At 44.8% G+C, this 288,358-nt stretch overlaps 12 protein-coding genes and 2 long non-coding RNA genes across 43 annotated transcripts; 6 read left to right on the top strand and 8 right to left on the bottom strand.

Annotated features, from left to right (window-relative positions):
- Window positions 1-1,884: 1,884 nt before the first annotated feature.
- LOC117184568 (dnaJ homolog subfamily B member 5-like) lies at window positions 1,885-2,860 on the bottom strand. 2 transcript variants are annotated; one of them, XM_033382835.1, is made up of 2 exons: window positions 2,752-2,860; window positions 1,885-2,669 (listed from the first exon to the last, which is right to left on the bottom strand). In XM_033382835.1, exon 2 carries the CDS (start codon window positions 2,661-2,663, stop codon window positions 2,178-2,180), a length of 486 nt encoding a protein of 161 aa, XP_033238726.1. In that variant the 5' UTR covers window positions 2,664-2,669; window positions 2,752-2,860; the 3' UTR covers window positions 1,885-2,177. The 2 variants fall into 2 exon arrangements, with proteins under 2 accessions (XP_033238726.1, XP_033238727.1); XM_033382836.1 differs by having other exon boundaries at window positions 2,756-2,840.
- Window positions 2,861-24,086: 21,226 nt separating this feature from the next.
- On the top strand, window positions 24,087-33,986 carry LOC117184758 (uncharacterized). Its single transcript, XM_033383581.1, has 4 exons — window positions 24,087-24,265; window positions 24,331-24,358; window positions 26,062-26,522; window positions 26,598-33,986. The coding sequence occupies exon 4, from the start codon at window positions 30,005-30,007 to the stop codon at window positions 31,673-31,675; it is 1,671 nt and encodes a 556-aa protein (XP_033239472.1). The 5' UTR covers window positions 24,087-24,265; window positions 24,331-24,358; window positions 26,062-26,522; window positions 26,598-30,004; the 3' UTR covers window positions 31,676-33,986.
- A 9,111-nt stretch (window positions 33,987-43,097) lies between these two features.
- On the bottom strand, window positions 43,098-44,266 carry LOC117184967 (uncharacterized). Its single transcript, XR_004470445.1, has 2 exons — window positions 43,610-44,266; window positions 43,098-43,462 (listed from the first exon to the last, which is right to left on the bottom strand). It is a non-coding gene; the product is annotated as an uncharacterized lncRNA (long non-coding RNA).
- A 28,583-nt stretch (window positions 44,267-72,849) lies between these two features.
- On the bottom strand, window positions 72,850-74,508 carry Or92a (Odorant receptor 92a). The gene is made up of 3 exons (XM_002133817.3): window positions 73,700-74,508; window positions 73,446-73,644; window positions 72,850-73,383 (listed from the first exon to the last, which is right to left on the bottom strand). The coding sequence occupies exons 1-3, from the start codon at window positions 74,506-74,508 to the stop codon at window positions 73,171-73,173; spliced, it is 1,221 nt and encodes a 406-aa protein (XP_002133853.1). The 3' UTR covers window positions 72,850-73,170.
- A 10,661-nt stretch (window positions 74,509-85,169) lies between these two features.
- LOC6901156 (uncharacterized) lies at window positions 85,170-85,935 on the bottom strand. Its single transcript, XM_002133818.3, has 2 exons — window positions 85,814-85,935; window positions 85,170-85,752 (listed from the first exon to the last, which is right to left on the bottom strand). Exon 2 carries the CDS (start codon window positions 85,749-85,751, stop codon window positions 85,335-85,337), a length of 417 nt encoding a protein of 138 aa, XP_002133854.2. The 5' UTR covers window position 85,752; window positions 85,814-85,935; the 3' UTR covers window positions 85,170-85,334.
- A 99-nt stretch (window positions 85,936-86,034) lies between these two features.
- Window positions 86,035-87,348, bottom strand: LOC6901153 (uncharacterized). The gene is made up of 2 exons (XM_002133819.3): window positions 87,105-87,348; window positions 86,035-87,042 (listed from the first exon to the last, which is right to left on the bottom strand). Exons 1-2 carry the CDS (start codon window positions 87,196-87,198, stop codon window positions 86,081-86,083), a joined length of 1,056 nt encoding a protein of 351 aa, XP_002133855.2. The 5' UTR covers window positions 87,199-87,348; the 3' UTR covers window positions 86,035-86,080.
- Window positions 87,349-90,686: 3,338 nt separating this feature from the next.
- Window positions 90,687-185,341, top strand: sdk (sidekick cell adhesion molecule). 18 transcript variants are annotated; one of them, XM_033385516.1, is made up of 17 exons: window positions 90,687-90,703; window positions 99,477-99,823; window positions 150,091-150,228; window positions 161,400-161,576; window positions 163,040-163,793; window positions 163,889-164,016; window positions 164,256-164,426; window positions 171,811-171,930; window positions 172,332-172,487; window positions 175,146-175,574; window positions 176,322-176,519; window positions 178,072-181,305; window positions 181,377-181,655; window positions 181,867-181,890; window positions 182,144-182,491; window positions 182,562-182,899; window positions 182,974-185,341. In XM_033385516.1, exons 2-17 carry the CDS (start codon window positions 99,631-99,633, stop codon window positions 183,214-183,216), a joined length of 6,930 nt encoding a protein of 2,309 aa, XP_033241407.1. In that variant the 5' UTR covers window positions 90,687-90,703; window positions 99,477-99,630; the 3' UTR covers window positions 183,217-185,341. The 18 variants fall into 18 exon arrangements, with proteins under 18 accessions (XP_033241407.1, XP_015041403.2, XP_015041401.2 ...); XM_015185917.2 differs by lacking the exon at window positions 90,687-90,703 and adding an exon at window positions 98,204-98,409; XM_015185915.2 differs by lacking the exon at window positions 90,687-90,703 and adding an exon at window positions 98,204-98,449 and having other exon boundaries at window positions 182,562-182,875.
- A 1,461-nt stretch (window positions 185,342-186,802) lies between these two features.
- LOC6901155 (uncharacterized) lies at window positions 186,803-187,393 on the top strand. The gene has a single exon (XM_002133821.3). The coding sequence runs from the start codon at window positions 186,803-186,805 to the stop codon at window positions 187,391-187,393; it is 591 nt and encodes a 196-aa protein (XP_002133857.3).
- Window positions 187,394-188,017: 624 nt separating this feature from the next.
- On the bottom strand, window positions 188,018-189,566 carry LOC4815398 (flocculation protein FLO11). The gene is made up of 3 exons (XM_001354459.3): window positions 189,361-189,566; window positions 189,154-189,218; window positions 188,018-189,069 (listed from the first exon to the last, which is right to left on the bottom strand). The coding sequence occupies exons 1-3, from the start codon at window positions 189,379-189,381 to the stop codon at window positions 188,205-188,207; spliced, it is 951 nt and encodes a 316-aa protein (XP_001354495.3). The 5' UTR covers window positions 189,382-189,566; the 3' UTR covers window positions 188,018-188,204.
- A 1,092-nt stretch (window positions 189,567-190,658) lies between these two features.
- On the bottom strand, window positions 190,659-192,563 carry LOC4815399 (uncharacterized). Its single transcript, XM_001354460.4, has 3 exons — window positions 192,278-192,563; window positions 190,849-192,223; window positions 190,659-190,781 (listed from the first exon to the last, which is right to left on the bottom strand). Exons 1-3 carry the CDS (start codon window positions 192,327-192,329, stop codon window positions 190,679-190,681), a joined length of 1,530 nt encoding a protein of 509 aa, XP_001354496.4. The 5' UTR covers window positions 192,330-192,563; the 3' UTR covers window positions 190,659-190,678.
- Window positions 192,564-195,344: 2,781 nt separating this feature from the next.
- On the top strand, window positions 195,345-197,916 carry LOC4815108 (mitochondrial 2-oxodicarboxylate carrier). 2 transcript variants are annotated; one of them, XM_015185920.2, is made up of 3 exons: window positions 195,345-195,506; window positions 195,585-195,792; window positions 196,917-197,916. In XM_015185920.2, the coding sequence occupies exons 2-3, from the start codon at window positions 195,610-195,612 to the stop codon at window positions 197,664-197,666; spliced, it is 933 nt and encodes a 310-aa protein (XP_015041406.1). In that variant the 5' UTR covers window positions 195,345-195,506; window positions 195,585-195,609; the 3' UTR covers window positions 197,667-197,916. The 2 variants fall into 2 exon arrangements, with proteins under 2 accessions (XP_015041406.1, XP_001354497.2); XM_001354461.4 differs by having other exon boundaries at window positions 195,345-195,792.
- A 953-nt stretch (window positions 197,917-198,869) lies between these two features.
- Appl (amyloid-beta-like protein) lies at window positions 198,870-250,975 on the top strand. Of its 9 annotated transcripts, none has more exons than XM_015185927.2 (12): window positions 198,870-198,973; window positions 200,496-200,832; window positions 231,369-231,539; window positions 243,928-244,066; window positions 244,189-244,407; window positions 244,470-245,230; window positions 245,297-245,449; window positions 247,438-247,587; window positions 248,026-248,750; window positions 248,825-248,969; window positions 249,039-249,218; window positions 249,644-250,975. In XM_015185927.2, exons 2-12 carry the CDS (start codon window positions 200,746-200,748, stop codon window positions 249,749-249,751), a joined length of 2,838 nt encoding a protein of 945 aa, XP_015041413.2. In that variant the 5' UTR covers window positions 198,870-198,973; window positions 200,496-200,745; the 3' UTR covers window positions 249,752-250,975. The 9 variants fall into 9 exon arrangements, with proteins under 9 accessions (XP_015041413.2, XP_015041408.2, XP_001354498.3 ...); XM_015185922.2 differs by having other exon boundaries at window positions 244,186-244,407; window positions 244,470-245,218; window positions 245,309-245,449; XM_001354462.4 differs by having other exon boundaries at window positions 244,186-244,407; window positions 244,470-245,218.
- A 6,624-nt stretch (window positions 250,976-257,599) lies between these two features.
- Window positions 257,600-278,968, top strand: vnd (ventral nervous system defective). 3 transcript variants are annotated; one of them, XM_033382983.1, is made up of 4 exons: window positions 257,600-258,328; window positions 258,388-259,524; window positions 273,806-274,446; window positions 276,888-278,968. In XM_033382983.1, the coding sequence occupies exons 2-4, from the start codon at window positions 259,403-259,405 to the stop codon at window positions 277,856-277,858; spliced, it is 1,734 nt and encodes a 577-aa protein (XP_033238874.1). In that variant the 5' UTR covers window positions 257,600-258,328; window positions 258,388-259,402; the 3' UTR covers window positions 277,859-278,968. The 3 variants fall into 3 exon arrangements, with proteins under 3 accessions (XP_033238874.1, XP_015041415.1, XP_001354499.3); XM_015185929.2 differs by lacking the exon at window positions 257,600-258,328 and having other exon boundaries at window positions 258,356-259,524; XM_001354463.4 differs by lacking the exons at window positions 257,600-258,328; window positions 258,388-259,524 and adding an exon at window positions 270,296-271,675.
- On the bottom strand, window positions 260,254-273,788 carry LOC26533933 (uncharacterized). Its single transcript, XR_004470009.1, has 2 exons — window positions 273,549-273,788; window positions 260,254-260,482 (listed from the first exon to the last, which is right to left on the bottom strand). It is a non-coding gene; the product is annotated as an uncharacterized lncRNA (long non-coding RNA).
- Window positions 278,969-288,358: the final 9,390 nt, after the last annotated feature.

The raw sequence follows: 288,358 nt of genomic DNA, 5'->3' as shown, positions 1-288,358 counted from the left end.
AAAGCCGTCGTACCAGGACAGGAGACGAGCGGCTTTCATCCTGTCCAACGAGGATCCGAACTTTAGGGCGTTTGCAGAAGGAAAGGAGCAGAGGCTGTGGGCCTCCTCAATCCTGCCACTCTTCCAGCCAGCCAAAGCCGGAAAGGGCGCAGCCAAGGCACCCAACAAGCGGCAACGCTCAGCGGAGGACCCCGCTAACCAGCCAGGCCAAGCCCAGCAAGCCAAGCGGGTGAAGACCCACCTCACGAACCGGTCGTTCGCTGAGGTGGCGAGGGGCACGACCCTGATCGGTGTCCTGGACAGGGGCGCCGAGGACAGCCGTGTCCCTCGCGATATGTGGCACCTGGTGAAGAACGAGCTCCAGGAGCGGTTTCTACAGGAACTGGAGGAGAACGGCGGACCACCGCCAAAGTGTGATGACGCAGGGTGGCATCAAGGCAAGGTGAAAGCCATCGCCTGCCAAGACGCTCGCTCTGCGGCCCTCTACATGAAGGCGGTGGTTGCTTTGAAAGAGGTCTACCCAGGGACGAAACTGGAGGCCGTGAGATGGGAGGATGTTCCCAGCCGCCCGAAAGCCAGAGCATGGGTCTCGGCAAAACCTGCAGAACCTGAGAAAATCCTCAGGCTACTGCAGGTCTGCAACCCCCACCTTCCCACAGCCGATTGGAAGGTGGCCAAGGTAGAGGACATCCAGGGGCAGAGGCGCCAGATTATCCTCGTCCTAAATGAGGAGTCGCTAGAGCCCCTCGCCAAAATGGACGGTGTGGATGAAAGCCGCTCGTCTCCTGTCCTGGTACGACGGCTTTCCACCCCGTGGTGCAGAGACGCTGCTCGCCGGGGCCCCCATGGGTTCCTCGGTCCCGGTGCGCTTACCAGCCGCGATTACGCTCTGCTTGGCAGCCACCCCGGTCTCCGATTCGCCCTTGGAGCCACCCGACTTGGAAGGACCCGATTGGGTTTTCGGGCCCCCCTCGCTGCGGCCGCTGCCTGAAGACGGTGGACCGACTCAGTCTCCTTCCCAGTCTTCTTTGGACCTGGTTTCCCAGGCGCTGGTAAAGGGGGATTGGCTTGTCCCTCCGGTACTTTAAGAGGAGTACCGAGCTCCTTTGCGGTGTTTTTATTTGTTATATATGATTTGTTTGGCATTTTTGTTCCCACGAGTAGGCGGGAAGGGGTTGGTCACCCGAGGCATAACCCGCTTGCCCCGGGAAGCCTAATTTACACTGGAGGTCGGCAGGTATCCAGAGTCCGCATATTAGTGGCCGGGCACCCCCCCGGCCATGCATCCCTCGGCATATAACAGTGTCGCCTTGGATTGGGGTAATTTGACTGAGAGTTTTCTTCTCTCCGCCCGACTACCATTCGCCAGCATCCTGGCAGAGACATGACCGTGCCAGGACCTGTTTCCAGCCGCCCTCACGGGGAGAGTATAGTCGCACTTTCACCGGTGTGTACAGTTACGGCGGATGACGGTTCGCTCGCAACCCTCTGTGCCCTGTGGGTTTGAGACGCAGGCCGCACCGGGTATTACTAACCGGAGCGGCTGCGCCTCAGTTCCGAGTTCACAGTTGTGCGAGCCGACCCGTCATCCGTTTGTCCCCCTGTAGCACCCGATGGCTGACGGCCATATATCACATATATATCACAGAGGTCTGGATATAAAATGTCGTTGCTCTTGCTTTAATAGTATCTGAGCACTATGCGGACAGACAGACATGGCTCAATCGACTCGGCTATTCATGCTGATTAATATATGTACATGTATGTACTTTATGGGGTCGGAAACGATTCTTTCTAGATGTGTGTAACACATCCATTTTCACCACAAATCTAAAATACCCCAGTACTCATTTTGAGTATCGGGTATAATTAAAACAAACAAGATTATCATCAACTGAGCTTATAGCATATTTAGTTATCGAAAATCAATTTAGTAGGACGAAGTAGCAAATTATATGAAAACTAGTATCCGTTTGTAAAAAAGTCCAGCTTGTCACACGACGGCATCTGCATTTTGGGAGCATACTCCAACAAGGTATCACGGTAATGCATCTCAACATTGCATGCATCCCGCATAGTATTCCAAAAATTGTTTTCGACCATTATTTCCCACAGGTTTCCCAAAGGTTTATATTTCGTGAAGCAGTCCCGGTTCTGTGCTAAATAAAATGGAACCTTTATGTTAGTGGTCGGGCTACTTTACTGGAAACTTCTTCAGAGCTATTCAGACAATAGCTGGGAATAGACAAGATATAGGCCATCAAGACAAAGATTATCAATACGATAAAGGTCCATTGAGGTTTGAACAACGAGAATCGGCCGCCATTACGTCCGGCGTCGAGTCCGCCATTTGATCCGCCACTTCGCTTGCTATTGCCCCTGCGATTCCACCTGGTCTCGCCATAGCTGCAACGTAGTTTTTGATCGAACTCTTTGCGCATGGTACTATCCAATAAGACATTTTTAGCCTTAAGAAGGGCTTGAAAGGTCTCAGTGGCTCTGGGGTCGAAATTTTTATCTGGATGTACTTTCTTGGCCATCTTTTTGAAGGACATTAATATTTGAGCTTCTGTGGCATTGTGAGGCACATCCAACATTTTATAGTAGTTATTGCCACACGAATGGATTCGACGGACTGCTTTCTTCTGATCGATCGTATTCATTTTGATCTAGGGAAATAAATAAAAAAAAATGTTTCCAAAACTTATTTTACTATCACAAAATATGGGAGCTGAATAAATTATGATATACTTGCGATGTTAGCTTGTTTTTCAGCCCACAAATATATTATATACGTATATCTGGATAAAGTTTTTGATTGTTTTTTCTAGGGAGACTTATGCTAGACTGATCAACATGAAATTGAAAAATTGAAATTCCCAGACCTTATACAGAAGCTTACTTTGTTTAATACTCTCTGCATTAGACATAAGAGAGAGAGAGGATGATGTCCCGGTAGAGACAGAAAACGTGTCTGAACATGTCGTCGGGCGCTGCGTAAAAATGATCCGATCTGATCCAGATACAGCAATCTCATAGATGCGGTCATTCTCTACAATTGTGCGTCTTTAGTTTTCTCTATGCACCAGATTATCGTCCTTTGCGGGGGCGGAAAGGGGTTTGGAAACTAACTCGTCAAGGTCCGATATCACAGGAGCGTGGATACCAAATTTGAATGCTCTGGCTCTTATAGGTTCTGAGGTCCTTGAACTCATAATTTGCAATAGCCAAAGCCGACCATGAAACCTGTGTGTTAGAGAGAGACAGAGCGAGAAAGAATGAAATTATTTTCATGTTTCTGGCTATAATAATTATACGATCTGGTTTGCACTCTAGAAGATATAGTCATCCTCTACGATTCTGCATTTTCAGTTTTCTTGTATCTTTGAAATTGTGGATGCCATTGATTTTCGCCTATTAAAGCTAGAGTAACTAAATTTGGTATGGCAAATTATGCAAAACATATGCTGTAACGGACCTACTTTTTGGGCCGCTTGAGTTTGCTGGGCTCGCTCAGCGGTCAGCAGATTCGTTGCAACGTATTTTTATTGTTGCCCCCAATGACAAATAATAAAACCTTGCTCTTCTTTAATCTAATTTAGGGCTAGATATAACAGTTTCACTTATCTACAGATCTCCACCACGCGCGGGCTCTCGTCGGGTGTGGCAGCGTTGAGGCTAATGATTGGGGCCATTTGACCTCCGCTATTGCTTTGGCCCGCCACTCAAATCCGCACTCCCCTCTTAGCTTCCGCCGGCAAATGTGGATCACCTCCTAACTTAGACTCACTCTGGGGGCAGGCGGGGCCTGTCTTCCTGTTGCTGTATTCACTTCACTGCACTTCTTCGGGTATCACCGTACCGTATCTACCGTACCGGGTATCACTCGTACGTTTCGGCGGGGTTTCAATGTGCGCGCACGATCACTCATCCACGAAAGATCTCGCTTCGTCGCCGCAGCCTCCTTTTATAACCCCGCCTTAACGGGAACCCGGCTCGGCGTCGGTAACTTTTCATCGCCGTCTCCTGGTATGCACGGCCTTCGTAACGGGACCTGGCCGGTGGCGTGATCCCATGCCCATATTTGGTCATGCGTCGGACCACTGAAGGCCCGATCCCGCCGTCTCCTCTGCCTCTCGCGTGTCTTTCTCTCTTCGCTACATCCGGATATCCGCGGGTATCCGGACTGACCTTCGCCTTATCCGGCCAGCCATCAGCCTTTATCCGGCCGTTCCACAGCCTTATCCGGCTGTGCTTCGGTCGAATTCGGCCTGTGGGAACCGCGGTTCCTCACAATGCAAAATATGCAACAATTTCCTATGTTAATCAAATCAAAAAAATTTAAAAGCGATAAAGAAGGTAGTATATTATATATATTTATATTATATATATTATATATTTTATTATATTTTCATTTGTGTCTGGTTCGATTCCAGACAGATCTTCAGTATTTAGATTTAATATACGATTTATTTTTGAAATGATTTTACAATCAGGATTTCTTTACAAAATTTCTTCAAATTTCTTTTTTAAATCTGTAGCGCCATTTGGCGTATAATAATAGTTATTAGGATCGTATTTTATGAAGTCTAGTGTAAGTTAGGCTAGGGCAAAGCGGGAGCGCAATAAATGCTCACTCTCTCGCTCTTGGCGAATTCGCCCCGCTTTGCCACCGTAGGTAAGATAGGCGAAGAAGAAATTGTTTGAATATATGAAACAAAGTCAAGAAAATTCTATGAAATCGAACGCACGCACTCCTTTTTTTTCGTCGTCGTAAAATACAAATTTGCAGTCACCGAAGTTTTTCGGTCTCTTTATTTTAGAAAAACTATTCTAAATTTTCATGGCGCCCCCGGGTGGACTTTCAAGTTAAACGTATTAATTAAAAGTGGAAGGCAAAAGTGACAGTGACACAGTGGAGAATAGATCAATAGCCAAAATCTATTATACCTATGTACATGCATATGTGCTACAGCTAAATTGCCAAATTGACCGCGACGTGTGTGCAAAGAATTCAACAAACAAACTGAAAATCACCGCGTCGGTCGTGCAATACCCTGTCTGCAGCTATATACAAAAGGAGATATACATATACCATCTACCAAAGGAGATCCAAGTGGAGCATCCAGCATCAGAAGAGGAGAGTACAGCACCTGGAATTTCCAATCTTATCAAGAGGTATTTGTGCAAAAAATTGAAAGCTCGAGTGAAGACGAAAAGATTAAAAAACTCGCAATTATTGTCTTGTGCTGAAACAATTGCACCTCGCTTTCAATTCTTGGCACATATGTACGTATGACATAGTAGAGCTCGATTGCATGCTGTAGTTAGAGTTGAGCATAGATATTAATACATATATACATATGTACATCTAACCCCCTTGGACGCAATAACTACACATATAACTCATTTTAACTGCAATCGCTGTCACCCCTTTCCCCTGTCTCGTTTTCGTTGTGTCAAATATATGTACATATAGTTGGGTCGTTGGCCAAGCACGCATACCAATACGCAGCTGCAGAGGTGAATTTTTTCGTCTCGCTTTCGCTCCTCACCGTTGCTTATCGTTGTTCTTTTGTTTGGCGCGCTTGATCCAAACCAAACACCAAGTGACGCGCTACCCTGTTTTCGTCGGGTATATTCGTTTGGTGTCAGTAGGATCCAACTAACAATTAAGACAAAGTCGTGCCTCGCAAATCAATTTAGCGTCGATCGTTGTCGGTGCATACGTATACACAACATCCATTCTTCAGAAATAGACCGCGGTGAAATTTTTCGTTTTCGCTTGTCACCATTGCTGTTTGTTGCTATTCTTGTGTGGTTTTCGTGTACGCGCCAGCCAAGGGACGCTCTACCTTAAATTTGTCGGGTATATTGGTTTTTCACCTCGTTTGGGTACAATTACACATTATTTCATTGAGTGCCTCGGCATTAAATACGATTATTAGAAACGATCTTTCGCATATTGAGAATCAATATGAACTCAAAAGCCAACAATATCGTCCCGCTGGTATTGACGGAGCTCAAGTGCAGACTCGAAACGCTGATGCGTAGCATTGACACGGCACTTCAAGCGAACGGCGAACTTCAAGAGAAGATTGAAGATATAGACATTGACGATGAATTTGGAGTCGAGTTGGAAGAACTCTCAATTGTCACAAAGGCAAAATTAATGTCTCTCATTTGCGCATTGACAGCTGATGAGACAATACCGGCAGTACCAGCTTATGGTGGCCCAACTCGTGCTCGCCTTCCGAAGTTAGCTCTGCCGCAGTTCAGCGGAAATTTTCGGACTTTAAAAACTTCATCGGATTATTTGAGACTCTAGTTCACAATGACCAAAGCATTCCAATTATCGAAAAGCTCAACCATTTGCTTTCGTGTCTCTCCGGTGAAGCGTTGGGAACAGTTAGGGCTTTCCAAGTAACCGAGACCAACTACGAGAAAGCAATGGCTAGCTTAAAACGGGTCTACGATAATGATTGTCTGATCTTTAAAAATCACATTGATGCCCTATTTAGTCTTCCCAAAATGACCCAGCAATCAGCATCGTCCTTAAGGAACCTTATCGATACCGCCTCATCCATATATGGTTCGTTGTTGTAGATAGGCGATGATAAAAAGATCTCGAATGCGATGATTATTCATCTCGTCTTGAGCAGAGTCGATCCGGTGACCAAAGAGAAATGGGAAGAACAGCTCGATTATGACAACCTGCCACTTTGGACGGACTGTGAAAAGTTGCTTAATCGCAGACATCAGCATCTTTCGGCCGAAAATTCGGACGCACCAAAGCAGGAGCAGAAAGCTGTGCCAAGCAAGCCGCATAATCGGAGCTCATTCGCGTGTTCCACCGCGAATACCAAAAACCAACAATGCAGCTACTGCAATGCGAAAGGGCATTTGTTGACAGATTGCAGTCCATTTGGTCGGCTGGCAGTAATGCAAAGGTTCGAATTCGCAAAAACTGCATCCTTGTGCATCAATTGTCTGCAGCCAGGCCACTCTGTAGTACGATGCAAAGCTAAGAAGTGTCGAGTGTGTGGCTGCTCACACCATACTTTATTGCATAGGTACACAGTTACCATCACCCCCAGAGAATTCTTCTCCTCCTCACAATCAGAATCAACCTTCCACTTCGCATGCTCTCCATGCGACAGCTATGGATAGAGTTATTCTGGCTACGTCGAGAAGAGTCAGTGATCCACATCGACAATACATTACAAAAGTTTTGGTCACTGGAAGAATTGCCGTCTTCTAAAAAGTCTTTATCTCCTGAACACAAGTTATGTGAAAAGCATTATAGAAGGACTACTCAGGTCGTGCACTCAGGTCGGTTTGGAGTAAGACTGCCGTTCAAATCAGATCCCAGTATCTTAGGCAACTCCTTTGAAGTGGCTAAACGGCGGTTTTTATCGCTTGAAAAAAGATTGTCTCGTGACCCCGAGTTGCAGAAAATGTACTTGGAGTTCATGGAAGAGTACCTCTCCTTGAGTCACATGTCTATCACAGACAACACAATCCCCAAAACTCCACATTATTTCATTCCACATCAGTGTGTGTTGAGGCCCCAAAGCACGTCGACCAAGCTCCGCGTCGTTTTCGATGCGTCTTGTAAAACGTCCTCTCAGGTGACCTTGAACGACATATTGATGGTCGGTCCTACGATACAGGATGAGCTGTATTCGACATTGCTCCGATTCAGCTACACAGGTACGCCTTGACAGCCGATGTCAAGAAGATGTATCGCCAAGTCTGGGTCGCTGATGCGGATAGACAATTCCAGCTCATAGTGTGGAGAAGAGACCCGTCTGAGTCCTAAGAAATAAAATAGGATTAGTTAGATGTATTAGTAAGGGGATATAGGGAAGAAAATAGGATTAGTTATATGTATTAGTAAGGATAAAAAGGGATAAATAGGAGTAAAAAGAATTAGAAAACGTGGAGTAGATTATGGAATTCGTAGAGCATGGACGGAAGAGAAACGTCGACTCAGCACCGTTGAAATTTTGTGCGTAAAATATAAAGTTTGAATTGAGTACAGGAAAAAAGGCGGGTGAGCTAATAGATGTTAATTCAGGAAATTTTACTCATAGCCGGCACGGAATATAGCCACCAGAACCGGGCCAGAAGGTTTCCTGGATAGGTACACGGGAGTTCGAGAGTCGGCTGCAGAGAGAAGTCTCTGTAGGAAAGAAGTCTCGTAGCCAAATCGCATGTTCGTTGCAGCGCCTTCCAGTGCGTGCTTTGTTGAAAATTGTTCCAGTCCCACCTGAACGATAGGTGGCCAGGGCTGAGGGCGGAGCGCCATCTAGCGGAAGTCCAGGGAGGCTCGATGGTGTAAGGGGACATCGGGGGGAGCTGGAGCCGTTACTGGGGATATAAGGAAGAGAATAGGATTAGTTATATGTATTAGTAAGGGAAAAAGGGATAAATAGGAGTGAAAATATTAGAAAACGTGGATTGGATTATGGAAATCGTGGAGCGTGGACGGAGTAACGTCGAAATTTGAAATTTTGTGCTTAAAACAGAAAGTTTGAAGTGAGTACAGAAAAAGCGGGCGATAAAATAGGTCGTAATGCAGAAAATTTTACTAACAGCCGGCAAGGAATATAGCCACCAGAACCGGCCCAGTAGATTTCCTGGTCGACTGCAGAGAAGAAGACTGTCCAACGTGAACCTGAGTGAGTTCGTTCCAGTTGCGCGTGTGTGAGCCAAGTAGCGGGGGACGTGTGAAGGGGGAGGGTGAAAGAGGACGATTTAGCTGCCAGGGCGATTCTAGCCACACCGCACGATCGTTGCATCGCCTTCCAGTGCCTGCCAAAGGTTTGGTCTCATTCACCAAGTAAAAACCCCGAAACCCTATTCACACACACGTATACACGGACCTATGTATATAAATTTAGTTCTTACCGGCCACGGCCAGCGATCGCCCACGTCGTTTGAACTTAAAGAAAAAAACATAATCCGCACTCCAAACACCGTTCCACATTAAATGTTATTTTGTTCCGTGTGTTGTCCTTTATTCAGTATTTAGTATTAGCTTAAACCGTTTAACGTAAAATCTTGGCCATTGAAAAAATATGTAAAAACACCAACACCTTTCACGAACATAAATCTGCGATCAGCTGTTCAGTTCCAGAAGATTAACCCTTAGTGGGTGACGCGGGGGTCCCATTAGTCCACCGTATTTGGTCGAGCGATTTGTGGAAAAATATTGTTTATTGTTTATGTCCCGGGGACCCTTAACAAGAGCTCTTGGTAGGTTAAGTCTCCGTAGGGGCCCGAGTTAAATTAACTCCCGTAAAACTGGATCCACTCATCTACACATATTCCATTACGTATGGGTGAGGGTATCCCTGTTGGTTGAACGAAATTTCCGCAGTTATTTCCGTGTTTGCCTTTGTGTCGAACGTTTTGGTGTTTTTTTTTTTGGTTAGTGATAATTTTGAGTATATCTATTTATTAATGAGGAAGATGAAATTGTCAATTTATAATTATTAAAGCTTGGATATATATTGAAGCATGATGCATTAAATTTAAAATAGAGGGAGGACGCGTGGCATAAGCCATGGATTAGGCCAGCCGTTACCGTTCCAGCAGAGGGTGGCCAAAATGAACGTTGTGTTTGGTCACAGGTAGGGCGGGCGCGCGAAGTGATAACACCCAAGCTTCACCCACTTGACAGCCGTCTGTTTATTGTTTTCTTGGTCTTTCTTTCTTGTCTTTGGTTTGTTGTTAGGTTCGATGTCCTCAGAAGTAGTAAGTCCCATTTTTCCAGTAAATACTGAATGGATCACGCATTTGGTTGCTTTTTTGTAAATCTTAACTTTTTTCCGCCAGGTGGCTGTTTTGCCAACTAGGCGCTGGAGGGCGCGCACAGTCGCCAGGGTGCGTGCGCAGCCGACAGGTGGCGCGCACAGTCGCCAGAGGGCGCGGACAGCGCAGAGAAGAAACCGCTTACTTAATATCTATCATCCTCCGGCATAGGATGTCGATGTCTATTGTCGCTTTCGATCAGCGCTGTCAAGTTAATTTAGCAAATCTTTGCTTCCGTTCGTTCCGCAACTGAAGACAAACAATAACAACATTAACAGGTTTATTATCTTCATATTTCAGCTTAATCGCAGTTGTCCTTAGCTAGAATGGAGGACAACGCCCACCCTTCCTTGGTCATAAACTGCCATCTTCGTCTCCTCTTTATGCCCCCTTTTTTTCAGGGCACGATCAAAGTTTAAGGAAAGTTTAAAGTTTAAAAACGTTACTAACACCTTAACTCTACTCTCTCCAAATGTTATCAATTTCCCTTACCTTAAATTAAATATATTCTAATACCCCTGCGCTTAAACTTCGATTTATTTTTCTCCTTCGAAATTCGAAGCTTGGCTTTGCTGATCACCTCTCTCCTTCTTGAGCGCTCGATTGATGGTCATTGACTTACAAACTAAACGGCATTTTGTTTTTCCACAGTACAAGTGTATTTTAGCAAATTTTCATTATCGGCTTAGCCGTTTATTAAAATGACTCCTTTTTAAGGTTTTTATTTACTCACTGTTTTTTTGTTGTGTTGTGGTCCATCGGCGAAAGTGCTTTCTCGATGCTAGCTGAGAAATTTTTGTGGGGGATCAAGAAATTTTTTTTTACCTTCATACATACATATGTACATTAGTTTTATTTATTTATTATTCGCCAACGGAATCAAAAAATCCTTAACTTAACTTCTATCTTAACAAATAACAAAAAAAAAAACATAAGCTTTCCACTTACCAATAAACTGACCCGATAACAGCGAATTTGTGAATAGAATTTTGAGAGGTTCACAGAACGCTACAACACAGTTGCAAAACAGGAAGGCAGAAATGCCATCGCAGTCGGGTTTATTAGAATTATCGAACGCATCAATTGCCTCCAAAATGTCCTCTTCCGATACATCGAGTGTGCCAATATTGACCACCGAGGGAATAGAGTTTAAGACATCGAAACTGTGCCAAGCTGCGTATGGCTCAAAATTTGAGCTAAAGAAAGAAGCAAAAAGGTTTGCCATAACAATATCCGTATTAGCGCTCAAGCTACCCAGGTTCATAACAGTAGGAAGAGAGCTCGTTGACTTTTTGGAATTTATAAAATGCCAAAACGACCTGGGATTGACTTAAAGTTCCCTCTCAACGTCGGCAATATAATGGTTATACAAAAATTTGCTTAAAAAAGCAAACTCCCTCTTATGTTGCACATACCTCGCCAAATCCACAGGGTCCCGGGTCTTACCAAATCGCTTAAAGTACTTATTACGAAGATTCTTATATTTCATAAGACCCTTCGTATACCACGGTAGTCTATAGGAGCCATGCACCCTTTTGGAAGCATTGCTACCTGTTGAGAAATGAGCCTCGTAGTTTTTGGGTTCAATGTTCATGTATATCGCGTTTGACATACATATTCATACGCTCATGAGTGTATTGCACCGCTTAAGTAGCTAGTTTTACGCGCATAGCTGTGTTGTTAATGCGCGGGTCCAGAACATACATAGCTGTAATGTTCTCACACGCATGGTCAGACCCGCAGCTGCACACGCACACAGCGATGCGTTCCGTTTTTGCATTGAGACCGTCGCGTCGAGTCGCATCGCGTGATCTTCCAATTCCCTTTTGCTCGACTTCTTTTCGCGGAGTTGCGTTAGTCGAAATCTCTAGATGAAACCAACCGCACGCATAGTTCGTACCGCCGCATCATAGACAACCCCCGCTATTAATATACACGTTGTAACATAACCGCCAATCTTAAATACTTAATATATGTAAATAAATAAGATCAATATATTAAAAGATTATACAGTCCACTAATTCATAACCATACCAATAATACGACGGACCGTATGCAGGAAAACATTAAAGGACGGTCTACACTAGGATGCGAGAGAACAGAAGCCCAATTAACATTTAACATACTATCCCTAATAGCATTCAGGCTTACACTAGAAAAGAAGCATTGATAATATGGTTATGCCCAGGGCGAATAAAAATGGAAATTGACTAAGAATTCCAACGGCATATTATGCATGTCACATTCCGCGATGGGGAGTTCGCAACATGTAACATGGCAATCTATATCCGAACTAACAAAAATTAAGTCTAGAATCTTATTTAGCCTATTAAAAACATTATTTACTTGGGATAAGCCCATACTAAAACAGTCATCTAGGAAAAGAATCTCGTTCGGCAAATGTACATTACTAGGTATCATAGCCGACGATTGCGGATCGCCGGACCATACCGACGAACCCAAAATGCGCTAATAAATAGCGTCTCCAACTGGCCAGCCACCGCCACACCAATCTGATCCAGAACAGAGTCTCCATTCAGGAGACAAATCCGATCGCAGCGTAGGGTGCGTCTGACGGCCACAATGAGCCCACCTCCTCTGCAGCACTTCGTTTTGGAAAAGGCTAGGATCGTAGTATTCGTTGTGGAAAAAGTTAGAATTGAGCCAGGTTTCAGCCAAAATGACCATGTCGAAGTCACACGTAGAGGTAGCCAAGATGACAGCCTGAGTACGAATCAGTAGCACACCATCCTTGTCCATAAAAGAGGGGAGGGAAGCAGCCGGGAGAGCCAATCTCTGTGACGATGCTGAAGAGAGTGTCGAAGAGAGTGTTCCACATTAGAGCGCACGACGGGCTGCTGACTCTTCCCAAATGTCGAGAGCAGCGACGGCGCAAGCATAGCATACGAAGCAATGCATTTGCATTTGTTGTTGTAATGATGACGTTAGAAGCGCACGTAGTCGGGAGAGAGCGCCAGCAAGAGCATCGTTATCTGATCCATCAGCAGCCGAGCGAATATCGCACAAAGCGCAGATCGAAAAGTCAATGTTTTGTTGTTGTGTCGAAGAGGATTGCCAAAAATGGACCAACGGGCTGTTGGTCATTGCAAAAAGGCAGAGGCGCCGCTCACTGGGGGTTTTTTGAAGTGGATGGAACTGGAGCTTTCTGAGTCGGCGTGGACGTCCGCAATGGCACAGCTGCACACAGATTAACTGCCGTCAAATCAGCTTCCGGCCTCTGTCTATGCACAAAGCGGGAAACCCCTACCGATACTGGCCAGAATCTATCATCAAGTTTGAAATTTACGAACTTCAACTCTGATAAATCAGCATCTCGCTTGACCAATTTCACGCAAGAAATTTCCGCCTCCGGCACCTTGAGATTATCAGCAACAAATTTCACCACCGCCTCTGGACCCGTTGCGGTAGAAAATTAACCAATATGCAGGTATTTGCTGCTCTGCATCACACTCAGATGTTCGCAGCTCGGAGCAACACCAACAAGTCGATTGGTATGCTTCTTCCGATTCTTCCTCTCCCTCCTTCTGACTGTGACGAAGCCCTCCAAATCGGGTAGGGGAGCGGCAGCTGATCCCAAATCAATGAGCTCAGTCGAGGTGGCGGCCACTAACCGTGGAGACATTAAGTCGGTCGTCGGCTTTGGCCTATTGGAATCCTTTCTTGGAGCGTGTGAGGCCGACGCTCATGAGAATTGATGGAAATAGTCTGAAAATCAGACTTCAGACCCCGATAAAGGTTTTCAAGCTCTCACGCGTTGCTGGCGGTCTCATGGATAGTCGGATAGAGTAGGAATGGGGTAGGGAGAGATCGGTTTACGAGATGAAGCATTAGAAACAAAGACAAAAAACTAAAATTCGCGGGCGGTTCAAGATTAAGACGGAAGAATTCACAGACAAATAACAGTCTAGGGAGATGAGACAGCGGGACGAAGTCGAGCGGAAGCTGCTTGCGGTGTTATTGCATCTCGATATGCCCATTCTTCCTTGATCGCACCGGTCCAAATAGGCTGAGAAATCGGTAGCAAGCCCTAAAAAAGACTCTACTTTTGCTAGGTTATGTCATCTCGGCGCCACAATCATCTCCTTAAATACGGCCACAATTAACGGGAATTCAATATAATCGGTTTATTCATTAATAGTTCCTTAAAGCTCTCACGGCTGCTAATTGGTTATATGTACATATACATATACAGCGGAGCCGATATTCTTCCAAGAATACTGCACTGTGGCCCAACGATCTTTGTTACTCTTCGGTTTTGCATCTGAAACATCTTTTTTTACATCAGTCCAAAGATTTTCTATAGGGTCTGCGCAGGCCAATCGATTAGAACAACAGAGTTGTCCGCGAATCACTTCTGAGCATTCTTGCTGGTATGTTTCGGGTCGTTGTCCTGCTAGAAGACCCAAAACAGCGGCATTTCGAACTCCGCATAACGCAGCATCACTGTTTCGAGTATTTCCACATCCATTATGGACTTGATCCAATATATTGGACCCACTCTATAGTAGGAAAAGCATGCCCATACCATGATGCTTGTCCCTCCCTGTTTAACGGTGTTACACGTGAACATTGCTGGTATTCTGTATTTGGTGTTCTTCGTACATACGACCGAGACCCTTTTCCCCCAAACAAAACAATTTTGCTTTCATCGGACCACACTATGTTCCTCCATTTTTCCTTGGGCCTTTGTGAGGTGCTGTTTTCCATATATAATTCTTTTTGCCACATGCTTCCACGACAAACGTGTAACTATTTATTATTATTATGTTTTATTTATATTTATTATATTATCTTTTATTATCTATTAAGTACGCTCTTACGGTACTAATACTTGCCGATATTTTTAGGTCTTTTTTAAGCTCTGTGGCCGGCTTTAAAGGGTCTTTCCTGCTTTCACGAAACAGTGGCTCTTATCATTAACAGGAATATTGCGGCATTTCTTCTACGTTTTTCTGGCTTTACACGATATTTCATCATTTTATTTGAGCAACTAATCAGTTGTCTCACCTGAGAATAGCTAATGCCTTCTGAAATTAGCTTTTCGATTACTTGCCTCTGCTCTTCAGTACAGTGCTTTCCGCACTTTCCGCTCCGAAAAGTAGAAGCTTTAACATAAAACAATTACTAGAGCTATTTTTGTTGGTGCTCATTTTCGCTCTTCTTTCGCGAAATTGCCTATTGAGAGAGAGTAAGCACACTTCTCTCAGAGAGGAGACATGATATTACAGTAAAGTGCCTAGGGTCCTAGGGTCTATACACAATGGGGTTCTTCAGACGTTTTTCGACCAACAAAAATGTATGGGCATAGCCACGGTCCATGATCGCAAACAAAATTGAATATTTCGGCAGCGCAAGCGTTGATTTCCACTGCTGGCTGCTGGTGAGCGCGACGGTGAGAATGAATAAATGAACGTCTCTTCCAGAAAGCTCTCTTCATCTCGTGTCGAGGCGACGTAAGAGAAGTAGAAATGTAGAGTGTTCTCTTAAGAGATTGCATATAGGATTTTATTCGCATAGGCCAGTAGTTTCTTGGAGGCACCTTACAGTGATGCCATTAGTGGTGCGCCCAAGTATTCTCTCCTTGCCCTTACGTGAGCCGTACAGTTTTAGATGAGATGTTTCAGGGTTTCGAATACCCCAGGTTCGTCACATTTCCTACAACTGTCTCTGTTGGCGATGCCTAGCTTTGTTGCAAGTGCCGCACGCAGCCACGCAGTTACCTGTTAGTATACCCATTAACAATCTGCAGTCCTTTCGTGGTAGGTGCAGAAGGTTGTGGCTGAGTTTCTCATTGCGTTCTTTGCACATGATTTCGAGGTTCTGGCCTGCATCTCTAAATCGCTTTGTAGCGTTCTAAGGGATACAGGCACATTCTCGGTTCTCTCATTCGCCAGCCCGACGCCTTCCTTAGCCAGGACGTCCGCCGCCTCGTTTCCTTCGATGCCTTGGTGGCTGGGAACCCAGTAGATCCGCACTGACTTTGTCGAGCTTAGGGTGTCTAGTGCCACCCTGCTCGCCAAGACACTTCTGGAACTGACAGACGAATAGGCTGGCCACATCGTGTGCTCTCTCTTTACCAAAGTTGAGATAGTTTTGATGTCAAGGCAAGTTTGGGGGGTCATATAATCAGTAGATCTGGTCATGTCCCCGCCGATTGAATTATGCCCGTATCCTTGTGCCGACATTACTCCTGATGCGACTAGGCGCTGTGCTGCCTTTCCCGCAATCAGGCGAGCGTGAATGTTCCAAGTATAGTTTCGAGTGCTTTTTAATTTGCAGTAATACGGAGTAGAGCCTGTCGCTGAGTATTTTCCATAAGCTTATGAGAGTTGATGGAAGACCCCGACTTCAGACTTCAGACCCCGATTAAGGTTTTCAAGCTCTCACGCGTTGCTGCCGGTCTCATGGATAGTCGGTTAGAGTGGGGATGGGGTAGGGAGAGATCGGTTCACGAGATGAAGCATTAGAAACAAAGACAAAAAAATAAGATTCGCGGCCGGTTCAAGATTCAGACGGAACAATTCACAGACAAATAACAGTGTAGGGAGATGAGACAGCGGGACGAAGTCGAGCGGGAGTTGCTTGCGGTGCAAATAGGCTGAGAAATCGGTAGCAAACCGTAAAAAAGACTCTACTTTTGCTGGGTTATGTCATCTCGGCGCCACATGAACCTTAAAACGGCAACAATTAACGGGAATTCAATATAATCGGTTTATTTATTAATAGTTTCTTAAAGCTCTCACGGCTGCTAAATGGTTATATATGTATGTACATATATACAGCTGAGCCGAAAAATTCTCGCACCTTGGGGATATTCTTCCAAGAATACTGCACTGTGGCCCAACGATCTTTGTTACTCTTCGGTTTTGCATTGGAAACATCTTTTTTTACATCAGTCCAAAGATTTTCCATAGGGTCTGCGCAGGCCAATCGATTAGAACAACAGAGTTGTCCGCAAATCACTTCTGATCATTCTTGCTGGTATGTTTCGGGTCGTTGTCCTGCTGGAAGACCCAAAACAGCGGCATTTCGAACTCCGTATAACGCAATTCCACATCCATTATGGACTTGATCCAATATATTGGACCCACTCTATAGTAGGAACAGCATGCCCATACCATGATGCTTGTCCCTCCATGTTTAACGGTTTTACACGTGAACCTTGCTGGTATTCTGTATTTGGTGGTCTTCGTACATACGACAGAGACCCTTTTCCCCCAAACAAAACAATTTTGCTTTCATCGGACCACAGTATATTCCTCCATTTTTCCTTGAGCCTTTGTGAGGTGCTGTTTTGCATAGATAATTCTTTTTGCCACATGCTTCCACGACAAAAGTGTAGCTTTTCGTGGGCTACGAGCACTCATTTTATTATCTATTAAGTACGCTCTTACGGTACTAAACTATTGGGACTAGGCGCTGTGCTGCCTTTCCCGCAATCAGGCGAGCGTGAATGTTCAAAGTATAGGTTCGAGTGCTTTTTAATATGCAGTATAACGGAGCAGAGCCTGTCGCTGAGTATTTTCCATAAGCTTATGATACGTCTTCTTTTCCGTAGCTTGCCACCATACTAAGACTCCATATAGTTGGTCGCACCACCGACATTAAATCCAGTGCATTAGAGCAGGTGACAGGCCCCATGTGCTGCTGAGCATCTTCTTGGATGCGTAAAGCGCAATGGTAGCCTTCTTTACCCTTTCCAATTCATTGGGTTTCCATTCCAGTTTACTGTCCAGTAATGTGCCCAGGCATCTGACTTGTGTTTTTGGGGTTAGCCTAGTTTGATCTTCGGCGGGTCCATATTGGTATCTTGTACCTCTTGGTACCATCTTGTCCACGTTGATACTGAGTCCTACTTCATCCGCCCACTCACGTATCTCCCTGAGTGTACGTTCCATTAAGGAGCTGAAGGTCGATGGACATACACCTGTAATAAGTATGCTTATGTCATCTGCATAAGCTGTTATTTTCGGGGCCTTCCTTTCAAATCTCTTGATGAGGTCGTCGACCACCAGATTCCACAGGACGAGCGACAGGACTCAACCCTTAGGTGTGCCTCTCTTAACATAGAAGCGCTGCCCCACTCTGATTGCACCCGTCTGCAGCCTATGAGGTTCCTTATCCACAGGTTGATCGCTGGGTGTGTATTAGTCGCTACCAGGCGATTTGTTATTGCTTTCGTAGCCACGTTGTTAAATGCTCCGGAGATGTCCACGAATACTCCCAGTGCATACTTTTTATTGTGAAGGGCTCTCTCCACCGATTTCCCTTTAGGATAGGCATGGTTGGTTGACATCAGTCCCCCTACCTCATACCAGCAGCTTTTCTAGTGTTTTTAATATAAAGGAGGTAAGGCTTATCGGTCTATAGTCCTTGGGACTCGCATGGCTGCACTTTCCTGCCTTTGGGAGGAAGACAACTCTAGGTTCTCCATTGGATAGGGATATAGCCTGTACTTAAACAAGCTGTGAATATTGCGGAGGGGTAAGGGATAATCGCCGCTTTGGTCGCCTGCATCATGGCTGGGAATACCCCGTCAAGTCCTGGTGCTTTTGTGCCCGCAAAGGATTCTATTACCCAGTGGATTCCCTTAGTGGTTAACAGATCTGTTGGGGGGTATTGTTCCTCTAGGTAGCTAGGTCCTGGTGCTCTTTGGCATCAGCGACCTCGGTGCAACCAGGGAAATGTTCCTCCATTCGTGCTGTTAGGGCTTCATCACTGCCCTCTGTCCACTGTCCGTCATCTAGCTTTAATTGACTTTGTATGGTAGGCTGCTTAGAGAGCAGTTTCCGTAGCCGTGCGGTTTCTGGTACTTTCTCGATGTTGGAGCAGAAGGTCCTCCACGAGTTCCGTTGTGCTTTACGTATTTCCTTCTTGTAGCTGCTGAGTAGGAGTCTGTATTCCTCATAAACGATCCCTTCGTTCACTTGTTTGGCGATCTTAAAGAATTCCTTGAGGTTGTCCCTTTGAAGAGAGAGATCCCGGCCCCACCAGAGTGGCTTGGACCTCTTTTTTAGGTCTAGCACGTTGGATGAGGTTGGTCCTACGAAGGTGTGCTCCTCTTCAACGTTTGCTATATATAGATTAGTTGCTAGTAGAAAGTCTAAGAGTGACTCACCTCTGTCATTGATGTCGGTGCTTCCCCACACATTGTGGTGGGCATTGGCGTCCGTCCCGATGACGAGTTGATATTTTTTGGTGCCGGCTTCTGTCACCAGGCTCCTGAGCTCGTCAGGTGGTGAGGGTCTGTCGTGAGCCATGTAGCAGGAAGCTACCAGAAGGCGCTTTTCCTCACTTTCCAGCATCAGAACCGTCAGGTCATCCGTGCTGTAATGAGACATAAGGTAAGCATGGATTCCTTTTCGTACGAGTACGACGGTTCTGTTCCTTCTTACCGATGTTGAGTAGAACAGGTTATGATTTGAGGACTTTAGTCCGGCCACTGAGTTGCCTGTCGCAATCCAGGGCTCCTGGACTAGAACTATGTCGGCGAGCCCTTGCTCCGTAGCGATGAGGAGCTCCGCGGACGCTATCTTGCTTTTATGCAAGTTGAGCTGCAGCACACTCAGCATGGGTGGCTGGCTCACTTCCACCTGACTGGTTGACTACTAGCGTCAGGTCATCGTCTTCCTCATCCGAACTTGGGATACAGCAGATCCTCTGCCTCCTTGTTTATTTGGAGGATAACACATTGGCCCCCCTTGGGGTTGGATCGTCGTTGCACTTTAGGATTTTAACCCCATTTAGCCACCTAGCACCATCGAACGTGGGCATTGGGGCCGCGGGGTCTTCCTCCATATGTGCAAACAGTGCGTCGACGAGACGCGCGTGCACCAGCTTCCACTGTGCCACTGACATCTTGCCGCTCCGGTCGATGAGTGCAACGATCAAATGTCGTTTGGTCACATCGCTGACCCTCGCATTCGGTTTCGCTGGCTTCTTGGCCGCTTTCGGTGGAGGGGCTGCACTCTTGGGCCCGCGTTGCCGCTTGCTCGCTGGAGTGTCTTTAATGGCACTCGCAGTCGAGCGTTGCCTCTTGGTGGCCATCATCTCCTCCACCTTATTGGCATATTCGCCATTCGACGCCCTCATCTGTGTCATCTGAGCGTAATGTAGCCGGCCCTCCTCTACTCGCTGCTCGGCCCAGGCTAGCTTGACCTTCTCCTCCTGGGAGATGTCTACTTTACCTTGCAGCCGGCTTTTGATGTTAAGGGCCGCTTTGTATTGTGCTTTGGCATTCATCCCCTCCTTGGAACGCTTCGGCCCTTCCCTACGCAGGGTGCTGATGCCTGGTTCCGGCGAGCAGAGAAAGCTCTCTTCCTCCGTCCTGCTTAGAGAGAGCACGCTCTCCAGATCCGTGTCTGTGTCGACTACGGCATCTGTGCGGCTCAACTTGCAGGCTGCGGAGAGAGTTGTTTTTGTTGCTGTTGTTGGGGCAGTAGCTTTACAACAGACTTATCCTGCTCCCGCCAAGTCTGAGGTGTGACCGCTGGCGATTCGCAGAGAGGATTGCTCCTCCCCGTGCCCGCCGGTGTTAGCAGTCACGCTTCCCACCGACGTTTGGGTTGACATCCCAACCCGTGCTTCATCTATCTTCGCCTCCATATTTGGTCGGAGGGTCCATACTGGTTAATATTTTTCGGGGGGAGCACCCCCTAGCGTTTTAGGCCTGACCGCCAGGCACCTCTAGCCATGGCCCTGGTTCGGTTCCCCCTACTTTTAATCGGGAAGACGCTGTACCATAGCCTGAGCTAGACTCTGCATTACCCCGGACAGAGCAAGCGACAGTGCATTACCCTTGTCCGGGGTAATGCAGTGTCCATTGCCCAGCCGGCACCCTCGTGAATGGTTCAGCTAGAGGATTTTCGCCAATTCCTCCTTTTTTTGAAGGTTTTGAAGGATCTCGGAAACGGGATACAGGGGGTCAAAGGGACAGATCAGCATGGATACGTAAACGAAAAAGATCACCGGTCAGATCGCCCACCCTACCATGATCCTTCAGGGCCACCTATTAACAGTCAGGATCCCTCCAACAAAGACTGCGGTGGGTCACATCTCCGTCAGACGCGGTTGCATGGTTCCGATATAATATATTTAGCCTTGGTTCATTTCCAAACTAACTCTATTTACGCAATCCATAGTTCTTCGTTTAAATTCCTATAAAACCTAACGCTAATAGAATCTAGTCCCTAATACAAGCCTGCTATTCGATATTTTCTTACATGTACAGGGTACAACTATACAGCATATACGGGGGAAAGAGTATCATAGGGGCGAGGTAGGGTATAGTAATCTTAAATCTATAAAAATGGTTAGGAACAAGAAAGCTTTAAACTGCATTACGTTAACTTGGTCAGTGCCAAAACCAGACAAAAACCGGGTATATGGAAAATCCATCAAAAGCATGAGTAATATATGTATAAAACCGTGATCATGGTTGAAGACCAACGGATAGTTACAACAGGAATTCCCATTTCGTTTATACCGGATTTAATTGGCTTTTGCGCATTTGCCGTATCAAAAGAACGTTGTTTAACAGAAAGCGGATAAAAGAACAGGGTTCCGAGTTCCTACTCGAGGTCTGCGGGTGGCACAAGATTGTACCGGGCGCAGGTCACATCAGCTGCTCTCGAGGCCAGGGGTCAATGACCGCGGTCCATCTACTGCGTGAGGTTATGTACGCCGGCACATATGGATCGAGCGAGGGGCGACTGGTGTATTTGAGTAGTCACTCAGCTCATCCCCATGGGTCGAACTTGTCCAGGTGAAGATTGCAGATAAAACCGATCTGGTTTATTGGAGGAGCAATTCCATATCCTCGGCTACCGCCTCATCCACACGTCGAACGGTGGGGTTCAACCGGTGCTACTTTGGTACGGGCACGTGTCCAATAGAGGTCTCCGGGAATAACCAATCCGTAACTTCTAGACCAGAAAGAACAGAACATTTTTCAACGGGTCGCTACAGCTGGATGGATAATTACCTCAACAGAATTGCACCACTATTTTGGAAAAATCTTAACACACTGGAGCGCTTGTTTCCAAATTCCGGGAATTTCTATGGACTGTTATCTTCGAAGAGTGTTTGAATTTTACTTGAACTGAATGTACTTATGATCTGAGAAGGATAGTCTTTCGATGACTCTCCAGCCAGATACCGGATAGATTTTTTGTATCAATCCGCTTTTTGGCAATTACAATACATTTTGATTTTTTAGGATTTATTCCCAGGACATTCTCTTTTGCCCATTTCTCAATTAGGGAAAGCATTTTGTTAGACATATTGTCACAAAGATTTATTTCATTAACGAGACTACTAACTTAAATTTGAACGTCATCAGCATATAAATGTACTTCACAGTCAGACAAGACACTGGGTAGATCATTAACATGTATGGAAAACAGTAAAAGCCCTAGTACTGATCCCTGAGAGATACCCCGTGTAAGAACCCTAAAAGTGGAAGCATATGTACCGGTTACTACTGCCTGCAATCTTATTGATAGGTACGATTTTACAAAATTTACCGCAGTCCCTGAGATTTTGAAAAGGTTAGTCAGTTTTGTGCAAAGAATATTATGGTTGACTGAGTCGAACGCCTTACTGTGGTCGAGAAGTGTTAAAAACGTAACCCAGTTCTTATCGTGTTGCTGTCGAATATCTTCGACAATATCCGTTACAGCGCTTAAACAACTTCGTTTTTTTCGAAAACCTGACTGCTTGTGGTTTAATAGCGAGTAGTTTGTCAGGTAGTATTCAATCTGTAGGGACATGAGATTTTTTAGGACTTTTGATAGGAACGGATGTATTGAAGTGGGCCTAAAGTCGTTGTTAGGTTTTCGGATCGGTAAAATTGTCGGTTTTTCCATTCAGTTGGAAAGGAGGACGTAGTTATAGCCGTGTTAAAGATACATATTACATACATAAGATTTTCACAAACTTCGGGCTAATGTTATCGAGACCTTCGCCATTACACTTCACCATAAGTATACTGTAACGAACCGTTCTTTTCCGTCTGATGCAGCTGGGCTGGCTCAGCGGTCGGTGGGCTCGCTGCAACAATATTTGTATGTTGCCCCGACGACAAGTAAGAAGGCACGGGTTGAGTTTTGTACTGGTATGACAATATGCTTTATTGGTATCTTTAATCTATCTTACGCTATTCCGACTCCGGTGCTGGTTCTCCTCTTGGTTCTCCTCTGTGTTTTGATGAGCGTGTCGCACCCTGGACCCCCCCCGGCGTGGCACCGCCGGCTCTACTGACTGGGGCTAGCGATTCTTGGCACGTGGCCCAAATCCGCCTCTCAGTCAGGCGCCTGACGCGTTCGCTATCACTCGACTCACTTGGCTTTTCGGCCCGAGGGTGCCTCACTCCCTGTGGGATGCACTTCAAGCGTGGCACCGTTGGTTCAAGGGATTGGGATCTTTGGCTCTTGGCTGCACGCTCGAGTCCGCCTCTCAATCCTCACACAACGCGTTCGCTTTCTAAAGCTCTTTTCCCTTCGCTCGGTCTCACTCTTGCTAGCTCCGCTCGCTGACTGTCCTCGTTCCTGGTCGCGGCCCTCCTCTTATAGGCTCGCTTCTGCGTCGGCGCCGCCGATGCCGCCGATGCCGCCTGGCGCTAACGGCACTTTCCGCCATGCGGTGCCCGTATTTTTCCATCGACGTTCCTTCATTCCCTTGTCGCTTTCCAACGGGACCTGGCTGGTGGCGTGATCTCATGACCATATTTGGTCATGCGCTGGGCCACTGCCGGCCCGATCCCGTCATCCCGCTGCTCTCTCTCTCCAGGGGTCCTCCCCTCTCATCTTGGGTCCCCGGGAGAGCTCTCCTCGGGAATTCACCGCCTCCGGATATCCCCGGATAACGGCCGTTAGCGCTTAACCCTATACCGCCCCCTACGTGTGGGAATACCTTTCCTTACACTTCTCCCTTTCTTTTATTGGCGGAAAACTCCGGTTTTCCGCGTCCCAGGTTTGGGACGTTTCAAAAACCCCGCGCGAACGGAGCGCGCGCGCTTTGTTCTCGACCCGGGTGCACCCTGGCGCCCTCTTTCGGCCTCGCGCCGTGCGGTGTTGCCGTATCTCTCCGATGAGAGCGATCGAATCGATTCCCCCTAATCGATAGTTCGCATAGGAGCTTTTGTGCCCCGCTCGATATAGGGTATGGTCGCTATTCTGACCTACTCGATATGGCGCAGCGTTGCCCTAACGATCAACTCGATAAAGCGTAGGGGCGCTTTGCGATCTATCCGATATGTCGCAGCGTGCGTATTCTACTTCCGGATCGCGAATTCCTCAATGGACTGGAAAACGTACTATTTTCTCGCTGTTCCGGGTGTTTTCTTTGGTTTTCTTGTGCGCGTCCGGTTTTCCCTACTGCCCTTCGCTGGCACGCAGGCCTTCCGCCGGCCCTCTGGATGCTTCGGGTAAGTTTTCCTCCCGCTTTCACGCCTTCCGCCGCCTTCATTCAAGCTTTACCGACCATTTCTAGCGATGCCCCGCTGTTCTTCTGCTGCAAGGTAATACCATGTTCTTTTTTAAACACCCTTTTTTTTTGGTTTTCAGTTACTTTTTTTTCATTCTTCTTCTCCACTCTTCTTTTCTCCTCAATACCTAGCCCGGAATACCTCCTGCCGATCGGTGGACACCGATCGCCGTCGGTAATTACCTCGACTTGGGGTGCCGCCGCTGGGCCCTCCGCCGTCAGTGATGTCGGCGTGTTCGTCGTTCCCTCCGTCTCGCCCTCTGCCGTCCCCTCGGGCGCCTCCTCGGGTTTCTTCGGCTGTTGGGCCATCGCTGGGCCTGTTGATTCCTGTGGCCGTGCCCGCCGCCTCGTGTCCCGCTCGTCGCTGGCGCGTGGTGTCTCCACCCACAGTCGAGCCTTCTTCGCCTCTTGCTCGGGCTGCTGGGGCGCTGGCCCAGAGGCCCACGATATGTGCAGCGTTTGCACGTGCCACATCATACCGTCTCGTACCGCAGAGCGCACCTCCTGCGAGACGAACGGCCCGATGGCGTCTCCTTGCGGACCGTGCCAGTGCTGCTGCTGCTGCTGATGCTGCTTTTGCTGCTGCTGCTGCTGATGCCGCTGCTGCTGATGCTGCTGCTGCTCTTGGCCGTGCGCGTTGTCAGCCGGCGGCCGACGCTGGAACAGCTCTCCCTCTGCCCCCGGTGACGGTGGGGCCTGCGGCTCCTTCTCGGACTCGACGTGTTCAGGGTTCTCCAGCCACTCCTCTTCGGGCGACTGGACTCGAGCCGCCTTCGGCGCTGGTGGACACTCCGCCTCCTCCTCATCGCTGGAGATCACCGCCAGCCCGTCTGCCGTGCCCTCCGTCCGCGTCGCCCTTGCCTCCTCCGTTTCCGCACGCAGACGCGCCATCTCCCTCTGCTCCGCTGCGTTGATCCGGCTAATACACCGCCACTGGTGCGCGACGTCCCGTTTGTGGCCTCCTGCGTGGCCTTCAGCCTCTTGGCCAGCGCCAGGGCCTCCTCCCATACAAGCCGTTGCCTCCGCTCCACTTTCGCCGCGGCCAGCCCGATCCGCCGGTGCCATTCCGCGAGGCGCTGGCGCGGGGCTCCTCGTGCTTGCTGGTGTGGGGCTCCTCGCGCTTCGCCTCGCGTGCGCGTTTTCTCCGTGGCGCCGGCTCCCAGCTCACCAACTCCAGGTCACTTTCCGCCTCGGTGTACCCCGGCGATACCCCCGGGGACACCGTCGGTCCCATGGATCCCGCGGTTGACACTAGCGGTGAGGCCAATAACTGTAGCTCCGGGGACTTACTCCTACTCGCCCTTCGCTCCTCGCGGTCGACCTGGTACGCCTGCCGCCGACTTTGCGTATCGCCCATAGACTGATACCCGCGGCGAATCCATTTCCGCTGCTCCGTTATATATCTCGTTAAGTGCTGCTGCATCTTACCTTTTTTTTTGCACGTGGTCAACTTTTTTTAGAAAAGACCTGATCGTGCGCTGCTCCCTCCTTTATAAGGGCTCGTGCCGGTGCTCACCGTTCCCTGTAACGGTGCCTTACATGGGCCCGTGGGACGGCTCTCTCTTGCCTTCCAGATGGCTCTCTCGCCCGCTCCCGTTTTGAAAGTTATCCGCGCCTCTCGCCGCGTTAACCCCAGGGTGCCCCCTGGTTTTGTTAGATTTCCTTCGGTTCCCCCTTTTCTTCCTTTTTTTCCCCTTTCTTTTTTTCGATTTTTTTACTGGCCCTTTCTACTTCCAGGTATGGCGACGTGTTGTTTGGTTTCGCCTTGAATCTGGTAAGCCTCCCGAGTTCTTGGGTTCCTCATCTCACCGTGCCTTTTATTCCAGCCCGTCCTTGGGCCCCAGTCCAGGGTGCCGACCGATCTCCCAGCTCGTGATCAATAGGTCATCCGACCTTTCGCCCGTGCTGCCAAACATCGGCCCGTCCCCCGTGGCCAGCTCCGCCCGTCTCCGGATCGGCTTAGACGCGGATGTCACCCCCGTGCAGCGCCTCGGACCCAGGGATCATCCGATTCCCCAGCCGGTAGACCGCACACGGGCGGCATCCGCTTTTGTCCCGCCTCCCCCGAGTTAGCAGTAGGCTTCGATGCCCTGGACCCGGACCCGAACTTCGGCTCATCCTCGGAACCCCCTTCTCGGGTGCCCCCTCGTCCGTCGACGCACCACGCAACCCGCCCCCCTGGGATAGTGGTAACCCGGGTATCTTCTACCTTCTTTACCCTTGATCAGTTCCTATTGGCTGACGAGCTAATCCTCCTTCTTTTTTTTTTGTAGATCCAGCTTTATTCGTCTGCCGGCCGCAGTCTGCTGCTTAGTTTTAATGCCTCTTGGCTTTGCCGATTTTAGTTGAAAGAGGATTCCGGGTGGCCTTGTCCTGCGTGGCACTAAGTCGGGCCGCCCGTTCCTCCCTTGTGGGCGATTCCTGTCCTGCGTGGCACGAGTGGTTCTTAGTTTTACTGAACCTTAGTTGTAAGAGTATCCTGTACGACCTTGTCCTGCGTGGCATCCTCTTGAGACTCTCCTTTCTGCCCCTGCCGCTAGTCTCTGTCTTTCGTGCCCCATCCATCCTTCTCCGTATGCCTCGCCCGTTGCCCCTCCTTGTGCGTCGCCTACGCTTCGGTTCCAGGGCTTTTTTTAGGGGTTCCCTCACAGGGCTGTGGCTTCAGGTCCCCCATATGGGCGGTCCGCGTCCGTTTCTCGCTGTCCTTCCTTAATTTACAAATGACCGGCGACACGAAATCCATTATGGTGTAGGGACCGTCATATTTCGGGGCCAGTTTTGCAGCAAACCCTTCGGCCGCATTGGATAGATGGTGTTGCTTGGCCCATACCTTGTCTCCAATCGTGGGTTTCTACGCTCTCCTCCTCAGGTTATAATACCTCGCCTGGTCCTGCGCCGCTCTTTCGAGATTCCGCCTCACCAGTTGAAATACTTCTCTCAACTTGGCCGCGTTATCGTCCGGAGTGGGCGTGCCCTGTCCTGTGCCAAGCACTTCTTCATCGTATAGAGCCTTTGGTAGCCTCGGCTCTCTCCCTTGGACAACAAACGCCGGCGAGTACCCGGTGGATTCGGACACCCCTGAATTTACGGCCAACATTATCTCTGGCCATTTCTCATCCCAGTTCCTCTGGTTCCCTTCGGTGAACTGAGCTATCATAGTTTTCACTGTCCGGTTAGTTCGCTCCATCGGGTTCTCCTGCGGCGTGTACGGGACCGTGAACTGATGCCGTACACCAATCTGCTCCAAAAACCTCTCAAAAGCTCTACTGGTGAACTGGACGCCATTATCCGTGATCACCACCTTCGGCACGCCAAACCGGGACACGATGCGCTCTCGGAACGCTTTTGTTAGTGCTTCCGCAGTGGCCTTTCTCAAGGGGACCAACTCGGTCCATTTCGAGAACCGAATAACACCAATAACATGGCATTCCCATGCTTTGACCTGGGCAGAGGGCCCACGAAGTCGGCACACACTGTTGCCCACGGCTCCTCTGACACTTGTGTCAGCATTTTCCCGGCCGCCTGTAGATGACTTGGTTTGTAGCGTATGCAGATTTCACTCTTTCTCACGTATGTCCTCACATCTCGGTGCATCCCCGGCCAGTAGTACCGGGCGGTACTAAAGTTAGTAGTTATTATATAGGCACTTTGCTATGGGACAGTGGTAGGTACACAAAGGAGGAATATAAATTATAGAGAAAGTAGAAAGGTTCAAGGGCATCGAAACCGTTTTTCAGGAAACACTTAAAAAATACCTCTAAACTATCACATTAGATTCATTGCAAAGGGATGACCTACCTGTTTGAGGGTTGTTTGAATCGCAACACGGGACCAATCGTAAAAACAGGTTCATTGACAGTAAGTGGGAGGAGAGAGAATATAAATGAGCGAAGGATCGATTTGAGAGGATTTTACATGGTTGAGAAACAGGATTAAGATCGAAGTTAGTTCACATTATCGCCGATAGGTGGCGCCACCAAGTAGTAAGGATACGGGACAGCGACTTTTTACACTGAATTACCAAATTCGCAACATGTTGCAGCAACATTTGCTTAAGCATGTGCAGCTTGGCAGCATGTTGAATGTAAGTGTGCATCATATTGCTATGTTATTACGTGATCATGTTAAATAAATACTTATAAGATATTTTATTAACATTGAATTGGGAACCAATTTCTGCTATGTTATTAACTGGTCAAGTTAAATAAATACTTATAGGATATTTTATAAACATTGAATTGGGAAAACAAATGTGTGAAGTTTCTGAAATATACATCCTATAGAAAACATAGGTTGGAAACCTGGGTATCTAGATGTCCGTATAGAGGGTTGAATGGTAAGAGAACACAAATTAATGGAGATATATATAGGAGCACGCAAAGAATAAAATTATAATAGGAAGACATCAAAATTAATTAATGCTACTTAGAGTAAATATACGTCTGTCCCGTATCCTTACTACTTGGTGGCGCCACCTATCGGCGATAATGTGAACTAACTTCGATCTTAATCCTGTTTCTCAACCATGTAAAATCCTCTCAAATCGATCCTTCGCTCATTTATATTCTCTCTCCTCCCACTTACTGTCAATGAACCTGTTTTTACGATTGGTCCCGTGTTGCGATTCAAACAACCCTCAAACAGGTAGGTCATCCCTTTGCAATGAATCTAATGTGATAGTTTAGAGGTATTTTTTAAGTGTTTCCTGAAAAACGGTTTCGATGCCCTTGAACCTTTCTACTTTCTCTATAATTTATATTCCTCCTTTGTGTACCTACCACTGTCCCATAGCAAAGTGCCTATATAATAACTACTCACAGCTAACAGCTAGGACATAAACTAGTAATCTTTCAACAACGATGGATGACCTTGAAATCATTTTTATCGATTCCCAACCGGAATCAACCATAAATCTGGACTCTCAGCCGAGCTCCGTAGACCTGTCCTTGATTTTTGGGATTAAGACTCAAACCTATCTCGAGAGCAACTTGACCTGGTTAAGTGACATTAAATGGGATGATGACGACGATGACCCAAGGAATGCAACGTCTAATAATGATAATCCAGCATACATTTTCCCGGATGATGACAACATTTTCGATTTAGTAGATAATCAGGATGATGATAAAAGATCTCAACTCCAGGAACTACTTCGGGACGAAGATGATGATGACTTAATTGCTGCGGTAAAATTAGCTGAGGCGAAATTTTAATAATACGAATACATATTTATATAATAAGAATATTTTATGTATTTTTCTAAAAATAATATATACATATGTACATATATAATAAATATAACACATTTAACCACTATTTATTTTAAATGTTTCTGTTTTACTTTTGATTGGTTGAATTTCACTTCCTCTTATTACAAGAGAATCATAGGATTCGTTTGAAACAGGTTTCTTCCACGTGAGGATTACACAAAAAGAATAAGTGGATTTCAGGTAGAATAGAGGTTGTAACCTTTCCCTCATATTATTAGATTGACCCAGTAGGGATCGTTTGAAACAGGTTTGTGAACAGGTACTGTTGTTTTGGATATAAAAGATTAAGAAGGTGTTTGGGAGGGGCCTAAAAAGATACCATTTAAAAAGGAAAACCCTTAGTCCTGTTTCAATAGTGAAAGTGGTTAGTTCGATACAAAAAAAAAATAAATAAATAAATAAAACTTAAAATGGCATCAAAAGTTCAGTGCAACATGTGTGATAAGTCCGTTGACTTTTCAGAGTTTCAATCTCATTATGAGAGATGCTCTGATTTGCGTAATAATGTAGTGTGTGACCTTTGCTCTAAGTCCATCGACTTAATAGAGTTTGATAGTCATTATGAAGCATGCTTGGGACCTAAGAATGCTTTTGAGATTCTTATGAGCAAAGGATCTAATTCAAGTGATCTTCAAGGTCCTTCAACGTCAGGAGCTTCAAAACGGCCTCGATTGGATACTCCGATGGACCTAAGGATTATTGACTGTTCAATTTGCGGTGAAAGTTACCCTTCGTCTAGGGAAAGACGCCATATGATGTCGGACAAACATAAGAATGCAAGAGCAGCTCAACTAGAGGAAAATGAAAACGTTATTTTAATTTCAACGGAGTCGCGATTTCCTTTAAAATCATATCGTGTTCACTCAAATAAAAGTGAACAGATTGATTTAAAAGAGTTTTTTTATGATTGCAAAAATGATATTATCAATTTATTGCGTCACTGCATGAGTGAGTACAGATCCATAAAATACAATTTAAAAGTATATGGATTATACGTTAAAAACACTGATGATGAAAGCTTAACAGAAACAATGAAGCATTTCATTACGCCATACAACCCAATATATGAAAACGAGCTGATTGATGATCATCTAAATGATACAATAGAAAATTTGATAACTCTCAGCAGTGAATTCCAGGAGAAGGATTCAGGTTGGGCAATAAAGTGTTTTAAATATTTTGAACTTACCATGATAAAACTAGAGCATATCGCTGCAAACAGGTTTATCCAAGCTCCCAAAAAAATTAAGTCACGAAATGCACTCATAAATGTTAAAAATGACGATGATTTTTGTTTCAAGTGGTGTGTTTTAGCATCATTAGCCTATGGAACACACCTTAAAACTATATATCAAACAGCAGCATTAAAAAAAATTTCCCGAGATAAGTTAACAATACCATCATCCTATCGATGCGGAAACATACGGCAAGACATCATTTATTATGAAGGAGTAAGATTAAATTTTTCCGGAATTGAGTTTCCAATAACAAGCAAAGGAATCAAGCGATTCGAATCAGCAAATGAGGATTTTAGCATCAATGTTTATGAAGTCGATGAGAATGGAAAAAACGTTGTGGGACCCACAGTGAGGACTAAGAAAATTCGGACTCACCACATAAACTTGCTTGGAATTAATAGTGATAATATGCAAATGATGCATTATGCATATATAACGTGCATGAGAAAATTATGTTATTCACAACATAGTAAATCCCATAATACGGCATATTTTTGCGAGAACTGCTTGCAATTTTATAGTACAACAAATACTATACATGACACTAAAGAGTGTGGAAAAGTTGCTGCTTTGTATCCTGAACCTAATACCAAAACTGTATTCAAAAGTTTTTCTAAAAAACTATCTCCACCAGTAGTAATTTATGCTGACATCGAAGCAGTTTTGGAAAATTACGATATAAATCTTAATGATCCATTAAAATCATCAACTACTATGGCACAGAGGCATACAGCATGTGCAGCATCATTTTATATTGTACATAAATACAATGAACATCTAAATGAGATGTGGACATACGAAGGTAAATATTTTAACATTCCAGCAAAGGCAATAAACTCATAAACATTATGATTTCGTTATTTCAGGACCGGATTGTATCCAAAAATTTTGTCAAGCACTTAGGATGAAAACCGATGGACTTTATGAGAAGTACTGGAAGTCCTATAAAAAACCAATCTATCAGTTTAAAATTTGGGATGAGGATTACCAGGAACACGGTGAATGCTATGCCTGCGAGAAACAAATTTCTGATGATGATCGAGAAAAATTCTTTGATCAGTTTACAGGACAATATGTAGGTCCTATTCATAAGCTGTGTAAACAGACATTTAGATTAAGCGATCCCTTTTTCCCGGTAGTTTTTCATAACTTATCTCGTTATGATATACATTTATTTGTTACGTCAATAAAAGATGAACTAAGACCCATTCCTTGCAATAAAGAGTTATATATTGCGTTAACTCAAATTTGTAAGCTCGATGAATCTTATCTTCATCAATATAAAATTAGATATATAGATTCAAATAGATTTTTAAATTCAAGCTTAGAAAAACTCGCTAGTTATATGAACATAGCGAATTTTAAAATTTTGAGAAGTAAATATCAAGGTGAAAAATTTGATATGCTACGACGAAAGGGAGTATTTCCCTATGATTATTTGGATAGTTTTGAAAAATTTGATGAATCCCTGCTTCCTTCGCGAGATAATTTTTATAATTCACTGAATGATGAGGAATGTAGTGTTGAAGACTACAACTTTGCCCAGAAGGTTTGGAACGCATTTAATTGCAAATCTATTAGAGATTATTTAAAATTATATTTGGAAAGCGATGTTTTAATTCTTGCTGATGTATTTGAGAATTTTAGAAGTCTTTGTTCCCGAGTGTACAGGTTAGACCCCATTAATTATGTTACTGCTCCTTCAGTTTCATGGGATGCAATGTTAAAATACACAAGAGTAGAATTAGAACTTGTTAGTGATCCTGACATTTATAATTTTTTAAAAACTGCTGTTCGTGGAGGATTGACTCAATGCACTCAACGGATTGCAACAGCAAATAACAAATATTTAAATAATAAATTTAAGCCTAACGAACCCATAAATTTCCTTTCATATATTGACGCCAACAACTTATATGGATGGGCTATGAGTCAACCCCTTCCATTTTCTAATTTTAAATTTCTAAGTAACGATGAAATTTCATCTTTCAACGTTCTTAGCATATCGGCATCTAGTGATGTTGGATATATTTTAGAAGTAGATTTGCGATATCCTGATGATATTCATAATAAGCATAATAGTTTACCTTTTTGCCCCGAAAATAAGATTCCACCAGGAGGAAAGCAGACAAAACTAATAGCTGACTTAAGTGATAAAAAGAACTATATAATTCATTTGAAGCAGCTACAGTTATGTATAGAGCAAGGTATGATTTTAGAAAAAATATCTAGAGTTTTATCATTTAATCAGTCCTGTTGGCTGAAACCATATATTGACCTCAATACATCTCTTAGAAAATTAGCTAGCAATGACTTTGAGATAAACTTTTACAAATTAATGGTTAATGCCGTTTACGGTAAAACAATGGAGAATGTAGAAAAACGTCGTGAGGTTGCATTAGTTAAGCATTATGAGTCAAGACAAAACTCAGCAGGGTTTAGACAACGCATAGCAAGACATAATTTCCACAGTGTTGAAATCTTTGGAGATAATTTGGCTGCCATTGAATCAATTAAGTCCCGAATTTTTTATGATAAGCCCATATACATTGGAGTTAGTGTACTAGAACTTTCAAAATGGTTAATGTATGACTATTTCTATAATTTTCATTCTGTAAAATGTCCATCATCAAAAATACTCTATATGGATACAGATTCATTTATTATATCATCAGAAGAAGATTTTTATGATTTAATTAAATTCAATCCTAATCGCTTTGATACATCCAATTACCTAGCCTCAAACAGATTCGGTATCAATCTCGCTAATAACAAAGAGCTTGGATTAATGAAAGACGAAAATGCAGGAAAAATAATGACGTCGTTTGCAGGATTAAAAGCGAAAGCATACTCATATTTAATTGCTAAAGATGATAACACTGACTATAACGTAAAAAAGGTTAAAGGCGTAAAAAAGTCAGTAGTTAAACGATTAACTCATACTCATTATATTGAATGCATTAAACATAAAAAAACTTATTATGGACAACAGAGAGTTATTAGAAGTAGAGGTCATAAAATTTATACTGAAATTGTAAATAAGATAAGTCTAAATTATAAGGATGACAAAAGATTTATATTACCTGATAATATTTCAACATTAGCTCATAATCACTATGAAATTAAAAATATTTTAGGTGCTAGTAATAATACACAAAATATGGTATAAGTCAATTTAACATTATATTATTATTATTTTTAATTTGTGTATAATTAAAACTATATTCCAATGTAAAAAAATACACAAAAATAAATTAAATCTGATAAATATTTTGCGTGCTTAATTATTTTAATATACTCTTTTTATCTATCCATGAATTGTGTGTTTCATCGAAACCTAACCATTTAACAAAAACTTGTTCTTTTTTCCTTCTAAGTATTTTTTCCACTAAGAAAGCATTTTCATCTTTAACTTTTTGGAGTTCTTGATCATAAAATGAGCCTTTGATCATTTCCCCCTTATAGTCCTCCAGCTCATATGTTACAGGATTAGTAGACTTTACTTTTAAAATTTTAAAAACTTCGGCTGTCCAGTTTGGATCATAGCCCTTTGTAAAAATACCTTTATATTTACTTATTCTAACAGGATCACCAATGGAAAACTTGTGTTTAGGAAATACCTTACAAATATTATAAGCTGTTTTCAAAATAAACTCTTCATTTTGTTTGTTTACATCTATAGGCCTCATTTTTATAGTACGGTGATATGAATTATTATAATCTTTTAGTAAGTCATGCAAGATATAAATCCACGTATGATTACCCTGCATACTAAAGATTTTCCACATACGATTTTTTAATGTTCTATTAAAACGTTCACAAATAGATGCTTTAAGGTGTGTATATGTATGGTAATGGTTAATGTTATTCTTTTTCATTAACTCTCCGAAGGCTACATTAAAAAACTCCTTTCCTTGATCAGATTGAATATTTTTAGGTTTATGTTTAGATATTTTTAATATTTTCTTCAATGCTGATAAAACATCTAAAGCTGTTTTAGACTTAACGGGAACTGCATATGCAAACTTCGAGAACGTGTCAATTACTGTCAGCAAGTACCTATATCCTTTGTTTTCCTTATAAAAGGGTATCATTTCAACTAAATCGATTTGCCACGTGTCATTAATTCCCTTTTGTACGAATTTACGACGAATAAAATTTCTTCTAGCAGGCTTATGTATTTCATTAACAACTTGTTGCTTACTCATTTTTAATATAATTTTTTATTTTCTATTGTTATGTTGGGATGATTGCTTATTTAAAAGTGTTTGCTTATACTCAAGAACATCGCGTTTTATTTGATTACACATTTTTTTGGAAATTTCAAAGCATAAACGGGTTAAATCTATTTGCACATTTCTATCATAAGTACCGTCTAAATCAGCTAGTTGAACATCAAATTTTTGTAAGGCTGCACACTTAGGAATAATATTATTATAGTAGAGGTATATAATTTGTTGCTTAAGTATCGTATTCCAACATAAAAATGTGGTAAAAAAAATGCCTAATCTTAAAAACGATCTCCAGGACTCACTATCAAATTCAATTTTATTTCCAAACTGATTTATTATAAACACATACTGCTTATCTGATTTTCGAAATCTAAAATTACACTTAATTGTGGGTAATAATGGATGGTCTATAATTGTATCAGGCATCAAAAAATCATACTGATCAAGTTTCAATTGGATATACTCTTTGTATGTAACCAATTGCATCCATTCATCTTTATCTAAACCGACGAAATTGTTTTTGCTTTGCTGCATCCATATCATTGGAGTGAATTTTCTTGTAGTTGAAAAACCGCATTTAAGTTTTAAATTATGTACTACATAATATTCGAGACCGAAAATGACTTCGTGATCCTGCTTCTTTCTAGTGGACCTAATTCTTTTTGATTGAAGCGTGTCCATTTGGGTTGAATGCTTTTGTAAAACTAAGAACTCTTACTAAATTGGGCTGTATATAAAGGAGATAGGCATCAACAACTCATTCAGTTTCTTACAAAATCTCAAACCAACATGAACACAATCGACAGGAATTCAAGCGTTATAGTTGATTTTCAATATGTCTTTGGAAATAATAAACAACTTTTTATTAAGGAATTGGCGTTTATGCAAACCGGAACAGTAACACCAAACTTCTTTCATTTCAAACCACCATATCATCTGAATGAATTGGATAATGAAATGATTAAACAACAAAATATTAATCGTCAAACCATAAATGGATTGGAATGGTCAGATGGTGAAATATCATATTTAAGTTTAGGTGAAGTACTTTCACCACTAAATAGATTTAGCACCGTTATTGTACGTGGTGAAATTAAAAAAAAGTTTTTATCTAAGTATTTAACAAATAATATTATTGATATCGATATTGGAAAAAGTCTCACATTTTATCCAAATTTTTTTACAAACTGTAGAATCCACAAAAAAATTCCTCTTAGATGTGCTCTAAATAATTTATTTAAGCTATTTGTTATCTTGGAAAATTCTAACTACGCTATCTACTGTAATGGTGACTCATATGTTTAGATTTTCAGTTTATATTCAGCACTTGTAGTAACTAGTTGTTTAAAATGGATTCATTTAAGCGTTTGTTTGAAAAGGATCCTCACAAAAGCGGATACACACAAGTTGTTTATTGTAATTATTGCGGCTCTGATACTCACTTAGAAAAAAACTGCCCCAAAAAGCGCGATCAGGAGACGCGTAATTAGAATATCTTAGATGTTAGAAAACATTTATAAAATATTAATAAATAAAACATAGCCCAAAAATGTTTAAGCAATTTATACATCCTTTTACAATGCTTATTTGCGGTCCTTCAGGATCTGGTAAGACAACGTTTTTAGAAAATTTAATAAACAAAAGAAATGATTTGCTGAGCATTTCAATTAATCGAATAATTTGGTGTTATGGAGAGGAGCATGCTAAGCCAAATTTTAATACCATCGAATACTATAAAGGAGTTCCCGAAACAATTGAAAATGAAAATCATGAGCCTATTCTTTTAATACTAGATGACTTAATGATGGGTGCATTTAATAAAAATGTCTGTGAGCTATTTACAAAAGGATCACACCACAGGAATTTATCCGTAATAGTGGTTACACAAAATATATTTCATAAATCATCACATACTCGAGATATTTCACTAAACACAAAATACATCGTTGCGTTCAAAAATCCTAGGGATAAGCTACAATTTCAATGCTTAGCAAGACAAATTTATCCTGAAAATTCTCAGGAGCTCTTCAGAATATATAAGGAGGTGACAGATGAACCACATGGTTATTTACTTATTGATCTTACTCAGGGAATAAATGATCTCCTTAGATTTCGTACACATATTTTTAATTCTGAGTATACAGTTTGCTTTTCAGATGAAAATGGTTTACAAAAAGAATCTAAATCGACTGAAAGCGAACAAACATTTATTGTATGTGCTCAAAAGGGCAAATAATAAACTTCGAAATGCAATTATAAGTAATTGTGACATTGAGTTAGTAAAAGCATTAGTGGAGATAGTGTTGAATACTCTGCGAGGAAATCATAAGATATCAAAAAAGCAACTATATGCTCTAAAAAAGTATAAAAATGCATTACGTCTTATTTCATGTCCAAAACGGTCAATAAATTCTAAGAGAAAAGTTCTCATCCAAAAAGGAGGATTTTTACCTGTTTTAATAAGTTCATTGCTTTCGGGGATTTTTGGAAAAATATTGAACAATGCTTAAAAATAAGCATCAATTAACCAAAGTTATTTTAATGCATCCGAATGCATATCAAAAATTGGTAAATAATGCCCAGAAAAACGATTTAATAAATATAACGTTTTTGCCTATTTTAAATGATAAAAAAACTAGCGACTTTAATAAATGGATTAAAATACGTCAAGAATTATGTTACTATCAAAATAAAAAAAGAAATAAGACAATGGATATACGAACTACGCAGAACAAACGACTTTCATCACCTCAAAGCATTGGAATACAAACACAAGACGAGTCAGTTTGGTTAGATGTAAAACCTAACACTTCCATTCTTAACAATAAAAATAATGAGTCCTCAAAAAAGGAACTCTCTATCACAAATGAGTTCTCTGATTTACCTAACGACATCGATGATGAAGATTTTCTGACCGAAAAATCTTTCAACTCAAAACCTAATAAGCGTAAAGTTGAGGATACCTCATTTTTAGACACTCAAGCATCAAAAAAATCAGCATTGACTAAAGTGAAGCTTACTGATAAACAGCGAAAGCTAAGAGTAAAACTTAAGAGGTATAAAAGTGAATCAAATCCATTTCAAGACTTGAAATACGTAAGTGGACGAGAAAAGTTGATGAGGGCTGTTAGAAACAGTAAGGCCGTGCAAATTGGAAAGAACAAAATTAATTGGTTATCCTATAATTAATAAACTGCAAAGAACGTAGAACTAAAAATGGTAAATGTAACAGAGTTTTTCGTGACATTACTTAGTAATGATTCGTTAAATGTATATCATGATAACGTTAAGTGTGCATTTACAAACATTGTAAATATTCCTGAAAACATGAACGATGACTGGGAAGTAGGAATTACAGACTTATATCTAAATAAATGTATAAAAAGCAGGCCTGAGAATACCTCAATCGCATCTGAAGAAACAACAGAATTCGTTATTAGCTTAGTAAATGGAGAAACATTTCGATATGAAAATGAGTCAATAGAGTCTGAACAGTTTCAAAATGGTTTGATTTTTGTTTACACTGACATTATCAAACCAAGATGTGTTGGAAATAAAAGACCTCGATGTCTTCGAGTATTACATTATAATGGAAAAGAGCAACTTATACAATTCAACAATATTGAATATTATCCCATTGAAATATGGTCTCCAAAAGAAATTTCGATCTTAATTACCGATTCCAAAGGGTATAAAGTACCATTTGAATCTTCAGCAATTCCAATTTTTGTTACCCTTCACTTTAAAAAACGAAAAGAAATGCTATAAATAATACTGTAAAGATGGAAATTTATTCAGAGTAGAAATAACCATCATGACGAAATCTTATCAACAATATTATTTAAATCAGTGTGGAGGAGGGTTGAATCATATAGGAAGTCTTTATGTTTCACCCAGAGTTATCCAACAAGGTAGAGGAATTGGGAACTTTTTTAGTGGTCTTTTTAATTACATAAAACCACTATTCCTTTCGGGGATAAACGCTATTAAAAACCAAGCTACTGAGACTGGAAAGGCAGTAATAAATGAGTTTGGTCGAAAACCTTTAAGAACTATTATCCAAGAACAAAGTAAAATTGCTTTGCAAAACCTGTCAAATAAAGCCATTAATAAGTTAACCCGATTCCAGAATGGGGCAGGTAAAAAGAATAAAAAGAGAAGGTCTAGGAAAAAACTATCTCATTTATCATCTAAAGAAGGAAGCAAACATACGCAGTCGAGAACCAAAAAAAAAAAATCAACAAAGAAATTAACTATAAGAGACATTTTTTCTAAATCAAAATGACCACCCATATTGAATGTATGAAAAGCGAATTGGATCTCTTTGAGCCACATCCTACACAAAGCTCTATTCTGAGAACAGAAGAAGTTTCATATAACCCCATAGCTTCGTTGGACAGTGCTTCTTCAATTGAATTCGTTTGCTTAGGAAATGGGGAAACATATCGAGACCTATCAAGTGTTTACTTAAGACTTGTTGTGCAACTAAGAAAAAGTGATAATACCAACATTGAAGGAAACGATGTTGGAGTAGTGAATAATATTTTGCATTCAATGTTTAGAAGTTCGTCCGTATATTTAAATAATATTTTGGTTTCTCAGAGTGATAATAACTATCATTATAGATCGTATTTGCAAACGATTTTAAACTATGGCAGTGATGCCAGTGAAAGTCACTTAGCCACTCAAGGTTATTATCCTAATTATGGTAAATTATTATCTGGTAGATACGTTAACACCGATGGATCCATTATGCTCAAAAATATTTTTCAAAACAGTAATAAGGTTGAACTATTCGGAAAAGTTCATGGAGATATATTTAATCAACCAAAACTGCTTATAAATAATGTAGATTTGAGGATTACTTTTAACATTGAAAAAACAGCATTTTATTTAATGGAATCTGAAACTGAATCAAATCTTAAAATATTGGAGGCCCAACTATTCATGAACCACATAACTATTAATCCGAGCATTTTATTGGCTCATCATCATGTTTTACAAACTAAAAATGCCATTTATCCATACAGCAAAGTTCAAGTAAAATCATTTACAATATATCCAGGAAATAATACATTATCAATTGACAATGCAGTTATTGGACAGCTTCCCAATTTTTTGGTTTTTTGCATGGTAAAAAACAAATCATATTCTGGAAATCGGGCATTAAACCCCTTCCATTTTGAACATTTTAAAATTCAACGCTTTAATCTATTGGTTAATGGAGTACAAGTACCATCGCAGGCACTTGAGTTTGATTTCTCGAACTCTGAAAATGCTCAAAGCTCTAGAGGATATAATATGCTATTCAGATCAAGTGGAATAAAACATTATGATCGAGGCTTACAAATTACAAAGGAAATGTTTGATAAAAATAGTTTTATATTAGCATTTGACCTAACAGCAGACCATCACAATTCAACTGTATGCTCAAATTTAATATCACAAGGAGCCATCCGAATTGAAGGACGATTTTCGGAGCCTCTTACAGAAGCAGTTACTTGTCTGGTATACTGTGAATATGACTCAATGATTGATATTGATAAACATAGAAATATTCGTGTACTATTGTAAAAATGAATACATTACAAATCGATAAGTTGCTTTCCAAGCATTCAAAAACAAAAAGAATTTTTAAAGGAGTTTATCCCTCTGATCAGCTGCCTCAAGTAATTTCGAAATATCCTGCTTTAATAATAGCAAACACAGATTCTTCAAGCTATTCAGGAACTCATTGGGTTGCTTTTTACTTTGAAAACAAATATTCAGCCGAATTTTTTGATTCATATGGTCAATATCCTCAAAATAAAGAATTTTTAAAAATATTAAGGAAAAATTCCATAAAGTTTACATTTAATAAACAACCACTGCAAGGTTATTTTTCAAATACATGCGGTCATTACTGTATCCTATATGGAATATTTAAAAGCAGCAAAAAAACATTAAATTGTTTTTTAAAACAATTTAAGAGAAATGATTTTAACTATAATGATAAGTTAATAATAAAAATGTTTAAGAAAATTCGTTTAAAATAAAACACAATATTATTTCAGAGACATTTAAGATGTTTATTGAATTTTTGAGCTGGGATACATTCTTTTATTTAAGTTATAGTACTTTAACATTAGGTCTATAGCTTCTGCTTTCTTATTTGGTAGGGTATGACACAGGCATGTGTCAGGTCCGTCCGTTGCATCGTCATCACTCCAGGGGCATAGCTTATAATGAAAGCCAAACTTGGAGTACTGAAGCTCCTTTTCCTCCAGATCTTCCAAAATGCTCATCAAATTTTCAAGAATTTGTACGTGCTCCTCGAAGATCATCTCCTCGAATTGCATTAAAAAAAGTTTTATTTGTTTGGCATGCATCTTGCAGCTGACTTCTTGAATCTATTACTGATAATGTTTCAAAGAGCAGGACTCTTTATATCCACGTCTTTGCTATGTTTCCCTTATATTTTTCTTTACCCATGTATTGGAAATGATAAGTACTATATCTAGCCATCTCTTTTTTACATATGTGTGTATATTCTTAACCTTTTTCTTTATTTTTGTCTTTACATGTATAGTTGTCTCTTCTTCTCTTACATATATATAATGGGAACTCTTTATTTACTCTTTACATATAAATTGGAAATGGGCAGTGCTATATCTATTCATCTCTTTTCCTTTATATATAAGATGTGAGATTCCATGCTCCTTCAACATCTTAAAGGGTGTTTTTGTGGAAAATTTGGTTACATAACTTTTAGGTAAAAATATCCAAAGCGGTTCGTTGTCCTTATCAGTTAAATAAAGGACTACTTTATTCCCAAATGATGTTTTTTTGATTTTACATCCATTGATCTTGTACTCAAATCCTATGCATAGGTCCTCAACCTTGGTGTATCCAACCGCCGGCTTTGTCTCGTTAAGTAATTCTAGGAAAGCCTAGGTATATATTTGATGAAGTGCTTATCATTTTCTACATAGAGATTTAAATATTCTTACATACCATTATAGTAATAGAAACTATTCAACCTACTAACGATTTTATACTAAATTATTTAAAAGATTGCATGATCTTTTATACTCTCATTAATTCAATTTTATACAAATGTGATCTGAGCAGATTGGTAGTTGAGTGATAATAAGTAAATGGTTTTAAAGCTGTAATGGCCAGATGTCTCAAGTCTGATTGGTGGTTGAGTAATAAGGGATAAATTATGGATACACTGCTGTATATATTGTTTCAAATATTATATTTACATTTTGGGTCTTATATAACCGTCAACATGAAAAAATTATATAAACAGAACAAAATGCATAGAATTTTTGTTCATATGCTGTTCACTTCCTATATAAGAACTGTAAGTTGCTGAGATAGGTTAGTTCACTTTCACTTCGAAATGAGGACATTTCATTGCGAGTTGTGTTATTTAAAAACATCTTTTAGTTCCCGCAATGAACTGAAAAAACACACCTTAAAAATCCACAACTTTAGTTATTCAAAATCAAAATCATCATTTTATCGATGTTACTTATGTCCAGGAACTGAACTGTTTTGGTTGAGAATTGACTTCAATATGCATATTTTATTTAAGCATAACATGGAATTAAAGCGAAAAATATAATATTTATTTAAAAATGAAATAATCTGTGCGTTTTTAAATATAAATACCTTTACATAAATTTACCAACTAAGTATAAAATGATGTGAAAATTACTCAATAAATTCATTCAAAAGCATCAGTATTCTACCTGAAATCCACTTATTCTTTTTGTGTAATCCTCACGTGGAAGAAACCTGTTTCAAACGAATCCTATGATTCTCTTGTAATAAGAGGAAGTGAAATTCAACCAATCAAAAGTAAAACAGAAACATTTAAAATAAATAGTGGTTAAATGTGTTATATTTATTATATATGTACATATGTATATATTATTTTTAGAAAAATACATAAAATATTCTTATTATATAAATATGTATTCGTATTATTAAAATTTCGCCTCAGCTAATTTTACCGCAGCAATTAAGTCATCATCATCTTCGTCCCGAAGTAGTTCCTGGAGTTGAGATCTTTTATCATCATCCTGATTATCTACTAAATCGAAAATGTTGTCATCATCCGGGAAAATGTATGCTGGATTATCATTATTAGACGTTGCATTCCTTGGGTCATCGTCGTCATCATCCCATTTAATGTCACTTAACCAGGTCAAGTTGCTCTCGAGATAGGTTTGAGTCTTAATCCCAAAAATCAAGGACAGGTCTACGGAGCTCGGCTGAGAGTCCAGATTTATGGTTGATTCCGGTTGGGAATCGATAAAAATGATTTCAAGGTCATCCATCGTTGTTGAAAGATTACTAGTTTATGTCCTAGCTGTTAGCTGTGAGTAGTTATTATATAGGCACTTTGCTATGGGACAGTGGTAGGTACACAAAGGAGGAATATAAATTATAGAGAAAGTAGAAAGGTTCAAGGGCATCGAAACCGTTTTTCAGGAAACACTTAAAAAATACCTCTAAACTATCACATTAGATTCATTGCAAAGGGATGACCTACCTGTTTGAGGGTTGTTTGAATCGCAACACGGGACCAATCGTAAAAACAGGTTCATTGACAGTAAGTGGGAGGAGAGAGAATATAAATGAGCGAAGGATCGATTTGAGAGGATTTTACATGGTTGAGAAACAGGATTAAGATCGAAGTTAGTTCACATTATCGCCGATAGGTGGCGCCACCAAGTAGTAAGGATACGGGACAGACGTATATTTACTCTAAGTAGCATTAATTAATTTTGATGTCTTCCTATTATAATTTTATTCTTTGCGTGCTCCTATATATATCTCCATTAATTTGTGTTCTCTTACCATTCAACCCTCTATACGGACATCTAGATACCCAGGTTTCCAACCTATGTTTTCTATAGGATGTATATTTCAGAAACTTCACACATTTGTTTTCCCAATTCAATGTTTATAAAATATCCTATAAGTATTTATTTAACTTGACCAGTTAATAACATAGCAGAAATTGGTTCCCAATTCAATGTTAATAAAATATCTTATAAGTATTTATTTAACATGATCACGTAATAACATAGCAATATGATGCACACTTACATTCAACATGCTGCCAAGCTGCACATGCTTAAGCAAATGTTGCTGCAACATGTTGCGAATTTGGTAATTCAGTGTAAAAAGTCGCTGTCCCGTATCCTTACTACTAAAGTTCATTATAGTCAAGATTTTTAAAATATCTATAAGTAAAGGAATTAGCTTTATGGTCCAAAGTCAAGTCATATGTCAGGAAAATAAGGTCATGTTTAGAGAATGCTGGTACTTATATCTGGTCATATCGTAGTCTTGCTAGGGTCATTAGTGAATAAAATGTCATGAAGAGAATCACAGGTATTGCTGAAATGTGTAGGCAAGGTTGTATTAACTGCGTACAAACCCAGGAAGGCAAAGTTATCTAATAGATGACTCTCTGTCAAGACATTGCTATTGAGATCACCTGCAATTATGATGTCAGTGTATGAAACCGAGATGTCCGTGATAATATTTAAAAGTGGCTCATAATTGTACGATTGGGTCGATAAATACAGCCTAATAACATTTTCTTGTTCATTTGGCTTGCGACTTCCAAGAAGAGATATTCAATAGAACGTACACTAGGTTGTGTATACTTAACATTACATTTCAATTTCGTATTTACATATATTGCAACGCCAAATGCATGTCCAATACGATCCGAACGAAAAACAACATAACCATCACACACAATAGACAAATCACATCAGATACACATATAACATCTAGATTTGACTGAGTAAAGATAAATCTAAACTCATCGATTTTCTTTAACAAACTGTGCATTTATGTGTACAACTTTGAGACCATTTCTATGGTATATAATTATTTTAATCATACTACCGGCTATGGAACTACCTATTTCACCATTCATTTATAAAGTGAGAACTTATTAGGGGCGCAAAGTCAATATTTGAAAAACAATAAACAATAAACAAATCCATGCGCTCAATGCATTGAAGCCCTCTCTATCATAAGGCCGTACATGCACGAGGCCCCGCCGTGTAAAGACAGTTGTCTCTTGCTCTCGCGGCGGTAAATCCAAATCTTACTGAGGAGAGTGATCTTCTCGCGGACGTTTTCGATTTTAACAATTATAACGGGATCGTGTTGTGTTTGTCTGGCCCTGAATACGTCACGGATTCTTGGTGGTGGGGTCAGCTGAATATTGAAGCAGAGTTCGTTGAAGAGAGCTCTTACATTTTCTCCCCCACAAAGGGAACGCTGTGGATTCGTAGCTCACACGCACTCTTTGTCATGTGTTCGACTGCCAATCTCGCCTCGAAGCCAACCTACCCTCCCACCCAGTGCGCGAAGATCCGCCACTTCCCGGTCAAGCCCCACAACCCGCTCATCCAACCGATCCCTCTGAGAGCGGAGATCAAACACCCTTTCCAAATCGATGACTCGGACACCCATCATTTTACCTCACCAGCGATCGAATCCAAGCGCTCCATGGGAGTGCTGAGCATGCACTGCTATTGTGACTATTGTGACGAGAGGGCCTCGGAGAGGCGCTCACTCGCTGTCCCAGCGTTGTTGCGGGTGTGTTTTCCACGTCTCTTTTGTGATTTGTTTTGTTTTTGTGCAGTTTAGGTATGTCGCGTATAAGTGTTTATGTTTCTATGTACATATATGTGAGCGTGCTGCTTTTCGAAGACTATGCTCGATGCTTGATCTGAGTTGTAAACACTAATAAAATCCAGGAACACAGTAAAAAGCTTTTTATACCCGATACTCAAAATGAGTATTGGGGTATATTAGATTTGTGGTGAAAGTGGATGTGTGTAACGTCCAGAAGGAATCGTTTCCGACCCTATAAAGTATATATATTCTTGATCAGCATCAATAGCCGAGTCGATTGAGCCATGTCTGTCTGTCCGTCTGTCCGTCCGTCCGTCTGTCCGTCTGTCCGTCTCCTTCAGCGCCTAATGCTCAAAGACTATAAGAGCTAGAGCAACGATGTTTTGGATCCAGACTGTGATATGTCACTGCTCCAAAAATATTTCAAAACTTTGCCCCGCCCACTTCCGCCCCCACAAAGGGCGAAAATCTGTGGCATCCACAATTTTAAAGATACGAGAAAACTAAAAACGCAGAATCGTAGAAGATGACTATATCTTCTAGAGTGCAAAATCTTAACCAGATCGTATAATTATTACAGCCAGAATCACGAAAACAATTTCACTCTTTCTCGCTCTGTCTCACTCTAACACACAGGTTTCATTGTCGGTTTTGCCAATTGCAAAATATGAGTTCAAGGATCTGAGAACCCATAAGAGCTAGAGCAACCAAATTTGGTATCCACACTCCTGTGATATCGGACCTTGACCGTTTCATGTCCAAATTTCGCCACACCCCCTTCCGCCCCCGCAAAGGACGAAAATCTGAGGCAACCACAAATCTCAGAGACTATTAAGGCTAGAGTAACCAAATTTGGTACACACACTCCTTTAAGATGTCACTATAAAACGTATATCTCAGAATTTCGCCCCACCCCCATCCGCCCCCACAAAGGACGAAAATCTGTTGCATCCACAATATTGCAGATTTGAGAAAACTAAAAACGCAGAATCATAGATAATGACCATATCTATTAGATTGCTGAATCTGGATCAGATCATTTCATTTTTATAGCCAAAAGGAACAAATCAATTTGCAGTGGCTACGCAGCGCCCGACGTCACGCTCAGACTGATTTTCTGTCTCTCTCGCACGCACTCTTTGTCGTGTCGTTAAATATTAGCGGCGTCTGCCGGAGGAGAGCCATACTGACTTAGTATCGGGTATAACCGTAGAGTTGCGGTGTCCGCAGCAACTCACAACGTTCCCCCTCGTTTTCACTTTAATAAGTTAATTTTTTTCGTCTTCAATTTGGGGATGTCATACGAACTTCCATTTTTTTAGACAATTATGCGCTTGTTAATAACAATTTGATTCGGAGTGAATAAGGACGCGTCCGTTCGCAGTTGCAGTTCCGAGGACCATTCTTGGAATGGTCGATACAAACTTACGGACAAATTTACCCCTGTCTTTCCCCTAATTGTGTGAGAACCTCTATTTGCATTTTGGTGGGCAATGAGTTTGAATTTGAGTTTGAGATGCCAAGCCTTTTTGGCACCTATGTATTTCAAAATAAAAAGAGATTTTGGGTTAAACTATATAACTCGTATTTAATCTTGGTGGCTTAGCGGAAGCCGATTGCTTGCTATTGCCAGATGAACTTTATGCGAGATCGATATGCAACCAATGCTCAGAGGGGTTAGCATAGAACTAAACTATAGACGACGGCGTTAGATCAAAGTGACTGCCGAAGTGGCGGCAGCAGATCAAAGTAGTTGCCGAAGTGGCGGCGGCAGAGAGCCCCTTTAGCGGGAGAGCCCAGCAGCTCTGCAGAAAGTCAACGCTTTACAACATATGTAGGCGGCTCTCTTTGCTCATACAATAATAATGTTAAAGTTACGGTTATTCTTCAGCGGCTGGCCCGAACACTAGACGAATGACAAAAATACAATCGGTACCGAATCAAACAAGACTCGTTCAGCGTTCATTATAAATAATTATACCTAAGGGCCGGACACCAAGCAGATGCCTTTGGATTTCGATTCCACTCTTTTCCTCTCACGCTTGACAGCTTTCTATCTGTCAAGTGTCAATGCCGAGCTTTTCATAAAAACTATGCGAACAGATATTCTGCCACATATGATGACATATTACATATGGTGGAGCTTTTAAGAATTTCAAAATGAAGTAAAGCTCACAAAAATCATATTTTGTACTTCTCCGCGCTGATCCGATCCTTAAACGAAATCTATAACAGTCGCTTAGGGCACCGCTACACTTTATGTGGGTGAAATGCAAATTCGAATTTGAATTCGAAATCGAAATTTGAATTGGCCCTTTTGTGTTATCATTGCGCAGCGTGCCGAGTTATTAAATTTTCTTTTTTTTTTTTTGGTTTTCCGTTTTCTCTGGTGCATGGTTATTGTGTTTGACTTGGCTCCGTCCCGACCCGGCCCACGGCTGTATTCCGTGCCCCGCTCCAGCCCCATTGGCGGCTCAGCTCACCATTTCAATTATCATACGGGGGAATGGGCGGCCATGGGAATGGGGCTTTTGAATGAGAGCCAGAAAGAATGAAAGAAAAGCCTGCAGCAAAAGCAGAAGCAAAGCGAAGCCACTACAAGCATGGAAAGCTAGCTCCGGGTACCGAAGCTTTAAGTACCCTTAATAATACCTTAATAATAACCTCATAGTACCTTAATACCCTCACTGGGTATGTCCGCACTCGTACGGGCCAGTCTATTCATCAGATTAATTCATCGATTAATCTCAGCTTGACCATATCAAATTCATTATACGACAGCTTGTTGAGAGTGGTGTAATTATGATTCTCAACAGCTTTTGAGTAGAGTATTTTAAATGGATTGGATCATATGACAGCTAACACGATTTGATAGATGTGGTTTGAGTTTGACTTTGGTTAAATTTCAAAACCAGGCAATAAAAAGAAATGCCCTTGATAATAAGCGACCAGTTTTCTCAATAAAAGTCACAGCTTGGCCAATCTGAAAGAGTATAACAAATTGTGAAATGGTCAGGGCAGAGGAGCGTAAAAGCAAAAAGGGTTTTGCTCCTTCTGTTCCTTTGTCTCCATCATTCCCTCTTCCAAGGAGTAATTAGTGTGCATTTCCGTTACCCCTCTTCCCAACCCCACCTCCAACTCTACTTCCACCTCTACCTCTACCCCAACACCCTGCCTTCCCGACACGGCATGCGTGTGCGTTTGTGCAACATTTGCGTTTCCACTTCGTTTGCGACAATCAAATGTAACAAGGGAACGGAAAAAAAATAAAAACAAGAAGAAAAGAAATCAAGTTGAAGCGGAACAGGAAGAGGAGCAGCAGGAGCAGGAACAGGAGAAGCAGCAGCATCTGGAGAGCCTGCCATTCGCCATAGCATTCACCTGGCAGAAGCACTTTCATCACCAAAGTCGTGGGCCTCCACTGGAACGTGACATTGAATACATGCAACGCTTTCTGCATCCTCGTTCCTGGGCCATTCGCCATCGCCGTCGTACTACCAGTTCCAGCTCCATTCCCAGTCCCAGTCCCAGTCCCCTTATGAAGGTCCATGGCCATGCTAATCTCTCTGTAATTAAGACTGTCACTCATTCAGGCATTGGCTTGCCATTCACTTGGCCCCATCCTGGAAATCATTTCTTTCTTTTGAAAGGACCACCTGCACTGCACTTACATCATGCATCAATGGCGCCTAACGACCACTCTCAATGTTGATGCATATGGAACATGTTCCTGTTTAACTTGGAATTAGAAACAATGAACACAAAACTCTAGGAAATGGAAAACAGCATCTAATATGATTAATATTTACACTCATATAGTAATAATAATATAAATCTATATTATACTGGCATTTCGGTTTTCTTGTAGCTTTAATACTGCGGATCTACCGGGTATAAAAATATGAATCTTAAGAATACTTTTTTTCGCGCGGAGAAAATTCCATGGATTGCATTAAAATGGCAGGCGTTTCAGTCTTGTTCGAATTTTTTCATACTCTGCACCGATATTATTGGACTTTCACTTCGTTTGCAGTCGTCTCTTTTCCAGGACCAGCTATTCGATTTCTCGGTTTGCTCCACTGTGGTTCGATATTACACATGATTCTTGAGGTGTAGAGATCTTTGCAGATGCAACCAGTACAAACGCAAGTATATCTGAATAACTGACGAAATCGGAGGCAGTAGCTAATGTCGAACATATGTACATATATATGTACTTCAAGGCGTGAACATATTTTTGATGAGAAAGCTGGAAGTTCCTTCCATAGGTCCAAGTGACCTGGGGAGAGGACCGTTTATCCCCCGCTACCGCTTTGACCTAACCCAACTTTTTTTTAGAACTGGAAGCACAATTGGAAATTTGCCTTCCGAATTGCAAAGCTTTCGCCTCGTTAATTATCACCAAATAAATGTCAAGATAAATAAATTCCCATTCTCCAGATCATCATCGGTTGCATCATTTCGTTCGGATCTGTTCGATGCCATTCCGTTGGGATTGAGCAAGTGCTCGGTGGCCATTAAGATGTTTTATGATTGTCTACCATAAATTAGCGCAAACATTGGATCAACACGGCTTGCCAGTCTATTTATATCCGAGTGTTTTAGTGCGTGCGTGAGTTCGAGGGAGAGTTTTAGTAGTTGGGGGTGGAGACGGTGATGGAAACAAACTTGAGATTAATGGGGTCCTATGGGAATGCGTGGGACGTTATCGTAGGACTTGGACTATCGTCTGCTGATACGTACATATGTGTGTGTAAAGATATACTTATTTGTGCGTATGAATGCAGCATATATTTATATGAGTACACACACACACGATATGCAAGTGTGAATTTCATCTAGCCCCTGAGAATTTATTCACATCTCAACGAAAATGTAAATAGTGCAACTTTTGGGCTTATGCCCCTGTACCGAGCCACTAGACACTCGTCTCGTCCATCTATCAGAGTTTTATGGGTCTGCGGAATGGAGAGGGAGGGGCGGGAGAGTCGTTTGAGATTGTATGGGGCTGCTGCTCGGCGGATAGATGTTGCAACTAAAACGTTTTGTTTATGGTTAGTGTCGGCATTGTCGGCAAACTCCTTGCGCGCCATGTGCCCATCGATGCCAGAAAGAGTCTCGAGACACGCGCTATGGATGGGAGCGTGACTGACGGTTTATTCGTGATACTACTTATTAATTTATCTTTTTCAATGTATGAGCTAATAGCCGATTACCTAATAAATACAAAGTCAAATCCCAGACGAATAGAAAAAGTCGATTCTGTGATTTTTTCCATAATTTTCAGCATCTGAAGATGTAACCAAAGGTCACAATTCAATGGATAAATTGCTGCTTAATTAGATTTATAATTTCTTAAGTAGCTATAAATGCACTCAAGAGCAAACTCCTTTCATTATTAAACGGTAAGTAGCATATTCAACATATGGTTATGGCTATCGATATGCATTCAACCGATCACATTGCATCGCAAAGACGTGAGTCGTTCACTCAATCATCCCTATCTATTGTACATTTACTCCACTTCATGGGTGTGGAGTCTATTTATATGCACTCACTTCAAACTATATGAAAGAGTACTTATGTATGTACTTTGTACATACATGTACATTCGTATATAGATCTGTCCGAGTGTGACTATGAGGAATGCACAGCTGTGGGCTTAGTCTTTATTGTTATTGCTATTGTTTCTGCAGCCTGCTGCAGTTTTGGAATCTTCATTGGCACCTGAACGGAATGTAGTGCTATGCATATGGCCGAGTACTTAGCGATCATCATCTAAAAATCTAAACGCTCCTTTTGAGTTGGATAAAAAGTTATTTTTGACTTCCGTTGACCCGAAGCCCTGAACCAACTAGAATTTTTGCACCAGTACTAAATAAAATTTCTTTAAGACTGGATTACGTACTCAAAAATCGATAGTTGAATAAGTTCCTATGAAAGCTATCACATAGTGTATTTAGTGTTCGGACTTTGAAAAACTCCGATGCAAATATTTCACTGACGTACTGAGCAGCTGGAGAATGCATGCACAGTATATGCGCATATACATACATATGTACATATGTTTGTATGTATATAGGAACATTCCTGAACAATCGTAAACCGAACATGCAGAATTCTGCATCAGTGGCGTCGTAAACGCACTTCTCCTTATTTTCCCCATTAACATTTTTCAGCAATTAAACGAGCAAAGAACTTTACATTTAAGAAATGGAAGAAGAGCAGGAGAGGTCCAGGAAGTATCGCTACAGCAGATCCCAATATTGGATCATTATACGTTAAATATTATTTTCGGTTGAAAAATAATTACTTGTGGGTCTTTAAAATATTTCAGTTTCATATTCGTTTCATCGGCTTTCATTTGTGAAGCTTTGACGCCTGATAATATCCCTTCTAGGTCTTATTAGCTTCCATTTCTATTATTTCGGCAGTCGAATTATTTGGGAAAGTGTTGGGCCCTTCGTAATATTTGGTTTTCTTTGTGTATCCCCCATTACGTTTGTGTGTGTCGCCTTTTCATGGGGCAAGCGTGTTGGTGTGTGTGTGAGTGCGAGTGTATTATTTTGGGCATCTCTATAATTTCCGTTCGATTGCATATTTTGTTGCAATTAGCAGCAGAAGTTCAGCTGACGGCTTTTGCATGGAATTCCCAATTTGGAATATCGAATATCAAATGCGGAAGCAGTCTGGGGGGACGTATCATGCGGGTTTGCGGTTGGAGTGATTGAAGGTCCGGCGGAAGAAATACATAAATGCAAGAAATGTACATATGTAAAATAGGAGGAAACGGAACCGACCAAGCATCCATGCAAATTGTCGGAAATCACCCACACACAGACACTCCCACTCACTGGAATTTCGGGTTTGTGGAGAAGAGAGTTCGTGGAAAATAGAGAATGAAGTCGGGGATGGCGATGCAGAGCAAGTGCAGACAGTTGTGCATGAAATTTACATAAAAAACGTAAGCAAGTCCAGCTTGGACATGCCAAATGTCCTGGCCTGAAATGCCCTTGCGGAACGATCTTCCCTACAGCAGACAGTACGATGACTATTGGCTTACAATTTCGTTGGCTTAAATCAGAAAGCTTATTATAATATTATATGTTTTGCTTAAATCAGTAGGTAGTTATAACCATTAAACAAAATATTAGACCTTGAAAGCTTGTCACATAACGCGACTATGTACTTGGTGGTTCCTGCCAAAATCTTTTGCAAGCGTCAGCCATATTTAAAACACAAACTGAGAGTCTTGTTTTCATACTAATCGAGCAACGGACAGAAGGATCACGATAAAGATTTAAGACAGAAAACTTAATTCAGCTAGAGATTATCATACATATGTATGAAAAATCCATCGAAAAATCCTCCATGAGGAGTTGAACCACAAAAACCGTGAGTATACAAAGGGTATACGCGTATATTAGATTTTTGCTGAAAGTAGATGTGTTTAACACCCAGAAGGAAGCGTTTCTGACCCCATAAAGCCTATATATTCTTGATCAGCATCAATAACCGAGTCGATATAGCCATGTCTGTCTGCCTGTCCTATGTCTGTCTGTTCGCTCTCTGCCCGAGGGGAGCCACACTGACAGAGTATCGGGTATAAATGTAGAGTCGCGGCCCCAGTTGCGGCTCGCAACGTTCCCGCGAGATTTATTTTGGAAGATGGACCTTCGTGTATAGGACGAAGACATCAGACAAGCTGACAGGTCCATGCTTCGGTGAGGTTTAGTTTGAATGCCGTCAAAGTATAAAAACGGAAAAGGTATTAATATAAGTGGGTTCTATCGGCTTCCATCAGTCCAAAAACATCTCCAGAAAGCATTCAATGTATATCCAACATATGGACTGTATTCATTTATTTCCAACAGTCAGTCCTCGTCCCGCAACTGCCAGGAAACCTTTGATCTGCAGAACCAAAGTCATCAGCGACCTCGTCTTACCCCATGTACTTACCCCATCCCAAGTCCTTCAATTGCGAGCTTAACATGGCGGCAGCTGCTCCGATTTGCCTAGACAATTGTGTCGTGTTCTTCGTTTTTTCTGCTGGCCAGCTCCTAAGAGTTCCAGCAATTGCTGATAGAGAATGGATTGACTGGCCAAGGGAATTTTGGTCAGGATGTCCATAGCACACATGCAGTGTGTGGGAGTAGTGGGGGGTGTGGGAGGGTCTGTAAATGTTTGCCTTAGATGAATGCATCTGCTGGCTGGACAAACGAGAGACTTTGAGGACAAGGACAATGCCTTTGTGGCACAAATAAGGCAAGAGGCCGAAAGGAGGAATGGGCTTGGGTCCTTACCAAATGCGGGCTACCTCGACGCAGAAACGTGAGCACCGAAAAAAGAGCTACAAATACAATTGTGAGACATGAATTAATGTCGGAATGACAAGGACTCTGTCTGGCGATGGGTTTGTAGTGGTTTAAGTGGATTCACTCGAAATGTGGCCCGAGCGCCCACATTCGTGCCTCGGCGAGTTGCTGCCGGATTTGCATGATGAAAAGTGAAAATCGCCGCCCATCGATAAGCGGCTTAGGCGGCAACTCATTGAAATCGAGCGCCCGCGTGTGTGTGTGTGCTGTTTGATAATGAGTATGCCTATTGTGCCACTATCCGCTATGCAACCCACTTCTAATCGTCCCCCTGCTGTCTGCTCTTCTATGGCACGCGCGTTTTTCAAGTCAAAAACTTTTTGACAGCAGCCCTCACATGCCATGCATGGCCACAGCCACAGCCCCTGCCACACCGCGACATTCGCCGCAAAGTATTCGAAATTAGCACGCAGCCCTGGCAAACCACACTCTCGCTCTCACACACAGATACTCACTCACCCACCCATACAGAAAGTTACTTGGCCGTGGCGGAAAAAACCATAAAAGTGAAATGGATGTCAGAGCAGAGCAGACAAAGATTACCTTTTGGGAAACGAAGCTTTAGACACCCTTCCTATGCATATTATGCTTATCTGAAATTTTAATCTTTGTTTTGCATTAACATAGATTGCTTTTTAATTGGCATATAAGCGGACAGTCGGAAAACTAAGAGTATATAAAGTTGGCTATTGATTCTGATCAAGAAAAGCCTCGGAAATTCCGATATCTAGACATAATCATACTCGTAATAACCGGTGCAAGGGTCTGCCACAGGAATAGGGTTGATGGTAGGGCAGCGACGAGCTAGGGAACGGGTGGAGAGTGGGATTGGAAAGGGAGGGGCGACCAGATTATGACACGTTCCTGGTGCATATATTAATGGCGGTCCCAGCTCCTGTCGCTGTCATATCAACGTAACCCCAGCCGAAACCTCAAGGCATCTTGCGGATTTCAGAGATTTTCTGCGGTTTTCGGTAGATAATTTCCGTCACAGAGGTCCAAGGGCGGTATGGAAAACGCGGTGGCAAGGGGATGGGCAGCAAGGATGGCTGGCATTGTGCTGGTCAGCAATCCATTATCTGCTTAAGGGCATTAACTGTGCAGTCTCTTATCCAGCTCTGACCACTAAGCACTTCCAGCCACACGAACAGCATATACCATACGTATCCGTCGATGGCTGTTCATTAATACACGTAAAATAGCAGCTCGCTCGGGCGGACAGGAAACGAGGTTGCTGTCCGTCTAAGGCAGAGCAATGGGGAAAGCTCATTTTACTGGCCAAAAGGGAAGTCTGTCATTATGGATTGGGTAAAAGAGTGCCCTGTTGCTTGATAAGAGTCCGAAGCCTGCACTTCTTTTTAAAAGAAACTTTTGAAGCCAAAAAATAGAACTCATTTCATATACGAGTCAGTTAGCAATGAAATTCGATTGAGCATCGCTGTGATCGATGGATAGTAATTTATTACTGACAGTTGATAGCCCAATATCAATGATTTCTCACTAATTGGCATCAAGTCGATCATACGTGAAAGCTCTGTTTATCAGAAATCAGAAATCAAGTGACTTCCATTAATTTCTTCAATTTCATGAGACTCGCAATCTTTTTGAGACGTTTCCATGGATGCAATTACGACAAACAGAATGAAAAAGTCGACTACGGGCTTGAGAGTTTGGGGACAAAATGGCTGATAGGAGCGTGTAAGAGTGTGTGGGGTCTATGGGGGGATCTGCCTAAGTTGTGCAATAAAAAGTCATTTCTTTGCCATCTTTGCCATGCAGCAAACTCTTGCCTCTGTGCTCTGTGCAACCTTTCAGCGATTGCTTCATAAACTGTCTCCAGAACCCCCTGGTGGTAGACATGCTCAAAGCCCCAGGTTGAACAATGTTTCCCGCTTCGGTGGACCACCGCATCAGGCCAACTGCTGGGGGTGGGTGGCTGTTCGCTTGTTTGTTAAATTGAAAAATGTATTTTATTTATTTTTCTCGCCATTTCGATGCTCGTTGCCCGACTCCGGCATCAGGCGTCAGGCATCGGGCATCGGGCATCGGGCAGCGACAAAGCTGCTGCAAGGATATCGTTGCAAGGACAACAAGCACAGGTAGAGCTGGGGGCAAAGAAAGCTACCAAGCTCCTATTCCTGATGTGCCTGTTGTTCCTGTTGTATCTGTTGTTTCTGTTGTTCCTATTGCTCCTGATGCTCCTGATGCTCTTGCTGCTGGCCAAGTTGAATTGTCAGTGAAGTAGGATAGTTTAGACTTGTTTGCGATGCTTTTGTTGCAAATGAATGCGCTAGATTTCACTTTTATTTTATTTGAAAACAATTTTCCATGTTTTTCCTCTCCATCTGCCATCTGCCATCTGCATACCCGCATACCATACCATTTCCCTTCCCCTTTGAGTGAATATGATAGGAGCTGGGGCACTTTCGAACCCCAGCTAAAGTTGTCATGTCGGAAATGTCCTGAACCCAATTAAATATTTCGAAATGAACCCATAAAATGAAACATTATGTATGAAAAATGCGCCTGGGGACAGCCCCAGAGTCTCCGAACAAACTGACACTCTCTTTCACAAAAGAAACCCATCGAAATCGATATACAGTCGTACAATATTTATGACACATCACTGGCCATTGCATTGGGACATGCTTTGGTGGAGTTTTCAGACGGTTCCTACGTTCTTTAAATACTGTAATAAAAAGCAAAAGCGTTCTAAAAAAAATAGGGGTACTGACTAAGGAAGTCGATGTACCTTTCATACTGCTGCATACTGGAAATTTAAATCACGGGAAATAACTAAAAATAAACCTTATCTGAAGGGAAGGGAATCCTGATTTAAATTTTACGGACCTACTTCCATATTCCCCATGAGGTTTCCCAATTTATTGAATGTTTGGTAATCGAGTGACCCAACAGGCCAACAGTTTTTGTTTGTAATTATTCGCCATTTGTTGAATATACTGGATTGGAGTACTGGAGCTCATTTGTTGAAATGACCATTGAAGGGTTCAAAGAAAATCCGGCCCCATCTCTGCCCCAGTTGGGGGGGACTCTTGGGGACAGGAATCACTTGGGCGTGCCCGCTGGGTCCTGATTAGGCCCGCACAGAAGGCTAATTACCAGCTTGATGGCGGTCATTAGATTCGAGCTGCGGAGTGACTTGGATTTGAGGCGGTGGGGCGTGGCTTCGACAACAATTAGACCAAGTGCAGCCAAGTGCCACATGCAATAGCAGCAGCAGCGGCAGCAGCAGCGGCAGCGGCAGCGACAGTGGACAACGTGCACCGTGCAACATGCAGCAGCTGGTCAAGGGTGCGTGTTGTCACGCCTGGTCTCCATTTGATGGCCGCCCATAAACCGAAACAAAAAGAGGAGCGCAAAAATGAAAGAGCTCATAAAATAAATCACTCATACGCGATGGGTAGGGTGGGGGCATGCCCCAATTTTAAGCTGGTGCTCTGGATCCGGATCCCATTTCAAGTAGTTGTAATTGAAGCAGTCCTGCGCTGTGCCATGTGGCAAATCCCAAAATATATTCTGCGTCAATCTCAATGCTCTCCCTCTGCTCTGGCTCTGCCTGTATTTCTCCAGTCCTCGCCCCCATGGGGACTTATCCTTGGCTCAGCTTTCCACTTAACCTTTTTGCGCTTGGCTAAGGCCATGGCTTGAGTTGGCTTTGGTTTTTGGCTTGTCTCGTCGGCCTTGCTCTCCACCTCCACCTCGTCCTTGTCAGCCTCGGTGCTGTTGTCGCTTCCTTCTGGCCTTGGCTAAAGCTTTTGGTTGCTCCTTCTGCTCTTTCTGCCCCTGCAGCTCATCCAGCTCCCCTTCCTCCCTGCTCCCGGCTGCTCCTTCTATTTTGAGCTTCTGCATGTTCTCGGATTTTCACTTGGCAATTCAATTGCATGAAAAAGTAGACGATTGCCGCCGCTGCCTTTGCCTTTGCCTTTGCCTCTAGCTTTTTCCAACCCTTAGCCCCCTCTCTCCACGCATTGTTTTTGGGTTTTTCTTTTGGTGTGATATTAATTCTATGGGAAATCCATTTCTAGCATAAACGTGCCCATCGGATCGCTCTCTAGCAGTCGTCAAATGCTTGGCGCCAGACTTTTTTACCCCACTGTTTCGCTTCCTCTGTCTTCTCCACTCTTCCCCCGTGTGCCCACTCTCCACTTCCGACTTCCTTTGTTTTTTTATTTCCAGCGTGTTCTTCTATGTGGCAGCTCCTTCATTGGCTGCGTTCGCTTTGGATTGAAATGGATGCGACTCGACTTGTTTCGGACTTGTTTGAACGCCATTGCCAAAGATTTACTGGGCATTTACCAGCTCTGGTTCTGGTATGGAACAGTCAAAAGAAACCGTCGCAAAAGGGAACAGCGGAATGCAGAGCCGTGAGTGGGAAAAATGGGAAGGGACAGTGAGAAAGGACTCGCGTGGAAGGAACTGTGAATATTATGATGCGTGAATTTTGTAAAAATCAGCTATATACGATCCATCGATACATTTTAACTATTTGAATTCGCATATGCGATCTATAGAGGTAAATTTTAATCTTGAGCCGCAATTGGACGTCTTCCTCGTATGTCTTATTTCGATCCCTTTAATATAAGTGTAAAAGCTTCAGCCGTTTTCCTTATCGATAGTTTCTTACTCGATACCTGATATTGGTGTCCTTCTCGAATAGCATCGATAACACCAACGCTCGCTATATAATATTTAAATATTTGTTTAAATTCTCGATAATTCTTGCATTCATAGTCTGCTTTTTAAATCCTAAGCTAAATAGTGAAGGACATTGAAAATTGTTGTATTACTTTTCAAAATATTCTCCATTCCTGCATCCGCTGAAACCAATCATCAAAGCACTTTTCTACTAATTTGACGAGACAAATTTTTCGTGACGACCAACTGTTTGTGCAATGTTGAATATATCTTGGTTTTTAACGTCCAAGGACGCCTCTAACTCTAGTATGTCATATGGCAATATTGGAATACCCAATCCTGCACAGCAGCCATTTTTTCCGGTATAACAACAACCGGTTTTGGACGACCCCCACGAGATCCGTTCTGCAGGACTGCAAAGGACTTCTCCACTGAATAGGTTTTTCCAGCTTTTCGCTGTAGCAGTGCTTAGTGCTTCATCACCAAAAGTTGAAGTAAGTTAATCAAAGCATTCTTGTCTTGAAAATCCACGCCAAAAATCGTAGGCAATCGTGATACGGAAATGTTCACGTGTTATCATTTATATATAACGCGACTGTAGAGGAAAAAGTTCTAAGAATGATTTGCCCAAAACGTGGAACAATTTGGCGATTTGACCTGCTCATACTAGAAATAGCCGATGCTGTGTATTACTACTACGACAAGGAGAAGATGGGTGAACAAATATATGCTGGTCGAATTGTGATCATTATACTTTCAATTATAAAATTAACAATTAAACAATTGCTTGTAGGGACATGCCACAAGGCAGCACCAACAAGTACACTGAGCATATATGTAGATCCGATTCATTCCTTGAACTTGCATTAAAGTACAAATCAAAATTGAATATTCCGCTCATCCGAAAGTGCTGATTGGTGCTATGGACAAAGAATGTCCCCACTGTCATGAGTCAGATGGTGTATGTTATGCGTTAGGAAAAGTGCAACTACTTGACATTGCGATAGATTCAAACCTGTTCCTGAAGTCCATTCGCATATTCAATTCACAATCGATTTGCCTTGATTTCCCGGATCAGCTAGACATTCCAGAAAAAGCTGCTTTCTGCAGGTTTCTCGCGCTCTATCTATCGTTCGTTCTCGACTTAGCTGCAGCCCGAGCTGCTTTAGCGCTCTCCTTCTATCCTTTTTTGTTCTCTTACTTTTATTAGGGCACGGACAATTGGGTCCGCCTACCCTTGGGGCAGTCTTGCGTCGATCGTCATATAACCTTCGATGACTTCGGCAGTTGTTAAACACGATTCGTTAAGCGTTTATTGACCGTTGATCCGATTAATGGTCGCTTGGATTGGCGCATAATCGATTAACGATTGCTTGGCTTAGGACATGGGCAACATTCGATTGACTTCCGTCTCTAGCTTGAAAGACATTCGATAAGCACACGATTGCCACTTTCGATGTTGGTTGCTTCAGAGAAATATGGGAAATAAACTGCACAGCCATATCCCACATCCGCACTATCCATCCATCCATCCATCCATCTCTCTCTGCATCGAGCCATCACACTGCCACACTCTTTCACATTCGCACATCTACCCCCTACCTACCCCTACCCACCCCAGCTACCGCCAGGACACCCCGTCGTCAGAGCCATCACAGTCATCGTGGGCGCAATTCCCGTTAAACTGTTGAGTGACTTTCAACGATTTTTGGATGCATCGTCAAGTGACGGAAGCTGCCGTCTGCTGGCCCCAAGATAAACCCGAGCCAAGCAAGCCAGCTGTGTCTGTTTCTCCCTCTTTCCCTCTGCAGCCCCTTCCTTTTGTGTGGTATGCCACCAATTCCCATACTATAGGGCTTCTCAGACCAGAGCAGCCCTCACCTGTGCCAGCCTGGAAATCTCTCGAAAAACTTTGCTTGATGAGACTGTTGCTGCTGTAGTTTCTCCAGCTCCTGCTCCTGCTACTGCTCCTGCTGCTACTACTGCTCCTGCTGCTACTACTGCTCCTGCTGCTACTACTGCTGCTCCGACTATTGCTGCTCCTGCAACTGCTTATGCGGGCTCAGGCTTGGGGGATCGACTGGGGGTTCAGTGGATGGGTGCTTCAGTCCCGGCCAGAGTCGTGCAAAAGTTAAGCAAATCGCATATTTTATTCATGTGTTCATTAGGCAGCTACAATGTGCGACCGAAAATGTTTAGAGGAAGCGACAGGCGGCAGGAACAGGTGGAGGAGTTGAGCTGATGCCACACACATGTGTGCTCGTGTCAATGTGTATGCGTGAGTGTCTGTGTGTGGGCCAAGCAATTCATGAACCAGCAAAATGGGTCGAAACTGGCACAGAGGCAGAGGGAGGAAGAGCTACTACTACCAGATACTCGTACTTCAAAGGGGAAACCAAAAAGGATGCAGGGACATTCAGGCACCTACTGCCAATAGAAGTGGTTAGTGGAGAGGAAAATAATCGTAGTGTGGTGAAAGAGAGGGGAAAAGAGGTCTATAGCGGGGGAATGCAGGCAACGGCATGTGGGGCCCAGTGCATCAGCATTATATAAGCCAAAAAATGGGGACGCTCTGATAAAGTCACTCTACAACTGGGTTGCCACCTTCCACCCTCCACTCCCCCCATTTCCCTGTCCGTATCTGTGTGTCCGCATCTCTGTGTGTGTGTCCGCTTGTGTCCGCTTTAATGTGTGTGTGTGTGTGTGTCCCTAAAGCGTAAGGACACAAATTTCTGCTTAAATTATATGACGCGACATGACTCCAACCGACACTCAGAGAATGAGGAGAAAAATTGCTGCAAAAAAAAAACCGGGAAAAGAGCAAGAAAAGAATGTAGAAAATGCCCGCCGCATAAATAAAACTCTTCATTTGGATGCAGAGCAACTACAGCCAGCTTCACGTACATATACTCGTATGTATAGCGGGGAGCAGGGAACAAGCCCCTCCCTCCATGGTTTTCCTTTTTAGCGTCATGGTTATCCTTGCTGTGGCCGGGGCAAACATGTCGTGACGTGGTCAAACGCATTTACATGCACGCGCCCAACCCGAACTGCAAACAAATTTTTCGGCTTGTACGGCTTTTGGCCTAATACCGTGGCAACAGTACGATGATAGTTATGGGGACCAGGAACAAGGACAAGCACTTGCTCCGACCTGGACCTGGACCCGGACCCAGACCCGGAAAAATGGCTGCAAACTGTTGCCAGGTGGAAAACTCTCTAATGCCGAAAGTCGGAAAGCGCTCACCAAAGTTTGAGCTCAGCAACGAACTCTGTGAGCATGTTTAGGGACTTAGGGTCGGCTTTAATTACATGAGAGTTTTCCGATTCAATGCGATCAAAAACCTCACAGATCTGGAAGTTTATTTAGTACCTTCCAGAGCGAAAGAAAACTACAAAAAGGACTAGCAAAAGCTGAAACGCCACTCTTTTCTCTGTTTAAGCATAATTAAATATCCTCCCAGGTGAACCCAATACATTTTCCATTTTCATTTTCACTCCCAGTTCGCAGCTCGAAAATTCTAACTGCAATAGTTCACATTTCATTGTAGTTTAATTTGAATGGCAATTTCTATTGAAGGTTCGGTTTGACTTTCGGTTGGATTTACGACTAAAATGAATCCTAAATGGTCATTAGACTAATTTTTAGTTTAATTTATGTCTGGATCAGATTCGTTATGGTCTTCATTATGCCCTCGACTGTGGATTCTACTTCAATTGGTTTAAATGTTTTGGGCTATTAAATTGTCAAAATATTTCTTGGATGGATGCTGGCGGATGCTTGGATTGGATTGAGTTCAGGTGAGCTTGGACTTTGATGGTTGTGGATATTGGCTTATTCCGATAGATTTTGGGCTTTCTTGCGGCCATATCCACTCCCCGGAGTCCACGGAGTCCACGGCCTGTATTGAGACAATGGATGATATACCGACAGTGCATTAATATCACGCATACGACAGGTGGGCTATATTTTCATTTTTGTGAACATTTTCTTGTCATTTCTGGTTTTATATTTTACTATTTTGTTGTTGTGTTTTTTTTCATGAATCGCCGCAAATGTTGTTGCTCTTCCTGATGCCTCCGCCTGTCACTGCTGCTGCTGCTGTTTGCATAAATTAAATGTTGCATTTATGCACATCAGTGCGCTTTTAAAATTGTACAAATTGATTAAGAACGATCCGCATTAAAAATGTTCAAATTGGATGAGTGCGTTGTGCGATGTTGTTATTTTTGTTGTTGTGGTTGTTATTCTTGTCGCTTGTTGCAGTTGCAGTTGCCGTTGCCGTTGCCGTTGCCGGCTCACATTGCTGATAAATGATGCGAAAATCAATTAAAATAAATTACCATCCATGCCCGCTGAGGGCACCAGAGAGAAATTCCAACTTACCCAGCCAATTGCAAGGCAAACATTGTTTGAATCTACGGTGTAGTAGGAGTGGGTGTAGAAGTAGGAGTAGGAGTCTCAGCATTGCAATCCCTGTAATTGTACGCTATACTCGTTTTAATTTATATGGCGATGAATAGAAATGCATATTGTATTTGTTAAATTGTTGCTGGTGGCAATTGCTGTTGGAGCTTCTATGATACTCTAAGTTGGCTCTCCAGTTGCCGCCCGCCCCGCCCCATCCAATCCGAAAACTTCTTACCATCACTAAAATCAACATACAATTTCCATTATAATTGTATTATATACATAATTTTATTTCACTCAGTCCGCTATTTTTCTTGTTATTTTTTCCCTCAGATTCCTTTGTCGTTGTAAGCGCATTATCAGAGGGTAGAGTGAGAGAGATGGAGATAGAGATAGATTGGCGGCAGACAGAGACAGAGGGAAACAAAATGTTGATGGTTGACAAAGATGCTTTGCTGGTCGGCCATGGCGATTATTTATGCATATTGTTCGGATTTGCATGTGGAGAATGTTCAACAGGGGATTGGGTGGGGTGAATGGCGAATTGTGGATGGAGGATGGAGGATGGCAATACGCGGACGTGCCACAGTGACACAGTGTTGCATTTTGTGCAGTGTTGCATGTTTTTAGGCGTTCAACGCTCCCCGTTCGACATGCATTCATTAATATTAAAACCAAAATTACCTACACTCTCCACCTCCACATCCGCCCCTCCCACTCCACTCTTTCCTTTGTGCCCCACATTTGCCCGTATCGCTTACGCCGTGATTTTTAGCCCCATTTTTGGCGTCGCTTATACGCTTGCCCAGTCCAATTTAATTATGCAGCCCCGACGAGCAGTAAAGAAGCGGGAGGACCTTTGGAATGCCAGCTCTGTCCAGCGCCTGTCTGGCCAGCAAAACCGCCAATATCTCCCCATACCACAAGCACACACATGTGCATTGGATAACATAATAGGTACATGCACACAAACAACCCTACATACAAACATACACACATACAAACATACATACATACATATATGAGGCATGCATGCACACGCAGCACATTTGGGAGCAGTTCGAGTTGTTCCTGTTCTTCCTGTTGCTGTCCGCTGCTATACGTTTTTTGTCCAATTTGGCGGATGGCGGATGGCGGAATTGACATGGACACGAACCCCGCACTGTGGGGTAAAACCGTTGTAAAGATGTCAAAATTCGTCAGAAGATCCCTCCAATGAAGCCTTTATGGCCAGATCGGCCCAGACATTGGGCCGCTTCTGGGGCAACCTGAGCGTCCTCTCGATGGTTCTCTGCCCAGGTCAGCACCTTGGCCAATACATCCGACTGCACATGGGGCAATGATTCCACGCCACACATGGCGCTAGCTTACAGCCTCCTTTTGGGCTACTGTGAGACCTACCCCTATGATCTCTCCATCTGCGGAACTTAGGCAAACCATTTGATTTTCCGCCAGTTCTACTAACTCTTCTTGAACCAACATAAAGGAGACTAGGGAAAAGGATTAATTATATAAATCATTACTAACATGTTCTGAATTGCAGTCCGGAAAGGGATACACAGACACCTAGTTGCCAAAGAAATCATCCAAGGGACCGTAAATAATGATAACTTTTGTATTTTTGTTGCCGAAAAAATCATCAAATTAGACTAGCCGCACAGAGGATTTCAATACACCAATAGGATAAAGGATAATCTATGCACATCCACCAACATTTTGGATAATTATTATCACCGAAGATTATTCGTAAAACTTAAATTGTGTGCGATCCCTAATTATCCAGCTTGTTTTGGGTATAAAAATTACAAATTTAATTAGCATTTTTTTTGGGTATTTTGGCTAATAAAACCAGAGTACATTATGGATTAAATATGTATGTATATTAAATATTAAAACATAAACCAATGTACATATGTATATAAATTTTGGCTTATGTACTTTTATTTAATTTAATTTTGTTTTGTTTTGTATTCTTCTGAAATATCAGAAACATTTTTTTCATCATGGCATCAGCCATTAAAAAATCATTATTTTTGGTGAATGAAATTTAGTCAAAAACGGAATAAATACAAATTACTTTAGCGTAGTGAGGAGACTTTCATCGGCTTATTATAGTGATGATTTTATGTGCACTCGAATGGTGGTAATCGAATCTGCTCTGACATGGGCTTAATCTGACATCAGGCATTCTTCAGGTGTATTTTTTTAGTAACTTTTGACACTGTGCTGGTAGTTTTTTTGCCACCTGCTTTTGTTGTAGTTGTTGTTCCGGGGATATGCATATTTTGCCCATGTTCGACATGTAAACGGACATGTCGTGTCAGTTTTTTGCGCTTTTATGGGCCGATGATCCCTCGCTCTTGCCCTCAAGATGCCCCTGCTGGGCTCCATTAGCGGCCATCGGGATTTGAATGGCTGTTTGTCAGTGTGGGTGTGTGGGTGTGTGTGTGTTTGCGTGTGGCAGTGTGTTTCTGTGAGCGAGTCACGCTTTTACTTTCACATTAATTGGCCAGAAAGGGTGACACTGGCCGTCCCTCCTTTGAATTCCAGGTAAAACTCCCAATAGTGCAATGAACTATTGAGCGGCAAGCACAAGGAAAAAAAAAACACTATAAGGATCAGCGATGTTCCACAAAATAAACTAAGAAATGACTACATTTCTCATCCGCCTCTGCATCTGCGGCTGCTGCCACTTTATCCCTTTATTTAGCTGAATGAACGCATAAATCTGTGGCCCCGTGCAACTTCTGCCAGCAGCTCGAAATTCTTTATTCTGCTTAGACGATAGCCGGAAACGGGGAACGGCAGACCCGGCATGTCCGGGCGGGGGGCAGGAAAGGCAGCTGATAGGCAAATGAAGTCTATAGACTTGAAGGAAGTCCGACATTCGGGGCAGCTTTATATAGATTGTACAGATTGGCACAGAGAATTTCAGCTAGTGGCACTAAAAATATCCCTTTGGGATAGATGTTTTCCACTAGTCCGATGAAGCGGGGATTTTCCAGTGGACCTATGATGGAAATGAATCGACAGGAACAACAGAATTTTAATTTGATAGGACCGCAGTGGAAGGACAACAAGGACAACTCCTGTTGTCGCGAGTAAGTATTACTCTGCTGTGCCTGTCGCCATTCCGCACTTCCGCCCTTGCCGTTTTCTGTTGGACGGAACGTGTTCCCATAAATATTTAAAAGCCAAAAAGTCACGTCTTGAATAATTGTTGAAGTTCTTTGAGTGAGCGCTTCCATGGGGTATGGGGTATGGGGTATGGGGTGGTGTGGCATGCGGGTAGGTGTACTCATGCTGTTGCTATTTCAAGAACTTTTTCAACTAAGTGCAGCTGTTACTTCCATCCTCTGCCCCTCGTCTGGTGGCAGCGTCTTGCGTCAATGGGCCCAAGGATTCATTATTATGAACGCAAATTACTCAAACTCCCACAAACACAAACGCACACACACACACACACGCACTGGCACTCGCACTCGCACAATTAGGTAATATTCCTGTGTGTGTGTGTGTGTGTGTGTATTTGTGGGCGTGCATGAGTATGCGGGTACGTTTGCATGTATGGTGCTGTTAATTTTCATATTAAATCCGTTAAAATGTGCAAATACCCAACAGGCACTCACCGAGCACGGACCCAGCGCACGTCGCGGCTGGCCAGAGATGAGCACGTGAGCAGCGTGAAAGACCATCACCTACATACATATGTATGTATATGAGAAATCCAAAAACCATCGCCGAATTGTGTCCTACATGGCCAGATGGCAGTATACCTTAGATGGGATCGGGGTATAATCTATTGCTCGATCACACTGGAAATGTTACCCATAAAGACGAAAGAAAGAGACCCACCGCCCACATGAGAGCATCTATGATTTGTAATCCATTCTCCCGCAATCGCAGTCACGCCATTGAAATCACACTCCCATCGCTGAATCGAACCGCACTAAGCAAATCCCATTCGAAGCGAGTCAGGGCAAAGTCAAGAAAGGAGCGCGCATGCCACCCGTGAGTGGGGAATTTCAATAAACGAGCATCGTGTAAGTAAAGTTATTAAAGTTATTACACAGCCCAAACACCAACCACTAGCAGCTATGACTCCCGGGCCGAGCCACCCACACTCGCACACACACTCACACACACATTCGAGTAGTTACCCACTTCCTACCTGTGTAACAACTTACATTATGCATATTACTTTCACCTACTTTCCGCAGCTTTTTCGGCTCTTCAAATATGCCATACGTAATGAGGCAGGTACGAGTACATGTGTAGTGGTACTGCCACGGGGGAAGGGAGAAGGGGGGGGGGGGGCTGAGCTCCATCATATCCCATTATAATTGCACACCACATCATCATCGCATCATCACATCAACCACCAAAGAAGAGGAGGGTCTTAACCGTTTTGGATACGTATCACAATTCGTTCCTGTCTCTAATTTATTTCAAAGTATGATAATAAAGGACATACTAGACTAGTTCCTGAGTTCAAGTAGGAAAATTTAGTGGGGAAGAAGTCTGACTTTGAAGAGCCCTTGGAAATCTTATGCCTAAGCGTTGCACGGTAAAGACTTCTTAGTTCATGTATGTATATACAGTATATACAGTCTCTGCTTGTCTCTTCTCTAAACACTCAAGGCTACAAATCGTTCTCCTTGGGATGAAAAAAAGAGGCTATATCTATTGTCTCCACCCAAACTCTCCCTAGACAGGCACTTAGTGTGCGTCTTCTGGTACAGCCAAGCAGCCATAGAAGCCACTGTCAATGACAGCCGAAGGTCTCTGAACGAGATCGCAGAGCGGTCATAGGGACATGGAGGGGAATGATGCCACCGACGAGCTAGACAGGCAGGGCACTACGATCCCTCCCTTATCAGAGAGGGACCAAGTAGCGATGCCTTTGGCTATGTGCAGGCTCCTCACGCACGAAATATTCGAGCAAAATGCGAACAGGAGATGACAGGTCTCGGGATCGATATGGCCATATCAATCGCAGAAGCGCTCGGCAGGGCTAAGCAGAGCACAGTGCTCTGTAGTTACTCGAGCCATCAGGGGACACTGGCACACACTCCTCCAGGCTGCCAATCCCTCAAAATGACTTCTGCAGAAGTTGTCGTGACGAAGAAGGGGAGGAATCTGTCCCCCACTTCTTCTGTCATTGCCCGGCCCTGGGAAATCGTTGACTTTGGCTTCACGGACACTTCGGACCTTTCCGAAACCAAATTAGGGATCCTGTCCAAATTCATCCAAGCCACCGGATGGGACGGCAGTGAGAGGGGGCACACGCCCCCTCGGCAAAATAGGTCCACAGGACCTCTAACAGGTCCAAGTGAGCTGGGGAAGGCTCATCCCCTCTCCCCAGCTACCGCTATAGCCTAACCTAACCTAAATACAGACTTACAGATTTTATTTAAATATAAATGGAGCAAACAGACAAACAAATATAATGAAAATAAATCAATTTTAATATATTTTCACTCTCGGTGCCAATATAATTGTAGAAATATTTTAATCCAATTCGGTTCTCAGGGTTTTGTTTTTTGCGTGCACATACTCGTATTCCTTAAGAAACCTATATACGTTTCATATAACCCAGAGGGGCTGTTCCTTTTTCGATTGGAATAACTATATGGTCGCGAGCCACACAGATATATGTATTGTACATTGTACTTAGAAGCAATTGGTAGCTTGCACTCGTTTTCAGATCACGGCGCTCACCCAACCGCTGGCAGATAATTGTCAATTTGGTAGCTCAGGCAACCATGTGCTCGCAGGGCTGCATTCTGGCCAGCGTCAGTGTTCGGAAGAGTAACAGTAACGGTAACTTTGTTGCTCCAACGAAGTTGCCTCTAAAAAAGCGCCAAACACTGGGCGAAACCAGCCAACCAAATTGTTAATAACTGCCAGCTGGTACGTGCTCCTTCCGGGAGACAGCCCTCCAGCAACAGACATTCTCACCTTAGCTGCCGCGCAGCAGCGACCACTGCCACTCATCCGCACTGACTGTCCGTGAAGCTGGTCATAAAAAGCGAAGCGTAAGAAACATTTTCACATGCCCACAAATTAGTGGCACATTTGGGAGCTCCAGCTCCAGCTCCTGCTCCAGCTCCAGCTCCACTCGTATGTGTGCAAGGGAATGTCATGCAGCAAGTTTCCAACCACCAAAGAGCCAACAACTAGCTGGCAATCTTTTAAGTGGTCGCCACAGCCATATTCAAGGGCCAAGATAGCTTTTCCAAGCAACCAGTTACAATGAGAGGGACCCAACCTTTCGCTTTAGGTGAGATGTGCATCAGGGGAGATGTGTGGATTCAAAGTGTAACATTGTCAGACTGAGAGACTTTTATTTCAGCATCCAATGAACATCTCAGAAAATTCCTTAGATTTTAATAAAGAGGAATATTTGCTCGCACCAATTACGAGTCACTCGTCCAAGGAAGGAAACAATTTGTCGCAGGCTAAATTTGAGCAAAAACTATGAATATTTTCCCTTACCAATTAGAGGTGAAAAAAACAATTTGTTTCTAGTCAACCTTCAGCAAAAACAATAATCCTTTCAACAGCCGAATAGCTGAGTAGCACAGAAGAACATGGAATATATCAATGCGACTTTTGAATATATTCTTACGCATATATATACGCACATATATTTGAAGATACTTGTTGCTCTGACTATAACTATAAGTTTTAACGTAGCCTACAATTTTATAAATAAATAAAGAGATACTGTAGAGGAAGTGCCTTCAACACAATACCTTTTATTAGGGTATAGACACAATGTAAAAATTGTTTGGTTCGTTTTTCGAGTATGGCTCTCTATTGTCCTCCCTACAATGCGCACTCCGAGCGTTTTGCCCCTTTAGGGAATTTATTTGGACCATGACATACGAGGACATGGTGGATGGATTCATTTTCGGTTGCTTCTGTTTTCCCATAATTGGTGCGAAATAATATTTGTTATTAAAACTAAAGAACAAATAAAGAAGAATTTGTAGATATGTAAATATGTATACATGTTATGTATGTAAATTTGTTTGCAATTTGCAATTTTTCGCAAGCTAAATTTCAGCAAAAACAATATTCACTAAAATATTTCATCACATCAATTACTAGTGAAATAAATATATTTGTGCAAAAACAATATGCCACTTAGAACAGGTTTCACTCAACGAAAGGTTGAGGCACAGTTAATGGCCCAAATGTTGGGTAATCCGACTATAAGACTTCTCAGACCAAAGCACTGGCCACACCACATAGGGTGTGGTTCCAACTACATAAACACATATGTATGAGCATAAATGAATAAATATATTATAATAATCGGAGTGGCCATCACTGAAGTATAACTCTTATTTGGATGAATATCCTGCTTCCTTCTTTGCTTTGCACACACACATCCTTCGTAAGGGCATACATGGTATAATATTTTCAATATTTCACTTAGTTTCCCACAACTAATATTTGCTTAAGTCCTCGTTTTATCTTCATGCCATCTTCTTGGCGCTTTCCACCTAGTTAGCCCACAGCTAAAATCGACTTCTTTCATCAGTATGTTTTTCCATTTGATTTTATGCAGCTAAAACTATTATTCCTCAGAATATTTTCTCAAAAGACACCCCTGCAAGACTGAATTAAATTGACAAAATTCCTTTTCAAATTAGAGCGTGTTTCGACCATTGATGATCTAAATGGAAAAAAGAAAAATAGTTCTGTAAGTCATTCATTTAAAATTGTACATATTGTGCATAGTCTCTGCAGCTGACAGGTAATTTTAAACATGGCATTTGAAAGCTTAATACTGCCCAGACGGTAAGCTGGAGCTTCAAAATGTTCTGGTCCAACTTATTGTTGCATTTATCAGCTTTCCAGGATTGCATAGTTCATTAGAACCACTTACCTAACTATGAAACAACGAAGCCCCAAAAGAAAGCCATAATTCATTCAAAATGCTCAAAGCCCCACAACTATCAGATTGGGTCGTTGGGTAACGCCGGTGTAGCATAAAGTACTTGATTCATCGCATAATTTAAGAACTTTGTTACATCTTGTTATATCGAGGAAACTACTTTATGTCCATATTAAGCCGATAAAGCTTGTGCTTTACGGTTTGCGGATGAATGGGTTCACATGTGCGACTGCAAGTGTATCTTTCCATATGAGCGACATGTACGTATGTACATTTGTATAGCTGTCAAGGACATTAAATCAGTTGGTGTTGATTCTGGTCTGGTTTATAATAGTCGATGTTGATTTTGGGGGAGCAAACAGAAGCGCCATCATTCTCTCAATCAATAAAGAGGCTCGGGGCAGTGCCATTCGCTGGAGCTGATTATAAACAATAAGTAAACCACAGCACAAAAAATAAACATCAAATGAGCACGGATTCATAAAGTCGCAAATGAAATCACTCTACAAATAGACAGAGATAAACCCCCACCATACATCGAGATAAAATACAGTTATACGGATGTACATCAAACATTAATAATAATTTGTTCCTTTAAGTTCCTGATTCACAAATACACCACTTCTATGTACATTGTACATAGTAATAATTTGGAATCAAACGCTCACCAATTACATATATCGCAGTACTTGGGGCCAGTCTCTCGACTTCGAGGTAAGTTGCTGTTCCGAAAAACTTGACGGTCAGATAAAAAAGTTGAAGAAACAATTCGGCTTCTTGAAGCCGGCTAACAACAGAAACGAAACATAATAACAGGATGCACATCGACTTTCCGAAAAATTTACTGCATAAATTGGAAAACTCTCAGGGACAAGTGCGAAAATTTAAAAAGAAAAACCCGAAGTTAATTAACTTCAGAGAAGCGGGAAAGATATGGCACTGGCTTTCTCAAATCAGTAGTCACTAATGGGGATATTAACTGTGATCCCTGGGTTTCAAAGGATTCAGGGAGCTCGCTGTTCTTTCATGAATCTTGAACTTTTTAAATCAAAGATATTTGTATGTTCTATTTTGTTCTTACTGAAATCAAAATTGTATTCCCACAGAGCACTTTTATGAATTTTTGCCAAACTCCTGGCCTTATTGGCATGCCCCGTCCACAGGCTATTAAACATCAATAAACGGGCCTGCTCTGGTATCAAATGGTCCGAATTATCACACTCCTTTCTCCACCATATATCGCCGTATCTCTCTCTGGAGGCGGGAAGACAATCAGACATTTAATGGGCTTTGATTGCTTTTGACATTTATTGATTTATTTTTACAGAGACATGTTTCTGTGCATACGCGTCCAGATGTCCAGATGTCCGGGAGTCCCGGTGTCCCGGTGTGTTGGGGCAGCTGGGTGTAAATATATTTATGTATATAAATTGCTGATAAGCAATTAAAAATTACAACAACAGACATCGGCCATGACAGGTGCCCCCCAGGTGTATATATGTCCGTGTGTGTGTGTGTGTGTATGCAACGGTTTATTCCGCTCCGTTCAACTCTTTAAAATGTTAATGCGAGAGAGTAGGAGTGAATACTTTCATTTGGAATTTCACTCATTGAAAAAATAACACCCACAATATACATAGATACTCCTAGATACTACTCCTAGATACAACATGTGAAGATACATATGTGTACCGACAGACGTACAACTTCCAATCGAATAGAAACACACACACTATGCAATTTTGCTTCTTGGTAATTTAATTCATTCACTTCCTTTCTCAAGGGGAATCCACAAAAATTAGCCTTTTTTCAATAAATTTATTATTAATATACATTCAACAATCTTTTAATTGCTAATTGTTTTCCTTTTTACGATTCACTTTTGATTTGAGAGTCCTATTCAACGCGAGGATTTGGATTTTTAAACAGCATATATAAGATATGTTATAATAAGAGAAACTCCAGTGCGAAGCGTTCTAAGTCTGAATAAACTCTAGATGGTTTCTAGCACTACCAAAAAAATGTGTCTTTTGTTATATGTTTATGTTTCCTTCAATCTGCTATGCAATTTTCCCTTAATATGTGGCGATGCACCCTTAGCCGTAGTAAGTTGTGCGCAGAAGAGCAAAGAACTGATACGACATGCTGATGACCTTCATGAAGGTGTTGAACGATATGGGCGGAAAGGTCGGTGGTCGTATGGAGGCGGGCTTCTGGCTGCGCATGATGATGTACTTAAGGATCATCTTGTACTGGGTGCTGCAGGGCAACCAGTTCTGATTGAAGGCGGCATGACCAATCCGGGAACTCTGTAAGCCCAAGGCACCCATCAATGCCGAAACGAATCGTTAGAAATGTTAGATTAGCTCACCGAAGAGATCATTTCATCTCCATAGTAGCAGACGACAAAGACCTGAACCAGAGAGGCCGAGAAGAAGATGAAGTAGAGCACTATATCCTCCACATTGGAGGCCGTGATCTGGAACCCAGCAAAGCAAATCACCAGAGACGCCGCAATGAAGTTCCACAGGATGGTGAAGCTGAAGATGCTGTTCACCTCCTCGCTGAGACTGCAAAAGAAGAGTACCAGTTAGCCATGGCTCTGAGGAGCTGAAAGAAACCCACTCTAAGGCCCTTGAATGGTAGACCACCAGATTGTGCAGGTACTTGATGTTCTCCTCGTCCGTGTGCTCGTCGCCGTCGTAGGCCTCCAGAGTGTCGGCCATATAGCTGAAGTGCATCGTCAGCTGGGTGATGGTCGTGATCAGGAGCAGATCCACACAGACATAGGACACCCCGGCCACATAGGCGCAATGGGCCAGGCCCCAATAGGAGAACCAGTAAACGGTCAGATCCGTCTCCGCATCGTAGGGAAATAGAATGTGAAATCCGTAGTTCCGCTCAAAGATCTCAGAGCCAAGAAAGTAGTACTTTATTGTGGCCTTGATGGCCGGATAGAAGCTGAACGACGAGGTGTAGGTCATGCACAGGATCGTAAACAAGGTCATCACCTGGTTCATGTGCCGCTGGTAGTAGGACACGTTGTACGCCCGCTGCGTCTCCAGGGTGGTGGGAAATAACGCCTTGAGATCGTCTAGCAGCTGGACGAGGCGCCCCCGATTCACAGTCAGCCCGAACTGCTTGAAATCGGCCATGAAGCTGAAGCCGATGCACGGTGCCACTGCGGTGGCCTCCAGCAACGTTGTCGTCGACGTGATGTGCACTATGAAGTAGGCTATCTCGCCCACCACATACGCGTTGAAGTTCAGAAAGCCCATAACCAGATAGAAGCGCAGGAGATACCGGCGGACGAGGTTCTTGTCCCGATCCGAGTACAGATCCTCGCCGATGGTCTTGTAGAAGGCCATCGGGAAGCGGGTGAGATCCTCGAAGGTGCGCAGCTCTCGTTTCTCCTTCCGCTTGCCCCACAACATGACGATGCTTTGGGGCCAAGCTCTGCTCGGCCGAGGCTTTTATAGACGGCCAGGTCTGGGTCCGGGTCTCCGTCTGGGTCTGGGTGGGCATAAAATTCTTATGAGGGAGGGTTCCGGGTGCGAGACCCTTAATAATTACTTAATTGAGTTCCAGGTAATTGCAGACACCTGCATGGGGTCACCAGTATGGGCTTGCTGAAATATTTAGCCGGCCGTTCACCCAGGTGGTCCTTGTCCCCCCCTAGATCCTGCTCTTGCTTCTCTTTTCGGGGGTTTCGACTGTCCCGGACAACACATTCGGCTGCAACAGAATTAATTTGCCAGAATTTAATTTGACAAAAGGATTTCCATTACGGGACAGTCACACACGAGAACAATCACCGAAAACATCAAAGACAACCTCACAAATCAAGTGGCAAGTGTAAGCACCATTGTGGCCATGTGGGGCCCTTGAGCTTTCTACTGACAAAACATTTCTACTGGCTGCGATTTGGCTTTGACGAATGCGGTTTCCATAACTCCATAACGCCCTCATAGGCGCCCGTAGGCGGCTGGGGATTGGCTGTTCCAAAGGTTCTTGGTACCACAAAATGTCTCAATTATTCATCAGAAATGCCAGCGAAAGCGCATTGACAGGTTCTGACTTACGTATTTATGGACTTCACACAAGAGTATAGTTGAATGTGGCTTTTTGTGGGTACGACTAGCCCTATATCCTCTTTAAGTTGTGACATTGACTACGGCTCAAACTTGCACTTTTGGCGGCTTTGCAAGAGGGCGACAGAGGGAGGGAAATTGAGCGAAATACCCGTAACATTGATAGTGACAGGAGGCCAGTAGGGGGGCGACCAACACTGCGTGGGTGTTTGTGATACGGAGGATACTCGTACATAGGAATAATGGTTTTCTTGGCAATTAAAAGGTTAGGAATTTAACCAGATTTAAATCTCTGCGGTTCCATGGGAACTTCCCTTCAATATTGCATTTAACGAAGTTTTGAATTTGTGATGTTAGGCCATCCCCAGAGAGTGCCAGATCTGTCGATGATCTAATGAAACCACATGATCTATGCAGATGCTGCATCGGTCTATTAACAATATATGCACTAATTGAACACGTACGTACGTATGTATTCTGGATCGTAAATAGAACGGATGTAAATTTGATGATATGTTTGCCTTACGGTTAGTTTGCGGTTAAAGTTTTCCAATTAAATGCTGCATAAATTACATGCGTAAAATCATTTACGGCAAATTGAAATTAATTTGAATTATATTCACACAAATGTGTGCGCCAAGCATATCAAATATAAGCTTGAACAATATTTTTAGGGAAAAACGAAAGGCAGCAGCAGCAGCAGCAGCAGCAGCAGCGAGCCACAAAGCCAGGGCAAACAAACACGAGGCGACGGAATGACAGCCACGGGACGGACAGACACACACGAATGGCATGGTCCAAGGCGACAGAGCGACGTACCGACATGGTGTCGCCAGACAGAGCTGTGTGTGTGTGTGTGTGTGTTACAGTGTTGCTCATAGATCCTATCAAAAATAGCCAGAAGGCAGCCCAAACAGCTGCATTCCGTTGCAATTAGCCAAACCAATACCCAGAAACGAAGCTGGTGTATGTACATAAGAGCTTAGAGATTTCCCAGGACCCAGGACCCAGGACGCAGGACCCAGAGCCCAAACCGAATCTCTGCATTGCAAAACTGACTTTTGAATGATTTACGATTATCCAACAGAGAACAGCCTAATTGTGATACATTCAAAATATTTATGGATATGTTAATAGTCGCCGAAACAGCCGAATGGGCGGTCGTACAAACACTTGTGTGACATTAAAAAATGCTTTATTGTCGGCACTGGTGTGTAGATATTTGGTGACCATTTTATGACTGTCTTAATTAGTTTAAAATAAATATATATATATATATATATATACGAGTATATTTATGGCACTCATGATGTGCCGATGATGATGTGAGAATGACTTTATTTGTCGTATTTATTGGCTGTGAAAATACAATTCATGCACAAATGTGTAAATATATTCTGGATAAATATTTAAATCAGTGATATCACTGCTCATTGAGCTAATAATTGAGTTAAATATTTGCACATGGAAATTCGAAACAACTTAGTCCCGGCCCGGATGGGACGGGCAGGGCGGGGCTGAAGGTTTTCATCCCCTTCATATGCATTCAATTAAAATCCATTTTCATTTGAAGCGTCGGACATGTGATTCAATAAATAATACAAATTAATTATGTTGCCATTTGTACAAGCACATCATTATGCTCCCAATGCATTATTATTTTTCGCCCTAGGAATGACGGGTGCCAACGGTCTCAGATATCAAATAGCACAGAGAGAGGGATTAATTTTGATTCGCTGTCAAAATATATCCCTAAAAATGTTTATATTTTATTTGCATTTAATGTAGTGCTCAATTTGATTGGCTTTTCTTTTGCGTCTGGTTCGACACGTGGTGATACCCTGGCAGAGGGTATGATAGTTTTGATCACAGAAAAAACTTCACAAGTCAAGGAACGAAGTCAAATTTTCCTATAAGAAATCCGCAGATGGAGCAATGAAAATGGTTTAATTGAGCTTCATATCAATTGAAGAACTATGCCATATATTCATATATAATATAATATAATAACATAGTAATATTTCATTATTTTTGCAGTATGCTTTTGCTATTTTGATAGAACTGCCAATAGAAAAAAAGCATTACTGAATACTGGCCTAAACACGGCTTATGGTGTATTTTTAAATTTGTATTACCCCGGAATGCCAGATGCAAGATAACTAGAAAACAACCGAAAAATATTTGGTAGCTTGGAAAAATAACACTGAATATTTCGTATATATGTATGAAAATTTCTACCTCAACTTTAAAAACCACTTCTGTTTTTGGTGACGTAACGTCTGGTCTTTTTTTGGCTTATATCTTAAAGACCGTATGTTTGATTTTGGTGATGATTCTGGCAGTGTTTTCATAGATATCGAAACTCGAATTAAGTACCAAAATATTTCTAGTAATTACGCAAAAGGAAAGGTATGTGAAGTGTTTCAGGAAGAGAAAGGAAACTAGTAGTATACAAAATGTGGGGCATGGGTATCTGAGCTTCGTCACTGCAAACAGATTCAGAGTGGAATTTTACTTTTGTGCATTGCGGCACCTGTTGACGGCATCGCCTGCTCCTGTGCAAGTCCGCCGCCTCTTACACCAGGGATGTGTTGTGTCAATTAATCCCAAAGCGTAAATGTTAGACAGGGCGGAAATTCCTTGAACAAAATCTCTTTGCTGCCAGTTCCTGTAACCGCCGTGACCTCCCACAGCTGGGATATTGAAAACTTCACGCAAATATTCTTTGACAAATTAAGCCGAAAATTGCTTGGCAGATGTCTGACACAAAGCAAAGGCAATTGGTAGAAAATTCTTGCCTCTCTTTAGGCCTCTTTTGGGCCGCAGGGTTAGGACTAGAAATTTCTGCTACAATTCCGAGCTTGCTCCGCTTTTTACCTCCGTTCAGATGGCACTATCAAAGGCCAAGGTGCCTGCCCGAGTACTCTTACATTGATGTATGATAAATAAGGCGATTGTGTGCCGTCTCGAAAGAGATGTATGTGTGTAAGTGTGTGTGTGTGTGTGGTATTCAACGGACCCACACTCATACCAAAATTCCAGTCGAGAATAGAATTGCCCGTACAATGGGCTTCTTTGCATGTGTGGGTTTTTTGTGTACATTGGAGAAAGGGTATCATTTTTCCTAGCAATTACCCAAGGATTTTGGGACTTTTTTGGAAATTTATCAGCGAATTCCTTGCCCAGCTTTGGCATTATTCAGAGGGGGATATCTCCATAGGGAATAGCATTAGGAAGGATGTGATTATGTGTTCTAACAACACCCAATCAAATGGCCATTTTTCCGTAACATTTTTCGTCGAATTCCCCATGGTCCAATGGCATTCGTGCGCCTTGGATACCTTTGGGAGAAATGTAAAGATATTCTTCCTGGCAAGTTCAACTTATTTTAAGAGTCAATGGGAATCTAGCGAGTATAGGCTAATGGCTATTATGCTTTTCGACGTTTTCTTGGAAATTTCCCATCGAATTGGGAATCATCCAGAATCATCCAGGCATTCTAGCCACCAGCGATTCCCTTTGCAGCGTATCAATGCTTCGTTGTATTGCAGTCTGTTAGGGTTTTCTCTCCCTTTTATCCTTATTTTTAGGGGGTTTTTCTTTCTTGTTACAATATTCAAATTGGCCAGGCAAAGATATGCAAACTCAAAGAAGTCTGCTCTCTCCACCGACCCTCTCATGATGCACACACCTGCATACGTACCATATACCTTCGATATAACTTTAGCTTTTGATGGAGTATGCGTCCGGGTGCCAGGAGATGTGCAGCTTTGCTACCATATACTGTAAGTCTGTGGCATTCAAACGACTAAAAAAAATCTGCCGCCCAGACTCGATTTGATGCACGAAAATGGGGTGCAGGGCTCCCAAGAGAAGCACGCTAATTTCTCTGCTGGAAAGCTATGGCGAATGAAGTACTGCCTCAATCGTCATAGCACCTTTGGAGCCATCAAGATAGGATGATGATCACAGTCAATCAAGTCTACATATATAGGAACACGATCTATGCGAAGTAGTTGAAAGCCATGGACCTATCATAATATATCGTATGTGGGTTCTGAGGAAGGATAGATCTGCAAGTAGCCATCCTTATGCACATATACATTTTTTGTTCAGCGTCTAAATTGAAGTGTGGAGCACAGACACACGAAATAGGGGGTGTGGCAGCCCTGGCCCGACACTGTTTATCGGTACTTGGGCGCAGGAGGCAGGAGGCAGGGGCAGGAATTTCCGTTCGCCGTTGGGTAACGGTACCGGTAAAGGTAACGGTTACGGTTACGGTAAAAGTGGAATGTCTTGCAATTTATTGGATACTACGAAGGCACGAGAGTGGGACACCAATGGCCATTGATTGCCAGTTGATTTGTCGTGTGTTGGAGCTGGGGCTGGGGCTGGGACTGGGGCTGGGGCTGGGACTGGACAGGGACTGACCTAAGGGCGTGGCTGGTCGGTAAAGTGTTTCAAACTTAAAGAACGAAAGACAAAGTTGATCGTTTGGGTGTCTGGGTTGTGTGTCGGTCAATGTGTCGGTCGGTGAGTATGTGCCAGGCCAAGCCAAGCCTCAAATTTAAACAATTTTGCAGCTAACTTATGAACGTCTGAACGGGGTAATGGAGCAGGATCTGTAGGTAAAACACGAGCAGGGAGCAACGGGAGCAGTAGCAGGAGCAGGCCAGGACTTGCATATTCGTTAAATTTACCGCAGAACGAGAACGACTCAGAGGGAGTGAGGTTTGGTAAGGTCCCTGGCCTGATAGGCGACAGGCAACCGCATAGCTTATGCAGACGAGACCAACAACGGAGATGGAGATGGTGAAAAGCCCCCGGACCCGGACCGGGACCAGACCCAAGCCCAGACACAGACGCAGACCGAGACCCAGGCCCGGACCAGGAGATCTGATGGGCGCAGGACCTGCAACGGTAGCGGCAAGGATATGGCAAAGAGGTACAGACAAAAGCACGTAAAAACTTTGTTGCAAAACACTTAGCGCACACACACACGAGTCCAACATGGATACATATGTATCTACGAGTATGTGCAGCACCCAAGCGAATGGGGCAGGCGACAAATGTGTCAACCGTTGAACTCCTGTAGGATACGCTCAGGCAAAGCAGTAGATCCTTATTCACAGACATCACTACTGCCTCCAAGATGAAAGTCTTCATCTGAGGACCTAGGAACAGATAAACCATTTGTATGTGAAAACCCGGAGACCCAAGGGACGCTTAAGTCGCTTAAGTCATCCGAAATCTAAAAGTTTTGATACATTATTTTAAGAGACCTGATGGATCTACTATATACACACATACATATCTATTCTCTAGGTAGTTCTACTGAAGTCCAAGTCCAAGTTCTACTGAATGTCCTTTGAATTGGACGAGCTCGTCGCCTGGCCTTCGCATGTTAAATGCGCCCCGCCACACATATCTCATTGAGTGTGGCCATGCTGTGAAAGTGATGGTGGCCATGTAGTGCGAGTGCGAGTGCGAGTTTTGTGCATTGTCTGGTTAGTCCCTTCCGCATATATTTGAAAATAAAGTTACGACAAGTTGCACTCAATTTTCAGCATTTACTGTCAGCGCACAGGCACGCCACGCCACGCCACGCCATGCCATGCCACGCCGACCAGTCATCCAGCCAGGCAGTTGAGGAGTCCACTAAAGTAACAAAAAGGCACAAAGCTCCGCTCCCCCTTCTATAAAGAGGGACAGAGGGAAACACGACAAGAGAGAGAGAGAGAGAGAGGGAGAAGGAGTGCAGGACATGCCACTGTGTGGCAACAAAAACTGTGTCAGGCCCAATGATTGTGGACAGTGGCTAGGACATGGTAAAAACAAAAGCCAAGCAACGCATAAAAACGCTTGAAATGAATACGTGTAACATTTGTTGGCCCTCGTTTTCCCATAGTCCACAACCGGGCCCAGTCCGAGTCCCAGTACCAGTCCCAGTCCCAGTCCCATCCAGAACACTATCAACTATTGCAGACGGACCCAGGGGCATATCAACACCCGTTTCGACGCGGGACTGCCAACTAGCGGATGAGCCTGCTCTTTTCTCTTGCACAGCTTCCGCCGGCCTTGTGCGATTTGCAAACACTTTCATTACACTCTTACGGACAGCATTTCGCTGCGTTCTACTATGATCTGGTCAGCACTTTCAAGAGTATTCAGAGTGCGCTATAGCCCAGCAGTATTACCGCGTTTTCCAACAGCTGGGCTTTCTCATTAAAACGTGTGCGTCGGTAGAGATTCGGTGATCCTGAAATCCCCACCGTTGAAGTCGGAAACTTCTCGCCTTCGACAAACTGAACAAAAATCGTCAAGAAACTTCCTGCGAGAGTCGTGATTTTTGATTCCGCGATCGCATAGCCCTCTGAAAGAACCGATTATGATTAGGTTTAATCACAAGTGCCGAAAGTGACTAGAAATGCGAGCGACTAAGCAGAGATACCCCCTTCTAGTGCTCCTTAATTTCAGTCCTTCGGTGGACAGTTGTTCTCGTGACATTTTCGCTGTCTCCTGGCCCATCCCAAGCCCAAGGCTTGGATGCAGGTGCACCATTGTTGTGGGACGTCGCTGCTCGACTCGTACCGGAGAGATAAGCTCTGCTGGTGGTCGGGTACGGACCGGACCAAGCCGGACATACTCTGGTACATTTGCATACGGAATTGCGTTGTGCGTGTGAGGTGATGCCAGCGTCAACGTGGGCGACGGACGACGGCGAATGTAGAACGTGTGGCATCAACAGCTCAACACCCACACAGCCACTCATCCACTCAGCCACTCAGCCACTCATCCACTCAGTGCCTGGGGAATCGGGAAAGGGAAAATCTCATTTTGAAAAGTGTCACAACATGCCGGGCATCAGGCTGTCACTGCCTCCGGCAGCTGCAAGTGTATTTAAATTTCAACAAATTAGCTTAGTAAATTAGCTGCTCATAAATCTGCGGCCGTAAATGCACACAGACACAAGACACAAGGCCCTGGAGACAAGCAGACAGCTCAAGAGACTGCATCTATCATCGGTTTAGTTACCATTTAGATCTTAGCATGGCCATACTCGTAATTAAGTGACGCCAGTGCCAGTCCCAGTACCCTGTCATGTGGCCCACATAAACCACTCGAGTAGTGTTTGGTATCTGTATTTGGGATTACTCCACACTGAATGGCACCTGTTTCTGCTTCTGTTTCAGTTCAAAGAACAAACCGTTGCGGTTGCTCTGCCGCAGTCTTTATATATTATAGGTTTTGCCGAGTGGAGTAGTCCAAAAACTCAGTCGAATATTCCTCCATTCGACACAATGCCATCAATATTTAATGCACGGAATTCAAGAGATTCCGAAACGTCATTCATCAATCAACAAGTAACTAAATGCAATGGCTCTCGTCGTCGGCATAACTATAAATATCCATTGCCTGGAGTATGCTGATAGTTTTTACACTCCTTCCCGAAGTTCATCCTCACCCCAAAAATTAAGCAATAAGATTTTCAATAACTCTGCAACAGTGCCCGAATTGTATAGATTTTAACGATATGTTGCACATTCGGATTATAGAGCTCATGCTGCTCAGAATGGTTTCACTTTATTCGGACTATTTTATGATAAATGTATTTTAAAATTGTAATGGGCCGACCGGGACTGATTTTCTGAGTCATATGAAATAAAGGTTTCAAAAGGGTAGTAAGCTTATTGAAAAAGTACACATTCTGCTGAACAAAAAGTCTGGCTTTAATTGCACGGAAAACCTGGTTGTGTCAGAGCTGACACTTTATGATAATTATTTCCAGAGGTGAAACCCTCCCCTGCCACCCATCTATGAGTGTGGTCTTATATTGACCGCAATTTCTGGATATTTTTCGGCCTCGAGGCACTTGCCATCAATTCGTTCGAGGCCCTGGGGGCCTTTTGACAAGGTGCCGTTGACTTTTTAATTAATAACAACTTTTGCATACCAGTACGAAGTAAATTAATTAAATACATCTTTATTATTTTCCAATGAATAATGACAAAGCCGTATGAGTAGACAGACCGCACTATTCGCTTGGGGTTCCATGAGGGGGAAGCCTTCGACACAGACATCCTGACCGGCGAGATTTCAGTCTACATCAAAGAGTATCCTGAAATTTGGTTGCCGTCTGCGCTGTCTCCCACAGAGAGGAGCCAGTGCCTGGTCTTCAGCAGGACCTGTCGGTCTTGGATGCCGTATTTCTCGACATTGGGTTCCGGGGCTGACGCCTTTGAAAGTACTGTAATGATAGCTCTATTAACCAGTTCGATCTGTCCGTTATGGCTTAAAATTCTCTGCGGGATGCCGAAAATGTAATTCATTTAATTTGACAAATTTTTTCAGACCCGCGATGCTGTGTCCAACTAACCCAAGGGATCCAAGTGATAGCAAATAATCCTCCTGCCTATGTAACTTCTGATTGTAGATGACCTGCTTAACTTTATTCTCAAAATGTGGTATGTGAAACATCTATTTTCGCCGTTCCCATGTGGCCAAAGTTGTGTTAGTTTATTATTATTTTCTTTGCTGTACAATTTGGTACTGCCAAAAGATATTGTCCTGCTTTAGAATTTCTCTAACAACCAACAAACTGCGAATCGATCTTAAAGTACCATCGTATCTACGACACGGTAGTCTACACACAGCCCCTGAGTTGAATCCTTCGCTTTGACTAGTGCAACATTACTCCAGAAGTCAGAGTAGATTCTCGTATAATGGCCTGTTGCAAGCATTCTTGTCTCTCTCTCTGCTGCTGAATATCCACTTGGCTGCTCTCTGAATGCCACATTCTTACAATTAATTAATTAATTACAATTAATACCACATCATGAGCCAGCCAACCCAGCAACGCCTTTGCTCACAAATATAGGAGGGCTGCTATTTATGTATCTGGAATTGGCAATACTAATGCCAATACGTAAAATCTGACAACGCCATAAAAGGCTTTGTCATTTTTTAGCATATATGTATGTACGTACAATGTTTATATGTAGAATTGGTTTTTGAAAGGGTTTTCGTTAGATTAGTTTTCACAACTTTCGGCGCGGATTATCCCAACAAGAAAGTGTTGATGAACTTAGTTCTTTGTATGTCGAGAAAGCACCATCAAAAACGACAGATAATCGCTGGTATGCAGAATTTAATCGTGGTCGTAGTTCAGTCGATGACAAGTTCCGTGAAGGTCGTCTGAAATCATTTCATCGATGGAGTGTGGGAACGGATAGAGCAAGATCGACATGTGACATATCGTGAGATAGAGGCATCCTTGCACATTAGTTCACTTCAATAACATACATTCCATTTCCATGAACACTTAGTTGTAAAAAAGGTTTGTTCTTGTTGGATACCCCGTAACTTATCAATCGCTGTACACATATAATCACATTCTGCATGTGAAGGCTTTATAATTGCTGGCATTAGTCGACTATTTCCTTTTCGGTTTCTGGGCTTACGTAAAGGGTCTATGTCTATGCTAACATTTTTCATTCAATCCATATGAGTATAAAATATATTTCAAATTAGACGAGCAAGTATGACGCTGCAATCTGTATAGACCCACTTCATGCCTATTTATATGTCATTAATGTCCATAACCATCGATGATCGTGAAATACACCAATATTCGCGGGGAAATGAACAGCAATAAGGTCGGGGCGAAATACACGGGTAACACTGTGACATCACAGAGTCTGGATACAAAATTTGGTTGCCTTAGACTCTGAAATCTAGGCGCTTATCTAGATGGACAGTCATTTGGGGTCGATAGTGCTTCCTTCTGGGTGTTGCACCCACCCACATCCACAACATCCACTACCCAGAATCTTCGAGTAACGGGTATTAAAATAGAACAAACCTGTCAAATGCGGTTGTTGTTTGCGGTTTACTGCATGGAGGTAATTACACCTTTGGTTTTAATCTACTGGCAGTACTATTCGCTCAGAGTTTCAATTAGTTATTTTAGTCGCTTCTTGCATGCAAAAAAAACATGGGCTCAATCACATACACAATATGTTTTAATTTGCAGAACGAAACGACGATAAAATTTGACATGTTACAGGGAAATTGCGTATTATCATAATTTGTGGTGTGGCCAAGATGGAAGCGAATCTGTAGTGGATGGAGAGGAGAGTCGGTGGGAGAGAGTGGCTAGCCACTAGCCACTAATTGGAGAATGTGTCCTCAGTCGCCCTCCAATTGCGGCAATCGTTGGCGCCTGGGTCCCCAGCGCATTCAGTGGCTGCGGCAAAGACTGGAGGGGGGGCAACCAAGCGGTTCTTGTAGATGCCAGTCGAGCGGAGGCGCTTCTCGACCTCCGCACTCGAGGGCCAGATCGGATTTTCTTTCTTCGGTTCGGCCAATTGATCGGCTAACAGAAGACCGATGGTCAGCATCTGACCGCGATCGTGTCCATCGGTGATTGGTTCTGGTTTGATTGACAGCTTGGCCATTTCGGGGCAGTTGGCCAGTGACTTTGGCCAGGCCATTGCTGGATCGCTGCAGCCGGGATGTGGCCCCACCCTGTTGTAGAGCCTCTTTTTGATCTTGTCGCAATCTTGCTGGCTCATCAGATTGGACATTCTATTGGTTGCGAGTCCCAGCGGTATTCAAATGATTGCAATCCAGATATCAAGGGCCTTACCTGATTTTCGATCAGAAAAATAATTTCCTAGTCCGGAAAAAATATTTCAAAATCCAAAACTAGATTCGAAACGGTGTAGTTGCTTGACTGTCTGAATGACAATGATTAGATAGCCAGTCTACTGACAGGGTGCTCAAATCCCAGCCTACTTGGTCAAGAGTTGACTTTGAATGTAGCCAGATCTAGTACCCCATAAAAGTCGTATAGCATTTAAACGGAAGAAATCTTTGACAATTTAATTATTAATTATTATAATTGTAATTTGTATTACGACGAGCCGCGTCGTCCAGGGTTGGCGCCATTGCCTGGAGGAGGACGGTCATTTAAAGACGGGCCAAAGCTTCGAGTCCGCTGGAATCCGCTCAGTGAGATCAATCCCCGAGAGGCCTCTCCTCGGCGATGGGCGGCCTGCCCTCCTGTGGCGCCGTTCAAGCCATTTGGGTTTCCTCGGTTTCCCGGTGCTTGGTTTTGGTTTCGGCCGTGGTAATTGCGGCCATCGTTGCGTGTCGGTGGATCGTAAAAGCCAGAGTTAGTCCACTGGTTGCGTTGGCCATGTGGCCCATAGTTCTGGCGGGGCTCCCTCTCCCGCTCCCGCTCCCGCTCCCGATCCCGCTCCCGATCCCACTGCTGGTGGCCCTGGAATTCCGACCGGGCGCGCGTCTGTTGCCCCTGGCTGCCACGGAACAGTTCTGCGGCACTAGTCGGAGTGCCGCGATGTCCCTGGCTGCGATTGCCTTGATTGAAGCTAGTCGAGTTCGACTGGCGGCGATCATTGTTCTGATCTAAGTGTCGGCGCCAGTTGCTGCCTGGAGCGGTTCCTGCATCTATTGCAAATTGTGGTGCTGGGCGATCGCGCCAGTTTTCAATTGGTGGCATGTTCTCAGCTGGAGACATCCCCAATGCTGCACGTACTCCATAAACGGTCGCACGACGTTTCTTAAGGTAGGAGGACCAAGTCAGTACCAAGGCAAAGTTCGGCGGCTCCTGATACATGGGGCCCGACCCGAAAGGGTCTGGAAATAGTTCATCCTCAGCTCCAGATGCTCTACCACGAGCCCCATAAGTGCCACTCCTGTTGCGTGATGGCTCGGCTGGGGATAGCGGTGGCCGGGCCCGCCAATTCTCCGGCTGGTTCACACTAGTCGACTGCTCCTTTCGATTGATGCGCATAAAGTATTCGCGCTCAATGGGCGCCAGGCGCGATAGGTCATCTTCTTGTAGAGGGTTCTCTGCAGTGGCATCAAGGCTGTTGACAGAGGATCCTGGATCTTAAATTCATCTTAAAGCTTACCTTTCTCAGCGTTAGACTGCATGTTGCGATTGCGACTTCCCTCTGGGTTCTGTAGGTCGGCCTTCATCAGAATCTTATTCTCATTTGATGACATTTTGCCAAAAACTTATCCACGTTTCATCGGGTGGAACAAATACAATTTAAACAATATGTGGAGTTGCACAAAAAAAAATGTGAATAATATGATACGGAAAATTATATGTCCGATCAGTATGAGCACTAAAAATGGTTTGAGAGTTTTGAAATCTGGGGCCAGAGACTGAGGCAGAGCCGATAGAAATCAAAGTTTGAGCCTGCTTTTCTACACAAAATTTTGTGTTTTGTTCAAATAAATGAAAAACGAGTGTTCGGAACAATTTTAAGGGGAAATGGAAATCTTCTGCGCAGGTCATTTTACTCATTTCCACCTGAGTTGAGTTGTTTTCACCCATGCCAAATGCATCATGATTTTGAGCACATACTTGCACCGGTAGAAAGGGAATAAATCCCCACCCAAGCATCCAACCCAAACCATACTAATGTATATTGTACGAGCCATATTCCTGGCATCCCTAGCGGTGCTCCTAGCCCTGCTCCTGGCCCTGCCCCTGCCCCTGCCCCTGCCCCACCGCTCGTCTGTGCATCTTTGTGCTTGTTCCATAGTTTTTATTGTAATTGATATGTGGCTGTCGAATATGGTTAAGTACACTAGTACTCGTCACACTATTCTGTCGTCCCACACTGAGGGGGAGGGGGAGGGGAGTTTAGAATTTATTGGACAGGCCTTTCCAATGAATTTCCCTGGGACATGGCCTGTATCGCCCCCAAAGAAGCTGTAAGCTGCCAGAGGAAGAGTGTCCTGCCTCATAAGTGGACGCGTGGCGGAGGGGCGCAAGGGAGGGAGGTGCAATTCCCAAGCAGTTAAAATAATTGCAACAAATTTTCAAGTTTCCTTATTATCCCATTTTGCATGCTCCTGCACATAATCCCAAGCAAACAACGAACTCCCGCCAAGGCTATGACAGTTGCCCGGGCCCGGTGACGGGGGCCAGTTTATCAGACGGGGGGCAGAAGGGGAGAGAGTGTGGAGGAGATGAGCAGGGCAGGGACTGGGGCCCGGCGAGCGCTGGGCGGCAGCCACATAAATGTTTTAAGCTGTTGTGAATTATGGTAATGAATGTCAGCGCAAACTTCCGGATGCCTGGGCATAGACCCTCAGTTCATAGCCAGAGCCACAGCCAGACCCAGACCCCCGGAGCAGACTAGACCCCCGAAGCAGACCATCCTAGACCAGACCAGACCAGACCCCCGGAGCACCGTGGCACCCTTTTTGCACTGTCTTTTGTTTTGACCATCTTTTGTTCTCGGCCACGTTGCCACTCGACATTGGCCCGAGGCGGTGGCAGAGGCACAGTGGCAACGGCAGCGGCAACGGCAACGGCAGTGTCAGCGTCAGCGGAAATGCAACGTTTTCAACTTCATGAGAAACACAATTGACAAACGGTGACTGTGGCAAAGCCAACGATGGTGCACTGTGGTCCCGGGCCCACCAAAAAGTGGTTCAAATATATGCTTACTTTTTGCAAAAATTTAATTTGACGTTTAATGAAAAGCATGCGTGTTGGAAATTACTCTAAGAGAGTATAATTGAATAAATAAAAGAATTCCGCCAAAGTGGGAAATTATGGCTAATATTTTTTTGCCAACATTCCCCGAGCCCTTTTATAATTAATTTTGTTTGAGCCTGCCTCAAATTTAGCCTCAACCTGAAAAAATAAAAATTATTTATTCACATTATCACGACTTTTATTTCTGAAGAACAAAATTAGCTTTTTTTATTATATTGATATTGATGACCAAAAAATTGGCGAAGCCGAGAGCACCTGAAAATGAGCGGCCAATGCAAAAAAAGCCCAAAATTCCATCACAATTTGTACATTCATTTGAATATAAGTTAATCATATTCAGAGAAGAAAAAGGTTTCATGGGGATCGAGGGACACTGCACCACTGTATCACAGAGGCTCAACGCGCTCGCTTTCGGTTGGAACAAAAAGGGAATTTTTAATTTCCTCGATGCGGTTAAAGATGCCATCAAAGCCTTTGGACTGATTACTGACCGGGCGACCAACGGAAGGGAGAAACGAGCTCGAGGCGGTGGGGGTGAGCCCTCGTCCTTGTGGGGATGATTACTGCTCTTGCCCCACGGTTCGGAGCGGTCCTGCCCCAAGACAAAGCCGCTTGCCACCCGTCGGTCCCTAAGGGTCTCCTTTGAGGCACCAGGACGCAACGAAAAATAAGCGCAGAGAGGCAGAGAGAGTGTGAGGACCACAGGCACACCTGATTTACGGCGTCGCGCATTGCCACTTTTAGCTGTCCATAACAAATTGGACACCAGTTGATAGAGGCGCCAACTTGTCGCAATGCAGGCAGAGGCCTCCCCTCGTTCCTGCTAACCACAGTCCCATCTCCCCGTCCCGTAGCATCCACCACAAATAGCTTTCAGACAGCGGGCTTCTCCCACACAAGATTGAAGGGAGACTACTTACTGTCGAGTGGACACTGGGTCACTGGGGGGGGCGGGGAGCACAAGCGTAATCGAAAATAATCGCCACTTATCGATGTGTAAACTTTCTTGGTGAAGAGCACTTGGAGGACGTTCTTGATAGCTTCAGAACTATTGCGAGTAAATTGTATTTGATGAATACTTAGCTGCACAAATATGCGAGTTTTTTTAAGATTCATTTGTTGGCTAATGCGTGGAGAGGATTCTCTGAATTGTTTTCAAGCCTGTTTTGAGAGTGGGGAGAACATAGGGAAAAAGAGAGGTACCATTTGAATTCTTGCACTCCGCTCATCGGAGCTCCAGAATATTTTATCTATTTTCATTTTTATGCTACTGGCTGTGATTCCTCTCTCGCTTCTCACACCAAAACTAGCCATTATATCTCGCTCCCCTCCGCCGAAGGCGCACACTGCACGAGAAAGAGTGTGTGTGTAAGAGAGAGAGAGAGAGAGAGAGAGAGAGAGAGAGAGAGAGAGGGGTTGCGTTGGCACTGCAAATTCGATTTGTTCATTCTGGCTATAATAATAATCTATTCTGATCGTAACTCTGCAATCTGGTAGTTATGATCATCCAGATTCTGCGGTTTTGTATCTTCAAATTTTTGATGTGAACGGTCCCAGCAAAAGTGCAAAGTCTTTCGATAGTCCCGGTTAATTCTCGATAAATCTGACTTGCAATCAAGCACATGCCTTGCATTGACTTTTTAATCTTTATACTCTGCTTCCGTTGGGGCTTTTTCGTCGAATTTTGACTTGATTCCCAGTAGAAAGTTCCCATAAGTAAACGACCAAATGTACCTCTGTCGACAGCCGCTCAGCGGGAAGCAGGGCAGCGTTTAAGAGGACATTCAACGAGATGTTCATTTAGAACTTGGCTAATTCGCTTGCAGTATCTAAAACAGATATAAACGGGAGTTGGCTCGATGGAGAAACTTTTAATTGGACCAAAGAAAAGCACATTTCGAACAACTTCAAATGGAGCCCTGAGGAATTGTTGGCAGCAGCAGCAGCAGCCGATGGCAGGACTAGTGACAACTTAAGTGCTATGTTTAGTTGGTTTGTAACTATTGTCCCACCTGCCCCTTGCCCCCACCACCGTCCGCCCTTCTCTCTCTACCTCTCAGTGCCCCTAGAGCTGCGAGCGCAGACATACTCCCGGTGTAATTCCTTTAATCGATATAATGTCAAATTAACAGTGCTCAACATCGCTAATGACAACCGAAAACAGCCTCAAAGGATGGAGTGGGGACGACAATGCTTTTGACACCGCAGTTAAGTTCTGACCGCTCCACCACCGCACAAAATCGAATTAGGAGGAGGGTGGTGGGGGTGGAGCTTTGGGGATCCCCCATGAATACTCCATTAATGCATTTCACACCTCAGTCCCTTTCCCTTCGCTCCCTCAATGTCCCATTAGTTACACAAAGGAAGATGTTTGATTAAATAACCAGCGATATAGTATACACAGATGTTCCACGCCCACATATACTATATAAATGCATCCCCCACGAACTGCCACGAACTGCCTCGAGCCCCGCCCCCGCCCCCGCCCCCGCCACCGCCATCGCCACCGCTGTCGATTTCCATTTCCATCTGCAACTCTCCTTCGTGGGGGGATCGACATTTGCAATTGCATTTGCCTGATACGCTTCATTTGGCTGAAACTCAAATTCGATTAGCCAAAAGTGTTTGTGTCCGTATCGGAATCCGATTCTGTATTCCTGCCGTATCCTATCGCTGTCTGTACCTGCACCTGGCAGCGTGTGTCCATCGTCCATCACCGTGTATTCGAAATGTCCTGAAGTCTGTGTCCACATCACGACGAATGCCAATAACGCAAAGTCCTGGCTTATATTCCTGCCAAAAGGCACTGCCATCGGGCCATGGTACAAGTATGGTTGGGCATGCACGGTGGTTAGGTGTTGATTGGCAACAAAATCAGAGGAGTGGACCAGAGTAGCGGCAAAGTACCGTCCAGAGTGGGGGCAGAGTGGGCCCCGAGTGGGGCCAGAGTGAAGCCAGAGTGGAGCCAGAGTGCGGGCAGACTGCCGTTCGCCATGCAAAAGTTGCAAATGCCAAAGAACAAACAGCAACAGCAATAAAAAGAATCGGTATCGAATCGAATCGAATGGAATCGAAGCGAATGAAATGGAATGACTACTGCAGGAACTTGTTGCATTCACCCCCCCTCCACCAGATGGGGAGAACCTGCTTCTGGGGAGGGTCTCTCCGTATGTGTGTGCGTCTGTGGCAAGGTTGCACTGTGGTTGGGATGGTGTCGGATGGATTTTCATGCGCAAATACATTTGACAGCTGCTAGCCGGGGTTAGGATAGTGTTCTTACCCTCTCTCTTACTCTGGAACGTTGGATGTGTCTGAGCTATGACTGGATTTGTTGCGGATAATCTGTGCTATATTCCAATCGCATGTCAATAGTCCACTGTTCCATTCCAATTACATTAATCTTGCAATCTATTATTGAATCCCAGTGTTTTTCTCCACCTATTCCAAGGCAATCCCAATGCTATTCTCGTTTCATGTTCCACCACTGGCATTCCAATTGATCCTTTTTCGTTCCAGACGTATGTCAATGTTCCACTGCATCACTCATTCCTCTCCTCTCTCTTAACAATCGACAATTGATTGATGCCCGTTTTCTGCCTAAAATCCCTGCAAGAATTGGAAAGAGCATAACAGATTCGTTCTCTTTTCCTATTCCCCGAATCTCTCTTTTGTTTTGGCGTCCTTTTCCTCGCTTGTTTTTCGCTTCTTTTTGTTGCATACTTTGTGTGATTTTGCGACGAGCTTGTCAACACCGAATGCCGCTGAGGTGGGATTGGTGGGGCCAATGCGATGGCGGCCAACGAATGGCTTAGAAACGGAGAAAGGCCGGTGCTTCCCCAATGCAGAGTTGTGATTTGTTTTTTCCAAATGCATTTCATCTGCATATTGACCAGGTTTTCCTGTTCCCTGTTCCCAGTTCCCAGTTCCTCGTTCCGAGTTACCCGTTCCAGTTTTCCGAGAGACACAGACAGACAGAGAGACCCCACCTATGCCGTGCCGTTCTTTTCCATCCGTATTGAGCATAATTTTTTAAGCACATTTCAAATCAATTTGAGTGTTAAGCTCTGTCCGACTGACCAATCAGTTGGCCATGTGGAAATGAATGGATCACAGGTCACGGGTCACAGGGAGGAGCGAATGCGAATGCGAATGCGAACGTGAATCCGATTCCGATTCCAATTCCAATTCCGAATGCTAATGCGAATGGATGGGAGGCCGGACGGGAGGCCCTGGAGAGTGGAATGCTCTGTTAATCATTTAACTCAATTAGATATAATTAAGTTGGGTTGCCATTTTTTATCCGTTTGTTTGTGGGGCATTTTTAATGAACCAGCCAGCATTCTGGCTGACTGCCTGAAACACCGGGTACGGGCACGGTGTGGGAAATTGTATACGACAGTTATGTACATACATCTGTACGGGAGTCTGAAACATGCGTATAAATATTTCATTATCAATTAATTCCAAATGAAACGTGCTGCTCTTCCTGTTAATTTCATTCAAATTTTAAGACTATTATTTGATTTCAAAAGTCTGTTTTCATTCCGTGTCATTCCATTCAATTTCAGCTATTTTTTTTGTTTGTCCTGAAATGGAAATTATCTCCTTCATTAGCTTTCATTTCATTTGAGTTCAATAGAACCACATTTTACTGCACTATCTCTATTTCTATGTCTTTCCTATTAAACTCCTGGCATTAAACTCTTGGCATTAAACTCTCGCCATCCCACAACGCTTTCAAATCAAAATCCTTCTCAGGCTTGTGCGCCGTACAGCAATCCCCAGAGACCATGGACTGCCCTGAAGTGCCGTGCCGCCCATTGTCCAGGAGATTTCAGATAAAGTGACAGACTAGACAGCCACATCAATCCGCTTATACGCCAGTGGCTACATTGCACCTCCCGCCTAATCGCCCCACCCCCCCCTCAAATCCGTAACACTTTCCTCCTGTCATTACCTGTAATTTGAATGGTGCTTTTCGATAGATTTTAGATACAAAGATACGGAAAATGTTTGTGTTCAACAACTCATTTTTGAGTGCTCCTTTCGGAGTTTATCCAGTCATTTCCACGAAGTGAATTTACTTCACATGTCCGCTGTTCCCGACATAAAAACAATCAGAAGAGTAGATATATCTACAATTTATATAGCAAATATTTGTAAATATTTTGCAAGTCTTTTATTCGGTAGTCCAAGATCTACTCGAAATCTTTTCAGCCCCGTTTTCAGTTCTTTAATTCCACTTGGACTTGTTTGCTTTTCCGCTTCCGTTCCATTCCACAGGTCCGATTTTGTGTGTATAAATTACAAACAATACCATTCGCTTAATGGTATTTCATGTTTAATTTAATCAACTTTTTGTTTTGGCCAATTTCCTGGACCCTTTTAAATCGCATTCTCCCTCATCCGTTCGCCAAAACCTCATTCTTAAGCCATTTGTTGATGGTGGAAATTTCTCCCAAAGCACCCAAAGGTAGGCAGCACTTTTTGTTTGCCATTTTAGATGCAAGAAGCAAGAAAAAAGTTTTCCATGGATTTGTGATTCTGATTTGCGTGTGTCCAAGCAAAGCCAAGCGAAGAAAAACAAGCAAACAACTCAGGAAGAGCGAATCTCCGACTCAAACTCAAAACACAGACACACTCACACTCACTCACACACAGATACTCCAGCCCACACACACGCAAGGAGCCCACTTTCCCTCTTTCTGACAAGTTTGACCGACGCGTCGTTGGTCCTCGCCATCGGTTCAGCCAACTTGTTGCACGATTGCAAGCATCCGGCTCACAACAGTACGACTACGACTACGACTACGACTACGACCTGTGCGTGGGCGGGGCCAGCAGGCCCTGAGCTGAGTGCAAAACGTCGAGCCATGTGTATGTTGTGACGAGTGCAATTATGATGAACCTGCAATTGGATGCAAAAGCACAGTTAAAGGCGTCGTTTCAATCAGTCCAAAGGCACCTTTTTCCCACGATAATTTCCCCTTTTGCATGCACAGAGGGTGCACGGACTTCAATCAAACATTTGCCGAGCGAAAAGCTTTCATCTACTAATAATAGTATATGGATATAAAGATACCTTCTATAATTTCAAGATCTAAAAATGATATACATATGTAGATAGTTTTAGGAAAAGCGTAAATGGAAGGTGGCTGGCCCCCTAGTTATATTTATAATTATAGTATATATATATTTTTTATTTTTCTGAATACCCTACCAATTATTAATTATAGCGGGACTGCTAGGGTATCAAAAACCACGACCGCCAAAACTTTATGGTTTTTTCTGACCCCCGTTTTATCAAAAATCCTCCTCCTTTCCGTGTGTGGGTGTTTCTGTAATTGTTGTGTTGATAATTAACTGAAATCGCATTAATAAAGTTGCTCGAAAACGCGCTTTATGTGTGATGCGTGTGCGTGTGTGTGTGTGTGTGTGTGTGCCAGGGATGAGCTCGTGCCACTTTCGTGCTCGTGATTGCTTTCCCCTTGAAAATATGTACTTGAAGTTGTGTACATAATGTATGTAAATGGTATAACGATGCAAGAGGAGGCATTCAATTAAGCGTAATTAAATTAAGGAAAGTCTTTAACGAAGCCAACTCCTTTATGATGCACAGCGAGTCCCCTTAACGCTACGTTAATATCACTATTTCACTCACGTTCACAGGACGATTAAATGATTTCATCGTAATTATACAATTTATATTTATTTGTACCTACAATTTCGAACGCATCCTGCAGGAAGCGACTAATAACCGAAACCGGATCACCATAATGACGACATATATGCGATGATTTTATGTGTTCCGTGGGTATAACCCTTATTTTCAAGGGTATATGCAATTCGATGCCCTTAGTTCACCTTTTAATTCGTTAAGGCCTTTGAGCCCTTTTATACACATATGTACTCGAATCCCTTTGATAATCAATTCAAAAAGAACCTGTGCTTATCATTTAATTCAACAGTTGAATTCAAAAGCCACTTTCACGTCAATCATTGAACGCAGCTGTACCTATTTTGCTCCTTTTTCCTGTTAACTGTATTCGCTTTACTTTACATTTACATTTTTCCTTGAATTCGCGAGTGTAATTTTGAAAAATGATACATTCCATTCATTCATATCAGATGGAAATTATAAATTTGTAAACTTGTTAGTTCCCCAAGGTTTTTCGAATTCAATCATCAAGGTGCAGGTAAAAGGGTTTCGCCATAGTTTAACCAGGATTTGTTTCAAAATCGGAAGACTAAAATTATGTTTCTCTGTTTTTTATATTATATATACATATATATATATTATTATATATACATATATCTATATACATATGTATGTGTGTGCATATTGTATTTTTATCTATAATGCTATAAATGCAATTGTTGTATAATTTGAACTCTAGCATAAGGAATGGAACTCTGTCCCAAGGAAATTAAAATGATCTTCTATGTACAAAATAACACTCAGTCAGAGGAAGCATAGATAGTGATGGTAATGGTGGTACTGATGGTGGATGTTGCTTTAGAGTTTGTCCTGTGGACCAAATTTTTGGGGCGACATCGCAGTGGGGATTGGGGATGTACATATGTAGCTCTCAGAGGTGATCCCACACCCCTGTTCCACTTCCACATATTATTGGAATGATGTTGATTCGTTGTACAAATATCCCGTTAGTGAACGGAAACATTCGTTCTGAATGGCATCCCTCGTTCGATTTGGGACTCGGGATTCGCGAATGCGAATGCGAATGGCACTCGTAACTGCCTGACGATCGTGAGTCACGCTGCGGTACACAACTCCGATCTGGCATCTCTGGTGGCAGAGCTTTCCCTCTTCAATACTTTTGTGTGCGCCATGGAGGTCGCCGCAGCGCATACAAACTTTTAATTGGCAGGCGACGAAGTTGACCTGTGACCCCTGGCGGGGGACAGACACGCACACATTCATATGAACGCAGAGAGGAGCGAAAACAATTTTTAAGTGCATTTTGAAATGCATGCACATTTTATTTCGCATCTTTCTCTTGTGTGCTGCTGCTGCTGCTGCTGCTGTTTCTGCTTTTGCACTCATTTGCTGCTCATCCCAAAAGGAGTGGAAACTGAAGGCTATACAATCGGAGACAGAGAGAGGGAGCGAGAGAGAAATAGCAGAGAGCTGGCGACGGAGGCACGCACACAACTTGCAATTGCATTACATTTTGAATACATTTTCGTATGGGTGCGTGTGTGTGTGTGTGTGTGTGTGTGTATAATTTTAATGCAATGCAGGGGAAAAACGCCAAGTTTAATAGCCAAAATGTGTTGTTAACACACTTAAATAATCAGGACGAAAATGCGAGGGGAAGCAGGCCAAAGAGAGGGCCAAAAGCAATAAGAACTTACATATTTATTTAGCCCACTCGTACATGCATTTTCCATTAAACCCCTCCTGTGCAGTAAATTTTCACTGCGAACAAAAGTTTGCGCAAAATCATCAAAAGTGCGCATCCACTAATTATTATCCTCCTGCAGCAGCTTCCAGCCGCAACACCAACCTGTGGAGGAGTACAAAAACTATGCCGAAAGTCACTCAAAGACACTCACTTTCATATGTAGCCGCCTTCGAGGGGTAATTCTGCTGAGGCAATACTTCAGCGCACCCACGAGGCAGTCATTCGACACAATTGTTAACAAATTTCAAACAGCAGCAGCAACAAAAAACCGTACATTAATTAGCCGCTGCTGCAGCGATTTTCCCGACGATCCGTTCGGCATCGCTAGGAGTTACGGTACACCGAAAGTCACTCAAAGACCGTTCAAATGTAACCGCCTTCGATGGGAATCTGCTCACTCAAACGAAGGCCAGGCGCCAGATGGCGCCAGTCGGAGGGCCGTTTGCTTACTCCAGCACGAGTGCTTATTCCGATAGTCTGTGGGACAGTGGAACCAACGTGATTTTCTTTGAGTGATTTTCACATTGTGGCATTAGGTGATCGTCTATACGACCATTTTCTTATATGTATATGAATGTACATACCATAAAGATACAAATATACTCTAAATGACATTATTAAACGGAATTCATGAACAAAATTCACTCAAACTAAAATTTTCCTTATCTTTTTATAGCATTATACCTTCTTAGAGATGTTATTGTACAAAAACATATATTCGTTTTGATTTACTCATGAAATATATATTATTATTATTGAATGCTTTCATTTGAATAGCTTAAGAAATATAAATATTGACTGTAATTTCCATTCCCTCTTCCTATGCAGAAAAACATGCATCGTATATTTATACATTTATTAAGGGAATTATTATTTTATGCCTTTAATTACAACAATGCAATACAACTAACCTCTTGAATCCCGAATATTCCACCAATATCAACAGCTTCACATTTGGCGCAATGCAGACCACTGTGCGACGCTGGCTGGCACTGCTGTGGCTGCTTGTCGCTGCCTCTGCTCGTGCCGACGTCAACGTTGGCGTCGCCGTCGCCGGAGCCAAACCAAGCTGGCCCACCAATGCTGCTCTTCAGCAGCAGCACAGTTTGTTTTCTGCCTGCGCGCATAACGGTTGTTCTTGCCGACTACGTCGCATCGTCGTCGTCATTTTCGTCGTCGCTCGTCGTTCGTCGCTTTCGGTTGCTCCACTGCTGCTGCTTCTGTGTTTTGAAACACCAGACCGGAGTAGGAAGAAGTCTAACGAAGCAAATGGTTAATAAAAGAAACAACATTAAAAGCAGGCGCAAGAGAAGTAAATAAAAGTTGTCCTATTCCATTCCCCCGATCTCCGTCTCCGTCTCTCGCTCTTTCTGTTTCTCTTGTGTTTTTTTCTGGGAATTGTGCAGCGATCGCGCGCGCTGCTGCAGCGATCCCTCAGTCTCCCTCTCACCCAACATTTTTGTTACTATTTTTTTGTGTTTCATTCTGTTTTTTTGTGAGTGTATGTGAGTGAAAACAAGCAAAACAAAAAGGAAAGAAATGCGCCAAAATGAAAACAAAAAGAGCGCCTAAAACATATTTTATAAACAAAATTAAATAACTTTTTGGTTCGAATTCGAACTTGAGAATGTGTCTGTGAGTTTGTTTGTGTGTGCGTGAGAGAATTGCATATGGGAAAAACTGGTTCTTGCAACCAGTCCAAAAAACAAAAGTCCAAAAGCGAAAAAGGGTTCAAACAAACAGCAAAAGAGAGAGGCAAGCATTTGCCGAGTGAGAGAGTCTGGTCAGAAGAGAGTGGAGTGGATCGTGGTTGTGTGTAGCGTGGCGAGAGAGCGAGAGAGACGATTCCAATTAAATTTGTGGCCTGGCTTTGTCCAAGGTGTTCCTTGTTTAAGGTGAGGCATTGCCGATCCCCCGAGCTGTTGTTTCGGCTCTGTCGCTGTCAATCTCTTATGCTCATGCCGCATCGAAATTAAAATTAGTTTAATTGTGTTTGGCTGCTCGCTGACATGCCTCACCTTATTTAAATACACCTTGGGCTTAGTTTGGCGGCTGATCGTGAGCGCTCTGTCTCTCTCTGACCACAGACGTTTGGTTTTAAAGCGTGCCTCCCTCTCTTTTCCTCTCTCTGACTCAGAGCGAACGCGCTCTGTCTTTCCCGCTGCTGCTACCTGTGGCAGGTGTGCCTATGACTGTGTGTGTGTGTGTGTGTTTGTGTGTGCGTCTGGGCGAATGACTGACACAAAGCAAATGAGAAAACTAAAATAACGTTTACCATGTTTCATGTTTTCATGTTTTGGTTAATGTTTGTTCTCTCTCTTTCTCATTCTCTCTCCCAGAGTCAACATGAATTAAGAAAAACGCAAGAAAATTCAAAAACAATTTAACTTTAATCAAACAAAACCAAAAAAAAAAAACAAAAAAAAAAGCCAGAAGCAGCCAAAAAGAATCAACGATATCGAAGAAAAGCAGCCGAAAGAGAGAGAGCCCAAAATGATGAGAGACCAGCGGCGATCTTTAGCGTCGTCGCTGCGTCGCAGTCGTCGTCAGCGCGTCGACGTCAACGAAGCAGGAACACGAATGTGGCTCAAAATATCGCTGTCGCAGTCGCAGTCGCTGGTAACGTCGCTGCTTTTGCTGGCAGCGCTGCTGCTGCTCAACGCGGACAGCTGCTCATGTTACGCGGGTAAGTGCTGCTCTCCCTTATAAACTCGGCTTCGTGCTTCCCCCTCCCCCATTTTCGGTTCTCGTTTTTCCTTTTGAGGTTCTTTCGGTTTCAAGAAAAACAAGTACATACAAAACAAACAGCCGTGGGAATTTCGGAAGCCCGAACGGCGGGCGCATTCGACTCTTTTTCGATGTCGAATTTCGTCGATCGCATACGATTTCGATGTGTTTTGCGTCTTATCAAGAGTAGAAACCCCTGAAAGGCGTACTTGCAGTGGATCTTCGCCCCGTCGGTGGCGGGGGTGGTGGCCCAATTCACATTTTAAACCCAAAATATTTGCACTTTTGTAGAATTTGAATGTGAGAACACTAGCGATAAGGTCTTTCGTCGTCTGCTACTTCGCTGTGTGAAAATTTTCAACACTTTTCCACGATCTGCCGGAATTTGTGTTCTTATTTTATTTAGTGTTTTTTTTTTACGAATTTCTTCTTCTTTATTGTTTTCTGTGAAGAGAAAATGGAACCGCCCGTGGCTGTTATGCGAACCATCAAGAAGTAACTGTAAGATGATAGGCAAGGTCTTGAGGCCCAAAGAGACACAGTGTTGACGGTTCCTCCGAGGAAATAGCAGAGGATCCACTTGGGAAGATTCTCCCGAACTGAGAATTGCAGAACTTGCAATTTCGCTGGGACTGGAAATCATCTCGTGTTGAAAAGAATCTCTCTCTCTTGGAACATGTGGGAATGCAATTTGTGTAATCTCCGGGCGTACCTTTCGCTGGGTAGTTCTTCGACGAGATGTTCTGCCTTATCGCCTGTGAGCCGTACTGTACACGCGTACACGTTGCATGCCCCCAATTGTATTTGTGCAATATTTGCATAGCCGGGAGGCCTGGACAACCAAATATAAGCTTCAGGGGTACAACGTATATAATACCCACTTAAATCAAATATTTAATACAAAATCAACAAATTTCCGATTCGAATTTCGCGGCACTTGGATAACCTCCAACCCTCCAACCCCCCCACCCCCTCGCATTTTCACTCATTTGTGGGGCGATTGTTGTTGTTGTTGGTGGTTGGGGAGGGGCTAGGGGGTACCACAATGGGTCCCTCAGGCTGATTGTTCAGGCTCTGTTTGTGCTGTTTGGAGGCTATTTCGGTATTCGGTATTCGGTATTCGGGCCTCTGGTTTTTGCGGGGGCGTTCCTTGAAGCTTGAAATCGTTGTTCGAATTGTTCAACTCTACAGATAAAGATACTGGAGTGTTCAGAATCGAGAGATATTCCACTGAAATATTTCGATGTACCTCTCCCTCTTTTCGGATGTTATCCGTTCGCTTATGGAACCTTTCTGCAGCGACTGATTTGCACGAAGGCAGAAATTCTATGGACTATTTTTTTTTTCCTGGTGGCAGGTGCATGTCAAACTGTATGCACCCCTCCACCTCCCTCCGCACGAAGAAAAAGGAAGAAAAGAGAGGAGAGAATCATCTAAAATCTGACAGAAAATGCAAATTGTTTGTCCAGCTGTTTATACTTTCGTCTCTCATCTGTTTCTTCTGCCGCCTTTGGGTGTTTCTTGCCTTCTTTGCTTCGCTTTTTTTTTTTGTTTTTTCTGTGCCGCCTCCTTTCTGCTTTGCTAAGACATTTGTGGCATCATCTCTCGGGTTACAAGGCAAACAGAACAAGTGACGTCAAAACTGAATCCGAAACAGCACTACATCGAAGACAGTTTTATAATTGGCTTCAACTTTCAGTTGTTCTGTTGCATGCACCTTCTGTCCATGCCACGGACACGACTGTCTGTCTCTCCGTCCGTCCGTCTGACTGGTCTATTCATTAACTTGTGACATCTATTTAACAGCGCAGGGAAATCGCTTTTCCAACCAAAAGCGAATAACAAAGAATTCTAAATTCCAGCCAATCCGAAGATTGTACACCTTTCCCCCATTTCTGCCCCTCGCTTGCCTCACAAAGATCCTCCGATTCAATATATTCCCATTCCCAACAACAAAAAGTCCCAAACTATTCCTTTATATCTAGAAAAAAACATATATAAAAATAAATATATTTATTCATAATAACCCTAGAGAGTCTAAGACCTTAGTATAGCCTATAGCTCCATCTCTCTTGATAGATTCTAATTCGAAACTATGATCGTAGATACGGAAGACGGAAAACTAGAAGAACAAATTATAGAGCATTCGAGCAACAGAAAACAGCAACTACATAGATCAAAATATTTTGCAAAATATTTAAGAATAATATAACATGAAATATAATTCATAAATTAAGAATATTGAGGATGAAAACTATATTCAGAAATCGTTTTGGGGGAATATCTTTTCAATTGGCAGATTAAATGACAGGAAAAATGCACGGAAACCGCCTGTTGCTGTGTGACTCATGGGGGGGGAGGGGAGGGGGGGTTTCTTGGTAATACAGATGCTTGGCCAAATTTATAACACCCTCAACCTCGGCGTAGGGCATAAGGAAACCCGCAAAACTGTAAAATCCGTCCAAAAGAAACACGAAATGGCTTTTTAAGCTCTTTTTGCGCTGCGTAGCGTAGCAGCGAAGGGTGGGGAGGGGAGGGGAGGGTCGGAGAGGGGAAGGAGGAAGGTTAAGGCGACAAAAAAGAAGCGAAAACGTTTAAAAAGATTGTCCAAGGGAATTGACTGTGAAAGATACTCGTATAAGATACTCCAAGTGGGGTACACGGGGCATATATAGAGCATGATGGATGGATGGTGCGTTTCGTAACTGTAATTCACAGACAAGTGTAATACCATGTAATGCTCTTCCCTTTGTTTTTCTCCGTTTGCGGTACGCGGAGGCTGATTTCAGCGATAGTTTGTTTTCTGCATAAACGTCTTGGCATTAAATGCCCACCTTTTCCGATAGACTCCAAGAATGAGATGCGGCTTATCCGTTTATACCGTTTATCCGCTTACAGATCTTAGAGAGCCTTTACGAATATTATATGAATAAAAAATAATTCCTTTTTCGACTTTTCCTGAGTTCAAATGCAAAAATTGGTTGGAAAAAAATACAACAAAAAAATTATTCATCTTGCACTCGAAAGATTAATATTTCCCAGACGATAAACAGTTTTTGAAACCAATTGATTGCTGCATTCATTGACATCTACAACATTTGTGTTGCGAGCTGATTTCTTAAAAAAAAGTAGAGTAAATTATAAATAAAAACCATTTGTTTTAAACTAAATCAAACAATTTTTAAACCAAAAATTAAAATGTTTTTTATTGTAAAAAAGTCAAATAAGCTACAAATTTAATTGAAATACTGAATATAATAAAATAAAAATATTCTTAGAATAAAATTAAGTTATTTAAAATTATTTTTTTAATACAAAATATAATTTCATTAAAAAAATGTGTAAAATAAAATAATTATATTTTTAAATTAAAAAATATGAAATTTATTTTTGTATACAAATTTTTTAATTAAAAAAAAATATAAAATTGGGATAAAGACCAGAAGAATTGTTGTCCTGCCAAGTAGTAAAATATTTTTAAAAATGCCAAAAATAGCTTCAGATGGAATCTTGTTTTCTTCGTATATTTTTCCACATAATTGAGCAAACGTTTGAAAGATATCTATATTTGTGCCCATCATTGGATAATGTATGTAATACTGGGAAATCTATTGTTGGTTTGCTTTGAGGACATGGAAAATCATTCAGTTTTCATTAACAATTTTCGATTTGGGAGGTAGTCCAATCCCCAGAGAAGAAATCATCAACGGACAAAGGCGCGGCATTAGAGATTCCCCCCCCTTGGGGGTGGGGCATGATTTTTGCTGCATGATTAGTTGCGTTTCATCCATCCATCCAACCATCGCTATGCTGCAATTATTCAAATGCGAAATGACAATCGAATTTAAATTTAAATTTAAATTATTTAAAAATCATTCCCCCGCCCCGCTCCAACGAAGCGGCTAAACACTACAGGACACCCTTTGTTTTGTGGGTATTTTTCGGAAGGTTTCCCCATCAGCATACCCCTTGCTCGAGGGTATGCTAACATTTTAGCTTCCGACTAATTAAATGAGGAATTTCGTGTTGGCTTTTGTTTGAGGCGGCACCCGAAATGGATCATCGCTGACCGCCATCGAGCGACCGCATTCGATAAATCACATTTTTCCAGCGGCCGCCGAATATTTTGCTGCGTCAAAAATTGATTGACCCACAAAATGGTTGTTGTGGAGGCACGGGGCATTATTCTTATTCATTTCTATTGACATTTGTGAGGCGGGAGAATGCGACGATCGGGATTTGCATTTGACAAATATTTGTGTGCACACACGCAATGATTTTGCTCCCAAAAAAAACAACGGGAAAAGCCGCAGCCAGCAGGCAGCAAAGGCACACACGACACGTTTTCCACCGATGGAGGACACCAGCGCGTCGGTAATTCCATCTGAAGAAGAACTGTCACAATTTATACTTATTTTTTATAGTTTTTAGTATAAAAATTAGAGTCCGAGGGGAGGCGGAGGCATGTTCATATTTTTATCGGCTCATCGGCGCCATGTTTTGATGGAAAATTGCATTTATTTGTGTAATTGAACGATTTCATGGGTGAAAAAGTAAAGGAATTGCTGGGCAGAGAGGCACAAAGGGTGATGCAAAGATAGAGGAAGGGGGGAAGGGGGCGCTCATAAATAACAACAATAATAGTTATCAACGATCTGTTGACACTCGGTACAGGGCCCAGGCAGGGCCCTCTCGGCCAAAATTGTTGTGGCATGTGGGGAGGGATGGGGCGGGGGGATGGGGCGAAAAATCAGCACAAAAGCTGTAATGCCAAATTACAACCAACGCAACGGGGAGGCGGGTGCAAGGGGGCGGTGGGGGGGATGTAGGGACATTGTGTTTTTGACCATCAAAAGCGGTGTCCCCTGATCCCCTGGCTCGGCCCTTTGGAATGTCGGCCCTCTTCCCGCAATGCAGTTTTCCACGGAATTATTTTGTTTTGTTTTTTCTTTGTTTTTTTGGCCAAAACCCATATATGATGGGGCCTTTGCGTGGCCGTCCCTAAAAGTCCATTGGATTGGCTCCCAGGGAGCGCCGAATGCGTCTCGCACAGTTTGAGATTATGCCCAAAGGAAGTGCATTTCAAACCGCAGTCCACCGCCCCAAACGGCAGCCCAAAATCTGCAAAAGAGAGCAATGGGTAGCGCCCCGTGGGATATCCTTCCTAAGGCAGAACTATTGTGATCCTAGCTAGCCGTTTTGATGCAGAAATGTGCGACTTTCGATATTGAAAACTGCAGATCGATTTTCGGTATCCGAGTGTAGTGGATCTCAAACTTCAGACCTGTGGCACTGGGCTTGGGCAAGTGCATTTCAAACTGCATTCCAAGCGGGATCTTTCGAAATCTTTGGCCTACAGTTTTCGAGCGTCGAATGCGCGGCGAGCGTGTGCCCCTCAAACTGTGCGTGCCCCTCAAACTGTGCGTGCCCCTCAAACTGTGCGTGCCCCTCAAACTGTGCGTGCCCAATTGCTGTTAATTGGCCCGAACAAATACATACACAATACACACACACCGGTGGAGCCACACAGGTGCTTTGTGTGTGTTTTTGCTTTGTTTTACTTCATTTCTGCTTGCCACGCATTTCAATTAGCATTGAAATCCACTTGCCACACATAAAAGAAACTTCAAAAGAAGCACAAGAGCAATAAATGCAATCAGAAATTGTAAAAATCCACCCATGCAACCAACCACCCCACCCACCCCTTCCACCCCTCTCACCCTCCCACCCCTGCACCTCCACCGATGCACAACATTCTCTTTAACCTTACCCGAAAATTTTGATTTTTTTCCCCTTTTTTTACACATAAATTTATAAATATATATTACAGCAACAAAGAGCATAGTTTTTCGGTGTTTTTGCTGTTAATGAAGCACGTATGAATGAATGAATGAATGAATGCCATTGGCTCTGAAGTACAGTCAGAATTGACTAATTGAAATCACAAACTACACCCACTGCCCCCCCCCCCCCCCCCAGTACCTTCTTTTGCATTGTTTTCTTGGATTCCACAAGAATTTCATTGCCCAAACCCCCCGCTCCCCGCCACCATCCAATTTTGTGTTCAATGTTCAATTAATATGCGAAAGAAGTAGAAAAAGAAGAACTCGAAGAAGAGAGAGAGAAACAAAGCCATAGTCAAGAGTCAGAGATACCCTGTAATCGGGGGTACATTGGAATATTTGCAATCTTCTTCGAGATCTCTTCGTATCCATTCGGAATGGAATGCGGAATGGAGAATGGAGACCCCTTCAAAGGGTATACGTAATGACTGAATGATGATGATGAACCATGCCACAAAGGGGCAGAATGGGCAGAGAGAGACGGTTTGCAGACAGTGCATGTCAAACCGAGGCGCGAGAGCCGACTGAGCCGAATGATTGAGTGTGGAATTTCCACATGCAACGGCGGGGCAAAAGCAACGCCACGATCAAGGCCAGGCCAAATGGGTGAGGCCTAGAAGTGAACAGTGAGAGAGAGCTGTGGGGAGGGGGGATCTGAGACGTGAGCTGCACATAGGTTATGGACAGGGGAAGGGAAGAGGAATGGGAGGGGGGAATGGGCATAAGCATTTGCATAAGCGGCAAAAAACAGCAGCAAAAGCAACAAACAGAAACACACACATCGCTTCGGCGACTCGCATACAAAACAGACGGCAGCAAAAGGACGGAGCAAGACCAAGAGAGCCATCACAGCTGATACCCTGTAGCGCAGAGTATGCCGCTTCGATTTGATGAAACATTCAGGGGAGCGGCGAGTGGTAGGACCCATCCAGGTGCAAACTGAAGGCACAAACAGAACGAACATTCGCCGGCCTGTGGAATAGTTCCTTCGTTCTTCGAGGGGCCTTTGACTGCTGCGAGGCGCCGACGACGACGCTGCCCGACGAGTGCTGTCATTAGACATTTCCGGTCTTTGGACTGCATTCACACACACACTCCCTCCCACACTCACACACACTCACACATGTGCTGCACACATGGTCTCACGTTTCAAGGGAAGCAGCAGCAGCAGGTAGCTGCCACCAAATATATGCCTCCTTAGGCAGACAGAGGGAGAGCGAGGGAGAGAGCGCTAGCGAAAGAGCCCACAAAATAGGAAAATAATCTGTGGATTGGAGTTTCAAGAGGTTTTCTTTTTCGGGAAAGCAACCAAACAACAAAAGGCACAAAATAATTGTGGGGGAAAAGTGCAAGGAAAATTCAGAGCATCTGTGGGATTTTGTTTCGCAATTAACTTTGGCAGCAAAGTCTTTAAAAGGTCGAGAACTTTTCGAAGAAAATAACTCTCGAACGGAACGGAAGATGCCAAAGAGATCGTCACATTTTGAAGATGATCTCTCGGACAACGGATTGAATCAGTGGCAAATTATCGCATTAATATCCCCCCCCCCCCGTCTCTCTTTCCCTGCCCTCCCTTTACTACCTACACCCTTGCTACCCCCCCCTTTTCGAAACCCTTTTTGTTGGGGTCGAAAGCATTTCATTAGCTATGCGCTTACACGTTCTTATCTTTTCCTTTTGGCCTACATAACTGTCTTGCAGCTTATACGCAGGGTCAGGGGTTAGGTGCGCGACTGTACCTATCGCTAATTTTATTATGCACACACACACATCCCTATTCCTCCGGCAAACCTCCGCTTTACATTCTACACGCTTTATCATCTTTTGCTTCCACTGGAATCTGGTCACACCTCTAAACCCCCCCCCACTTGTGCCTGGAGTATTTGTTCATTTTTGGTCCCCTCCCCCCCCCCCCCCCGGGCAACCACCACCCCGGGCAACGCCTTGTTGACGCTTTAAAATATTAAATAAGAACAAAACAAAAAAAGTAGCAGGAAAAAACAAGCACGAAAAACAACGAAAATGAGTATTGGGTGTATAAAAAGACTGCAGAAGGATAGAAGGAGTGATAAAGGGGGGGCAATAGAAAGAAAGGAAAGGAGAGGGCAGTGCAGGGCAGGAGGAAGAAAAGGTGTACGGCCAGAAGACTTTTGCCAGGCAATAATCATCCGGTACACGTATTGCTTAGGTTTTTGTATACCCTCTTCACGGATATTACTAAAAAAGCCAAAAAAATAAAGCAGATCCCTTGGGTTCTATATCAAGACGGTAAAAAACAAGAGAAACAGCCGTTTGAAACGAATCGATCAGCATCCACGCACTGCCTCCACACACCGTGGGCATTTTGTTTTTGCATTCTCGGGCCCGAGCTTTGATCTCCGCGCCGCTGCGCAGTCGTCGGGAATGCCCGAGCATTCTCTCTCTTTCAGTCATGCAAGAAGTTGGGAGCAAAAGGGTCTTCAGATAATGCAGGGATTGCAAGCTCTCTTTTTCCCTCGCAGAGAAAGAGAGGAGATACGAGTACGCGGCATCCCTTGCTCTCTCTCTATTTGTATCGTGCTCTGATCGCCTTCTATGTACAGTGTGCTGTTTTTTTTGTTCCTTTTGCCTGCCACGCTGTTGACAAGATGCCGCCTCCTGCCCTGCTCCTCTCTCTCCTCTTCTCTCCTGTTTTCTCCCCCCTTGTGGGTGGCCCATTGTCTTGTCGCTGTGGGCTACTTCATCTTGTTTCCCTTCGCTTCTTTTGCCACCTTGCCACTTAATTGCGGCCACTTGATGGTGGCGTGGCGGCAATGGGACTGGGGCAAGGGGGCGGTTGGCGGTTGGCGGGTGGCGGGTGGCGCATGGCTCGAGGGGGCAGGTGTATGTCCTGCACCTTTCGCTCGCTTACTTTTTATTGCTTTTGTGTTTTATGGCGCCTTGGCGTATGCTATAATTTATTTGAATTTTCATACCTCCTTCGTTTATCCTTGACATCCATCCTCCGACAATCTCCGCTTTCTGCCCCGCCCCATCCATTATCCAAAGCCCCGCCCCTCCCCGCCTTATCCGATGTATATTCCAATTAAGCTCAAACTATAATTTCTCATAATTTGCCAATTTAAGTGTGGAAATTTCGCCCAAGATAAACGAACCCAAGTCCCCAAGGAAACTTAATTCTAACGAAAAAATTAAACTTAAACATTCCCACAATTTATTCAATAAATATTCCATCGCTTTATAGCTCGTAATCGAACATATTATCTGTCTCTATTCATCTTATCTTTGGGAGATATTTAATCTGTGGAGAACGATCAATCGCTGTATAGAAAACTTCGTAGTAGAGATGTCTCTCTCTCATTTATATTCTTATTCGATCCTGTTTTTCTTTCATCTGCTTCCCTTTTCCATTCAGACTTGATCTCTCAGGCATATCACTTGCAGAGATTTGTTCTTGAAATTCTCTATCGAACCACCAGCCTGCTTTTACCTTTCATATCTCTGCAACTGTCTCAGCAGATTCCCTATACCAGGGGGTCTTTTGGTAGCCTTTCGTCCCCTTGATTTTCGGTTTCCTGCCACTTCAAACACACACACACAGCACACATTTGTTGCACAGACAATCTCCGCTCAACTCTGACCGAATTCGCTCCTGCCAGCCCTGGCCAGAACCCGCTCTGATAATACTAATAACAGCAGACATAATGAGTCCAAGAGCCGTAGACGGTGGCGGTGTGGGGCGGGGGAGATGGCCAGAAGTGGAGCACATGCATAATTTGTGATAATGGTTGCCACCGCACCGCAGCGGCCAACCCCAATCCACAATCAACTGCAACAAAAAGCGAATCGACGAGAGACAAAAACCCCAAAAATCTTATCGCACACAAAACTGTTGACAAAGACAAAAAAAGGAAAAAATAAAAAATAAAAGAGTTACCTGTTACCTGGCTTTTGTTTGCATTGAATGTGCAACCCCACCACCACCACCACCACCGCCACCACCATCATCATCGCCCCACTCTAATGAGCCTCATGTGTGCTGGCTTTAATGTTTCAACATTGTATTTTGTCTTTTTGCGTTACTTTCCATTCTATCGCTGAATACCCTCACGGACAGGGGAGTACGACGATTCGAAAGTGGTGATTATCATTTGGTTTTTGACTTGAAATTACATTAATGTTCTCACGAACCAGAAATACTATAAAAAACTCTTAAATACCCGAAAAATACCCGAAAAATACCAGAAAAATACCAGAAAAATACCAGAAAAATACCAGAAAATACCGAAAAATACCAGAAAAATTAAAAAAAAATACAGCAAAACATTCGAAACAAATGCCATACAAAAAGAAAATACCATAATAATACAAGATGATTAGACGGATCGCGGAGGTCCTTCCATTCTGCTGCTATTGTCTGTAATCCATTGCAATCCATGGACTGGCCTTAGTCCTGGCTATGTCTAAAATCGGTTCCACTATATTTGTATCGTATTTTCCTTCAAGAAAACCTTTCTTCCTCTCCCCAATGGCATCTCCATGGCAACACTTTCCGAATCCCTCAACCCTCGACCTTCTGCTTTTTAAAGGAAACGCCAGGGTATCCCCAGCTTCGTTCTTCTTGGCTCTTTGTTCTCTTTTTCGTTATCGTTTATCAATTTGGGTTTCACTTGTGGCCGCCTGCCATGTTCCATGTGCTTTGGTACTCGGTATCGATGATGGATGTTGGCCCGGCGATTAGCTAATAGCCCAAAACACAGCACACAACAGCAGCAAAAGCAAAAGCAAAAGCCAAAGCCAAAGGTATAGCCAATACAACGGCGAGGTGTATGCCATGAAACCGAAATGAGAAATCGGGAAATGGGAAATGAGAAGTTGAGGCGGCGAGGCAGGCAGGCAGTGCGGTCGAATCGAATTGAAACGAGTTCCGAGTTTTGTCAACCAAAAGAATGGTGCTTAACTCATAAAGACCGGCACCCAATGGCTCGGACTCGGACTCGGACTTAGACTCGGACTCGGACTCCAAAAGCCCACCTCTTTGCTGTGCCCCAGCTCCCTCTTTCAATATAAGAGTTCCCGCATTTCTAACCAGATGCATGCCAGTGGCATGATTCATGAATATTGATCTCCCTCTCCGAATCGAGTCTTGTGTTTGTGACTCAGTTCTGCTGTGGTTTGCCTTCGGTTCTGCCTCTGCCTCTGCCTCCTCCCTGCTGCCTGCTGCCTGGAATGTGTCTCTTTCTGACTGTTGCCAGCCAGCCGCTTTTTGGCCAAGTGCATTATGATGGCAAGCGAATGAGTACGGGGCAGGGGACCAGGGGAGGCCCATAAACAAGAAACGGAAATGGCCAACAGCAGCAGCAGCAGCAGCAGCAGCAGCAGCAGCGGCGACACAAGTTGAATGTATTCGAAAAATTTTCAAATTGAAATTAGCATCATCATCGTTTTCGTGCTGCGGCCATTGGCGACACCTGGCGGGCGGACAATGATATTTGCATGAGGCATAATGACGGGGAGGGGGAGGGGGAGGGGTACGCCCCAGTACGGGGAATCTCTTGATGAATCAGCCTGGGAATAGTGGATGAATGAATGAATGATTGACCCATTCAAAACCTGATCTATGGTCCCAAATAATGCAAATAAATCTGTACTTATTTGCATTACAACGATTGGTTATCGATGCATCAATTTATCGATCGATCGTGATTATTATTATCGAATTGTCAATTATTATAGTTTATTGGAAGAGTGATTCTAGATTTATAGAGTATCGAGTGTCCATATATTAAGATTATCGAATTGTCTATTATCGACTACTGAATTATAGAAGGTCGAGTTATAGATAACATTCTATGATCACTGATCCATAGCAGACGACTCTGCATGTGCGTCATCAGGGCTACCGATTGTCCCAATCTATGGGGACTCTGTGAACGAAAGACCTCTTTTTCAAAGCAAAATAATCCCAACCTGGGGGATATATCCCTCTCATCCTCTAGTTTTCTCTCAGGTGACATTCTCCAGAGGTGTTTTTCCAACCATTGACTTTGACCTTCGTTTCAACTTTAATTTAAAATTAGTTCGAGCTTTCCGTTGTAAAAATTCTCCAACGAATTGCTGATTGATGCAACATTTGCCTAGACTCTTTCCTAGGCCTGCTTTTTGGTGGCGCTTCTCCCGCTCATCCGCCGCTCTGATGGGAGCCCTCCCAACAGTCGCTTCCCCTAATTGGGGTAAGTGGCATAGATTCTTTCAGCCCCTATTTACCCCGCCCGAGGCCCTCTCCCTGTCTCTGGCTTTTGTCTGTTCATTGTTCAACTAAATATTTGAGTTATTTGCAGTTTGCGTGCGGGCCAAGCATTTGGCATTCCCATGGAATGTTTTCGAGTCTCTGCCGGAGTCGGAGACGGATTCGGATACGAGTTCGGATCCGGACTAGGTCCCTCCCCCATCTCCCCTCCGTTCCCGTCTACCAGACCATGTCTCATGCAATTGTTGAGATTTTTTCCTGTCTAAACTGGCGACTGTAAGGGGCGGGAGGTGCTTAAGGGTTGACCGATTGAAAGCTTTGAAAAACGCCACAAAGAAAGCCTAACCGAAGTCTGAGATACCCTTGAAGATCGATCGATTCCCAGCTTCACGTGCTAATGGGAATTTCCAACTGGGTTTCCAGTAATGCGTACTGAGATATTGAATAATTAATTAATAAACTAAATCAATTTGACAATTAATAAGTAACGGTGATAATAAATAAATAAGGCTGATAAAATAATTAAAAAAATAAAAAAATAAAAAAATAAATTAAAAATAATAAATAGTAAATTAAAAATAATAAATAGTAAATTAAAAATAATAAATAATAAATTAAAAATAATATATAATAATAAATTAAAAATAATAAATAATAAATTAAAAATAATAAATAATAAATTAAAAATAATAGATTAGAAATAATAAATAATAAATAAAAAATAATAAACAATAAAAAAAAATAAAAAATTATTAATTAAAAATAATAAATTAACATTAATAGATTTCAAATAATATTTAAATGAACGATTTTTCCGATCGTCTCCGTTCGGCGCCGAATGGCCATTCTCCGAATGGTCTTCGTTCGTTGCATTCGTGTATCCATTGTGTCCATTCGCTTATGGGAACATTTTTGCGGGCAATCTCGGGGATGCGTCTCAAGCCTCGCCCTAAAATTCATTAACCCTCGCGGTGGAAGAGCGCAAAAAAAAAATATGAAGAAATTGTTGTATCAAAGCGAAGCAAAAACTTTCGTTTTGATGTAATTTTTGTTGTTGTCTGCTTTTTTATTGTGGCTGTTGTTTCTGTAGTTGTTGTTGTTGCTCCAAAGAAGAGCAGCATTAGGGGAGGGGCGGAGTGGGGGTGGCGTGGCACCCCATACTTATATAATTATGTGGTAATTATGTTGTTCAGCTCTTTGTCCCAATTGTTGTATGTCTGTCTGTCTGTCTGTCTGTCTGGCTGGCTGTCTTTCTGTCGGTTTGTCTGACGGTTTGTTTGTTCACCGTTATAATAACAGTCGCCGCAAATTGTATGACAATTGACAAACGAGCGGGTGAGAGGGAGATGGGCTGAGGGGGCATGCCTCGCTCTTTTAAATCGAAGTTTAAGTGGTCCCCACCACGAGCACCCCCACCCCCACCCCCACCCCCCGTGGGGACCACCCAAACAAAGAGGCATCTGCTGCCTCGTTCTGTTACAGTTTTGCTACCCAGCATTCAAGTGCAACGAGGGGTATGTTGTGTTCGTGCAACACTCAAGAAAAGCCTTTATAAACCTTTAAAGGGTATGTGGAATCCCCAATGACTGAAGGGCATCTCTACGGTCGTGCGGCTCCTACTCTTTCTCGTGCGAAAGCATCTTCGTAATTAATTTGACATAAATTTCAGGCAAAATAAAGTGCAAGAAAAGGACAAAACATGTGCATTGGGCTACAGAGATGCCCCCCCACAGAATTCCATGCCAAATACTACACACACACACACACGCACGCACGCACGCACGCACACAGTCACTGCCAACCAGTTGCACAGTCAGTGGCAAAAGTTTGCGCTCTGCAAATTTGTTTGCTTAAGCTCTTTGTCTGCTCGGATGTGTGCGTGCGTGTGCGTGTGCGTGTGTGTGTGTGTGCTGTTCTGTGCTGTGCATTCGAGTGTCTCTGCTTTCTGTTTGTTTGGGCCGCCCTGAAAGGACGATTGGGCAATGTAAACTTTTAATTGCATTCACTTTGCCTCCCACACATCCAGATCCACACATCCACATCCACATCCACGTCCGCACACATAAGTATCTATAGACCTAATTGGGTATACTATTGGTCGGGGCGATGCATCGGTCGGGGACGAGGGACTCCATTAGGCTGCTTTTCAATAAAGTAAAGTAAAAGCTCTCCACTTTAATCAGTTGATTGATTAAAAGTTATTGAAAAAAATTCCCCCCAACAATGCCAATCAATTTCTCCGATTAACAATTTCATTGCAAAAGTATATTTGATTTGCATTCGAAATTTCCGAATAATACGGAGGATATTTTAATTAATTATATCCATTGGATATCCATATCCCAGGTGTTCCATGTGGCATTTTTAGTAGATGATCTCTCTAGATCCCTAGGATTCTATTCATCATCTATAACGGGCTCCATCGAGCGCAAACGGCATTTTGTTCATCTCTTTTACATTCCTTTTTTTCTCTTTGGTTCATCAACTTTTTGCATCAACTGTTCTGATGCATTTTATTGCAGCTTCCTTAACTTGTTTTTTCTTTATCTTCTTTTGTTCTTTTGTTTCTTCCTATCCGTGGTGCCCCTTTCTCGTTTCTCTGTGGGAATCCCCGACTCTGCTTCTGTTTGTGGGTGGATTGTAGGCTGCTGCTGCGATAACCTTTTGATTCGGTACATATGTATCTCAGTGGGCTAACGGTGCTTTAGGTACCCAGGCACATCCATGTTTCTTATCGGAGATACACAGATGATATCATCTTTGGAAATAATTGCTTCCCATTGAAGTTCTATGTAATAGTGATCCGATCTGCAGCAGAGTCTGTGAAAAGTCTAGAAGTTATGAATGGATAGAAAGGTGAGAGGGAAACAACAGGTAGGACCTTCTGTTACTCTCGTGGATTGGATTGGTGTCCCAAAATGATCCGAAGAGCTATACCGCTATCGAATAGGCTATCGAATTGTTTCTGTTCAGAAATATCCATACGGAGCTTCTCTGCTTCCACTTCGTTTCCATTGTGCCTCGGGCGCAGTCGCAATTGTCTTATCTCTTGATCTGCATTTTATCCACGAGCTTTGCTTCTCTCTCGCAATGCATGCTCTTGCCATTTCTGCATTCTGTTGCGCTCCCTCTCTCTCTCAGCGATGCCTACTGCTCTTTGTTCTACCACTCTCTCGCAGCAGTTCCCACTGCTGCGTCTTCGTTGGCTCTCTCGCAGCAGCAACAACATTCGGGCGTTTGCACTCCTCGGCTCTCAGCACATGCAAAGCTCGACTCGAGTTTGCGGTGTAGCTTCTTGTCTTTATTTCGATCTTCTCCTATGCCCTTTGATTCTTGCACATCTGGGAATGTGCCCTCCTTACGATGCAAATGTCTGCTGGAAATCATAATACCCTCGTGGCGCAAGGGTACGATTCAACGATTCAGTGGATGAGTGGGTGAGAGGTGGGGACCGTTGGGTCATCATCATTGGGAAAGCCAACAGCACCTACATACTCCCGCATTCCCACCTATTTTTCTGCATTTTCTTCGCGTTTGTTAATTTTAATGCCGTAATTTTTGTTTACTTCTGTTGGGCTCTTTATTCCTCCCTCCCTCCCTCCCTCTCTCTACCTCTTTTATATTCATTTAACGTAATCGTAGTCGAGAAAAACCGATGCTGAATTTTCCATTTGCTGTTGTTTTTACCTTTTGGCTCTTTTTTTGTCGCTTTCCTTTTGCTTTTGCTTTTCGATTTTTAATTTCAGTCGCAGCTGAGCGTGACGAAGGGGGAGGGGAATGGGGAGTGGGAAGAGCTACTTATTATTATTTGTTAAGTCGCGAAATCTATATAGATATTTTGCTTATTAAAGTTGAATAAGTCGAACAAGAACGGTGGGACTGCCGACAGTTTGACAGATTAGATGAAAAATAAAGCTGTAAATAACTGGATCTTAACCCTCGAGAAATCCGAAGACGAATGCCAAAGGGAGCTCTCCATTGCGACACGAGAGGCACGGAAAGTGATTAAGAAATTGGATTCGGAAAGAGCTCCCCAAAAGTCTTCCTTTCTCCGACTCGGCCTTTTGTATCCTAGCTACAAACTGTCCTTCAAATCTCGCTTCATCCTTGCAAAGACTTTCCTTAAAGGCTAGCAAATATTTTCAGCCGAATTCCAGAGTCAAAGTTTTACTTTTGTTTTGGGAACTCATTCAGAAAATGTTGCCGAAAGTGAGAAAACAAATTGAATGAGACGAGAGACTGGTTCTTACACCTTGAGTTGTTTTTCTCACTCTCCCACTCGCTCGCTCCCTCTCTGTGTGTCTCTCTCTCTCCCACTCGCTCGCTCCCTCTCTGTGTCTCTCTGTCTCTCTCTCTCTTGCCGTTCGTTATAATTGTTTTATTTGCTTTTGCTGTTGTGCTCTTTCATTTCTCTCGCTTTCTGCCTTGCAATTTCTTCATCTTCATTTTTTTTTAAATTTTTATTTGCTTCCTTTTTCCATATATACATATATATATATTTTTTCGTTGCGTCGTTAATGACTTTCGGTTTATTTACGAGTATTTACGAAAATGTTATCACATTTAATTATAATTTTTAATAATTTTTCATTCCTTTCAACTTTTGGCTCTGCCACACACTTTCTCACACTCTTTGTTTGCACTTTTTGATGCCCTGGACTAGAGGTATGATGGTGAAGCCGTGATTGATCCATATAATACCATATAGTACCAATAAATTTTCACAGAGAGAGTGGAAATTTATGAAAGTCACAGTCAAAGTCTAATAAATATATTTCATATTTAAAATAAATCTATGCATTTATAGATTAAATATATATCCTAAAATATTTACGCTTAAAGCAAAGTGAATTCTATTTTATTCATTATTTTTGTGTATTTAAAAGCCCCCAATCTGGAGTTTTCTTTCGGTTTTCCTCATGAGATTAGCGATGGGTGCTTTGAGGGTATTTATAGTGTCGGTGCCCCCCTACGAAAGGTAGTCTTACTTTCTTGTTTATTTTTTGAGCATATTTTTGTTGGTCTGCTCTGCTTTTCTGTTGCTTTTTGTGGCATTACGCAAATATTTACACCGCATGACGGTTCGCCTTTTGCAGCAGTTACCACACGACCCACACACCCACCCGCTACCCCGCTACCCCGCTACCCCGCTACCCCGCTCTTTGCCTCTTCTCCGTTTTCTAAGTGAATTTTTCAATAATTGCGCAAATATAATTCATTTAAATTCTTCCTCTGGTTTTGCTTATGCGATTACATCGTTTTCCTTTCGGATTTTCACTCAATTTATGGACAGTAAAGAGACCACTTTAGCCCTTTTCCCACAAATATGCGCCATTGTTTTCCGAATATTGGAAATTCTCGGGATATAAATCGCCTGTCAGACGCTTGGGGGTTAGAGCATCTGAGATTCAGCTTAGAGCATGTAAAGTCTTCAAGCCGGATATTTCCTTCCCTTCGAGAGCTTAGGCCCCCGTGAAAATTTCGTGTGAAAAGCGGTTTTGATGTGGGGGCGGCTCCACGTCCCACCCACACCCACACACCCACACACACACACGTATGAGCGCCTATCTCTTCAACATTTATGTTGATTTTAATTTTCACTCTTTTCTTTTATTTTTACTTATTTTTTAATGGTGTTTTCGCTTCATTAAATTTGGTTTTCTTTAAAACAAATACAAAAAACCCGCAGAAGCAACATCAACAAAAAGAGTAGCGAAGAGCGGCAGAAGAGCAGCAGAAGAGAGGCGCAGAGCAGGGCAGAGCAGAGCAGAGCAGAGCAGGGCAGAGCAGGGCAGAGCAGAGCAGAGCTGCTGTGTCACCGTCACCGGGACTTAAGCACTGGCTGAACGAGGTGGCAGCTGCGTTGCCTCAAGAGCGATTAAGCGTAATACAGTGTAAAGCGATCAGCTGATTGAAAACAGCTGTGAATCAAAGGTTTGACATTTGATGGAATTTCAACTATCAGTCCTATCAGTCGCCCTAACACTCATTTGCTATATGTCCGTAATAGATTATTCAAAGTATATTTTCATGGTCGAATATATTATTATTTATATTGTGTATCATAAGTAGATGGCCTGCTGTTCAGCTGCGGCTTTGTTTGGCAAGTACTTCCAACTTTTTGGCCTGTTTTTCTAATTCTTCTGCCGCACCCTCTGCCGACGACGCTGCTGCTCCTCTGCTGGCGCTGCTTTTTGCTTTGCATTTCTGTTGCTGCGTTTCCATTTGTCTCCACTTTGGCGTGGCTTTGGCTTTGACTTTGGCTGCAGCTGCATTTTGATGCTGATTCTGTTTTTGTTTCTGTTTTTTGTTGCTTCCTTATCTTCTGCTGCAGTTGCGCTTGTGCTTTTTATTCTCTGTCGCTGTCGCTGTCTCTGTCGCTGCCACTGTCTCTGTCTCTGTCTCGGGGCTTTCCCTGCTGCCCTTCTGCTCTACTTCTGCGTTGGCCTCTGCTCTGTCGCTTAATTGAGCTTCAATTAAAAATGTCTCGCCTCATTAAATATACGTTAAAGAAGAGCAAAAACACAAAAACCAAACATCGATCGGTATATACCCTATAGCCTTTGCACTAAAAGGGTGTTCCCCCTGCTCATGTCCCAGAGAGGGTGTGCAAAGGAGGAGCTTCAGCTCTCCCCATATTTTGTTGCACGGCTCTGTTGATCGGCAATTATCACAACCACCCCCCTGCCCCCTGAAAATCTCCCTTTAATGGGAGCCCCTTCGCAAGCGAGTTGTTTATTCTGTCATGACTCGTTTGCATATAAAAGCCTCTCCCATAGGGGCAGGGGGTCTCGAGGCATGAATGCAGTTATTTATCAAGAGCCCAAGCGGGCGGGGCACGTTGAATCATCCGAAGAAGAGACACAGATACAGATAAAATGGCTGAGAGTGCGAGGTGGTATGTTGGTCATCTGAAGGTCAACGAAATGCGGACTTAACTCCCGAACGAAAGTCGCCACCAACTAGGGACAGTCTATAGAGGCCAAATATTGAATATTCCGCTCATCCGAAAGTGCTGATTGGTGCTCACATCAGGATAAGTGCCACTATACAATATATCCTCGAACTGCAGGTATTTCTACCAATACAATGCTGTCAAATGCTGTCCTCGAGAGGGTTTGAATTGCTTTTCTATCGTTTGAGTGTATCTTTTATTAGTTTTGATATCTCTTTTTGAATGAATGCCATGAAATCACGATTACGAGTACTTTCCCTTTCAATTCTTGATTCTCTGATGTTTTAATCACTGATTGAACCCCTACAGTCGGCTGATCGTTCTTCTCTGACCTCCAACCTTTGGCCCACTTCTGTTGTAATTAGATTGCACACAGTAGACCCTCTCCCCCCCCCTGTCCCTGTCTCTGCATGTATGTGTATCTGTCCCTCCCTCTCCCTCTCTTCCCATGACCAAATTAAAATAATTCCAGAGAACATAAATGCCAAGTCCTCGCATATAAATCAAATCTTTTACACTCCTCCAACCGCCGCCCTTTTTGGGCTTGTAATTAAAAGATGCACAGCATCCAGAGGCAGAACCAGAAGCCGAAGCAGAAACAGCAGGCAGTCGGTGGGTGGCTGCTATAGGCAGAGGGGAGGGGCAAGGGTGGGGCAGGGCGATTTTGTTTTTTGGGTTGGTAGGTGGTGGGGTCTGTTTCACACATGTTTGACACAGAAACTCACACAGAAAGCTCGTAAAATGCCAGAAAAAAATAAAGCAAAGGCGAAAGGGAAAGATGTTCCATTTTATGAGCTCAGTTTTTGTAGCAAAGTCTAATGGAGTACAACTATGATGTGTAGTGCAGTGGGAACGGTGGGAGTGGAACGCAAAGCGGCTTACGTACCGCGACACACGACAACAGCCAATACTCAGCTACTCTGTGAAAGAGAGCGGATGCGAACCGAATGAACCGATCGCAACCAGACTCTGCAATCTTGTAGATAATCTTTTTTAGATATGATATCGGATTACATTCTGTAGAAGACAGAAGCCACTCTGCGCTGGTCCTTAAAAAATTGAAATTCCTGTGAAATGTACACGCAGAGAAAAAGGGCTTAGTAAAAAAAAAAACACACCCATATTTAAATTAAAGATTAAATAGATTTGACTCCAACATAAATGTAAGAGTCTTTTTAAATCTTAAACCCTTAAAAAAATAGAAAGTACTCAATATTTGGGAAATATATTTAATTTAAATATGAAAGATATCGAATCATCTCTACGATTGGCATACATTTTTAGATCGAATTTTAAATAGGGACATTTTCTCTGGTCGTAGTTCAGTGTAATGCCTCGGAGCGCCAAAAGTCAGAAAGAGGGAAATCAAAAAGGAAAATCCAAGAAAATGTAAAAAAATAAACCACAAACTGTAGCTTAGCGGTGGATTTAGTACGGTCGGATGCGGGGAAGGGTAACGGAAAAGGGACATCAGAATCGCGGGGTGCACAAAATGCACAGGGGGGTCAACCGCTGATATGCGACTATCTCTCATCCAAATGCACGGGGAGTTCCTATCTGCCGCCGCATGTCCCCCCGAAAACCGCTCTTAAAGCGCATCCTAACCTCACAAAACAAAGGCGAGAGGGATTCTTCGTGTGCCCACGGGCTCTCTCCCTCTCCGAGTGGAGTATATGAGTGTCCCTCTGTGTGTGTGTGTGTGTGTGTGCAACGTGGCTGACTTCCTGGTTGGGGGCGCAGGTTTCTCTTCTACTCCTCCTCCACCTCCTCCTTCTTCTTCTGCTTGTGCTTCCTTCCTTTCCACCGTTGTTCTCCTCCTCCTCCTCCTTCTGTTTGTTAATGAAAAGAATGAAGTAACGACATGAAGAGCCTCGAAACGGATATACCCTGTACAAAGAACAGCGAAAAGAAATCGGGGGAAATCTGAGAGAGAATTCCCTGAATCCTTCGATGATTCATAAATAGAGACTCCATAAGATCTTCTTATTGTTTCCCTTGAATATTTTTTACAGGGTATACATAATTACATGTGTGTGTGTGTGTGTGTGTGCGAGAGCAACACGGAAGCGTCAACAGCGCTCCCTGCCGTCTCATCGCCTCCTCAGATTGTTGTTTGTTTGCTCAGGACGCGCGTTCCCCCACGTTCCAGACACATTCTGCGCCGTGGCCCTATCCCTCTCTCAGGCACTGCCACTGCCACTGCCACTGCCACTGGCTCTGTCGTTGGTTGCCGCTGCAACTATTTTGCAACAATTTTTCCAGCACTCGTTTGTCAAATTATTTGTTGTTCCATTCCTCATCGTTAAAGCTCTTTTTTCCACTGTGCCACTTTACGGATTGAACCACGGGGGCTTTTCCATCGCGACAGATACATAGATAGATGTTTTGCCGGAGCGTGTTCCCGAGTTATCCCCTCCCCCACCCTGCCCCCATCCATTACCATTTCTATCTACAATTTAGTCTGTGTTTTTGTAGTAATTAAAATGCCAAATGTCCATAAATAGAATATCTAGAAATGGGAATGAAGATGAACCAGAAACAGAAACAGAAACCGAGACAGAGACAGAGTGGAAGCCTGCGATCGAGACTGGGAATTGAGTGAACAAAAACACAGACACACACACACAAGATCTTGTCTTTAATTGATCATAATTCTCTGGAACTGCACTCTGCACAGCAGTCCGTTTCATTCCCCCATTCCATATGCCACAACTGAAGATCCCTTAAAAACAAAACCCGAAATGAAGCGTACGAAATACTACGAATACTCATACGAACACTCATACTATTCGTACGCTTAAAAAGAAGACGCACAAACATTTTGTCTGTTCGTTCATTCGTTTGGTTTCGATTCGATGGAATCCAAACAGGAAGTTTGTATTTAAAACAAAAACTAGACGCAGGTCACAAGCCCGGGGACCCAAGGGACGGACACGGACACGGACACGGGCATGGCTTTACGACGGACAAGAGACAATTAGCATAACAGACCGACCTTTGACTTCTGTGTTCGACTGCTGTAAAGACATACACATGCACATATTTACGTACACTGTAACTCAATCGGAAATTTGATTAAAGTTTTACAGAGCTACCCACACCGAAGCACTAAGATCTATTAAGATCTCAAAAAAACTTAAAGATGTTCGTCGAACTTCTCTATGGCCACCTCCCTTACAACTAGGTTTTCTTTATAACGTATTTATTTGAGAGATCTATCATTCTACGACTAATCTCTATGACCGATTCGTTTGATAATTTCCACGATCATGCTTGGACTATGCAAATATCATCGGGGAAAATTCCAAATTCAAAAATAATACATCAAAGAAACTTTCAAAGAAAATGCGTGTCCGAAAGTTTTCCTGGTGTTTGCCCGGAAAATGTGCAGGGGAATAGATCAAAGACCCTTTCCTTCAGGGTCTCAGAGTTTTCTTCATTAGATGGTTCGTACCCTCCTCCATTTGCCTCTTCTGGGCTTCTGTTTGTTTCTCCCTCTATCTCCTACCAGATTTGTGTTTGTTTCTCCCTCCATCTCTTACCAGTTTTGTGTTTGTTTGGTTTGTTCTCGTTTTGTTCGTCTTCGGTTCTTGGGTTCTTGGGTTCTTGGGTTCTGTGTTTGCGTTGGTATTGTCGTTTTAACGCATTTAAAAGTCATTAGTCGCAGGCCTCCATCGGCATTTTCCTGTCCATATTTGTTCAAAGATAGAGAGAGAGAGAGAGAGCCCCTCTGCTTCCCCTCTCTCTTGTAATTCTGTTTTGATATACCCTACTAGAAGGGGGGGCGATGACGTGGGGAAAAGATGGATCTGGAAGGGTATCTAGCACTTGGTTGCCGTCTCCGTCTGGCCCTGTTTTCCTGTTGCTGTGATCAGTTATGGCCAAGTTGTGGCTCTTTCTCTCTCTCCTGGCTTTATCTATCATGCCCTGTCATTAATTGTCGTTTAGGTTGGTCCTTGGTTTATGGTTTACCCAATCCACCTACCCCCTTCGGGCCTGCTCTGGCCCCTGCCCCCTGCCCAATGCCCCAGCATAATTATGTCCATTAGCGTGCCGTGCCAAAGGGAACCTAGAGGCCAGAGCCAGAGCCAGAGCCAGAGCCAGAGCTTGCGTCTGAGCAAAGCCCAAGGATGGTCAGCAAAGCCATTTGGCTCAATTGTCTTAGCACGTTTCCTGGGCCCTGTTCTGGGACTTCAAATGAATTTGTGCAACTCACGCACACAAAATACAGATACAGATACGGATACAGATACGAATACGAATACTAGTATCTGTATGCGGATGGCCGGCGTAAAATATTCCTTCTGTTAGAAGATTTATGCTGCTCTTATGCCTGGTTTAAAAATAATTTCCTTTATTTTTTCGTTCCCCCCTTTCTGCTGGTTTCTGCTGCTTTGCATAGGCTCCAACGATGACGACGGCCTATTTATATAAACCAAATCGAGACGAGGCGGGAAGGGAAGGAAGGGGGGAGGGCATTGGGGAAGGGTTCAGCTATGGATTTTCCCAACGTTTCAACGGAAACATAAACAGAAGATTTCTTCAAGTTTAAGTACAACTATTTTCCCCGAATGCCACGCAACAATATGAGCGATTCCCGCAAGTTCCTTTGGCCTTGTTCGAGTGAGTTCTCTCGTCTCTCGTTGTCGTCTTGCATACCTTTCAAGATGCCGCGCGCGGCCCCCTCATCGGAGGCGCCACCCCTCGCAAATGTTTCGGCAATGCAATTCCTTGCGTTCTCCTTTGAGAGGGTCGCCTCGCCATCTCGCCATCTCTCCATCTCGATTCCCTCAATTTTTATTTGATTTTATTTATTTATTTGTTTACTCATGCCACCACGTACACGTCCTCTACTCGCTCTCCTCCGCTGGCGGAGTCCCCGACAGTCAGTTTTTGTTTGTTTGCCTCCACTTTGGCTTTTGGCACACGGCACTCGGCACACGAGACACTGCCGCAATCGGGCTGAAGGAAGGAGCAACAATTTGTGGCCGAAATGCAAGAAAAGCGACCCGGAAGCAGGTTTCGATTCTATGATATCCTTGGTTCTGACTCGATTCTGGATTTGAATAGTTTAATACCACTTTTGATTGATTAAAGGACCAGTGTTCCATACCCACCGTTCCATTCCATCCGTTGTATTCCCACCGTTCCGAATCGATCGTTCCATAATATTATTAGCATGCCCATATTTTCTTCATGATGATTTGATGATCCATTTCCACCGTTCTTTATATGTATACTACTGACTCGTCCAAATCCGATGATGTTCCATTTTTATTGTACCATGAATTTGTAGTGTAGTCTGTAATTTTTTAAAAACAGCGTTCCATTCCAGCATTCCACGTGATGATTTTTTGTTGTACATTTTGGGTTATATGTTCCAAACTAATGTTCCAAACCATTAGTACCGTTCCGTAACAAATTTTGAATATTTATTCCTTATCCATCATTTACGATCGATGCAGTAATATTCCTCACGTGTTCACGTGAATATTTCTGTTCCCTTCCCAATAGTTCCGCTCCGGTTGTTCCATTTATCAGCATTCTTCATCTGTCTGTTTCATTCCTAATTGCCCCTATTACTGTCCCATAATTTTGTCCTCATCCCATCATTCCCTCCTGTTTCAGACTTCTATATTCGTTCCCCATTCTTAGGCCCGATGCCAAGGCGCCACAGTCGTGTCGTGTCATGTCTTGAGCGTTACCCTTGTCAACAATGAAATCGAGTCGCAGTGTTCCCCTTGCTTCCCATTCCGTACGCCATTCCCCATTCCCCACTCCATGCATTCCCCTAGTTCCCATTCCACATTCCCGTTTCCGAATATGTCTCGTATTTCATTCCGAATGCAGATGGTCAATTTCTTTTAGCCAAACCGGAATGTTTTGACAGATTCTTCTCCCCCAAAAATACAAAAAAACAACAACAACAGAGGAAGAGGAAGAAGTCGATGTCTGAACCGCATTCCCCCCCCCTAAATCCTCCCCCCTGTCGAGGGGGCTCTTGTTTGTTTTGTCGCTTGTAGTCGGCGTTTAATTGGGCATATAACGTCGCGACGAGTTCATCGTCATCGGCATGGAGAAAACATTGTTATTGCTTATGCCCCACACATCCGAGGGGCCGAGAGGCAGCCGAAAATAAATGCTCGACATTTGCCTAAATCATCTCTCCGAGCAGCTGCCCCTCGCTCGTCTTGGGGCGCCCACAAGCACACACAATTTAGAGAAGTAGCTGCCACTTGACCACACCCCCCTTGCCACCCCCCCTGCCACTCCCTCTGCCACTCCATCCTGGACAAAAGAGCACTCCAGTGCTGCCGAAGCCCTCCTTCAAGTGCAGTCTGCAGTGTCCATCTCGTATGCTTATTGCCCTAATCCCAGCAGCCTAACAATACCATATTTTGACTTGGGCGCAGCTCTAATTAATTTTCCCCCCACCCATTGTCTCTTTACAGGTGAGTTTCCTTCCGCATAATTACAAAATTCAACTCCAGGCCCTCCTCCGGACGATGGGAAGCCTCTTAGCGTCTGGTTTGTATACGGCCAGCGCACTGATAATCGGTTTAAATATATACATATAGTTATATTGCAGAAAATACATCTAATTGAAACTTTCATCGACTCAGCTCGTGTAAGCAACAGTATCACAATTCGTGTATATCCGATCCGATCCTCATTTAAAACTCGGTATCGAATAAATACTTGTACACCTCTGCTCTTATTTATTAAATATTTTGTGTGTGTGTGTGTGGAAGATTGAATTTTCTTTTATGAATATTTAAACAATTTAACGTTTTTACACTTGCATTGCCAGCGGATAGCCGGAAAAAATGCCATATTTTGGTGTTTGTATTTTCCATATTCTCTTTCATAGCTCTATGCGAGTACGAGTACGGGACGGAGTACGGGACGGAGTACGGGACGGAGTACGGGACGGAGTACGGGACGGAGAACGAGTACGAGTACGAGTACGGCCAGTGGTGTGGGCGGTGGCTGGACGGAGTCGCAGTCGCAATTGCAATCGTAATGAAAAAAATCGCCCGATTTTGTTGCACTTCTTCCCCGCTGCCACAGTTATCCAGTTCAGCAGCCACAAAGTCAAATTCCTTCATTACGCTTCTGTTGCACAGTTGCTGACTGCACGGCTCGTGTTGCTGCATTTTCATACGAGCGAGGAGAGGTCGAAAAAATCCCCCTGCTCAGCCACAGTGGAGGAGGGGAAACTGTACATAATCTACCTTTTTTTTTTTGCTCTTCACGCGCACGACATGTATCTTGTTTTTGCATTCTCGGCCATTCCCTGTGGCCTTTTTGTGGGTCGCTTGTGGGTCGTATTAGTGCAACAAAACGAGTACTATCCTTAGCGTTGAGGTTTAAGGACTGTAAGCACACCTGAATCTGAAGATGGGATACGATGCTGAAGGCAGATTTCTTGGGATTAGATATGGGACAGTAAAGGAAAAGATAATTCTATAAATTGATTGATAGTTGGTATCTTAAGGTCGGATGAGCAGTAGCTGGCGGAGGAGGAGGGGCTCCGTCGCTCTTCATTCTGCTGATTACATTTGAGTGCACTTTTGCCCCAGCCCCCATCCCCTTCGCCCATCCATTCATCCAGAGATGCTCTGGGAAAGTAAAGTGTTTTTTCTGGTGGCATTCAAGATCTGTCCACAGTTATTCCAAGTGTATTTTGTAAAGTACAAATGCATGCAATATAAATTGTATTTAACATTTTATAGCCTGACATTTTATTGGCACCTTCGACCGCACTTCCCTCCCAGCCACGCCGCCACCCCGCCTGCCTCCCCCCCTTCAGTCTATCACTTTTATGGCTCTCCATTCGTCAGGCCATAATTCATTGGGAAATTCGATTTTCTTCCGCACACACAAACAAACACACACCGAACAATTATTCCATTATAATAAACCAGAATTTATTTATTTTTTGGCTATTTTTAATTAAGTAATTGATAGATTCTGAAGAGACAGACGAAGGCTGAGAGAGAGAGAGAGAGACAGAGACAGAGACAGATTCTGAAGAGGCCAAAATCGATGAAATTTAATTAAATATATTTTCCGTTTTCTTGGGCATAAAGTTTTATGAATTCAGGGGAGAAAAAACCCTTTTAGCGCTGGCCCAGCTCTCGACTTTCGCTTTGGGGTGGTCCCCCCCTCCGCCACCCCCTCGCTCTCTCTCTCTCTCTCTCTCTGGGTCTCTCGTGGAACGAAACGTCAGAATGTCAGCCGCGGGACCTAAAATAATCTTTTAATCTGTCTCGCATCCATTTCCAATTCAAGGACTACCTTCTAGGTTCCACTCCCACTTCCACTCCCACTCTGAAGTCAACCTGTGCTCTTTGTCAGCCGTTTAATAATCAAACACACAAACACACAATTCACACTCACACAATGAGGGAGCAGGAGCAGGAGCTGGAGGAGAATCAAATAAAGGGAATAGGACCTTGTTTTGGCCTTTTTGTGTGTTGCCTACTTGGGAGCGTGCTCTGCGACTCCACTCGAGGGAGAGACAGAGATGGCCAGATAGAGGAGCCAGAAAAGGACACACAGGCAGCGTGTGGCAGCCACAACACACAATGCGCCAGGCTCTAGTCACGTTCGTGATTCGTGTAATCTACAAAATGAATCGGTTTACATGGAATAATTATTAACAGATTATGTCTCTGTCTCTCCGTCTCCCACTCCCACTCCCATTCTCTCTCTCCCTCTCTCACTCACGCCCACTCCCACTCCCACTCGTTGTGCTATTATTTGATTTTGTTTGTAATTGTCATGCAAGTTGATTAACTCCACGCGTTGATAACTGAAATCTGGTCACTTGTTTAATTACCGCGCGTCGGGGGTTGGGCACCCCTTCTTACTGGTAGGCTACCTCCAGCCTACCTCCATTCATGCCATGAGCGCTCTCTCTCTCTCTCTCTCCCTCAATCAGTGAAAAACCACCCCCTAACTGCTAAGCCACAATGGGAGAGAGAGAGAGATAGCGAGATATTCACTCTCATTTTCCACCACTATTTATCAACACTAATTAAAAGCCCCATGTTCTCGAAACTAAACCAATTTTCAAAGTCAATGTCGCGGCATGCCCGAAACCCCACTTCCGGCCGCACCCCCTTTCTGGCACATTATCCCTACATTACCCCCTCCCTCCCTTCGTTAACCCTTTTTCAACCTAACCCAAGAGTTTTCCCCTCGATCTGGTACCCTTACGGAGCCTTGGGTTGGAAACTTCCTTCCCCAACGTGTGTGTGCGTGAGAAGTTTTCATTATATATTCATGGAAGGCAGCACAAGCCTTCACACACTCGGCACCCGCATGGAAACACCAACACCAACACACACATTCACACACAATTTGCTATTAGACGCTCGTTGAAAAGTTTTCGACTTTTTGGTTCTCACAATTCAATCAACAACAAGAATGAAATTTCAGCTATTCGGGGTAGTCGAACCTTCGGATACCTTGGAGGGGATGGTCTCTTTGGGTACAAGGGGGGACCCGAGCAAAGCCACTCGGCTGTTCCGTTCCTGTTGCAGAAATTCCCCATAACCGAACGGCCCCTCGAACGGTTCACTGTTTCCCCTAAGCAAACGGCTGGCACACCGAAACTACCCTCGGGCTGAAAGGGTATATGCAATGGCAACCACTTTCTTGTCGAAAGTAGGGCCCCTCGAGGAGGAGCAGGAGCAGGGAGGTAGCTATAGAAGCTGTATAACTATTCAGACTTGGATTTGTTCTCAATGAGTACCAGAGAGAGAGAGAGAGGGAGAGGGAGAGGGAGAGAGGAGTGGGTGCTATAACAAAAACGTGTTGATTTGCTGAAATGATATTCATTTTGATTTTCATTGCTTGCACAAAAGTTTTCCCTCGAATGTGGCAAAGTCAATTGTTTCAGCTTCTTCTTGATTGTGTTGTTTTTGGGCACAGATTTTCTGCTGCCACTCTCCCTCACCCTCTCTGTCCCTCCCTGGGCTTCTTTCCATTCTTCGATTTGGTGTTGACTTCCGTTCAACTGAATCCAGAGAGCACATACTACAACATATATATGTGTATCTATATCGCCACGTATTGTATTGTAATGGAAAGTGTTTCCCCTGAAAGGAATCCACTGGCATTCGTATACGAATCGTTTTGCTCTTTTTTCTCTTTTGATTGAACAACCAAACCAATTCGTTGATTGAAATCTGTGTTCTTTTATTGCCTTCTGGCGGTGCACAATAGATTTCTAATCGACGTTCCGACTATAATCGACTCATTCATAATTGATTCCATTCGCCCAAATGATTCGTAGCCCGTTAATGCCATCTTATTCCCGATTTAAAGCCGTCTCCAGCCAGGCCCGCCCCAAAAAGTTGCTTCAATGAAATCCCAACTTTTAGGGCAATTTCCCACAATTTGTGGGCGTGAACTTTTTCCTTATTTTCCCACTCCAGCAATCTCCGTCTCTCTCCGTTTCCGTGCCACAGTCCCGTACAGTGAGTCCCGTAAATATTTTCCACGCAGCATTAGATCTGCTCAGCCCCGTTTCCATGGAAATTAGTCCCTTGTGCCAATTTTCCGCAAAGCTCGTGCCGCGCCAAAAAATCGGGGTTTTCTAAAGATAAGGCCCCGCCTCGTTGGGCGGAGACACCCGATGCGGGGCGGGGACGATCGATGAAGAGATGAGATCATTCTTTTCGACGATTGTGCCAAATTTTCAGTTGAACAATGAATGAATTTGGTAACAATATTCTGCCTTACTCTGCAGGCAGCCCATGAGTCGGAAGCTTACAGATCAGATCACATTATCAGATCGCGCTCTTTCCCATTGTGGCTTAGCAGCAAGCGTGGGCATTTACTCCCAGAGATCTCGCTCTCTGTCTGTGTGAAGAACAATGAAATAAATCATCTAAAATGGTTCCAGATCGTCTGTATCTTCATCTTGCATCCACGCCATGTAAAGTATCCATCCTCCAGGGTATCTGAAGTCTCCAAAAGTCGCCTTTCTTTGCTGCTTTCCTGCTTTCCTGCTCTACTCGTCGGGTATCTGTTGATGCGAGAAACGCGAATAAAAGTCAGAAAGCAAAAATTGAAAATGGAACTATTTGTTTGTCCATATGCTGGCGGTGGGACTGTCGGTGTATCCTGGCGGTCCTGGGGGTAACTGTTGCATTTCGTCCTGAAATGGAAATAATTGGAGCTGCTGTGTCGACAACCGGCAGTCGGACGCTGATTAGCTTTTGTGAAGATGCGATTCCAGCCAGAACTCTGGCTGCAGTTGACTGCCACTGCGTGTCCGTGTACGGGTCCTGCACTGTCGTATCCGCCGTGGCCCGGCAACGGCCCGGCGTCTACCTCTGAACCTTTGGCTCTACTTTCCATGGGGCTGCCCTCGCTCGGGTTTGGCATTTGATTGATCAAAATATTTTGTGTGTCCGTACTGTCCATCCCGTCCCGCAGTGGAGGGGTCCGACTGTTTTTGGTCAAATGTTTGCGCATCCCCAAGAAGGCCGAAAATCAAATGAAAATACGGTGGAAGCTGTTTGCTGTTTGTTGTTTGCTGTCTGGAGATGGAACCAATTTACCTTGCTTCATGGCTTTGTGACAAGATTCCAACGAATTTTCATAATATTCAAAGCAGAGAATGGAATGTGCGTCCAGGATACACAGGGCCTGGAATTTGCTTGCTTTGCGAGCGTTGGAGCTCTTTATGTGTCCTTGATACAAAATAGTAATATCTCCCCTTTAAGAGTTCTTTTCGTTATTTGCTTTTCCTTTGATTAGTAATTACGCTGCTCCCTGGCCCCCTGCCCCCTGGCCCCTGGCCCCCTGGCCCGACTTTTCATCAACAGAATGCCGGGCGCTTTGATGGATGATTCACTGAGTGAATGAGTAACTAAGTGAATGAATGCATCCCCGATAAGCCACTGAATAAGTTGTGCAGCTCTGTTTGCACAACTGCATTTATTTTCCCATTTACTTTCCACATTTCCGCACCTCCCCCCCACCTCGTCCCTCGTCCCCCCCCGTCCCCCGGACTGTGACTATTACTATGACTGCAATCATTTAACTTTCTCCTGATTTGTGTGTTGTCCGAGGGGAGGGACGCTCTCGTGCATTCTTCTTTATTTTTGTATCAGTTTTGCAAATGTTATTCATACTCCTGGCCTTTTCTATTAGTCGCAGCAGCAGCAGCTGGAATGATAAGAAAACTTTTCATTTTCAAAAGGAAAACATTCCGGAGCGCAGATTAAAAAAAAAGACTAATGAAAAATATTCCACACAAAAATAAAGCAAAGCTGCTTCAAGTTGTTTTCCCAATTGGATGTACGCTTAGAGTTTCTTTATAAACTCTTAGACTTATTAATATTTTTTTTAATGTAGAAATTTCTAGATTTGTTCATTAAGTTGAAATATTCTTAAAATTTCTTTTACTTTAATTATGTGTGTTTATTTTTATTTGGTATTTTTTAAATGTTTCTTTAATCTTAAATATTTAAAAAAATGTTATTTAACTTATTTTTTTTTTATTCCACTTTATTTATACATTTTCCTTAATTTTTATTTCTACCTAAATTTAAATTTTTTACAATTATTGATTTTTTTACTTTTAACTTTAAAAATGTAGAAATTTTAACTTTGAATTTTGAAAAGTTTCTTCAGTTTTAAATATTTTTAAAATGATTTTTTACTTTTATTTTTATCTTCGAATTTTTATTTTTTTTTTATTTTAAATATTTTTAAAATTGTATTATTACTTTATTTTTTTTTTAGAATTTATTTCCATATAAATTTAATTTTGTTTGTATCTTTTAAATATATATTTTTTAAATTTATTTATTCTTATTTTAAATCTGTAACTTTTTTTTTCTTGGCTATATTTAGGATAATTATCCCTCTGTATATAGACACGATCGCTCTAGCGCTTTCCTCCCCCGTTCCCTCTGTGGTAGACAAGACCTCATCCCCAGCGGATTATAGAGTTTCCTCTCTTGCTCTCTTGATTTTTGTTCTATTTTAATTAAATAACTCGCCTCAGACGATGTAATTACCCTTGGATCCCGTCCATATATGTAGCCCCTGCTGCAGTCTCTCCGTGATCCCGCTCTCTTTGAGTCTCTGGGATGATGCATTTTGTGCGCTAATTAAAATTAAGAAAGAAATAATAATAAAACAAAAATGAGCTGGAATGATGTGAGTGGGCTCCATGGCTTATCGCTGTATTGGGGGGCAGACATTGGGGCATTCCCTCAAAGGGCAGAGAGCGGGGGAAAGGGGGAAATACAACTCTTGATTCTTGGCTGCTGTCTGGAGAGGCGATAACAACAACACACAAGTTGACTGCACTTTTTAGAGTAGTTTTTCATTTTTTTTTTCTGTCAAAGATTAAAGGAATCGAGAGGGGAGCGAGGTGGTGGTGTAGGGGGGGAGTGAGGCAGGCACACTTATTTGGAAATTATAAAACTTTGCCTCCATATGAAATGGGGATGCTCCTTTTGATGCTGCTCTTCCTCCTCCACCATTTCCATTTCCATTCACATTTCCGTTTCCGTTCCTGGGCTTCGTGTGTCCTGAAGTTGTCAACAAAGTTTTTGGAATGATAGTCCCTCCATCCACTATCCTCTTCCTGCTTCCCCTTTCCCCATCATCGTCATCGTCGCCGAAGATTTTAGCCAAATTTTGGTTTCAGCTGCGGGCTTCCAACAAGAAACTCTCCCCCCCTCGCTCTCCCCTCAAGAGTGGGGCGGAGGAGGAGGAACTGCAAAGGCGGAGCGAGGGAGAGTCTACTTGACGACTGCCCTGATTGCTCTGATTACAGCCACCGACAGACATCAATTCCTCAAGCGAAGGGAGGGGCATGCCGCACGGACAGGGACACGGACTAAGTGGATGAGCTGAAATGAGTTGAGATGCATCCACTTCAGCCGGAGAGGGAGATAGAGAGAGGGTTAAGGGTCATCCGGCGTTCGCTGGTGGACTGCAGAAACTTCCCCCTAAGCGAACGGACACATCGGGAGCAGTCCATCTCTAGCTTACATCTAAGACAACGAAAACATTACAGAACGCCTTGTTCTTGCCCCACTTTACACTCGGTTTGCTTTTGGGTTAGCTTCGTTATCTGCAGCGCGATAGCGATAAGAGTGAAGCGCAAACAACTCCCACCCCAGCACCCCCACCGCTCAAATGGTATGTAAAGATGTGTGTCCCTGTCTGGTGATTGGCTTTGCAGCCGAAAGAATGGATCGATCGTCGGCATTGTCGGACATTGCGATTCGAATTACTGTTCAGAATGACGCACACTCGTGTGTCCGTGGCGCCTGGTCTGGGGCTTTGCGTCATGTGCTATCGATGATGATGGCTATCGATATGATAAGTTTTTAATGCCCTGTCTTTTATTTCTGTCCACGAATCGAGCTCTGATGCAATGCAGTAAAAGTAATCTATTTGATGGCTGTCGTTTTATTCACTGATTATCGTTCGATTGTACATATATCGATGAATATTTGTATATTTATAAAACCAGTTTTATTCACTGGCTGCATTAATGAATTACGACCAAGCTTCCCCGTCCTCCTCCTGGTGCTCTGGCGGATTTTCAACAGTAGAATCTCCAGGATTCTACATACCTTAACGAGATTCCTTTGCTTCTTAGTAGGGGATTATTGTGGAATCCGCCATAAGATCACCCGTGGCTGTGGCTCCTGCTTTGAATCTCGTCGTCTCCTCCACATCGAGTGAAGCCTAGTAGGCCTCTCTGTGGGGCAATAAGAGCGCCTCCAGGCCTTCAAAGAAGGCACATATCTTACGGCTTTTGAGGGACGACCACCCAAGCCGGAAGTCGGATTGGTCATCTTCTGGATTTTCTTTCTCTGCCATGGCCTTGCCGGCCACCTGTGGCAAGGTGAAAAGGTGGAGACGGAGCCAAGGTTTGAATGCCTTGTTTGCGCCTCTGTATGTCCCTCGGCTTTGGCACCTCATCTGGACATTGGGCTGCTTCGATTCTGATCGCCTCTTGATTTAGATCTGTATTCGATTATAGTTAGCTATACCTTTATCGATGGTTCTTATTCGATAAACATTGCATGCTGAATCGATCATCAATTACTCGTAATCGGATATCGCAGAGTTGTGCAATTTTATCCAAGGTTCATGTTCGATAAACATTTTAAGAAGAATCATTGTAATTGAATTTGTACTCGAATGCTATCGATTATCGACTTACTTACACGAATCGATACATCGATAATTTAGAAGTTTGGGACATCTGTCGCTTCAGAGTCGTTCGAGAGTCACATATGTTGTGTGTCTTGTGTATCTGTACATTGTTTGGTGTGTTTGGTGTGGCTCCAGCCGCCCCTCGAGCGGCGTTCGAGTGGAACGAACCATCGGATCCACCCTCGTCTGGCGCGAACGATAACCTTGCCACCGGGCTTCACCTGGCCTGCTGCCGCCGCGCTGCCGGCACGCCCGCCCGTATCCTGAAATATGAAAATTTAAATTAACAAATAAACGAAATTGGCCCGTGAATTGAGTTAACTTCCGTTGCAGTTGTTCGCATTCTTTCGGGGTGTATTCCCCCGGTGCCCGGTGCCCCACTCACCCACTCCCCGACTCCCCGAAAGCGTTGCATGATGCATGTGACTCCCTGCTGTCGTTGTCGTTGTCGTTGTCGTTGTCGTTGTTGGGGCAGCTCTAGAGTTGCCACAACAATTTGGGTTAAAATGATTGCCGAGCAAATGAAAGAGCAACAAAGCGAGAGGCAAAGGCAAGGCAAGGCGAGGCAAGGCAGCAAGGAGCATCGGAGGCGGCGGCGGAGGAGGCCTGAAAAGGGGAACAAGAGTCAATAGCGCGCAGCAACAAAAGAAGCGAATAAAAGAGCAAAACAAAAAGGCCAAATTCAAAAAAATGCGATTCCCCGCATTCGCATTCGCATCTCTCTCTCTCACTCACTCTCCCTCCCTCTTGGATTGTGGGTGTGTGTGTGTGTGTCTGTGTGTGTTTGCTGCAGCAACATTTCATTTTTTCTTTGTTTTTTTGTTCTCATGCTATCGACACTTGGCGATTTGTTGCAGCGTCCACTCTTGGCTTTTGTCGATTGCGCCGCTCGCCGCGCTCTTTGTGTGTGTGTTCCACTTTCGAGCACAGAAGGTGCTACCCTGTACGCCGGCAGAGGGGCGACTGAGGTGTTTCGGCAGCACTCAAGCGGAGAGCTCTCCAACAGAGAAAGACAGAGGGAGACAGAGAGAGAGATGTATCCCTCCTTGGGCATCAGAATCACTCAAATCTGATTCGTCTTTCGATAGATTCATCGAAAGATCACACATTATTCGATGGTTCGTTGAACCATAGCTGCATATATCGAAAGACTAGTCCAGAATCTTCTCTCATCGATATATGCACATATCGATACAGTAGTCGATTAATCGATTTCGATGGATATCCATAAGGCGTCTCAACGTTTTCTCTTCTTTGGCTGAGAGATGGAAGAGTTCCTCCCCCCGATATCACATCAGAACTTGTACTGTGATTCATTGATTGATTGACCGACTGACTGATTGATTTATTGCCCTGAGATTACAGGTCATCCACACGGTCGGTGGCTTCGTCTCTCTTTGGCTTTTCTTAGCCGTTTCTGTTTCGATTTCTGTTGTTAACTGCTGCCACATGTGGAAACTGACCCCACCCAAGAGTGGCAGAGGGAGGGGGGGCAGTGCAGTGGAAAAGAGAAAGAGGGGCAGGAGCAGCATGCAAAAAGGCGGAAATAAGCCACTTGAAGTGACCTCAAAAGGAGGAGCACCACCAGCAGCTAAGAGTGCCGGCAAAAGATGGTGGCAGATGGGAGGGGTGGGGGAACATGTGAGTAATCGTGCGCGCCACTTGCCACACACACACACACATACACACACTCGTCCACTTGCACAGTGGCCACCAAAAGTCTCCCAGCGATTGTGTTCTCTCTGCCGCTGCTGCTGGAGTGGAGCCTCAGCTGAATGGAGCTGCCACAGTTTGAGTCGCTCTCTGCCTGCTTGCCACCCCCCTCCCCGTGACCCTCTCTGTTGCACACCTGAGCCGAGCTGCTGTGGCAGTGGCACTGGCACTGGCAGCTGCTCCACCTGCCCCCTTCCCCCTGCCCCCTGCCCCCAGCTCTGAATGAGTTTCCTTCGATTCTTTTTCTTTTGTGGAATAAAATGCTTGAAATATTTCAGATGCAGGCAGGAAGGCAGTCTCCAAGCCCAAAAGGTTAATACTTTGACGACCAAAAACCAGATTTACTTGTTCTCAACGAACCCCCTCCATGCCGCATGCCGCATGCCCCATGCCACACCATTACTCTGCCTCGACTTTTTCTACAGCCTTTTGTGTACCCTTTGCAGCGAGGGTAGAGGCCAGTTTCTTCGCCATGCCAGGCATATTATATTCCCCAAATACATCGGCTATAACTCTGCCAAAAAGGGCCTGAATCGGTTAAATATCTCCCAGTGTTTCAATGGAAATGAAAGCGAAGCATGCCCGCCTATCGTCTGCAATGGTATATATCGGTGTCACCCCAGTATCGATAAACGATAAACGACTGATTTGTAATCGTTTCCAGTGTGGCTTAGCGGGTCAAAGGTGACTGATAATACACTTACGATGCGATATATAGCAACCATCTGCCGATCTATATGCAATACCTTCTCGCCTCTTGCTGGATGATCTGCAGCAAGCATTTTTCCAGCCCTCTCTGAATTTTCTCCCACATCTTCTCTTTGGTGAGCATATGGCTTCCGAGTGCAGTTCTTCGGGTATCTAGACACGAGTATCTACGAGAGTAATTGCCTCTACGCGTGTCTGTGTGTGTGGAGTCTATCGCTGCAATTGACTCCCTCCTTGCCACCCAAAACCCAACGCCAAACACCGAAAATAGAAAAATAAACAATACAATTTTTAGACGATTTCATCATCATCAAGCATCGAACATCGAACATCCAACGGATGCCCCACCCCTCCCCCTCGTGTACCTAATTCCCGACGTGCTCCCAAAAAGATTCGTTCCCTTTCTGCGTTCTTCTGCGTTTTGGTAAAATTGTTTATAGATCCGAAGCAATTGCAATTTGCTTTGATGGGGCGGGCGGGCTGACCGGCTGGCGCGCTGGCAGTCAAGCGATAAGGAGGGTATACCAATTTCAGTCCCTCTCTGGAGCCTCGAAGTCGCAAATCCTGGCAATCAAGGGGTGTGGAGGGGCACGGAGGTCCGGCAGGGGTCGATTAAAGTGGGAGCGCCGCGCGATGCGTTTTGTAAATTGGGTTAATGCGAATCACAATTCGAAATCTATCGAGTGTGTGAGAAAACTGGCAACTTGCAACTTGCAACTGCAACTGCAGCTAAGTGATTGGAAAAGTGAAAAATCTGAGAAGAAAAACAAACGGTAACCGTTTTAAAGCGTCTGCAAAACTGAGGATTCACCAAAAAAGATATCCTTTGAAACCCTTTTGGGTTCATGCACAAAACAGGCTGTTGAGGCGGTTAAAAACGGGTAAAAACGGCTAAAAAAGTCGTCAAAATCAGGTGTAAAAGGTCATTCAATCGGCTAAAAAATCATTCAAAATAAAGACTAAAACGGTTACTTATTTTTATTTTTTTCCCCCAGAGTTTGTGGCTCTCAAAAATATTTTTTTTTTGTTTTATTTTAAATGGTAAAGCCAGATAATTGTAACTTATACAAGAGGCACAGAATAAATTATGTTTATTTAAAAAATAAAAATAAATCAAGGTCGAAGAATTTTGAGGGGGGTATTATTTGGTTCAGATTTCTAGGGTAGAGGTCTTCTTAGATCATTCTGTTGGGCAGGTCGACTGGTTGGCTTCTGCGCTTACAAATATTAACCATAAAACGGGTTTTTTTTAAGAATTATTTTTTATATTCCATTTGTATAAAAATTGTTTTTCAATGGAAATATTTATTTTCCGAAAGAAGGACACAAAACGATTATTAAATAGGATTCTACAAAAAAAAGGGAATACGAATTGGGAGAAAAGGTAAAAATTTAATTTCCCAAAAAGAGACGGAAACGGGTTTTGAAGCGGTCCTGAAAAGATAGTTTTTTAAGAACTCTCCAGACAATCAAAAACATAAGTCTATTGGCACGAAACGGAAAAAGGCCAAACATTTCAGGACCTCGAAAACCAAACCACTTGAGTATCCATCAGGCCCACCCCCTACCGCCTCCTACCCCCTCCCACCGCCTCCCACCGCCCTCTTGGGTTTCGTGCTCTCGAATGGCCTGTGGAGAGGGTGGTGGAGGGTGGGCAGAGGTCCAGAGGGGCGTTGTAAAAATAAATTGCTTTGCTCAATTAGCGGTTTCTCCTCTTATTTCTCCACCCGCTATCTCTGGATCCCTGCCCATCGCTTTCCCTCTCTCCTGTCCCTTATTGCATTTCTCAATTGCCTCGAGGAGACTCTCGAGTCCGAAACTCTTTTCAATTTGTCGAGCCATCATCATCCATCTACTATCTGAAGCGGTGGGCGGGGTGCCCGCCCTCGCCTGCTTCTCCGTTGGCCATTTTCCCAATTGATGGAGATCTCCCTTCCGCCCCCGCCCTGCCTGCACTCCCAGCGATTAGCCAGGTGACCCAGGTCCTCTCCGCTCTCGGCCGCTCCTTTTCTGTTGGCGTTTTCGTTTCCGTCTTGGCCTGAAATCTGAGTCGGACGACCGTCTCGAATTGTGAGAGTTAATCGAGCTGTAAATTGTCAGACATAAAGCAGCTGGTGGCGGTGGCGGTGGCTCCCCCGGCTCCACAGGCTCCACTGGCTCTACTGGCTCCTGCCTCCACCGCACATGGCAGGCCCCGACGCATCTCCAATGAGTGTTACGCTTCAGCGGCGGCAAACAAAACTTAATTATAATAATCAGGGGCACAAGAGAACAACTTACATATGACAGAGGGCCAGGAGTGATGTGGGGGCACCCTCAGAGATGGCACTTCCAGACGCCACACAGACGATGCAGCTCCCTCGGGAGGACACATTCCTTGCAGTGTTTGTTGCCGAACTATCGGGATCTGTGTCACGCTGCCATCTCGAGGCGATGAAGCCGAGGCATTGTTTCAATGTCACGTTATCATGCCATGCCATGCCATGCCATGCCCCTGCGCCAGACTCCTCCCCCTCCGCCCAGGGAGAGTGCGTGTTTGAAGTGCCAGACACTCTTAAGTGGCGAACGGGTGGGGCATGCAGGCAGGGGCAGGCTGGGGCAGGCTGGGCCAGGCGTTTCACGCTCCTCAGACACGGATGATGCTCCTGTTACAGCTGCTGCTGCTGCCACTGTCAGTGGCACGAAGGAAATGCGCTAATTATGTTGTTCTTGCCGCACTCAGGCGAACTTCCTTCAGTTGCAGCCACGACCTTGATTGCAACCGAAGAAGGCGAAGACCCAGCAAGTGCAGGAGGATGAATGGGATGTGGAATGGAACAATAGGCAAAGTTTTGATGCTATGAAAACGTCAACAGGAAGAGAAGACACAGCAGACAGAAAACAGGAACAACAAGTGCAACAAAGCGAAGGAAGGAAGGACCTTTGCCTGATTGTGGCCAAAAAAAAACAACACAAATGTTTCCGAAGGTAAACTTTGAAAGAAATCCTATAATGATTTTAACACTGAGAAGTGAAAGATGATGCCAAGAGAGAGGCTACACGAGAGGACCCTCTGAAGGATCACTCGGGGATCCATACAATCCCAGGAATCAGCGGATGTTCCCAAAAGTAGAACTCGTTTAATGGCTTCAAGCAAAGCCAAAGGGCAGCCCCCCAAAGTTTTGTGTAACTTGTATTTCATTAGATTTAAATTTGTATCCCACCAAAGCGGATTTTAATTCTTCTCTGCCTTTGTCTGGTGCTTGTTTTTCGACCAGAAAAAAACCTACAAGCTGGACAATAAAAGGTTCAGAGAGTAGGGCGGAGCGGGGCGGGGGGCAACATGGAGAGTTTAAAATAAAAAATCATTTATATGTAACATTCATACGAGTCCACTCGTAATTCCAAGAAGCTGCCATCCCAAATTAAACTACTTAAAGCCCATGAAACGAGGGGAAGGGGGCTTCCCTGCTTTATGTCGGTGTGTTCGTTGCCAAGTTCGTGTCCAAGTCGCAACGAGATGGGGCAGGTTGTTCCATGTGTTGCCAGCCAACCAGCAGACAACAGCGACAGCTCTGAGAGAGCTTGTCTGGGAACGGAAGGAAACTACATAAATAAAGGGAAAGGGACGACAGGCGAACTCTGGAAAAACGGCAGCGAACAGACAATGACAATTGCTGGAAAATCATATTAAAATAAAAGCGCAATAAACAACAGAGAAAGAGAGAAGCCCAGAGGAGGGGGGGATACTCCTTGTCTCACCACCTGGCGGGAGTCGGATCAAAGCATAAGTCATAAATTACCCGAGATTTGGCCAAGAATTTGCGAATTAAAGGAACATAATGGGGAGACTGCAGTTTTTTCTGCTTGAAAATAGCAAAAATAAACGATGGGCATCTCCAATCAAGGCTCAAATGTGCTGCAAGGACACCAAGGATGTCCTTTCCGGCAACGCTGGTGTGCGATCACTTAAGGGAAATATTTAATTGAGTGTTTGTACATTGATGAATTCCACGACTGCTCCGCAAACAGAGCCCCCTTGAGAGGAGCCCCCCTCTGCGCTGTTTGCGGAAAGTACCACGAAATGCAAAGCAATGAATGAATGAACTTCCTTGTTAGCATAATTTAAAAATATGATCTATATACTCGTGCAGATTGCGTCCTTCATGCTCAAATGATTTCCTCCGCCGTCCCACGTCCCCCGTCCCCCGTCCCCTGTCGTTCTCTGTCTCGTTGTTGATGTTTTATGTTGATGCCGAACGAGCAGGAGCCGGAGCAGGAGCAGGAGCCGGAGGAGGAGACGGAGCCGGAGCCGGTGACGGTGTCGCGCTGCTTTGTTGCTGTTCTGCTTGGCACAAATGCCTTTCCACTTCTGGCTTTTCTTTAGCGGATTTGCCAAGCACGGCTCTTGTTGTGTCTTGTGTTGTGTTCCACATATTTTCCTCTATTTTTCTTTCCTGCTGCTCAGGTGCATTGTTGCCCCACCGCCTGTTTATAATGAGCCAGAGAGTGAGAGTCTTGGGCAGCAATGGCAGCAGCAGCAGCAGCTGATAAAGAAGCTTGACAGCAAAAGCAGGAGAATGGCCATGCCAAAGTCTACTAAAAGAAAATTGCATGCCAACCGAGCACAAACACCAATGGAGACGGAGACAGAGACCAAGACAGAGACCAAGAGCAAGACGGAAAAACAGGTTTTCCTGTGCGAATTTTCATCTAAAGATGAGAAATTGTTGGACGCACAAGAGAGCACTATACCTAAGGACGGCGATGCAGATGGAACTGGTTCACTGAACATAATGTGGCTAAATGCTTTCGGTTCAAGCCCCATGCCCGTGCCCGAGCCCGTGCCCGTACTCCTACCCGTTTCTATGTACATACGTATCTGCGTATCTGCGAATATTTCACTGCCTGGGAAACTTTACGTTTGTTAATTGTTGCCGGCAACTGATTATCGCTTCTATGCAAATATGCGCCAGGGGCAGGTCACAGGCGCGGCGCAGGGTGGCAAAAAAAAAAAACTAATCGAAAAAAGTGAACAATAATAATGCAGGGGAAAAATGAGGCTAGTACAGCCCTGCCATGCTCCGGTTTTCCGCTTTGTGAAAACGTAAGAAACTTGCGATTTGCGATAACCGGAGCAGGGCTGTACTTATCGCTGTACAATATATATCGTGACTGATTTATCGTATCATAGATTATAATGTGAATGTTAAAGCAGTTAAGTTAGGGGATTACCTGAACCAAGATCGATTCGGAAGAGGTTCGAATGAATCCCTCAAACGTTTGTTCGAAAGACATCCAATTTTAACCAGGACTCAAGGATATTTCCACTCGATGCCCAGCACAAGGAGAGTTTTCTTTGTGGCATGTAATTCCCACAGTAATACCCTTTTGTGGTGAAAGAAAAGGAGGGAGCTCCCGTTTTCTGGGCAAAAAAGTCCTTGACCAACAGCAGACATATACATATATATTCGATTGTCGCAGTCCATTATGAATCGAGACAACAAACAAGCAAAACACGCATCGTTCGTTGGCTATTTTTATCCCAGATGCAGTTTCAGTTACAGTTCTCTTTCCCCACAAAACGATGGCCGATGGCCGATGGCCATTTGCCTCGGGGTCTTAGCAACATACATACATACAAGCTCGTACTCGTATATTTTTCTACAACTGGCCTCCCTGTCCTCTTGGCCCTCTCGCCGCCACCCCCCCAATCCTGTCGGACAACGACCACTTTTCTTGGCCATGGCTGTTGTGTCAAATGGCAAACTAAATGCCTTCCAGCGGCATCCATCGGTCCAGCAGCAGCAACGGCAACAACTTGTGTGAAAAAGAACGAAAACATCGTGAAAATCAATAAACTCTGAACTTAAGTTTTTTGAACTTTCTTGTTCGAGTTGTCGGGCCAATTCATTGTCATTCTCGTACAATACATACATATATGCACGGGTCGGGAATCGGGAGTCGGGAGTCGGGAGTCGAGGCACATAAATATATGTTCGGTCCATGTTTCGGGGCATAGCCGCCGGATCGGGCGGATTATTGTCTGAAGTAATCGGATGGGGATGGGGATGGGGATGGAGATGGTGCTGGTGATCCATCTTCAGCCGGCAAGGTGTGCTCATTCGAACTCACTTTCATGAGTCGGAAACTGTTATTGGTGAGTGGGAATCTGTTCTTCGAGAGTGAATATATCTTATGGGTTATACTGTTTGAGTATCAGGTACAAATGTAGAGCCGCGGCCCTTGCCGCGTTCCCGATCCCGTACAATATATGTATGTGCATATATTTTGAGCTTACTCCATCTCCTACAATACTCGTAAGAGCATTCAATATTCAGTTATAATTTCCTTTCCCATCGGGGTATTGCTTCTGTTAATTCAGTTTCGAGTTGTGTCTAGGAGGACTTTCTGCCTGCCAGCACACATACTCATGGACGCATGGACTGGGTGTATGTGTGTGTGTGTGTGTTCCGCCGCTTGGGTGCCAAGAATTTCGGAAATGTCATTTTAATAGTTTCGCCTTCGCTTGCAACATGCGATTGTCATAGCAGTTGTCCTTGCAGTTGTCTAGTCACAGTTCTCCTGGTAGTCCCAATTTGGCCATTTGTCGCATTCCAACTTTGCATAGATTCAATGCCCCACAGAGACGGGGCATGCGAATTGGAAGTTTATCTTTGGTCTTTGGTCCTTGGTCTTTGGTTCTGGGCTTCATTGATTCTGCTGCCTTTCGCTGACGACACAAAGTCACTTGAGTTTTGAAATGTTTGTGAGTGAATAATGTCTTGCATCCCCCTGGAGATGTTCCCATTTTCAGATCTCATCCGCCATTACGTGACTTCACATGGTCGCCGTAGATTAAAGCTGAAATCACGGAATGAATTTAAGGAATGAACCATATAGCACCACCAGTGCAAGATGGGATGGGAGAGCGAGGTCCAGCAGAGAGGAAGGACAAGTGATAGGTGCAATTTCTCACGTGACACAAGAGAGAGAGAGAGAGAGAGGAGGGAGAAATAGAGGGTAGGGCGGGAAAGGAAAACGCGGATTAGGCAACGGACCAGCGACAGCCATGAAATTTATGAGACGTGTCAACGGCGGCTGTTGGTCAGGAAGGGAGTAAGCCCAGAGGGCGAGAGGGATAGCACAGGGGAAAGGCGAAAGAGAGATAAGGAGAGAACACTGCTGGAAAGAGGAGGGCCAGAGAGGTGTACTGTGGGTAACCTCCGTTTGACAAACGACAAAAACGTCAGCTGGCAACGAAATAAAATGAAATTAAATTAAACGAAACGAAACGAAACAGGGAAAGTGGTCCAAAGTAACCTTCGGTTACGCTCGTGGATTGGATTGGTTCCCCATGATGACCCGATCTTGATCCCATCAGCTTTAGCCCTAACGACTGAGGAGCTATACCGCTATCGAATCGGCTATCGAACTGTTGTTCAGAAATATCCATACTTCCAGCTGCTCTGCTTCCACTTCGTTTCCATTGTGCGGCGCAGTCGCAATTGTCTTATCTCTTGATCTGCATTTTATCCACGAGCTTTGCTCCTCTCTCGCAATGCATGCTCTAGCAATTTCTGCATTCTCTCGCTCTATCGCAGCAGTTCGTTCGCTCTCTCGCAGCTGTTCGTTCGCTCTCTCGCAACAGCAACAACCTTCGGGCGCTTGCACTCCTCGGCTCTCAGCAAATGCAAAGCTCTGGGAACAACAAACGGGACACCGACTCGAGTTTGCGGTGTAGCTTCTTGTGTTTATATTGATCTTCCCTATACTTTTTGACTGGCGACGAATATCCCACAAAATGATATACTTTTCGTGTTGGATATGCTTCCTGTGTTGCTTGGAATTGAACGAAATGGAATGGCATTCAATGTAAAAGTGGTTGGTGGAACATCCTCTGGGTTTTCAGTGACACCCGCTTCTTTTCTCCCTCTTCCACCACATATGAATGTACATCCATCCATCTCCCTCTCCTTGGACATACTGTTTCTATCCCTCTCCCTTGCCCGCCAGCACGCTCGAAAGTAATTTAAGGCGTCACATGCGGTTTAAGTGGGATCCGGAGGGGTGTAATTTCGGCTGTTGTGTTTTTTCTGTTTTGCTTTGTATAAATTATTCGCTTCTTGAGTTTGGAAATCTCCCACAAAACCCTAGGGGAAAACCGCACCACACCCGCTGTACTCCGTACCTCATTCGAAGTCTATAATTACCGAAAATCCTCCTCCTGCACCACCGGCATGCCGCCCCAAAATGGTGTACTGCGTGGTTCCCCCGCCCGGCCTAAAATACTTATATTTTTTTTTTTGGGGGGTGAGGATTTTTATTATTATTGAAAATTTGTTGCCCATGTATCTTTAATTCCAGTCTCTCGTTCACTTATTCTCATTCTCCCTTTCGTTCTCTCTCGCTCTCTCTCACTCTCTCTGTTGTAGTGTTCGTGCAAGTATTTCTATACATATTTGAAGGAAAATTGAATAAGATCATTAACGTGAATGTTCCGCCCATTTATAGGGGCCAGCGACGGATTTAACGAGGCCCAGAGAAAGTACGAACCGAATATGAAAATGTATTCGCAGCCAATAGGTTTCAGAAATATTCTAGCTTCGAATGTATTTAAATATGTAATAAAACACAAGGGCGTTGTCATCGAGTGCATATAATTAGCCGATAATTTATCGATTGCAGTCCCTCGGTCATCGTGCGATGACTCCTAACGATAGTTGGAATCTGTAAAATCCTCTCGAACGATATCTGTCAGGCAGAAGCCTTTGCTTAAGCTCCTCCAATATTTTCGTAGATTTTTAACTTCTGGCTCTGAAATATGGGTTAAAGAGTAAACTGGGGAAAAAAGAGGCAGATAGAAAGAGAGTGAGAGAGGCAGAGAGAGCAATGAGTGGGAGTGGGAGAGGGAGACGGAGCCGGAGACGAACCATAGCTAAACCGAAGAAATCAAGTTTGAATTGTTTGTGCGGGTTAAAGTTTGATTGATGTGCCGTGCTCGTCGTGCAGACAACATGAAAATTAGTTGAGAGACTCTCTCGAAACTTGAATGCTGATGGGGGGCTGACAGGGGTGAAGGGGAGGGGGAGCATTTGTGTGTGTGTGTGTGTGTGTGTGGCCTGCAGTCGGATTGATTGACAGCCAAACAAACGAGACGGCACTCTGGAAACAAGTTTCGGCGCAACAGAATTCGAGGGATATAACTTGGTCTAGGCTAAATCTTAGAATTCAACACCTACCAGATACTTTCAGTTTCCAAATGAGTATCTAAAAGGTCTTGGACGCGTCTGAGCTGCTCGTTCTTTGATTTTAGTTCTCGGAAGTCCCAAGAGAGAAGCCAACACACTGATAAGAAACAATGCGATAGCTGGCGATACTTTTATATACATTATGCGCAACAGATTGTCAACCATCGGCAGTTCCGATCTGTGTCTGGCAGTTACTGTTGTTCTATCCATGAAATTTCCCTGGGCCTCACCCGAGTCCATCGTTTAACTGGAACATTAGATACATATATGAGGCCTTATCCTGTGGGATCATCGTATCCTTTACTGTCCGGGCCCACCCAAGATTTCTGGGCAACTGCAATGCCTCCTCCTCCTCCTCCTGCAGCATCATCCACTTGAAAAGGGGACGGACGAGCAGAGGAGGCCGATGCTATCACAACTACTCGAAGCACTATCCCATTTCACACTCACAGCATGGGTCCGTATGTGTGTGTGTGTGTGTGTGTGTGTGTGTGGCTGTTTTATCATTAACTTGAGATGCCTCATGAGGAAGTTACTTGGGAATCCGCCTGCCTGGCGTTTCTTGTCCTGTCTGCCGGAGAATGGAAGGAGGGAGAGGCGGCGGCCGAGGGCCTGGGGTTGGGCTGGGGTAGGCATTGGGCAAACAAATTCAGGCAACAAAAGCCCAGCCCAATATACTGGGGACAAGTGTCGTGGGCTGCTGGAGAGGGTTTGAGGAATGAGAAATGAGGCATGCGGCATGCGGCATGCAGCATGCAGCATGCAGCATGAGACTAAGGCTGACACAGTTTCCTGTCTGTCGTCAGTGGCCTGCAGCACTTGAGTGCGTGTTGCAAATTGAGCGCATCACTAAAAACAGCAGCAGCTGCCACAGCGGCAGCAGTAGCCTCGCAAAGGGGCAGTGTTGCAGTTGCGAAGCAATCGAGGCAGCAACAAGGTTGTCAGACCTGTAAGTGTCATAGCATATCAAATGTCCCACACTCCCCCGCCCCATATGGACACTAAGGGAAGGGGGGGAAGCCATGCAATGCGCGGTGGCTGCGCATGCGCAGAAACCAACCGCAGAAACCCCAGAGACCAGAGCAAAGCAAATGAAACCAAGAGCAGCAGCAGCAGCAGCAGCAGCATCGCTGACAAGAGCGTGCCAGCAACAGCCCTCCCCTGGATTCCGTGCTGGCAATTTAATGCCTGCTTTGTTTGGCGGGTGGACAGGACACTGGGGGCTAGGGGGCTGGGCGGCTTGGCGGCTGGACGACTAGGAGTGTGAGTGGGTCACCTGCCAGACCAATGGATAGATGGATGGATGGACGGACGGATGGCTAGTTGGTTGGATGAATGAATAGATGAATGGATGGACGGTCATCATGGCAACAACGCCTCCAGTGGCTGCCTGCGGCTGTAGGCGCCATTGGCTTGAACCGAAACCAAACAACGGCTCAAACAACAGGAATATAAACAGCCAACATTGAACAGCCAATATCCAACGGGCAGGACGCACGCCGCCGCCATTGAGGCGTGCACTAATGAATGGGGCGCCTGCACACTGCACACTGCACACTGCGGCAACGAGCAATGAGGTGGCAAACAATCTACTCGTAAAATGAACATTTGATAGCCATTAGATCAACAATCAACGGACAATGGGCTGGCCGGAATCGGCAGGGGATTGTTAGCGCATGTTTAAGGTCTTCAATGCAGGTACAGTTGTGTTTAAACTTTAAAATCAACTGACACCATTGAAGTACAATTGTGCCTGAAATTTGACATTCAAACGTCCTTTCAGTACAGCTGCAATTTTAGCCCCTGGAACTGATGATTTCTCCATCCTGTATCTGGATCTGTGTCTATTCTGAATCAATAAACGCTTTTGTCTAGTAAATATCCTGCATTATTTTGCGATTTCTATCACGATTTAAGGTCCAATGAATGCAAATTGTCGCTCCTTTGATAATTGTCAATATTACTCCCCATCTGTAGCTGTGTGTAGCTGTGCGAATCTGTGTGCGTGTGCAGACATAAAACGAATATTTTATAAAAATAATTTACTCTGCCACTATATTCACCGCCCTCTCCTGTACCCTTGTGCCAGCCCATTGGAGTCCTTGGTGGCAAAACGTATAAAATATTGTTCTGCAAAACGAATTTATAATCCCCACAAACGGGGGTGCACAAATGTTTGTAATATCAGTGTGGGAGGGGCAGTGGAATTCTGTTTATTTTCCGGTACATACTCTACATGCCACAGGCCTCATGCATCACGAGAACCCGTTTTTTCTCCAACAGATCTCTTCGGGAATTTTAGGAATTTTAATAAATAATTATTAATGATTTTTCTGCCAAAGATTGCTCCCCTCCTTCGTTATTTCTTCTTTCCAAAACAACACACATGGCGTGTGCATGACTCCCGCTGCATATGGATAGGGTATAGGTTATGTTTGTGTACGTCCGGTTCATGGTAAGTGGTGTCCCTTTCTGATGCTGCATATTGCCACCACAGGAGCGGTTCGAATTCAGTTTTGGGTTCGATTTGTGTCTGAAAATTAAATAAAAATGCAAATAAAATAAAAACAGGTACAAAAATAAAACGGCATATATATTTACATACATACATACATGAAATGTGATATTTTTTACACAAATGAAATAATATGCATAGGGGTTTTTGTACCCGATACTCGAAGGGTATAGGGGTATATTAGATTTGTGCTAAAAGTGGATGTGCGTAACGAGAAGAAGGAAGGAAGGAAGAAGGAATAGCCTGTCTGTCCGTCCATCTGTCCGTCCTGCTTGACGCCTCCAAACGCCTCTCCCAAACTATAAGAGCTGGAGCAGACCCCTTCCGCCCACACAAAAAACCAAAATCTGTGGCATCCGCAACTTTGAAAATACGAGAAAACCAAACACAAAATCGTAGTGAATGGCCATATCTAGCAGATTGCCGAATCTGGATCAGATCGGATCATGCTCATTATCTCTCTGTCTCTCTCGCACACTCTTCCTGGTGCAGTGTGCGCCCTCTGGCGGAGGAAAGCGAGATGAAAGGGCTGAAAAGCAAAATGGAAACTAATAATATACATATAATATATTATATAAAAATCTCCAAAATGGTTCTGCCTGAATACCGGATACAAAAATAGAGCCGCGGCCTCTGCCGCGCCTCACAACGTGCTCGCTCGTATTCTTTCGGCTATGTTTTTCATTAAGGTTGCAATTTATTGTGGCCCTCCACCATATTGCTGTTGTTCCGCTAACAAAATATACATTGTCCAGAAAACAGAAACCACCGATGGCCCCCCTCCCCCTAACCGAAAGTTGGACAGAAAAAATCAGAAGCAGAAATGAGAAATGGGAAATTTGAAATGCATCTGCGACTACCATCGATCTCTGTTGTTCTCTCTATCGTGCACTCGTATGAGAACAGAGTCGGTTTGTCTCCCCACCTCCCGGTATATAAATCACGCATTTCCATCTGTAAGCCTCTCGGATTTAAGCCAAAAGCCGAACTAAATCTCGTGTCTCTTCCACAATTGGTCTGCAAAGTATATTTAAAGTCATTTCCTTTAAAAATATGTCATTCTATGGCTGGATTGTGGGATCTGTACAGAATAGGCCTTCGAAATTTGGATATTTTGTCGCTAATAGGCAGAAGGACTTTTTTGGTTTGGATTTCATGAGTTGGCCTCGTTTTAAATTAGTTTTAATTAATTATTGTTGGTATATTCGCTACTCGCAGACTATAGGGGATGTGTGTGACGCCCAGAAGGAAGCATTTCCGACTCCATAAGTATTTATATTCCTGATCAGCATCATTAGCCGAGTCGATGTATCCGTCTTGTTTGAGGCCTACTTCTCAGAGTCCATAAGAGCTGGAGCAAGGAAATTTTGAATCCAGGCTTCTGGGATACTACCCTGAATCAAGTGTATCTTCCATATTGTTGTATTGAACCTTGCCATTCCGACAAGGTAATAAATGCAGGTCATGCACCCGACATGTATTTTGTTTCGGGCATTTCTCAGAGCAATCTTTGAGAGATCATTCATTGGTGGTTTCCATAGAGCTCCCATGTCTAACGTGACTATATCGTGGCATCGGGAAGCATCCTTTTGATCTGCCAAAAAAGTTCCCTTTCCACCTTTCATCCATTCCCCGAAATTGTCCCTGCGCCCCTCCTGTAAAGCGGTCGGTAAAGCCATAATAAGAATTACTTAGACCTAAGTTGGGCAAATTCCTTGAATGCCTTGAGCCCCGTCCCCCTCCCCCTCCCCCCTCCATTGACAACTGAAACTTAAAGTGTCCATCACTCTTACCCTTACCTCTCTCTCTTTGTTTAATTCCAGATGCCAATCCGCAGCAGCAACAGCAGCTGGTCCAGCAGCAGCAACAACTCCAGGCGCCACGTTTCACCACGCACCCATCGTCATCGGGCTCGATTGTGAGCGAAGGCAGCACCAAGATCCTGCAGTGCCATGCTTTGGGTAAGTTTTTGTCTCCCACCTTCTGCAGAGTGGCCCGTTTTCGTTCTAAACATAATACTTGTCCCTTAAAGCGACCTGACAGCCGAAACGGGGATCCGGATTGAGTTTGGGTCTTTAACTTCGACTCCGTCGCATTTGACTCTGACTCCGAGGCAGGGGCTGGGGCTGGGGCTGAGGCATGGGGTGTAAAATGAAACCATAAACGAAAACACTTTTTCTTTCTTTGGGCACCGCGCACTTTTGAAAGATAATGATGTAGAAAAACAATAACTTTTATGAGGTTTCCCCCCAGCTGGGGCGTGTGTCCGAGCCGTGTCTGTGTCTGTGTCTGTGTCCGTGTCCGTTCCCATTCCCGTACCCGTACCCGTACCCGTTCCCATGCGGCCGCTCGTGTAATCCTTTGAGCGCTTAAGGGCGTTGCCATGGCCGAGCTCCGGTCCGCCGGACAATGGCCGCACCGCACTCCAGGTACACGTAATGTTTCCTCTTGGGCCTCTTGGGCTTCGCCCTCGTTCACGTCCTTGTCCTGCATTTGACAGTTTCGAGTATCGGTTTCATATTTTGTGTGTGTGTGTGTGTGTGTGTGTGTGTGTGTGTGTGTGTGTTTACCTTACAATGGTCCCATACCATCCTGTGTGCCCCCGGTTCCCCGAAAAAATGAAATGTTATGAACTTCATTCTAACCATGTCCTTCGGCTTCTGCTGTTTACTGCCCGCCACCCACTCCCCTTTGCTTCCCACGAAGCCCGGGTGCTAGCAGTATTTTATGGCCGGTGGATTCGCAAAATTAGTCGTGAAATGTGTACTCGGACCGGGGACTTTGGGGCCTGTCGGGCCTCTTGGGCCTGTTGGGCGAGTATCCTATTTAAGACGGCAAATTACAGCTATACGGCGGCCAAAGGTACTCGCACATTTATTTGAAGGTATTTCCGGGCCAACATTGTTGGCATAGGCCACATCCAACAGACAACAGATTAAAGGCTCGATTTTAATGTCAATAAAGTATCAAACGATTTGCTCCGAGAGTGAAAACTGTTAAATGGAATTGTTTTCACTTACATTTTGATATAAATATGAAAATATTTTATTTAAATCAAAAATATATCAAAAATCAATTAAATATATTTTATATTTTGATTAAATATATTTTTAGGTTTAAGATAAATAAACTTAATATTTAAAAAAAATATATTTCACATTTAAATTAAATATATTTCATATTTAAATTAAATATTTTTCAAGTTAAATATTTCTTAATTAAAATAAAATATCATATTAGATAATAATAGGTAATAATAATTTTAAAAAATCTTTCGAAACATTTATTTTTAAATCAAGGTGAATTCTATTTACGCCATTTTGCTCTGAGTGTAAGTGTACCAAGTCTTAAAAAAGAGTTTAGAAATTTAGTGAAATATATGTCCTTGTCGCAATTGTAATAATTATATTAACTGGACTTTATGGCTTTATGGACTTCGAATCCTTTTCTTTATCACAAATAAACAGCGCGCATGAGTCCTGGAGGCATCTAAATAGTAATTATCAATTGTTCTGTGTCCTGTGTCCATCATATTTCCTTAGCGGAGTGGAGTCCCCATCGAGTGAGGGGTGCGCTGTCGGATGTGGAAAGATTTGATTTGACTTTGATGCCACCCGGTGGCTTCTGCTGTGTGTCGTCGCGCGGTCGTTTTGATGCACATTTGAGCAATTCAATCTGCCACACACGGATACCTTCCAGGGCTTTCCGCGTCCTGTGTGTCGTCCTCGTTGTCTGCGAGTATCTGGTGGATCTGCGGAACGTATCCAAGAGCCATGCACTCTGCATAAGCGGCAGGCCCCGAAAGCCGAAGCCTTAGACACTCTTTTGCTGCAACCCAAGGCTTTTACATTCTATATGCTCCGCCCTCTCTTGGGCCTCGCCAAAGACTGTGTATATTATTACTGCATTTTGGGGACCGACTTAGCTGCCCAAAGAATGTATAGCCCTCTGAAAGGGTATGCAAAAATGGCATAGAATACAACAGCGAAAAAACAAGAAAAAATGTGAATCTCTTAAGCTGCTCTTTGGGGTACATACATCATGATGATGATGATGATGATGATGATGATGTAGATGTTGTTGGTGTTGTCACATATGCCGCAACAAGCGTTGACGTTGGCGTTTGCAGTCACTTTGGCGGTTTTAGCTGTCAACACACGCGAGATACTCGCGCCATAGCTCGTCCCTGAAGATGGTTGATGGATGGGGGGAGGGGGGAGGGTTGGGTTAGGGACACGGATACGGATACGGCTGCGATGGAAAAGGGAAAAGCAGGTGGAAAGCCGCGGCTGTCTATACGAGGAAGTTTTTCTTTTTTACCTTTTTTGTGTTTTTGGTCCGTCGCTGATGCTGGATGTTTTTTCGCCTAGTTTTTCCGATGGATTCTCAAGTGAAAACGGGTCCCCTTCCACTCCCCACTCTGTCTCCTCTGCCGTGTCTCCTTTTGGTCTCTGGCAGCGTTTCTTTCGCGACAATCATGAAAACTAAACAAGAATAAGAAAACGGAGCGAGTCAGTGTCGGAAAAGAAGCTATCAGAACTATACCAATACCCTGTCCTGTGCGAGGAGATCCATTACTTGAGTACACTTTCATTGAGACCCAAGGAGTCGTAGGTCCGTATTCCGCTCCAAGTGAATGCCCACAGATGCGATTTTGTGGTGTAATTTTGAGATATGAATGATATTGGATTCTCCCGGACACCCTAATGAATATTCCAGCTTAACACCCCCCGCCAGCCCCAGCCCCAGCCCCAGCCACCCGTCAAGTGTAGGGCATGCAAGCGGCACAAAAAGCTAAGCAAAGTGTGTGTGTGTTTTTGTGTTGAAGGAATTGTTTTCTGGCCAACAAAATGAAATGCGATGTGGCAGCATTAGAGTGTGCGAAAGAGGGGAGAGGAAGGGGAAGGGGCAGGAGCTGGAGCAGTCGGCTTTTCTTGTGCTTCTTTTTCTGTTGTTGCTTCTCTCAAATGTAGCGCATTCACTTGCAACAAAGACTTTTATATATGGAAACAACAACAAGAACAAAGCCGCCAAAGCTGTTTTCAGTGGCAAATGCACCAAGAAGCAGGCTGTGGGATGGGGCAGCAATAGAGGAAACCTCGACAAAAGAGATACCCGGTGCACTCAGTGGAGGCCATTGCGGGGGGATCTCCGTGAATGTGCCCATAGAATGCTTCCCATTCAGTTTAACAACAAAAACAGAAAACAGATCACTTTCTATATTCAAGCACGACAATATTCCTTTCAATCCTTTGACATATTGGCCCAAAATTTTTGCATTTTCAGACCCGCAACATCGATATCTGGTTTGTCAAAAAACAAACCCTGTATCGCTCGGGGTTCATCTTATTCACAAACAACTTGGCCGTTCGCTTATGGGAAATGGTCACAGCTAGTGTTGCAGTGTATCCTAGAAGAAAACTTTATGGAAACAACTTTTGCAGAATTGTGGATCTCATACTATTTTATATTTTTTTTTATTATCGATTAATACCCTTTAAAATCGACAAAAATTGATTCTATCGTTTTACTTTTTTTTATAATTTTCCTTTTTTTATGTTCTATAAAATATATAGGATTCAGGATAAAAGTACTTAAACAGAGACTTATTCAAATACCCACAAAATACCAGAAAAGTTTTTCATTCTCGGCTAACGATATATATTTTTTAACTTCTTAAACACAAGACATTTTTTTACCTACAAAAAGTTGAGGTAATTTTTAGGTAAAAAGGAAACAAATTTTAAGAGAAATCAATGCATTCTGGTATTCCAAAATTTATCAAATTGAAATATTGCCTCAGATATCTTGAGAACGAGAAATTTTCCAAAACAAATCTTAGCAGAAATGATTTATTTATTCATCTCAAATGCATTTGAAATGCCGCTGCATATATCGAAGATTCTTATGACTCTCAAAAAGGATATACCTTTGTCCTTTACGAGGTGCGGGGTAGAAGAGGAAAAAGTGCTGGGGCTGGGGCTGGGGCTGGGGCTGGGGGAGGGAGAGACGTAGGAAACAGTTGGAGACACAGTCGGCATCGCGTGCGTGGTTACTTACAGCGTTTCTCCCTTGCCTCCAGTCTCCCCGGGCCCGGGCCTTCCCCTGCGTCTGCAGCTTCTTATGCCCTCTCCCCTTGCATTTTGTCCTTCCCCCCACCGCATTTTCCTCGTCGTCGCTTGCAAACAGCAACAGAGAGTGGAATAAGTAGAAGATGCTGAAAAGGGAAAGGGAAGCGGGGTGCTGAGGGGCGGAGAGGAAGGAAGAAAAAAGTAAGCTGAAAAATTGCAAACTATTGTTTTTGGTGGTGCCAGGTTTTTGTCGCAGTTTTTTGTACCCTTTCAGAGGGCATCACGAGGTTACAGAATAACATTTCCGATCCATTTTTTATACCCCTGTCCAAGGGTCTCTTCCAGCGCTGAACAGATCAAAGTACGTGTATCCTTCGACCAAATGTGCTTCAATTTGTTTCTCACAATGGAAACGGCACTCGCCTCGAACTCGAATGATTCAAATAAAAGACCAATTAATTTGTAAGGGTATTAATAGTTTTCCCTATTGCAATTTGTCGCCTCTGCTGTTGGTGGGGCTTTCCTTTCGCTCCTTTGTTCCTCCTGTTCCTGGTGATTGCTGTTATTGTTGCTCTCCTTCTTTCTACTTGCTTTTACGGCTGCTGCCTTCCTCCTTGCTGCGGCTGGAAATCCCCTTGTTTACGTTTGCCAGCAGCATCTTATCGGAGGGGTTTTGGGGGGCCGTGGGCTGCAGCTGGAGAAAGCCGAGAAGGGAAAGAGCATAAACGATATGCCTATGTGCAACTCGTGTCGTCATCTTCGGCTCAAGTGTGCTGGAAGGCTGTTTCTAAATGGTTTTTGAAGGAAACAAACAGACGAGAAACTTGAAATTCGGAATTTGGCAAACATGACACAAACAAAGGGGAAGCAGAAAGATACAATGTTTTCAGGGATTAATCAAAGACATAATCTTGCAACTTTATGATGGATATACTCGTATGTAATCGTCACTTAAACAGGACCCTCTTAAGTCAGATTTCTGTCATTCACTGACTTTTATTTTAAGGTATTAAGGTATATCGAACGACCAAAGAGAAGGTTTAGTTCTAATGCTTTAAGAAGGCTTTAATCCAAGGCGGCAATACCAGCAAAGTCATCGGCGATCCAAGAGATCTCCAGTGAAAATATTGGCCAGGATCGCACGTCTCTGACAAGGACATAGACGAATAATAACGAATGAATAATAGATCAATTAATTTTAATTTTAAATATACCTGCAGTGGTTTCATCGCATTTTTCCCCATTTTTAGAATATATTTTGTTGGCTGTAAACAGCAAAACGGTGGCCACACCCGAACCACTTCCCCTACGTATTAATATTAATTAATATTAGTTTAAAACAGAGAAGGGAGAATGGGAGAAGAATTAAACATATACTCGTACTTGTATGTGAAAAGCTCTACTGTATCCTGGAAATACATTGGCGCCTCGAGGGGTTCCCATTGCGCTCAACCTGGTATATATTCAGATACATTCAATCTGGATGGAAACCAATTTGGAAGCTTGAATAACACCACAGAAATACGGGGATCCTTAGAACGTATATCCTCAGATCAGGCCAGTGGATCCTGCCTACGTAGTACTCTAATTGTGTACCAGCAGAACAGGCACCCAAATACCTTAAGCCGCAACGTGTGGCAGCAAAAATAAAATTGCCCTGACCAACCAATTCCGTCCACTCGTGTGGTGGACAGTTGCCAGGCAGTTGCCAAACGGGGCCCGGCGAGGAGGAGCGACGGAGACTAACAAAATGTGTAAACAATGGCAAAGGCACAAAAGTTAAATGCATAGCAACTACGACTACGACTACGAGTAAAACGACTAGCAGAAGGGCAGAGTAGAGCAGAGCAGAGCAGTGCAGAAAAAAGAAAACAACGAAAGCGAAAAAAGGCTTTTAGGCACTTTTAAAGTTTACACCACGCTTCGCTTCGAGTGTGCTGCAAGGCAACCAGGGAACAGCCGCGCACCCGTATAGCCGTGCACCCGTACAGCCGTGCACCCGTACAGCCGTACGCCCGTACGCCCGGACACCTGGCTGATGGTTGTTGGTTTTGCTTGTTTGGCTGGTTGTTTTGTTGGCCAGTTGCAAAAGGTGTCAGCGCAGTGCACTGTGCATAATTTAGTAAACATGTGCCACGACTGCCACAACGACAACAACAACAACAACAGAAGGAACAAAAGTAGCAATTTCTCAGAGACATTTACGATAGAAGGATGTACATCTAGAGAAATAATCCCTGGAAATCGCATAGTTATGTACACTTACATTTTAATACTTACGCCAATATACTAAATATATACCACAACTAAAATACTACTAGTGTACTATTAATACCGTTTTAAAGAATCTCGTAAATACATTTATGTTTCAATCAAAGTGATCACTAAGTTGGTATTTAAAAACCGAATATTTAAGCTAAAGATGGGTGTTGTTCTATTTCGTGTGGTATTTTTCTCTGAGTGTACTTGCTCTTCGGTTCGGGGATGGGGGAACAGGCCGACATTCAAATTGAAGATTTGTAAAGTAAAACAAACAGCAAGAAAAACCAATGAAAAATAACATGTTCACGGTTACAAAAACAAGAACTCCAGAAAAGAAAAACAACGAAAATTCCATCAAGCTCCTGAAGGAGGAAGAATTTCCAACACAGCACTGGAATGAAAGGATTAGCTTCTTTTAATCATAATAGCATCGGAATCACAGAGTTAATTACAGTAGATCGCATTATTCACAGCAAAAACTCCCCCTCTCTATCTCTCTCTCCCAATCTCTATCTCTATCTCTATATCTATGTTCCTTCGATTCCTTTCGAATGCGGAACACTCTCCAAGGGGCCACCGGGGAACCCGGATGACCAGATTATGTCAGACTTTCGCTTCAGACTTGGTGAGCCATGAGCTCTATACTAGGTCAAAGTCCTCAGACCTCGCTTCCATCCTCTCGTTTCGCTGAAAGAAAATGCCCGTGGAAGTTCAAATGACTGTAAATATAACGTATACGCACTGTGTGTGTGCCTTGGTGAATGGGTGGGAGATTGCTGGGGGGATTTTGCGGAGACGGAGACGGCGCATAGACTGACGGATTGGCAAAGGGACTTGTGGGCACCCCCCTCCCGCCCACGGTATATGTGCTCGACAAACACTGATAGACCCGAGAGTTATGAATGGCGTCCCGTACCGTCCCTAGGGTAAAGAGGTTGAGGGCCAGGTCTGGGTCGGTTCCTGTTCCTGTTCCTGTTCCTTTTTTCTGTGTCTGCTCTCGTTTTCCCTTCTGTCTCGGCCGTCTTTGCTCTGTTCTGCTTCTGCCTCTGCCTCTGCTTCTGTGTAAATGCAATTGATTTCGCAGAGCGGTTAGATGCAGTCGATGGCTATGTGGCTCTAGCCACAACTCAAACAATTTCCTCTATGCGTGCCACCGAAAGGGCCACATCCCACATCCCACATCCAAATTCAGAGCCAGAGCGAGATCCAAAATGCAATTTGTAGCATTGCCTTGGCTGTTTATTGAATTTATTTATATGCAGGCGGGGCTGGCGCTTGCTTCACTGACTGATTGATTGATTGACTAACCGATTGACTGTCTCACTGGCTGACTGCATGGATGCATGGCTTCATGGCTGATTGAGTGAGTGGCATTTGGCTGCTGACAAAAACCACAGCCCACAAAACAAGGACTTGTTGCGAGATGAACAATTTCATAGCATACTTCACAGGGGGTTTTGGGGTGGCAAAAGGGGGGGACGCGCAACGAATTTCAGTCCTTTGGATGGCTGGAAAGTGGATAAAATCTTCAGAATGATTGAATTGAGCCACTTGATAACATTCCTCGGCTACATTGATAAGCGAATCAACAAAATTTGCTTAAACTTTTAGGGCCCGCAGACCCAGAGGCGGGGGCGGCAGCGCGTCAGATGTCGGGGAAAGGTGGGGGAAACCAGCAGGAATAGGAAATGGAATCTTTAGTTCGGAATTCTGTTCTTTGTCAATTCCATTTTGGGTTTCATTTTGCTTAAAGAAAGGAGGGCGCACCCCCCCTACCCACCCCCCTCCTGACACACTATCTGATTGACTTTGGCCGCTTCCCAAGAGAATGTAAATTTCTTCTCTGTGCTTCCCTTTTTCCTTGAAGGGACGGTGGGGGTTTCTTTTTCCCCTTCCCCTTCGCCTTCGTTTTTGTTCGTTTTTCTTTTCTTCTCTTTTCTTTGGGTTTTTCCTCTCCTTTTTCAGCTTCTTTCGAGTGACAGTGACTTTGTATGGCTTCGGCTTAAAGGATTTTTGTCAGTTTAGTTATTAAAAACTCATTACACATACACAAACACACATGTGTTTGCATACATACCCGTACATGTGTGTGTGTGTGTGTGTGTGTGTGTGTGTGGTGCCATTGAGTCCGTCCGGGACCTGCTGCCTCTGCTCTGTCTGCCCTTTGCCTTCGTACCCAGTAATCGTGACTCCCAGGGGGTATATTGTATTCGATTTTTGAGATACATGTGACTGCCAGAAGAACACAATCCCCACACAAAAAAAAACCCCCATATTTAAATTAAGTATTCGACTTTTAAATGAAAGCACAGCTAAAATGGAAATATAAACGGATTAATGCGGCCCATATTTAATTAAAATACAAAATACTTTTAAATAAATATGCAAGAACACATTTGTTGGAAATACATCTGATATAATTATGAAATATTCGTATTTAAATAATTGAAAAATATTTACTTGTAAATCGAATATTTTCATTTGAATGTCGAAATGTAAGTGAAAACAATCTCTTTTTACAATTTCCACTCTCGGAGAAAACTAATTGTTATGCATTTTTAATACGTACATATTTCAGGGAATTTTCTCTTCGAGTATATAGTATATGCTGTATCTAATTGATACATTTCGTAATTAGTATACATTTCCTTAAATATTCATTTTATTTTTTCATACAATCTATAGTAAAATGTACACAAATACATCTATAGATCGGCTTGCAAATAATTGATCCGACAACTTAAAGATATGTGGAGGAAATTCGATTGTGTTCTGGCCTACACCCACTCTATACGGAACTGCTAAAATAGGTCCTCTATTCTAGAGAACTAATTACAGGGTATTCCCCTAATAGAAGGGATATGCTGGTAGGCATATATGTACCTCTCTCTCTCTCTCTCTCTCTCTCTGTCTCTCTGTCCCTTTTCGTCTCTGCTTATTGGACTATCGCTTCGATTTAGCGCTGACACATTTCGCTGGAGAATGTTTGTTTCCCTGCTTCTCCTCTCCCCTCCACTCTTCCCCTCCACTCTTACTCTTTGCCTGCTGCTGTTGACTAACGGCACTCTCATGTGTATATGTATACATATATGTCTCTGGCTGTGTCTGTATTTGCCTTACAATTCCCCAAATTGTAATTTTATAGCAGCGTCATTGCCCAAAATGCTCAAATAGACTTTTGGTCCGCTTTTTTCCTTGCGAGGAAACTTTTTTTCTTCTGTTGTGCAGCTTCCTTTTGCTCTTGGCTCGTCTTTTTTTATCCTTGGGGCTTTTCCTTTTTCTTTGCTGCTGTTACTGGGCCAACACTTGGGAAACTTTTGGCTGCTTCTCCGTGTCCGTCTCCGTCTCCGTGTCCGTCTCCGGGTCCGTCTGCCCTTCCACCCTGCTGGCTGGCTCTTCTTCCCTTCGTGAAGTTGATTCCAGTTTGCTTCCATTTGATTCTTATTCTCGGCCTGTAGTTTCTAGTTTCGCCTCCTAACTCGGGCTCAATTCGATTTTGTCTGCAAACTGAATGAAGAGAATTGCATTGCCATTGGCCACGTTTGGGCCATCATGATGTTGGGGGAGAGATACCCTGTAAGTGGTAAGGAGTCAATCTGAGAAGTGTTTGGTGTTTGGTCTTTGGTGTCGAGGGGTATCCGAATAGCAGGGTAGTATCTACATCCTCACGATTCTAGCTGATGAATCGATCATCGATTGAACGAATTATTGATATCCCATGGATGTGAGGTGTTTGAAAAGGGATATATTACATGCCAGAGACGCTCTGGCCCAGAACTCACTTCGGACCAATTTCTGAGCCTGATTAAAGCCTTGCTGACGCGTCGAAAGCACAGCCATGAGTCAGGGTTCCCCCTGGCTTGATGATCCAATCTGTCTGCTCCCGTTTTGACCTCGCTTTGACCCCCCCCCCCGCTGCAGCGTCCTGTTGCATCCTGGCCGTCCCGACCGTCCAGCCCGTCCGGCCCGTCCGGCGGCCAGGCCAGTTAGGTGAATCTCATATTTTATTCAGGGTTTCATTTAGTTCGGTCAGAGCCCACTCACATGTAATTTTTGTTTAGCCATTCCAATTGCAATTCCATTTCGCAAAGGGAGATGGGCTGACGGACAGACGGTCTGACGGACTGACGGTCTGACGGACTGATGGGGTGACAAGCTGACGGGCTGACTGGCCGGAGAGCCGTATAAATCAACTTTAATTTAAATGCTTGACTGCTGCTTCTGCTGCTGCTGCTGCTGCTGCTGCACCGACATCCAGCGTCCAGTGGATGTCGCTCGCTCCCAATTCCCGGAGAGTGTGGACAGTGGGACAGTGTTCCGGGCATCGGCATCCTGAACCTGTCCCCTGATAGGCGACGGAAGTTCCAACAACTGTTGGCCGGGTGTCCGAATCTCTCACTCTTTTTTTTTTTTAATTTTTTATTTTATCGCTGGGAAAGTTTGCGAGAATGGGATTTCCATGGATTTTGTATAGTGTTTTGGTTGTGGGGGCCAGGGATGGCGCTAAAAGGGTAAAAAATGATCTAATGGAAAGGTTTTCCCAACAAAAAAAAACGAAACGAAACAAAAAGAGAAAGGTGTTACCGGATAGTTTATCAATGATTAATCAAATAACACCCCACTTTAAAGTTCAAACTAATCTGATGGAACACCCAATCTCCATTAGAATATGAAGGTCCTTTTTGATTTTATTTGCTGTACGAGTATGTCTGTTATCGAATCTATTGGCAGTGCCATGCCTCACGTCTCTGACAATTTCTATGATGTTTATTGATGTGAATTTCTTTCTCTTGTTGCAGGCTACCCACAGCCCACATATCGCTGGCTGAAGGACGGCAAGCCCGTGGGCGATTTTTCATCGAGCCAGTTCTATCGGTTCCACAGCACACGGCGCGAGGATGCGGGCAGCTATCAGTGCATTGCCAAGAACGACGCCGGATCCATATTCAGCGAGAAGAGCGACGTTGTAGTGGCCTGTAAGTGCGCCAAGGATTTGGAAGGGATTGTAGGGAGTATAGGGAGTGTGCTTTGCCTATACGTCCATTCTGTTGGGGCAGATAAAGAGCCGGGCCGGAACGGAACGGAACGGAACATAAGCGCATTATGCCTCCATTACATCCAGTCGATCATTGGAGGCACCAGCAGAGCCAAATGCACTTCAATCGAAAAATGCAAATGTGCGAAATGAGAGAAGAAAAAAAAAACTGGAAATTAAATTACGAGTATTTCGGGGATTAAGTCGTTCCGAGAAGAACGGTGAAGCAATCAAGCCATAACAATGGGACTTGAGTTACCAATTTTGCCCCGAGAATACTCAACCCGTACCCCAGCCCGATGGCATCGCTCGATTCATTGGCTTTCGGGATGAATCGACCCTTCCAAGTGTCGATTTTCCAGCGAAGAAGAGGTCGGAGGTCTTCTACGTTCTGGTTCTAGGTGGAGTCTCTCCTCTTCACACACTCTTGATGAATGTTTAGCTGCTAATTTTTCTTTAATGCGAACTTAATTACATCAAGACCGACGGGGACAGAGATCTACAGGGGATGGGGGATGGGTGACGGGTGACGGGGGATAGGGGATGCTGGGGAAGCCAAGTAACGAACAATTAGACAAGTAAGTGTGAGTGACACTTGAGCTCTTGTGTGTGCCTGTGTGTGTGCGTGGACGGGTGCTTATTACCCCACTACTTGAACCTAATAAATCGAGCTCTCGGCATGAGACCAACCTCCGAGAACTCTCCACTGCTGCTGCTGCTGCTGCTGTTGCCACTCCCCTTTCGCTCTGGTGACCTTCTTTTTGGGGGGAGAGCACGACGATGGTGATGATGGCCGCCCATCCGGGCGTTTTCTTGGGAGTGGCTCTCACTGACAGACTCACGGACCCATTGACTGACTTGACTGCTTGACTCGGAGCAGTCGAGCAACGCCTTGAGCACTTAATTAATTGTAGGAGTGCGCTTAAACTGAACTAATAACCTTTAAAGCTCAGTTGGGGTCGGGACCAGGTCAGAGATGGCTTGTGGATGGAGTGGAATGGTCTGGAGTGGAGTGTGCCTCGTGAATCCGCAAGGCAATGACGATGACGATGAGCGAGGTTAAACTGCTGTGCCCGCAGGCCGGCTTGCCTTCAATTCAATTAGCGATTGACACCACAGGAACAAACTCCAGAGTTCCCAGGCTGCTTCTGTGGCTGAACCACGCTCTATATGGACCAGGGATACGGGGAAATGAATGAATGAATGGAGAAACGAATAACTCGTACTAAATTTATAGAATTATCGATAATTATCGACCATTGGTTTTGATCGATAATGCAATCTAGTTTATGTCATGGATAGGCGTAAAGTAATCGATTGTAGATTACAGATTATAGAATTGTATCTTTTGCATAGAATATTCCTTGCCATTAATCGTCTCTGTCTATCGATTCTCCCTCCTAGACATGGGTATCTTTGAGAACGTCACCGAGGGCCGGCTAACTGTCGTGAGCGGACATCCGGCCATCTTCGACATGCCGGCCATTGAGTCGGTGCCCACGCCATCGGTTCTGTGGCAGTCGGCGGACGGGTCCCTCAACTACGACATCAAGTACGCCTTCACCCAGGCGAACCAGCTGATTATCCTGAGCGTGGACGAGAACGACCGGAAGGGCTACCGAGCGCGGGCGATCAACACGCAGCTGGGCAAGGAGGAGATCAGCGCGTTCGTGCACCTCAACGTCAGTGGTGACCCCTACATCGAGGTGGCGCCCGAGATTATTGTTCGGCCGCAGGATGTCAAGGTGAAGACCGGCACCGGCGTCCTCGAGCTGCAGTGCATCGCCAACGCCCGACCCCTGCACGAGCTGGAGACGATTTGGCTGAAGGACGGTCTGGCCGTGGACACGGCCGGGGTCCGGCACACCCTCAACGATCCCTGGAACCGCACCCTGGCCCTCCTGCAGGCCAACAGCTCCCACTCCGGCGAGTACACCTGCCAGGTGCGTCTGCGCAGCGGCGGCTATCCAACGGTCAGCGCCTCGGCCCGCGTCCAAATCCTCGAGCCCCCGGTCTTCTTCACGCCCATGCGAGCGGAAACCTTTGGCGAATTTGGCGGCCAGGTGCAGCTGCCCTGCGATGTGGTGGGCGAGCCGACGCCCCAAGTTGAGTGGTTCCGGAATGCAGAGTCCGTCGAGGCGAATGTACAAAGCGGAAGGTGGGTAAACCAGGCACCAGATTGTCTGAATATAGAATCATCACGGTCGATGATTGCATCTCTGATCTAATCGCTGTGCATTCAATCCGTTTCAGATACTCCCTGGGAGAGGACAACACGCTGATAATTAAGAAACTAATCCTGGACGATGCGGCCATGTTTCAGTGCCTGGCCAGAAACGAGGCCGGCGAGAACTCTGCCAGCACCTGGCTGCGCGTCAAAAGTAAGTCCAGAGGAGATCCAAGACCCAGAGCTAGCGAATGAAACGATTGACTAAACAACGATGCCTGCCCCCCGTCCCTACAATCTTTATATCTATATGCCATATCTATATGTATCTCTCTCTCTCTCTCTCTCTTCCCTTCTATATACTGCATACATACATACATACATATATTGCTATGCCCTTAATACCGTTTTGCATTTTGCATTAACCATTTTGATTAACATGAATCCATATAGCAGAAGCAGCCAACAGCCGCATCAAGCGCTTGGCCCAGCCACGAATCCTAAGAGTAAGAGCTTCGCATGGTGGTTCGGGATCGGTCGCGGGATCGGGATCGGTATCGGGATCAGGACCTGGTTCCTCCACCAACTCCCATCAGCTGGGTAGACGCAAGCAGTTTCGCTTTGGTATGGGCATTAAGCAATGCAACACGCACTCACACTCACACTCACACTCACTCTCACACTCATGCACTCAAAATCACACTCACGCACTCAAGCAATCAAGCACCCCCTACATAAAGCACATGCATGCCACACGCACACACACACACACACTGGTACACACTGAACTGCACTGCACCCCCGAATCCCTCGTAGAATTTTGATTGTTTTGTGATGGAATTTGTTTGTTTATTAGCCTGGCTTGTTGCAAGTTTTCTTCGGGTGCCGGCTGCCTGTCTGACTGCTGACTCCTGCCTCCTGCCTCCTGCTTCCTGCCTGTCTGCCTGGGGTTGTACTAAGTCTAAGCTAAAATATTATCTTTAGTTCTCCATTCTCCCATCTGTAGCATTTTGTGCCATCTCTCCCATCTTTGCCCTATTTTCCATTCCTAATTTGTTTGCGCCCTTCGGCTGATGAAGCTTTGTTTCAGTCAGCTGCAGCTACTACTTAGCTCCAAAGGGCACTTTGCTCGGGGCCAGAGCAAGAAATTTCATGTGCCCCACTCCATCACTACTCTTTCTCTATCTCCATCCGCCGCTCGAAATTTGTCGAAACGCAAAACGAATTTTGTATTCAAGTTGATTACCCGAAACCTCCTTCAACCTTCCACCACCCTCCTCCCTCCTCCCTCCACCCTCCACCCTCCTCCTCATCTCTCTCAATTTTTTAACATGCTTGCAGAGTTTTAATATCATTCATCCCAAAAGTTTACGAACGCACAGATTGAAGTGTAGAAAATGCTTTTGGTTTTAGTAGCATAACTTTTTAGTAGATCCAAAGGACAGATCGAAATTTCTTTACACACACATTGCTCGTATTTACAGTGCACTGAAAAAGTAAAGCAAAATCGGTTCAGTACGTACATACATATATACCAGACCATACCAGTCTTAACTAATAAAAGCCATAAACCAGCGGTGGGCACGTCTCGACTCACACACAAAGTGCCACATTCATGCTCGAGCGAATGCTGAAAAACTGCAATAACCATATATGTACATTGCGTGTGCATGATTGGCCAATTGCTGAGCGAATCGAGTTTCTGTTGCTGTCAAGGCCTGCCCACCGCTGCTCTAAGGACCCCATCTAAACGTCATATACAAATACTCGTACTGTATATCTGTAATTTTAGGTTCTATGGTAAACTCGGATTACGAATTACTATTAAGTGACAGCAGATAATAATGGGTAAACTCATTTGGAAGCTGGCCGACTTCATTGCATTCCTCCTCCTGCCAACCTGCCAGCGTGGTGGTCTGTTGCGCATTTGTTGTGACACCCAAGTACCGTTAAGTGCTTGACAAATGGCTGCCTTAGGGTTGCCACCCACACCCAGGCAGCTCTCCACACAGCCACACAGACGGAGCTACAGGCCACTCTGGCTGTGGGACAATTTTGCATTTTAATGAATTTCATAATGCGAAAATTAAGACTGACACACACAAACACACACACACATCTACTCGGAGAGGGAGAACAGGGTCCTGTCGTACTGACATTTCATCCTTATGGTAGGGTTGTCAGATATGCGGGTGTTTTTCTTTTTTTTTTGGGACCCCAGCTCTTGAGAGACTAATTCATTCATGAGCCTAACCAACGGACTCCGCTGACGTTTTAAATATTTGACAGACGGACAAACAGACGGACGGACAGGCAGAACTGAGAGCCCAGAACTGAGGGCCCTGCTCCTGCTGCTCCTTGTGCTGCAATCGTTTGGCTTGAATTATGATGCAGGAGAAGAGCAAGAGCTGGGGGAAGGAGAAGGAGAAGGAGAAGGAAGGAAACTTCCAGCTTTCATCTACGAGAAGAGGAGACATATTGTTTTGCTGGGGCCAGAATAAGTTTCTATCTCCCTGCTTGTTTGATGGGACTTTAAGCAGAGTTTCTGCTCTGCTTTTGCTCTGCTTTTACTCCAGTTAAATTTTGATGGCCAGTTGTCGGAGCTGTAGCTGGAGCCTGGGACTCATGTAAATTTCAAATTTCTATGCATATTTTGTTGAGTTATTCTTATGTTGCAGTATCTCCATCCTTTATCGTCTGTCTCCCTTCCGTTTCTGTATCGCCCGCCGCATTGTATTCGAGTTAAACTAGTTTAAGGATTTTGTCGTCGTCGTCGTCCTCCTCGGCGGCGGCGGCGGCGGCTTATTGAAAAACTTTTTAGCATCCTGCCCCCCTCTGCCGCATGGGAACCAATCGTTGCGGCTCATTTAATTTTATTTGCCTAGGATAATTCGAGTCAATTTGTTTGTCTGCGCCAACGCACTTTATGAGAGTCGGCCAGCAGCCAGCAACCAGCAACCAGCCATTCGCCATCCGCCATCATTTAGCTGAGCCAAGTCTCTAATTCTCTGCCTTCAGTCCACCCTATAAATCTCCCTGAGAAGGGATAAGTTTTATTGCTGGCAGGAGTTTCCTTCTGTTTCGTTGTCTGACTGTTGCCGCTACCTCTAGCGCTGCATGCAATCCGTGGGCGAGTGGGTGGCTGCCGCTACGGACTTGTCTCTTCTTTCAGAGCTCCGGGCCTGGCTGGGTCTAATTGGTCTTCTCTGAGGGATTATCCATATCAAGATCAAATCCGTATTATAAACACCTTTCTCTGTGCTTTTGTGCATCTCGCATCTCGTATCTCTTGCAATTGGCTTCTGGAGGGCCCTCCGCGGAGCTACCCCGAGGTGCGCACTTGGGAATCGCTTGATTTCATTTGCAATTTCATTCGTTTATTGTTCGTTTCACTCCAGCTACTCTAGTACTTGCTCTCGCTTCTGCCTCAGCTCCAACTCCAGCTCCAGCTCCTGCTTCTGCTCCGGATCAGGCTCCTTAGCCTTCGCTATGGTCACAAGTGTTTAGCATTTGTAGCGCTGATACCCCTGGCCCGCCCCCTTGCTGCCATTTTCCGCTTGGAAGGCAACTTGAAGGATAATCCTTGTGCAGGAGCACTTTTCACTTAGATAGAGGGGCAGCTGAAGGAGAAGTTGAGTTGCGAAAAAATTTTCCAGCTAGCCGCGTTCAAGGAACGCGGGCTGTGAGAAGTGCTGGCAAAACTGGCTACATTTTAATTGCAGCCCGTTGCCTCCCACCCCCTCCCCTACACAATGTTTATCAAAGTTTTTCATCGCTCTCTATCTCTCTCTCTCTGTCTCTCTCTCTTTTTGGCCTCTGCTGGAGCCCCCACCCAGGTTTTTCACTTCATTTTTGTTAAGTTGGCGCAAATCGTCGCTCCCTCTTCTACATCTGCTCCGTCTCTCGCTCCCATTAGCACTCCCCGAAAAAGTTGCACCTGCCACAGTCAGAGCTTTCCACATTGCTGTTTCTGTTTCTGTTTCTGTTGTTGCTGTTGCTGTTGGGTGTGCATTTTCCGGCTGCCTGAGCTTTCCCGCCCGTCGCAGTCGCCTGCCTCAACTCGAGTAACATAATTTCGTAATTTCCCGAAACGCAAAAGTGATTTTAATCGCTGCTTCCTGCCATTTCTAAGGCGCCCTCCACACTCTGGCTCCTCACCGCCCTCTCTCCCTCCCTGTCTGTGTGTGTGTGTGTGTGTAATTAGGTGACTTTTGGGGGTTAGGCGTGGCCGGACATCCGTTGGCTGACGGCTCAATGCGGATTTCACTGTGGGAATTCGCTTTTTGCTGCGCTGCCACTTGCCTGCCCGACCGCCAGCAACAGTTGGCACCCCCGAGGTCATTGGTGGGTCCCCCAAAAGGCGACGGCAACGGCGACGGATTGTTAGGAGTGGAGTGAGGTGCCCTAGAGCAGCCCTGGTGCCCTAAGCTTGATTTGGCAGCGACATGCAAACCGCTGTTCGAGTCGGATGTGACCACTGCCTTTAGCTGAGGAATATCCCGGGAACATAAACATGGATTAGAACTCAAAGAGCAAATCATACGAAAATCTTGATGATTCCATATGGTGGATTAGGTTTATTTGGGCCCTGTTCACTGGTCTCTTAGCGTTCCCCTCGTTCGGTCTTGGTGTAAAATTGCCAGCGGAGTTTCAGGGCAAACCGTTCTCAAAGGACCTGCCTTTATGCTTATTAAAATGCGAAAAACGAGCCACAACTAAAAAAGGAAAACTGAAACGAAAAACCATTTAATCGGGCGGCGGGCGAGAGAGGTCCGCAGTCCGCTAAGTTTTAGCGCGGGCACAAAAGACGTAGGCAAACGGCGATGGCGACGGCGATGGCGATGGCGATGGCGATTCCCATGCAAATGTTGGAGCTCCCAAGGATGGTGGTGGGGTGGGCTGACCATACCAGACCCACTTCAATGGCCAAGTAATGGCAATTATTGCCATCGCATGCCATTCCAGAGCTCCTCTGGGGTCCGGGGTCCGGGGTCTAGGGTCCTGGGGTCCTGGGGTCCTGGGGTCCTAGGCCCTGGCTGACTGAGCGTTTTATTATGACTTTAAGTTGATGGCGCACAACCTCTTTAGTGGGTCAACTTGAAATTAATTACGTTCAAACGTAACGACCACGGCAGAGATGGCAGGCACGGCAGGCATGGCGAGAAGTGGCAATGCGAAATGTGGCCGACTTGGGCCATTCGATTGCGAGTACGCAACCTCGAACCTCGAACGTCGAACGTCGAATAAATCAGTCGGCCACAATTATCAGTTCGTTTGCAGTTCAATTTCGTTGGGTTTGGTCGGGGCTGGTCTCAGATATATCATAGATACGAGTAGTACACGCATAGATGCAAGTGTAACCATTCCGTACACTTCACTTCACTTCACTACACTCCGCCCTGCAGTGCCCTGCCCGGAGTCCTGTCCCCTTTGCAGGCTTCCCCGGCTCCGACTCAAGTGTGCCACAAATTGTTTCTCAGCTCTCGCTTGTAGGGTCGCTCTTCGTGTCTTTAATATGCGCCTTGCGTGAGCCATAAAAACCCTGTTCTCAAAGGCGGGGTTGCAGCAGCAGCAGCAGCAGCAGCAGCGGAAGACCGAAACCGAGACCAAGAAGCAGCCGGAGAGGAGGCCGAGGTAGAGGAGGCTTAAGCACACGTAACACGTTGCTGGCCAGAAGAGTTATCTGGGAATATTTTTCTTAAATTTCCCACACTTTTCCGGGTCCCTGTTTGCCTTTGTCTTGCCTGCTGGCTGGGAGTATGATAATATTCACCAGGCGAAGAATTTGCGTACATGTGTAAGCACAAAACTGAAATAGATTCCATCGTAAAATTCTATATGAAAACCTATTAAAATCAACAACAAATCATTTGTTCCGCACATCTAATACATACCATGCTATTGTTTATCATTATTTCCAATAACAAAGATTATTCACGATTATTTTTGCCACACATTCCATTTATCCCCAAGCTCGGCTAAAGGTATATACTTTGTAACTTTTATTAGTTACAGATGCATAAGCTTTTTTTGCGGATTAAAACAAACAAATTAACAAATAAAATTACATTTAACAAATGGGAAAATGAACGCATAATATTTCATACGAGCTGAGGTACTTTTAGTACAAAAAAATTTGTACATCCGTAGTGTTCCAGCCCGATTCGCAGAGTTTGGTCAAAACCCACTTCTGGTTTTTGCAACGCCACGCCAGGGCTTTGGCTTATAGATTTTTGTACTCGTTTTTTGTACCAAAATTAGAGTTACAGTAAAAACTGGTTGTTTCTTTTTTATGGGTTTTTATATGTTGTACGATTGTCATGTCACGCCCATAGATCAGTGTCCCCCAAGTGGATGTGCAGGCTAGTGTGTTACATCTGTTATTTTGATACCTTTTTATCCCCTTTATCTCTCTCTCTCACAGAGTAGCTTTGCAGTTAAAGGTGCCAGTCTCTGCCTCTCTGTCCTAGTGAGACCCGTACTCGAAAAGATGGATCACTGTGCTTTGCCACGGAATGCAACAATCAACGAGAGCTGCTAAAGCTTCAGCTTCCCTTTCCTTTCTGGTTCCATCATCCTTTTATTAGCTTAATGGTCCTCTAAGTGGATATTAATAAAACCCTCAACAGCCACCCTCTTGGCGCCCCCCCGTCAGCCCTCCCCCTATCCATCATCTTTTGTGGGATTCTGGCTTTAAGCTACTTGGAGGTCTGTTACTTCCCCGCGGAGCCTGTTTAATCATACAATGTATTGTGCTAACCCCCCGTTAAAGTTGCCCGCATGATGTACCCCCCTTTACATACACACACACACACATATATACCCATATATGTACATACACATATGTAAATATCCGTTTTTCCCAGTGATTCACTGTGCAGTCCTTAATTTCAAGCAGAGTTGATGTCTTTATGATTTCCAACAATTGCACTTGCAGCAGCAACATTGTTGCATACCTTGTGGCGTACCACTCTCACACACACACACACACAGGGACAGGCAGACACACACACACACACGCACACGTGGAGCACTTAATATCTTAATGTTGAAGGAAAACAGCAACAGTCGGGGAAAAACTTTTATTGTAATTTTATGCACTTATTTACATAAGCGTAGTTAACGGGACTGCTTCATCATGGGAAATTATTGCGAAGATTATTACATATCGGGCAATGGAGTCGGAAGAGAAACGAGGCAGCTATTGGGTACACTACAGCACTGGCTATAGCCTTAATATGGCTTTAACAGCGCGTGGCATTTGGCCATAAGAATGAAAAGCAAGCGACGTTGCGACGTCATCATCGCCATCACCATTATTCGCCAGTGGCACGAGCTGGAGCACGAGAAGGAGAGCTGCAGGGGCAGGGGCAGGGACATGGGCAGGAGCAGTATGTGTGTGCCACTCAAAATCCAATAAATAATTTACATTATCCGAACCGCTAGCAAAAATGGAGAAGAATAAAGGAGTGCACAGCGCAACTGTGGAGCTGTGCAACTGTGGAGCTGTGGAGCTGTCTGAACAAAAAGAAGCATCAGGCATCAGGCATCATGATTAATTGCCCTGCCTTTAATTCCGTGTAATAATAATTGCAAAAGTCAGCTCAGTGGCAGGGCGAAAACAAGAAGGAAGGAAGATTGCCCCAATGAAGCAGTTAATCGCTGTAATCATTGGTTGGATAAATGTCCAAAGAGAATATTGATACGACCGCGGGGTGGGGCCAATAATGGCTAACAAAAGAGCATTGCATGAATGTTGCTAGAACAAGTAAATGTAAGATCTAGACTTAGGAACAGAAACAATTAGCGTAAATAGATGTACACCTAGGATATACTTATACATATATATTTGTGACACACACACACACCCCTTTTACTCACGCAATAATTGATTTGATTTGATTTGATTTGATCTTCCATCGAACGGTGTCAAGTCCTTGTGGAACACCACACCAATATTTGGGCATTGCTCTAATCCATCGTGATCTGTCTCCTTCGTTTTGTACAGCCTCAGCGCCCGTATTTGAGCAGCCGCCCCAGAACGTGACCGCCCTGGATGGAAAGGATGCAACGATCTCATGCCGGGCCATTGGCTCGCCGAATCCCAACGTCACCTGGATCTACAATGGTGAGTGTGCCACTGCCAGTGCCAGTCTATCTGTCCCGTGTCGCCTGCAGCATGGACCAGACGGACAGACCAGCCACGGACCAACTAATGCTAATTTCATGTTCTCTTTTGTGTCTCTGTGTTCTTTTTGTACGCCCTCTAACCAATTGATAATCCTAACATACAAAAATGACCAAATGAAACCGATGTCACCGCTTGACAATTGCTTGCTGCGGAACCCATATCTGTACCTGTACCTGTACCTGCTACTGCACCTGCTAACTACCAACCTACTACTACTACTACTACTACTACTACCACCACTACAACTACATCTCGGCCTCCAACTGTCGCATGCCTGCCGCCTCCGACGGACAATCGACGCACAATCAACGACTCGCCCATCGCCTATCGCCCAACAGAAACCCAACTGGTTGAGATATCCAGTCGCGTTCAGATACTCGAATCGGGTGATTTACTTATTTCGAATATCCGGCCCTCGGACGCGGGCCTCTACATCTGTGTGCGGGCCAACGAGGCGGGCAGCGTCAAGGGCGAGGCCTTACTGAGCGTGTTAGGTAAGTTATGCGAAGCCCATAGCCCCACATAGCCACGTAGCCCCATAGCCGCACAGCCCCATAGCCCCATAGCCCCAGAGCCCAGCTCTAGCCCCGGGTATCATCCTCCCCCACTGAGTCGCCGAAATTTAATTGCTTGCTGGCTGCTCCACCACTCTGTCTGCTAGTTTTAAGCGAGTCTGTTTTGGTCTGGTCTACGTCCGACCGAGTTGAGTGTTTAACGTTTAGTTAACAAGGCTTTCGACTGTTTTTGTGCGCTCCCCGGTTTCGTTTGTGTACCCGGTAGCCGTGTGACACGGAAGGGTATCTTGTTTCCGTGCTAATGATGGTGACAAAGCAACAGTTGCAGAATCGAATCGAATGCTTTGTACAGCGATATATACATGGGTGTGATCTATCATTTAAGCGGACAGCATTAGGTATCCCCGAGTCGGATCCCTCGACGCTGGTGCGGAGCTAAAACTGGTTGTTGTTGTTTTTCTGTTTTTTGTTGTGGCATTTTCAAGTGATTGCATTCCATGCGTAAGAGTTCGGCTTGTGGCACAGCAATAACAAAAGCCCCAGAAATTTCCTATAAGCCCAACCTCTGGCTCTGGTTTCGACCGGGCGAGAGCTCCCTCCACGCCCATCAATTGTTTGGTGACAGGGCTTTGATGTGGCAAACGCACATCCTTCGACTGTAACTGAAATGCTGTCAGCCGTGTGACCACAAAAGAGATTCAAATTGGGTTTACTTAACGAAAAGTTCTCTCCACCTGATTCTGGTCGTGGGTAGGTGGTAGGGTGCCGCCCCAAAATCTCTATGCCACTCACTCTCTGCTGTATCCTGTCTGTCTGATTGCCAATGACATTTGAGAGCTGCAGCAGCAGACTGACATCGTATCAAATCAACTAAAATGCATGGTCCAATAATAATAATGTACGAACTATGTCATCGGGACTGACACAGCAACAGCAACAGCAGGGCAGCATCACCGATGGACATTCAGGCCACAGCCACGCCACTCGCCGTGGCCCCAGCACTGGTACTCGTTGTTCCATTTGAAGTACACCCTGATGCCCCTGGGCAGCATCAATTGCTTTTGAAATAATACAAAAATCTGCTCTCGGCCAGCCATAGATGGCATGGCGGGGCTTTGACTGCCCCACCACAAATGCCCGATTCAAATGATTCTTTAAAAGCTGTTGGTGCTGCCGCTGCCGCTGCCGCTGCTGCTGCTGCTGCTGTGTGGCACAGAGGTCCTCCATTGTGTTGTTTGTGCAATTAAAGTTGATTCGCGGGTCTGGGGCATGCAATTCGTACACATACTAACTCGTATTTTTGGCCATGCGCTAAGCTCTAAAAGGAAACATCGGAGTGCAGCTAATTGGGAGAACACGCTGTCGCTCAGCCAAAACCAGGAGGAGCACCACCACCACCACACCACACCGCACCACACCAGCACCACCAAAATGATGCCAGTTTTCCACCACTCAAAGGGGAGTGTGTGCTGTGCAGTGTGTGATGTTGCATAAAATACAGTGGTGGCCCAAGTCCGGCAAAGAAATGCAAAAAAAAAAAAAAAGCGGTAGGGGGGGAGCCACAGAATAAAACTTCCATTTGCAAGGACCTTTCGCTGGTGATGGTGCTAATGCCATTCAGCTCAGCCGAGGCCCAGTTCGGTTGATCCCGTCCCCCGGCCCGTCCCATCCCGTCCCATATGGATGTGGGGGGACTAGCAGACCCCACAACAACACCAAAAGCAACACCAACAATGTCTGGGCCACGGGGCACGTTGAACTTTTGATGCATGCGGGCCAAGTGACTGAAAAGAGCTAAAAAATGAGCAAAAAAAAAAATAAAATAAATAAAAAAGAACGCGAGAGAGAAAAGAAAGAAAAAAACAGGGAAGTGAAAAAAACATACATAAAATAAATAAAATCAAAAGAGAAAGCCAAACAGAAAGGAACCAGCCAGAGAAGAATGAGGCCCCGACGAATCATTGGCCCCGACTAAGGGATACCCAGTAGTCCTCGAAGCGGGCAGCCAACCCAGAGAATGCCTAGCACAATCCGTAGACTCGCGATGTAAGCTCTATTTGTTGTTAATCTGCATGTTTGTTCCCCTGTAGTTGGAGTCGTTTCACTAACAAAATAAAGAAAAAGAAAACAAAGACTGGCATGAAGCGAAGAATGTTCGAATCCTCAATGGGAGTTCCGATGGACGATGCAATCACCAAGGGAAACTCAATAGCTCCCCACTGGAAGGACATCCAGTTTAAACTTGTGGACTCCATTACCGCTATTTACCTGTGGCATGCGCAGCCCCTGGCCGGGCATGCCCCGCTATCTGGAGCTGCCCGAGACCAGGCTGCCACCATGCGGGCCTTGTGTGTCAGTCTGTTTGGGGCTTTAAAACTTAATTCCCTTCCTATCTTCGCGAGTATACGCGGGGGGGATCGGGAGGTGGCATAGTACGTCTGTCTGTCTGTCTGCCAGTCTGCCAGAGGGGCTGGTAATGAAAAGGGGAGGGGCGCTGTCACGACTTGTCATTGCCACTTGCGGTCGGTGCAACATTGGCCGTCGTCTCGCGGCACTTTTAATCTGCATTGCCGTGTTGTTAATGTTTTCCCGTACCCATTTTTCTCTCTCTTCCGTCTCCTCTGGTTTTGCCCGCAGTGCGGACACAAATCATACAGCCGCCAGTGGACACCATCGTGCTCCTGGGCCTGACCGCGACACTGCAGTGCAAGGTGTCCAGCGACCCGAGCGTGCCGTACAACATCGACTGGTACCGAGAGGGCCAAATGGCGCCCATCAGCAACTCGCAGCGGATCGGAGTGCAGGCGGATGGGCAGCTGGAGATCCAGGCGGTGCGGGCCAGCGACGTGGGCAGCTATTCGTGCGTGGTTACATCGCCGGGCGGCAACGAGACACGGGCGGCCCGGCTCAGTGTCATCGAGCTGCCCTTCCCGCCCAGCAACGTGAGGGTGGAACGTCTGCCGGAGCCGCAGCAGCGCAGCATCAATGTGTCCTGGACGCCCGGATTCGATGGCAACAGTCCAATCTCCAAATTTATTATCCAGCGACGTGAGGTCTCCGAATTGGGTAAGTTTCCCCTCTTGGAGCTTGTTTTGTTTTTTTTTTTGTTGTACTTTCCTTTTCGGGGTCCTTTTTGGTACTGTAGTTTTTGGTTATTGGTTGCGGGTGGCCTCCTCCGGATCGGATCGGATTGGATTGGATTTATGATTTATACCCGAAAAGGGAAAGCAGGTGGAACGAAGGAAGCAACGTAAAATGAAGATAAAGATAAACATTAATCCGTTCCGCGAGGAAGGGGCAAGGGAGAACCTTTCACAGCATTTTCAATAACAAACAAATATTCCATTTAGACAACAAAATACAAGATTTTGATACATATATTATGTTTTCTTTCTCTCTCTCTCTCTATCTCTCTTTTCTTCTAATAATTATGTACATTGTATTATATTATTTTATTGATTATTGATGATAACCTTTGGTACATACGTTGATTGACTAATTTTCAATTGTAATTTGTTGTTTTGCACTTCGTTTTCATCGCGTACACACATCACACATCATCAATACACACCATCAACACACGGAACACGCTGTAAACTCCACCCTCTTCACCACAACTCACCCCCTAATCACCATCCATTTATCCATCATTCAACATTCCTTTCCCACCACTAATCGCCCATAATCACCACTCTTTCTCTCACAACTGAACCTTTTCTCACTTTCTATGGACACACTCACTCCATCTTCTACCATTCCTTCGACTGTCCCTCTGTCTGTCTGTTGTTTTTCTTCAACACATTAACATCACAGAAAAATTCGTAGGTCCAGTTCCAGATCCCCTTCTCAATTGGATCACCGAACTGAGCAACGTCTCGGCCAACCAGCGCTGGATACTGCTGGAGAACCTCAAGGCGGCCACCGTCTACCAGTTCCGCGTCAGTGCCATCAATCGCGTCGGCGAGGGCTCCCCCTCGGAGCCCAGCAACGTCGTTGAGCTGCCCCAGGAAGGTGAGTACGGAAGAAGTTTCCATCAAGGCATCCACCCCGTTTGTCCATCCAAATCACTTTGTTTGCTCCTTCTCCAGTTTATTTTGTAAGTCGTATGTCGTATTATGTGTCTGCGTATGTTGCTTTTCCTCAGTCAAAAATCATCTTGATTTCATGAGGCATCCTCAGTTTATCCTCAGTATATATTCTCTTTGATTATCATCATTATTTTGTATGCAAAAGAGATTTACCCTAATTTTTTTTGGCTGAATTTCCCGATTTCCTATCCTAAATATAAACTCTATATAGTCTGATATTTGTATCCATCTCGGATCTCGCTGTCATAAGAGAAAAACCAATATCTGAAGAATTTTTGTAGTACTCGTATAGTTTTGATAAGTTCTAGTAGACATAATGATGGATCAATCGCCCAATCCCACTTTTCTTTTCCCTAAAAATCTGTACTTAGAAGGCCTTATTGCGGCTCTGCGATTAATTGATCACTTATACCACCCTGTTTTTCCCCCCAAAATGTGGGGATCTCCTTCTATCGAATACCGGCCATTCACACGCAATGTGTTCCGATGTTTCCTGCTCAATTTCACGGAAATTCTACTACAGAAATTCTTCTACAGAAGTCCATCTCTACTACTCTACTACATAGTTTCATGTTCAGTGACAGTGCCCGACTTGATTTCTGTTTAATGATGGAGTTCTCACGATAGTTCTGGTGAACACATATGTATATATGCCTTGTAATTATGATGCATGCAATCATGGATCATGATTCTCAAGAAATCACGAGCGTGCGATACCTTTCCTGTTGGCTTATATCGATAGCTGACAAATCGAAACGCGTCGTCATAGGCATTCATCAGCACTTACAAAATGCCTGATACATGATCCATGATCACAGATACGTTTTCCTGGTGAACAAGTTTCGGTTCAGTGGGCAGCGGAGAGATACTTAAATATCGAGAAATTATAATATCGGACTGTGTTGCTCGATTTTCGATTGCAATCGTTTTTGATTTCTTCTGTTTTGGTTTTTGTATTTAATGATTCGATTGCTTATCGTTTTGTAAGTATAAACTTTGAAATACCTTTACCGCCTTTGATTTGATGTTGTTATTGCAATCATCCAGCCATATAAGAGCATACTATATTATATGTGTACATATGTACGGATGTAGTTTTGTATACTAGTGTAAAGAACTAATGCTGAAACCCTGTATGTATTGTACTTCTAATTGCTATCGTTGTCGTCAAAATCGCATATCGCCATCGCCGCCCGTTTGGGATGATCAAACGCGCGTAGAGTTTCCGCTTTACCGAGGTACATGGTACACACTCACACTCCTCCACACTACACTACACTACCCTAGACTACACTAGAATCCAGAGTCCTCACCAGAGAACACACACACCCACTGAGAACTGGGAGGGAGAAGTACAGACGTGTACAGACTGCGCTCTCCCCGCAGAGCACACACGACACTTGAACACCTCCACATTCCTCCAACGACATTAGGAATCAACCACTGATAGTTCTCCTTTGACTCCAATCCCACAGCTCCGTCGGGCCCGCCTGTAGGCTTTGTGGGCTCCGCACGGTCCATGTCTGAGATCATCACACAGTGGCAGCCGCCGCAGGAGGAGCACCGAAACGGACAGATCCTGGGCTACATTCTGCGCTACCGGCTCTTTGGGTACAACAACGTGCCCTGGTCCTACCAGAATATCACCAACGAGGCGCAGCGCAACTTCCTCATCCAAGAGCTGATCACGTGGAAGGACTATATCGTCCAGATTGCCGCCTTCAACAACATGGGCGTGGGCGTCTACACCGAAGGGGCCAAGATCAAGACCAAGGAGGGTGTGCCCGAGGCACCGCCCACCAACGTCCAGGTGAAGGCCATCAACTCGACGGCGGCACAGATCACGTGGAAGCCACCGAACCCCCAGCAGATCAACGGAATCAACCAGGGCTACAAGATCCAGGCGTGGCAGCGACGGCACGTCGATGGAGAGGAGCGCGACATAGAGCGACGCATGATGACGGTACCGCCTAGCCTGATCGATCCCCTGGCCGAGCAGTCGACGGTTCTCGGCGGGCTGGACAAGTTCGCCAAGTTCAATGTGACCGTCCTCTGCTTCACCGATCCCGGCGACGGTGTGGCCAGCCAAATGATGCCGGTGGAGACCCTGGACGATGTGCCCGATGAGATAACGGCCCTGCACTTTGACGACGTCTCCGATCGGTCCGTCAAGGTGCTCTGGGCACCGCCGCGCTTCGCCAACGGCGTACTCACCGGCTACACGGTACGCTATCAGGTCAAGGATCACCCAGAGACCATGAAGTCCTTCAACCTGACTGCCGATGACAACGAGCTGACGGTGAACCAACTACAGGCGACGACCCACTACTGGTTCGAGGTCTGCGCTTGGACGCGGGTGGGCAGCGGACCGCCCAAAACGGCCACGATCCAGTCGGGGGTGGAGCCAGTGTTGCCGCATGCGCCCACCACCCTGGCCCTGTCCAACATCGAGGCGTTCTCGGTGGTGCTGCAGTTTACGCCCGGTTTTGACGGCAATTCGAGCATCACCAAGTGGAAGGTGGAGGCGCAGACCGCGCGCAACATGACCTGGTTTACCATCTGCGAGATCAGCGATCCCGATGCGGAGACCCTCACCGTGACCGGCCTGATGCCCTTCACCCAGTACCGCCTGCGGCTGAGCGCCACCAATGTGGTGGGCAGCTCTCGGCCCTCGGACCCCACCAAGGACTTTCAGACGATCCAGGCCAAGCCGATGCATGCCCCCTTCAATGTCACCGTCCGCGCGATGAGCGCTCTGCAGCTGCGCGTACGCTGGATACCCCTGCAGCAGATGGAGTGGTTCGGCAATCCGCGTGGCTACAACGTCACCTACCGCCAAATGGAGCGCACGGGAAAGCCCTCCAAGCATCCACCACGCTCTGTGATGATCGAGGATCACACGGCCAACTCGCATGTGCTGGAAGGCCTCGAGGAGTGGACCCTCTACGAGGTGATCATGAACGCCTGTAATGACGTGGGCTGCTCCTTGGACAGCGGCCTGGCCATGGAGCGCACCAGGGAAGCCGTACCCAGCTACGGCCCGCTGCATGTGGAGGCCAACGCCACCTCCTCCACGACGGTGGTGGTGCGTTGGGGCGAAATACCGCCCCACCATCGCAATGGCCAGATCGACGGGTACAAGGTGTACTACGCGGCCACCGAGCGCGGCATGCAGGTGTTGTACAAGACGATACCCAACAACAGTTCGTTCACCACCACCCTCACAGAGTTGCAGAAATTTGTGGTGTACCACGTCCAGGTGCTGGCGTACACGAGGCTCGGCAACGGAGCCCTCAGCACGCCTCCCATTAGAGTGCAGACGTTCGAGGACACCCCCGGATCCCCGTCCAACGTGAGCTTCCCGGATGTGACCTTTTCGATGGCACGCATCATCTGGGACGTGCCCATGGACCCCAACGGCGAGATCCTAGCCTACCAGGTCACCTACACTCTCAACGGCAGTGCCAATCTTAACTACAGCCGCGAGTTCCCGCCCTCGGACCGCACGTTCAGGGCCACCGGTCTGATGCCTGAGCGCTACTACAGCTTCAGCGTCACGGCCCAGACACGCCTCGGATGGGGGAAGACGGCCTCGGTGCTGGTGTACACCACAAACAACAGGGACCGTCCGCAGGCACCGTCCGGGCCGCAGGTGTCGCGCAGCCAGATCCAGGCCCATCAGATCACCTTCAACTGGACACCGGGCCGCGACGGGTTTGCCCCGCTACGATACTACACGGTGGAGATGCGGGAGAACGAGGGCCGCTGGCAGCCGCTGCCCGAGCGCGTCGATCCCACCCTGAGCTCGTACACGGCCCTTGGTCTGCGTCCGTACACCACCTACCAGTTCCGCATTCAGGCCACCAACGATCTGGGACCATCGGCGTTCAGCCGAGAGAGCATTGTGGTGCGCACCCTGCCCGCCGCCCCTGCGGTGGGTGTGGGCGGACTCAAGGTGGTGCCCATCACGACCACCTCGGTAAGAGTGCAGTGGGGGGCGTTGGAGACGGGCATGTGGAACGGAGATGCGGCCACCGGGGGATACCGGATACTGTACCAGCAGCTGTCCGACTTCGCCCCGGCACTGCAGTCGACCCCAAAGACCGACGTTATGGGCATCAATGAAAACAGCGTGGTGCTATCCGACCTGCAGCAGGATCGCAACTACGAGATCGTAGTGCTGCCATTCAATTCGCAAGGCCCGGGCCCGGCCACGCCACCAACAGCAGTGTACGTGGGCGAGGCGGTGCCCACTGGCGAGCCGCGAGGTGTGGATGCAACGGCCATATCCAGCACGGAGGTGCGTCTGCGGTGGAAGCCACCGAAGCAGAGCAGCCAGAATGGAGAGATTCTGGGCTACAAGATATTCTATTTGGTCACTTGGTCGCCGCAGGCCCTCGAGCCGGGCCGCAAATTCGAGGAGGAGATCGAGGTGGTCTCGGCCACCGCCACATCGCATAGCCTGGTCTTCCTGGACAAGTTCACCGAGTACCGCATCCAGTTGCTGGCCTTCAATCCGGCCGGAGACGGGCCGAGGTCCGCTCCCGTCACGGTCAAGACGATGCCGGGCGTGCCCAGTGCCCCGCTCAATCTGCGCTTTTCGGACATCACAATGCAGAGTCTGGAGGTGACCTGGGACCCGCCCAAGCTCCTCAATGGCGAGATTGTTGGCTATCTGGTCACCTACGAGACCACCGAGGAGAATGAAAGTAAGTCCAATCCACGACCGCAGCTCTGAACCTTTCATCTCAACCTCATCTATCATCTTTATCTCGCATAGAGTTCAGCAAGCAGGTGAAGCAGAAGGTGTCCAACACCACGCTACGTGTGCAGAATCTTGAGGAGGAGGTCACCTATACCTTCACTGTACGCGCCCAGACGAATGACTATGGACCGGCAGTAAGCGCGAATGTGACCACTGGCCCCCAGGACGGCTCTCCGGTGGCCCCACGCGATCTCACTCTCACGAAGACCCTGTCTAGCGTCGAGATCCACTGGGTCAATGGACCCTCGGGACGCGGCCCCATCCTGGGCTATCTCATCGAGGCCAAGAAGCGGGGTGAGTACTGACTGGAGTTCAGTGATATCTATGGCGGATGGTACATGCTCCATACGAGTATATTTGTTACTTATGCGATGTATATATATTTTTTATCTATTTCTATACCCTTCTATTCGATTAATCGTTGGTGGCTTGGTTCTAAATCCAAAAATTACTTTATCTATATATTAAAAAAAAAAATCATTCTCCAAATCAAATGCTTGCGTAGAAAATGGAGAGCCCTCATTTATTTGTAAGTATTGCTATCCGGTAGATATTAGAACCGAACTAATAAAGTAACTAACTAACCAAACCCGACCCGATCCCATAATTAGATTTATTCTTTCCACCTCATTTGATATTATATTTCACTGTATACGAGTACGAGTACATTGTATATTCCCTTCAGTTATACCCAAATAATAGCCCATTGCAACACCCAACTAATCGTAGCAAAAAGCAATACCCTTAACATCTTAACGTCTTAACCCTCCCTCAAATCGCAGCTAATAGAACTCCCTATCTTCGCTTAGACGACTCCCGCTGGACTAAGATTGAGCAGTCCAGAAAGGGAACCATGAAGGAGTTTACCGTCAGCTACCACATCCTGATGCCATCGACGGCGTATTTGTTCCGGGTAATTGCTTACAATAAGTATGGAATATCGTTCCCTGTTTACTCGAAGGACTCGATACTGACGCCCTCGAAGCTGCATCTGGAATACGGCTATCTGCAGCACAAACCCTTCTACAGGCAGACCTGGTTCATGGTCTCTCTGGCGGCCACCTCGATCGTCATCATTGTCATGGTCATTGCTGTGCTCTGTGTGAAGAGCAAGAGCTACAAGTACAAGCGTAAGTGGAGGCGTTAACTTGTGGAAGAGATCTTAAGAGTAATCAAATGTGGCCCGTGCGTTTCTTGCAGAGGAGGCGCAAAAGACGCTGGAGGAGTCCATGGCCATGTCAATTGATGAACGCCAGGAGCTGGCTTTAGAGCTGTATCGTTCGCGTCACGGAGTCGGCACCGGCACCCTGAACAGCGTTGGAACTTTGCGCAGCGGAACCCTGGGAACCCTCGGACGTAAGTCTACCAACCGGCACCAGCCTGTGAGTGTGCATTTGGGTAAGAGTCCACCACGACCCTCGCCCGCATCGGTGGCGTACCACAGCGATGAGGAGAGCCTGAAGTGCTACGACGAGAATCCCGACGACAGCAGTGTTACGGAAAAGCCATCCGAGGTGAGCAGCTCGGAGGCATCCCAGGTATGTCGGCTCTAATTGTGCGATGGTTTTCGCACTCGTTGGACCAATAATAACATGACGACTCTCTTCCACAGCACTCTGAGAGCGAGAATGAGAGCGTGAGGAGCGATCCGCACTCGTTCGTCAATCACTATGCGAATGTGAATGACTCGCTGCGGCAGTCCTGGAAGAAGACCAAGCCGGTGCGCAACTACTCGAGCTACACAGACTCCGAGCCGGAGGGCAGTGCAGTGATGAGCCTCAATGGTGGCCAGATTATTGTCAATAATATGGCCAGATCGAGGGCACCACTGCCCGGCTTCTCGTCATTTGTCTGACAATCAACCGAATTCTAAGATCTATGCCGTGGTAGCAGCAGCACCGTCATCCGGGAGACTTTTGTCTGAGTTGGAAACGATAACGGAAAATGGAAAACGGAGGCTGAAGCCGACCCGGAGCTGGCGTTGCAGTGGGAGCGTTCTAAGAAGTTGGACACGGAGCTGTGGACGATGTTGCGAGCGGGCTAATCACACAACAAAAAATACAAAATCGGACACTGCCCCCTGGCCCTGCCTGCAGCTGCTGTTTGGCTCTGCGACTCCCGCTGGTCTTTTCGTTTTCCGGCGAGGCGCTGCTACATGGATAGCTATAGTTATCTATCTGTATGTCCTTAGTTTTAGTTATTAGTTACGAGAGATCTGAGATTTACCAGCATTTAGTTTTTAAAGTTTTTAAGTGTGTGTTCGTTCGTTCCCCATGCATCCCCTCAAGCATGACTCTACTCTACGCTCTTTAAGTTATTATTTTTTTGGTAGTAGTATTTTTTTGTAGTATTTATTCTGTTTGTGTGTCCGTTGCCACGTTGTCCCCTGGCACTAGCCACCGCAACTCTTGGCATTTATCGAAGGCGCAGGTCCTGTGATAAAGCGACTCTCGCCCGATCCAATTTTATAAATGATTTTCACGTGTGTTCAGCGCGTGGCACGGCACCTGTGTGGCTGATGAATGGTTCAGCGTGAATGATCTGCTCGCTTAGCCTTGCGCAATCTCATTATGTTTAAACGAAAATCGACAAACTCGCTTGAGGGTAAATATTTTTTTTTTTTTCGAAAGGAGTAGATAGAGAAGTTTTTTTAGAAGACGGCCACCGATGCAATCGGTTGGAGGAAAAGTTCTAGTAAATGCTGATGAGAATGAGAAACAGGACGAGGAACAGTAGGAAAAAGGGCAAACAAATAACAAAAATACGCATGCGAAAAAAAAATCATATCTTATAAGAAAAGGTATATATATTTTTTTTTTTTGAAGAAAGATAATGAAGAGGAAAAGATTTTATGTGCGGTATGTGCACGATAAGTTGGATGCGCAGAAAAGGTGGCAGCAGCAGCAGCAGCTCCACCGATAGGTTTATACGATAGGTACTTATATGTGTATTCATATAGATATATAGGCCATATTAATGCAATTTTCTTTAAAATGTAAGGGACAGCAACAAAAACTGCAGCACACAAAACAAACACAAAGAGCGAAAGCGATAGCTAGCGAAGGAAACAAAGCGAGTACGACACGAAGTAAGAGATGCAAAAGAAAAGGAGAAGATGCAGATTCTTTCTGAACGAAAGCCCGAAAGCGTAGCACTTAGAATGATTGATATACAATATTGTGTAATAGCGGGTAAGAGATGATTTTTTTTTTCCCGGCTTAGTTTGAGGCGCAAACAAAGCCTGGGTAAAAATCTAGGGTAAAACTCTTGAAATGTTCGATTCAGATCATACATAAATGTAATTTTAATTCTAATTGTAATTGCGTTAATGCAACAGTTCATATCTAATCGTATGTGTGTGAATATGAATATTATAGCGACACGCGTATGTGCGCGTGGGTATTGTATATCTATATGTATGTATATTTATATTTATATGTATGTATATGTATTGTATATCTACAACTTAAATGACTGATTATATATTTTCCCTCGATTAATTGTATACTTACTTATATCTCCTTTTTTGTACTAGCCTATGCATTAACTAAGTTTAGACAACTTTGACGCATTTTCGCATGAATGCGGTGAATGTGGGCAATGCCGCCGCGTAATGAGTGTGTAAGGTGTGAGATCAAGGTTTTTCCATGCTGAAATCGATTTTTTGAAAGTTAATCCCTACTTCAAAGACTCGGTGCACAAGTTCATCTCTAGATAAGTAAATGTAATTTTAATTGTTGATTGATGTATTGATTGGACCGATGCTGGAAGGATGCTGCGGACGCTAGCGGAGCGGCAGCGGTGATGGTGATGGGGGAGCTCCAGACACGGGCTGGGCTGGACTCTCGGATTAGTTGAAATCGTCGTGCAGCAAGCGCAAAAGTATTAGAATATTTATAAAGATACCATATAAATGTGTAAATGTACTTGATGAAACATACGAATTCGACTTAATAAATGAAAGTGAAATTAACCAGAAATCGGTTACAATGAGTACTGTTCTGTTGTCGGGAGAGGTACTTACCCTACTGAAGTACCGTACTGAAGTATTAATCGTGACAATTTCATTCAAGCGAGTTGGATTTACGGCTCTGATCGCTAACTAAATGTAAAGGCTTTGTAAAGGGAAAATAGTTTCCTATACTCAAAATGAATATAGGGCTATATTCGATTTGTGGTAAAAATTGATGAGTGTTACGGCCAGCAGAAGGCGTTTCCGACTCCATGAAGTATATACATTCTTGATTATCATCAATTGCCGAGTCGATTGAGCCATGTCTGTCTGTCCGTTCGTCCGTCTGTCTGTCCCTATTAGCGCTAGTTCTCAAAGACTATAAGAGCTAGAGAAACGAGTTTTTATATCCGGACTTCTGATATGTCACTGTTACAAATCAATTTCAAAACATTGCCCCGCCCACTTCCGCCCCACAAATGGCGAAAATCTGTGGCATCCAGAATTTCAAAGATACGAGAAAACAGAAAACGTTAAATCGTAGAAGACGACTATATCTTCTAGAATGCAAAATCTAAACCAGATCGTATAAATATCAAAGCCAGAATCAAGAAAACAATTTCATTCTCTTTCGCTCTGTCTCTCTCTAACACACAGGTTTCATGGTCGGCTTTGCCTATTGCAAAAAATGAGTTCCTAGATCTCAGAGACTACAAAAGCTAGAGCAACCAAATTTTTGATCCACACTTCTGTGATATCGGACCTTGACGAGTTAGTTTCCACACCCCTTTCCGCCCCGCAAAGGACGAAGATCTGGGGCATCGAGAAAACTAAAGACGCACAATCATAGAGAATGACCGTATCTATGAGATTGCTGTATCTGGATCAGATCAGATCATTTTTACGCAGCGCCCGACGACATGTTCAGACACGTTTTCTGTCTCTCCCGCACGCATACATTGTCGCTCAATGTAGCCATACTGACTATGTATCGGGTATAAATGTAGAGTTGCGGTCGCCGCAGCAACTCACAGCGTTCCCCTCGTTTTCTTCTAAATTTTCCTGAACGAGGCACTCCCGAGACTGGGACATCATCCTCTCTCTCTTATGTCGAATGCAGAGAGTATTCGACAAAGTAAGTCACGTTAAGCTTCTGTATAAGGTCTGGGATTTCCAATTTTTCAATTTCAAATTAGCATAAGTCTCCTAATAAAATCAATCAACAACTTTGTTCAGATATATAATATATTTTTAGTCTGAAACACAAGCTAACAATATCATAATATCATAATTTATTCAGCTCCGATATTTTGTCATAGTAAAATAAGCTTTGAACAAATTTTTTTATATATTTCCCTAAATCAAAATGAATACGATCGATCAGAAGAAAGCAGAGCGTCGAATCCATTCGTGTGGCAATAACTACTATAAAATGTTGGATGTGCCTCAAAATGCCACAGAAGCTCAAATATTAATGTCCTTCAAAAAGATGGCCAAGAAAGTACATCCAGATAAAAGTTTTGACCCCAGTGCCACTGAGACCTTTCAAGCCCTTCTTAAGGCTAAAAATGTCTTAATGGATAGTACCATGCGCAAAGACTTCGATCAAAAACTACGTTGCTGCTATGGCGAGAGCAGCTGGAATCGCTGGGGCAATAGCAAGCGAAGTGGCAGATCAAATGGTGGATCAAATGGCGGACTCGACGCCGGACGTAATGGCGGCCGATTCTCGTCGTTCAAACCTCAATGGGCCTTTATCGTATTGATAATCTTTGTCTTGATAATGGCCTATCTCTTCTATATTCCCAGCTATAGCCTGATTAGCTCGGAGAAGTTTCCACTAAAGTGCACGACCACTAACATAAAGGTTCCATATTATTTAGCACAGAATCGGGACTGCTTCACGAAATATAAACCTTTGGGAAACCTGTGGGAAATAATGGTCGAAAACAAATTTTGGAATACTATGAGGGATGCATGCAATGCGGAGATGCATTATCGTGATGCCTCGTTGGAGTATGCTCGCAAAATGCAGATGCCGTCGTGTGACAAGCTGGACTTTTTTACAAACGGATACTAGTTTTCATATAATTTGCTACTTCGTCATACTAAATTGATTTTCGATAACTAAATATGCTATAAGCTCAGCGATGATAATCTCGTTTGTTTTAATTATACCCGATATTCAAAATGAGTACTGGGGTATTTTAGATTTGTGGTGAAAATGGATGTGTGTAACGTCCAGAAGGAATCGTTTCGTACATTAATCAGCATGAATAGCCGATTCGATTAAGCCATGTCTGCCTCTCCGTCCGTCCGCCTGTAGTGCTCAGATATTATAAGAGCTAGAGCAACGACATTTTGTATCCGGACATCTGTGATATGTCATTGTAACAAGTGTTTTCCAAAACTTCACCACAATTTCATAATTTTTATGGTAATACTTATTTTATTAGTTTTGTTGTGAAGATGAATACCATTGCCTCCTCCCCTCATGACGGAAAGCAATTCCAAAATACAGAGAGAGAAAACGGATGAGGCAGTCATCAGACATTAAGAATCATAAGCTGACATATGTATGTATGTAGTACATACTATGTACATACTGACTGACTTAAATATGCCTAAATGATATTAGCTGAAACTGCAGAATATTGCATATCGTTTTGGCCGTGCAATCGCTTTGATAAAAAATGCAAATAAATTAAATATAAACTTTACCGTTTTTAAGGCTCGCAATTTATTTTCACGTAGAATAAATGTGAGAAAAAAAAGAGTTTAGGGAATTTTAATCATAAGATATAGCTAGAACTGACATATCCACCCGTGCTCAAATCAGTCAAAGTCTTATTAATACTATGGAGTGGACGTGACTGGGCAGGCGGCGTTGACTAAACGGGGCTATTCGATGTCGTCTCCTGGGGGTCGGGCAGTGCTTTGGTGACACCTTCATCCTCCTCCACGTCATCGTCATCGTCATTACCCTCAGGGTCTCCTTCCACCTCTGCATCCACATCCACAACCGCGTCAGCCTGCATCTCATGGCTGTCGATGTGACGCGCCGCCGGGTTGGATGTGGACGCACTGCCAACGGCTACTGGAGCGGCAGAGGTGAGGGAGTTGCTCAGGCTGGGCACGCTAACGGGGCACATGCAGGGCACGAACTGGATGCGAGTGCCACCCGCTCCCGGTCCCACTGCCACCCCCGGCTCCGCCAACCCTCCCTGCGGCTGGTAGTTGAAGTAGTCCGGGTACGGATACTGGGGTCGGGCGTTGTACAGATTGTTCACCCGCCGGGTGTATGTCGGATACTCTCCATAGCGCAGCAGGGAAGATGAGGATCCAGAGGTCCCGCCCGAGGAGAACGAGGCTCCTCCCGAGATGCTATTGGCGGGAGGAGGCGCCGTGGTTGTGCTGCTGGTAGTCGTAGTCGGTACCGGGGTCGTTGTCGTCGTAGTGGTGGTAGTGGTCGTCGTGGGAGCGGGTGTAGTGGTGCTAGTAGTGCTGCTAGTGGTGGTGGAGCTGCTGGCCGGCGGCGTCACGCCTGGCTTGGCGGCGACGTCGTGCCGCCTTGCAGCCGCGTAGCTGGTCACAGCATACGGGTCGTAGTGCGGACTCGGCGAAAGGAGCGGCGTCTGAGCGGCTCCGAAGCCAAAGAAGGGGACGCTGAAGGGTCCGCCCGCCAGCGGCTGGTACGTGTATGTGCGGAAGTAGGTCAGCGGGATCTGCTGGAGCATCTGTGCATTGGGTGCTTCCCTGAGAGCAGAAGGGTATACATGAGGGTTAGGATATACTCGTATTATCCTCCAGAACCTCCAGAGACTTGTGTTAAGGACTCACGTTGTGGTCTTGGGCCACCAGAAGGCACTGGCGCCGCCCTTCCCAGACCCCAAGACGGCGAAGATCTGTAAATCAAGATAAAGAATCTCATGAGTCTGGGAAATCCATTCCTTCTGATTCTTTTGTCTGTCTTTTGTCTTTGGGGGTTTCCCCATCGTTTCACTATGTGCAGGGGTTCGATTTTACCCCTATTTTTTCTTCACATACCACAAAATATTGTTGCCACATTTTAGATTTGCAATGCACTTCACTAGGACGAGTCCCGTATCCTTTGGGAGTGTAATAAAAAAAAAAAAACCAACAAAAACAATCTGTGAATCGTTCTGTATTATCGGGTATCTGCTCGAGAACCACTCGCGTTCGCTGTTGCTTTTGTTCTAAGGCCAGAAAGAGTCGCGACCCGAGCTTTTATAGCCACCATCTCGGATCAGCCGACATATGGGATTGGAGTGAGGATGGGGATGGGTGTAGGCTCAGCAGCGTCTTTGACTGCCCCACAGCAATGTGGGGCTGGCTAGAACATAAAGGGCCGACACCAGGCCAAGCGGGTTTCTGCCTGGAGTTGGAGGCACAGCTCGTAGAACAACGAGAAAATTAATTGCAGCCCTGAAGAGTCTCCGTGTTGGGCAGAGCGAAAACTAAGCTGGGAAATCAATAATAATAATGAACGTGCGTCCAGTCCAGCATGGAGAGCCACATCATTGACAAAATGATTGAATGAATGATGGATCCGATGCCTGGTCGGCCTAGAGGTACGGGAGGTACAAGAGATACCTTTGCAGCCAGCAGCGAGCGGGGAAAGGGAAGGGGGCACGGCTCGAAGGGTCTTCGATGGGGATCGCTTGAAAGGGCCGCACCGCACCGCACACCATTCGATTGGCCATAAAAATTTGTTGATGACTTTTCCCCGGGCTCCCCCTCCCACCACACCCGAAAAGTTTCCCCCTGCTGCTGTTGTTTTCCGTCTTGCTTTTTAACACATTGAAATTTGTTTTTCTTTCTGATTCTGATTCGGAGTTCAGGAATTTGGGTCATACGCCTGCCCGACGAGGCCTCTGCCCTGCATTGGGCATTCTTTCGCACAGCCCGATGGGGCTATGGTTATGCAACTGGGTGTGTATGTCATTCATGGGTCACCCAATAGAGATGTTCCATTCTTCCACGCCCTTTCTTTAGAGTCCATTCCCCGATCCCCGGTTTACGATCACTTTCCAAAGCAAGATCGTACCACTCTTTGTGTCCCCCAGGAATTTATGGCTGCTCTTTATGGTTTGTATGACTGTTCTACTTTAGGGTACTATTACCATCTAAACTGTCTCAAGGGAAGATCTTTCTTTGGTCTAAAATGTGTATTTTGGAGAGGCGTTAATGATCATCAGAATCATTGTCATAATTCTCATGAGTTTCAGGGAGTCCACACAATGACATCTTTGATCTAAGTCGGACTCCTTCCACTCCTCCACGAGTATATCACTTCCACGTGATTTTGTACAGTCTTTATTTGCTACATTTAAAACACTATACACTATCTTCGTGGTCTGAATGCACTCTCTATGTACTTGGATGTGTAGTACTTGGTATGGTTGTCCGTTCCCATTCCCGGCCATCGGTGATGAGGTCCCTTGTACCTGAAGATCAAGGAGCAGATTGAGATCGTTGGGGAGTGCGTTGGCCCCAGACCCTTTCAAGACTTACCGCGAGTTCAGGATGAACCAAGTGCTGGGGGCCTGCTCAGAGGAGCTCCTCGCTGATCGTTCGATCTTCTCCTGCTTCTCCTCCACCTGGGACTCAATCTGAAGCTGGGACTGGGACTGGTGCTGCGGCTGGAGCAGCTTGCCCAGCGTGTAGACTGGAAAGGCATAGTATTCCCGCTTCAGGGCATATCGGGAGCTCAGTCGCTGCGGTGGGGAGATAGTGGTGCTGTCCAGCGCGTCAGATTCGGGTCGCTCCAGGCTCTCATCGAAATACACGATCTGGAAGGGACTGACGCTGGTTGAGGTGGATATTTCCTGCTGCTCGACCTCTTCCACAGCCTCGGGCGGATCATCCTCTGTCAGCCAGTTCTGCACCTGTGTTTCCTCCTCCTGGGGCTCTTCCTCCTCTTCCAGCTGCTGCTCTGCATCCGAGCCTGAGGAGTGGCGGTGGTTGTCTCCAGTGGATCGCCGGAGCACCGACTGCCATTGGACTACCTCCTGGGGCGAGTGGAAGGCGTTGTACTGCTTTGCCTTTTTCCGCTTCCGTTTCTTTTGGCTTCGCGGCAGCTGCGTCTCATAGGACGTGGGCAATGGCGTGGTCGGTGGCAGCTCCGTGGTTGTGCTGCTGGTGCTGGTGATCGCCTCGTGTGCGTAGAAAGGAATGAGGGTTAGGTTAAGCAGCTGGCGCTGGCCGGGCATCCGGAACCGCTCTACGATTGGCTTGGGCCGAAACATGGGCGTCGAGGGGGGATAGAGCACCTGGCCGGGAACCGGCTCCTGCATTGGATAGCGCTGGCCACTCAGCATAGTGTTCAGGATCATCTCGCCCCTGGTCCCATTGTAAATGAAGATGGGATGCTCTGCCCCGGCCAGGGCATTGTCCCCCGGCCCGTTGTCGAAGACGGGTAGGTGCCGGCGCTGATGGCTCAGCCTGCGGAGGCTTCGGGTCCTGCTCGGACTCGCTCTGCGCTGCTGTACATACTGGTGCGGCAGCTGCAGGCGCTGCGGCATCATGAACCGTCGCTGGGGCAGCGAGGCAGCAACAGCACGAGTCGCAGCGGGACGCTCCTCGTGGCGCACCAGGAAGGTAATGGAGCCCGGCTCCTGAGTATGTCGCCGCCATCCTACGGGCTTTCTGGTGGTGGTCGCATAGTCCGCCTCCGCGCGCTCTTCTCGTTGCCTCTTCGCCAGCCCATCCTCGAGTATCCAAAGCGGGCGCTGCTCCGCCCCTAGGGCGTAGGGTCCCAAGGCAGTGCTCCAGTGGAGCAGCTGCATTAGCCGCAGCAGGGCCAGTGTCCAAGTGGCAATCGCCTCCATGTGAATGGTCAACGAGGGACAGTAAGCCCATGGCTTTATACGGTCCACGTTGGGCTGGGCTATGGTTGGATTGGGTTCATTTTGAGTTCCGGTTGGACTATGCCGTAACTTACTTTCGTTTTGGGCGAAAATCGCACAACTCGTTCTGGGCTCGGAGTGGGTCATGAGCCAGTTGCCAGGTGGGTAACACAGTGGGTCAAGTCTCAACCCACTCCGAGCTGGGTAGAAGGAGCCTCAATATCTGCTCCAATTCGAACGGTTCTAAGAGGATCTGTTGCTTTTCTAGGATCCCCTTAGCATAGATTAGAGGCTTCTGGCTGTAAGTAGTCGTACAGCTGCCAGCTCTATCTCTATCTCCATCTCCATCTCCTTCCGAATCATCGCCTGGACAGCTGTCAAAACTGAGATTAATCAAAACACTCTTAACTGATGCCTGCGATGGTTCCCCCCACTCTCCTTTGGAAGTGAAATTCTGGGGGATTCTTTGATGATCAGCGGTTCTAAACAACCTTCAACCTATCCCCTCTCTGGGTTTCGTTTTGCGCTCTGGTTTCTGCCTTGGCCTTTGGGGCAACTTGTTTCTCAGGGCCCGAGCTGGGAGCCGCGCAAGTGTGGAACAAGTGGAACGTTCTACCCAAAAATGGGGTTAATAGCCTTTGACAGACAGACGAACCGCCGCGGCGGACAGACGGCCCCGGGCGATCGTGAGTTCTCACTTTGGAACTGCCCATGGGCCTATGGGCCTATGGGCCAATGGGAAGATGGGTACGGTACTCACTAGTATATGTACGTACACTGGGAAATGGAAAATGGAAAAATGATTTATTAGCCTGTATCGCGGCTTTGATCGATCAATCGGCGCTTGCATGGTGCATGCCACATGTAGCGCTTGTAAAACTCGGGCTAATTACAGAATGAGAAAATTCATTTTCGTGGCAGGGATTCTGTGCTCTGTGCATCTGCAGTCGAGATCAAGAGAAAGACGAGAAATTGCCCAAGCGAAATGAGTTTCCCAGCCTCAATCGGTGTCCGATCCATTCAGAGTTCGATCCATTCATGCCCTTGCCTTGTATTGTTTTATTCTTGTTGGATAGCTAGCTGCCGTTGAGGATCGCCCAGCTGGACTCAATTGATGGCGTGACTTGACAAGATTATTAGGCCAGGGACTGGGCAGTTCCTGCTCAGCTCAGGTCACTCCGTGCGGAGAGCTCCCTGGATTAATTCGCTTTTAATGGCTTCTAATGCGTTTTAAATTCCCCAAGTGTCGGAGACTTTCGATTCGGAGACTCTCTTGGCTCAGCCTCAGCCTCAACCTCTGTTCTAGTCTCAGTCGCAGTCCCAGTTGAGAGCCCCTAAACGCTTGGCTTAATTTGAGGTTCGGTTCTGCAGTTGAAGTAAATATCTTAAATTCCACACATCCATGCATCCACATCCACAACCACATCTACTCGTATCTGTTCATCTATACGTATATATCTATGTATTTATCAGTCACGCCAACTCGTGCCTATAATTAACAGCCAGAAATATTTGGACAATCATAAAACACACACACACATACAAACCCTGATGGATGGACAAAGATGCAGATGCAGATGCAGAGTTGGGGGAGCCAAAAGAAAGGCATCTAAATCATAGGAATAGTCTGAAAGGTTCTCCATCTTGCCGAAAGGCAGAAAGGCCGAAAGGGTGGGAGCATTTTTGACACCAACAATTTGTTCTATCAATTTGGTATAGAATGCATTTTATGTAAATGAAAGTTGTCCTCAATCGACGAGACGAGTATCTCGTGGCTCCATGGCCGATCTCTCTGATTGATGTCCGGCCTGCAGTGAGCTATGAACAATAAACCAATCAAGAGCCCTAGCTAGATCAACAGATGAGCGGATGACCAGATGCAGATACATCTTCCATCCAAAGATAAAACCACGCTCTGGCTACACTTGCGCTCTGACAGATGTGGAAAATGTCAAACGATTTGTTTGTTCATTGTTTTTACCTTTCTCCCTTTCTCTTTTTCTCTCTGTCTATCTGTTTGTCTCTGAGCTTACGGGTATTTACATGGGTGAGGAACATCGTTAATGCGATGCACAGATAAGCTATCTAATGGATGCAATATTGCCCGGGCTGGTCTGGTCTGGTCCGGTGCTCAGGTGTAGAGATTCTTATCCGGAGGTGAAGAAGGAGCTAGTGGATAAATGGAAACGTTTCTTTAAGAAATGTTAAGCATGTTTGACGGCTCTTGAGATACCACTTTGGTTCTAAGGAGATCTTTGGCATGTGACATCTGATAACGAAAGACGGACACACGATTACTCGTACAAATCAAAAGAAGATATCTTCAAGAGGAGAGAAGGATGAATGACATAAGCGAATGGATAGAAGGCATTTTGAATGTCTGGTTTGTCGCTTCATTTAACATAATATTACACAATCAATCAATCAATCTTTTTATCTATCTATCGATCTATCTATCTGTCGATCTATCTATCTATCTATCTATATATCCCTATATAATTAGCTGCTATCCTTTCTCTATCTTATCTTTTCACACATCGGACCTGCAGCCACTCACTCGTTAAATGTCGTTCATGCTCGTTCGTGCTTCAGCTATTTTACAGATAACCGAATTGTGTTTTTATTTCTCTGGTATATTCCACTCGTACATCGATTTCCTAATCTCTTTATCATAAGAGAGACAGCTAGATAGTCAGTCACTTGTACGGGTTTTCTAAGCGTTGCAGAAGCTCCCTCAGGTTCATCAAAATTTTCCATTGACAGTTCCCTGCGCCCAGTCCCTCCCACACCAGCCACTGCCCAAAAAAGAGCTTGCTCTCTGTGTATCTTTCAGATAGATCTTTGCAGCTTTTTCAGCGATCTGAGAGAACCATAATCAGAATCTAAGGCAAGAGAAGAGCTTTTCGCACGATCGAATCGGCAAATTCAATTAGCGACAGCCCACCCGGCGAGCACTTCCAGCACATGCCACTACCGGTTATTTGTTCTCTGTTCGCTGTTCTCAGTTCTCCGGCGAAAGCTTAGCCCCGACCCCGTTCCAGCACACCTCGCCACCCCCTTGAACCACCAAACCCCTGTTGGATTTACCGAATTCCTCTGCTCGGACGGGGCTCGGCCTCTGCCGCGACCTACGGTTCGGGTCCGGCAGCTGCTTCGGCGCCGCGCGCAGTGCGAATTGCGTTCTCGAAGCGTGCGGCGGCCCCAGAGCGTTCCACATATCATTTAGTTAATATTATTTACTTTTTTTTTCCCGATTGTTCTTCTGGCTGTGAGTGCTGCTTTTGTACTACTGCCTGTCGCCGACACTTGCAATCGGATAACAAAGTGAGCACTGACTGAAGCACCACTGAACACAAGCCACTTGAAATTCTAAGTTTGAAAAATTCGTTCGTATCGATAAAGAACTGACCAGAACTGAAAGCAAAAGATGACTTCTCAGGGCGTGCAGACACATGATATATCGGCAGCGAAGCGTGCCGCCTTCCAGGTGCTGGCCGGCGGATCGGCCGGCTTCCTGGAGGTCTGCATCATGCAGCCACTGGACGTGGTCAAGACGCGCATACAGATCCAAGCAACACCGGCCGTCAGTGCCGTCACTGCCGTCACTGAGGTAAGTACTTTGGTACTGGTATCCGCCAGTGCCAGCTGTTTTCACAGCTGGCGTTTGGAAAAGGGCACAGCAAGGTCACGCCCCACCCACCACGAACCACTCGCCAGACAAGTCTAGACTTTCCAAAATTATCCACAGATAGTTATGCTCTCTTGCTCTCTTTCTCTCTCTCGCTCTGTTTCTCTCTCTTTCCGGGTTGACATTCCCTCGATGGGCAACCCATATTTATCAGCCCCAAGAACTGCTCCGAACAGAACGGAACGACCACAGCCGACAGTCGTGTCGCGCGTCTTATCAGTCGCGTCAGACCCGACCCCACGCCCATGCCAGACACGCCGAGTCCGGCCCTCTGACTGAGCACAGGGCCCCAACAATCGAAATGGAAAACTAAAAACTTTCGATTCCGGCAGGGCTGTAGGCGTAGTCTCGTATGTTCAGCACTGGACGCGTGTTCCTTGGTACCCATGATAACAGACTCAAAGTTTGGGGATGGAAATGTCTTATGTTGAATTGCTAGCAAACCCACACTGCTTATCTAATCGGAGTTATTATGAGAATGTTTTCTACATCTTTGGGTTACCTCGTAAAACCATTAAGCTGATAATTCTTTGGTTGAGTAGAAGATTTTTGGCAAGTGAAAGTTAAATATGGAGCAAGGATAGATATAGGGGCTATAAGGGATATGCAGAATCCCGACTGCAGTGAGGATCGAGTGTGGAAAAGCTTTTCTCTAGTCTTCCCGGCAAAACAAAGCAATATCTTTATTTCGAGACGGAATTTTATTTTCCCCTGCATCATATATGTACGTACATATGTACATATATTCGTAGTAGAAGAAGATTAAATAAATTTATGGATGCAAGCAAATGCAAAAGAAAAAAACTCAAAGTGTCACACAGAAGGGGGAAACAAGCACAGAAGAAATGTGGGACAATGCACTCGGTTTTCGTAAAGTTGTCCAGTCTGTGGCAGCCTTGCGTGCCGTGGGCAAAGAGCTGAGAGTATATATCAACAGATCAGCAGAGAATATCGAAAGATCTTTGCACCATACCATATATTTCTATATTATATATTAAGAGAAAGAGCGACAGCAGCCTAACCATCTCTTATCATCTTTCTTTCAGGTACACTACAATGGCGTCTTCGACTGCTTCTCAAAGATGTATCGACAGGAGGGAATCAGCTCGTACTGGAAGGGCATCATGCCACCGATCCTGGCGGAGACCCCGAAGCGCGCCATCAAGTTTCTGGTGTTCGAGCAGACGAAGCCGTTGTTCCAGTTCGGATCTCCGACACCCACTCCGCTCACCTACTCGCTGGCGGGCTTGACCGCGGGCACCCTCGAGGCCATCGCCGTCAACCCGTTCGAGGTGGTGAAGGTTGCCCAGCAGGCGGATCGCCAGAAGAAGATGCTCAGCACGTTCCAGGTGGCGCGTGGGATTGTTCAGCGCGACGGTCTCGGGCTGAATGGCCTTAACAAGGGGGTGACCGCGACTATGGGCCGCAACGGAGTGTTCAACATGGTTTACTTCGGGTTCTACCACAGCGTGAAGAACGTGGTGCCCGAGAACAACGACAAGACTCTGGAGTTCCTGCGCAAGGTGGCCATAGGCTTCACGGCCGGCACGCTGGCCTGCTTCGTGAACATCCCCTTCGACGTGGCCAAGTCGCGCATCCAGGGACCACAGCCAGTGCCCGGTCAGATCAAATACCGCGGCACCCTCAGCTCCATGGCCACCGTCTACCGGGAGGAGGGCTTCCGAGCCCTCTACAAGGGTCTCGTGCCAAAGATCATGCGCCTGGGACCCGGCGGTGCCATTCTCCTTCTCGTCTTCGAGTACTCCTATGAATACCTCCTGCACAACTACTCCTAGTCCTAGTGGAACATCCGACCCTCCCCAACAGCATAATTCTAAGACCTCTTTTTTTTTTTGTTTGCGTCTTGCTAAGCATTTTGCTATATAGATACATACTAGGTACTAAATATTTGATGGATCGATCAGATCGAGTAATGAAGACACATTTTGATGTGTTTGTTGTATTGTCTGTGAATAAACACGAAAAATAATAGTGTTGAAATGAAAATAAAAACGGTCTACCATGCCAAAAAACATTAAAAGTCAATCAAAACTGATTTCCTTATCGTATTGTCCCGATACTATTGTCTAAATATATTGAAAGTTAACCAATTTACCTGATTGAAATACAATTGGATTAGATATGAAATATTTTTATTTACTTTTATCTCCAAAAGAAAGATTATTATTTATAAAAGTCTCTCTAAGATACTATCTATTTACTATCTAAAAGAAATATCCCAGAAAAGTGGCCCAATCTAGGCTAATAGTCGTTTTTTTAACTTTTATTACCACAGTATTGGGTAACGAAACGCCATCAGTAACGTACATCAGATGCAGGAAAGCTTTTTCGATTTAGTAACTTGGAAAATTAACGCCTAATACAAATGTTATTCTGATTCCAGACACAATTTTTTTTCCACAATTTGTCTTTTTCATTATTATATTTATTATTATTATTATTTAAACGTACGCCGGAATGGAAAATTTAAGAACTAAAAATTATAGTACATCTCCCAAGCAGCAGATGGCAGCAGCTGACTCTTTGACATGTAGAGGAAGCTGCATGGTTTGTGTCTAAATAAACTCATGTGTCATATAGTTGGCGCCACTTATTGAAGCCAATAGCTAGATGGCGTCGGCAGGGAAGCCAAATGGCGGCATTTTCGAATCCCTTAAAGTGCCGTTACTACGCTGTTCTGCTTGTTTTGTGTGTGTGTGTGTGTGTGTGTGGGATTCCCTCTTTAACAGCATTTCCCCGGAAACGTTCCTTTTAAACGGAAGCCCACGCGAATTCGGTTCGATTTTGAACCGGTTTAACCACCCTGGTTTCGACAACAGCCAAGCACCTGCTGCTGCTTCTCGGGCTTCGCTCGCTGGCTGGTGTTACATCCACGAGGTTACATTGCACAGGCCAATTCCCAATTCCACCCCCGTGCCAGTTTCGCGCTTAATATCGATCCTGGGCACGCGCCGTGCGCCCCAGCGCCAACGAGTCGAATCGAGTTCGAAGGAGCAGAAGCCACTGGGCGCCCGCTTGAGGCGACGAGTTGCTCATGTGGTCGGTGCCACTCGCAGTCGTTTGTGAGCGTTCGCAGCGCAAGGTACTTACAGCTCCAGCTCTCCAAGCCATCAACTGGGATTGGAACTGAGACTGGGACTGAGACTCTCAGTCCACAGCTCCCAAGCTCCCGCTCTCACCAGCCTGGCTCGGAGAGCTACCGAGAGAGAGAGAAAGAGACTCAAACACTTACCCAGAGAGAGGGAGAAAGAGAGAGAAACGAGAGGGAGAAAGAGAGACAGAGACAAGAGAAGAATTCAATTACCACCAAACTGTTTTGTTGTTGTTCTTGTTGTGTCGGAACTAAAGAATTGTTGTATCCTTTTTTTTTGCTGTTCATAAAGTTGTTGTTAAAGTGCGAGTGCAAAGCGAAGAGAATAAAAGAGCAGATAAACAGAGAAACTGAGTGATAACAAAATTCTCACAAAAACCAAAGAAACGAAAAAGAAAACTTATATCGAGTTCGATTTGTTGTGCCAATTTGACAGAGAAAAAAAGCAAAAGCAATTTTCCTTTTGCTGCTGAATCCGAGAGAAGTGTCCCCACTGCGCAGGACTGATGGGAGCGTGAAAGAGTTCAAAAGAAAGAGAGAGAGAGAGAGAGAGAGAGAGAGAAAGTGCGTGCGCAGAGCCCCCATGTGGACGAGGGCTGTTGCAGGGGGAGTGAATATTTGCGGTCTTGCGTGGGAGCTGCTGGCCCAAGTAACGGAACGGAATGAAACGAAAAGACACGAAACGATTCGAACGATACGACATGGAGCTAGCCAAAACCAGAGCCAAGTTGCAGCTGATATTTTCGAAGAGCTGGGGGCAGAGAAGCATGAGAGACTCCATTACAGAATGGTGGGGGGTGGTGGCGGAAATTATATAACTTGATACATTTTCAAATGGGTGAAAACATGGAATTGTGTAGTTATAGATGCCACTCATTGAGTTTGTGGGTGATGTACGATGCAATTTACAGCGATTCTTTAAAAAATCCCAGCCGCAAGACAACCAACGAGTACGGGACACACACACACACACACACACACGCAAAAACAGAACATACAGTGGCAGTGGAGAGGCGAGAGCCCTAGCGCACTCACTTGCTCTCTCCCTCTTCCTCTCCATCAGTATTATTCTCTCTCTCTGCGTTTCCATCTACTACGTTCTACAATCAAATACTACGACGAAACACACACGTAGACACATACACGAGCAGTCGGATTCCACAGTTGACGTTTTCCGTTGCATAGCTTTTGGGGCAGCGCAAAAGGAAAGCCAACGCGGAGGAAAACGCAATCAGAGACACAAGCAGTGAAACAACTTAAGCGCCACAAATCGAAATCAGAGACCGAGCCAAATCGTAACGAAAAACGAAACGAAACGAAACGAAAAGCCCACGAAACAGGGGACAAAAGAAAGAACCCACAAGAAAAGAGCTATACAAAAAGAAAGATACAAAGAAGTTAAGGTTTTTTGTTCATTCGTTCGCTTGCTAATGAATTTTTCTGTTGTTGTTTTTTTTTTGATTTCTTGTTGTTGCCGCCGCTGTTGCCTCGTTGCCTCGTCATCGGTCTGCAGTTGCAGCATAGTGTTAAACGAATAAGCCACCAAAGCAAATACTCGTACAATTAACCCGAGCAGCCCGAGACATCCGTTCAGAGACAGCCGCATCTGCAGCCAGAGGAGCCGGATTCCCTTGGAGAAGGAGGAGCAGTTCGACAAAGACAAAGACCAAAAGAAGGCGACACAGCCGCACAGCACAGCACAGCACAGCACAGCACAGCAGAGCCGAGCAGAGTTGAGCCAAAGGCCGAAAAGAGTGCGAACAATGTGCGCCGCTCTGCGTCAACGCAATTTGTGGCTGCGGAGCCTCTGGGCCGTCGCCGTGGTCGTCCTGGCCATTGGCACTGTTCAGGTGAGTCACCCAGTAAAGCATTCTTGTCCCAGTCCCAGTCGCAGTCCCAGTCCCGGACCCACTCTCAGCCCCCTCTCAGTTCAGGTCCCGGCCAACGAAAGAGTACGCCGAAACCGAAACTGAAACTGAAACAGAAACACAAATCCCAACCACACAGCCAGCCATAAACATATATAGACACACACAAATACGCTAATACGCACAGAGAGGCACATACACACACTCACTCAGTGAAAGACAAGGAGACAGATACACAAACACTCGAGCAGGGACCTGTGTTCTGGCCGTGGGCAAAGCAGCCGCAAAGTATGCTTCGAAAAATGTGCCATCGCTTAGCAGCGCACCAGCAGCAGAGGCAGCAGAAGTAGCAGAAGTGGCAGAAGTGGAGTGCGGAGGGTGGTGTGTGCGGAGGGAGGTGCCATCCACCAGCTCTTGCCAAAACTAACCAGTCGACAGAAGGCGCGAGTGTGCGCAAATATTGGCTTAATTGAACCGTTTTCTTTTCGTCGTCTGTTTCGTTTTTCGTTTTTCGCCTTTCGTTCTGGCTTCTGAAATGGCCTTTTTTGGCCGAAATCAGCTTACACAACGCTGGCACGGCCCAGACAGCAGTTAGCAGCTGCCCTCCAACCAAGTTGCATATGAGCAGGGGCAGAGCCAGCCGCCCCACAGCCATCGACTGTCGGGAGGTGCACTGTCCGTCATCCAACTAATGATGGCAGTTAAGCATTTTGATTTGGTGCCACCATAAATTTCCCTATCATTTTAGCTATTTTCCTTTTAGCTTCGGTTTTCTAAGCGAAGAGTAAAGAGACACAAATTGCTCACAATTAGAAAGGAATCATCCTGGAAATCGAATGCAGACCAGGATGGGGCCGGTAGCAGTCCCTTCTTCAATATCAATTGATTCCCTTTCTCAGATACCAGTCCCTATGCCGTTCCCATTCAATTGCTTTCAATTATTACCAAACTCAGCAGCAACAGCTCGGATAGACCCCAAGCTCTGAGGGATAATCCACAAATTGTGCGGTTTCCTTCGTCGAGCTCCTCAGATTACGACTTGAATAGCACTCTCTATTGCCGCTTCCACTGCTTCCACTGATTCCACTGCTTTTTCGTTTTTCTCTTCTGCTGCGTATTCATCAATTCCTGGACAGGCACACAGATACGAACGCACACAAACACACATGCGTAACGGAATATTGTTGGCTTAAACTGGAATGCTTTTTTGAAATCATTTCAAAACAATTTCAGCTCGGGGTCGAGACGTCTCCCTGTTCCTGCTCCAGCTCCTGCTGGTACTTCTGTCTGTTCGCACTGCTCGACCCACAATCAACGACGTGCCTGGCCTTAACAATTCTCCGTATTTTCTCTTAAATAACTCAAAGCAATTTGCCTTGGCAACGGACAACGGACAGCGGACAGCAGACAGCAGACAGCACCGGCCCGAACTAGAGCGTTTTGTGGGGAGACAAAGACCTTATCAAATTCATATACATTCAAGCTTAAGTAATGTAAAGAAAGGAGAGCAGAAGGTGGAGCCGGAGATGGAGCTCTGAAGGATGCGAATCCTGGCCAGGGGAGCAGCTAAGCTGCTTTATGGGGGCGCCTTCTCTTTCTCCTCCTTCTCCTTCTCCTCCTCTTGCTGCGGCTTCTGCTTTCTGCTCCTCTTTTACTCTTTTCAGGGCTTGTGTTTTGTATGCAGTCTGCAATTTGTTGTGCCTTCTTTCATTCACCCCGCCGCTTCATCGCCGCCGTCTCTTTCTATATGTGTGTGTCTTTCTCTTTTGTTGGCTGATACTTTAATGCCGCTATTCATGCCAGTATGTAGTTTGTTGTTGGCTCTGCTTTTGCCTGCAGTTTATGACTGGGTCCAGATCCAGCTCCAGCTCCAGGCATCGGGTGGCTCTCTATATTTTACCCCATGCTCAGTTCTCTCCTTGCTCCTTGCTCCTTGCTCACCTCTAGCCAGCAGCTACCGCTAGCGACACCATCACCGTCACCGTTATCAGTGGCACGCATCGCATCGCATCGCATAGCACTGCCCGTCATCGTTTTGTGGTTGTGCGGTTGCTTGCGTGGTTGCTTGCACTTGGTCGCGCCCTCCCATTCTCTCTGCCCTTCGTCTACCCTTTCTCCTTGCTTGCCCCTCTCCCCTGCCTACCTTTCTCTGCCCTTCCACACCTCTCATGTGCTCCGTCTCCCCGCTTTCCTTGTACTTGCATTTTTTTCAGCTTTTTCCACAACGTTTTTTTTTGAAGGACTTCACGTTCGTTCATGGCTGACTCATCCATGCCATAGCGACATAACTACAGGATGGGGGTTGGGGTGGACACACAATGTGCAATATGCCCGAGCATCTCCCCAAACACTCGATGCACCCTGCACCCCCCAGCACCCCCGTATCCACCGTGGCACAGCGGGGAACACGCAATCGTTGCTGCCAAACAACCCATACAAAGTTCCACTACTCATGAGGAATGGGTGGGCCATGGGACATGGGGCAGAGGGTATGTGCAGGGTACAGGGTACAGGGTGCAGGGTGTCGTTGGCCATTTGATTGTCGGCTGGGAACCGGGAACAGTTGGCCAACTTTAGCTGTCCTGAAACCTCCTCTGCTCCCACTGGAACCACCCGCCCCGCTCGAGCCTGGCTGGAACTCACCGAACTGCACCGAAGTCAACTGAATTAGTTGGTTCGCTGCTTTGCTGGATGGGTACAGAAGGGAAGAGCTGTCCGGGGGGAGGGTGCATGAGTTACCCTCTGTGCGAAAATGATTCATCCGGGAATGCGATCCAGCCACCAAGCGGAATTTCTGTCCCACCCACGGTCAAACTTTTCGGGGAATTCGCATTTCGATCCAAACTAATTTTCCGCATCGGGAATCCTGTGGCCCACTAGTACCTAAGCGTCCTCTAAATTAATCATCGGAAAACTACTTACTTAGCCCCTGCATAGCCATATATGATGATTCGATTCGATTCGACTCGGTTGGATGGTCAGCAGTCCCATCCTGCTCGGCGCTCCTTAGTGGCCGGCTTAGTCCCAACTACTGGCTGAGCATATGCCATTCCTGCAGCGAAGGCTCCACAGCTTTGCTTGGATGGAGATTCGTCGCTTGGAGTGGGTCACTCTAGATCACAGATCTTTCGGTGCTACGTCTGCTCTATACCTGGCTGAAGGCTCCCATAGCCTGTGTCATTTGTCAGTCCAAAGCCTCTTCATGACTCGTTCATTGGTTGTGGCATCGGTGTCGATGTCCCATCGCAGCTCTCACTCACTCCATCACTCATTCGCTCCACAGTGGAACACAGAGACAGGGCCAGATAGAGGTAGAGTAGCTGTGCAGTGACCCCAACTTCCGTACAGTTTTCCCTGTTTCCCCTCGCGGCACAGGTCCCTTTCCCCTTGTCCCATTTCCATTTCCACATCTGTGTCTGTGTCTGTCCCTGCTTCGAACTCGTCGCTCGGGCTTGCTTCGTTTGGGTTCCGCTGGTTTCCTTTGGCTTTCATGTTGGCTTGGATCCACATGGACATCGGTATAAGCTTACGTTTGTCCTGCCATAACCTCAGTCTGCCATCCACTCTGCACCCTGGCTACCCCTCGTCCCATTACTAGTGCCGTATCCTGTTACAAAGCATTTACGCTTCAATGATTTTTTTCGATTATGCATTTTGCTCATTTCAACGTTGACAAAGGCATTGCCTACCCAACCACCGACACCCCCACACTGCCCCTCCCTCTCCACCACTGAATGATTGACCCCTCCATCACCCTTCACCCACCACCCATGACCACCACCACCACCAATACCCTGGCGTACCCCTCGATTGGCTTAGGCTAATGTGACCATTGTCTGTGTGGCTCAGTTGATGTGTCAGAGTTGCCAGAATTAAGGTTAAGTGTTGCCACTGCCCCATAAGAGAATGTTCTCTCCCTTTCTCTCTATCCTTCTCTCTATATAACTATTCTTCCTCTATATATATATATATATGTATTTAGTATAGTATAGTAAATGTGTGTATGTGGGTTCCGTTCCTCTTCAAGCGAAAAACACCTTCACGAGCAGCATCGAGTGAGATATAGGATTGCGGTGGGGGGGGTAACTGAATTCAATGCTAGGCCCAACGTGGGTCAACAACTCTTATCCGGCCGTCAGGCGCAAGGTGACAGCCCTTCAGCGAACAGGCAACCCTAGGCCATCCTATGCCGCCCTATGCCGCCTTGGAAACTCTGACGATGGCAGCTCTGATAATGATGATGACGATGACTCACAATTGAGTAAATGAAGCAGAATGAATGACAAACGTAAAAGAAACGAAATGAAACCAAATGAAACCAAATGAAATGAAAAGAAAGGAGGCATAAAACTGTCGCTGGTAGAGAAGCAAGTGAAGGAGAACAAAATTAGAATCTAAAGAAAATAGTCAAAGGGATGGATGTTCAGGATAGTTCGGTGTGGCATATTCTTTTCGAATATAATTCGGACTATCTGGATCGGCTGGACTATCTGGAACTAGATCGATAGATCTTTTTTGTTCAGGGCAGATCTCTTCTCTTACATATGTATGCATGCATTTATCCAGCACATATGTACATGTGTATGCCTCACACTCTCTGCTCTTATTCCAGGCTGATCTAGTTCCTTCATTCCACACGACCGCACACTCACGACACTCACGACTCTCACCTCCCACGCAGCCCTGAAGAGAACAGGGGTTTACACTAACAACGGCACCCACAACGACAACGAAACTCAACCAATGCAAACGATGGGGCGATGCAAACGATGGTGCGATGGGGCGGCGGAGTGGGATAGGTTCAGCGGTTCAGTGGGTGGATGTGGATTTGGGGGGCCAGGCAAAGACTGCTCGAATACGAATATAAAAAGTTCATCTGCCTCCCGGTTCCCAAACGCCTCTCTTCCCATTTTATGTTGCACGTCTTTGGCAGAGCCGTGCGGTAATGTTTTATACATTTGTATGGCAAACATTTACGGGTACGAGAAGGAAAACTTCCCAAAAACCAAACCAGAAAAGAGAGAGCGAAGTGTAGTGGTGGAGGAGAGGCCCACGCCTCAGAGCGTGGAGCGGGCAGCGGGTGGCGGGCAGCGGACAGTGGGGGAGTAGTGGAAGCGACAACGTGCCGAGCTAGAATTGTGGCAGGTGCTTGAATTTGGCATTTTGTTGACTGAGCCTGAACGACTTTTCTTGTAGTTTAGCCTCAGCCTGCGCTTTAGCTCCTGCCAGGGATCCAGCCTCCAGCTTCATTCTTCGCTCCAGCTTCATCCTCGTCCTCAGAATCCTCTTCAGCTTCTTGTTCTTAAGGTTGTTGTTTCCACAGCCGCATGCATTATTTGTTCGAGTGGCTTCTCGGTGGTTTCTGTAAATTCACTGGGGTTGGCGCTGGCGCTGGGTCTGGGTCTGAAGGTGTCTGATGTGGCTGCCGCTTCCTCGATGCTCAATAGTTCGTTGCTGATTTCATTTAAGTGGCACGAATGACATTCCACCCACGCCCCACCATCCCCACGAAGTCACGTTGGTACGAATATCCGCAATAGGATTCTGATTTGGGCTAGAGCTGAGCCCTGATTCGACGCATACGCGGGGAATAAAGCTTAACTCGACTCGAACCGGCTCGACTCGAGTTGACTTGACTTTTCCACTCGAATTGCTTTGGCAAAGCTTTTCTGGAAATTGAAAATGGCAAGCAGATGCTGGACGGAGAGGCGATGTGGGAGAGCGGGCACTGAGGAGGCGGGACACAGAGCTGAGTGGCGGGAACAGAGCAGCATTATTATCGATGGTGTCATTAGCAATGAGCATCGAGTGGAGTCACTCGAGGGAGCTCCTCGAGGAGGCTTAGTGCGAATACATTTCCTCGAACGGGCTGTGCCTGATGCCAGGATGAGATGCAGCAGAGTCCTGGAAATGAGGGCTGATTGAAATGCGTAAGGGGAAAATGACCATCAGATGAACTATGGGAATGCAGATGCTGTTTGATCAAAGAAGCCGAAGGTTCCCTTCGCCCTGATTGGCTCATCAATAAAAAGGAAGAAAATTTCCTTGAATTGTTCCAGCATTGCCATTCTGACAATTGGATATAGATTGTTAGGAGTAAATAGATATCGTTTGATACTTACTTAAGCCAGCTCAATTGATTTTTAGAACCCACTCGCATGACTTTTAATTTATTGCGGAACCAGCAAAAAGCATTAATTTTCCCCTTAATTTTCCAGTCTCTGCTACACTTTCGTGTAATCGAATTTGCGATTTGCAGAATCCAGTCTATTCATTTCAGGTCTTCACAATTTTAAAATCCGATCAGGTTCACCTCTCGCCTGAGTCCTAATTGATCACGCACCCGCACCCAATCAGCAAACAATGAACCCGTAATTTTCCAGCCTCTGCCACACTTTTGGGTAATCAAATTTGCGATGCGCAGATATGCCCGTGTCCCCCCATATTCCTCTGCGAGTATATGCATCAACATCGGCAAACAAGCTGCTAATTACGTGACCCAATTAAATCTAAACACACACGCCCACACGGCCACACGCCCATGGGTCCAGAGGGGAAGCAAATTTTCGTTGGCTTTTCCAATGATTTTTCGCTTATTTTTTGTTGGCATTTCATCTGTCGTCTGACGGCGACAGTAGCAGCATAAGAGTGTGGGAAAACTCGGACTGAAATGCTGAAAACTCACACACACACACACACACATACACAGGCAAGAAAAAAACCGAAATGTTTATTTGAAATGTGCGCCAGGAAATACATTTGGAGCAGAGCAGTACCAACATCTAACATCCAACATCCAGCACCCAGCACCCAGCAAGCCGTAACGGGAGCGAGACCAACAACATTTAATTTTGCTGCCTTTTTGTGCGGCATGGAAAATCCAATTTTATTTGCATTTTCATTAACAGCAAATAATAAAACGGAAATATGATTTTTATGCCATTCCCATGCAGAGTGGTGCTGCAGGAGGGGAGTGGAGCGGAGCGGAGCACGAAGCCGAGCCCGGACCTGGAGCCGCGCCCGGAGCAGCTGCTGCTGCTTCCCTCTCTGCCGCATTGCCCCCTCTGGCCACACTTTACGGCTGTTCCCAGTACCCTGTCCATAAGCCGCCCACTTCCAGGCCATTACAACGTGCATTTCCGCTTTTTCCGCTTGCTGTTACTCCTCTTCCTGCTCCTGCTCCTGCTGCTGCTCTTGCTGCCTCGACGGATTCTCTCTCCTGATGTTTTTGCAGTTGTTGGTGGGTCTGTTGGTGTAGCTGTATTTATATTGGTGTGTTTGTTGGTGGTGCAGTTCTTGTAGTTTCTGCCGCTGCTGTTGGATGATTATAAGCAATTTGTGTTATAAAATCGCAATATTGCATTTTCGGCTGCGCTTTTTGTGACCTCTTTCCATGGCTTCCTGTTGACCCGTCGCACCACCCCCCTCTTTCACCATCCAGCCTCTTGCCGCTTGCCACTTGCCACTTGCCACTTTCCATTTTCCACTTTTCTGCCGGCTCCACGATTGGATTACTTTTCAATTGGCAGAGCTTTCGCATCCTTGGATTTTCTTTTGAACATAATAAGTTTGTATCATTTACTATTCGCGCTTTTAGGACAGTCCAGTCCCCAATGAAACGTTTGGCACAGTACAGTCATGGAAAAGGGTTTATTGGGAAGATATGTGATCGTGAATTAATATTCCAATGCATTAGAAAAGGTAGTTTCATGCAGTGTCTTGATCAAGGTATTCAGCAACCATTTAGCATCGACTCAGAGATCACTCACTTAGCACTCATTTATTGTAGGAATATGCATCCATATATCTGCACAAATTATTCAATAGTTTCAATTTGAAAAGAATGAATTCACAATCAGTTATCTTCTCAATGAATCGAACTCTGAGAAACGACAGACCATTCATTCATGCATCAGCCGGAGTGCCGGACTATAATTCCCTCAGGTCATTGCTTGACCTCTTCTCTCTTTCTTTTCATTTCATTGGCAAATGTTGTCCGGAGAAAGTTACAGATGGCGAAAAAAACCTGGGAAGAGAGAGTGAAAGAATGGTGGGAGTGGGAGAGTGGCTGGGGTGGGACAAACATTTGACAGAGCTAACAATGAAAGAAAATCAAAGGCCAAGCCCTTCGAAAATCCGCCGTCGGGCAACTTCAGTTTGACACTTTAATGCATCCACACGCCCCTTTTCACTCTCCCAATTTCATTCCCATTCCCTCTTTCCGCCTCTATCTCCCCGCCTTCTCGTCATTCCCTTCGCAATCGTCGAGCTACTCCCGTTCGTCATCATCAGCAGCGGCCTTGCCTTGGTCCTGCTTCTGCCTCTGCCTCTGCCTCTGCTCCGGCTCTAGATCCATTTCCTGGCCCGACTCTATTTACATCTCCCATTCGTGGTCCCCAGTCCGAGTCCGTGTCCTGGCATATTCCCCAAATCCCATTTGGCTATCAGCACGCCGGCAGTTAGATCCCCAGAAGCGGAAGGGGCAGGAGCAAAGGCAGGGTGCACATCGCTTGTTGTCAACTGACGCCCTCCGATCCAACGGACCATTTGAGGGCCATAAAAGTGGGCTATGCGCCTCATATGGAAGAAAGTCTGGAAGGGAATTACGAGGGGTGCGCAGAGTGGGGACTAAGGGTGGCGCTAGAGTGGCGAAAATATGGTGAGGTGGAGGGGAAGAGGGGGCGTGTGGCAGTCAAGTGAAGCGCAATATTTGTCACATAAAATTTGCTATTAAATTTAATTTTATTTGCACATTCATTCAAAATAACACAAAATACATACATACTCGTATATTCGAAGGAGAAAAGCTTAAAAATCGTGGGTGTCAAGATGGGAGGGGTGGGGAGGGCAGCCCGAGTTTGTTACAGAAATTGATTTGATGTCAAAATTTTATGTGCGCGTTTGCAGATAATGAAATTTATCCGCACAGACATCACAGAGATAGACAACAGTGAAGGATAAACCACACAGACGGAGACGGACAAATAATGGATAGACATCTCAGTCATTCGTTCATTCGTTCATTCGTTCACCCACTCTCTCAGTTAACCAGTCCGTCCGTCCGATCGTCCGACCGTCCTTCCCTCAGTCAATTGTACGTGCAGACAGGTCCATGTCTGAGCAGGGACAGCAGCAGCAGACGAGTCAATGGGGATTGAAGATTGATGTTGAGGATGACGATGATGATGATGATGAGAAATGATGAGAAATTATGAAACTAAACGAACAAATGAATCTACTTAATGATGTGGAAGTGTTTGTGTTATCGCACTTAAAACTCGATGAACAGCGGACATCGGCACAAGACTATCGATAAGGATAGTAGAGTATCGCTTGAGGATACTATGGGATACGTTAGGGTTAGGGTTCATTGAAAGATGGCTTCAAGAAGATTCATTGATTCCTATGTGGTTACATATGTATGTATGTAAATATGTAAAATGCATGTGCGTAATGAACATACATACGTATGTAAATGACTCAAAGTTCTGGTGTCTCAATCGATTGGTACTGTTTTTGGTTCATTCTCACGGATTGAGATGTAGAGGGTAATACAGTGAGAGGTAAGGGCGATGAATCATCGCGTTTTTGCAGGAGAGACCGAATCAGATGCCTCGCTTTTGGTCTGCTTTGGTGCTGTGGCATGCAACCGCAGAATGTGATCTAAACGATGCCAGCCTCTGTCGCTATTCCACGCCCCATTCTGTGGTTTGGCGGACTTTGTCTGACACGTTCCGCTCGTTGGAGGAATGGGTAATGACTGCGATGGAGACGGCAACGCATATTGTTTCGCCCCCCCCTTGGTTGGCCTCGTCTCACTTAATAAAATAATGTTGTATGCGTTGCGGCGCATAATGGTCGACACACCAACACACACACACACACACACTATGAGGGAAATGCAAGTCTTGTACTGGTGGCGTCTCTATTAAATTCATCTGCTGCCACCAAATTTCCAAACCTTCAACCATCTCGCCTCGCCTCCCAGATGTGGCAGCAGCAAGTTAATGGCCAGCGAAGGCCCAGGCATGGACCCCTGTCACAGTGTGCGTGTGTGTGCGGGTGTTTGGATGCCTTTCTCGCTTGGGTTCTATTAGGCACAAGCAAACACAGACACACACACGGACATCGCGCACATACAAATTGTGACTTGGTGTACTTTATCGTTTAAATATTTCAAGTGCCATACCCACAAGAGTACACACCCACACATCTACACATCCACTGGGAGGAGTGGATCGAAAGAGAAGGCGAAACAAGCTCATCGTGTTGTCTATGCAAGGCACATTATGTGTTATGTGTGTGTGAGTGTGTGTATGGCACTTGGATGCGACAATAGCCACCAGACGACAGCCCCACTGCCACCCCCACCCCTCTCCCTCTGACAAGACAAATTTTTAGTGCTGCAGTCAAAGTAATGACTTTTTAACGTCTCGCATGCGCGATCCAGTCTAGTTTGGCACTGTATGCGTGGCGGCCTCTGGCGGCCACATGTGTCGCCACCGCACAGCGGTGGGGCTCCGCGGAGGAAGTCAAAGGAAGGTGGAGGGGCACCGCAGGGGCGGTGGGTAGCAGAAGGTAACCATAAAAGTCAATTGCCATTTAAGCGCTGATTTGTGCTCTTTATTGATTAATAGTAATGTACGAGGACAGAGATAAGGAAGCTAGAGAGACAGAACGAGATAGAGCGAGAGAGCGACAGAGAGCTGCGATATACATGTACTTACGGTATTATCGATAGTTGTGCTCGTATCGCATAATCGAATGGCTTCATCGATGCATGTTGTAGTCGTCCGGCGATGTTCCACGCACTTTATGAACCACTCGAGCGGTAAATTTGATGATGTACAACATTTGACCCACAATCCTGGCCACACTCTTCCCCTTCATTCATATCACGCTCACTTTTATTATTAAATTTCTGCGTCTGTGTGTGTGTGTGTGTGTGTATGTATGTGTGGAGCAGCGCTTATGGGCAAACGAGTGTGTGGCCAGCCAAGCAGAAAACGACTAAACTGAGTTGAAGGAGACACAACTAGCACGGGAGGTAGGGAAGAGGGGTAGATTATAAATTTATAGAGAGGACCAGAAGCCATGGCTCTGGCGGGGAAATGTGGGGGCGAAACTGAAAGCATTCCCTGCGGTTGTGGAAGGAGAAAGAATTTTCCATTGAGTTCCGATTTTGTGTGTTTAAGCCACTCGACAGCCGAACAAATCAGCCCACCACATCGCTCACCCCACCCGAACTGGCCACGCCCATGATGGCGAGCAGGAGCAAAATGCTTATGTCGTAAATAAATCGGACATAGAATGAAACAAACGCAAAGGCAACAGAAACTGCGCACAAAAGTATACTACACAAGTCAGTGTTGCGAGCTGTGCATTGATCTGCGTGTGTATTGTAAGTCTGTATGTGTCTGTGTAAAGGAGACGAGGATTTCGAGCGCAAATAAAAGCCTATTGATATTCGTCTCTGCCTCCCCGTCGCCTTTGATGGTGTCATATTATGAGCTCGGGGCCAGGATATGTACAAAATACTTTATCGCTGGCTACCCCTTTATTCCTTTGACCATGCTTCGTGTGTGCGTGTTAGTGGGACCCGGATCAAGGTCCAGATCCAGATCCGGATCCCCAGGTGGTGGGATTTTAGAAGGGTCCTCGAAGTGGGGGCACAAATACAGTGATTGAGAGGCGACTGTTCTGCATCTGTTGTGATTTTGCGGTTGACAGTTGAGTTAATTTGTTTTCCCCTCCTACCACCTCTTTCACCGCACCAACCCTCATATACCGTCTTTCAGGGTGTGTGTGTGTGTTGGTGGGTTTAAGTAGCGGCAATCGCTTTTTAATATCCCTTCTCAATGATACGGAAAATTAAGTGGTTAACACTGAATGCCAGAAGATAGTTTTTTCCTTTCCATTTTTTTGCTGATTTTCTGTTTTTCCGCAGCTTTTGTTACCATCTGTACCCCAACCATTTTGGGGCAATTCATGTGTGGTTAGAGATGGGATTAAGAGATGGGTAGAGGGAGGAGAAGAGATATCCTACCGCTAAGCCCTTTTTCGGATGAATTTCGTGGGGAATCGTTTGCTATATTTGGCTTAAATGTATGTCAATCTATTCCATACTTCACTTATGGAAAGTTTAATGGCAGCCATAGAATTCCATGAACAGGCTCTTCAAGCTACCGAATAACTTTAACAAGCCAATTATTGAATTAAAGCTGAATAAAATATCTTTGCTTTCTCCAAATGTCATCGATAGCTTGTTCATTTTATGCTTAATCGAATAAAAGCTCTGCAACCCATCTCCTGACCCACTGGGCACCTCAGAGTCCTGACACAATCCGACAGCGACCTCAGCCAACAAGCAAACCCAAACCCGAAACCAAAACCCAAATCTAAAGTTCACACAAACCTTCGCGCATGCAAGGACCTGTTTGTGCGTGTGTGTTTGTATGTGGCTGTGGTGTTGGCAAAATGTTGATGTCGACGTGTTTTTAATTTAAATTTTTGCCTTTTGCTATGCTTCGTTTCGCACGATTCGGCATTTTGTTGCTGCTGCTTTTGCTCTTGCGTTTGCTGTTTAGTTATTTCGCCTATTTGCATTTATCTTTGCTCTTTTTCCCCTCATGGAAAGGCCAGGCCCTTGGTGGAAGGGCCCTTGCCCTGGACAGAGCAACTTTCGGCCAGGCCACGATTTCTAATGTTTATTGTGAATGAAGTGGAAAGTGGGGAAACAGAAAGGTCCGGATAAAGAAGAAGCCAAAGCTTAGGGTAATATGCATATGTATGTACATAGTAGAAGGCAGGATTCTCCATCTGCAGTAGCCTGATGGCTGGATCCTGGCATGGAATTGGGATTGTTCTGCTCTGCACACTTTGGGCAGCTTTGTTTGGGGTGTATTTTGTATTCATAATTTAAATGAGTTGTTCCTGCTGAGTTTTTGAATATTAAGTCAATCGGGCTTTCAGTTAAATGTTTTTGGTGATTGAAATGGGTTTGGGTTCGGGTTCGGGCTCAGATTTGAGAAAGGACGATTCAATGGCTTGAAAGCTGAATCTGAATCTGATTTTGAATGCGAATGCAAATGAATGCTCGACCTTGCCACACTCGCACAGTCACAGCCGTAGATAAATGTGTTTTCATTGTGCAACACGGTGGCAACAATAACTATTGTCTGTCTCTGTATGTGTGTGTGTGTGTGAGTGTGTGTACCCATAGGGAGCTGTTGGGAAATGGCAATGGGTGGAGCAATGGGTGGAACAGTAGGTGGAACAGTGGGTGGAACAGTGGGTGGAGTGCCTTGGGCGCAGCGCAACTTTCTCAAGAGTTGCTAATGCTTGAGCTTTATCTGTGCTCGCCTCATGAGCCTCCAGGGTTCGCTCTCTCTTTCTTTGCCACTCCATCACCCACTCACCCCCCTCCGCCTCTGCCTCTTCAACCATTCCCTCTCTCTCTTTCACTCCGCAATGTTTGTTAAACTTTTGGCCTTGTTGAGGAAAATACCTTTTTGGCAGCCTTTTAGGTGGAATCCAGCCCTGGTCTGCCTTTGGGGAGGTGCCACTGCCACTGGAGGTGGTTGTGGGTGTGGGTTGGTAGCGTTGCCACCGTTTTTTGTGGTAGGTTCTCGATGCCGGCGGCAGATTTCACCACGCTCATCGCATGTGTCGTGCTGCCCGAGAAACGTGTGTTTGGTTAAGGGGTGGCGTCGACAACATCGTTTGCTGCTCGTCTATTTTACACACAAATTATTTTGAATTTATTTTGGTTTACCTGTGTAGCCAGGTCCCGCTGGCACTCCCACTCCCACTCCCACCCCCTCCCGCAACCCTCACTGTCTCTCTCTTTCTCTCTCTTTGCTGTCTCTCCTATTTTCTTTATCCCCGATGCTTGTGTGGAGAATATTTCGTAGTATACTTTTCTGCGTTCGCTGCCAATACCAAAAGAACCCAATTTCAAGCATTCATTCAAGACGCAACGGTGCGACCGAGATAGCGATAATAGGTGTGTGGGTATGTGTGTGTAGCTAAATGGGCGCTGAGCTGGTCTCGCCCGAGGCTTTTTTGCATAGTGACGACAGAAACAACCCCCTTCCTGCCGACACGGCTTTGAAATGCGCTTCAAATTCGCTTTGATATCTATTTAATTTGTTGGGCTACGGCCACCGCCATCACAACCTCATCCTTTCAGTCATCTATGGCTGGAAAGAAAAGTTTTGTTATGCCTGGACGACCCCCCGCAACACGCCCCGAGAGGAGGGTTTCAATGTCTTAATTAGAACATTGTTTGCCTCAGAAATTTCATTTGAAAGAGGAGCGGGGCGTAGGGCAAAGGGATGTAGGCAAATGAGATTTAGGTATGTACTTAGCTTATGTATTAGGCATGTATTTAGCTTTAATCGGCCAAATTCCAGAGCTGCAACAAAAGCAATCAAAAGAAGGGAGTACAGAACGAAGGAGGATGTCGATGCCTTGCAGGAAATACAAACGTGTATATCGCCGAATCATAACTATAATTGCGAGGGCAAGCAGCGACTCCCAGAGTCCCAGACTTGCATTTGGGGCTCTTCAGCAGCAGAGTTCCATACCCCTCAAGCAGCCTCCACCGAGCCCCATCTCTTCCACATCCCATCCCATCCCATCCGATTCGGTCGCTCCCATGTTGACATGGCAGTTCTCAAGCGATTTGAAGCGACTACGCGTATGTGGAACAAAGTTGTTGAACCCGGCCAAATTGCCAAAAGAAAGCGGGCAAACACAGAGTAAGGCAGGAGCAGGGACCAGCCCGAGGGGGGCGCCGCAATATCGATTTTATTTTATTGACACGAAAAATTGCGCCTTGAAATATGCAATGCAAAAGTGGAAAATTCAAGAGGGGATGGGTGAGGGTGACATGAGGCAGTGGAACAACAACACAAGACAAGATAAGAGTCATAAAAACGCACACACACACATACACACCCACACAAAGGGGGAGGGATGGAAGTGAGTGTGGGTGTGGGTGTATGGATGGATCCGTGGGTCCCTTCTTTTGGGTGTTTTCTTAACTCAACAAGGAACAGTAATACGATGGGAAGTGGGGTGGTCGTGGAGTCGTGGGGGACAGTGACAGCATGTGCGCCCATCAGCAAAGGACAGAGAGAGAGAGAGAGAGAGAGAGAGTGGTAGAGAGAGAGGCTGATAGAGAGGGCCAGCCAGTGTGTGCGGGTGAGTGAGAAAAGAACTGACGATTATGATGATGACGACAAAGAGAGAGAGAGAGAGGAGGAAGCGGCAGAAGAACAACAACAGAATGAGAAGAAAAAATCAAGGGAGAAGAAGTAGAATCAAAAGCAGCCGCACAAAAACAACAGAAAACACAGAAAAAACAGAGCAAAGGCGTAGAGGCAAAAGGCAAACGAACGTCAGTGACAAAAAAGCCAAAATAAATGACACTGCGACAAAGTAAACTTCTTCCACCCAGCCCCCTATCCCCCCAATCATCCACATCCACTCTACAAATAAGCAACAGAAAGGGACCAGGGACGAAACTACCTATACCCTTGCGATCCATTGCTTCTATTGATGACGATGATTGGGTTTTGATGACATGATATGATGCTTGCTTTAATTATGTCTTGAAAAACAAAAAAATATCCTGATCTATCTGGAAATATGAAGAACTCGTTTGAATAGCAACCGGATGACGAAAAGAAGGCTATGGCGTCGACTGGGTTGTTTCATGGGGACGAAAATGCTTCTTTCTTCCCGTGCGCTGCTAAGATCTGATTAAAGTAATAACACCCTTTGCAAAGGGTATAAAAAGAGCATTGGAGGAACCGGAGGGGGATATTCCCGGCGAACTGTTGTTGCTGCTTGCCATTTTTGGGGGTGGCTTGTCCACCGACCGCGCATCCTATCCTCCCTCCCTCCCCCGTGCTGTTTTCTCGCGTTGTTTTTTGAGGATTTTGAAGTAATGCAGACTTTACAGATTACAACAAGAACAATGCCGCAACAAGAATACAAAGCAGGCGAAAAACAAGAACAAGGAGTAGAACAAGAAGACGCACGCGTCGGGTCGGGGTCGAGGGCGAGGGCGGGGGCGGACAAAAGCAAATCCAAAGAAAGCCATTCGAAATGCTTAATGAATGAGCAGAGGGCCCAAGCAGAGACCAAGCAGAGTGCCCAAGCAGAGCCAAAGCAGAGCCTAAGCAGAGAACAATCAGGGGGCCCAAGCAGACACCAGGCTGAGCCCAAGCAGAGGTAACAACAACAAAAAATACAGAAGAAAGATACAAACAAATTGGAACAAAAGCCAGGGATGACACAAGGTGACATTATTAAGATGCATAGGCGGCCACCCTGCTATCAGTCTGCAGAGCAGATGCGATGCAGCTTGGGTGGGAAAGGGGAGTGGGAGCGGAAATCGGTTCGCAGGAGCTCTAGGGCTTTTCACTCCATTTGCTCGATTGGTATCTCCATTTTCCAAACGAACGACTCAACGCATTTTATTCATAAAGTTGAATAAGTAATTACAATCTATAACCATTCAATATACATTTGTATTTAAGATTGCTTAGAAAACAGAAACATTCAAAAATTAATATATTTGATGCTGCTAAAATATTGGACGACGACCTGGGGAAAACTTGTTTATTAGTAATATAAGTAGAGAGATGATATGTATTTAAATGAATGTACTCTATTTAAGATACCTGTATACTGCTACTGCCTTTTCTTTGATAGGGATTACTTCGACTAACCTAATCTGATTACAGTTGACGTTCGCCCATCCCCAGTGCACCTACATACATACATATGTTCAAAATGGGATTGATTATCATTACCCCATCCCGTTTCCTACCCTTCATGCCTTCATGCACTCTTATGTCATGAGCTTGAGGGGATTACTGTTGGAAGTTTGATTCTGTGTAATTTGGGTGCCATTCAGAAGTGTCCGAAAGCTGAAAATGCATATTTTGTCATTATGAACTTGTTAACGCTCCACCCGCCACAACCACCCAACCAGCCAACCTTCTAACTAACTATCTAACGCTAGGTCCAACTCGTATACCCCTTCCTCTTGGCAGGCGTCACTAAAAATTACGTCAATTAAAGTTAATTGTGCTAATTTTAAGCATTTTCCCTGCCCCTGCCCCTGCCCCTGCCGCTGCCTTTGCCCCATGGGTCGTTTCCACTCCTATTCTGGTTTACTTTTCCATTCCAGCATTTTATGTTTTTTTTTGCAGAATATGCACAAAAATTTCGTGGACAGGGGTAAGGCTGGATACAGGGGGAAGGGAGGGCAGGAACGAATAGCAGTACAGTACAGTACAGTACAGGCTTAAGTAAGAAAACAAAATGGCGTCAAGCTGACAAAAGTAACAACAAAGGCGAGAGAGTGGCGGGGCGCAGAGTAGAGGGGCTAGAGGTTAGCGAAAGCGCAGCTGGAAAAGTTTCTGTTTAGTTTTTTTTCCTCTGCACGAAAATGAAGCTCGTTTACTTTTATCAAAATGAAGTTTGTTTTTCCTTGCTGATTGTGCGCATAATGAGGGGGGAGGTGATGGGGCAGTGGCAATGGGAATGCCGACGGGGATGAGGGGGCAGGATATCATGGCCTGGACCTGCACTGGACAGGATAGGCAGGGAAAGGAGAGGAGAGGAAAAGAAAGGAAACGGGAGGACTGGGCACTGTGGTGTCAAGAGCAGCGGAACGGAAAACTGAAAGCAGGAGGAGGAAAATGTTTAAAAAGTTTTGTGACCTTTGCACCAGGAGCAGGAAAAGGAAGAGGAATGTAGAGAGATGTTTAGTGGGTGGGTGGGACACAAGCGGAGTATCATTCAAAGTTCGTGGACAGAGGTGTGAAAGTTGACAGCAAAGTTCATAAAAGAAACATTTTTAATTTATTTTATTTACACTACAAACTCTTAATATAGAATGAGAGGGTGAGCGTCAAGGTGGTGCGGCAATTCAATCACTTAAATTGAGCATTGGCAAAGCGTCTCCCGCATCCCTGAAGATCCAGATACCTGGACAGATAGGGTAGGTACAGAACACACCAGAAAGGGTACCCGTAGAGGTAGAGGTAGCTTCTTGGTCTGGTCAGATTTCCAAGCGATTGTGTCACGCCACTCGAGACCTCCGACTCCTCCGACCTCCCACACTCTGCTCTTCCCAGTCAAGGACAAAGCCTTGAAGCAAAACTTTTGCCTCGCCCAAAAATCCATTTAGAACCGCAAAACCTCTGGGCCTGCCTCCCTACCGCATTTTATAATGGCATTGCTCAAGAAAGCAGAAGCAGCAGAAGAGTGGAGCGGGGAGTGGAAGTGGGGCAGGATGAAAGAAGGAAACAGGAAGCTGGAGCCAGAGCCAGAGGAAGAGGATGAAAGAATTACGCAGAAGCATATGAAGAATTTAATTAAAGTTCATTTGCTTGGCGCTCCTTTGCCACAGCTCTTCTACACCCTTCTCCCCATGCTCTTCCTCAGGAAACAGCTTAAAGGAGGCGCCAGTGCCAGTGCCAGTGCCAGTGCCCGTGCCAGTGGAGCTCTACCATTTCTGACTCAAGTAATTGCAGTTGTCAGACATACATATGTGTGCGTACTCGTTCGCAGCCCCACCCCACTCCCTGGCGACCTATTACCACGCGCAGGGACTCTATGGAAAAGCTTTTGCATATCGATTGCTATCGATTTTCGATATCCGTTGTACTGTACTGTACTTTGTGGGAAAACACTATAACAAACATGACATGTTCCAGCTCTCCCCCCCCTGGGACTTTCCACTTGCCTGCCAGAGGAGCATGGCGCTCATTATTTGATTTTAATATTGCTTTTGAGTGGGGAAGTGTATACATTTTTCGACTTACTTTTGCGAGGGGTGGCGACAGTTTCCTCATTGATAAGTAAGCTCTGTATTGTAAAGTTTTTAATATTAATACAAAAAATATTTTTAAATGGTCGGCAGTTTCACGACCCTTTGAATACATACAGATGCTTGGGCAGATGGTGAGAGCTCTGGGGCTATTCATTACTTGAGGATCGCTCCCTTTGCCAGTGATTTATAAGCCGTGGCCTGGCACATCTTCACCCTTTGTAATTGATTCGGTCCCTCCTTCAAGTGAGTAATGGGCCCTCCTGTGCAGTGCTTCTTTTCCCCTTTGTTGCACTTAATTAAAATGTATCCCAGCGTTGCCCGCTTCCGCTTCCGTTTCCGCTTCCAACGCCATCTTGCAACTCAGCTCGGCTCCGCCACCGATCCGAGTGGCTTCTTTGCTTGGCAAAAGTATTCGATATGCATCCTGACGTAGATACTTATGCTTTTATTTCTTGTCCTTCATATCCTGTCGAGGGATCAAGGCTATCTGGCCCACCTTTCGGGAAACCTTTGGCAATAATTTTAAATTGCATGTGCCTCAATGAGGGTATGTGTGTGTGTGTTGCCAACACCTTGTCGCTGTCAACATTTTTCTCTCTCTCGCCCTCGCGCTTTGTCGTTTTTGGCCAAATTGCGCATACACCCCGTGCGCTCGCTTCTGTTTGTAATTTATGCACGTAAGTCACGCCTTGCCCCACCCCACCCCACCTGCTCCGCCAACTGCAGTTTCGAATGAACACATTCATTGACTTTCTTCCCCTCTACACACACATACACACAGACACATAGACAGACGCCGAAGGACAGAGGAAAGGAGATAATGAGAAAAGCGTAACAAGAAAGCACAGCAAGCGGGGCAAAGAAATTCGAAATACGTACGTATACGTTCGTACAAAAAGCAATAGGGGAGCACAGGAGGGAGCAGGAAACTGGAGAGGAGGGCACACAGTGTGAGGAGCATTGGGAGGAAACAGCTAAAGCGGGAGCTGATTTAATGAACTAGCTGGCTTACGTACCCTTCTCCAACCCTTACCCCAAGCTTCAAGCTCCAACCTCAATCCCGAAACCTCCAACAACCTTTCACCCGCCATTCAATCATGGCATTTATCTGGTGAATGTGCTTCTAAGTATGTGTGGGTGGGACGCTGACTCTTAATGTGAGTGCTAGTGCGAGTGTGAGTGTGAGTGTTTGGGTGTGTGAGTGTTTGAGTGGCTGCTCCTTCACGGCTCTCTGTCTGTAATGAGTGGGCCAAATGCTTCGACGCCTTAAATCGACGCTTATCAAAGCGACTGCGACTCAGCCAGAGACTTTGACTTGAAACTACATACGAGTATTCCACTCCCCTCTTGGCTCTGCCTACCCACCTCAGCAGCCGCAATTATCCCGAGTTCAAAGGGGAACGATATGGGGCCAGACCTAATCACAAATGTGTCAACAACAAATGAATCCACTGGGAAAGCGGAATCAATCAGCTCCGAATCGATGTTACCTCTAGCTCTGCGGACGCCATGGGGAACGTAAGATTATGTGCAAGCACTGCATGTGGCACGTTGACTAAAGACTAAATTTCTCGTGTTCTCTTGACAGTCTCCCCAGTCCAAAATTTACAATTTCTGTGTGGATTATGGGAACAAATATTAGAATATATGTCTATTTATTGTACATATGCACACAATCCATAAAAGATTCAAGGAAAAAATATATAAAACCCGTATATGCTCAAACACTATTCTAGGTATATCAAGGCGCATCTTCCAGAACCATCGGTACTCAAGTTATGACTGAATTGAGCCTTTATCGTGGTCTCAGACCAAATTTAAACTGGCCTGGGAGGGTTTTTTAAGCGTTTGCACAGGTACTCGTATCTGCCTCTCCGACATGTATAATACCATGTTGCACAAGTGACACACATGCAGGATGAACGCATAAAGATTGCACTTGGTTGTTCTCAGCTCCAGGGCTGAAAATAAGCATTGAGAAGCTCTGTCTCTGCGTCCCCCGACTATGTCAGAGACCCAATCTGCTTGAGTTTGCTGGAGGAAATTCTATTCTAAGAGAGCATAAATTATGCACATTGAAATGGCTATTACCTGTGCCATTGTTGTAGGTGTTATTGTTGCTCTCAGCTCTCGGTTATTAAATACCGGATAGCACACAGGAAAGGGAGGAGGGCTGGAGGAATTGGAGGCGCAGCAGGATGTGGTAGGCAGATGTAGGTGAGTGTGTGTGTGTGCTAGCAAATTGAAAAAGCTTCCCATTTGGCTTACGCTCATACGATTAAAGTGAATGTGAGAAAAGGAGTAAAGAGGAGGGGGTAAAAAAGCGGGCACGAGAAGTGGAATTAGTCGCTGTCAGTAGGAGCGTGTCGGAGGGGGCATGAAAAGTTTTTCCCTCCCAGTCTCCTTCAGTTGGCTGGCAGGCCATTAGCTCCAAGTGTTGTCGAAGTCGCCATCTTGAAGCACGCACGAGGAGTCATCCTCTGGCAGCCCCTTCTGCTCCGCTTCGTGTGCCTTCCTGTCTTCCCTTCTTCCCTACTGGCTTTCAGCTCTTGCTGGATATTGCTCCATGAGCTTCCAATTTCAATTTGTTGGCAAGACGAAGCCAAAAGTTATGCCAAAAAGTATGCAAGCAACACACATGCAAATATCTTGCACACACACACACACCACCCGTCAGTGGTCGAGTGAGTGTGGGTGTGGGCGGGTCTGAGTTTAGGCAGCCGTGTTGCATACTGTCCTGTTCTGGCCCCTGGCCATCGGGCCATCGGACCCTCGGGACGAGTCACTTAATTAGTTTTTACAGTTAATTGAATTGCAATGGCTGCCCGAAAGTATGCAACAATCTCCCAACAGCCCTGTTGCCATCCGTAGCTCTCTACCTCTCTCTCTGGCTGGTCGTCGCTCTGGTCCTCGTTCTGGTCGTCGTCCTGGTCCTCGTCCTGGCGCTGCTCCTGTCCACTTAGCTCCCATAATTTGTTGATTAGTTTTTTGTTTTGGCAGCTTTATTGCATTTTGGGCAAACACTTTTACCCCTTCTACACACATCACAAATGTTTTGTGGCAAACTGTACTAAGTACTCACTCTCACTGTCTCTCTCTCTCTCTCTCGCTGTTCTGCCTATCTCTTTTTGGCCAGTGTGTAGGCTTTTATTTTTGTAAAATTAATCATATTTATTATCGAGCGAACGTTTTAAGCCTCAGCAATTTGTGGCCAGGATTATAATGTTGTTAGCCAGCATTTTCATTATGGCTGCAACATACGTGGCTGTCCATTCTCCGTACCCCTCGTCTTCCGCCTGATTCATCGCTGCTTGCATGGCCATGAATTTTGCGTAATTTTTGTTGATTACGGTGCTGATTCAGCGTTAATTTTTCACTCAACTTCGTTTCGTTTCGTTCTTTTCTGATTCTGTTGGATTTTGAGTTGGAGGGATGTGGATGGAGCGTGGCAGGGGTATAGAAAGGCTCCGTAGGAGAGAATAATGAAGCGGGCATGAGAATCATTGGATCAATTGACTGATTGGGAATTGTGTTGCAGAACATACAAAATAAAACATTCAACATATGTACATATGTATTGAATCTGAAGGATCACGAAAAACCAATCGATATCATGAGTGTGACACCTTTTCGTAAACTTTTAGCAGTTTTCAATCAAAATTTCGTCTGGAGCCCATTATATTGGATTAAATTGAAATGTACAGAAATTATAGCTTACAATTAACCCAAAACATAGTCAGATAATGCAAATGCAGAACATTTTATATATTTTCCTCTTAGTTTTTGTTCCAGACAATTGGCACTCCTCAATTGAACTCTGTCTTTTTCTCGGCTTACACGAGTCTGCACCTTTCTCATTTTTCATGTTACTTTTACCTATCCCAGCTCAATTGGCAACCGTGTCTCAAGTCTCTTTCTCTCTCTGATTTTCTATAACACTTGAGCGGCCCTAGTGCCTGTTCTCAGTCTGCATGTAATTTCGTTGAATGAAGCAAAGCCAACTTTTGGGCAATTGGCAAGCTAAATATCGCTTGCAAACATCCACATTCACCCATTACAAATGAGTTTCCAATTGTCATCTGGAGCCATTAAACGCACTCTTACACTGCTCGCGCTCAATTAGCTGCATAAAAAACCGAACTGAAATAAGATGAAGTGAAATGAAATGAAGGAAGCAGACAGAGGCCGAGATGTGGGAGCGGGTGATCTGCAGGAAATCGACAAATAATGAACCGCCCAATAGACATTCGATTCGGGGACGAGAGCCAGGACGAGAGCTAACTGGGAGTGGAATGACCCAAATTATCTGGACGGGGCGGGAACATCGTCTGAAGTCATCGAGAAATCGAAAATTCACCAAGCTATGCGCAAAGAGAACGAAAAGAGAAGGAAAACACAGACCAATCCCAGCCCCATGGAAGCGTGGAGCCAAACTTGAGTAATTTCATTTTGGGGCCAAAAGTTCTATAATTGAGGAGCTCCTGCAGGAGATAGATACCGACATAGATACGCTTCAGGAGGGCCAGCAGTCACAGATCAGGCCAATGGCTATGCAAAATCAATTAGATGCAGGGGTAGGAGGCCGCTGGGAAAATGGAAAACTGTGGGACGTGAGAGGTGAGGGGAAAAGCAGTTGCACGATAAAAGTGCAAAAATGGAAATTGAAAATGCCATTGAATCAATGATGAACTGGTGGGCAGCTGGCTATCCAGCTGAATCTACTAAAATAGCCACAGCCACTGCCACTGCCGATGATGATGATGATGTTGTCGCTGATGATGAAAGTGCTGACTGCCGATGAGCATTCGCCAGCTTATGAGGGAAGCACTCCAGTGGCAGGTTTCTGCTCCTAGCGCCTCCTAGCCTTTGGCAGGCACCTCCCGCAAATGTAATTAAAAGCGTTTTCAAAAGCATCAATTAGTAGAACAGTACTTTGCACATATACACACACAGATGCAAAGACAGACACTCGCATACTCCTTGTCACGTCGCAAAGTTGGCTTGGAAAAATTGTGTTGCATACTTGCAGGCACTTTTCACAAAATTAATTTCAATTTGCATGGCAGTGTTAGTATGTGTGTGTGTGTGTGTCTGCTCTGTCAAAGCACTTGTCTGACTTACCTGAGAGAGAAGAAGACTGAGAAAGAGCGGTTGGAACTCGAAGAGATGGAGCAAGAAATGAAGAAATTTTTAGGATTTTACTTGATGCCAACTTTTCTCCAAAAAAGTTTCCGCTTCCCGTTTGCGTTTTCTTCCTACCTTATTTCTCAGATTTTTCATAGCAGCTGGAAGCAGCTTTCGATCTGCATTTGTATGTGTGTGTATGTAAAATTCCTTGCTTCATACACTCACACACACAAATACGCACTCACAGAGAGAGAGAGATAGACTGACACATGTTTGAGTGAAAAGATAGAAAAGAGAGGCCAAAGCAAAGGGAATTTCATGGCAAATGACCAAAAGCCTCACACTCCACATGAACACAGGCACCCCTCCGAGGCAGTTGCAGGCTTAGTGTGCTGAGTCATCAACGAACAACCAACGAACAACCAACAACAACCACATCGCTTTTGACACTCGAAATTGAGCCACAAGCAAACGGAACGAAAAACGACAGCTAAAATGAAAAAAACCAACAAAGGAAAGATGGGAAAATGATGCAGAAAACAGAAGTTAAATGGCAAAAAGCGAAAATGCACAAAAGACAGCAAAACGTAGAAAACTCATAAATAATAGCCGAGCGACACACAAGACTCTCTCTTTCTTTCTATATGTGTATGTCTACATGTGTGTGTGTGTGTGTCAAAGAGAGACCAACTCTGGCCAGCTCCCAAAGAGTCCCGCTGCCAGAAAGATGGGGCAAACGTTTCCTCAAATTCCCAAAACTTTAACTTACTTCGAGCGACACGCTACTTAGGCAACACTTCCCCACTTGGCCACCCTCCTTCTCCCCCTACCCATCCCCATCCCCATCCCCTGTTCCAACAGTCCCTCCCCCATTGGTAGCACTTGCTTGTGGCTATTTTTCACAATTTGTTTCTTCCTATATTTTTTGTTAGCTTTTTTTGCACTTGCTACGTGTTTTTTTGTTGAAGTCCCTGCTTTTCCATTTCCCACTCTTTCCTCCGCAGCCCACTCTGCCCCGTTTCTCCCCCTTTTCCTCCTTGCCTCCCTGACCATTTCTTCTGCTTTGCTGTTGGCCCGCCAATTTAACATGCAAAGCATAATTCGAATCCCCTAAACACTGCAGGAAGGGGGCCTGGACAAGGTTTGGGGCACATGGTCTGCGGTTGCTCTACCTTTTCCTACCTAAGCTCGAGCATACAATACTCAATCATTTATATAAGCAATCGATAATTGTTATAGCTAGGGGTTTTGATTCGAAGCAAATTTGAAATTATAGTATTCATATTTGGATTAAAGAACAGATTATTTAGATGTGTTTAAACTTTAAAGATACAGACGTTGGAAATATTCATATAAATATGGATACACATTTTTCTTTTAATAAGTTTCAGCCAATTTCTGTCTGATAGATTTGGTTGAAGACTGTTGGACAAATCAGACATCGAACGTACTAAAAAGTGTCAAAGATATTACGGAAAAGATGTATCCTTTATTTATTTATTTATTGTGTACTTATGTCAGCTTTCGCTACAGATATAACGTATGATATTATTGAAATATAGTCGAATCGAACAACTTTCTCAACAAAATTACTCGTGGTACACAAGCACACAAGGGAGCTGCTAAAAAAATCAGTCCTTATAGCCACGAAACGGTCTGTAGTTGTAAATTTCCACTGATCAGAGCATTTGTTATTCCTTTTCCTTCGCCCCCGCTGCCTGGGTTCCGCTAGAATACGGGACGCAGACCAAACACAAAAAAATTACGCATTTTCGTTTTATTTTGCATTAAAATTCTATTTGTCTCCAACTCAGATTAAGCATAACGTTGGGTAAGACGGAAAAGAAAGAGGCTATGGGAAGGACGAACTTTTTTACGTGTGTTATTATAACGCAATTTTCTTTTGTTTGTTTCGCTTTGCTCCCGTTTCCCCTTCTGTTCTGTTCTCTTCTCTGTTCCTTCTTCTCGCAAAGTTCGAGCTCAGTTCGCTCTCTCTCTCTCTCTGCCTCTCTCTCTCCCAAGTGTCCTGTTCTGGGCCTGTTCCCGGTTCCCGGTTCCTGGTTCCCAATTCCCGGACCCTGGCTCCCGTTTGGCTGAAATTAAAATATCATAAATTTGAGTTAATTACGGTCGAGTAAACATTAACATAATTGTGTTTCTGTCGTCTCTGGTCGGCCCTGCTTTCACTTAAGGTCCTCTTTCGGCGCGTCCCGTGACTACGCCGGCTCTGCGCCGTGACTTCGTTCTGGCCATTATAAGTAGCCCCCAAAGTACTTATTGCCGGTTTGCTTTGCTCTCGACATTCTACCCTAGAAACATTTCCATACACATCTCCAGTTCCCTCCGCCATGGGACTGGAGGGAGACGGCTCTGAGTTTTTATATCGAAAGTGAGAATTGAATGCGGTTTGATCTCGCCCGTTTTTCAAAAGTCTACGTATGAGGAAAATGAGGAAAATGAGGCAAGAGGTATATTTTCGTTTTCCTCCACTGCAGTGGACTGTACTGTCCTTGAGTATTTCGCGAAAGTAGTTTTTGTTGCACACTTTTCGGTGCTGGCCCATATTGTTGATTGTTGAGTTGGGCACATGCGAAACAACGAGTGTACGGGGAGTAAGCGGAGTATTTTCCGAGTCAGCAGTTAATCAATGTCCATTCAGTGCCCTTAAGCGTGTTTTTTCCGCTCCCCTAGAGGTCGGGCAATGCCAAAACCTGTCGCATCGCCACGCCCACGACCATTGGGGAAACATAGAGACACTCATGCGTGCATTTGATTACAATTTGTCGCCCTTTCAGCTTGTTCAGCAAACACAGCGGATGCAGTGGGGGTGGGACGGCGGAGGGCTGCGGGCTGCGGGGCCGGGGGTGCTGCCATGATTGCCATTCAGCAGCGAATGCAGCAACAACAATTACGGCAACGGAAGAAGAAGGAGAAAACGAACAGCGACGATAGCTGCAGACGGAAGCATAAACAGACGCGCAGCAGGTGGAAGGACTGCCTGTTTGGTGGGCGTGGCCTGGCCTGGCCTGACAACTCACTGCCAGCGGCTGTTGCACATGCAACATGGCCCATCTCCAATCTACCCCCCACACTCCTTCCCTTCAATGTTGTGGATGTTCGCGATGCAATATTTTCTTTTGTCGCTTATCCCTTTGTCAGACACTGTCTGTCTGTATATATCCGTGAGTCTGGTCCTGGCGGCAGTTGAATGAATTTCTTTGATATCAACTCAAAGGCGGGCCGAAGTCGAGCCTAGATTATCGTGGGGTATCCTTCAATCAACTACAAAGAAGGAACTGTAACTTAAGAGAGTTTTTCTGTGTCATTCGCAAGAAGCTTTCCTGTCTCCCAAGCCACAAAAACCTAAAATTCCGCATAATTGTCGCAGGACATGCAGTCGTTTGCTCTCTCTAGGGCATATACAAAAAAAGATATGACACTCTCTTGGCCCCTCTCTCTCTCTCTCTCTCTCGCTCTCTCTAATTCGCTTGCTTTGGCTTTTCGCATGCATGCCATATTATTTTGCGGCATCCGTACATTAGTCTGAGGTCCGAGGTCTGCAACGGAAGGCAACGTAAACTGATTTGGTTGTCAAATAGAGGTCTCCCTCTATCTCCGCTCCCTATATCTACATGGGAGTATATGTTTGCCTCTCTCTCTGGCTGTGTAATACTCTAAATTTCTCCCTACTTTCCTCTGTAAAACTCTTCTACTCTCTAGTCTCTGCCTCTCCCTTTATTCCTGTCAAATTTGTCTTTGTGGCTTTGTTTGCACATTGCGTTGCCATGGTTAGCGACATTATTATTGCCCCACTCAGCACGCCCTCAGGACCACCTCAGCCCCCCCGTAACCCATGTCACACTCGTTGTTGTTTGTTGTTTGGCATATGCCATTGTTGGTGTTAGTGTAAACAACGAAGCAGCAACTTGGCCCAGCAGTAACGGGGGGCGTGGGCAACAACAAGTGCAGTCCTGGTTCCAGGCCCAAAGCCAAACAAAATCTGCATAAGCAAACACACACACACACCCATAATAGAGTAGAGGGCATTGCCCAAGCCCATGCAAATGTGTGTGTGTGTGTGTGTGTGGGGGGGGGGGGTTCTTTGGGTCTATGTGTGTGCATGTGTGTGCTGTTGCTGTTGTTTTGGTTGAATTATTAGATTGCCTGGAAAAATGGCTGCACATCCTCTCTGCATTCTGCTCCTGTCGGAAGGCGTCTGAGGAGCAACGGACAAACTGATAAAAGCTTCAGAACCACATTGGCGCCTTTTTGCCAACTTAATTACTTTTAAAATAGTTGAACGCACACCAACACACACAAATGCGAGAAGGAAAAGTGCAGGAGGAGTGAAATGGAAATGGAAAAAGGTAGAGATAGAGGCAAAAGCAGAGAAAGGGTTATGGACTGGCGCACACCCAGGAGCAGAGCCAGGACTCGGAAGAAGCTCGAAGTACGTGTACGAGTATAATGCAATGCATATTTCAGCTGCCTGGCAGCCGGAAGTCGGCTTTAATGAAGTTTTACAAGTATCCGTTACTTTTGAAGCAGTTTAATGCGTACGGCCAGGCGTGCACATGGCGTGTTGGAGGTGGACACGGAGGGTGGTGCATCTACTCGTAGAGCGTGTGTGATGAATATGAATAGCTTCACTTTGTTCGTTTCTTTTTGTGGGAAGTGGGAGCTGGGAAGTGGGAGGTGGGAAGTGGTCGGTGATAGGTGGGGGACTCTGGGAATTTGTAGGTTTTTCCATCAATACCTATAAATATTGATTAAGACCGAAGAGACGCCCAGTGTTAGTTGGTGTTGATGCAGTGTCTCTAAGGCAATCTTTCTTTAGGTAAGCCTCTAGACATGAATAAAAGCCAAGACTAAAAAGGATAGTCCTTTTTCCTCAGAACTAAGATTAAATGTAACGATAAATACGTTTCCTTCTACGTGTATTACGTCGCTTTATGATGGAAAGGGATAATTTCTGCAAAATGGGGAAATAGAGAAGTGATGAAAAGTTCCCATGAAGGACATTCCATTTTCTATCAATGAGTATCCTGCCACGTTCCCCGTTGGAGTTTAAGCCCTAAGCTGGAATTACATTTCAGTTCGAAAACGTGTCTCTTCAGAAGATATACCCAATTCGATGCCAACTTCTGGCCTCGCAGAAATCATCGTTTTGCAGGTGGTCCGTGAGTGAATGAGTAAATATATTTCGCGTATTCTGGGAGTCGCTTGCATCCAGCAAGCTTCACGGAACAATGCAGGAGCAGAACAAAGGCAAACCCTGGGCGGGTAAACTCACTCGGAGAGAGCCGCCTGCTCCATTTTGATTGTGCCAGCCCAAAACTGTAACAAAGACCAGGGTCTTAAACCCCCAGTTTTGGGAAAGACCAGACAGAACGCAGGGATGAGCCAAATAGAACAGAGCGGGAGGTGGCACGGAGGTGGAAATTGAAGCTGTGAATTAAAAGCAAAGCGCAGATCGCAAAATACGTTTATTGTTCCCGGTCATAATTGAGAGCTGGAAAGCTTTGATTGCAATCAGCGTTGGCATTGTCTCCGATCTCTCCCAGGCCGTATTACCCTTACCCTGGCTGGCTGCGCCATTCTGATTCTCTCGAATTGTCGGCCATTGTCTCTGGTGATTATCCATTTTATGGGCAAGCTAGAGGTACATATAAGTTGGTAGAAAAAGAAGTGTTGACGGCTGACTGAAGTGCTGTTTTTCTCTGTTCTATCTCTGCATCGCCTCTGGCAGGACATCAATCAATCAATGTATCAATTGATATCGTTATGCATAATTTGCCAGAACATTCATCATCTGTAGAAAAGAGAAAGAGAGAGAGAGAGAGGCAGGGACTGGCCTGGCCTGGCCTGGCCTGTCCTGGCCTGGCCTGTCGACCTGACTGCCCATGTCATGTGGTAATGAAGCGTTTACCCTCTCCTTCCTAATGACACCCATTAATTGCTCTTTGGCACGGTGCTAGCCTCTCATGTGAGCTCTCCTCTGCTGCCGTTCCTGATCTGCCTCTTCAGCTTCTGTGCCAGGCTTTGGCTCGGGCTTGGGCATCATTTTTTATCGCTTTGGCACGCCTCCCACACACAGAGAAGAGGCTGGTTGGGGTGTTGCCTCAGGAATGTGGGATGTGCACAATGTGGCGTATGATTAATGTTCCTTGCGATGTCTTTGTATACGTATACCGCTCTTTGCTGTCTTCTTTCGTGTTTCGTTTTCTTGTCTTTAGCTTTCTTGATTTCCCATTCTCCCCCCCACACACACATTCACAGTCACACGCACAGCAGGACACACGTATACACATAGCTGGCATTGCGTATACGCATTGCTAAAATTTTCCTGAATTAAAATTTTCGAAATATCTTGTATGATACCCGACTACTTTTTACGCGTTTGAAAGGATCTGAGGGATGGCCTAACAGTACTGAAAGTCAATTAGAAATATCTGATTTAATCTCAAATAACTATTCGTATCAAGCATTTCTATAAAATCTGTTTTTCTATCTATTCTATGCCGTTTCTCTGCAGGGCGCCTCGCCACGCTGGGAACCGCAAATAGCTGTGCTCTGCGAAGCCGGACAAATCTATCAGCCGCAGTATCTGTCCGAGGAGGGACGCTGGGTGACAGACCTGAGCAAGAAAACAACTGGCGCCACATGTTTGCGTGATAAAATGGATTTGCTTGATTACTGCAAGAAGGTAAGTACTGACCAGTTGTTGTAGGGGGGAGGGTTGGAGGGGAATACGGGAATGGCCCATAATGCGGTAGTGGCTGTAGCTCTCATTCCATCTGCGCTGTGCCTTGCATTTGATTGAATTGAAAGCATAAGCCAAAGAGGAAGCCGCATGAAAAATTGCAATTTCCATTGCACTTTGCATATGGAAAAGTTCCTTGATTCCTTCATTCCGTACCTCCCATGTTGGGATTGCGCATTCCCCATGTGGTCAGCCAGTGGGAGTGGGGAATGGGGTGCAAAATGGCACCGACAGAGGGCAGGAGCAAATGGAGCTTGCGGCGGCTGCGAAAATGTAATTTTATAGGGAGGCTAACGCTCAACTGAGGATCTACAATGCAGGAGGAGCAGCAGCCGCAGCAGCAGGAGCAACAGGAGCAGTGGAAAATACACACTGGTGTACATATAAAAAAATGGTTGAAGAAAACCAATAAATCAAAAGCAGCCACCAATGGTGTGTGTTGTACAGGGGGCTGAAGGGCGGGGAGTTTGGCACAGGAGTGGTTCTGAGTGGTTCTGGGCGTACGTATATGGCATCAACAATTTAATTTGCGCTGCGTTGAAAGCGTTTACATTGAGACAACATTAAACGGCACTTCATTAATTTTCCATTTATTTTCGCTTTTTGCTTTTTGTGCCGCTTCCATCTCCAATACGTTGCATGTGTGTGTGTGTGTGTGTGTGTGTATCTCTGTGTACATGACATCTCTGTCGGCGCTGTCATAAATTGGCATACCATAGTCAACATTTTGTCCTGCTTCTGCTGCTACTCTTTGTGCTCCCACCCCTGCCCTTCCCTTCCCTCCCCACTGCCTTTTGCTTTTTTAATTAAATTTTTCTTTTTCCTCTCGCTAGCTAATGTAACCGTGGCTGCTGCTGCTGCTGCTGCTGCTGATTCTGATGATGATGATGAAGCTGCTTTTGTTGTTAAATCATCATCATCATAATCGTCATCAGAGACTCAGCGACGTCAAATGTTCAATAAATACTCGTAGTTCATAAATATTTACACCTCATTGGCATTTCTCGGCGGCTCTTACTGCGGGTACCATGGAAATGTGTGGAGAGTGACATGTGGCAGGGAAAATGAAATCAGATCACAGACACAGCTTTCCTTCCGCGTTTGTCAATGCGATTGTGGTCTTTTTCTAGGCTTATTTCCCAAAGCCAAGGCGATTGTAAGTTTTAATTCCCTAAAAACTTAAAACCAAGGAATTTTGCGAAGGAATTAGTAAACATACCCAGAGCAAGAGCTTCAAAAGCCATCAATGGACGAAGAATTAAAATTCTTTCAATGAATCGTGTATTTCCTATCATGCAGTCATTAGTCATGGGCTTTAGTCATTCTCTTTCTGACATATATTTGGATCCCCACTTCACTTAATCTTCCATTGATCGACCAACGAGGCGTAGTGTACTTCGTAATGCGCTTTTATGCACTTCTAAGCGATGTATACTTCGTGTACACTTCAATCGTATCATCATTTACGACTCAAATACTGGTGTTTCAGAGCATACTAGTAAATCAAGCAACAGCTTTGTCCAGATATATAATATATTTGTAGTCTGAAACACAAGCTAACAACATCATAATATCATAATTTATTCAGCTCCGATATTTTGTCATAGTAAAATTAGTTTTGAACAAATATATTTCCCTAAATCAAAATGAATACGATCGATCAGAAGAAAGCAGTGCGTCGAATCCATTCGTGTGGCAAAAACTACTATAAAATGTTGGATGTGCCTCACAATGCCACAGAAACTCAAATATTAATGTCCTTCAAAAAGATGGCCAAGAAAGTACATCCAGATAAAAATTTCGACCCCAGAGCCACTGAGACCTTTCAAGCCCTTCTTAAGGCTAAAAATGTCTTAATGGATAGTACCATGCGCAAAGACTTCGATCAAAAACTACGTCGCAGCTACGGCAAGACCAGGTGGAATCGCTGGGGCAATAGCAAGCGAAGTGGCAGATCAAATGGCGGACTCGACGCCGGACGTAATGGCGGCCGATTCTCGCCGTTTAAACCTCAATGGGCCTTTATCGTATTAATAATCTTTGTCTTGATTATGGCCTATCTCTTCTATATTCCCAGCTATAGCCTGATTAGCTCGGAGAAGTTTCCACTAAAGTGCACGACCACTAATATAAAGGTTCCATATTATTTAGCACAGAACCGGGACTGCTTCACGAAATATAAACCTTTGGGAAACCTGTGGGAAATAATGGTCGAAAACAATTTTTGGAATACTATGAGGGATGCATGCAATGCGGAGATGCATTACCGTGATACCTTGTTGGAGTATGCTCCCAAAATGCAGATGCCGTCGTGTGACAAGCTGGACTTTTTTACAAACGGATACTAGTTTTCATATAATTTGCTACTTCGTCCTACTAAATTGATTTTCGATAACTAAATATGCTATAAGCTCAGTTGATGATAATCTCGTTTGTTTTAATTATACCCAGTATTCAAAATGAGTACTGGGGTGTATTAGATTTTTGGTGAAGATGGATGTGTGTAACGTCCAGAAGGAATCGTTTCCGACCCCATAAAGTATATATATTCTTGATCAGTATTCTTGATCAGAAAATAGTTCATTGAGCCCTGTCTGGCTGTCCGTCTGTCCGTCCCTATTAGCGCCTAGTTCTCAAAGACTATATGAGCTAGAGCAATGACATTTTATATCCGGACTTCTGTGATATGTCACTGTTACAACTATATTGCAAAACATTGCCCCGTCCACTTCTGCCCCCACAAAGGGCGAAAATTTGTGGCAGTAGTCGTAGAGGACGACTATATCTTCCAGAATGCAAAACTAGATCGTATAATTATTATAGGCCATACCGACTATGTATCGGGTATAAATTTAGAGTTGCGGTCGCCGCAGCAACTCACAACGTTCCCCCTCGTTTTCTTCTGAATTTTCCTGAATCAGGCACTCCCGAGGCGGGAACATCATCATCCTCTCTCTCTCTATATGTCGAATGCAGAGGGTATTCGACAAAGTAAGTCACGTTACGCTTCTGTATAAGGTCTGCGAATTTCAATTTTTCAATTTCAAATTATCTACAGGGCTAATATTGATCAGTCCACAGAAAGGACAAAATTCTAATATCAGTCTCGAATTGATGCTCTTAGTTTCGGCAACTATAGGAGCTGGAGCATCAAAGTTTGTTGCAACTAAAATCTGTTTAGCATTTGTATGCGTATCCAACATTAGAGGGATATGGAGTTGCGATTAGTTTCCGAGTAGCGAAGTGAGACTGTCGTCGATATGTCTCTCACTAAAGTTAATTTGTTCTTCAACAAATTCCGGTTCAATGGTTCATGCTTTCAATTATGTGAGAAATGTCTGAATATCTCGCCTAAGGATGTGTAGAATCGGGGAAACGGTCTGCAATTAGTGAATGAAGCTTCCCCAAATTAGAAGATAACATATACTCTACAATACATATATATAGTGACATATCTATATGTCGCATATTTTACTATATATATATCAAATGGACACCTTTCTGTGCTGTATTCTATTTATACAATTAACGCCGAAGCAAGTGCAGGCACATACTTTGGGCCTCTCCGCAAGAGAAACTTCTTTGAGGCTCTCAGGGTTAGGCCAGCTGTGACTCAGGGCATCTAATGGGGTTCAATGTGCAAGCATTGAAGTTTGGTTTAAGGTCGAATCGGGGGGAGTAAGGTTGGTATGGTTCTTCTGCGTCCATGGCTTTGTGGCCTTCGCTTTGTGGGCTCCCTGCCTTGGCTCAATCATCGGGGGCGTCATAACGTCATCTGTATGCAAATAATGAGCCCGACGCGCTGTCAAAACTGTCGCATTTGAATCTGACAGTCAAATTGCATGACTCTGGTCTGGTCCTCATTCTGCTCCTGTTCGCCTCGATTGTTCTGCTTGTCGCCTGCAGTTGCTGCCTGCTATTGCCACAACATAAATCGAAATTATATAGAACCTCACACTCTCTACACACCTACATACCTACACATTCAAAACATATGTATCTGTGATGTATGTAAATGACAAATATTGTATTGGTTTATCATTTGCATTTTGCTTTTCCGTTTCATTTGGTGTCCTCTTTTTTTTGCGTACGAATATGTGTTTTTTTTTTTTATGTGATATATTTTATGTAATTTTTGCTCGCGATTTATTCGATGCTGCTGTTTCTGTTGCCCCGCCACTCCTTTCATGTTAAATAATTATGGTAATTTATTTATTATTAATGTCGGAGGCAATGTTTTTGATGCGGCTCCTGCCGCCCCTGGGCGGTCGGCTCCTGTCCATGCTGTGGCCACTCGTCATGAAATGCAATAACATCATAATTAAAGACAACAGCCAGTAGCCATCGAATCGAATCGTATTTGGATGTACGTATACTCGTGCTCCATGTGTATGCGAAATTTGGAAAGAGGATGTAGTTGGTACGCCGCTGGCTAAGCGAGCTGGCTAAGTTAGGCCTTGCTGACCGCACACACAAACTGCTTCTGATGATGCTGGCACTGCACTATGTTGTGCGTTGCCCGTTGCGCGCTGCACGCAATTTTCCTATGAAAAGCCTTCATGGCAGCCTGGCGCACAAATAACGAAGGTCCCGCCCCCACGCCCACGCCCAGGCACATGCCCAGGTCCAGGCCTCAGCAAAGGCAAAGTGCGAGTGGAGTTTTTCCCTCCATTAATGACAAGCATGGTCCAGAGCGGGCGGGCCACGAAAATGGGGCAGTGGCAGAATCACTACAAACTTCAACCTTAAACATTTGGGCCGGGTAAATTTGGCTATTTGCATGCAGTTTTTTCACTCACTTAATTCACACTCGCACACAGAGATATGCAGAGAAAGAGGAGAGCGGAGAGCACTCTACGCGTTCCATTCCACTCGTTTCGCCACACGCTAGCAAATAAATCAGGCCGCCCCGAAGTATGCAACACTTTTTTGAGCCACAGCCCCGAAAAAACCGAACGAATGCTTGATGCTTCGCCCTGGCCTTCCCTCTTCCCACTTCCCACTTCCCTTTTGACTATGTTTTTTGGCTTTACCTTGGCGCTCGACGGGAAAGAAATTAATTAAAAGCCTTTTATTGTCCTTTTGTCCATCTACTCCCCTCGACTACCACCCCTTGGCTCCCCTCAGTAGTCCCCATTCCTCCATCAGAGGCTGCGCTTTCTGCTGCCACCCGCTGGAGAGTGCTGCACATAACATATTTATGTTGGTATTTATTTTATTCTTTTCAATTTTTTTGCCAGTTCCAGTTCCAATTCCAGTTTCAGTTTTTTCCTGGTCTTATTTCCATTTTGGTGGAAACTCAACTTTGCTCCTCCATGTCTCCCCCGTCCGAACTCTGGCAGTTTGCTCGCTTACTCTGCAATTCAAATGGAAATTAATTAATTTGCTGGCAGCCCCGGTTGACGGGGCACTGTTTGCCTTGCGGTGTCAGACTTCAAAATGTTGCCAGCTCTGTATTTATTCCCCTGACCCATCTCTTCCACGGAAAATCCCCGCTATATTTGCCTGTTTGGCTTGGCTAATGAGTTAAATTACATGTCCCATGGATGGAGTAAAATGCTCCAAGGGGTGGATGCGAGTACTAGTACGAGTACGAGTATCAAAAATATCATGAATATCTGTTCTATCTGTTTGGCTTTCTTGACCACCCATTGGCAATTCGAGTATTCTGGCTATTTTCAGACGAGATTTTCGAGCTTGTTTGTCAGCGGTTAGTCAGCGAATTCGGGCAACTCCGAATTAATAATGATAAATGGGACTTTCTGATGAGTTGGTCTCCTTTCAGCCGCCATGGTCAACCCATTTGGTAGCTTGCTTGGCAGGGTTATGTCCTTCTTCGTTTATATAGACAAGAAACTTGCATTTTGCCGGCATAAGTCCCATACAAATTCAATTAACCGCATTCAATTCGATAGGCACTGCGGGAGTGCGTGGGGGCCTGAAGTGTAAGCTCATTTTGTGGAAAATCCCATTAGGGTACTGGACGAGGGCCACGCATCCGCGGACCAGAACGTTAATTAGGAAGGCTTGTAATTGAATATCCCCCAAAAGCGTTTACCGCCCACAGAGAACATTTGTGTATGTACGAGAATTTGTGTTCATATGCTTGCGAGTCCACATATGTATGTATACTCGTACTTGTATACACATATGCAGAAGTGTGTATCTGTGGCTATGAAATTCCTTATCAACCAGTCATTAGTCACGGGCTTTAGTTTGTCTATTTCTTGCATTGATTTGGCATCCCTCGCACACTTCAGCGACGCGACTCATGTTCCATTGATCGCTCAATTAGCAGGAGTGCCCTCTGCTACCCTCTGCTTCCCTCTGCCCGTCTCCACAAAATTTATATTTGGCCGTAGGCCAGGCCTTCTATGAGCTTCTCAACGAGCTGGGCTCAGCCGATTGGACTCGCTTTGCATACGTTAGTAGGTTAGTACGTTAGTCCATGCCAGCTATTTAGCCAAATTCGATGCGCTAATTATACGCTGTCAGCGTCTCAATTCAATCCGATTTGAGAGCAAACTTGTGCTCATTGCGCTCCAAACAGATACACGTCTGCTTGTGTGAATTGTGAGTGGGGCTGCGGGTGTGTGGGGAGAAGGGCGTTTATGTAGAAACGTCGCTTCAAGAGATGCACAAACACGACTGCAGCAGAGATGCTGCAGAGTCAATTGCCCTTCTCTTTGGCGTTTGCGTTTGCGTTGTTGTTGTTGTTTTTGTATAATTGTATGCTGGTTGAAATAGTTTACGCTCCTTGTAATTGCCACTCATCTGAAGTTGGCTGACCCCATCCTGATACTGATAACCATCCTGATGTTGATGCTGACGCTTATACTCGTTCTCGTATGGATGGTGATGCTGTTGCTGTTGCTGTTTCTGTTACTGATGCGGTGGTTGCGGCTGACAGGTGAGCCACTCACCGTTAAAGGACACCTACGGCATCATCAGGCAGCCAGGCGGCAGTGGACGGGGCTTGTTTTTGAACTATATTTATGAGACGCCCCATAATGGCCGTATTGAAATTCAGTGAACAGGCAAAAAGTAGTTTAGTCGCTAAATAGTTTAGCCAACCATTCAGGTCCTGTGGCCTCCAGCCTCCCTTCGCTTGCTCCTTCTCCTGCTATGAGTCTGTGTGTGTGTCCAGCTTATGGCTTTATATAGTTAGCCCGGCCTCAGTGCCCATTCGCTCTCTGAGCCAGACACGGCACTCGGCAACAAATGGGTCCGCTTCACCGTTCTGCTAAGCCGCTCGCTTAAATGATTCCAAAATTGCACCACTCTAGCCCACAAAGAGGCCCATCCTGGGCACTGACACTGGTCCCGGATCCGGCGGAATTGGGAGCTGGAAAGGGTCCAGCGGTGGGTGGCTGTGGGTGGCTCGGGTCGGGGCCTTAATTCAATTGTTTGTAATGTTATTGGACATTTAGAGTTAAATGCTTGCTTACACATAGTGCCCATTAAAGGTGATGTATGTGCGGTCCGTTTGGGGATACTGTGCCCGAGGCTTCAGCTGTGGAAGGAAGGTAGGAGGGGAGAGAGATGGCTAATAAAGTTGGATTGTTTGTTGCGTTGGCATGTACCAACGCAATTATGGATGTATTACAATTTGTCTGTAATAAAGTTGACAAAAATTAAAGAATGCTAAAGTGAGTAAGTATAGAAAGATGAAATAGAGTTATGGTACATACATATTAGTAGCATAGTATGTATTTGAAGTATAAAGAAGCATTATTTGAGCAGTTGAACAAATTGAGTATGAGATATGTATGTCCACATAGTGAAGTTCCCCGCCGAAAATCCCACCCAGATGCGCTGATTAGAGCTTAAAATCCCACACAAAGTAACGCATGCAAACGAAATCCAATTGTCGCTTATAGTACTGCTAGCCCCGTGCACAGAGCCGCGTGCTGTACAACCGTTGCCATGGCACAAAGTACAGTCGCTATTACCCGTGGTATTGCCTCTTAGTGCGTATCAGCGTGCCCCGGGGAAGGAACGGGGCATGTTGGATCTCTGTCCCTTTCCGGGGACACGCAATGAAATAGAAGCCAAGCACTCAACTGACCCTTGCAGAGGGAGGAACAAGAGCGTAACGATTGTCAAAGCGAACCTTAAACACACATGCGGACACGCTAACACACAGTAAGCCACATGCAGCCACACATACAGCCCCATGGTGGCACCTTAAAACTGTGTTTACTTTCTACCCATTTTGTCAGGAAAAAGGACTTTCCAACGCAAAACTTTGAGCTGAAAAAACTCGACTAACGACAAGAGCAAATGTGGGCATCGAGTGCCGAAGCTTTTGATACTCCTGGACCTTGCAGAAAATCAATTTGTCGGAATTATGTAAAAACTCATGAAACTACAGCTCCGTGAGCTTTGAGTGATAAGAAATAAGAAATTATTGGATCAAAACTACATAAAAACTTTGATAAAGATTTCTATTCTTTACGTAACGAACTTCGTACTCCGTCGCTAAAAAAGGATTTGGAGCAGATAGTTTCAGTCAAACAAGGCTTTATATCGACTAATCTGATTCATAAAATATGCGCTTTATGAAGTCGGAGACGCTCCTTTGTACGCCCTCTGTAAAAGGTATCAATGAAAAAACTCTGAATAGGCTCCAACAATAATAACATTTAGCCTTTTGGCCTTAATGCTGTCCTTCCCCTTCCGCTCCTTCTCGTTCTCTCCTCACATGCTGCGGTTTTGCCGAAGGGTGTGTGTGTGGCTGTAGGTGTAGGTGTAGGTGTACAACAGAGCGTATGGGAAATTATTTTTACAATTTCAATGTCAACATGTTGGCGGCGAAGAGCAAAGAAGCAGGCACGCGCGAAGGCCAAGTGGCCAAGAGGGGAAGGGAAGCGGAGGGGAGGCATATGCAGAAGGGTAGATGGTCGGTGGTAGAGAGCTGCTGGTGTTTGGTGCGGGGCTTAGTCATTGAATGGAATGGACGAACTAAAAGAGAGCCTCCAGTCGGAGGAGTAAACTAAAAATACGTATACGCAGCGTGGCCACGTTTCAAACTCGTTTCACTTGGAAACGGAAGCTTTGACTGGGGTGGAACGAAACGAAACGAAACGAAATGGAGAAGAGAGGAGACGTGCGACGTGCGACGAGGTGCTGCTGAGGCTGTGGATTGGGGCGTGGCGTAGCAGTGGGGCTTTGGCCAAAGTTAAATTAAAACAAGCTCAGCGGCCTGTGCAAACAAACGCCACGAGGCATGCTACACCGCAAGCCTCTTTCCGCTCCATCCCCGCCCCACAACTTCCTGTCATTGCAAAGAAGGCAAAAAATGCAAATAGAAAGTTTCCACAAAATGATTTGCCCGAGCACGCACCAGAAAAGAGAGGAAGTGAGCGAGATGCTGATGGCAACGTGATGCTGGTGGCTTCATGTCAGTGCCACATTAAAAAATCATTTTCAATAACGCGCTCCACTGCCGAGCGCAGCAGAGCAGGGACTTCCTCGTCCTCGTCCTCATCCGCATCCGCATCGCCATCTTCATTGCCGTGCCCCTTTGGGGCCACCAGCTCGATTGTTTGCATTTGGCATGCATTGACTGACAGAGCACACATGGGAGCTGAGCTGGTCCCACCTCTTATCCGCTCTTACATAAAGATTTTATCCGGTTGTGAGGCGCTGTCAAAAACGTACATCTAGCGCTGCTTTTAACGGGACTTGTGGCGCTCACGTGGCCAGCTTAGGTAACAATGAGGTGTGGAGGTGGGGAAGGGGGGTGTTGCCGCGTAGTATGCAACAGTTTCTTTATAGAACCAATCAAACGAATAATTCTGCGTTTGCGTAAAAGCCCCATCCAAAAGCTGGCGAAGCAGTTGGCATAACAATGCATGCCACAAATTCAAGCAGCTACAGGATACAGAATAGAATCTCAAGGATAGCAATTAAAAAAGCTAGCGAAATTCGTTAATGTACTGTTTCTCATATCGAGATCCCCTGAACTTTTCAAGGATTCTTATGGCACACCCGATGGACAGCAACAATGGTTGGAACAGGGATCGCGACCCGTGTGTCCTGTTTCCATTCCTATTCCTATTCCCATTCCCACGTGCATACATATGTATGTACATTGCGAGTGTGTTTGCGAGAGACAAAGCGAAATGTCAAGTTTAATTGTTTGTCTGTAATTAGCGCACACACACACACACACATGTCGAACCAAAGGGAAAGCAGTGCAGCGGAGCGTGGATTTTTTTGCTCTCTTCTAATTTTATACAATTAAATTTGCTTGGCTCATCCCATGTCCATGAGTATGTGCATGTATATGTATATGCGTATGTGATTGGCAGGCAGTGTGTGTGTGTGTGTGGGTGGTTGAAACAAAAGAATCAAATGCTGTTACAATAACTTGAGCTGCGTGTATTTGCCGCAAACTCTCTCAAGCGAGCCACTTAAACAGCATCACGCTCGGTTGAATATGTTTTGATTAAGCCAAGTATAACGAACACATTTGAGCCAGGACGAGGACGAGGACGCGGACGCGGACGCGGACGCAGAGAGGCTACATGCTCATGGGGTATACGAAAGTGAGTCTCACTTTCCACAGATGTTGGTCCGTGTTGGTGTGTGTGTGTGTGCGTGTATTTGCGGCACGTTTATATACTCCAGCGACCAGGGCCTACCGGGCGACCATCGACCGCTCTGGACAGGCACTGGGCCGTGTGAATGACATGACGTCGTCGTTGTGGCCATGCCTGCCTCCCACACGGTCTCCACCTCTGCCTCTGCCTCTGCTGCTGATGATGTGCGTTTCTTTATTTTTAAAGCCAACTGTATGTGAAGTAGGTGAGAAGGAGGCGGCGGGTGGCACTAGGCGCTTGTTGGTGGCATGGCTGTGTGGCACGCACGCAACGCAAGGCACAGACACAGACAACCAAATCGAAAACGCAGCTCCAAAATAGTGGATGGCCTCGAGCCACTCGCTGAACTGTGAATTACTTCAATGGGAATGTTCAAAAATTCTCTATCAAAACGGTTTGGACACCATACTTATAGTAACTTTCATACAAACTGTTTTACTTACTTTATTAAACAACAAAAAGCAGATTATCGGTAGGCAAAATATTCTGACTCCAAATATCAGCTTGTATAACAGTTTTATTTTTTTTTTTAATCTAAGCAAACGGTTATATACATCTGTTCTACATATGCATCTGCACATGCATATGCACATATATGTACATATGTATCGTTTGCCACCAGGCCTCAAACGTGTGATCCCCGGCAGTGCAGTGTCTCCCCACTGTGCCATTATGTGTTCATATATAGGCGGCATATGGAATGACCACGGCACAAGGCCTTGCCAAGACTTGTTTTATTTTTTGCTGATTTGGGGGCAGGAACTGTAGGTGCCTGCCGCGCGGGGAAGTGGAAGGGAAAGGCGTGGCTGTGAGGACGCAGGAGGCTTCGCAGGAGAGAACTTTTGGGGTTTCGGTTTTGAGTTTGACTTGACATGCATCAGCATCATTATTTTGTGCTTTTAATGTTTTATTTAGCCTGGTTGCCGACAGCAATATACTGCTCGCCGATGTGGAGGGGGGTGCGAAGGGATATTTATGTACATACGAGTATGTGTGTGCTAGTGTGGGTGTGCATGTGTATGTGTATGTGGGTGTTGTCTGACCGCCTGTTCTGTGGCAGTGGCAAGCGAGAAGCGAGTGTTGCCTACGTGCCGTTTGCACTCATTGCTTTCACTCTGCTTCTCCCTTTGACTCTTCCCCCTCCTCTTTTCGCCATCCCCATGTGCGCCATTTGCAACGAAGCACTCAAACAACATTTAAAAAGGCCTCATTTTCATGAGCCTCTCTTCGTAAGTGTGTGTGTGTGTGTGTGTGTGTTCGTATGACTATACATACATATACGGGTATGAGAAAGTGTGTGAGTGTGTGCCACTCGGCACATAATTGTTTGAAACAAATGTAGTGCACACACACACTCCAACAATCGTACACACATGGGTGCACACACAGACACAGATACAGCATGTGGGATATTTTATTAGGCCATTCAGTTAGTCAGTCATTTAGTCAGTCAATCAAACAAGTCAGGCAATTAAAGTTTTACTGGCCATTGTCGGAAGGCAGAAACCAGAAGCCAGAAGCCAGAAGCAGTAACAAAAAGGGGGAAACAAATATGGCCTAAACAAAGCCGGGTGGATCCAACAGAGAATCCTTTCAGATAAATGAATTCCCCATGGAAACTTGTTTAATAATGCACTAAACGGAATCGGCATCGAAAAATGAAACTAGGACTTGGTAGGACTTGTACGCAGTTATTTATCAGGTATTATCACTATTTATTCCAGGCCTATCCCAACCGAGACATTACCAACATTGTGGAGTCATCGCACTACCAGAAGATCGGTGGCTGGTGCCGCCAGGGCGCCCTGAACGCGGCCAAATGCAAGGGATCCCATCGCTGGATTAAGCCGTTCCGTTGTCTGGGTGAGTACCTCGAAAAACCCCGTCCGTCGGTTGCTACCATCTGATCCACATGTGCTCTCCACACTATCAAATACCACACCCACAACTCTTCGACGACGATCCACAACGTTTGGCTTCAGAAGGACCATTCCAATCGGACGCCTTGCTGGTGCCAGAGGGTTGCCTCTTCGACCACATCCATAATGCGTCGCGCTGCTGGCCGTTCGTCAGATGGAACCAGACGGGCGCCGCCGCCTGCCAGGAACGCGGCATGCAGATGCGCAGCTTCGCCATGCTTTTGCCTTGCGGCATATCACTCTTCTCCGGCGTGGAATTCGTCTGCTGCCCAAAGCACTTCAAGAGTGAGTCCAACTCAGTAACTCCCTTGAGCCCCATTGAACCCGCAATTCTTTTCTTTGATCAGCCGATGAGATTCATGTGAAGAAGACCGATTTACCGGTGATGCCCCCCGCCCAGATCAGCAGTGCCAACGATGAGCTGAACCTGAACGCCAACGAGGAGGATGACAGCAACGATTCCAACTATTCGAAGGATGCAAACGATGACGAGCTGGACGACGAGGATGATCTGATGGCCGATGACGAGGAGGACGAGATGGTGGCCGACGAGGCGGCTGCGGCAGGCGGCACCGGCACCGGCACCGGCTCTAGCTCAGCCGCGACTGGAGATGCCAGCAGCGGCTCCCTGGACGACATCAATGCGGAGTATGACAGCGGCGAGGATGGCGACAACTACGAGGAGGATGGCGCCGGCTCCGAGGGCGACAATGACTCGGACACCTGGGACCAGAACGGCAGCTCCAGCGGCGCCAAGCCCGTGGGCCTGAAGGTTCCAATTTTCTCCATGGCATCCTCCTCCTCATCGCCGTCCAGCCTGCCCGTGGGCTCCGATGCCATCGGCAGCTCCGGCAAGACTCCCGTAAAGCCCGACCAGGTCACACGCATTCCCATATACTCGCCTGCACAGGCTGCCGCCAAAGACGCTGCGATCAGTAATGCCAACCATATCAATCGACTTGCTGCCGCCGCCGCTGCCGCCGCTTCTGCTGCTGCCGCTACTGGGGCTGCTGGGGCACCTCCGTCGACGGCCCAGCCCACCTCTGACCCGTACTTCACCCACTTTGATCCGCACTACGAGCATCAGAGCTACAAAGTAAGTCAGAAAGTAAGTGTTTATGACGAGGGCGCAGGTTTATTTATCGATGCAACACAAAACGTATTCTAAACAAAGGAAGCCCAACAGCGCCTTGAGGAATCGCACCGCGAGAAGGTCACCCGTGTGATGAAGGACTGGTCCGATCTGGAGGAGAAGTACCAGGACATGCGCCTAGCCGATCCTAAGGCTGCTCAATCTTTTAAGCAGCGCATGACCGCCCGCTTCCAGGTTAGTCATCCATGTGACGCACTCATCTCTCACTCTCTCTCTCTCTCTCTCTCTGTTACTCTCTCACCCTCTCACTCTGTCACTATGTCAGTGTCTCTATCTCTATTTCACTCACTTGCACTCTCCCCGTCTCTCCATCTTTAAATCTAACTTTGACTGCCTGCCTATCACCTAAACTATCTCTCACATCTATTCTATGCCCTGTATATATTCGTATATGCTTATATATGTATATCTGCATCTGTATGTATGTGTGTGTCTGCGTTTTGTAACGGCGGCTTCATTTGGCAAAGGATCATAGGCTAAGATCGAAGATAGATCGATAGCAATCGATACACGATGAAAAACACTTGGAAGATTCGATATTGAAAAATCGACGAGTAGCACTGTGGTCATCGGACCCTCCTCTCGCTAATGAAATTGCGATCGCTAAAAACATTCGTAAATATTCGTATGTTCACCGGTAGTCGGCCACCGATAACCCGATAACCGATATAGACAGCCGAAAAGAGCCTTGCCAAAGGACGTCACTGTTGCTGCGTGCCTTGTAACTTGTATCTACCCCATTTGTACGAGTAGTATTAAATACCTCTACACCTTCGATTATATGTTTCTTAAGTTACTTCCGATCCTGCTTTAACCCATTATCGTATCGTATCATGTCGTATCGTATCGTAATCGCTTCCTACTCTTTCTATAAAGTAGCTCATTAAGTCGTGTTCATTGTATCGCCTGCTTTTCATTTATGTACATACTTGTCGGCACTATACCGATCCGCAGGCTACGCATAGTGCTCTGAAACGGTACTGTACCATGCTCTGGCTCTGGATAGTGCGGGCAGGGGTGTTTTTGATTTTTTTGTGTATCCATATGTATGGCAAATGGGAGCGAAAGAGGCATCAGATTGTAATCATAACAGCAATAACAATTACAGTAACGATAATGCTAATCTAACAAATTAACGAAAGCAACATTAACCCAGTACTGCGCTAACAACAATTACAACCGCTACAACCGCAAGAACAAGAATTACCATTACCTAATATACTCAAAATACGTATACAATACTTACCTCCAAAAAGCTTTGTAGTTGAACTGATTGATTGGCTTATACATACATATACCCGTACTCGTACCATAGTCAAATCCTTTAATCCGTAATCCTTAGTTTTGACGCCTTTTCGTTTCAATCTAACCAAATAGTGCTAACCCCGCCCCGCCCCCCACCAAAACTCCCACCACCAGAACAGAACTGAACAGACAAACCAACCCGATCCGAACCGAAACGATCCAGTATTCCCATTGGACTGCCAGTCTTGGCCTTGTGGCTATATACATACATATATACCTACCTACACATACATACGTATACCTGTGTGTGTGTTTATGTGTACTGCACGCACTTCTCGGCAAATAATCTTACAAACGGTGCTTACATAGCCGCTGAGCTTCTCCATTCAGAGCACAGAGCCATCTGCATCCATGTGTATATACGAGTATCCATCCATGTCCCTGCCAGAGCCGTCCCGTTCCGTTCCGACCAGCCTCGAATGCTACTGCATCAATCATTTGTGGCCTGCACATTGCACCGCACTCTCGTTCTCGCTCTCCCTCCCCCTCTCTCTCTTTCTCTCTCCCTCTCTCTCCTCACTGTCTCTGTCTATCTCTGCAGCACCAGTTCTGTAGCGGCACCACCCACGCAATTCTTGGACATTGTTCAGCCATTGCTCCATCTATCCTATCGAGCCCTAATGACAAGGCTAATGACAAAAAACCACCTGACACACCCCCAACCTGTACCCAACTGCATTTCACGCGATACGAACGAACCACAGAACCACAGAAAATTTGAAAAGCTAACTGAAAAAATCCGTTTAAGAACCGTTTAACCGATCGACTTATTGATACCGATCGACGGAAAATTCCCCATGCTGATAATCTTTCTCTCTTGGTGTGCAATACGTCTTTATATGGGAATGTAATTTTAGACTTCTGTTCAGGCACTCGAGGAAGAAGGCAACGCCGAGAAGCACCAGCTGGCCGCTATGCACCAGCAACGCGTCCTCGCCCACATCAACCAGAGGAAGCGCGAGGCCATGACCTGCTACACCCAGGCCCTTACCGAGCAGCCGCCCAACGTGAGTATACAGCCGCAGCCCCACTCCGTCCGGTCCGGTTCTATCAGATCCCTTCTCCTTATTGAATCGATAAGAGCGATAAGGCGGGAAGCGCTTCGAAGCATTATTTTAAGTTATCAAAAGTCTCTCCACCACTCAAATAATAAATACCAGCTATTATATTTGCGGAAAACATTTAAACAATTTTAATGGGCAACAATCGAAAGAAATATTGAGAGATTGTATAACGAATTTAATCAAATGTCCTACAAAGTAAATTGTTCAAAGATCCGAACCGTCGAAACTTATCTTTCGTTAGACAAAAGGAGCGCTTCCCATACTCTACTGGATGCCTTATACGCCTGGTAGACATCGAATTGGGATACCTTTTTGTGAAAGATTTTGCCTATTTTATTGTGCTTATAACGTACGGGTAATAATCTGTTGATCCCCCGACAGGCCCATCACGTGGAGAAGTGTCTGCAAAAGCTGCTGCGGGCCTTGCATAAGGACCGCGCCCATGCACTGGCACACTACCGCCACCTGTTGAACTCGGGGGGACCGGGAGGCCTGGAGGCGGCTGCCTCAGAGCGACCCCGCACTCTGGAGCGTCTGATCGACATCGATCGGGCGGTGAACCAGTCGATGACCATGCTGAAGCGCTACCCGGAGCTGTCCGCCAAAATCGCTCAGCTGATGAACGATTACATCCTGGCTCTGCGCAGCAAGGACGACATTCCCGGCTCGTCGCTTGGCATGAGCGAGGAGGCAGAGGCGGGCATTTTGGATAAGTACCGCATCGAGATCGAACGCAAGGTGGCCGAGAAGGAGCGTCTGCGTCTGGCCGAAAAACAGCGAAAGGAGCAGCGTGCCGCCGAGCGTGAGAAGCTGCGCGAGGAAAAGCTACGCATGGAGGCCAAGAAGGTTGACGACATGCTCAAGTCGCAGGCGGCCGAGCAGCAGTCCCAATCCCCGTCCCAGTTCCAGTCCTCCTCTCAGTCCCAGTCCCCAGCCCAGTTGCAGGCACAGCAACAGCAACAGCAGTCGCAGCAGCAAGACAAGAGCATCAACAGCAAGGAGCTGGGCATCGACGGCGGCCTCGTAACCGCAGCCAACCTGAATCTCGACACCACCAAGAGCGAGAAGGACCTGGCCGATGCCGAGTACGCCGAGGCCACTGTCAGGTGAGTACTAACTCCTGATCTGCAGATCTCTTTCTCAGAGCAATAGCGTGACTGATGTGTCTCCCCCATTGCAGCACCAAGGTGCAGACCGTGCTGCCAACGGTTGACGATGATGCCGTTCAACGGGCGGTGGAGGATGTGGCTGCTGCCGTGGCCCACCAAGAGGCCGAGCCGCAGGTGCAGCACTTCATGACCCACGATCTGGGCCACCGCGAATCGGTATTTGAGCTGCGGCGCCAACTCGTGCCGCATCTGCCTAAAGCCTATCCTCTCTCGTTCTCGTTGCAGAGCTTCTCGCTGCGCCGCGAGTTCGCGCACGCGCACGCGGCCAAGGAGGGACGCAACGTCTACTTCACTCTCTCCTTTGCCGGCATCGCCCTCATGGCGGCTGTCTTTGTGGGTGTGGCCGTGGCCAAGTGGCGAACATCGCGCTCGCCGCACGCCCAGGGCTTCATTGAGGTGGATCAGGTGCGCATAATACTTGGATTGGCGGGAAAAGTCTTCTGTGCTGTGTGTTGTATTATGGTGTTAAGAATTTTTACCATCTCTGGGGATAACGAAGCCCTTTCCCTAAAAAACAAAGATCATCAATGACCGCCCTGAAGAGGATCTCAACAAATCATTCATAAAACAAGTTATTTTCGCGTTAATGTTCTTCAGAGCATTCTTACAATAGGACGACATATTCTGGATGAGCTCCAACAAAGCCAAGAAATTTGATATACGTGACACGTTAGACGTTAGATTTCCCTTGGGTATAAGACATGATATATTAAAAAGTTCTATAACGATAACATTTAGCACAGACGGGCTGAAGTATAACTTTATCTTGATTTGTCCAAATTTTTTGAGTATAACATTTACTGATATTGTATCTCTGTTTCGCTCTCTAGAACGTGACCACACACCATCCCATCGTACAGGAGGAGAAGATCGTGCCCAATATGCAGATCAATGGGTACGAGAATCCGACCTACAAGTACTTCGAGGTGAAAGAGTAAGCGCCCCAGGCAGCCAGGCAGCGGTAGAGCAAGCAAGCAGGCGAGAGCACGGCACATCAACAGCAAACAGCAAACAGCAAAACGCAAAAGCAGCAGCAAAAAACCAACAATTTCAAAAGGAAACTTAAACATAATATTAAATACAAAAAATGAAATGAAGAAGAGGTTTTTTTTTCGTCAAAAGGAGCGCAGTTCCAATAAGAGATAAAAGCAGTTAAGAATGAAAGGCAGAACATGCAAATGAAGGAAGAATCGGATGGAAGTATCCAATGAATGGTAATGCATCTATATATTAAATTAAAGCAAGCAGAATGGCAAATAATATAAAGCAAGCAATTAAATTTAAGTATTTAAATGTTTAACAAAATGCAGTCAAACATCCTCCCTCTCTCTCTATCTCAAGCTCACTCGCTGTCTCTCTCTCACTCTCTCTCTTTCACTCCCTTTCCCTTTTAGACACACACACACACACACACGCAAGCATACAGTTTTCTCTTTCACAAAACATCCGTATTCGTACGAGTACACCGAAAAACAGTATTCTGTTGCTTTTCCCAACAATTCCCAATTTTTGAAATGTGGCTCTACTTGAGAAGGAGAGAGTACTTGAGTTCAGCGAGTCAGTCGAAAGCAGGAAAGCAGGAAAGCAACACACAAGCACAGACATACATACATATATACACTAAGGAAGGAGCTAGAGTTGGAGCAGCAGAAGGACTAGAATAAAGAGAAGAGCAAACGCAAAAGCAATGCAAAATGCAAAAAAAAAGATATTCCTAGTAAATAAATTGTCAAGTCACACTCACACAGATGTCCACTCATAGATACATTCACTCTCTTACAAACACCCACTCATACATATATGCAGTCACTCTCTAACAGACACACACACACACACACTCGCAGACACACAGTCATGGCGGCTTCGTAGCATACTTTCGAGCATCGCCAGATCGTCAAAATGCTTGCAAAACGGATATCATATCTCAGCAACTCTTACCAAATTACGCAATACTCGTACAATTAAAGCCACGCTAAGAGCTGAAAGCATAGATACACACACATACTGAGACACTGAGACACATGTGAACCTAAGAGCTACCTACGCGTACTAATCCTTATACGAGCATGCATCCGTATATGCAGGACTCTCTATATACACACACACACACACACGCTCCCAGTACACACACACACACATACAGCTATATATACGGCAAGGCAGAGGCAGAGTAAAATCCCACAAATTATATATACACACATATATATACATATATATACATATATATATATATATATATATATATATATAGTATATATACAATATATTTAAAGCAAAGCAAAAAGAAATGTCCATAAATGTATTTATGTATCTATACACAAGCAAACACAACCGAAAGGTCAGGTCAGACCCATGAATAATGAATAACGATTGATCCGCTGATCGCTGACAAATGGGTGGTCTTGAATTACGAGTACGAGTATATATTGTATGAATCCGCTACGTAAAAGAAACAGTAACAAAACCAAATGCAAACGCAAATGCAAAACGCAAAACGCAAAACGCTAAGCTAATTGCAAACACAAAAACCAAAGAGAAAGCGAAGAACTTTTAGAACTTTTTCAGCATTTTGTGTGTTAGTCGAAAGAAAACATTTTCTCTCTCTCTCTCTTATGTTACATGTTTCACTCAAAAGCCAGCACAAAACACTCACACTCACACAGAGAGGAGGAGAGCCCTTGTTGAGTAGCCATTGGAATCCATATTAAAACTCGAACTGCAATCGAAGTGTTTGCATAATTTCCTTAGCGCCAAATGTCTGATAAGCACACAACAGTCGGAGCCCCAAATAGAGACGGACCCAGACCCGGAGACGAAGACGGAGACGGAGGCGGAGGCGGAGATAGAGACAGACCCCGGAGACAAGGACGGAGACAGAGACAAAGACAAAACCTGGCACCGACTAAAGTGGACGGTGCCTCACAGATAAACCATTTCGAAATGGCTAGTTTCATTTCTCAGCTCGATTGCTTGGCAAATATTTGGCCCGCATTGTTCGAGCAGCCAGATTGTTACTCAATTAAATCAAATAATCGAAATTTTCCTCCCATATTGGCAGTCGAAGCGAGAATGCCCTTCCCTTGTCGCAAATTTAACTGAGAACAAAGATTAAAACAGGTTTAAAATCTGTTGCAAATTGATTCATCTCAGATTAAAATGGAATCGAGTTACACGATTGATCGTTAAATATAAATTTAAATTGTTCGAATCACTAATATCAATCATCTTGAGACTTTTTCTACGATTAAGATTGATCCTTAAATTGTAACAAAGATTGAGACCGATGCTGAAATTACAACTGGGATAAAAACTGAGATTGCTATTGAAACAGAATGATGCGCAACTAAAATTCAAATTGAAACCGAAGTCAAATGAAGTCAAAATTGTAAATGTAATAAAACGTGATATTTAAATTGAGATTGGCGCTGAAATTCAAAGGATCATTTTCATTGAACTTAAGGCGGAAATTGTAATTGAAAACGATATTGAGGCTGGGAATGTGATTGACACTGAAGCTGTAATTGAAACTGGATTTGATATGTGAATTAAGGCTGCCATTGATATTGTCAAATCAATATTTGCACTCGGCGATCGATGATTTGCTTCAATTGCGAACTTAATTCCCATTTCGGCTTCAATTTCAACTGCAACTCCAGCTTCAATCATTATTGCAGTCACAATACCAATTGCAGATTCAGTTTCAAGTTGCGATCAAACGGGTACTTTAAATTTTAGAGTCAGACCCAATTTCATTATCAATTGCAATTACAATTTTATTATCAATTACGCTTTCAATTTATATTTTAGCATCTTTAGCAATGGCAATTTCAGTTTAAATTTTTGTTGCAACTTCAGTTTTATACTCAATTCAATGTTGTGGCCAATATCAAAACCAATCAATCTCAATCTCACAATCAAAAGTACATTTAAATTCCACGTCATGTTTCTTTTGATAGGCTTTTCAATAAATTCGATAAAATATTATCTGGAATCGCAAGCTCATTCAAATTTCTTTCTAAATTGTGATATCAATTCAATATTCAGGAAAATCAAACCGATTTGAGCAATAAAAAAGAAAATAATTCGTAACGTTAGCTTCCTAAAAAATGTATTATAACATCAAATGGATTCGAAAAGTTCTCCCATTTCCAGACGGGAAAGTATTCCCGTCCACATTTCAACACGTTCTCCAAGTCCCAAGGCTCTCTCCTGCGCTCTCTAAACACACATACACACTCTTTATAATGCTAAATATATTGCAACAACAATATATACATATATACGTATATATACCAAGACACACACACCAACACATCTATATATTTCAACAGAAACCAAAAACCGAAAACCAAAAAGGCAAATCAACTACACAAAAGCGTACGAGTAAATAAGAGAAAACTCTAACTAGTCAAAAAAAGCTTGAATATTTTTTAATTTATTCATTAATACAACAAGAACAACAACAAAATGGAAAAGTATACATATATATATATATATATATAAAGACAAAAAAACAAAAACAAAAAAACAACCACAAAAATGGCAAAAAAAAACATAAAAAAAAACAATTGATATTTACACTTAGTGAAGCAAAAAAGTAAAACAAAAAAAGCGGAAAGTAAAATTAAAAGCAAACAAAAAAAAAACAAAAAGAAAAGAAAAGAAAAACGATGCAAATGTGTAAGAAATAAACCCCGTCCTGCATAAATAAAATTAAATAAAAGAATAAATAAATGGAAACGTAAAGAATATCATAATGCAAAAAAAGATTTACACAAAACTTAAAAAAATGCAAATGCATATAAGAACAACAAAAAAGAAAGAAAAAAGCAAAGAAAAGCTGCAACTAAATTGTAACAAAAATCTGATGTGTTTTTGTCGTAGTCTCATCATTGAAAATAAATTTAAAACAAAAAATGGAATGAATGAAAATTCAAACAAAATGGAAGGAAGCTGCAAGGAAAAGCAAAGTAAAATTTGTGTAACTCTTTTTGTCCAACTATGATTTTTGCATAACGGCTGGCCAGAGAGACGTATAAGAAAATTTAAATATTAAATGTACTCAAAGACAATTGTAATTGCAACAATAATTGTACGCTATATATACTATTATTAATGTGGAAAAGATTTCAGCATTCTGCATTGGTCGGTCCCTGGTGGATGGTCTATGGTCTATGGTCCATGGTCCATGGTCCATGGCTCTTGATCTTTGATCCTTATGGATCGGTATTGGGGTGACCTGATCACAAGATCAGAAACACAGAGAGAGATAGGGATGTGCTCCTGCTTCTACTCGTACTCGAACACGTACTCCTCTTCGAATGGGCCCAGGCCAATGCCAGGAAATGGAAAATTGTATAATGTTTCACACAAAACCCACAGATGGAAAACCAAAAACATACAACATAAGAATGCAAAGGAAACAAACAACAACAACAAGAATGAAAACCAAAAGCAAAACAAAAACAAACAACAATTTTCAATGTATAATCATTTAATTTTATTTTGAATTTTTGTGTTCTTTTTCGAAATATTTTGCATAAATAAAATAAAGTAACAGAAAAACAAACAATCCCCCATGCCCCAACTTAAACTGCTTTATGGGGTTGGGTAAGGGTGAGTGGGCGGGAAGGGATTGGTAACCTCAAGATTATATTGATTTATATAACATAGCTCGCAGCCACCTGTAGGGTCATATATTTCAGTGATATATCGCCTCGAACCTAATCAATTTCCCCCGTTGCCATTCGGATTAGCATTGATAAGGAAACGGATTCAACACGAACAACTTTTCTTCATCTGAAATCGAGGATAATCCAACTCTCACTTGAATGCTATTTGGATCGTGCTTGAACATAACTTTAACTTAACTCTTAAATGGGGGAAGCTATCACAGAAGCATTCCCATCCATGAATCAAACAATCACACCAACAATTATACGATTACCATGACAGACCATTGCTAGACCTCAGCCATATCTCAAGTTGAAAGGGTTTACGTTTAAATACATTAAATAGGTTAAATTACACGATGTATGTCACATATGTTCCCATCCTTCATTCTGAAGAGCTTCTTCGAAAGGCAACCACAGATAGAAGTTTTAATCGAGGCAGTACTCTCTCGATACATATTGTATCATATAATTTCATAGATGATCTCAATAACTCAATAGCTCGACTATAAAAGATAACCTTATCTTCAAGTTACGGCACCTTGAGCTCCTCTAGTCTGTTCCATCTTTAAAGTACCGCAGCTTAATCCCACGAAGCCCCCATAGATAGCTAACGCCTTAGCATTGTTATGCCGATTTCCAAGAATGCCAACGAGTCTGACCCGATGAACTATGGACAGACAGACAGACTTCTAAGCCAAAGCTCTAACGGAGATGGTGAGTGAGGGGGAGATACAGATAGAGACATGTGTACAGGTGTACTGGTGTGTGCTCATTATGAGTTTCCAGCTCGAGTGTGCCTACAAGCCTTTACAATAAATCACTTGAAAACGTATATGTGAAATCAATGTAAAGCACTTCAGTCTATCAAGTGTCCGAAGCATGAAAATTGACGTACATTTTGATATATGGGCGAAAGAGCTGCTGCTGGTGCTGCTGCTGGTACTGTTGCTGCTGCCTCTGTTCCTGTTTCAGTTTCTGTTTCTGGGTCTACTTGCTAGCACTAGGTTTCCGATTGGATTGGTTGGGTTTAGGGTTGGGGTGGGGGTTGGGGTTGGGTTGGGCTCGGTTTGGTTTGTTTATTGGAGCACTCGCACACACGGTTGATCGATGTAGAACTCCGCTATGTGGAGCACGGTTGGACAGATAGTGATCTTTCTTTGAAATAGTTCGAGTGCAGCTCCAGTACCGACACCGGCACTGGCACAGACAGTGCAGGCTTTGTCCATCGGTGAAACTTTCCAAAGTGCATTCTGCATTCTGAAGTGTGTTCTACAAGTGGCGCACTGTCCACAGTCCTCGGCTACATGACAAATGACAAACAGACCACTTACCGGTCGTGCAGCAGACAATTGCGGAACAATTTTACACACTCGCGGAGACACACACACACACAGATAGAGTGGCAAATACAGCCACAGATAGCCAGGTGTCTTGGCCGGGTCTGAACCACTTTGGAATGCACTTGAGCAAATTGGGTGTTGAACATGCGACCAGCGGCTGGGAAACCAAAGATCCAATCCAGGCCCTCACTAGACAGATTCTTATTTGAACTTGGCAGCACTCAGATAAAGCTGGTATTTGTAATAAAGGATGCAAGATCTCTTTGGGAGTGACCTATGTAATGAGTTCCTCCTACTTCGTTCCTACCCGTTCAAAATATGGAGACTTTTATCAACAAATAACTGGGAATCAAAGAAATAAGTGTCCATTCAGCTACTGTTTTATTACACAAATTGGGAGAAACTGCCTATTATACATATATGCATCGCTGCCATATGCGAAACCCTTAGAAAAGCTCCAATGGCTTTGAATAGATTTTTCAATTCCATTCAGTTTCCATTTCCATTATCAATATCAGTTGTGTTTGGCTGTCAAACAGAGCCGCGCAGCGGATGTGACAAGATGTCAGTGCAGAGATACAGGTACAGATACAGTTTCAGAAGCAGCGCCAGCGCCAGTGCCTGATTGGGATCGGGGAGGCAGTCTCATAGAAGAGGCCAAGAAGCTTTCGCAAAAAAAATAAGACAGGGCCAACCATAGACCAGGGGGCGGTCGATGTCGATGTCGATCGGCCATTCATGGCGGTTTGCATTCGTAGGTCCCCGTCCCCGTCCCCGTCAGATAAGGGCATAAACAAAATGCTCGCAGAGGGGCCTGCAAGTGTGTGCGATAGAGACGGCCAGTGTGACGCCACCAACATCAGCGACAGCGACATAGGTTAGTGGGGGCCGCCCCACTCTGGTGGGGTGGCCAGCGATAACAAGCAAAGATTGGAAACGGTAGCCTGCTCTCCCATCTGATAAGCCACGGAGGAAGCCGAGCCAAATAAAACAGAACTGAAACAGAACAGAACAGAACAGGGTAGAGCTCGAAACTGAGTCAAAACATGTTCCTACAACAATAAAGACCGAACCACATTCAAATTCCATTGATTAGCCCAGAAAGGTCTAAAGAGAGCTGCCCTGGTACGCTCCCATCCCAATTCCAATCTCTCACTCCCACCGAAATAACCGTCCCCATCCCCACCCCATCCGCATCCCCATCCCCGTGAGCAAGCAACAGCAGCATATCAGAGCTGTAATATCTGTTGGAAAGGGTAGCAGGCAGAGGCATCGGCAGAGCTACCTCGTACGAGTATGTATGTAGGTTGTTTCCATAGTGTCCGGGGCATTATCACGGGGTCCCTATCGTCACTGATATCGCCACCTCGACTCTTGTGCAAACAGAAACCAAAATAAAACAAAATACGAGTGCCCGTACACAGTGCTGAAGGTAGACGGTGGCCGATGGGCGATGGACGGAGCTACACGGGAGTTTTATGGCTCAACTCCCGATCGGAGAGCGATATTATTTGACAATAAACATACGCGCCACATAATCGCCCATAATAATAATATCGTTTGGGAATTATTATTATTATTATTTTATGATTCGGCTTGAGCTCAAGCCTGGCGGCCCTCTACGTCTCACCTTGGTCTATGGGCTACTGAAACATCAAGTGGAGGTCTTACGAATCCCAATTAAGATATTTATCGTGAAGTACTCGACAAATTTATTCATTCGCCCACTGATGGATTGCTCGGAGAGTGGTTCCGTTGTGTCTTTGGCTTTGAGTGAGTGAGCCCAGTAATGGACACACTCTCGAACGGTAGCTCAAAGATTACTTTGGGAAGTAACAAGCCTATTTCCGAGGGTTGCAGATGATATTCGAAATAAGAGATAGATCAGATATCAATCAGGTTCACCTGGTAACGAAAAGATCCAGAGAAAATGTAAAACATGGAGGATTTCAGAAGATGATACAAGAATTCAAAGCTTTTAGTATAGGATTTAGGAATGAAGGTTGGAGGAATTACCTAGGAACCCTTTGAGGACAGATCTGTCAGATCAATATAAATATATTCAAACAAGCTTTAGTGATGTCTTTGGGTGATGTCGACAACATTAGGGTCACCTTTTGGGAAACCACTGCATACCACTGTGCACTGCTCAGCAGCAGCACCACCAGTAAATCGGTTCAAATACAAGGAGAAAAAAAGGGGGATACAAGAACAAATATAAGCAAAAACCCCGATTTGGGCGTTGCGAGCAAGTATCTCTCTCCGAGTGGAATATCTCTCTCCCGGTTCTGTGGATGTATGTACGTACATAGTTATGCCAGCGATATCTGCAGGGCCCGCACACACGGACACCGGACATGGCCACAAACGCGGACGCGGAATGCTTTATCGCAGTCCCATTCCCAGTCTCTGTAGCTGTCGATGTCGATGTTCTTGTGTACACTTATTGATATTTGTTTAACTCAGTTATTTCCCTCTCCGGCCGCTGTCCGCTCTCCTGGTGCGTGTTTTGTTTAATACCTATTTGACTTTAATAAGTGATTGTTGTACCATTTAAAGTGTCCCTCGTTGCGCCACTCCAGCTGTCCCAGTCCCAGTGCCAGTCCCAGTGCCAGTGCCAGTCCCAGCGATACTCCCCGTTCCCGCCCCACTCCCAGTTGCAGTCTTCGTCCGTGTGTGTATGTGGATCATCGTGCAGCAAGAGCTTCTGGCCGGGGTCCCTTTCATTGGCAGTACGATATCGTCAGTGGGTACCATTCGACGTGGAACCGTTGGATCCGCATCGAACGCATCGCAATCATCGAATGCCGATCGCCAGCTTCGTGTCGCGTCGCCTGTGCTAGAGCGAGAGCTTTCACTGCCAGTGCCAGTGTCAGTGTCAGAGCGGGCAGGCAAGAGCGCATGCGCATCTGCATTGGTCATAGCAACGGACAGGGGACAAGCGGACACTCTGACAGCCAAGACCGGACAGATTGTTTTAGCTGATTGCGAGAGGCAGCGTTTTTATGGCTTATTGAAATCGGCAAACGGCAGTCAAAACGCGCGCGCTCCGCAGCCCACAACTCGGAGACCTCCACTCGACACCGTAACCGTAAACCGTAAACCGTAAACCGTACACCGTCGACCGTAAATCCAGACTCTTTCGGAACCGATAGAGAGAGAAAAATGTAGCTCTCGATCAAGTGCAATTGAAAAATAATAATAAATCAAAGTTCGCGCCACAGCTTAATGGTTCGACGAGTACACACAAATTATAAAGTGATCGTGCATTAAAAACCGATCGACAACTATAGCCACTCCACTCTATATCACAGCACATCAGCATTCCCCAACCCCAAGCCCAGCCACATCAGCTGTCATCGCGGAGTGCAAATAATTAACCGTCTGTCGCGAGCTTAAAAATTAATTCAATAAATGTGCCACTAAAATCGCGCGCTCCGGCCACCCACCTCTGACAATCCCCAATTTGTAATTATTTCATCGCAATCTTTTTGTTTCTGTTTTCGTTCGGTTGAGTTCTGGTTCTGTCCCGATTCCTTATCCTGGCGGCAGGCAGCACGCGAGAGCCCTAATTATGAGCAATTATAATCCGAATTGCGGTTACTTCGAGGATTACAGCTACAGCTACACGAACAATGTGTACCAACAGGATTATTGCATGCAGCCGGATTACGAGTATAACAAGCATGTCTACGAGTAAGTAAAACACCCAGTACCCGACCCGAGTTGCCCGCAAGTCGAAACGGTCCGTCATTCTCAACTTGGCTGGGTCGTCGGCGTCCAATCAGCCCAATTCGACCCACTCGAGGGCTGATTATCGCACTACCTATAGGACGAAAAATCCGCCAAATGCCTCCGGCACATTGCGGGATATACTCGTAAAAATATAGTCTTGATCATCTCTTATTTCGCTAATATTTCCTTCTATATCTATATATTATATGCCAACAATCAGTTAAAGAATCAGATGGCTAATTGCTGATTATTGGATTAATGTATTAATTATCATCTTCCAATCCACTATAAATCCAGGCAAAGAACGGATCAAAAGTGGAGATTCATATTTTATTTATTGATCAAATTTATTGATCAAAAATTGATATCCAAATTAACTCAAAAATATCTATATGTATGTAAAATATGTATATATTCTTACCAATAATCCGGAGATCAGTAGAACAGTATATTACGTGGGGAACATTCATTCATTAAATTTTTATCAGTCAAATGGATCGTTTGCGGCTTTCTTGGGCCGTATCAAGTACTTGATCAAGGGAGCAAAGTTTATGAATTTTTTCATTCACGGTTTTCAGGCATCAATGAACTAAATGAGTTGATAAAAATAAGGAATGACTTGTAAAAAACATAAATTGATTTAATGATGGCACGCAGAATACAACATTAAGATATCTGAATATCAATAAATTATCGGTCATTATGTATTTATTCCCTGATTGGTGTAATGGAAACAATTATGAACTGATCATCAGCAAATTACTTCAACTTAGATACATATATACTTGGTTGCTGGTCAGTTGTGGGCATTTGCTTGACTAAGCCGTAAGGAAATCCTTCCAACAGATCGCAGGTGCTCAAAGACCCACACACACCGGCAACATGTCTACCGAGGCAGGGGGAAGTGTCAAAATATTTCCTGGAAATCGATGAGGCAATTAAAAACAATTTAATTTAAAATCAGCTAAGAAAACACAAGCCGACCAAAGAAAACAACACCCACAGACACGGACACGGACAGAAAAGAGGCGGACAAGCAGAATTGGGAAATTGGGAAGCAGGATCAAAGCAAAATGTATTAAAATTTAATGGCATAACATAATGAAATTGTATTGGCTACCGAACCGGATCGAAATGAACTGAGTCTCTACCTCCCTCCCTCCCCTACTCGATGTCTGTCTGTCTCCTTCTTTCCTGTGATCGCATAGATCGTATGCTTAAATCCCTGATTTTCGCACAACGCTCGCTACGGCTCGGCTCGTCGTGTGTTGGCCCTAAGCCAATGTTACGGCATTGTGAATGGACTACAGTTAGCCAGGATCCCCGGCTCACTGACTGACTGGATGGCTGGCTGGAAGATAAGCCGAGGCAAAAAGGTGTCAGACGAGACGAGACCAGACCAGACCAGACCAGGACAGGATAGGATATGGTAGGGTAGGGTAGGGAGCTGAACAGAACCATATATATGAGAACAGAACAGAACATAGCCGAGAACCAACAATGCGCATTATTTCCACTTTGTCACCTTTCATCCTGCCCTTGCGAACTGCGGCGGGGTTTTTGAAAAACCAAAACACATGTTTAGTGAAATCGTTTGGAAAATCACACAAACAGAACTGAGTGAGAGAGAGTGAAGCCGAGAGGGAGAGAGTGAGAAAGAGAGACAGAGAGAGAGAGAGAGAGAACGGGAGACACAGTACACATTTGACAGGCAAAATTTTCGTTTAATTGGGTTTGTCCATAATCGTTGCATCGAACCCTCGGATAATCTGGGATAATGCTGTTTGTGCCAAATAAAACCAATTCCATTTATTTGTACTTTATGTCATGTTCTGTTCCCTCTCTCTCACTCCACTTTCTGCAACCTTATTCATTGATGGATCTGCTCAGTCTCAGTCTCAGTCTCTGTGTCTCAGTCCTAGACCCAGTCCCAGTATCTGTACTGGAATTTCCAATCCTCCTTCGTGCCTCCTTCCCCATATGGTAAGGTAGCAGGTTGGGTTTTCCTCCAGTGCCCACAGGTGTCCGTAAACCGTTTTTTTGGTTGTGTGATCGGGATCGCCGGCGACTGATGTTTTTTGTGTGGTTGCATCGAGACTTTTAACGAAACTTCTGCATGGCCCACTTGTATTTGGAATGCAGGGGAGGGCTGGAACTTTAAGGGCACCAAAGGACACCAAAGTATATGGACACGGACACGGACACGGACACGCTACACTTGTTTGAGCCTGCCCTGAAATATGAAGTTCGAAAAAATAATTTGATTTGATGCCATCGCCGCGAACGCAGCTCCCCAAAAACGCAGTCACTCAAGTTGAACGTACTCCAAAGAACAAGAACAAAATTAAAAAAAAGCGACAAAAAAAATACAGAAAACATATACGAAAACCCGGAGAAACCATCAAAAAGAAAAAGTCGAAAGCTTCAAATGCCTGGGAATGTGTGCACATGTCCCCGCGACAACGAAGAAGGCGACGTTGGATGAGCCAGGAAGTAAACAAGGCCCAAACCCAAAGAAAAAAAAACCAAAGGAAGGCTGACATCGGGTCGACCCTTGTGATACCCTTTGCGGATTACCCGTTCATATATCATATAGTGAAAGCCGATCTCGGTGAGTCTAGCGTGCAGCAAAAGGGGTATTTTGGGAAAAACTGGAATCCAGATATCTTCCACTCCAAAGTACTAGTTTGCATAGGTAGGCGGACAGATGGCCTTGGATATATCAACCGAGTGGATGATGATATCGAAGATGTTTTTGTCTGAAAGCTCCACTCCAGCTGGCACTCTGTCTCCGTTCTCACAAGCATCCCAGAGGTGCCTCAACATATTCCTTATTTTTAAGGGTATTTTTTCTTGTTTGATATGCCCAAGTCGGTTGCTCAAAATGAGTTCAATTTGCGACCCTTACGCTGTGATAATTTGTATTTATGTTTTTCTCTTTTTTCGATTTATTCTTTCTCAAATATTAATGCCAAGTCCTGGCTTCGGCCCACCAGGGTTGTCATCTATTCAAGTAAATAGGCAGAGTCTACAAACTTAAGTTTAACGTACTCCCTGAGCCTTGAGAGAAATATCTATTGAGCTTCAGAAGACTTCTGTGATGGAATCTCCCAAGGCTTAAATTTGGGCTACCCGCCAACCCTGGATGACTGGCTGGCTGTCTGGCTTCCATGTCTTTTCTCAGAAAACTGTCACCCGCCAAATAGAAGGAAACTTTTTCACCTTTTTTCTACTGTTATCTGGTTTTGGCTGGCTTAAACGGTGCTGTCAAAGCGACGGCCACTTGCCCCAGGCCCCATGAGGTGGTTCAGGGCCCCGTCCTATGTCTGTTCTCTGCATGTCAGCCAAATTGTCAGACCCGAAGTTGGTGCGGCAAAAACAGCAACGGAACGAAATAAAAATCAGAAATTGATACATTTCACAATTTTGTTGCAGTTGCAGCTCGTTTGGGCGACGCGTGACTTTGTGACATTTAATGCCAGTTTGTCAGCCAGAGTTTTGCCAGTGGCATTGCATGCCCTGCCGTCTCAGGCTGACTGTTTCCGTGCACGCGGATGCGGATGCGAATGCGAATATAACACAATGAAATTTGCATCCAAGACAGTCGCGGGGTTCAGCTTTGATGGGCCTATAATGAAGGATGTGATTGCCTGAAGTGTCACGGACGAGAGACGAGAGGCAAATGGGGCGGATCGTGTCTCAAGTTGTTTTTGGCACATTTCTAATGTGACATGAGCTTCGAGTCGGTCTGGGAAACGCCAAGGAACGATACTTAGATACCTATGAAATACTTGAAGATACTCATGATTGTATGTGCTCAAAGGAAATAAATATCTAGGCACATGCAAAAATATAATATAACCCAGATTATAATAATTGCTAATTAATAATAATTCTGCTATACGCAGAATATATGTAGATACATTTTTTTAAAGATGAAATTGAACGATTTTTTACAACTTAAGATAATTCCCAATGCAAAAAAAAGAAAAGATAGAGGCACATTCACGAGAATTTAGACTTACAGTAGGAAAAGTGTCAATAAATATGTAGAAAAAGATTTGTCCTTACGTTAATAAATAAATATTTTTGGATAAATATCGAAGGTTAAATACACGCATTGGTACTGATACAGATATGTATACAATACATTAAATTTTAGTTACAGAATAAGACTCACGTAAACAAGAGTCAGATACTTTAAATAACATTGCGATAGTATAATAAACGTAAATGCCAAAATATCCACATCCATACTTAGGCACGTTACATTGTAATCTGAATTGACCATTTTAGATAGAGTTTTTTCATTAGCTGACTGTTTGAGTGGATTTTGCAAAGATTCCGATCATACTCGTATCGGATCATTTGGGCCGGGGACCATGACCACAGCAAATGGGCAAGGTGATGTTTCAAAAAATGAAATTAGAAAACAAAGCACAGCCAGACAAAGAGACGGAGGAAGGAGGATGGAGTCGAAATGAGCATTGTGCCGCTCCGCACGCTGAGCCATTCATGAAAATATTGCAATTGAAACTGGAATTGCCTTGGCATTTGGAATAAATTGCAAATGTATCTCCTGGCTGCCCCCAGCTGTGAAGGAAGTAGGAAGTGTGCAGAGGAAGTTGGCCGCATCGCATCGCATCGCACCGCACCGCATCGCTGTGGAATGACTGACCAACTGACCCGGGAACTGGCCGAGCAAACGACACAGTGGGACACGGAACTCAAAAAACGGAAAGGAATCGGACGAAGCAACGCATCAAAGATGAAAAACCCATTTGTCAAGTTACCGGGCACACTCGCAGCTCCTCAGCGATCCTTACAGCTGCACAGGAAATATGTACCTCTGCCGCTATAGACACTCGTACGAACACAGTGGAAGATACATGCCTTTTATCCTTTTTATTAGTCAATGAGCTATTGAATGATCCAACCTCTACTGAAGAGAGGCAGAAAGCGGTACAGGCAAGGGGATGAATCCAGGTCCGAAAGTAGGAAGCAATTTGTCTCGAATGCTCCTCAACATTTTGCATCCGAAATGTACATAGACTTTGTCTCTGATTTGTCATCTGCTAAATGATAATGATCCGCTCTAAGCTGGTAAACGGAACTGATGGATCGATCACTGCAAGAGGGACAAGATGTTGGAACTTCTTTCCGGATATATGATTCCTTATTCGAAACGCTAATTTCTCATAACTGGATTTGAATAATCTTGTGGCTATTTCAAAGACAAAAGAGCGAAAGAATTGCTCAATTGAACTTGATGAAATCCTCTAGGATCCTTCGATCCCACCTTCTTATCAGAGAGAACCCTTTAATTTACATTCGTATCGCTACATTTCCCTCAACGGCAGTAAACCAGTCCACCAGTTAACTGGTGCGAGTGTCATCTTAAAGATCCTTATTACTGTCCCATGGTTAAGTTGACAACGTTGATTTATTCTAAGCTGACTTAAGAAACTGATGGATTGACTTCTGAATGCAAATCGCCCTCATTCGATCATTAGGGATCTTCTGCCACCCCAAAAGAGATGGCCAAAAACAACCCAAGTCAGGACCTATCCCAAAACGAAATAAACAGATCCCAGCTGTGTTTGCTGTTTGCTCAGATACCTTCCCATCTTGAGGATCCCTTTTGTCTGGGCCATGGTAACGCCTTCTTCGTGTTGCCGTCCCCTGCTTTCCCCTCCTCTGCTTTTCTGACTGTTCCTCTGCATAATAGATTTTGCAATAAGGCAAACAAATTACCCGGAATCAATATCAAACAGACAGCGACACAGATCACGCCAGGACAACTGACCAAAGGACAACACCCCAAGAATCAATCAGGAGCAGAGAAATGGCAGCTCGAAGGGGCAGCGGCAGCGGAGCTCAGGAGTGTGGGTAGGAGGTAAGAGCTGTAAAGGTGAATGAGGCATTTCCGCTTCCATCCATCTCTCAACTTCAGCTTGGGCATCGCCTGCTCTGCAGCTTCTTCTGGTTGCATTCAAAAGTCAGTATCTTTTTTTTGGGTAAATCACTTCCGCGCAACGAATCGGCCAGCCCAAAATTGTCATGGCCGTCAATTGAGAACACGAGCGGGCCAACAACATATAAAACATAGAACAGGGAAAAGGAAGGGAGAACGTAGGGACCAGAGAGGGTCAAAATGGGAATAAAGGCAGAAACCGGAAGGTAAATTAAAATGGATGACAATGGGATGAACGGTGGTGTGGCAGGAGGGGCTGACATTTTCAAACGAGCATTGAATGAATGCGTGAGTGAATGAGTGCGTGAGTGAGCGAGCGAGTGAGCGAAAAAACGAATGAATGGTTCGAGTGTGCATCTGTATCTGTGTGCATCTGTATGTGTGGCACGCTGCTTTGATCGCATCTCGAATTGAGGCAGCTATGGATGCGCTTAATTGTATCTCAGCTAAGAAAACACCTTTTGCCAAAACTTCTCCCTGTATGCGCAGTATCTGTGAATGGCAAACGAAGCGTTTAATTGGGGTTGTTAGTCCCCCAGCCCCTGGTCCCAGGCATGGGCCTGGGCTCGACGAAAATTGTCGCGCGGTTTCAGCCTGCAGCGGAACAACAACAGAAACATGACGGCAATAGCAACAGGGATATGGGCAATCGTCGTCTGCCACTGAACATATTTTATTGCATTTTGTGTGGAAAGAGCCGCAACTAAATGGAAATCAACTGCCGCTATTAATTGTGTGTATCTGTCGGATACGGATACGTATACGGATACGATTGGTGGTACTCCTGGACCAGGCCTTGGCATTGTCACACTTCAAATCGAATTGCTGCCAGCTGCCGGGCGACATTTTTGAGTTTTCTCTTGAGTTTTGAATAGCCCAGCGACGGGAGGGGCCTTTACGGACAGCTTTACGTCCGGATTAAAAGTGTACATTTATCTATACGTAGGCATTTTTAGTATCTGGATCAACACTCTATGTAATTTTTGTTATATATAATACAAACATATTCAAATTTGTATATGGTTTAGCTTCGCTGTCTTTGTAGTGTCCGTGATCTTCAACCTCGAATGTTGTCTGGAATGTATTGAATGTACATATGTCTCAAGAATAATCTTTGGTTTTTCACACTCCGTTAACTTAACTTCTTAGCTCACGTTAGGATTGCACCTATATATATATGGGAATTCTTCAGTTCTTAAGGTTCTGCTATCTTTGCAACTTTTTCAATCTTTTGTTCCTTCTTTCGAATAATTTTTGACACTGCATTTGATATTTCAGACTTACTGCTGAAACTAATTTATATTTAATTAAAAACTATGGAAACTATTTTGGAAAATAACAACAATAGCGCGAACTAATATCGTAACACATTTTTAGTTACACATTTCCGGACTTCCCCATTTGTATAGCCTCAATACACGATACATGATTGTTATCCCTCCTCTCCATCGCTGCTATGTAAATAAATTGAAAAATAATTCAAAAAAGTAGCGAAAAGGATGCCCGAAATTCCACAAAAAACAAATGGGGAGTACGGGGACGACAATGAGTGTTGCCATTGAAGTATTCCATACTTAGATCCTAAATAGAAATAAACACAAACAGCAACAACAATCGGTTAAAGTAGTTTGAAGTGCAAAAAGGGGAAACAAGGAAAAAACAAAAATAAATAAATACAAAAAAAATATGGAAAAAGAACAATAAAAATAAACGAGTTTTTGTGCGAGAATCGAATTGAATTTGTATGTAATTTGAATGCCAGAGCAGACAAAGATACTCGTACAGATACAAATACCAGATACCAGATACCAGATACATTTTGCACTACTGCTGTTTCTGTTGCTTTTGTTGTTGTTGGTGCTACTTAAACATCCTGCGGAAGCTAAACTATAACAACAGTCGAACGAGGCAGCAGCAGCGCTGCTTGAAAGGTTTTTACTTTGTTAAATGCAACATCATCATTAAGCCCATAACAATGGCCCATCTACACCCGCCCCTCCCCACCCCACCCGTTTTCTTTTCCTATGTGCAAGAAGAGAAGAAAAACCCAATTGAAAATGGGCGTGCGCAGGCCCTGGCCCTGGCAGATACAACAAAAGATACAGAATATCCCTTTTCATTGCCAGAATATCCTTCGCACACAGAACACTGTGCCATGAAAATTTCCCTAACATGCGCGCACTGTGCAGAGCCAGCCATCTCGCTCCCTCTGCGATCTGATTGGCCAGGGCCTATGCTGACGACGCGCCCACTTGGCAGAACCGAACCATCGGTGACGGTGACAGTGACGCCGACGGCGAGAATGGCTGCGACGCCGACGGCATTACAAGTAAAATTCCCCCCATTCCTATATGCTCTTGTATGTAGGGGGATTGATGATGGTGTGAACGTCATGAGCGACAATGGAGTGCCACTTCCCTGCCGGCTGCCGGGGAGGGAGTGGGGGAGGTGTCCAACATACATATATAAAGAGGCCCTCCATATAGAGATACTTCTATGTATAGAGATACTACTGGTATATACTCTTGCAATCTTTCGAGTATACATATATGTATGAAGATGGGATCCAGGCACGCCATGTGTCTGGCAATGTAGCATTTCCCTTTTTTTCAATTGCTCCATAGCTCCAGCCCCTGGCTCCTTTTGGGTATTGTTCAAGTTAGCTTAATGTTCGTGTTGATTATGTTTCTTCCTATATTTTATTTCGGGCTGCTCTAAGCCCCATTTGAGTCTTCTGGGTGTGTCCTAAGTGGAGAGAGCGGAGCGAGGACTTACATACGCGAGTATGTATTGGCATGTGAAGGATCTGAGCTAATCATGGGTTAGCTTATGAAATCGAAATTCAAATCGTTTTGGGGCCCTCTGCCAACACGAAAAGAACTTTGATATGAGTTTTTTCAAGCGGAAACAGTTGTAGAACTTTTCCATACACATATATACAAACTTTCCATGTTCCGTGTCTGCAAACATTCGATACTAACCGATAAACTTGAATCAAAAAGAGAATCGGGCAATACAATGTTGATAACGACGTGATTTTTAGATGCATCTCGTTGTTTTTTTTTCAACTTATTTTATTCGAAATTATTCGGAAATATTTCCTTTTAATTGATACCCACATCCAATATATTTTAAACTCTTTGAATAGAATGTAATAAAAAAGGTTTTCTGTCGAACTAAATCAAGACAAACTGAGAAACCAGACAGCATTCGAAAAGATATGGCTGTATCGATTCGTCTGGTCTATGTTTTTAAGGTTCGCTCAATGCACTGCAACATCTACCCTCTGCAAGGATAACCACTGAAACAGTAAAGGAATTCGCTTACTTATACAATGCTTATCTACTTATATTCAGAACATTTTCACACAATCGCCCAAGAGATTAAGGTAGAACATACATATACGTGTTGGATTCTAATAGTGTTTGACTTACTATGAGATTATCATGAGACAAAATGCAATCACATGTGCTGTAATTTCATCCAAGATCCATTTGTGACAAGCTAAATATTTAAATTAAATGCTAATCTACTAGACTAACTAGCCTTTGAAGTTAAAAAATTGCTTTTCGAATTTTTTTTGTTCGTTTCTATATTAAAAAATTGTAATGTCTGCACATTAGGTTCTTTGAATCGTATTGAAATTCTTTGAAAAATACGAGTAGATATGCCGTTTCTTATAGTTTTCCATGACTGTATATAGACTCGTATAAAACGGCCTATTTGGCATTTTTTATTTCAATTAGTTGCACACATTTATATATATGAATTAGTTTTAGTTATCATATGTTTTGGTGTTCTTCGAAGAGCCCCATTTAGCCTGACTATATGTACAGAGCTCTGCATCTAAATTAATTCCCATAAACATGCGAAAAATCTTTCGGATGGAGCATATTCTATCTTTCAAATACATAACTCAGAAAACTGTAGTGGGAAAATCGATGCTTGGATCTCCAGTATCGAATCATTCTGATGGTGTTCGCATAGAACTTTAAGTTGATTTTCCCCTTGGCCGTATATATTATTACTCATATTGTTATAATTTTGTGGCATATCTTTTTACGAGGTTTCTTCCCCATCTTTTCTATTATGTACATATATGCATATATCTATGATATCATGTCAGGGCTTGACCATAAAATCATGTCCTGTCGCTCACCTCTACACACACATACACATCCTCGGATCTGGGGATGTCGTAGGTGCGTCGTCGTTGTCCCCTGGCCGGGCACTAGAGCGACGATAATGATAAATACAATATAATGACGCGGCAATTGTTGACAACATCAAGTGTAGGGCAGAGCCAGGCCAGGCCGGGCCTGGGCCCGGGCCAGGAAGAGATGGAAGAGAGAGGAGAGAATTTTTCGGCTCAAAATGTGAATGAATGAAAGAGTTTTCCGAGCTACAAAAGGAACTTGTCTGACTGGCTGGGAACCAAGCCTGGGCCGCGGTACCAGCCCTACCTAGAGAGTGTTTCCCTCTCCGCTGCTGCCACTACTCGAGCGCTACAATGGCTCACAAGCACACAGAGACACACACACAAGAGAGGCGGCTCAAGTGGCACTCGTCGGCTGGGGTAGAGCAGGGCAGCAATAGCAGCCAGTGGCCCTTGCTGCAGGGGTGCAAGCGAGACACACGGACAGTCACAAGGATCTGTCTCGCTCTCGCTCTCTCTCTCTGGCGTGGACTCGAGCCGGGCTGGTGGTGGGTTCCAGCAGTTGTTGCCGGTGGTTGAACGAGCCACTCACAATGTGGCTGTTGTTGTTGGTGTGGCTTCTTCAGCGCTGTATCCTTGTTGAAAAGGACATGAGAAGCCACTTAGCGGGGCCCAACAACAGAGAGTGTCTCTCTTCAGGCATGGGCACTGGTGTTGGTGCGCACTGCTAGTACGAGTATATACCATCCAATGGTGGAGGGATGCAGCTCTGCAGGCCGTATACCAAAAGACACCCTACACACAGATGCACACACACACAACACACACAAATGCGCGTGGACGTGGACGCAATGAAAGAGAGAGATTTTTTGGTACTTTTCTGCCGTTGGCTGGTTGGACTCGTGTCGAGTTCTTGATGTCTCGTTAGTTGTTGATGACACTTCAGTTTGGAATGTTTAGAGTGCGGCTAACAGTGCAGAGCCCGAACGTGAATGCCCAGTGAATGCCTAGCCGTATCCGTGTCCGTATCCTTCTACTCCTGATCCTGATCTTGATCCGCGATAACAGATATTTGAGAGCCGGACGGACCAACATTGATTATGATTGCCATCGGCTTTTGCTAAAAGGTCCTTAACTCTCAAGTGCGATTGTGAGTGTGTTCCGAAACTCTCTGTGCGCGTGTGTGTGAGCTTTTTTTTCCGTGTCCCCTCATTGCCCCGTACCCGGGAGAGCAACAGCCACAAAGTGGCGGAGAAACGCAAGAGCCAGTCTCCGTCGCCCGCCGCCCACCAGCGGCGCAAATCGAACGGATCACCTACCCCCACATCCCAACAGCATCCGCCAGAGGGCCGACCGCCCGCCGCCCTAGAGATGACCAGCTCGGGAGCTCTGGAGCGGACGCCCTCGAAGCGAAACCGCGACCGGGAGAGGGATCGCGAGCGGGAGCTGAGCAGCGGCAACAGCAGCGGCTTGGGGAGCGCCGGAAGCTTGCCTGCCTCGCCCCAAAGCGCCATCACCGTTAGTCCTGCCTCGCCGACGACCCCCACAACGCCCAAGCGACCGTTGCGCACCTCCACCCCCTCGCTAGATCGCGAGGGAGAGCGGGCCAGGGAGCGTGAACGAGAGCGTGAACGAGATCGAGAAGATCGTGAGAGGGAGAGGGAGCGAGAACGCGAGCAGGACCGGGAGCGCTCCTCCAAGGTCTTCAGTACCGCCAGCACCACTGTGCCCACGACGACGACGCCCTGCGGCACCGGACTGGCCGCCAGCGAGCATCTCCGCATCCCCACAGGAGCAGCCGCCTTCAGTGGCTTCCCCGGCCTCCACGGCATGGGCAGCCTGATGGTGCCCTCGTCGGCGGCAGTGGCTGCTGCAGCTGCTGCCCCCTTTTTACCCTGGTCGCCCATCCTGCTGCCGCCCTGGAGTCACGCCCTGCTCCCAGCTGCCTTCTATCCGGCGGCCCTGCGCAACGCATTGCCCGGGTAAGCACGATCGGGGGGAAAAGGAATCAAAGAAGCACTTACTTATGCACATTATTAAATTTAATTATGCGACATAGTAGATACGTATGTACTTATGAATGGTATGCAAAGGGTATAGTGGGAAACACTTAAAGTCTTAAACTTGGGCTAAGAAATATATTTCCCAGATCCGTAGGGAGCAATGAAAGATACGATCCCGTAATCTCATCTAGAATTTCCACTCTCTTCTATATCTTATGTGTATTATAATTTCGATGGCGATTCGGGCTATATTATCTTCTCATTTCATCTGTGCCTATTTACGTATCGATCTATCAATCCTAGAAATCTGACTTTTGTATACTCTTGGGGTAATATTGAAAATGTAATGGGTAATCTCTTGATCCATTTCTGAGGTATTTCGAAGATGCATTTGTTTGCTTATGTAATTTTCAAACGCCAGTTTTTCTCTTGCAATGCTCCGAATCTCCCACAAAAGAAGTTCTGCCGGTATCTAGATATTTGAGCTTTAGATTCCGCAGACTTACACTTTTCTAACCGCTGAAGTAAACAACCAAATAGGGTTCCATTACTATCTAAAGAGATCCCCGGCTTGATCGGTCCTTACTCTACGCATAAGCCGCGGTTTGCCTTCGCCTAAGCTTCGGCTCATAGTCACACCCATGAGCGAGCCCCTGCCCTAGTCCTGGCCATGCCCAGTACTATGTACATGGCTAGCTAATGGACTTTGCTCACTAATCCAATGAGGCCACTTGCAGAGCCAAATTAGCCAAATCCTGCCGAGAAGCATCACGGCATAGCACATCACAAGAAAACGGCGAATATGGGACGTATTTCCCCCGTTTCTGGTCGAGCAAGTACTCAAGGTCCTTGCTTTTGGATCGAAGAAATTCAGCTTGATTTACCCTGTGCTGGCCTGGCTTAGAAATTCCCATCCATCGATGGACAGTAGGTGAGAGTGGTCAGGGAAACTCCAATGACGGGCCAACATGTGTGCGGCAGACAGCAGAGGACTCGGTGCAGATTCGAGACACCGGGCTGACACTGCCGCTGACGACAGGGAAGACGCAGACGACGACGTCACACTGTCTGGCGAAGGGAATTCCCTCTGAGCAAAACATGTGTCTCCGTCTTTGTCCCACTATCGTACCAACGCTGGCGTGGGAATTTTGGAAAATTCAATGTGGAAAAACCGGAAGCAGCGCGCGAAGAAACTTGCGCCAACATGTGGCACGACCTGAGCCGACCTGAACCGACCTGACCCGATCCGATCTGATCTTCGGATGGACAGGTAGATGGCAACCAACAGGTCCCAGCGGTGGTCAGTGGTTGGTCTAAAGCAGATTTGTGTTTAATTGTTGATGGTATTAGTGGAAAATCAAATTTTCATTAGCCTCTGGGCCCAGTACAGGATTTGGCAAGTGGAAGCCCAAAAGGAAAAGCAAAGGAAAGGCCACTGAGACTAGGTGTCAATAATCCAGCGATTTGGGTGCACTTAATCAAAGTTAATTCTCGCCCGAGAATTTTTCAGGGAGATCAGATCAGCTAGATCCCAATATCTCAGATAGTTCGCTCGCTCCCTCTGCAAAAATCGCAATCTGCGAAAGTCAGGGCATCGGCAGGTAGCACAGGTAGACCGGTAGAGTAGGCTGTATTCGAGCCACAGTGTTAAAGCCTTTGTTGGACCTTCCGGCCATTCATGATATACCGATACCCATACCCATACCCATACCGGATGTAGAAGCAATGGGCATGAAGCTGCAGTTTAAAGATGACAGGATGACAATAGAAAGCAACGCAAATAGCCATTCATTCAAGCCTCAATCGAAGCATCAATCTGAGCATTCATTTGAGTGTCCCGTTTATCACATACCCTCCCAATGCTCCACACGGACTATCCATCGAATCAGGTTTTCTTTGAATATCTATTCCATATTTTTTTTCCAATATATTGCTCGAAGATATTCCGGGTCTTTGGAACCATTGATCCCATCATATTTTCTTCCAGTATACGACATCCCTTATATCTCGCATAGTTATTGCATCTATGGAGAGATTCCATAAATATTTCCAATAGTTGTGTATTTTTGACAATTTTGTCTAATCCTTCATTCATCTCTGTCCTTTCAGTTTGTTTGATGCCAAGGTGCCATCGTCGCAGCGCTCCGGCTTCCACATATCGGACATCCTCAACTTGGACGGATCCGATCTGAAGAATGCCGCCGCCGCAGCTGCCGCCGCTGCCGCTGCCCAGCACAGCAGCGAACTGAGCCACGCAGCGGAAGCTAGCAATGGCCATGGACCAGCAACGCTCTCGCCGACGCCCACCAGTGCGGCGGCGCTGGAGGAGCATGGTGCTGGTGCCGGACATGGCGACCACCACACTACAGAGCACAACCCGCAGCAGCCGCACCTCCCGCCGCAGCATCCGCATCACCTCCAGCCGCATCCGCAGCACCACCAGCAACAGCATCCGCATCCGCATCCACCACACCACCATCAGACGGTAGTCCCCCCCGTGCCCCTGTCGCACCACCAGGGCAGTACTGCTGCCGGCGGTGCAGGCGGAGGACCCGCCCATGCCCACGCCGCCGCCCACCTGCTGGCCAGTCACAATGCGGCAGCCGCCGCCGCAGTTGCTGCCGGGCAGTATCTTCCCAAGAATTTCGCTGGCACCTTCGGGGACGAGATGTCCTCCTACCACCACATGGCCCAAACCATGCTCCAACATTCGGGACGCAGTGCGTGGATCAAAGAAAACGAATTATACGGTGAGTCCAAATCAAATGCTGAATTGGGGAGGAAAGCATTATAGATAACGCAAGCTTGAAATGTATCTTTTAAAGTATGTATCTGAAAAGTAACGATACTCGTGTTTAACTCGAATTTGTAAGTAGGAGGTGATCTCCCATCTTCAAGGGTACTTCGGAGGTTACTCCAATGAATGATTTTATAGATCTTAAACATGCTTTCATTGAAAATTAAAAAGATACAAAAGTAAACTGCAAGAACAAGCCGCCGATGAATCTTGGTTCTTAATCAGAAGGCTATTCGGTAATAACCTACCAATATTTTCATACTATTCAATTAGGATATACCAATGGATGTAATTTACCAATAGAAGAACTAAGAACGGTCATGAAGGGTGCAATATAAATTTAGCGGAGTGTGAAATTTCTTCGAATTCCGTATAGTATAACGCCAGAACGAATCCCGTAATCAGCTTACCAATAACGGTTGAGGAGTGCCATTTCTTTGGTTTGAAATCTTTGGAGATTCCGAAGATGCCAGAAATATAAATAATTCGGGTGAAAATCGAACCCCCTAAATGGCCTTTCGTGGATGTAAATGTAACCCACGAGAGAGCCGCACCACCGATTAACTGCACGACTAATAATATTGTTACGAATTTTCCTCGCCAGGGAAGTGGTGCTCACCCATCCACTTACCCACTCATCCATCCATCCATGCATCCATCCACCCAGCCACTCATTCAGACAGTCGGTCGGTCGGTCGATAAGGCAGCTGTGTTTGCATATATGGGATAGTGCTGTTAACCCTCTACTCGTATATGGACTCAGGTGCTTCCTGGGAGCGCTGAGCAGCGTGGTGACGAGCCATTTCTGATCCTTGCACACTTTCCAGTCGTTTGCTTTTTTAATTTTTTTATTTTTCACTCATTCATTGGATCGAAATTGGGAATGAAAATGTGGCCAGGATCTGGGCCTGGGCCTGGGTCTGCCTCTGGGGTTGGGGTTCTATTATAATCTTGACTAATAGTTTGTATGCGCTTCACACTTGAGGATTAACTCTGTTGTTGCCCTCTGGCAAGGATGGTAGTCAATCGTTCCCTGGCCCGTCCTTTGTCTGTTGTTGTTTCGGGCCAAACATTTCTCACTCGTCCTGGCAATTTATGGCACGCACTTCCGCCTGGTTTTCGTCCCTTTTCGATTGCCCCTCTCCAACTCCCATGCCCATGCCCATTCTCAATCGGTCTTCCTCTTTTTTATTATACCTTTTTTTTGTTTGGCTACAAATTATAATTGCTGCCCGCTTGCCGTTTTTTTTTTTCGTTCTTTTTTCTGGTTGTTTGCTCTTTTTTTGGGAAACTTCACAGCTGTATGAAGGAGCGTCGAGGAGGAGTCGTTTTGATTATATTAAGTTATTAATTTGTTGAGTTGTCATGGAAGCATCGGGCCTCGGGCTTGGGTAATGGGGAAATGGATGAGCATTAGCCGCTGGGCTTTGTTTAGTCAATGATACGAATACGAATAGATGGAGCATGGGTCTGAGATTGTGGAATGGGAGAATGGGATGTTTCCTCCCCGGTTTTCTGTTCTCCTTACTCGGATGAGATCTCTTTTCTCTTGCGACTTCTGATTCCTTGACATTGACATTTGTTCATTGACATATTTTCTGGAGCCCTTGCGGTTGCATAGATCACACCCCACGAGAGGGGCAGCCACGCCCGGAGATAAATCACCGTTTACAAAAGCCTATCAAAAGTGGGCGGTCGTTTTGCAGTCACCCCATACCAGTCCATAGAGAAAGAGGAACGGAAACCGGAAGAGCCTCGAACTGCCATCGATGTTTGAGGTTTGGCTTTTGTATGCCATTGTCCCCGTACACATTCCGAGGCATTCAAGGCACGGCACTCGTAAATGCCTTTTCATTAGCATCCCATCCCATTCCATTCGTTTCTATCCCATCCCATCCCATTCAGGACGGGGACAGAACCATAGCCCGAAGGTCAGCAGTCAGCAGGAGATCGCACCGAGAACACGTTAGAGAGGAGACCAGGTAGAGAGGTAGAGATTCCCTGTCAATTCTCAGTGTCTCTGGTGCCTAATTGACATTATTAGCCCGGACCCATGCCCATGCCGAGGCAGGAGCAGGGGTAGGTTTTTGCCAGCCAAACATCTGGCCCACCCCAAAGATCGACCACAGCCTCATGTCGGGTCTAATCCAATTGCTAGAGTTGACTCTCTCCCCTCCCGCCTTTCGAAAATTTCCCCGATCATGCCGATCCGATCCGATCCGTTCCGATAAGGGTGGAATACCTGGTTAGGGGTGTTATGGGCTAGGTTAAGGGGTGTGCCAGGGCATTAATTTATTGGCATTGCTGACAAATTCGTTGTCCATTGGCAGGGATCCTTTGTCTGCCATCTCGCTAAACACAATTCTCGTCTCTCTCCCATTCTCTCCCATGCAGGCACCCAGCAGCCGGCCAGTCCTGATAGCACCTCGCCGGTTACATCGGAGGTGTCCTACACCTACATCGGTTCCAATTGCCAAACCTCGCCCGCCCTCTCCGGCGACTACAAGAGCTACAGTCGGTCGGCAGACAGTGATGCCCTGTCGGTGGGCGATGCCCTGCACACCATCCACGGCGGCGCTCCTTCTGGAGGACCCTCTGCGGCACATGCCCTACACAACAACAACAACAATAGCACCAGCAACAACAACAACCACAGCCTAAAGCACGACCCCATCAATGGGGGTGGAGGTGGAGGAGCGAGCAGCGGGCATGATGACAGCCTCAACGAGGATGGCATCGAGGAGGACATCGACGATGTGGACGATGCGGATGGCAGCGGTGGAGGCGGCAGTGGCGGCCTCAATAGCGACGGTCTGCCCAACAAGAAGCGGAAGCGCCGAGTACTCTTCACCAAGGCACAGACCTACGAACTGGAGCGACGATTCCGACAGCAGCGCTACCTTAGCGCCCCGGAGCGCGAGCACCTGGCCAGCCTCATCCGTCTGACGCCGACGCAGGTGAAGATCTGGTTCCAGAATCATCGCTACAAGACGAAGCGTGCCCAGAACGAAAAGGGATATGAGCATCCGGGCCTGCTCCATGGCCACGCCACCCACCCGCACCATCCGTCGGCCTTGCCCTCGCCAAGGCGCGTCGCCGTGCCCGTGCTAGTACGCAATGGAAAGCCGTGCCTAGGTGACGGCTCCAAAATGGCGCCCGACTGCGTCTCGGTAAGCTCAGCCACGGCCACGGCCATGCAGAATGCGGCTGCCGCCCACCACCTGGTGGCGTTGAATGGGGCCGCCTATCAGCATGCGGCTGCCGCTGCCGCCGCAGGACTCCATGCTCATGCCCATGCCCACGCCCAGGCCCATGCCCACGTCCATCCACATGCGCACGCGCAGCGCGCCGCCTGGTGGCCCTAATACTGCTAGATAGGGAGACGGCGTGGTATCGGGGGGCATGGACACTCGAATAGTCGACAAGGAAGCGGCAGCGGTAGCGCTGGAGTTTGAGCTGGAGCTGGAGCTGGGAATTCGAACAAAACTTTGGTGCAATAATGGAACATGACATTTTCACAGCCGGCTCGCCAGGCCCCCAAAAAATATGCGAAAAAGCAACAGGGAACCGAATGGGAATGGGAAAGAGAATGAAAAGGAGAAACAGCCAAAAACTAAATATGTGGACAAGGTAGAGCATAGTCAAAGTAGAAGCCTCTGTCTATCCTGTACATAAGTCAGACAAAGGAAGAAAATATAAAAAACAAAACAAAAAAAACTAAGAAATAGCTAGACGAGTTCTTAAAGCGGATATCATAAGTGTAAAATATAATAAGTCCCCAAAGCCCCGTATAGCTTAAAAGCTCTAGGGCCCCCACTTAGTCATAGATTTTCTAAACCTCTACCGATAACCATTCCCAACCAATATTTACATAATTAAATAACCATATAAACATTTTTTTTTTGCACTAAAGTTGATAATACTTATAAAACTAGAAGTAGAAAATCTTTTTTTTTGTTTGCCTAAGTCTTTAGAATAATAATAAATCCAATCCCCAATGGAAACCCTGTAAATATACTAAATGAATAACCTATAAACTGAGTAGGAGGTCTAATAAATATATGTATATCCCAGATCGCAATGCAAATAAATCATATGTCTGTACTATATAATACCTAAAGCATAATTAGTGTTCAATTTTTTTGTAGCAAGAATTTAAAGATATGTATGCATATGTACATTTATATATTATATATAGGCACTTAGTCGTAACCGATATTTTTTTCATATGCGTGTGAGTGTATAGCGAGTAATGGAAAAACTCTTTGAATTTATAGCGAGTAATGAGTTCATAAATGTTAGCAAGAACCCAGACAAAGACAGATTGGAAAAAAACGAACACATCTATACGAACACGGACGGACACGGAGACCGGGACAAGTAAAATGTATTCGACACAGGAGCAAAGCGAAGCAACCAAAAAAGCTGCAACATACATTTTACAGATATAATAAAACCATTTACAACAATTTAAACGATAAACTGTTATATTTTATTGGATACTTATTTCGAATTTCAAGCCTGCATCGCTGGATGTGAAGTAACAAGTCCTTCAAGGGCTCAATCACCAAAATTTCCCATTATTCCCACTAGATCCAATTAAGCACTTCAAAGTGGGACATAGCTTCATTCAGAACACTTGGAAAACAGAACATATGTACATTTAAAATAAATTCAGAAAGTGTTTAATTACCTGGTAAAAGTAAAAGAAATTCAAATCCCTGCCTGATGGCTGACAATCCTATCTTTATGGAAATTATTAGGCAACCTTTAGAGCGTTCTGTGGGCGAAAATTCAAATTGAAACTCCAATTATTATTTATGTAGAACTCTGAATTTTCACTTTCTGATATGGTACGAGTATACTGCATTCCAAAGTAAATACATATATATATTATGTTACAACGGGAGGGAGCTAAGTAATGGAATGGTGAAAATTGAACTCAAATGATCCACTTTGTGGGATCGTAAATGCCTATACGTACACAAACCGGTACTCCCATATCGTTGGGGCGAATAAACATGTTGGACACACCATAAATATGGTCTTGATTATGGTAGTTAGCTACCGTTCTGCGATTGGAACCGTAATCCATTAAGTTCAATTCTGTTGATTACGGCACCACAACAATATTCGTGGATAGCGACGGGCCGCAATAGAGCCTTTAAGCCCGATAAGCAGACGAGACCCGGGCAGAGCTGGACAATCGGACTTTAAGCTATAATACTATCTGAAATACTCTGTCTGGTAGCTCCAATTTCGACCAAATTATCAATCGATCATGGACGTTTCATCACTTTTAATTGTTGGTAGGGGTGGTAGTCAAAATGCCGACGGAAAATCAACTGGAAGATATAGTATTTTGTCCCACTTCCCAAATCTCCCTCTATTTGTATCTCCCCCTGTGACATATTTGGCAAATAAAGAACTCGAAGTCAAGTAGATGGGCTGGAGTATCTCATAAAATAAAATGAGTGCTATTCTAATAAACGACAAATTAAATTACTCATCAGTGGAATACTCGTACTTGACTTGACCATTCACGGCGCTGGAGTGGACCCACATGCTCACCCACTTATCCATGTTTTCCTACCAGTCCATTCGATTCGATCGCACCCATTATGCGAGTAGTCGGAGAACATAAACAACAACAACAGATACAGCGGGCATAAAAATGACATTTTAGCGGTATAAATAAATATCGAGTGCCTCTACCATGTACACAGTACTTTGCAGGAAGAACAGCAACGGCATATAGAGCAGCCTAAAGAGCGAGTACAAAAGTGCGAAATCGAAACACAGTTTTTTACACGGGCCATAAACTCAACTGCAACTGAAGTACCATAAATGTTGCCCCCTTATGTGTACCTTGTATACTGGCACACCGTATACGTATATATGGCGTATACCGTAGAATTATACCTCTACGATCGTTTGGATCGATCGTAATGGCTCTTTAATACATCTTGAGGGGAGTACTGGCCGGGCAAATCTGGTTATTGGCTAAGGAATTTGTACCTTGTTAGTTGAAGCAAACCGCATTTCTGGGGATCGTCCTAGTAGATACATGTTACATTTATATTACAAAACACTTATTGCTTCTGCATCGGATCTGTCAACGCATATTTCACCCCACCGCCACCGACCCATTACCCACTAGGTAATAAAACATGTAGGTTTCTACAAAGAAACGCAAATCACTTAAACAATATCGGATGTATTTATATTATTTTTAAACTTATTGAATCATATGAAAGCAGATGTGTAGGTATGTTGAATAGGGAAGAGTGGATACAACCCCTAGGCCATCTCGAAGGGGTCCCAGTACCATCTGCACTCTCGTCCATATTTTTCTGTTAAATAAATATTTACAAATATAAATCGGATCAATGGTATTTACATTTTACCTCTATTAATGGGTTGTATAAATGTGTACGTGCTGGACTGGAACGTTTTCCGATCTTCCATTAGCCATTCTAATACTTGTACATTGTAATTGATTCTTGGTTTGTGGACCCCGCACCTGCTGTCGTGCTGACTAAAACGCTAATCAGTAATTAAGTATTTAACAAATTAATTTATTTTCTTAGATCTTTCCAATATCCTCCGTGAACGACTTTCAATCTGTAACAGCGATTTCCTTGGTGTATCAGTATATGATTCTTCTTCAACAAAATGCCTCGGTTGTACTGATCAATGGTTTTGATCAATATATGGCCTACTATTAATGTTCAGCTGCAGTGGCGTAGTTCTGGGAAAGGGTTTATTAATAGCGTTATGCTGAAAGATTGCACAGATGGAAAAATCTGAGGGATATCTAGATAGCCCTGATCTGTTGAACCGCATAAACTTCACAATGCCTATTGGATTTACTTGAAACTATATACCGTCGTCTCTCCACTTTGTTGATCGAATTATTCCTTGCATGAACCGTTTAGGGTCTTATGCTCGGATTAAACAGTCTTCTGCTAGTATCGTACGGGCCACTTGATGGTGCAGTAATTGCATCGCTTCTTGAAAGATGCAGTCATTGCATGTCAACCTCCAATCAATACCAAGGTTCACTTTACCTGATACTCATATTAGGCCGTCATTACTTGAAAAAAGGAAGGAGCAACACACAACAGAAACTCATCACGGAAATTCTTTGCAAATACTGACATTACTCCAGAAAAAGCTGGAGTTGATTAATTGAAAATTTGAGGAATAAGCCTCGAAAGCGGCAGAGCTGCTACTAAAAAATTATCCTGGAAATGAGCTTTTCATAAAACTCGGGAAAATAGTGTATTTATAATTGAACATCTTCCATTGGAGAGATGTCAGAGGAAGCCCACCCAATTTGTGGCGCAGGAGGAGGACGATTACCGAAGAAAGCGCAGACAATATTAAATAGATCCATATGATATGAAAATGTTTTTTTTCCATTAAGATTAATAAAATTAATAAATTACAATTTTAATATAATCGACTACCGCCTATAATCGTAACTGTCTGCATTGCATGTTGCTAGGCGGCTTGCGCTTACTATCTTGTTTCCCTCCAATTTTGTTGCGCCTGCACTGCCTGAGCGCCAGCAAAAATAGATTATTTCTATGCTTCGCTCCTGTCCACAGAAAGACCATCTATTACCTTTCTAGTCGGTAATAGGTATTTCATATTTCTGATCTGATTAATAGGTGGCGAAAAAGAGCAGCATCGTCGACAAACAGGGATGTTTTTTAATCTTTTCTATATGAATATAATCTCTGTTTTCCAAAGCTAAGAGTTATATTTACTACGCTTTAGTAATAAAAGATACTAGAGTGAAGGGCAGAAATGGCAAATGTTTAGAGGAAGACCCAATAATAAGTGTGTGTTGATGTTTGTGGTTGTTTGGTTGAGGCCAGGTTGTACTTTTGAAGTACAATTCTGCCATAAGTGTTTTTAGCGTGTTTTACCAAGCTATCAGCAAGTATAAGTCAAATGAGGACAACGGGTATTAGTAATGATAGTATTGCACTACACATCACGACTAATCTTGTCTGGTCCAGTATCTGACCTCACTGCTTTAACCATAACAGCAGAAAACAGAGAATTGTACTTTGAAGGAATATTTTGTCTAGACTTAGTATTACTGAAAATGGCACTACTGAAGAACTACACTGTGGAGACGGCTAGCCATTATTGTTTTGTATCATACTATCTCTTTCTTGCAGTTTAGATAGGACTTGATGAAGGTGGTGTCGTAAGACCATTATTAATTCCAATGTGCCACCTATTTTCCTCACTAATCAGTTTATCTGTCATCCTCCTCTTTTTCTGTCTACAATCTAATTCTGGTAGGTGTTGTAATCAAGGCTGATGGCCTTGTTCAGATACAGATGGATCCCGAAGCGAACATCTCGGATCACAAGCTATTTCGGCGAAATAATCTGAGCTGAGATTATATGAACTAATCGGAGATGATCCAAGTGGTATCATTTTCTGCATTAGTCTCGAAACCCAACGCTCATTCGAAGAAACAGCTAGAAGTAATATTCAAAATTATTGGAGGTAATCATACACAATATTCTGTTATTCACAGAACAGTCCTTTATACTCCAATGCCAGACCCGGGTCGACTCGGGATAGCCTGGTAAACAATCTCTGCCGCAATCTGCACTCCCTCGAGTGACTTCCCTAAATCAGAACGCGTAATTAACTTTGGCCTACAATCTGCTATATAAATACATATACGTACATATGTACATATATACTATACATTCATGAACACTTGTGTACATACACATGTGCGTGTGTGTGCAGCCCCTGTCCAGATATTGGAAGCCACCAAAGGCCACTTATCGATTATTTTATTAATTGTAATCTCATTTATTTGCCCTACTCTGCGCTTTCTGTTCTGGGCTCTCTGCGTTTAATTTCTACGTTTATTTTGTGATAAATTTATTATTTGATCGGACCATACGTACACACACTTATGTATATGTCTACTCGTATACTTTAATCAATTTTTCATTACATACGACTGACTACGATGTTGTCTGTCTGTCTGTCTGTCTTTATCAATGCCAAATTTAAACGGACCCACTGCCAGTAACGGACCCATTCGGAAAGCATCGCTGATCAAGTGCTGTAAGCACTAGACACGATCGATTGGAGCTCCTCTGTCCCAAAGCTCTACATGTTGGAGTACTCGAGCACAAGTGCCGCTGCAGTAGGGCCTAGAGTTGGATGCGCGCGAGCTTATGTTTTCCTTGATCCCATTCGATCTTGCCTTGTTCCCATTACACAATATTTCCCTCATCAGCGGCACATAAGCTTCGCAAATATGAAACTGAAAGTCATCATGATGTTAATTCTCAGTAGATGTCCGAGAACGACCTGTACGTATGTACGATGTACCTGTAACGGATTTGGAAGATAATGTGGCAGAACCATCCAAAATATAACCAACTATGGCATCAGTTTTTTGGGTACGGTTGAAATGTTATGCCAAATAGTATTTAGCTATTTTCTGCTACACGGAAATGAGAATATTTTTGAGTTTATTGTAATAGTTTCGGGGCGTTATAGAGTGAAAATGAATCCAACTTTTCGCAACAAGTTATGGAGAGAACAAGAACAATTGGCGTTCTTAATATGCAAAAATTATAGGCAGCCTTTCACCCTTCTACACGCCTCACAGCACAGCCATGTCTGTGGCAGTGTCTGAACAGACGTACAAAAATACTTTCCATTTTTAAAGCCCATCTCCCTTTAGTTTCCCCTTTGAGAAATGTAAGTGATATTTTCGGTTTCTTCCTCCTCGTTAGTACTAAACGTTCAACAGGTCCGGTTCGCAATCGGATTTTTCTAAGTATTCAATTGCGAAGTCTTAATTTAATTTATTGAATACTACATGCTTTAATAATTACATGGTCAAACTTAAGACGCGATTCTAAGCAATTTTTAAAATTTGTAACTTCAAACGTAATTCTTCCCAATTTTCTTAATACAAACTTAAACCGCATTAAGGCTGTTATCGATTGCGATATTGCTGATCTATTCGCTTAAAACTGTTCAACCTGTCTCTAAAGCTCGGTGATTTTCCTATCCTCTGAAAAGATTCCGGGGCTCCAAATCGGATGTATCGAATGTCCACGGTATTTTCAATTTATCTGCCATTCTAAATTTCTAGAAAAGAACATTTCTTCTGAGCACCAACATATTTTTAGTTCCTTGTTTTGGGAATCTCACCACGGATTTGTGAAACTCCCTGTAACCTTATTGAGTTTTCCAGCTTTGCAGCTGCTGATTTCCTAAAACAGCATCAAACTGATGTAGTTTATAGCAAATTATAATCTTCTTATCCATAAGCTATCTTTTCTTGGATTTCCGACTAAACTATTCTCCGAATTTACGCCTATATTTGCAATCGGTCCCAGTTTGATTGGATTCATCTCTCTCTTAACCTATTTTTGTATCATCTGGAGTACCTGAAGGTAGCCATATTGGATCTAGCCTGTTTCCTAATGCATGCTGATGATGTACAGTTAGAGCACCCGAGACCCCACTATTTCCACTCTCAATAATTGGGATTTAATAAACATTCTTCCTCTTTGCTAAATCTAATGTTATAGGTTTTCACCGCAGCAAGGCTTACCTTTTTGACTCTAATCGATAACCTTTTCTTAAAATTTCTGTATAAAGTTAATGACTTTGGCACTATCCTCATAACTAATGTATGCTTTTTGCAATATATCTGCAATCGGCAAGGGATCCTTGGTCCTTGGTTTTATTAAAAGGTCTAAGGAATGTACCGTTCCATATACCCTATTTTCAGGCCCATTTTAGAATATGCTTTATGCTTCTGGTATTCTTACAACCTAAAATTTCAAGCTATGCTGGAGTCCAAACAATTTCTTATCTTTGCCCTCCGTTGACTTAATTGAAGTACTCTTCTTATGAAAGTACACTGCATCTTATTACCATCCACTCCCTTAAAAGCCGAAGCATTTGCCATGGAAGTCTTCTCTCTGGCAAGGTAGAATCCGATGCCCACATCAGTCTTATTAGTTTTCTGTAACGTACCGCCCGATTAGGCATTACTTTCATTACTTTAACTCTGTCATTTTAACTACTCTGAACACATATTTTTCGGTAATACATTTCTCTATTTGTTGTTTTTTGACACTGTGATATGAAGGTCAAAAATACTTTAATGAGTAATTTAATTCAATTTAACTTTAATCGTTACTTTTTGGGACATTGGCTGTTCTCTGAAAATAAATCTTTTTTTGTTTTTGTTTTTCTGTATCCACCTAATAATATACATAAGTCTATACACATAGCTCAGTTAAGTAAGTTTCTCCTTACAGTTACAGGTTAAGGTAAACTACGCTTTTCGTTAAAATAGTTCCTCAAGAAAGATCATTGTAATATGTATCTCCCACAGAAAGCAACCTTAGGGGGGTCCATAAAAGCTTGGCTGCATCCAAAAGCTTGCTCCCACTCGAGGAATTCATTCGGGCCCATTTGGTATCACCTGCTCCCCGACGGACCCCCCTCGAGCTGTGTCAGCACACTGATAAGCCGGCACGTTTGCGCCTGACATGACGGTCATGCATGCCTGACCACTCACCGGGGAGGGAGAAGTAGCGAGCAAGCTCTGCCCAAACAGAGCAGAGCAGGGCAGAGCGGATCGGATCGAAACGAAACGATCGACCAAATAACTGTCCTCGCGTTTGTGAGACATATCGGAGATATGGGCAGAAGAGGAGGAGGGGCCCCTCAGGCAGGTGGATCGGGTGCGGCAATCACCCTGGCGTAGCGTGTAAGCGTCGAGCGTTGTCCAACAGTCAGCCGGGTACGGTACGGCTTATCGCTGGGAGGAGACGGTGAAAATATTATTATATTATTTCACGATTGTGCCAACTAGTTCTGGTGCTGCTGCTGCTTCTGTGGGCCCCGGCAATATCAGTCCCCTGTCCGGCCCAGTCCACTCCTAATCTAGATCATTGAATCGTATTGAAATGTACTCGCCGGCCATATACGGGCGGAGTAATCAACATCCTGTCCGATTCGCGATACGCGCTCCGGCTATATGCAAATCATTAATCGACGATTACGGGCTGTACTTGGGTTGGATTGCTGCTACCCCCAGCCATTATTCTTATCCAAGCAGTCAAGCGATTGGTTTATGACCAGACTACTGCACACACACTCGAAATCGGGCTGGGACTCGCCATGCGAGTGGGTTATGGGCACCAATTATGTACTTCTGGTAATTTGCTTTGCCACTGCGGCAGTTGGAGTGGTTCTATGAGGTAGAGATACTTACATTCTCTAGAAAATCAGAAACTATTTCTTCCGTTGTTCCTGAGATTTATGTACATATGTTTATAATTATAGAAAGAGTCTGCCGTAAGGTGTTTCCCTTTCACTCTTTAATTGCATTTTCTATCTTTTAACATCTCTGGAATGTACAGAATTTACAGTACAAATCAAAGGCATAATAAATATAATTTACGGATTACGGCTTCATCGTACTAAGTCAGCTGTTTAGCTCTTCAAAAGAATTTCCAACTAATTAACGATGAATATCGTGCCTTATTAATATTTTAAAATCTTCCTCAGATATTGATATCAGATATTCCAAAATAAAATACATTTTTCATAGCCTACGTCTGCGTCATTGCATTTTGCCGGAGACGTAGTTCTTTTTACACAAATACTGATGTGTTTATTCAAAATATTCGATTATTTAGTAGAAAAATAGCAGATCAAAAGTACACATTTTTGGCGCGAAATTAGGTAAAAGTATATGTGCATATAATCCTTAAAAAAAATACGTTAAACTAATTGTTTCAGCAGACAAGATATTTATGTGAGCCCCACAGCTGGGTATATGGGGAGGAGAACATCCATGGCTTTCACGGTGTGATGACGAACTCCCACAAACTCTACAAAGAAATGGCTGAAAATAATAAATAAATATGAGCATCAAGTCTCTTTCGTAAATTATCCTGTCATTTTCCGTACTTTTCTTGTTGATATCCTGCTCATTAAAAATGGATTTGAGAAAAATATATGCAAACAGCTGTTTGTGCCAATATCGATAGTTTCTGATAGTTTCGCGATAGTAAGCTAGGCATAATACGCGTTCGCATAATACGCGAACTGATTCACAATGTAAGCGCCTATTGTGCATCATTCGGTTATTCGGATAACGATGGCAAGCGGCGAGAAGGGACTGTAACAAGGCTATAAAATGGTGTTAAGAAGCGGAATTACGTACAAATTAGTAATTTGTATAGCTGAGTATATAGATTTGTGATTTTAGTAATTCTGCATTTCTTACACCAATCTTTGAACAAATCTTTGGCAGTCCCATTAGATGTGCAACCTATCTGCATACGTTGGCAGCGCTATTCAAACGGCGTGCTTTGACAAAATGTGAGCAAGAGGAATAACTTTTACGGGAACTTTCAATTTCCCTCTCAGGAAAGTGTTAAGTGAAGCACACGATAGTCTTCTTTCAGATCACTCCTTAATAAGTTTGATCTAACATTGACTCGCTACAATGAGAAACTTTTCGAATGCAATTATCGTTGGCTATATCTTCCGCATGTGCGCTAAGCCGGACCGCACTGTCGCTACGTACACTACGAGTACGGATACGTGTACGCCTGAGATTTGCAACTAAAACAGAAACTCGACTTCCATTCGCACCTAACCATTACACCGCAGGATGATACGCCTTAAGTGATATGCCTATCATGTGATGATATTATCGAGTACATATGTACATATATCCTTCAACCCTGGGAGTCAAATCAATGCACGACTTCCGAGGAAAGGCGATGTGGATCCAAGAATGTGTAATGACTAGAGCGATGACGATCTAT

The sequence above is a fragment of the Drosophila pseudoobscura genome, chromosome X (assembly GCF_009870125.1).
Source record: "Drosophila pseudoobscura strain MV-25-SWS-2005 chromosome X, UCI_Dpse_MV25, whole genome shotgun sequence".
Taxonomy (NCBI): domain Eukaryota; kingdom Metazoa; phylum Arthropoda; class Insecta; order Diptera; family Drosophilidae; genus Drosophila; species Drosophila pseudoobscura.
The sequence above is the reverse complement of the archived record's forward strand: the minus strand, read 5'-3'. Positions and strand labels throughout refer to the sequence as shown.

What these genes read in the sequence shown, in the direction of transcription:
- LOC6901153 (XM_002133819.3), bottom strand. Translation starts at nt 87,198, where the DNA reads ATGTCATCAAATGAGAATAAGATTCTGATGAAGGCCGACCTACAGAAC. An exon ending in GCAGTCTAACGCTGAGAAAG is followed by an intron (nt 87,043 to 87,104) that starts GTAAGCTTTAAG and finishes ATGCCACTGCAG; the next exon opens with AGAACCCTCTACAAGAAGAT.
- LOC4815398 (XM_001354459.3), bottom strand. Translation starts at nt 189,381, where the DNA reads ATGTGGCAACAATATTTTGTG. An exon ending in TGTGGCAACAATATTTTGTG is followed by an intron (nt 189,219 to 189,360) that starts GTATGTGAAGAA and finishes CTTGATTTACAG; the next exon opens with ATCTTCGCCGTCTTGGGGTC. An exon ending in TGGTGGCCCAAGACCACAAC is followed by an intron (nt 189,070 to 189,153) that starts GTGAGTCCTTAA and finishes TTCTGCTCTCAG; the next exon opens with GGAAGCACCCAATGCACAGA.
- Appl (XM_015185928.2), top strand. Translation starts at nt 200,746, where the DNA reads ATGTGCGCCGCTCTGCGTCAACGCAATTTGTGGCTGCGGAGCCTCTGG. An exon ending in CTGCCCAAAGCACTTCAAGA is followed by an intron (nt 244,408 to 244,469) that starts GTGAGTCCAACT and finishes TTCTTTGATCAG; the next exon opens with CCGATGAGATTCATGTGAAG. An exon ending in GCTTCATTGAGGTGGATCAG is followed by an intron (nt 249,219 to 249,643) that starts GTGCGCATAATA and finishes TTCGCTCTCTAG; the next exon opens with AACGTGACCACACACCATCC.
- LOC4815108 (XM_015185920.2), top strand. Translation starts at nt 195,610, where the DNA reads ATGACTTCTCAGGGCGTGCAGACACATGATATATCGGCAGCGAAGCGT. An exon ending in CCGTCACTGCCGTCACTGAG is followed by an intron (nt 195,793 to 196,916) that starts GTAAGTACTTTG and finishes TCTTTCTTTCAG; the next exon opens with GTACACTACAATGGCGTCTT.
- LOC117184758 (XM_033383581.1), top strand. Translation starts at nt 30,005, where the DNA reads ATGGCATCAAAAGTTCAGTGCAACATGTGTGATAAGTCCGTTGACTTT.
- LOC117184568 (XM_033382835.1), bottom strand. Translation starts at nt 2,663, where the DNA reads ATGAATACGATCGATCAGAAGAAAGCAGTCCGTCGAATCCATTCGTGT.
- LOC4815399 (XM_001354460.4), bottom strand. Translation starts at nt 192,329, where the DNA reads ATGACCCACTCCGAGCCCAGAACGAGTTGTGCGATTTTCGCCCAAAAC. An exon ending in GATTTTCGCCCAAAACGAAA is followed by an intron (nt 192,224 to 192,277) that starts GTAAGTTACGGC and finishes ATCCAACCATAG; the next exon opens with CCCAGCCCAACGTGGACCGT. An exon ending in TGGTTCATCCTGAACTCGCG is followed by an intron (nt 190,782 to 190,848) that starts GTAAGTCTTGAA and finishes CTTGATCTTCAG; the next exon opens with GTACAAGGGACCTCATCACC.
- sdk (XM_033385516.1), top strand. Translation starts at nt 99,631, where the DNA reads ATGATGAGAGACCAGCGGCGATCTTTAGCGTCGTCGCTGCGTCGCAGT. An exon ending in ACGCAAGCAGTTTCGCTTTG is followed by an intron (nt 164,427 to 171,810) that starts GTATGGGCATTA and finishes CGTTTTGTACAG; the next exon opens with CCTCAGCGCCCGTATTTGAG. An exon ending in TGGAGAGCCCTCATTTATTT is followed by an intron (nt 181,891 to 182,143) that starts GTAAGTATTGCT and finishes CTCAAATCGCAG; the next exon opens with CTAATAGAACTCCCTATCTT.
- vnd (XM_001354463.4), top strand. Translation starts at nt 271,065, where the DNA reads ATGACCAGCTCGGGAGCTCTGGAGCGGACGCCCTCGAAGCGAAACCGC. An exon ending in CTGCGCAACGCATTGCCCGG is followed by an intron (nt 271,676 to 273,805) that starts GTAAGCACGATC and finishes CTGTCCTTTCAG; the next exon opens with TTTGTTTGATGCCAAGGTGC. An exon ending in CAAAGAAAACGAATTATACG is followed by an intron (nt 274,447 to 276,887) that starts GTGAGTCCAAAT and finishes TCTCCCATGCAG; the next exon opens with GCACCCAGCAGCCGGCCAGT.
- LOC6901156 (XM_002133818.3), bottom strand. Translation starts at nt 85,751, where the DNA reads ATGTCCAATCTGATGAGCCAGCAAGATTGCGACAAGATCAAAAAGAGG.
- Or92a (XM_002133817.3), bottom strand. Translation starts at nt 74,508, where the DNA reads ATGTTGTGGGGCAAGCGGAAGGAGAAACGAGAGCTGCGCACCTTCGAG. An exon ending in TACCATTCAAGGGCCTTAGA is followed by an intron (nt 73,645 to 73,699) that starts GTGGGTTTCTTT and finishes CTTCTTTTGCAG; the next exon opens with TCTCAGCGAGGAGGTGAACA. An exon ending in GAGATGAAATGATCTCTTCG is followed by an intron (nt 73,384 to 73,445) that starts GTGAGCTAATCT and finishes TTGGGCTTACAG; the next exon opens with AGTTCCCGGATTGGTCATGC.
- LOC6901155 (XM_002133821.3), top strand. Translation starts at nt 186,803, where the DNA reads ATGGCCAAGAAAGTACATCCAGATAAAAGTTTTGACCCCAGTGCCACT.